Source organism: Capra hircus, chromosome 8, assembly GCF_001704415.2.
Source record: "Capra hircus breed San Clemente chromosome 8, ASM170441v1, whole genome shotgun sequence".
Taxonomy (NCBI): Eukaryota; Metazoa; Chordata; class Mammalia; order Artiodactyla; family Bovidae; genus Capra; species Capra hircus.
Window position 1 is genome coordinate 82,742,780 of NC_030815.1, and position 257,478 is coordinate 83,000,257.

The 257,478-nt window shown below is 40.6% G+C and overlaps 4 protein-coding genes and 1 non-coding gene across 9 annotated transcripts; 2 read left to right on the forward strand and 3 right to left on the reverse strand.

Annotated features, from left to right (window-relative positions):
- Positions 18,819-68,603, reverse strand: HSD17B3 (hydroxysteroid 17-beta dehydrogenase 3). The gene is made up of 11 exons (XM_005684148.2): positions 68,416-68,603; positions 64,692-64,738; positions 41,917-41,992; positions 40,073-40,180; positions 38,970-39,037; positions 37,688-37,723; positions 36,110-36,144; positions 34,927-35,008; positions 34,342-34,407; positions 31,033-31,182; positions 18,819-18,929 (listed from the first exon to the last, which is right to left on the reverse strand). Exons 1-11 carry the CDS (start codon positions 68,567-68,569, stop codon positions 18,819-18,821), a joined length of 933 nt encoding a protein of 310 aa, XP_005684205.2. The 5' UTR covers positions 68,570-68,603.
- Positions 85,034-143,569, reverse strand: SLC35D2 (solute carrier family 35 member D2). 4 transcript variants are annotated; one of them, XM_018052476.1, is made up of 12 exons: positions 143,358-143,568; positions 134,278-134,311; positions 132,300-132,386; positions 121,228-121,295; positions 114,902-114,973; positions 113,474-113,542; positions 107,658-107,760; positions 106,102-106,194; positions 101,174-101,241; positions 87,583-87,661; positions 86,388-86,470; positions 85,034-85,669 (listed from the first exon to the last, which is right to left on the reverse strand). In XM_018052476.1, exons 1-12 carry the CDS (start codon positions 143,507-143,509, stop codon positions 85,567-85,569), a joined length of 1,011 nt encoding a protein of 336 aa, XP_017907965.1. In that variant the 5' UTR covers positions 143,510-143,568; the 3' UTR covers positions 85,034-85,566. The 4 variants fall into 4 exon arrangements, with proteins under 4 accessions (XP_017907965.1, XP_017907967.1, XP_017907966.1 ...); XM_018052478.1 differs by lacking the exon at positions 101,174-101,241 and having other exon boundaries at positions 143,358-143,569; XM_018052477.1 differs by lacking the exon at positions 113,474-113,542.
- On the forward strand, positions 101,716-101,787 carry TRNAE-UUC. The gene has a single exon. It is a non-coding gene; the product is annotated as a tRNA-Glu (tRNA).
- Positions 146,317-171,973, reverse strand: ZNF367 (zinc finger protein 367). 2 transcript variants are annotated; one of them, XM_018052481.1, is made up of 5 exons: positions 171,130-171,973; positions 155,514-155,664; positions 152,584-152,703; positions 151,442-151,580; positions 146,317-148,825 (listed from the first exon to the last, which is right to left on the reverse strand). In XM_018052481.1, exons 1-5 carry the CDS (start codon positions 171,544-171,546, stop codon positions 148,603-148,605), a joined length of 1,050 nt encoding a protein of 349 aa, XP_017907970.1. In that variant the 5' UTR covers positions 171,547-171,973; the 3' UTR covers positions 146,317-148,602. The 2 variants fall into 2 exon arrangements, with proteins under 2 accessions (XP_017907970.1, XP_017907971.1); XM_018052482.1 differs by lacking the exon at positions 171,130-171,973 and adding an exon at positions 159,826-160,521.
- HABP4 (hyaluronan binding protein 4) lies at positions 219,687-255,758 on the forward strand. Its single transcript, XM_018052483.1, has 8 exons — positions 219,687-220,168; positions 224,605-224,767; positions 231,420-231,581; positions 231,794-231,862; positions 234,055-234,138; positions 248,442-248,613; positions 252,014-252,199; positions 254,383-255,758. The coding sequence occupies exons 1-8, from the start codon at positions 219,808-219,810 to the stop codon at positions 254,437-254,439; spliced, it is 1,254 nt and encodes a 417-aa protein (XP_017907972.1). The 5' UTR covers positions 219,687-219,807; the 3' UTR covers positions 254,440-255,758.

Below are 257,478 nucleotides of genomic sequence, written 5' to 3' on the forward strand. Positions count from 1 at the left end.
AGTTACAATTCATACTGCAGAAATACACAGAATCATAAGAAACCACTACAAACTATATGCCAATAAAATGAACAAACTGGAAGAAATGGACAAATTCTTAGAACAGTATAACTTTCCTAGACTGAATCCAGAAGAAATAGAAGATATGAAGAGACAAATCACAAGCACTGAATTTGAACTGTGATTAAAACTCTTCCAACAAATGAAAACTCAAGGCCAGATGGCTTCACTGGTGAATTCTTTCAAACATTTAGAGAAGAGCTAACACCTATCCTTCTCAAGCTCTTCCCAAAAATTGCAGAGGGAGGAACACTTGCAAACTCATTTGCCAAGGGCACCATCACTCTGTTACTAAACAGACAAAGATATCACACACAACAATGACAGGCCAAAGCACTGGTAAATATAGATGCAAAAATCCTCAACAAAATATAAGAAACAGAATTAAAAGGATAGTATGCCATGATCAAGTGGGGTTTATCTCAGGGATGCAAGGTTTCTTCAGTATACACAAATCAATCAGTGTGATATGTGCCATACTAACAGATATCTATGTTACCAATGGCAAATTACCAACTGCATTTTTCACAGAACTAGCACAAAAAATTTCACAATCTGTATGGAAAAAGAAAAGACCCCAAATAGCGAAAGCAATCTCGAGAAAGAAAAACAGCTCTAAGTATCAACATTTCTGACTTCAAGCTATACTACAAAGCTACAGTGATCAAGACAGTATGGTACTGACACAAAAACAGAAATATAGATATGGTATATTGTTATATACATAGTACTGACACAAAAACTGGAGAAGGCGATGGCACCCTACTCCAGTACTCTTGCCTGGGAAATCCCACAGAAGGAGGAGCCTGGTGGGCTGCAGTCCATGGGGTCGCTGAGGGTCAGACACGACTGAGCGACTTCACTTTCACTTTTCACTTTCATGCATTGGAGAAGGAAATGGCAACCCACTCCAATGTTCTTGCCTGGAGAATCCCAGGGACGGGAGAGCCTGGTGGGCTGCTGTCTCTGGGGTCACACAGAGTCAGACACGACAGAAGCGACTTAGCAGCAGCAGCAGACACAAAAACAGAAATATCATATTTTAGTATAATAGTGCCATACTAACAAATAGAAGGACAAATACCATATGATCATCTCAACAGATATATTTAATAGAAAAAGCTTTTGACAAAATTTAACACCCACTTATGAAAAAAATCTCTCCAATAAGTGGGCATAGAGGGAACATGCTGCTGCTGCTAAGTCGCTTCAGTCATGTCTGACTCTGTGTGACCCCATAGATGGCAGCCCACTAGGCTCTGCCATCCCTAAGATTCTCCAGGCAAGAACACTGGAGTGGGTTGCCATTTCCTTCTCCAATGCATGAAAATGAAAGGTGAAAGTGAAGTCATTCAGTCATGTCCAACTCTTAATGACCCCATGGACTGCAGCCTACCAGACTCCTCTGTCCATGGGATTATCCAGGTAAGAGTACTGGAGTGGGTTGCCATTGCCTTCAACTCAACATAATAAAGACCATATATAGCAAACCCACAGTAAACATTATTCTCAATGGTGAAAAACTGAATTTCCTCTAAAATCAGGAACAATACAAAATTGCCCACTCTCACCACTATTGTTCAGCATAGTTCTGGGAATCCTAACCATAGTAATCAGAGAAGAAAATGAAATGAAAGAATCTGAATAGGAAAAGAAGTAAAATTGTCACTGTTTGTAGATGACATGATACTATACATAAAAAACCCTAAAGATGCCACCAGAAAACCAGTTGAGCTAATCAATGAATTAGTAAATTTGCAGGATACAAATTAATACACAGAAATCTCTTGCATTCCTGTATACTAACAATGAAATATCAGAAAGAGAAATCAAGAAAAAATTGCATTTACTGCTGCAACAAAAAGAATAAAATACCTAGGAATAAACCTACTTAAGGAGACAGAAGTCCTGTGTGCAGAAAACTATAAGACACTGATAAAAGAAATCAATGATGACACAAACAGATTGAAAGATATATCGTATTCTTGAATTGGGAGAATCCATACTATGAAAGTGACTATACTAACTCAAAGCAGTCTACAGATTGAATGCAATCCCTATCAAATACCAATGACATTTTTCACAGAACTAGCACAAAAAAAATTCACAATCTGAATGGAAAAAGAAAAGACCCCGAGTAGCCAAAGCTATCTTGAGAAAGAAAAACAGCTCCAACTATCAACATTTCTGACTTCAAACTATCCTACAAAGCTATAGTAATCAAGACAGTATGGTACTGACACAAAAACAAACATACAGGTCAATGCAACAGGATAGAAAGCCCAGAAATAAACCTATGTAACTATGGTCACCTCATCTTTAATGAGAGAGGCAAGGATATACAATGGAGAAAAGACAGCCTCTTCAATAAGTGGTTCTGGGAAAACTAGACAGGTACATGTAAAAGAATGCAATTAGAACACTTTCTAACACCATACACACAAATAGATTCAAAGTGGGTTAAAGACCTGAATGTAAGGCCAAATACTACAAAATGTTAAGAGGAAAACATGGGCAGAACACACTTTGACATAAATTGCAGCAAGATCCTTTTCAACCCACCTTCTAGAGTAACGAAAGTAAAAACAAAAATAAACAAATGGGACCTAATTAAACTTAGAAGCTTTTGCACAGCAAAGGAAACCACAAACAAAATGAAAAGACAACCCTCAGAATGGAAGAAAATATTTGCAAATGAAGCAAGTGACAAAGGATTAATCTCCAAAATATACAAGCAGCTCATGCAGTTCAATATTAAAGAAACAAACAACCCAATCAAAAAATGGGGAAAGACCTTAATAAAATATTTTTCCAAAAAAGACACATACAAATGGCTAACACATGAAAGAGTGCTCAACATCTCTCTTATTACAGAAATACATATCAAGACTACAATGAGACATCACCTCACATTAGTCAGAATGGCCATCTTCAAAAAATCTACAAACAATGAATGCTGGTGAGGATGTGGAGAAAAGGAAACTCTCTTGCACTGTTGGTGGGAACATAAATGGATACAGACACTATGGAGAACAATATGGAAGTTCCTTAAAATACTAACAGTAGAATTACCATATGCTAACCTCCTGGGCATATGCCCTGAGAAAACCATAATTCAAAAAGATACATTTACCCCAGTGTTCACTGCATCACTATTTACAGTAGCCAGGACATGGAAGCAACCTAGATATCCATCAACAGATGAATGGATAAAGAAGATATGGTACTTATACAATGGACCATTAATCAGACATGAAAAGGAACATAATTAGGTCATTTGTAGGGATGCAGATGAACCTAGAATCTATTATACAAAGTGAAATAAGTCAAAATGAGAAAAGCAAACATTGTATAGTAATGCACATATATATATATGGAATCTAGAAAAAATGGTGCAGCTGAACCTATTTGCAGGGCAGGAATAGGGACATAGACATGGAGAATGAACTTGTGATTACAGGGGAAGGGGTGAGTGGTACGAACTGAGAGAGTAGTGTTGACATGTATATACTTCCATGTATAAAACAGATAACTAGTTGGAAGCTGATGTATATCTCAGGGAGCTCAGCTTGGTGCTCTGTGATGACCTATAGGGGTAGGATGGGAGGTGGGTGGGAGGGGGATTCAAGAGGGAGGGGATATATGTATACATATAGCTAATTCACTTTGTCATACAGCAGAAACAAACTCACACTGTACAGCAATTATACTCCTATAAAGAAAAATTCCATGGGATGCATTTAAAAAAAATAATGGGCAAAATTATGATGAGAAGTAACAGGCTATTTGCATAGTCTCAAAGTATTTTTCTACAAGATAATTATTAACTACAATGAGAAAAATAGTGTCTTTATCATTACCATCTTAACCAGTGTTCAAACTTAACATCATCTATCATGAGATTTTATGAGTCTTCTGAATGCTGTCCCGAAAGCAAATATTTCTGTGATTATGGATATTTAGTAGCTAAGTCATGTCCAAGTCTGCAACCCCATGGACTGCAGCACACCAGGCTTCCCTGTCCTTCACTGTCTCCCAGGAGTTTGCTAAAATTCATGCCCGTTGAGTTGGTGATGTGATTCAACCATCTCATCCTCTGATGCCCTCTTCTCCTTTTGTCTTCAATCTTTCCCAGCATCTGTACATGACTACTGGAAAAACCATAGCTTTGACTATACAGACCTCAGTTGGCAAAGTGATATCTTTGCTTTTTAACATGCTGTCTAGGTTTGTCATAGCTTTTCTTCCAAGGAGTAAGTGTCTTTTAATTTCAGGGCTGCAGTCATTTTGGAACCCAAGAAAAGAAAATCTGTCACTGCTTCCACTTTTTACCCTTCTATTTGCCATGAAGTGATGGGACCAGATACCATGATCTTCGTTCTTTGAATGTTGAGTTTTAAGCCAGCTTTTTCATTTTCCTCTTTCACCCTCCTCAAGAGGCTCTCATCACTTTCTGCCATTAGAGTGATATCATCTGCATATCGGAGGTTGTTAATATTTCTCCCAGCATCCTTGATTCCAGCTTGTGATTCATCCAGCCTGGCATTTCACACGATGTACTCTTTATGTAAGTTAAATAAATAGGATGAAAATATACAGCCTTGTTGTACTCCTTTCCCAATTTTGAACCAGTCAGTTGTCGCACATCCAGTTATAACTGTTCCTTCTTGACCTGCATACTGGTTTCTCAGGAGATAGGTAAGGTGGTCTGATATCCACATCTCTTTAAGAATTTTCCACAGTTTGCTGTGATCCACACAATCAAACACTTTAGTGTAGTCAAAGAAGCAGAAGTAGATGCTTTTTTCTGGCGTTCCCTTGCTTTCTCTATGAGCCAACAAATGTTGGTGATTTGACCTCTGGTCCTCTGCCTTTTCTAAACCCAGCTTGGACATCTGGAAGTTCTCAGTTCACATACTGCTGAACCCTAGCTTGAATGGTTTTGAGCATAACCTTACTAGGATGAGAAATGTGCACAGTCGTCGGGTAGTTTGAACATTCTTTGGCACTTCCTGTCTTTGAGATTGGAATGAAAAGTGGCCTTTACAGTCCAAGGTCTGCTGCTGACTTTTCCAAATTAGCTGATATATTTAGTGCAGCATTTTAACAGCAAGGAGAGATAAGAAGGCCTTCTTCAATGGACAATTCAAAGAAGTAGAGGAAAACCGTAGAATGGGGAAGAATAGAGATCTTGTCAAGAAAACTGGAGATATCAAGGGAACATTTTATGCAAGGATCAGCATGATAAAGGACAGAAACAGTAAGGACCTAACAGAAGCAGAAGAGATTAAGAAAAAGCGGCAAGAATACACAGAAGAACTATCTAAAAATGTCTATAGACCAGGATAACAAAGATGGTGTGGCCACTCATCTAGAGCCAGACATCCTGGAGTTTGAAGTCAAGTGGGCCTTAGGAAGCATTACGACAATCAAAGCTAATGGAGGTGATGGAATTCCAGTTGAGCTTTTTAAAATTCTAGTAGATGATGAACCACTAGGGCAGCCCACAAAAAGGATGGCCAAAAGGGTCCATAAAAATATATTCACTATCAGCTACTTGTAAAAAACAGAATAATTCTTAACTAGGTCAAAAAACAGTGCATTTTCTACAAATTCACTGGAACACTCTCTTTTGAAACCCTAAGTTGCCAAGCAAGATCTCTGTGCTGTGAGGGGGCTCAAGCCACATGGACAGGCTTCAACTGACAGCCCTAGCTAAGGTCCCAGCCAATAGCTCACAGCAATTGTCATATACTCTCACTTTCATCCATCCAACCTTTCAGGTGAAGATGAGGCTTCATTCGTTTGAAGCAGATACAAGTCTTTCCCACTATTTTGTTATTGTTCAGCCACCAAGTCATGTCCAGCTCTTTGTGACCCAATGGACTGCAGCATGCTAGGCCTCCCTGTCCCCTCATACCATCTCCCAGGGTTTGCCAAAGTTCATGTCCATTGCATCGATGATGCCATCCAACCATCTCATCCTTTGTCTTTCCCACTATGTCCTATGTGAATTCAAAACCTGCAAAAGCCACAAGCATAATAGAATAATTTCTTTAAGCTGTTAAATCTGGGTGTATTCATTACTCAACAACAGTAACCAGAACAAACAGGTACTCTTAGTTCTCTCTGAAAAACATTGACTGCAAATCAGGGACTATGCTAACTAAACATTTATTACCAGGTATAATGCTCCTCTCTGTTATCTACCTTTTCATTTCTTCCTACCAAAAGAATTTAGTGCTTATGAAGAGAATTGTGTTATTCCTGTTTTTGCCTGTTGCATTTATCATTATAATTATTCAATGAATTAAAAATTATGTAAACCAACAAAATCTTGTTATGAAAAGAAAGATGATTATTATTAATATCATGAAAACTAGAGTCAGTGCTTTGAGAAGACTCAATAATGGGAAATCAATAAAAAATTATCACAGTAGAATTAGACATGGACAAAATAACTGAAATATTGTTGGGGGGATTTTGAAACTTCAAAATGATTCTGCATTCAGATTGCTTCAAATGTCAAGTTCTCATTTCCCTTTAAAGAAATAAAATCTATATGCTGTAACTGATGCATTATATGAGTGTGATTTATGTAAGAAAGACATATTGCAATTCTAATCAGTGGGACCATATTTAAAACAAAGGACTTGGCCCTATGTCAAAAGATTGCCGAAGAAATACACTTTTACAAGTGTATTGGAAAACCAAACACCCATCAGGAGAAGAGTGGATAAACAAAATGTGATATGTTCCTATATGAAATAATATCCAAATTGAAAAGGAGTGATTGAAAAAGCATAGGTGAAACTCACAGACATGATACTGAGTAGTCAGCCACAGAAGAACCAAGACTATATGATTCATTTATATAAAATTCTAGCACAGGCAAAACTAATCTATACTGATGGAATTCAGAAAATTTTCTGGGGTAATGAAAATGTTTAATAGCTTGATAAGATCGTGGATCACACCTGTCATTTTCAAATTTGTATAGTTAGGATTTGTATATTTTAATGTCTGTAAATTTAACCTAAAGAAAATGGAATTTAAAAATTCAAGTGGAGGATTGGAAGAAGATGAAGTTATAGATGAAGCAAGAAGAGCAAAAGTTGATCATTGTTGAAAAGTATAACGAGGGTGGCTTAAACTACTGTGATTGTTTGTTTGTGTTTGAAATTTTCCATAATAATTTTTTAAGTTAACATGTTTAACGTATGTGTTATCCTTCTTGATTCCTGGGTTTAAGCAATGTTTCTGATGAGCTTCCCAACTCACTGTCCCACTTGGTGGCCTCTGTCACAGATTCTTGTGAGCTCTCTTCAAAGGATGAGTCACATCTCTGGCATGAGGTTGGCACATGGGAGCTTATAAGACCACAGCTAGAACAGGGGGCCTACTGCTCTCTGACACATATTCTAACACTTTAAAAAATATCTGCCTTGCTTTATAATTGATTCATGTCTTGGTATCTCACTAAAACTTTAAATGAAATGTGATGTGATATAATAGAAATAACATGAATTTTGTTATCAGAGAGAGCTAGGGTCAAATCTCAGGTCTGGCATTTATACGTGTCCCTGAGTTTCCATGTCCTTATCTCTAACAGGAGAGCAAATGCTATGCACAGACTGCTGTTCTCTCCCCATTTCTGTTATCCTTTTTTTCACGTAATAGAAGTCTTGAGATTTGCACGTGTTGTCTCAGAATGTCATTCTCTTGCAGCTAGTTTCTACCCATGGGAAATAAAAGAATATAGCTTTTACTATGTAATAGGAATACAACTTGTTATATAATAGGAATGTTTCTTAAAACTGGCATACACTCTTTGTTCCGTTTTTGTCATCCCTTTCTTCCTTTTTGCTACCAAAATGTAGATGGCATTTAAATGTGTGAGATTCAGCCACCAACCTGGACACCTTAGGAACAGAGCAGTTATAAGCTGGCAGGAACCTGGGTACATTGAGATAGACACTGTGGGGAAATTAACAAGGTGGAGCCAGTTCGGCTCTCTGGCCCCACGCTCTCATGCCCACTTACCCCATGTTCAGTAAACAATGACTTTGCGTGGCTATGGAACAGCTGAGATCACTTACAGCACTGCGCACGCACATCGTGAGGTACCCTGTGCGTTAGGCCTGCGTGAGCTCCACCGTGAGCACCCTGTCTGCTGCTGCATTGGAGCGACACTGGAGCGACACCATGGTTATGTTGTGTGAGGTTATGTTGTGGCGGATACTACAGCTGCTGCGTCAGCCAGGAAAGAGGCTCTGTTATGGCTCCATGCCATCCAGGAAGGAATAAACATATCTGCAGGGACGGCGGAGCCTGGTGGGCTGCCGTCTATGGGGTCGCACAGAGTCGGAAACGACTGAAGCGACTTAGCACAGCAGCAGCAGCAGCAGCAGTTCCTATGGCTCCTCGCGTCTTCTTCCAGCCTCTTAGCTCGAGTCTTGCCTAACCTGGATTCAGTAAACAGTGCAGACAGTGTGAACAGCAAGACGGTTGGCTTGGCTTCTATTCATAAGAAATGCCGGTGTTATCCTACTTCCCTGAGTTCAGATAACCGAAAATATCTCCAAACATTGAAAAATGTCCCCCGGGAGAGAAAATCACACCATGATCGAGAACTACTGCTAAAGATGGAGGTATAAATTTATGCAACTTTTCTGGAAACAATTGGTAATAAGCATTGTTGTTGTTGTTTGTGTTGTTGTTGTTTTTTTTTTAATGTTTAGACCTTTCCGCGGAGAAGGCGATGGCACCCCACTCCAGTACTCTTGCCTGGAAAATCCCATGGACAGAGGAGCCTGGTAGGCTGCAGTCCATGGGGTCGCGAAGAGTCGGACATGACTGAGCGACTTCCCTTCCACTTTTCACTTTCACGCATTGGAGAAGGAAATGGCAACCCACTCCAGTGTTCTTGCCTGGAGAATCCCAGGGACGGGGGAGCCTGGTGGGCTACCGTCTATGGGGTCGCACAGAGTCGGACACGACTGAAGTGACAGCAGCAGCAGAAGACCTTTCCCTCCAGAAATCCTACTTCAAAAAATAACCAGTAATGTAAATTCATACACACATGACATGCAAAGAGCTGACTCACTGGAAAAGACCCTGATGCTGGGAAAGATAGAAGGCAGAAGGAGAAGGGGATGACAGAGGACGAGATGGTTGGATGGCATCACTGACTCAATGGACGTGAGTTTGAGCAAGCTCTGGGAGATAGTGAAGGACAGAGAAGCTTGGCGTGCTACAGTCCATGGGGTCGCAAAGAGTCGGACATGACTGAGCGACTGAATAACAACATTTAAAAATGAGCAAACAATCTGAGTAAACACTTCTCCAAAGAAAATAAAGAAATGGCCAATAAACACTTAAAAACTGCTTGACATCATTAGCCACCAAAGAAATGAAAGTCAAAACCACAGTGAGATATCATTTTAAATCCACTAGATGGTTATAGTTAAAAAGATAGATAATAATGAGCATTGGTGAGGATGTGGAGGGCCCTTACTAATTAAACCCTTAAACGTTGCTGGTGGTAATGTAATAATGGTATCATCACTTTGGAAAACAGTTTGGCAGTTCTTTAAAAGGCCAAATGTAGAGTTACCATATCACCCAGCAATTCCACTCCCAGGTATATACCCAAGAGAAATGAAAACACATGCCCACACAGAAATTTGTGCAAAATGGTCACACTCCCATTATTTATAACAGCTAAAAAGTAGGAATAGCCTAAATGTCCATCCAATGCACTGACAAATAAAAGGTGATATTATTCATAAAAGAGTATTATTCAGCAATAAAAAGGAATGAGATATTGATATCTGCCACAAGATGGATAAACTTTGAAAACATTATGCTAAGTGAAAGAAGCCAATGAAAAACCTACGTTTTATATGACTCCAGTTATACCAAAAGTCTAAAGTAGGTAAATCCATAGAGACAAAAAGTAGATTAGTGGTTGCCTAGGGCTGGGGAGGGGGCATGTGGATTAGAGAGTGACCACTAATGGGTATGGGCTTCCTATGTGGGGTGATGAAATGTTCTAAAATTATTCTAAAATTAATTGTCAGTCGCTGCTCAGCTTTGTGAACAATTTACAGTCTAATAAATACCATCTTATAGAAAATTCCAGATGAACCTCTTGGCCAATCTAATATATTGTTATAAGTTATTTATAAAATTTTAAAAATCTGAAAATATCTAAATGCAAAGCAAAAAAAATTATACAATAAATATGTTTAGTCATATTAAGTAACCATTGTAAATCGTCTTTTGAATACTGATTAACACAAGGAAATTCCATGCTATAATCTTAAAGGGAGATGCAGAATGTAAAGTCTGTGTCTCAAACACACAGAGAGAGAAAATGTAGAAAAGAAAATCCTTAACCAGTAAAGAATGGTTAATACTGGGTGATGGGATAAATGGCAGTCTTTATTTTCTTCTCTTTCTTCTACAGTTTCTATATTTCCTACACTGCATGTATTTTACAGTAAGGAAAATTATCTTTTAAAGATTCAGAAAAAAGTTTATTTTCAAAACTTACTTGAGATGTATAGACTATAAGAGCTGAATAGGAAATTATTGATCATATAATAAGATCTTTCTAATTTTACTATTGAAGTAATTTTACTGAAAAGGCTAAGTGCCTTAGCCCAGCAGTCTCCAGTCCCTGGGCGGGTGGACTGCTACCAGTCCTAGGCCTCTTAGGAACCTGGGCCCACAGCAGGAGATGAGCAGTGGGCAAGCGAGTGAAGCTTCATCTACCACTCCGCATCACTCGCATTACAGCCTGAACCACCCCCTTCACCCTCCTTCTCTCCCCTCTGCCCGCTTTTTCTCTCTTGATGACACCCTACACAGATACACAAGCACACGCACTCACAAAACAGCTCAAAAAATGAATTGAGGGCTAGACCTTAAGGGCGTTATGCTAAGACAAATATCAGACAGAAGAGATAAATACAATATGATCTCATCTATATGTGGAATCTTTTTTCGAAAACCCATTTTCATAGATACAGAGAGCAGATTGATGGTTAGCAGAGGCAGGGTGCAGTGGGGGAATGGGTGAGGGAGGGTGGTCAGAAGGTAAAAACATCCTGTTATGACATTATCATATCCCCAGACAAGCAAGTCCTGGGGATATAATGTGAAGCATGGCAACTAAAGGTAACAGTGTGCACGCAGGCTCAGTAGCTTCAGTCGTGTCCAACTCTCGGCAACCATACAGACTGCAGCCCCCCAGGCTCCTCTGTCCATGGGATTCTCCAGGCAAGAATACTGGAGTGGGTTGCCATGCCCTCAGGTTCGCAGGATCGAACCTGCCACCCTTACGTCTCCTGCACTGGCTGGCAGGTTCTTTACCACTAGCACCACCTGAGAACCCCAAAGGTGACAACGCTATGTTGTATATTTGAAAGGGGCTAAGAGACTAGATCCGGAGAAGGCAGTGGCACCCCACTCCAGTACTCTTGCCTGGAAACTCCCATGGACGGAGGAGCCTGGTAGGCTGCAGTCCATGGGGTCGCTGGGAGTCGGACACAACTGAGCAACTTCACTTTCACTTTTCACTTTCATGCATTGGAGAAGGAAATGGCAACCCACTCCAGTGTTCTTGCCTGGAGAATCCCAGGGACGGGGGAGCCTGGTGGGCTGCCGTCTATGGGGTCGCACAGAGTCGGACATGATTGAAGCAACTTAGCAGCAGCAAGAGACTAGATCTAAAAAGTTCCCATCACTAGAAAGAAATGTCTGTGACCATGTGTGATGACGAATGTTAATGAAGCTTATTGTGGTGAGGATTTTGCAATATATACATGTATTGAATTATGTTGTACACTTGAAATTAATGTAATTTCAAATATTTTTTCATAATATGATGTTATATGTCAGTTATGTGTGTGCATGCTAAGTCGTGTCTGACTCTTCGCAACCCTCTTGACTGTAGCCTGCCAGGCTCTGTCCATGGGGATTCTTCAGGCAAGAATACTGGAGTGCGTTGCCATGCCCTCCTCCAGGGGATCTTCCCCACCCCTCTCTCTTATGTCTGCTGCACTGGCAGGCAGGTTCTTTACCACTAGCAGCACCTTGGAAGCCCCATAGGTCAATTATGCCTCAATTTTTAAAAAAGAACTAAAAACAATCTGAGAGATTCCTTTCCCCAAATTGGATTCTGTTCTAAAACTCCTACAGGATTATGGAGAAAAACCCAACAGTGCCTGTCCTAGACCATTAGAGGGCAGTCACCAGTTAAAACAGACTGAGTCCCAAGCACAGTGGATAAACTACAATGAGAATAATCATCGTTTTTTTGGCATTGGAAGCAGACAAACATGATTAAAATCATGCTGACCTTGGGATGACCGTCTTCAGCTTTCTTTGGCAAGCGCTGGCTAAAAAATCTTTTTGAAGTAGGGCATTCTGGTTCCCATCCCACAAGAATAAGAAATGGATGATGCCTGAGGGAACTGCCCCAGCGACAGCTCCCAACTTTTTCAGAGCAGCAGCCCATAATCACCTCATTTTCCTGCTCCAAGTGTTGTCAGAGAGATTCTTCCGCATTTGGCATCTAGGGAGGTAATACAGATGGAAGGCTGGAAGGACAAGCAGCTGCTAATGCTGTTCCTTGGGGTCCTAAGCCCTCCAAACAGAAAGAAACAAAAGTCCAGTACTACTCAGTGGAAACAAAAGTTCCATGAAATTTGGCAAGCCTCCCTGTTCCCAAATGATTCCCAGATGATGGTAAATTTGGAAAATGGTCAGTGTTGAAATCAAGACACGTGGGCCTGGTTGCAAAGCCTGATTCCGCCTCTCTCTCCACGACATGTGAAAGTGAAAAATACAGAGTCAGGGGCAATAGTGTTCACTCCTGGCTATTAATTCCAGTTAAAGAATCTGATCCAGGCAGGTACAGACACTGGAAGAGGACCCATTTCAAATCCCACCTGTGTCACTCACTGGTCAGGTGAATCTATACAGCTTACTCAGTTTTTCTATGGCTCACTTCACTGCGGCTCACAATTAACTTTCCTCATCTGTAAAATGAAGGTAATGATAATGTGATTTTGTTATTACATAAGAAGAATTTACATAGTCCTGACACATTATGGCATCTGGTCCCATCACTTCATGGCAAATAGATGGGGAAACAATGGAAACAGTGACAGACTTTATCTTTTTGGACCCCAAAATCACTGCAGATGGTGACTGCAGCCATGAAATTAAAAGATGCTTGCTCATTGGAAGAAAAGTTATGACCAACCGAGACAGCATATTAAAAAGCAGATACATTACTTTGCCAACAAAGGTCCGTCTAGTCAAGGCTATCGTTTTTCTAGTAGTCATGTATGGATGTGAGAGTTGGACCATAAAGGAAGCTGAGCACCAAAGAATTGGTGCTTTTGAACTGTGGTGTTGGAGAAGACTCTTGAGAGTCCCTTGGACTGCAAGGAGATCTAACCAGTCCATCCTAAAGGAAATCAGTCCTGAATGTTCATTGGAAGAACTGATGCTGAAGCTGAAACTCCAGTACTTTGGCCACTTGATGCGAAGAACTGACTCATCTGAAAAAAACCCTGATGCTGGGAAAGCTTGAAGGCTGTAGAAAAAGGGGACAACAGAGGATGAGATGGTTGGATGGCATCATCGACTCATCGGACATGAGTCTGAGTAAACTCTGGGAGTTGGTGATAGACAGAGAGGCCTGGCATGCTGCAGTCCATGGGTCACAAAGAGTCAGACACGACTGAGCGACTGAACTGAACTGACACATGATTAGTACTCAGCAAGTTATTGCCTAGTGCTAGTGGTGATGGGAATAAAGATCTTAAAATACAGAATTTTTCTACCCTCATTTCATCCAGACCAACATCTTAAGACTTTCCTATGAGGAAATTCTCTCTTAAAAACCCTCAAAAATCTCGTTAGATTATCAGTCCTTCAAATCAACCCAGGATTAACACACCAGAAAAACCCCTATTTAACACAGCTAAAAATTACATCTAAAATCTGGCTCTGGTTTTATTAGCTGAGCTGCATTCCTTTTTTCACCTCAGCTACCGGTTGTGTAAGTTCTTCCCCAAAGGCAAATTTACCGGGGGTTGAAATAAAGGTTTAGAAACACAATGTCTACACTTTTAAAAGTTGTTCCATTGATAGTTGAAATGCAGTTATTTTCCATAATTGATACAGGCCAGGACAAACTTATAGTAAGGTTAATTAGTGTGGCTCATTTCCCAAAGATGTTCACAACAATATTTCCTATAACATGTGATATTTCTCCGATCAAGAGGTGGAGTTTGTGTTCCCTCCCATTGAATCTGAGATGCCTTTCAAATAATGCCATGTGACTTCCAAGGTTAAGTCATATAAGACACTGTGGCTCCCTCCTAGTTTTCTTTGGGATGCGCCTTCATAGAACCCAGCCACCATGCTGCGAGGAAGCCCAAGGAACATTTAGAGAAGCCATGGATCCATTTCCATCCCACAGCCCCATCCAGGGTCCCAGGTAACAAGTTCCATCAGTTGTCAGACATGTAACCAAGCAACCCTTCCAATGATGCCATCTCCAGAAACTGAATCATTTCCGGTCATTGAGTCTTTCCAGCTGAGCTCCCAGACATCATGGAGCAAAATGAACCTTCTCATTGTGCCTTTTCTGACCCCCAAAATCCATAAGCACAAGAAGATGGTTGTCAGTTTATGCCACTAAGTTGGGAAGTCAGTTATTACATAGCAGTAATAACTAGTACAGCTAGCAAGAGAGATTGTCTCATATTTTAGTAGATGAGCATTTAATGTCTATAAAATACCTCCCACTTTGTTGATACCACAAATTTCACAATGAGATACATAGTCTTTTGGCTTAAAATTTCACCCCCTTTGAAACATAGAGTGAAGTAAAGTAAGAAAAGAAGTTTCATGTCCCAATCTAGGTGCTAGCAACTATTAATGGTATGACTTTGGGAAATCTCTTAATATGTGGGACGTATATTGCAACCCTTTCCTCCAGATCCAGTCTCTATCCTTCTCCCTCCCCACCCACACCTTGGTATCTAAGGAGATTGATCTTATGAAATACATCAATGAGTTTCCAGTTGGATATGTCCAGTGGGAGGCACCAGTTGGAGATTCAGGAGAGAATAATGTTTGGATATCATTCCATTAAAGGAAAAACACCCCTGTTTTTCCATTCATCCTTCTCGCTACTCTCAAGTAATTCTGATCATCAGCTGCGTGGGGAGATTTTCCCACACCAGGCAATTCTTGGACACCTGGTGGATGTCCTACAATTCAGCTCAATTCTGACGCTATCTGCCTGAAGATAGCATTAGATCCCACAGGTTCAGAGCTCAGTCCCTCAAGACTGCTCCCACTTCGTATGGGAATTGAAGTTCAGGCTGTTACCTGGGCTTCTGACCAACTGATTATAAATCAGGAGTTCCTATAAGCCCCTCCTCAGTTGTGATCATTTGCTAGAATAGGTCACAGTTCTAAGGAAAATAGACTACTTACTGAATTACCAGTTTATATACAAAGGAACACAACTCAGGATCAGCCAGATAAAAGAGGTGCGTAGGTCAAAGTATGTGGGAAGGCATGTGGAGCTTCCATGCCCACTGTGGGCATGATACCCTCCCAGCACCTGCACGTGTTCACCAACCTGGAAGTTCTCAAAACCCCATAACTATAGTTCATATTTTGTGGAGGCTTCATTGACTTCATGACTATGTATAGTCATGATTGATTAAATCTTTGGTCATTGGTGATTGAACTCAATCTCCACCACTCATCTCTCCCCGAACTTTGAGGAGTGGGGCTAAAAGTTCCAACTCTAGTCACGTGGTTGGTCCCTTGGCAACCAACTATCATCTTTAGGGGCTTTCTAAAAGCAACCTTATTAACATAAACTCAAGTGCAGCTCAAAGGGGCTAACTATGAAAAACAATAGACATATTTATAGATCATAACATTTAGGAAATTCCAAAGAATGGGAATGAAAATGAAATATATGTTTCTTACTGTAAACCACAATGTTGCAATTCGCCTCTCCCTCTCTATGGTATGGCCACAGCCTAGCAGCATCTTTCAGTCGCAGGTCACAGCTCCTCTGAGGCAGTGCTTCTTATACAATGCCCCTCTCTCTCTGCCTCTCTCCTTCCCAATCTTCCTAATATTTCCTCCTTTCCTAGCCCTTTCAGACCTTGGGGTAGTAAAAGCACCCCTCGATCACTAGCTCGGGAGACTTACCTAACCCTCTCCCCACACATTTGCAATTAATTCCTCACATTTCTCAATCATGCCTTCTGTTTCCTCTTGGGATACTGGCTGATAAGGAGATTTGATTCTTCATCATAAAAAAGAGATTCCACACAACCAGGCTGCCTCATAGATAGAGCAAGATAATCAATGTGACAAATTAGGTCAGGTCCAGTCACAGGCTTCCCTGATAGCTCAGGTGGTAAAGAATCCACCTGCAATGCAGGAGACCCCAGTTCGATTCCTGGGTCAGGAAGATCTGCTGGAGAAGGGATAGGTTACCCACTCTAGTATTCTTGGGCTTCCCTCTTGACTCAGCTAGTAAAGAATCCGCCTGCAATGTGGGAGACCTGGGTTCGATCCCTGGGTTGGGAAGATCCCTTGGAGAAGGGAACAGCTACCCACTCCAGTATTCTGGCCTGGAGAATTCCATGGAGTGTGTAGTTCATGGGGTCACAAACAGTCTGATGGGACTGAGCCACTTTCATTTTCAGTCACAGTTATGTCTAGTCACACACACACAAAAAAACAAAAACAGTTTCAAACAGAGAATTTAAGAGAGGGAACTGGTAACACCAAAGCTGAAAGAGCCAAAAGAGGATACAAAGTAACTCAAATATCAGTAATTGCAGAGCTGGTGGAACCAAAAGGAAGAGGTGATGTTTCTGGGAACTGGATGCTCAGAGTGGGGCCCCTGCAGGGTAATGCTCAGATTCCTAAAGAGGGCTTTGTGGGGCTAGTGCTCACATCCTTACAGGCTGCCCCTTGGTTGATGCTGAATCTGGCTAAAGCTGTTCTCTCTACAGAGTAATGGAAACAGAAGTGCAAACAGGAAGAAGTTTCCTTTGCCCCTTCTATTTTTTCACTCTTCCAAATTTACTTCCCCTAGGCAGAATCCCAGGGACGGGGGAGCCTGGTGGGCTGCCGTCTATGGGGTCGCACAGAGTCGGACACGACTGAAGCGACTTAGCAGCAGCAGGCAGAATCTAACACAAAGCCAGCTGGTGTGAGCATCTTAAGACTCAAGTTTGAAGCTTTCCCAGAGCATCATCATTGATCAGAGTATAAAAGGGAGAGCTTAGGACTGAAAGACCCCAGGTTAATAATCAGTACATTAAAATGTTTTGTTTATAATTATTCTTGTTACCCATAACTGAGAAAATATAGGTAGATATCTATACTTTCAAATGAATAAACTTTCCCAGTCTTTTCCTCAGAGCAGATTTATAGTTCACATTCTAAGTTTACCAAGGTTTTAAATGTTCTATCCTCTGCTTTCCTCCAAAACACCTAAATGTACCATAAATTCCAACCAAATCTCCAAGACTCCTTTTATAACCAGAGAAGCAGCACATAATCTTTGCTCACACCACAAATGCAAGTGACAGTCTCAGAAGAGACAGATGCCACCAGCACTGTCAGTGCTTGGAGCCTGAAGATGTCTAAGGGGAGCACCCTTCGTCAACGCCAGACAATACCAGCTCACCAGCTGGCACACTCCCCCCTCAACTCCCTCAAGACTTGAATGAGTAATTCCCCAGCATGCCACCCTATGTATGTTGACAGCTGAAACCCTCAGTCCAGCACCCCAAGAACTGGAGACCTGTAAAAACCTCATTTCTGTAGATATCAACTCCTGTACTACAACAACGGGTTTTTAAACTACTTTTATTTAGCGATGTATCATTTTTTGTTTTTATTTTTATAAACACAGTCTTACATGGAATTGAAATAGATAAATCTGGTGCAGCATTAGTTGAAACAAGGGGTTCCCAGAAACTTCCCTGAAGTAGCCATTGCCCCACCTATTCTCTTAGACAGTTTCCTGGGTCTCTAAGGAAGCCAGTTTGAGAACCAGTGACTACTCAAGAACTACTGCAATCTTGATAATGTTTAGTGACTTCAGATAGTCTATAATATAGCTATAAAAGTAGATTACTAGGTATAATTGTTTTCAATATTCAAAGAATCAGCAGCTTTCTTCTCACTATATAATCCCATACAGAAATTTTCCAGTATTACATACAGACACTCTTATCTTATTTAACTATTAAAACCCCATTGCACAACACGTTTTTACGTCACAGCTCTCCCAAAGCTCTCCAGACTTGAGTAAAATTGCAAAAACAAAGGTGAGTTTTGTGTGCTGTATCTGCTTTCCTCCAAAACACCTAAATGTACCATAAATTCCAACCAAATCTCCAAGACTCCTTTTATAACCAGAGAAGCAGCACATAATCTTTGCTCACACGACAAATGCAAATGACAGTCTCAGAAGAGACAGATGCCACCAGCACTGTCAGTGCTTGGAGCCTGATGATGTCTAAGGGGAGCACCCTTCGTTAACACCAGACAATACCAGCTCACCAGCTGGCATGCTCCAGTTTCAGGGAAGTAAAAGGTACTGATCTGTTCCTGTGTCCTCTGTGGCCAACGCAGAATCTGGTGAGGAAAGCAATGCTGGATGGCACACAAGTTCACCAGCACTATCTGATGTTGGCATTCTTCTTGAGGTAGTCCACGTAACGAGTCAGGAGCATCTTCTGAAACACACTGCTGTAGAAGGCCCACGATGGGATCAGGCTCAGAATGGCAGCCTTGAATAGACAAAAACATGAGTGTCTGGGAGAGAAGAGGAGCAAGGAGGATGCAATACGACATCTCAGTGTATATTCATCACCTCTAAAAATACATATCTGATGAATGAGGTTAAGTACCAAACCTTTTAAGTAGTCGTTAAAGTTTCAATGTCTTATGACACTTTCTTGGCAAAGTGGTCACTTGCCAGATCAGTTGTGATCTATTTCTAAACTAAGAGAACTCTGTCCATAGTAACACCCTCCCTATCTTCCTTCTCTTGGTGAGCACCTTTCTCTTGGTCCTTGATCTCCCAGTATCTTCATATTTATTCTACCAAGGTTCTACTAAAATGAGATTCCAGGAAAGAATCAGAAATGCTTTCCATCACCTGACACAATGCTGATGATGTACCTGAATGCATGAAAGAGTTAACGAACAGGAGACTGGTCAAGATGGTGGAGTAGGAAGGTGCTGAGCCCCTCTCCTCTCACAGGCACCCCAAAATTACAGCTATTTACAGAACAACTACTAACGACAGAGACCTGAAATCTAGCAGAAAAAGTCTCCTACAACTAAAGACAGAAAGAGGAAACCACAAAGAGATGAGTAAAAGTGATGGAACGTGGTATAGTCAAGGCCCTTTCCCCTGGGTAGGAGACCCACAGATGGGAAGACAATTACGAGTGCCAGGTTTTTCCTAAGGAGTAGGTGTCTGAGCCCCACACTGGGCTCCGTAGCCCAAGGGTCCTTTGTCAGGAAGACGAGGCCACAGAATGTCTAGTTTTGAAGGTCAGCAGGCTTACTTTCAGTAAAGCCAGAGGGTGTTAGGGAATAGAGACTCCACTTTTAAAGTGCTGTGTGCTTAATTGCTCAGTCATGTCTGACTCTTTGTAACCCCATGGACTATAGCCTGCCAGGCTCCTCTATCCATGGGGATTCTCCAGGCAAGAATACGGGAATGGGTTGTCATGCTTTTCTCCAGGGGATCGTCCCAACCCAGGGATTGAACCCAGGTCTCCCACATTGCAGGCGGATTCTTTACCGACTGAGCCACCAGGAAACCCCTACTTTTAAAGGGTGCACACCAAATCTTACACACTCTGGGAACCAGGGCAGAAGCAGTAATTTGAAAAGAGCCTGGGTCAGACCCACTTGTTGATCTTAGAGAGCCTGCCAAAAAGGCAGGAGACAACTAGAGCTCACTCTGGAGACATAGACCCTTGGGCAGCCATTTGGAGAGCTCATTCTACCACAAGGACACTGATGCTGGTAAGCACCATTTTGGAATCCTCCAACTAGCTTTTTAGTGTCAGAATGTGGCCCCACCCACCAGCCTGTCAGCACCAGTACTGGGACTCCTCAGGCCAAGCAACTACCCAGGCAGGGACACAGTTTCACCCACCAGTAGGCTGGCTATCTTAGGACACCTTCCTGAACACCTAGCTTCCCTAGGATCCAGCCCCAACCTCCAGTGTATTGGTACTGGCCCCAAGACCTTCCCTGGTGGCTCAGACAGTTAAGCATCTGTCTATAATGCTGGAGACCCAGGTTTGATCCCTGGGTCAGGAAGATCCCCTGGAGAAGGAAATGGCAATCCACTCCAGTACAATTGCCTGGAAAATCCCATGGACAGAGGAGCCTGGTAGGCTACAGTCCTTGGGGTTGCAAAGAGTCGGACATGACTGAGCAACTTCACATTCACTTTCACCAAGACCCTCAGGGCCCCATGGTCAGCTGTCTGGCCCAAACCTGCCCATTAGCAAGCCAATACCAACTCCAGGACTCCCAGGGCCTGCGGCCAGAGACCCTGGGACTCAGTTCCACTCACTAGTGGCTGTCACTAGCTCCAGGACACCAGCAGGCAAACACCAGTTCCAAGACCCACAGGCCCTTCAGCCAGAGGACCTAAGACCTGGTTCTGCCCACTAATGGGCTGTCACTAGCCCCTGAACCCAGTCTTACCTACCAGCAGATGGACACTAATTTCAAGAATGCAACATTACCACAACCTAACATGTCAAGACCCAGTCTACCCACCAGTAGGCTCACATCAGTACCCTTCTGAGACACCTTGGGACTCACAGCTGCCCTGGAATCAGACCCCGCTTACAGCTTTGGAACACCACAGACTCAGCAGCCAGCCATGTGAAGAACCAGCCCCACACACTAGTAGACCTACACTAGATCCAGGATGCCAAGCCCTGCAACCAGCCACCCTGAAACCTGACTGCACACACCAGTGAGCCAGGATTAGCCCTAGGACACCCCTGGAGTTCCCACCTGGCTCCTAACAACCCAGACTCACACGCCAGCCAGCGGCCTCTGCAAAAGACAGAACTGGAAGCCAGCCAAGCTTACCAGACCACCCACAGTAATCAGCCCACCAGAACAGAAGAGCTTGTACAGTCCGCATGGGGGCACTCCTGGAATATATAGCTCTGTTGAGTAGAGGAGAGTATACTTCTAGGATATACAGGACCTTTCCTACTAAAGGCCACTTCTTCAAGATAGGGAAATTTAACCAACCTACCAGATACATAGAAACGAAAACAGTAAATTAGGCAAAATAAGGCAACAGAGGAATATGTTCCAAATGAAGGAACCAGATAAAACACCAGAAGAAAGAATTAAGTGAAGTGGAATTAAGCCATCTATCTGATAAAGTTCAAGGTAACGATCAGAAAGATGCTTAAAGAATTCAGGAGCAGAATGGCGAAAGATGAACAGAGTGAGAAGTTAAAGATTTTTTTTTTTTAAGAGAAAACATAAAGAGAAGATATTTGAAGACATAACAGCTAAAAACTTCCCTAATCTGGGAAAGGAAACAGATATCCAGGTCCAGAAAGCCCAGAGAATCGCAACCATGATCAACACAAAGAGGACCACATCAAGACACACAGTATTAAACATAGTAAAAATTAAAGACAAAGAGAGAATATTAAAAGCAGAAAAAGAAAAGCAACAAGTTACATAGAGGGGAATTCCCAAATTGCTATCAGCTAGCTTTTCATCAGAAACTGCAGGGCAGAAGAGAACGGCATGTGTATTGAAAAGGATGAAAGTGAAAAACCTACAATGCAAAATGCTCTACCTGGCAAGATTTTCATTCAGATTTGAAGGTGAGAACAAAGGTTTTACAAACAAGCAAAAGCTTAAAGAGTTCAGTGCCATGAAATCAGCTTTACAAGAAATATTAAAGGAACTTCTTCCCTAGGAAGAAAAGAAAAGACCACAAGTAGAAATACAAAAAGTACTAAATAAAAAAAATCTCATCAGTATAGCCAAAGATTCAGTAAAGGTAGTAAATTAACCACATATGAAGCTAGGAGGAAAGTTACAAGAAAAGAAGTAATAGTAAAAGCATCTATATCCACAATAAGTAGTCAAGGTATAAACAAAACAAAAAGATGCAAATTATAATGTCAAAAAAGTAAATATGGAGGGGCAGGGGGTAAAAATGCAGAGTTGTTAAAATGTGTTTAAACTTGATAAATCATTAACTTGAAACAATCATGTATATATATTGTTCAGTCGCCCAGTTGTGTCCAGCTCTTTATGACACCATGGACTGCTGCACACCAGGCCTTGATAGCTATATATAAACTTCATGGTAACCACAAACCAAAAACCTATAATAGATATATACACACAAAAAAGAAAAAGGAACCTAAACATAACATTAACAATTGTCACCAAATTAAAGAAAAGCAAGGAAAAAACTTCGAAAGGAACTACAGAAATAAACCAATTTAAATGGCAGAACGTACATATCAATAATTACTTTAAATGTAAATGAATTATATGCTACAATCAAAAGACACAGAGTGGTGGAATGGATATAAAAACAAGACCAGTATATATGCCGCCTACAACAGACTCACTCCATATCTAAAGACACACACAGGGAACGCTCTGGTGGTCCAGTTGTGAGGACTCGGCACTTTTACTGCCGTGATCCCAGGTTTGATCCCTGGTCAGGGAACTCAGGTCCCACAAGCTGTGGCACTGTGACCAAATTACTTAATTAATTTGGACACATACAGATTGAAAATGAAGGAATGGAAAAAGGTATTCCATGCAAATGGAAATAAAAAGAAAGTCAGGTTACAGTACATATATCAGAAAAATAGACTTTAAAACAAAGACTGTAATAAGTGAAAAAGTAGGACATTATATAATAATTAAGGGATCAATTCAAGAGGATATAACTATTGTAAATATATGTGCAACCTACATAAGAACACTCAAATACATAAAGCAAATATTAACAGGCATAAAGAGGGACACTGACAGTAGCAGAGTAATAGTGGGGGAACTTAAACAACTCACGTGTCCATCAGCAGACAGGCCATGCAGACAGAAAATCAATAAGGAAGCACAGGCCTTAAATTACACATTAGGACAGATGAACTTAATACATGTATATATAGAACATTCCTTCCCAAAGCAGCAAAATACACATTCTTTTCAAGTGCACATGGAACATTCTTCAGGACAGATTATATGGTAGGCCACAAAAGAAGTCTCAGGAAATTTAAGAAGATTGAAGTCATATCAAGCATATTTTCCAAACACAACACTATGAGACTAGAAATCAAATAGCAACACCAAAAAAAATACTGAAAAAAACACAAACATGTGGACCATTGTTTAGTGGCATAAACAATATGCCACTAAACAGCTAGTGGAGCACTGAAGAAATGAAAAACTGCCTGGAGACAAATGAAAGCAAAAATAACGATGTAAAATCCAGGGGCACAGCAAAAGCAGTTCTAAGAGGGAAGTCTATAATGAGACAAGCCTATCTCAGGAAACATGAAAAATCTCAGATAAACTATCCAACCATACATCTAAAGGAACTAAAAAAAGAGAACACCCAAAACCCAAAGTTAGTATAAGCAAAGAAATAATAAAGATCAAATCAGAAATAAATTAAATAGAGACTAAAACACAATAGAAAAATCAATGAAACTAATATCTGCTTCTTTCAAAAGATAAACAAAATTGACAAACTTTTAGCCAGACTCATCAAAAAAAGAAGAAAGAGAATCCAAATCAGTAATATCAGAAACAGAGTTACAACCAACATCTCAGAAATAAAAAGGATCATAAAATATTACTATGAACAATTACATGCCTATAAAATGGACAGCCAAGAAGAAATGGACAAATCACTAGAAATGTACAATCTTTCAAGATTAAACCAAGAAGAAACAGAAACTATGAACAGACCAATTACTGAATCAGTAATTAAAAAGACTCCCAATATCTCCCAAGGGAATTAAAATAAAAGCAAAAATAAACAAATGGGACCTAATCAAATTTACAAGCTTTTGCACAGCAAATGAAATCATAAACAAAATGACAACCTATGAACTGGCAAAAAAATATTTGCAGACAATGCAACCAATCAGGGCTTAATTTCCAAAATATGCAAACTGCTCCTATAACTCAGAAGACTCCAAACAACCCAACTGAAAAATGGGCCGAAGACATAAGTAGACATTTCTCCAGAGAAAACATTGTTGCTGTTCAGTCACTAAGTCATGTCTGACTCTTTGTGACCACATGGACTGCAGCATTCCAGGCTTCCCTATCTTTCACTATCTTCCTAAGTTTGCTCAGATTCATGTCCATTGAGTCAGTGATGCTATCTAACCATCTCATCCTCTGCCACCCCCTTCTCCTTTTGCCTTCAACCTTTCCCAGAATCAGAGTCTTTTCCAATGAGTCAGCTCTTTGCATCAAGTGGCCAAAGTATTGGAGCTTCAGTTTCAGCATCAGTTCTTCCAGTGAATATTCAAGGTTCAGATGGCCAATGGGTACATGAAAAGATGCTCAACATCTTATTTATTACAGAAATGCAAATCAAAACTATAAAATCACCTCACATGAGTCAGAATGGCCATCATTAGAAAGTCTACAAATAATGAATGCTGGAGACGGTGTGGAGGAAAGGAAACCCTCCTACACTATTGATAGGAATGTAAATTAGAGCAGCCACTATGGAAAACAGTATGGATGGTCTTTAAAAAACTAAAAATACAGTTGCCATATGATCCAGCAATTCCACTCATGGGCATACATCTGGAGAAACTTGAATTTGAAAAAATATAGGCACCCTAATGTTCACAGCATCACTATTCATAATAACTAAGACATGGAAGCCACCTAAATATTCATTGACAGATGAATGAATAAAGAGGGTGTGTGTGTGTATATATATACATATATATATATGAATGAAATGATTTCATTTGAAGCAATGTGGATGGACCTAGAGATTATCATAATAAGTGAAGTAAGTCAGACAAAGATAAATATCATATAATATCACTTACATGTGGAATCTTAAAAAACAATAAACAAATGGACTTATTTTAAAAATAAAAATAGACTCACAAATATAGAAAACAAATTTATAGCTACCAAAAGGGATAGCAGGAGGGGAGGGAGGTAAATTAGGAGTTTGGGATTAGCAGATACAAACTACTATATATAAAGTAGATAAATAACAAGATCCTATATCTTGTGATAAACCATAATAGAAAAGACTGAAAAAGAATATATATGTGTATATATATGTAAGAATATATATATGTAAATGTGTATGTGTATATATATATACATATATATGTAAGTACATAGTATATATATGTGTATATATATATAAACTCATTCTATGATACCAAAACCAGACAAAGATATCACAGACCAAAAAAGAAAATTATGGGATGAATATAGATACAAAAAGTCTCAACAAAATGTTAGTAAATTCAACAATAATTAAAAAGATTATACACCATGATCAAGTGAGATTTATGTCAGGGATGCTAGGGTTGTTCAATATCCCCAAATCAATCAATGTGATACACCATATTAACAAATTCAAGAATAAAAATCATATAATTATCTCAATAGATGTAGAAAAGGCTTTTGACAAAGTTTAACATCCATTTATGAACAAAACTCTCAACAAAGTGGGTATGGAGGGAACTTCCTCAACATAAAAAAGACCAAATATGGCAAGCCCACCACTAACATCATACTAAATGAGGAAAAACTTAAAGCATTCCTTCTAGGGTCAGAACATTCTCATCACTCTTATTCAACATATTAGTGGAAGTCCTAGCAAAGCAATCAGACAAGAGGAATCCAAGTTGAAAAGGACAAAGTAAAACTATCAGTTTGCAGATGACAAAATAGTATACATAGCAAATTTTAAAGAGACCCAAGAAAACCATTAGAACTCATCAATGAATTCAGTAAAGCTTCAGGATACAAAATTAATACACAGAAACTTGCTGTGTTTCTATACAATAGTAACAAACTATCAGAAAGATAAATTAGGAAAGCAATCTCATTTACCATTACATAAAAAAAAGACCTTTTATCTAAAGAGTTAAAAGACTTATACTCAGAAAACTATAGGTCACTGCTGAAAGAAACTGAAGATGACACAAAAGTGGAAAGATACAACATGTTCATGAATTGGAAGAATTAACATTGTTAAAATGAACACACTACCCAAGGTAACCTACAGATTTAATTCAATCCCTATAAAAATGCCAATGACATGTTTCCAAAGAAGCAGAACAAATAATTCTAAAATTTTCATAGAAACACAAAAGAATAGCCAAAACAACTTTGAAAAAGAACAAAGTTATGTATCATGCTACCTAATTTCAAGCTATACTATACAAACTATACTACTGTAATCAAAACAGTATGGTACTGTCAGAAAAACAGACAGATCAGCGGAATAGAATAGAGAACTGAAAATTGAACTGACATTTACATGGGCAGTAAATCTACAACAAAGGAGACAATAATATACAAGAGTGGAAAGATACCCACTTCATTAAAAGGGATTGGGGAAACTGGACAGCTACATGCAAAAGAATCATACTGGACTACTTTCTCCCACCATGCACAAAATTAAATTCAATCTGGATTAAAGACTTAAATATAATACCTGAAACTATAACATTTCTAGAAGAAAACATAGGCAATGTGCTCTTTGACATCAGTCTTAATAATATCTTTGCATATATCTCCTCAGGTAAGGAAACAAAAACAAAAATAAACGAATGAAACTATATCAAACTAAAAAGCTTTTGCCCAGCTAAGGAAACTGTCAACAAAACAAAAAGGTCACCTACTGAATGGGAGAAAATATTTGCAAAAGATTTGTCCAATAAGGGTTGAGATCCAAAGTACACAAAGATCACATCAAACTCAACATCAAAAAAAAAAAACCAATGTGTGGGAGGGAGATTCAAGAGGGAGGGGACATATGTACACCCATGGTTAATTCATGTTGATGTATGACAGAAATCAAACCAATATTGTAAACCAATCAACTAAAAATAGGTAAATATATATTTTTTTAATGGGCAGAAGCCAGAACGTGGAAGCAACCGAAACATTCATCAGCAGAGGAATGGATAAGATGTGGTGCATATATACAATTGGGTGTTACTTGGCCATAAAAAAGAATGAAATAATGCCATCTGCAGTGATATGGATGGACCTAGAGATTATCATACTGAGTGAAGTTAGAGAAAGATAAATACTGTATAATATCACTTGTATGTGGACTTCAAAGAAATGGTACAGATGAACCTATTTACAAAACAGAAGTTGAGTCACAGATGATGTAGAAAACAAATTTGTGGTTACCCGGGGGGAAAGCAGGGGCAGGGGGTAAGGATAAATTGGGAGATTGAAACTGACATATATACACTACTATCTATAGGATATATAACTAATAAGAATCTACTGAATAGCACAGGGAATTCTATTCAATACTCTGTAATGACCTATATGGGAAAAGAATCTAAAAAAGAGTGGGTGTATGTATGTATAACTGACCTACTTTGTTGTACAGAAAAAACTAACACAACATTGTAAATCAACTATACTCCAATTTAAAATTAATTAAAAAAGAAAAAATAGGCAGAGGATTTGAATAGACATTTTCCCAAAGAAGACATATAGATATCCAACAAGCACATGACAAGAGGCTCAACATCACCAATTATCAGAGAAATGCAAATCAAAATCACAATAAGATAGAACTTCACACCTGTCCAAATGACTATTGTCAAAAAGACAACAAATAACAAGTACTGACGAGGATATGAGAAAGGGGAACCCTCAGGTATTATAGAAAACAGTATGAAGAGTTCTTAAAATATTAACAATAGACTACTAGAGCATCCAGCCATTTCATTCTTGGATATTTACCTGAAGAAAATGAAAACACTAATTTGAAAAATATATGCACCTTTATGTTCATTGCTGTATCATTTGTAGTAGCCAAAATATTGTAGCAACCTAAGTGTCCATTAGTAGATGTATGGATAAAGAAGATGTGATATATATATATTATATATATGATGCAATAATTTATATATTAATAATTAGTATGTGTAATAATTTATATATTATATATAATTTACTCAGCCATAAAACTAATAAAATCTGTGGCAACGTAGGTACACCTAAAGGGTATTATGCTAAGTAAAATAAGGCAGATAGAAAGACAAATACTCTATGATTTCTTTCATATGTGGAATCTAAAAAATGAAACGAATAAACATGACAAAACAGAAACATAGATCCAAAGAACAAACACATGGTTGCCAGAAGGGAGGTTGGCGGGAGGAGAAAAATAAATGAGGGAGATTAAGAGGCACAGACCTATAGTTGCAAAACAAATGTGTCACATTCATGAAATGGACAGTGTGGGGAATATGGTCAATAATTATATAATATCTTTCTGCAGTGAGAGACTTATGGTGAAAATTTTAAAATTTATAGAAGTATCTAATCACTATGTTGTGTAACAAGAACTAACATAAAATTGTAAGTCAACTATTCTTCAAAAACAAACAAACACATAGAAAAAGAGTCAGACTTGCATTTACCAGAGATGAGGATATGGTATGTGAATGAAGGTCAAAAGGTACATGCTGCTGCTGCTGCTAAGTCGTTTCAGTCGTGTCCGACTCTGTACAACCCCATAGACGGCAGTCCACCAGGCTCCCCGTCCCTGCGATTCTCCAGGCAAGAACACTGGAGTGGGTTGCCATTTCCTTCTCCAAAGCATGCAAGTGAAAAGTGAAAGTGAAGTCACTGAGTCATGTCCAACTCTCAGCGACCCCATGGACTGCAGCCTTCCAGGCTCCTCCATCCGTGGGATTTTCCAGGCAAGAGTACTGGAGTGGGGTGCCATTTTACTTCCACTCAAAAGGTAAGAAAGTACCAGGGATATAATGTACAACATGATAAATGTTGTATTATATACATGAAAGGTGTTAAGAGAGTAAATCCTGAGTTCTCATTAAACAAAAAATTTATTTCTTTAATTTTGCATCTGTATGAGAGGATGAATGGTCACTAAACTTATTGCGCTAATCATTTCATGTAAGTCAAATCATTATGATGTACACTGTAAATCTATAGAATGCTGTATGTCAATCAAATCCCAATAAAACTGGAAGAAAAAATTTATTTAAAGAGTTAATGAACCACAGGATTCTCTAGGCAAGAATACTGGAGTGGGTTGCCATTTCCTTCTCCAGAATCAGTCATGCTGCTGCTGCTAAGTCACTTCAGTCGTGTCTGACTCTGTGCGACCCCATAAATGGCAGCCCATCAGGCTCCCCCGTCCCTAGGATTCTCCAGGCAAGAGCAAGGCGTAAATTATTATCATGGAGTATTTACTTTGAAAAAGGGGGGAAGCCGCAAGTTGAGGCACAGAAGGCTATTTACATACATATGAGGCAAGAGGCACAGACGTTGGAAGGTTCTTGACCTCAAATTACATTTGTGTCCTATAAGACAGGTCTAGGTAAAAGCAATTATTTCATCTACAGTGTCATCCTGTTAATCCAACATTCCTCAATCGACCTACAAAACATCCCAGAAACCATTCTTAGTTTCCTGCTTTGGGATACCTCAGAGGAGTGCAAAAATCACAAGGCTCAAGTTGCCTGAAGAAACAGCGATACTCCCTACAAGGTTCAAGTGTTCCTCTAGTTGAATTTCTGTTGCTGAACCGAAGTAGAACTCTTTAGGAGGATTCAGTACACTGCCCTATGAATCCCTCTAGCATCAGAGAGAGAAAGAAAGAGATAATTTCCACAGCAGGAGGAGAAGAAAACGACAGAAGATGATGTGGTTGAATGGCATCACCGACTCGATGGACCTGAGTCTGAGCAAGCTCCAGGAGCTGGTGATGGACAGGGAGGCCTGGCATGCTGCAGTCCACGGGGTCGCAAAAGAGTCGGACACGACTGAGCGACTGAACTGAACTGAATTCCCACCGTAGAAAGCATATGAGGTAGAGGGGAAAGTTGATATACGAAAGAAAAGGAAATATCTGGCTAAAGTTCTTTGGTGATGCTGGAAACAGAACTATCCTGGCACCGTCTGTTTGTTTTCAACTCCTCTACTTTTGTTTCATGTTTGTTTGTTTGGTTGTTTTTCCCCTAAAAACAGCCCAGGGATGGCCAGAACTCCTCATGCCACATACTTCAGACTTGACTTCCACATTTGATGCAGTCCATAGCGTACAGGAACCGTCTTGTACTTGCTCATGAGAGCCAATTGTGAGCTTCTTCCTGAATTCATGTGCCGTGACAATACCCTGGTAGCCTCACATCAGTCATGGTAATCAATAAATGCTACAATCAAGGTGTTTTGTTTTTTTGTTGTTTTTTTTTTCCTGGAAAGTTAAACATTTACTGGCACAGAAGGCCAAGAACATAGACAGCCCCTACAGGGAAGAAGCACCTTGTGTTTTGGTCTGACCTTCACAAAGCTCCGGGGATCACTTTACTTTCTGAGGGGAGAGGTGAGGCACCCAAGATGAGATATGCCAACTTCGGAGTCATCTATAGCTGGACATCCAGCCCTCCAGCTTCTCCTTGCCCTTGCTAAATATGCCTGTCCATGGACGGGATTACCCTCAGCAGCATACCTCTGGCATCACTACCCTTGTGTGACAGAGATCTACTGAAAGCTCCGACAGCAAGGAAAAGCTGACTAATCCCTGCTGGGGCCACCTGCATGCCTGTCCTGCCTTGCTTCAAGAAAGAAGTTATCAGTTACCAAGATTTCATGGGTGAGGCAGCCACAGGTTTCGTCTCCAATCGTGACATAATTCAGTGATTCTTTAACAAACTCATCAGCAGTCTTGGTTATCATGTTGGTATTTAGACACTTTGTCATCGGAGTTGAAACAGCATATGGGGTCAACACCTGCAACGGGAAATGAAAACCATGATGCAGGAGCAATCTACCCAGCCCCGAGAAATTAACACCCACGTTACCATCCCTCCATGTTCGAACGCCGTTCTTCCCTTAAAAAGTCTCAGGACAATATATAATCATAGAATAGTTAAAGGTGTGGAACCAGCACAGAGCTGGGATCAGAAAGGTTGACTTCTGGCTTAATTCAGCAACCAACCCGGATGAGGCCTTAGTCACACTCCCTCAGGTGGTTCGAGTACACACAGGGTGAGTGAGAACATGAGCTCTTAGAACCCAGTTCCCCCACTTGGAAAGTGAAAATGCAGGATATCCAATTATACTCGAAGTTCAAACAATGGAAAAATGTTTAATGATATATCAAGTATTGATGGGATATACTTATTCTCAAAATATTATCTGTTATCTGAAATCCAAATTTAACTGTATGTTCTATGTTTTATCTGGCAGAGATATTGCAGAAGTTTATTTCTAACACAGGTTCAAAGTTGGAGCACTTTCAAGTACTTTAGATTCCCACTTCAGTTAGGAGCCAGGAATGGCACATACCTCATAATCTTTCCTATTCTGACAAGGAAAAAAAAAAAAACTCCACCATACTGGACCCTGAAAACCCCACCATGCTTCCACCGGTGGTCTCACCACATGTGGCCTGGCATGAGATTTCATGATGGGGTTTCTTACTTTATTCTTTGACATAGAGACCTTGGTATCTTTAGGGAAAAAAAAAATGCATGTTTGTTTTCTTTTTCTTCACATTACTTTTTTTTCTAATCACACTTGAAATTACATTGTTTCACAGTTGAATCCAATGTGTGTCAGTCAATTCAATTCAATTTATTCTCACGGAAATTGACACAGTTATTCATTTGTATAATACTTTTCTTTCAAAGATCTCTAAGTGTACTGTTAGAGAAACATAAGAAGTACCCATTTTCAAACTCAGTTTTCAGATAGGGAAATAATAAAAGTGTTTCCATTCCCACGGTGAGTTTTGGTTGACAAAACACCTTTCTGTGCAAAACAAGGGCTCAATAAATATTGGTAAAAATTTGCATAATTACTTATTCACTAGATCTTCACAGTAACCCAGAGAAGTAAGCAGCTATTATAAACGCCTTTTTACAGATGAGGGGACAAGCTCAGAGAGTTTAAGCAGGCTGTTCAAAATCACTCAGAGGATAAATGGCAAACTGGGATTTGAAAATCAAACCCAAGAGTACAGTGCACACTTCCTCAGGAATTTTACAAATATTCATTGAGTACCAATTACATGTTTGGAGAGACCAGTTAGTTTTCACAACATCATAGAGTCTTTTCCAGGACTTGTAGCAGCTCCAAAGCTTCTGCATGAGAGAAGGAGCTCCCTTCTTCTACCCACCTCGTCCACGTCTTCTGCTCCACAGAACCCACTGACTTAGCAGCTACAGTATCTCTGGCCCACAGCTATCAAGCTCAAGATGATGCTGAGACTGTCACATGGCTAGGAAGCAAGTGGCTCTGGTAATCATCAGCACTGCTCACCAAACATTTCTAGTTCTTCTTTCTTCCAAACACATGATAGAATTGTACTTTCTGGGTCCCTATAGTTGGGTGGGACCATGTAATCAGATCTAACCAATGAGTATGAGAAAAAGTGACAGATGACCTGTCTGACCCAGAGCCCTTGGTTATGAAAGGAAGTTCTCTTGAACTTGTAGCACTTTTTCTTTGACATGTCAAGAGACAATATTCAAGATGGAGGCTGCTCCATCCGCCTAGGTACCCGTGTCACGACAATGAACTAATCCCCTCTGACAGTTCACAGTGAATATGTAGCATGAATGAGAAATATATCTTTGTGGTTTTAAATTAATGAAATTTTAGGAATTATTTTTTACTGCAGCAAAATTAGCTTATCCAGAATAACACAATTGCCAAAGGAATCTGTCCTCAGCTAGGAGCTGGAGAATGAATAGAAGGGGAAAATCTTTGATAAGTAAGACTTCAGTTCAGCAAGGCTGAGAATGGGATTGTACTCACTATAACTGGGAAGATGCTTTTATTTACACAGTTCCTACTATTAACTCACACCTGCCTATCGAATAAGCTTCATCCTACAGCTGGTTAATTCATAGGAATGGCCACCCGAGTGTCTTAATTGAAAATTGGTATGTATAGCACTAATTTTAAAACTATAACTATGAGTGTGACTTTTTCATATATATGGTGGTGGTTTAGTTGCTAAGTGGTGTCTGACTCTTGTGACCCCATGGACTGTAGTCTGCCAGGCTCCTCTGTCCATAGGATTCTCCAGGCAAGAATACTGGAGTGAGTGGGTTGCCATTTCCTTCTCCAGGGGATCTTCCCGACCCAGGAACTGAACTCGGGTCTCCTGCATCGCAGGCAGATTCTTTACTGACTGAGCTGCATGGGAAGCCGTATCCATATATGATAGTAAATCATCAAACTTCTCCACAAACAATTAACAAAAAAACCTCTCTAAACTGTTTATTCCAAGTTCCAGAAACCACTTAAGAGTTAACTGTGTTGCCGAAGAAAGCACATGGCATATTGTTCAGGCTAAAGACCGCAGTGATGATACAGCTCTGCTTACAGTTCAAAGAAGGTCAGCTCCATGACTGTGCTGTCACTGTAGGAGAAAGAGAAAGCAGAGCACCTCTTCCCCGGCTGCTCAAGAACCAGGGTGTGGGAGTCTCTGTGGCCCATCCCAGATGAACAGCAACCAAGCACTGCACTCTCCCCTCTTCCAACCTAGACCAAGTACCCGGTTTTCTGTTGCTTGTTCCCCACACATAGTTCCTCCCACACAAGCCTATCTTCTGGATCTAGGTCAGAGAGTAAAGGATGGTTAGACAAGACCCACATTTCTGTCCTGATGGCAGCATCAGGCAGCAAGCGTTTCTGAGCACTCACTCACCCCACCCCTTTTCCTTCTCCGGCACTCAGGGCACGGATGAGGGCAGCAACAGGCAGAACCATATTGCCCCCGCTGCCACCTCAAGGATCACAGGAACCCACGTGGTGTCATACAGACCCTCTCTCCCAGTCACACATGCTCAGCCCTCTTCCAACCTGCCGGAAGGAGTGGCCCTGGCTCCACGGGGTCCAGAGTTCCCATTCCCAAGGACTCAGAACTGTTGACCTCACCTGGATGATGATTCCCTTCTCCTTATATTCTGCTTGCAGTGCCTTGGAAAATGTGTACACAAAAGCCTGGAACAAGAAGGAGAAACACCTAAGGGCTTGATTCTCTCTCAGAGCCAACTTGCTCAGATTTCAAAGGACACCAAGGGAGCTCGCCTTGCTGGGAGTTAGTTAGAACTTCATTTCCTGGTCTGGGAAGAGCTTCCTCAGAGAGCAGGAATATACATTTTGTAATAAATACCTACTTAGGGCCACCGCGTGTAGATGCCATACCCAGGGAGGTCTCTGGGATGGAAAGAAACTATCAATACAATGTTACTTGCTGCCATGAAAAGTGCACCCGCTCCCAGGCAAGGAAGTGAAAGGGGGCTGCACTGCCTGGCTGTGCTACTGCAAGGCTTCAATCACCCCAGGGGCACATCTTTTTCAAATTTGCACCCAGATACTGGTGGACTAGCTCCCTGTACCTAGAAGAGGGCCTCTAGGAAAATCTGCCTATCAGCTTGCCAGATGATCTGAAGGAAAGTGCTAAATGGGAAAACCAAGGGGAAGAAGGAGACAGAGACTTGGACTACATCTGTCACTCACCTTGGAAGCTGAATACGTGGAGTACAGAGGCCAGGGAAAGAGGGCCGCCCCAGAAGATATGTTCAAGATGAGACCTTTCTGCCTAACAGGCAATGAAACAAAGTTTCAGTTACTTTGATACTTGATTACACCTTGAGAAGGGAGAAAACAAAGGGACTCTGAACACTAGGAAACTTCCATCCTCTCTAGGTTTCTGTGTGCGTGCTAAGCATTTTGCTTCCGAGAACTGTGAGTCCAACTTCACCTCCATCATGAACCTACCATACAGTGATGTCAGTTGGTAGCCAGTTGACCTCAAGGGCTGGTGACAAGGAAACAGGGGCTCAGCTACAGCAAAGATCCCCCATGAAAATGCAGAGAACCAGCTCAGCTCAGACAAGACTCAAGGGGGAAGGGAGCCTTCTCTCTCACGTGTGACCACATGAGCTCAAAGTCCCTTCTGACTCATAAAAATGACCCACAACAGGAAAGATGTCATATGTAGAATCCTGTCCTGGGTGGAATTTGACAGTCCATCATCAGCTTACACAGGCACTCCTACACAAGTCTCTGAGGTTCTTACCCTTTGGAAGTTCAGTATCTTTAACCCTTCCCTAATAGATGGATTCAATCCAGAAAAACCAAGAAACTGCACATTTGAATACCAGGGCCAAGCCCCTTCTTTCTCTAGGGAAGATAAAACTATCAACCATTTGCTTTAATGAATACCACCTGAGAAAAACCAGTTCCCAAATGGGCATTGTACTAGGGTGATTTAAAATGTGGAATAAATAGAGACACTGATGGGATAGTGATTTTTACTCCTAAGTTGGAGTATTCATTCTGACAAGAGTTGAAATGCATAATAACAAAGAAATGGTCTCAGGCCAACTTCTGAAGTTTCTTTTAAGCTCTTTGTGAGTTAGTTTTTTTTTTTTTTTTAATACAAGTTCTGCTGGAATTGCTGTTTTCTTCCTCCCTCCAGTATATGCTACATTTGACCTTCAAATATGCTTATCTGTTGGCAAAGCTGGCCTGGTCCAGAATGTTAGGCTTTCAACCATAATCTCCATGTCCCACTCACCACAGTTTTATCATTTGTTAAAGCAGCAGCAGATGAACCTTGTCCCCCTGATCCCAAGTCAGCTGACTGCCAGACCAGGCAGCACAGGCTGCTCCAAGCTTTTTCAAGGAAAGAACTTACCTTGATTTCATGTGTTTCAGAATCAGCTGTGTCATCTATAAGAGAAGGCCCAAGTTAAGCCCTGCCCTTTAAAGAAACAAAGTAGCAATGGGCAGTAGGAATTTGGCAAATAGGTGCCGGAAGAAACTGAAGAAAGAACTTCAGCTTCTCAAATGGCCTTGAAAGTCTGCTGACACCCATTGGAGGTAATTTTGGCAACATTAGAGTCTGCTGGAACCTACCGAAGGCACCGTAAACAAATGGCAAACAGTTCAGAGGCCTCTAGTTTCTTCTTCCTAAAACTGAAGTCTTTGTGGAAAATGGAGTGAAAAGCTATGGAACTGACTTATGGACGAACACTGAGGCTCCCAGACTCCCTTCATTCTGGCAGAGAGGTAAAAGTAGGTTGGCCATTGTAAAACTCACACAGGAGTTAGAATTAGGGAGCCATCAGGAAACCTAACAAGTCTCCATCTCACATACAAGGTACGAGATAAAGGACATCTCTTCAGTTCAAAAGCAGCCTTGTTAGCCTGCATGTGGTCTATGAAATAGCTCCCTAGATACACATCTGCTGGTCTGCTGGAGTTACAACAGGATTGAAAAATCCCTTCCCCACTCCAATTTACTGCCCCTGGAAGAGGTCCTCCCTACCAGTTCTGGAGCAATACCCTTGCCTTGATTCTCCCAACTTCATTAAGGTGGGGCACTGTTGGACAGCATTTCTCAGTCTCCCAAAAGCCTGATTGGGTGAGTGATTCCAATTAGAGAGACAACACTGGACTTTGTGGGTCCCTGTCTCAAACATTCCAGTATTTAGTCACTTATCCTACCTTCCCTTTGCCCTCAACTCATTCTCTAGTTTGGCCCTTGATAGAGAACTCTAGTGTTTCCAGATGGTTCCTTTGGAATAACTAAATGATACTATTCAACATTCAGAAAACTGAGATCATGGATCTGGTCTCATCACTCCATGGCAGAGAGATGGGGAAACAATGGAAACAGTGACAGACTTTATCTTTTGGGGCTAAATGGCACTTGACATACCACTTAGTTCAAGCCTTGATACATTAATAGCAGATGAAGAATATGAAGTTCAAGGGAGCTAAATAGCATGCCCAATGCTGTCTAATTAACTAGTAACTGATCTGGAATCAGAATACATATGCACTTGAACTTCAATTCAACAAATATTTTTTAACAAGAGTCTATAAAATTCAAGCCACAGTCTCTGTCATTTTTCCAAACAGAGTGAGCTTTCCTCTATTTACAAAAACTAAAATCAGAGGAAGGTACTGATTTTTATAAGTTGCTTTGGAATCCTGAATAAGTTTCACCATCATCAGGCCTCATATGTTCTGACATACGACAAAACCGAATGCAGAAATAAGATTCAGATGCTAGGGAGAGTGAGTCCACTGTATTTTCTTGATGAAAAAAGACTAAGACGATTAAAAGGCTACTGCATAGTCTTTCAATCAAGTACAGTTCAATTTTAAAGAACTCTGCATTTACAGGGAAGGGGCCAGTTCTCCTGAGTCACCAAATTCCAACAGCTACTACATTTTAATGCACTGAGCACCTACATTGATCACATACCTTCACAACTGAGGTGATGTTACAGTGGATGAGGCTCTGTAATAGATAATCACAGTCATGATTTAGCTGGATCATTTGAGAAATTCTCTTGAGAAATATTCAGTGCTAAAGCACCACGAAGTGGACAAAAGTGTGTGCCTGAATGGTTGTATCACTTAGTCTGCAAACTACACTCCAAGTTGATATTCAGCAACAATGCCCTAGAACTGAAGAATCTGACATCTACACTATTGAGTATCCAAGAATGTGATCTTGAATAGAAGTCAATTAAGCGCTTCCTTGAAAATTTAGGGAGGAATATGGACACTGTTGCTCAAAGGGAGATGGTTAATTTCCGGCTGAAGAAAGGGAGGTTAGTATATGTGGGTCTAGAAGACACTGACATAAAGATTATAAAGATGAATGGTTGCATAATATAAGGTAGAGGTTCTGGACTACAGAAGCCAGATAAAGAAACTACTAGAATCACCCAAGACACACAAAGAAGGAAAGAGGGACAGACGCATAGACAAGTACAAATGTAGATGCAAATAAAGAGAACACAGACTCATGCCAGAAACAGGGAACGTGGAGTCAGACATGTGGCCAGAAAAGGCTTGGTGAGGTTCAGCAGTGTCCGAGCATTCAGGCATTATTCGTCCACGCAGTACACTTGGGGCTTACATGGAACCTTTAGGACTAATTACAGGTTTGGGGAATAGAAGCATCATAGCCTGTTCAAAATTGGTATAACCCTTTGCTTTCAAAGGTGAAAGCCTGGAGAAGAGTCAAAATACAGTGCCTTCAAAGACTGTTAATGCATAATAAATTTACTCAAGACCAACAATGACAGTCATGGGTCTGAGTTAAGCTTGTTGAACTTACAACGCCCTCAGCCACAAAGTCTGTACTATGGACTTCTTTCACACTGAAAGTTGAGCAAATCTTATGACCTTGAAAGGCAAAGAAAGCTTTCTCCTACTGAATCCAGAGCTATGAATTTGTTAGGCAGCATTACCTCCTTATAAAGCACAGCGAGAGCCCCCAAAAGACTGGGACAAGTGAATTTTGATGTGTGGAGAAGAGGGAAGATGTTCTTTTCCTAGAGATAGTCCAGAACAGTGATACCCTTCACTATGTATCCAGTACTCAGGTGAGTACTTGAAGGGGACACCTCCAGTCGTCCACCTGGATTACAAAATTTTGGCCACACTCCCATCACCCCTTCCCAGTTGTGGTATTACCCAGCTGGGTGCTCAGGACTTGGGGAGAGGAAAACATCCACAGAACAGCAGAAGCCTACCTGGAAGTCATCTGGCGTGTTAAGGAAATGGCTTGGGAGAAGGTTTGGAAGCATTCCAACATTGTTGACTGACCAAGAAAGGCAAAAAAAAAAAAAAAAAGATATCAGAAGAGTCCATGGCAAATGTCTATTGAAAGCCTTAAAAATTATCATGTTCAACCCAGAAATTCTTCTCTTGAGAAGTTTCCCAAGAAAGCATGTACAAAAAGATGTATATAAAAGGCTGTTCACCACAACATAATTCAATAACAGTGAGGAAATTGGAAGGGAAAAAATTGTGGTCCAATAGTACAATGCAGATAAAATGAATCACGGTGCGCCATATGGTGGGATGCAATGCAGTCATTCAAAACTACGACTGCTCAGAGTTTTTAAAACCTAGGAGAACATTTGTGATGTATCATTTTTTTTAATGTTGCAAAACAGTATGTAAGTTTAATCCTCATTTTGAAAATATGCATGTATGTATCTGGAAAGATATGTACCAAGATGCTAGCTCAGGCTGTTAAAGACTTTAAGGAACTCATAATTCTTTTATGTGTTCATCTGCTCTTTCTAATTTTCCTAGAGTACATTTAACATTATTAGTAGTAAACATGTAATTATTTTGAAAATCAAAATCCTCCTTCTCTCTACAATACACCGTACTGTGTATGTGATCACAAAACAGATAATCTATAAATTATCACAGAAAAAAAAATTGTATCTTATTTCCCAAATGAGAAACTCTATCCCGAAATAACCATACTGACTCACTACTTCATGAATCAATCACAGCAATGTTTGTTTACTAAACGAATTCCATTAGACCAAAGTTTCCCTCTTCCTGTCAAATGTCAACCTTCAGTGAAAGAAAAATATTTTTATACTAGTAAATATGGTTGGGAAGATTGAAACCATGTAGGTTTGCTACATTCCAAAACCATATACAAATCTGTTAATTCAGGAATGCCTTTTGTAGAACTGAACTTTAATATTTGGTTTAATGTTACAGCTTACAGTCATGGGTTAAATTTAAGCTACTATTGAATAATCAAGTCACACTAAGATCATTATTTCACTGACTTATTTCGACAAGCTTTGCATTATTGCAATTTACTTACCTAAAATTCCAATTTCTAAGCCTTTAAGTTTTTCTTTAATATACTCATAGATGTCATCTTTGGCAAAATCTGCTTGTATTATCTTCACGGTACTTCCTATAGTCCACTCTGCATTAGAGACAATAGTTATTTTTCAATGAACAGGTGTCCAAATCCCCCTCTTGTCCCTATTCCCCTAATACTCCCTGAGTATTACCTGAACAGAACAGACACTTAAGAGCACAAGCCCATCATCTTAATTAGAAACAAGAAATAGCCTCAGGTAAATGCTGGAATGTGTTAAAAGATTTGTGAATGATGGTTTCTGTGTGATTCTAAGAGTCACTGCAGTGACAAGTAAAGGCATTATAACAGTTTTAATACAATAGTTCTCAAAGCAAGTCAGCAGACCACTGCATCAGCATCACTGGTAACTTGTTAGAAATAAAATCTCAGGCTCCACCCAGACCTACTGAACCAGGAAACCCTGGGAGTGGGCCTGGTGATCTGTTTTCACACGCAGTGGGGGTGACTGTGGTGCAGGCTCAAGTTTCAGACCCATGGGCTAAGGGCTGTTAGAGCAAAGTGTAATCCTTGTGCTCAGTGAGTATCACGTCCTCTCCACGTACACTCAGAAACCCTTCGCAATTGTCCAACTCTTTAGCATTTATAAAAACATTTACACGCACAGTATATTTTTTTAATATTCTCAAGAATGAAGTAGGTATTGTCTCCACTTTCTGGAGGAGAAAATTAAGGCTCTAAGGAGCTTACTAGCTTGACTAAGGGCACCCACACCCTGCTCCCTCCAAGTTCAATCCTCTCTCCACTGGTCTATGTGAACTTGCCTTCTGTGGGAGCTTTTTCTTAGATATAAAAACCGTAGGCAGATTTCACTAGCTGCTGCCCACTCAGCTTTGGAGTTAGACCCAATATTTCTAGGGCAAGTGATCTTAAGGCATAGCCTGGGGGACATTTCAAAGACACTACTTGTTTTTCAAAAAGACAATAAAAAGTGCACAGTAAGGAAAATACTGAAGAACGTCCTAGTCCTGGTCAAAGTTATTTCAGACACCCAGTCAGAGAACAAAAGCAGAATTCACTGGTTCAAGGGCACTGAGCCTCCTCATTGTGATTGTTCAGCCACATACTCCCCCACGGTCTTCTCTTATCCAGATTTCTCCCAGGGAAATAAGAGTGTCCCCAGACAGCCTGCTATGGTCTTCATGAGTCTTCATAGTTGAAAACTCATTCCTTTGCATTAAGTGTATTAATCACTGTTATTAATTAATTATTAAAATCCAAATGCTCAGAAGGGGATGTGATGATCATTATTGACTAAAAACACTTCAGAGTGGATTATCAAAATAAAATATTATAATATAAATCCTATCTCTTAGGGCTGTATAATGTACAACCCTCACACCATACATGGCAGCCCTGAATCAAATCTTTTTTTTCTTTTAATCCAACAGCTAGCAGCGAGCATTGTCTCTCATCCCTCTGCAAGGAGCACAGCTCAGACATAGGGGAGGGAAGTAACTGAAGCATTCAGACAGCTGAGGCCTCTGGATGAGGGGATCTGATTCTAACAGACCCTAGACACAAGAAAGGAGTGGACCTATTTGTGGGGTGAATGTGTTTCTGCTTCATGAAGCCCAAAGAATCACTGATGAACTATAGTGAGCTCAAGCCACTTATGTCCTGCACTTAACTTTGTAAACTGGGCTCCCCGAAGGAGGCTGGTACCCCAGGCACCAGAGAGCAAATGTAGGGATGCTGACAGATGCCTCCTCAGGCAGGATGTGAGCAGACCTGGCTAGTGGGCTCCACAAACGTCCCCCTTATTTCTTGGAGTCACTCACCAATCTCCGCAGCGATGGCCTGAAGTTTTTCCAGTGTCCGGCTGATAAGCACGACATTGAATCCCTGTCTTGCTAACTGAAGGTAGGGATGGGAAAACCAAAACAGAGATGATAAGCAGACAAGGAAGGCTTGTTATATTAAAGTGAGTTGGGGCATCACCCATTTGGTCATAGGGCGATATGCTTGATCTTCCTAAGTTTAAATGTGCACAATGTGACGATGGTTTCTAGGCTAAGTAAAACAGCCACACTGGGCCAGGCTAAACATGACATAATACCAGTAGTTTATTTGCGTATGTTTATTATACACCAGGCTTCCCTCGTGGTCAGCAGTAAGAATCCACCTACAATGTAGGAGACACAGGTTCAGTCCCTGAGTTGGGAAGATGCCCTGGAGCAGGGCATGGCAACCTACTCGAGTATTCTTGCCTGGAGAATCCCATGGACAGAGGAGCCTGGAGGGCTACAGACCACAGGGTCTCAAAGAGTCAGACAAGACGGAATCAACTGAGCACGCGTTACATACAAAAAACTACTATTCTAAGTGCTTTTCTGTACAGCTCCACAATCTGAACACCCTCTACCTGAGGCATTTCTGGTCAGATGTGGGTTGGAATTCAGAATTTGGAGGATTTTATACTATGATTTATGTAACAAGGTCTAGGGCAGCAACCTATAATAAAAAAAAAATTCTGCATCAACTTTTGAGCTGCCTCCTATTCACGAGGACGCTCTTCTTGTGGTTCTCTTCACTCAGGCACAGTCTTGGCCCTGAGCCCCCTCTTTCTGTTCTCTGGCTCCCAACGGGATAGAAAATGAAATAGGGAACTGGAGAGTAAATGGTTGTTTTCCTGAGATTAGAAGGAACTCTCTTCAGAATGGACAATGCCTCGACTCACAGGGGCAGAGCAACAATGTGCAGAAGTGGTGTGCATTAATATGGCCCAGAGGACACATGTGCTGGGTGGTCATAGACAGGCCCAGGCTCCTCACACCTAAAAATGCTACAGGTGAGAAAAGAGAGTTTTGTCTGAAGGAAAATGGGAAAACCAATGTTCATCTGGAGAGAAACAGACAATATTTGAGTTAGTGACAAAGGACTTATGGAGTCCTGTCTCAAGCCCACAGGTGCAAGGCTGCACACCAAGGCCACAGAGGCGGAGCCCAGAACCAAGGTCATCTCCAGAAATGACTGAGCCTCTTTGTAACCGCTGCCAAAAGCCCCCGATCCTTATTGGCCAGTTCCTGACCCCATATTAGGCAAAAATGCCCACCCCGCTGCTCACCCTATAGTCCCCTAATCAATCACTTAATGCCTCCCTTTCAGCAAGAATTTTCTTTGTCTTGAGGCTCCAAAAATTGGCTACTAACCCACCAAGAGTTATCTTCCCCTGGTCTGTCAGGAAGTCGGCCTGTTGTATTTGCAGCGTCCCTATCTATTCAGAAGTATCAATTCATTCAGAACTATCTGTTCAGAAGTATCTATTACTTCCGTGGGCTCTCCTTGAGCCAGTCCACCTTTCTAATAGCTTCCTGTGGACTCTCCCCTGGTCTGTCAGGAGGTCAGCCCACTGTGCTTGCAGCACCTTCATTATCTCTGCTCTTTGTTCTTAATAAACTCACTCCTTTCTGAAATACTCTGTCTGGAAATTCTTTTCCAACCCAAGCTCAGACTATAGCAACAAGGCTCTATTAACTGAAATCCTTCTTAATGTTTTTAATTAAGCAAAACTGTTACAATTTTAAGCCTTGGTAAAATACACATGACATAAAATTTGCCGTCCTAACAACTATATGGAATGTTTCACAAATCTGCGTGTCATCCTTGCACGGGGCCCAGGCTATCTTGTCTGCATCGCTTCAGTGTTAGCATGTACGCTGCCAAAGCAAACACTATGCCAAATTTTTAACAAGTTATATTATAAAAACACTCAGGCTGAATTGAGGACTTTACCATATAGTCTCCAATAGCCAATATTCAAGCCTGTGGTCTCAGAATCACCCAGGAAGACATCAAACGAACAAAACAATTCCCACCAAAACCATCCAGTTAACGATCTCTGAGGGCAGTGGCCAAAGCGTGTGCAGCACCCCGCTCATTCCTGGGCCCGTACCCAGCCACACTGCCACCCAGCAGGTGCTGCAGAGGCAAGGGGACTCGAGATGCAACAAGGCTGCAATCTTCTCCCCTCGACGGGCAGCCCCAGAGTCCGGGGCTGCGCAGCAAGTAGCACCTGCTGCCCCTGTCGCAGCCATCTGTTGCTGGAACCCCCTGGCAGGGCCTTGATGCCCCAGGGGCTGCTCAGCCCTCAGACTGGGACAGAGCCTGGACAGTGCCAGAAAAGGCTTGTGGCCTGCCCTCGAAAGATGCAATGGGATGTGCCTCTTTCAAAGAACCAAATATATCTGGATCCCCAGACCAAAAGGCATGGAAGAGACTCACTTCATCAAGGACATAAGGCAGCATGACTCCAAGAACAGCAGGACTGCTCTGATCTGCACCAAACGGTCCCTGTGTGCAGCCTTCTCAGCCCCACCCTACAGAGAAGGCTGCGGGTCAGTGACCTGAGGGTGGCCAGCCAGAAGCAGACCCATCCCTCCAGCAGCTCTTCTGAGATAGTCTTCCAGTTGGGGGCAAATGGAAAGGCTGTGTCTTACGTCAAGTTCCTATACTCTACCAACACCCTGGTCACACTCAAGACAGACAGCCCTGGTCCAGCATCCCCACACTCTGCTGGCTCAGAACTAGGGGACAACTCAGGGATGCCCTGGAGTACAACCCCAACCTCCTGGATGACTCTTAGGGGCCCTGCAGCAAGCACAAGCGCCGTCTTCATGTTCATCTGCTACATCGTCACAGTGACAGGGCACGTGAAGCCCCCCAACCTCAAGAAGGACATGAACAAAACTTTCCCGGAGAGGTCCCTGCACATCGAGCTAACGCTAAGCGAAATTAGAACTTTAAAACCAGAAATGCAGAACCTGTCCAGGAAGTGGGGTTTGGAGCCATGACGGTGTCCATGTCTACCGGGACTTGGAGAAGTTGGTCTTGCAGGGTGAGCTCAACAGGCAGAACTGCAGGCTCTGCACCAAGACCAGCAGACACCTCTGCAAGTGTGACATGGAGCAGCTCATCGACAAGTTAAAAGAAAGGTTTCAATTCAACAGATGCGATCTAACTGGGTTTGAGTTCATGGTGCTTGTGGTCTTGGACTTTTTCTCTACCTTCCCAAGAACCAAGTGTTACCTCATTACAGATGCTTCATTGGAGCTTCCCTGGCAGCTCAGCTGGTAAAGAATCCGCCTGCAATGTAGGAGACCCCGGTTTGATTTCTGGATCAGGAAGATCCACTGGAGAAAGGATAGGCTACTCACTCCAGTATTCTTGGGCTTCCCTGGTGGCTCATTTGGTAAAGAATCTGCCTGCAATGTGGGAGACCTGGGTTCGATCCCTGGGTTGGGAAGATCCCCTGGAGAATGGAATAGCTACCCACTCCAGTATTCTGGCCTGGAGAATCCCATGGATTGTATACTCCATGAGATCACAAAGAGTCAGATACTACTGAACGACTTTCACTTTCACTTTCTTTCAAGCAGCTCTTTTAGCCCTGCCGGCCTCCGTGGCATTCCTGCCACTTCATGAGTCTGAAGGTGGGCTTCCAGCACTGGAGTGTGGATAGCGGCCTTCCCTGGCTGGTACCACTGCTTTGCCACACCCTTGCTTCCTTGGAGAGACATTGCTTCCATTCCAAAGCACAGCACACTGCCGCAGTATTTCTAAAACCCCCCTCCTATGTTCTTCTGTGAACAAAATGTGGAATTTTGTTACAGTTTCTTTTTTCCCTGTGCCTGGGACTGGTCTGGCATCAGGACTTTGATTCACAATGTGAAGTGGTGAATCCTGACTTCACAGCATGTCTCATCTCTGCATCACCCAGCCCTCTGCTACCATCATTGCCACTGCCCTAGCATCTGGTGGAGACCTTGGTCTCCAGATCTCGCTGCAAATGATGGATTTCTGGAGTTGACTTGTTAGAGCATTAATCTAGGCTATTTAGGGTTTTCTGACATGGTAATAGCACTATGGACCCTCCACCCCTCTGCCAGTTTCCCTCCCAGCCCAGGACAGCCCCTCGGGGGTGTCTGCCCACCTTCCTGTATCCATTAGCAGAGATCTGGCATCAGCCTAAAGCCAATAAGAGCAGGCCCCTGGTTGGTTTGGGTCTCATTTTTTACTCTGGGATCTCTGTTCTTCTGAGGATCGCACCCCTGGGTGTCAGGTAACCCAACAGGCCTTCAGCACAGAACCAGCCCACCCCAGGCAGGGATCTGCCTCACCAGGAAAACTCCATTTGCCCATGACTCTTAGGACCTTCAGGATGACTGGATTGCTGGCTCTTGATTTTCATAAGCAATATTTTGGAGAAAAAAGGTATTTATTGTCATTTAGAATTTGGTTCTCTGCATTTTTTTGTTTTTTGGCGAGGAAACAAAAACTGGCTAAACGAGCTCTGTCGAAGTTGTGATTTCAACCACATTTGACTCTCCAGCAGGTAGGAGAGAGACGACTTCAAGCCCTGCCTCCCCACGTGGGCGGGGGCCGAGGCCTTCTTCCTCCCTTGCAGGAAGTGGAAGCCACCTTGTCTGGAGCAGACACCCACACGAAGCAGACCCCAGGCACTGGTCATTGCCCTCACAGGCAGCTCTGCGCCCAGCACGCCAGCTTCTCCACACTACATGTAGTCCAGGTTTTCCACTTGCTGCTCCTCCAGAAACACTGACGACCAAGGACTGGAGCTCCTCCTTCACAGGTCAGCAGCTCTCGGAAAGAATGGTGTTAGCCAGACCATTAAGCTGCTTCCTGACCACTGTCTCATGAACCTGTCACTGGAGGGGCTCTAGGACAGTCCCACCTGCATCCTACCCATGTGGACTGGTGCTTTTGCAGAAAGGATACCCTCATCAGAGCCCTCATCTGAGCACTCAGACACCAACCATAAACTGAGACCCCAGCAGGAGTGCAGGACAACTGCTCAGACCCTGCTGGCTGCTATTCCTTCTTCCTAAGTCACTTACATGGGCTAAGGGGGACTGCAGGGTGAGTGTGAAGCCCAAGTCTGTATTCTCACCTAATTTACTGAGTTTCTCTTCCCTGTTCACCCCAAGAAGAGAAGTGAAGCGAAGTCACTCAGTCGTGTCCGACTCTTCACCACCCCATGAACTGTAGCCTATCAGGCTCCTCCAACCATGGGATTTTCCAGGCAAGAGTATGTCCCCCAAACTGGACGTGCACCAAGGAGGGCATGAAGGATGAAGCTGCTGGGCCCCAGGCAACTCTTCTAGAAAATGACCTGTCATGCCACCACAGCACTCAAGGACACTCCTGTTACAGACACTGCAAGGGACCAACTTCCAAAATGTATGTCCTGGTCTACAACTAGCCTCGAAGGAGGCTAACATCTTCCTGGGTATTTCTATACAGATTTTAGAATGGCTGATACAGTAACTTAAGTTTGCGTGTTAATGTGGTGAGAATTAGTCATTCACCAAACCTCTCTGTAACCTTCCCTTTAGTGCGCTGCTCCCTTTTTAATAATATCAAGAGCTGCCACTGTGTGGTACTCACATGAAAGTGAAAGTGAAGTCGCTCAGTCATGTCTGATTCTTTGCGACCCCACGGACTGTAGCCTACCAGGCTCCTTCGTCCATGGGATTTTCCAGGCAAGAGTACTGGAGTGGGTTGCCATTTCCTTTTCCAGGGGATCTTCCCAACCCAGGGATCGAACCTGGGTCTCCTGCATTGCAGGCAGACACTTTACAATCCGAGCCACCAGGGAAGCTTGCGGGACTCACGTGAAGCCAATATTTAAGGCATTAAACTTCAGCCTGAACTGTCACCGCCTAGAACCAGCCCAGCCACCTGTGTCCAGGGCATGGGGCCACTCTCTCAGCACCTGAGAGGTGCTATAGACTTAAATGAGCGCTAAGTGGCTATTTAACCTCACTATCTAGATACGTGTCATGGATTTGTTTGCAAAAAGTAACATATTTGTGTTTTAAGTAAAATTTGGTTTTGCAAAAAATAAAGGCAATCTCTGAACTTGAAGCCTCAGCATTTATGTCTTTTGCTATTTTTATTTATTAAATTGTATTAAATACACAAGTATATTCTCATTGTAAAAGATGTCCCCTCTGCCCTCACAGTCCCACTTCCCCACCACTGCCAGGCTCCTGCTATCTTTAGTTTGGTGTTGATCCTCCTTTCTAACTTTCTCCGCCTACATGCTTCCATAAGTACATACAGAAATAAAAGTTTGTTTTGTGGGGTTTCTTTTTTTCACACTTTATAAGTGGCATTCTATGTGTGTGTGCTAAGTCACTTCAGTCGTGTCTGACTCTTTGCGACCTTATGGACTGTTGCCCACCAGGCTTCTCTGTCCATGGGATTTCCCAGGCAAGAATATTGGAGTGGGTTGCCATGCCCTTCTCCAGGGAATTTCTCCTGTACAATGAAGTTATTCAGTTATATATATATATATATATATATATACACACACACACACATACATACATACACACACACTCCTTTTTTAATATTATTTTCCATTATGGTTTAACACAGAATATTTTATTTGTTTTTCTCTTTTTGTGATTGGTTTATTTCACTAAGCATGTCATCAAGATTCATCCACATTGTAGAGTATGTCAGAATTTCCTTTCTTTTCAAGGCTCAAAAATAGTGTGTTATATGCCTATATCACATTTTGCTTATTCGCCCATCATCAATGAACCTTTAAGTGCACATTTTTTGAAAAATTTTCCCGCTGTGTTTATATTTTTAATTTTTATTGGGGGACAGTTGATTTACCATGTTGTGTCAGTCTCTGCTGTACAGCAGAGTGAATGAGTTATCCATTCCTTTTTTAGATTCTTTGCCCATATAGGTCACGACAGGGTATTAAGTAGAGTTCCCTGTACAATAGAGCAGGTTCTTATTAGTTACCCATTTAATATATATTATTGTGTATATGTCAATCCCAATCTCCCCTTGTAACCATAAGTTTGTTTACTACAACTGTGGCACTATTTCTGTTTTATAAATAAGTTCATTTGCACCATTTCTTCTACATTCCACATATAAGCGATATCATATCATATTTGTCTTTCTGTCTGACTTCACTCAGTATGACAGTTTCTAGGTCCATCCATGTTGCTGCAAATGGCATCATTTCATTCCTTTTTATGGTTGAGTAACGTTCTGTTGCATAATCCCCATCAACAGAGGAATAGATAAAGAAGATGAGGTATGTATCATAGAATATTGGATACAGTTCTCTGTACTATACAGTAGGACCTTCTTGTTTATCCATTCTCTACATAAAAGCTAATATCTGATAACCCCAACCTCCTAATATGTCCCTTTCCTGATCCTCTCCCCCTTGGCAACTTCCAGCCTGTTGTGTTTCGTAGATAGTTTCATTTATGTCATATTTTAGATTGTATGATATTTGTGTTTTTCTGACTTACTTCACTTGGTGTGATAATCTCTAGTTTCACCTGTCTTGCTGAAATTGCATTATTTAGTTCTCTTTCTGGCTGAGTAGCACTCCCCTGTGTGTACACACCACATCTTCTTTACCCGTTCATCTGTCAGTGGACATTTAGGCTGCTTCCACGCCTTGGCTATTGTGAACAGCACTGCTGTGAACATAGGCGTACATTTATCTTTTTGAATTACAGGTTTGTCTAGATATAACCAGAACATACCCTTTGCCCATCCTACTCTTTGGGTTTTCATTTTCTTATCAATTTGTAGGAGTTTTATTTTTATTATATATTCTTGGTATTAATTATTTGCCTAATATATATATATATCGGAGAAGGCAATGGCAACCCACTCCAGTACTCTTGCCTGGAAAATCCCATGGACGGAAGAGCCTTGTAGGCTGCAGTCCATGGGGTCGCTAGGAGTCGGACACGACTGGGCGACTTCACTTTCACTTTTCACTTTCATGCATTGGAGAAGGAAATGGCAACCCACTCCAGTGTTCTTGCCTGGAGAATCCCAGGGACGGGGGAGCCTGGTGGGCTGCCGTCTATGGGGTTGCACAGTCTCCTTTTCTCCTTTGCTTATGGTGCCATTTCCATACATTATATTAATATAATATTAATTTAATGTTATCAAGTTTGTTAATATTTTCCTTATTTTTTGGAATTTCCTTTATGATTTTCCCTAATCTCAAGGCTATAAATACATTTTCTTATAACCCTATGTAGTTTGCTGATTTTTGTTGCTGTTGTTTATTTTCTGAGAATAGTGTGAGGTTGAAATCATCCAGTATTATTTTTTTTCAAAATGGGTGGCTAATTGTCTTGGCAACACTTTTCTATTTATCCATTTTTTCCCTGATTTGAAATACTCAGTCGTATGCCCAGTTCTCACATGTATGTGGGTCTGTCTTTGACCTGTTGGTTCTGTTGCATTGGACTGTTTCTTAATTCCTATGTCAGTGCCACTTCTGATCATCTTATCATAGGCTTTGATATCTGGTGTCTGAGGAAGTCTCTACTATTTGTTATTTTCTTTCAAAATGTTTTTGTGTTTTCTTCTTTGTTTAATTTCCAAGTGAATGGTAAAATTGTATTTTTAATGTATTATATTGAAATTAGATGGTGATTGCAGCTATGAAATTAAAAGACGCATACTCCTTGGAAGGAAAGTTACAACCAACCTAGATAGCATATTAAAAAGCAGAGGCATTACTTTGCCAACAAAGGTCCATCTAGTCAAGGCTATGGTTTTCCCAGTGGTCATGTATGCATGTGAGAGTTGGACTGTGAAGAAAGCTGAGCGCCAAAGAATTAATGCTTTTGAACTGTGGTGTTGGAGAAGACTCTTGAGAGTCCCTTGGACTGCAAGAAGATCCAGCCAGTCCATCCTAAAGGAGATCAGTCCTGGGTGTTCATTGGAAAGACTGATGCTGAAGCTGAAACTCCAATACTTTGGCCACCTCATGTGAAGAGTTGACTCATTGGAAAAGACCCTGATGCTGGAAGGGATTGGGGACAGGAGGAGAAGGGGATGACAGAGGATGAGATGGCTGGATGGCATCACCGACTAGATGGACATGAGTTTGGGTAAACTCCGGGAGTTGGTGATGGGCAGGAAGGCCTGGTGTGCTGCAATTCATGGGGTCGCAAAGAGTCAGACACGACTGAGCAACTGAACTGAACTGAACTGAAGGAGAAAGTTACATCTTTGTAGAAATCAGTTATCTCACCCATAACATGCTATTTATTCAGATCTTCTGCATTCTTCTAAAACTTCTAGAAGTTTCTTCATAAAAATCTTGGACATTTCTTGTTAGTTTGCATTAGTTAGGATAACTTAAGCTTCTATAACAAATAACTCCAAAATTTCAGTGGTTTCACACAATGAAGTTTGGTTTTTATCTTATATAACAGATTCTATTACACATAATTCTTTAGGACCCACAACAGAGAAAGGCATTGCCACCTTCAACTTTAGGTTTCTAAAGTTGCCCTGGCTCTTGGCATCCAGCCAGTGAGAGGACTGAAAGAGGGTGGAGAAGACACAACCCTTCCCTTAACCTCCTTGACCAAGTGACACACATTGTTTCTACTTGATTTCACTGGGCAAATGTCACAAAACTCCAGCTAGATGTAAGGGAGTCTGGGAAATTCCCTGGCTGGATAGCTGCCTACCAGCTACAACTTTATACAATGGAAAAATAGGGATTTGAGGGACACTTAGCTGTTCCAGCCACCAATATCTTATGTTTATCTGTGGCCATTGTGAATTAAATTATTATGAATAACTAAATTGGGTCAATTTATATAATGGAATACCATACAATACTGAAAACGAATGAACCAAGTTCTACACACACCAGCATGAATGAATTTCAAAAAGCACAGTATTGATCAGAAGCAGAAACAGATTCCAAAAGGCATATGAATCAATTTACATTAAGTTCAAATCAAGTAATGCAACCAAATGTACTGGTACACACACACATGCTACAGAACTTTTTTAGACTAAGGAAATTATTAACACGATGTTCATGATAGTGTTACATCTCCAGGGGCGAGAGGGGGAAACACAAAGGCATGACACATGTGCCGGTCTGACAAGCTTCAAGGGAACTGGTGAGGCTGTATTTCTTAAGCTTGGTGATAAGGGATACTGCACTCATTTCAATTTTTATTTTTGTAATCACATTCAGACATTATATGAAGAAGGAAATGGCAACCCACCCCATTATTCTTGCCTGGAGAATTCCATGGACTGAGGAGCCTGGCAAGCTACAGTCCATGGGGTCGCAGAGTCAGACACAACTGAGCGACTTTCAGTTATTCATTATATACATTCTTGTCTGGTACACCTCCCTCCCTCCACACACATACACATGCACACAGCCACAACATACTACAGTGAGTTTAGGATATTCAAAGCCTGAATCAGAAATTATAGGGTGGAAGTCAAGCCACACAGGAACAAAGCAATGAAGCCAAGAAAATATAAAGATAATTAAAAGCTGCTGCTTTCATTTAAGGCAAGATGAAAGCAAATAAGCTTACAGTGCAGCTGAAGTCATTTAGACTAGGATAATTTAGACATTAGGAAGAAGAAATTCCTTGCTGAAACAGCATAAGACACCATCGTATATTGCCAGTACGTGTAGGATAATATTTAAGAATAGAAAAAAGCAGTTGTTTTTTCTTGGGTTGGGCTGAGCCAAGGGATTTTAATTGAAGAGACAACTCTGTGCCATTACCTGTATCTGCCGGGATCACTGTCTTGAGAAGAATTCTAACATCTTGTCTGACACACTGGAGCTTGTAGCATTTTTACCATCCCAGATGTTGGGGGGTGGCACTAAAACCGCCCAGGTATGAAGAAATTAAACCAGACAATCTTTAGTCATATATTTTGCTTCTAGCACTCTGTGCGCATTAATAGGCAAGAATGCATGTTTACATATATGAGAGTGATGAAAAGTAAATCTTATAATGTTTAAATATATTATACATATTATATGTATATAAATATTAAAATTTATAGTAGTAGAGGGTCAGTTAAAATTGGTTTAATAGTATAGCAGACAATCTGGCAATCGTATCTGGTATTTGAGTGCACACACACATTGATCCAGCAATCTTTCTGATAGGGATGTATTCTTGGATATATGTAGGTTTATTTTCAAAGATGCATCTTGAAACATTATTGTAAATACAAAAATAAAAGGCAAGCCCATCCCAGTAAAAGAAACACGGTACATTGCTGGGATAGGATAACCTGAAATCATTAAAAGGAATGAAGGCCATCTGTTCGCCTTTGGTATGGCAAGATCTCCCTGTTACATTATTAAATGAACAAGCAAAGTTTAAACAAGGGTTTATGGTTGTGGGACCCAGGATCCCATTTGTGCTCATGTGGGCAAAAGGTAAACATATAGGTGTAATTTCTGCTAAGAGACTGCTAGCAGGCCAGTAAAACTTGCCCCCCTCTTCTTCCCAGGCACATGACCAGATGACACTCCTGGTCTTTCTTCTGGTTACAGGACTGAGTACTGTCAGTGGGCTCCAGGAAGCAGACATGCTTATGACCCAGCTCCAATCTTGAAGAATAGCACAAAGACTTACAGGATAGATGAAGAAGCAAGACAGAAGGAACTAGACAGAGCCACTTGCCACTCAGGAAAGTCCCTGGATTGTTAGGCTGAAATTACTCTGTACTATCAACCTCATATCAACATGGAAGTATGGATATAGCCATGGTTTTCCTTTACCTTTTCTGAAAGGAATCTCAAGACATTGTGAACACTGGGGACCTTTACAGAGATGGGCCAGGTAAGGGCAGGAGTGAGGAGAGTCCTTTATTTCTCATTCTATGCCTTTCTGCACTGCTTGAGTTTTCTAATTTTATACCTGTATTATTTTATCTTTAATTGGAATTATCTGGGCAAAGAGATAATGACCTTTTTTCTCTTTTCTTCCTTACACTTCTTTGAATTAAAAACAAAAACATTTTATGAAGACCTATAAAACCTTCTAGAACACCCAAAAAAGATGTCCTTTTCATTACAGGGGACTGGAATGCAAAAGTAGGAAGTCAAGAAATACCTGGAGTAACAGGCAAATTTGGCCTTGGAGTACAGAATGAAGCAGGGAAAAGGCTAATAGAGTTTTGCCAAGAGAATGCGCTGGTCAGAGCAAACACCCTCTTCCAACAACACGAGAAGATTCTACACATGGACATCAACAGATGGTCAACACCAAAATCAAATTGATTATATTCTTTGCAGCCAAACATGGGAAACGCTTCATATAGTCAGCAAAAACAAGACCAGGAGCTGACTGTGGCACAGACCATGAATTCCTTATTGCCAAATTCAGGCTTAAATTAAAGAAAGTAGGAAAACCACTAGACCATTCAGGTATGACCTAAATCAAATCCCTTATGATTATACAGTGGAAGTGAGAAATCGATTGGAGGGATTAGATCTGATAGAAAGAGAGCCTGAAGGACTATGGATGGAGGTTTGTGACATTGTGACATTGTATAGGAGGCAGGGATCAAGACCATCCCCAGGGAAAAGAAATGCAAAAAGGCAAAATGGTTGTCTGAGGAGGCCTTACAAATAGCTGCGAATAGAAGAGAAGCAAAAGGCAAGGGAGAAAAGGAAAGATATACCCATTTGAATGCAGAGTTCCAAAGAACAGCCAGGAGAGATAAGAAAGCCTTCCTCAATGATCAATGCAAAGAAATAGAGGAAAATGATAGAATGGGAAAGACTAGACATCTCTTCAAGAAAATTAGAGCTACCAAGGGAACACTTCATGCAAAGATGGGCTCAATAAAGGACAGAAACAGTATGGACGTAAAACAGAAGAAGAAGATATTAAGAAGAGGTGGCAAGAATACACAGAACTATACAAAGAAGAAGATATGCATGACCCAGATAATCATGATGGTGTGATCACCAACCTAGAGCCAGGCATCCTGGAATGCGAAGTCAAGTGGGCCTTAGGAAGCATCACTACAAACAAAGCTAGTGGAAGAGATGGAATTCCAGTTGATCTATTTTAAATCCTAAAAGATGGTGCTGTGAAAGTTCTTCACTCAATGTGCCAGCAAATTTGGAAAACTCAGCAGTGGCCGCGAGATTCAAAAAGGTCAGTTTTCATTCCAATTCCAAAGAAAGGAAATGGCAAAAAATGCTCAAACTACCACATTATTGCCCTCATCTCACATGCTAGTAAAGTAATGCTCAAAATTCTCCAAGCCAGATTTCAACAGTACATGAACCATGAACTTTCAGATGTTCAAGGTGGATTTAGAAAAGGCAGAGGAACCAGAGATCAAATTGCCAACATCCGTTGGAACATCGAAAACGCAAGAGAGTTCCAGAAAATCATCTACTTTTGCTTATTGACTATGCCAAAGCCTTTGACTGTGTGGATCACCACAACTGTGGAAAATTCTTCAAGAGATGGGAATACCAGAGCACCTGATCTGCCTCTCGAGAAATCTGTGCAAGCCAAGAAGAAATAGTTAGAACTGGACATGGAACAACAGACTGGTTCCAAATAAGAAAAGGAGTACATCAAGGCTGTACATTGTCACCCTGCTTATTTAACTTATATGCAGAGTACATCATGAGAAATGCCATGCTGGTTGAAGCACAAGCTGGAATCAAGATTGCCAGGAGAAATATCAATAACCTCAGATATGCAGATGACACCATCCTTATGGCAGAAAGTGAAGAACTAAAGAGCCTCTTGATGAAAGTGAAAGTGGAGAGTGAAAAAGTTGGCTTAAAGCTCAGCTTTCAGAAAACGAAGATCATGGCATCTGGTCCCATCACTTCATGGCAAATAGATGGGAAACAGTGGAAACAGTGACAGACTTTATTTTGGGGGGCTCCAAAATCACTGCAGGTGGTGACTGCAGCCATGAAATTAAAAGATGCTTGCTCCTTGGAAAGAAAGTTATGACCAACCTAGATAGCATATTAAAAAGCAGAGACACAACTTTGCCAACACAGGTCCATCTAGTCAAAACTATGGTTTTTCCAGTAGTCATGTACAGATGTGAGAGTTGGACTATAAAGAAAGCTGAGCACCAAAGAACTGATGCTTTTGAACTGTGGTGTTGGAGAAAACTCTTGAGAGTCCCTTGGACTGCAAGGAGATCCAACCAGTCCATCCTAAATGAAATCAGTCCTGAATATTCATTGAAAGGGCTGATGTTGAAGCTGAAGCTCCAATACTTTGGCCACCTGATGTGAAGAACTGACTCACTGGAAAAGACCCTGACGTTGGGAAAGATTGAAGGCAGGAGGAGAAGGGTACGACAGAGGATGAGGTGACTGGATGGCATCACTGACTCAATGGCCATGAATTTGAGTAAACTCTGGTTATTTCCCTTAGACAGGGAAGCCTGGCATGCTGCAGTCCATGGGGTTACAAAGAGTCAGACACAACTGAACGAGTGAACTGAACTGACATAAACATGATCGGCCATCAGGGAAGTGCAAATCTAAACCACAATAATATGTTACTGCACAGCTCTCAGAATGGCTAAAATAAAGAAAAAAAATAGCAACACCAAATGCTGGTGAGAATGTTGAGAAAATGGACCACTCACACAGTGCTGTTGAGAATGGTACAATCAATCCGGGAAATAGTTTGGCAATTTCTTAAAAAACTAAACATGCAACTACCATGCTGTGCTGTCCTTAATCACTCGGTAGTATTCCACTCTTTATGACCCCATAGACTGTAGCCTGCCAGGCTCCTCTGTCCATGGCAGTTCTATCATACCAGCTGGCAATTGCACTCCTGAGTGTTTATTTCAGAAAACAATAGTCTTATGTTCAGACAAAACTTACATATAAATGTCTATAGGAGCTTTATTTGTGTTGCCAAAATACAGAAACAACTTAAATGTCCTTCAGTGGATGAATGGTTAAACAGACTGTGTAACCTCCATACCATGGAATTCTACTTAGTACTGAAAAGGAATAGAATATTGGGATGATGAATCTGCAGAAAATTAAGCTGAGCAGAAAAAAAAACAATTCAAAAAGGCTACAAAGCATATGATTCTATTTATATAGCATTCTTTAAATGACCATGTTATAGAACTGGAGACCAGATAAGCATTTGCCACAGGTTAAGAAGAAGTGAGAGACATAGAGAACATATTCATGATTGCCAGGGGGGTGGAGAGGTGGGAGAGGAAAGGATTTGCAGTTTGGGGTTAGCAGATATAAACTATTTTGTATAGGCTGTATAAACAACAAGGTCCTACTCTAGCACAGGAAACTATATTCAATATCCTGTAATAAGCCATAATGAAAAGAATATATATAACTGATCGTTTTGCTGTGCAGCAGAAATTAACACAACATTATAAATCAACTATAGTTCAAGAAAGAAATAATGAAAGAAAGAAGGAAGGAAGGAGAAAGAAAGAAAGAGGAGAGGGATATGAGCAGAGGTGGGGGTATTTATAAAACCACCACACAAGGGCTCCTTATGATGATGGGAATATTCTGTATCTTGACTGTATTGATGTTGATACCCTGACTTATATGATAACTTTGCAAGACTGGGTAAGGGATACATGGGATCTCTTTGTATTCTTTCTTACAGCTACTTATGAATCTATAAATATCTCAAAATTAAAAGGTTAGTATTTTTTAAAAAGTTAAAGGAGAATTAAATAAATACAGGAAAATTAGGTAACAGTGCATATGCTCCCTAAGGACTGGGCAGAGCTGACTAGAACCCTGAATGACTGGAACCCTGGGAGGCATTAAATATGCCTATTGACCTAACCTATTTGATTGTTCACAATCACTGGGTTTTCTTGCAGTCTCCAGTGATTAGAGGTAGATTTTGGCTACAGATCTCCCCCTCAACCCAACAACTAGCCAGCAGACAGTGTGTTGCAAAATGCAAACAAGTCTCAGACCAAATCCTACCAACAAGAACATCTGTCAGTAAGCAGGCATCAAAGCAATTATGAACCTGTTCTCATAGCTTAGTGGAGTCCCAGCCATCTGTCCCTTACGCACTCTGTGAAGGCTCACCCCAGGTAGATGTGATCATGTTCTGGGGGCAGGGTGCAGTCAAACTTCTGGCAGGGTTAGGTGACAGAATCTTCCACTCTCAGCAGGACACAGGGCCAAATCCATTCAAGGTCAAGAACACCACTCTGCTGTGCTCACAGACACCACATCCTTCTTCACAGGAGGGCAAAAGTGCCTGTGCAACACTTCTAGCAAATCCACACATCTTGGAAGATACTTCCTCTGGAAAATTATCGATACCCTTTCTTAGGCTAAGGGGCAAACTCTCTAATGAAAGTCAAGTTAGCTGAAGCACAGATGTTGATGAATTCTGATTTAGCATCTTTAAAGATTAGCTGAAACCTGGATTTAGCCAAAGTCTTGGCAAAAACAGCACACTCTCTGGGTAACTTGCAGAGAGTTTGATAAAAGGCTGATTTACAAAGTGTGAGTAGTGTGTGGAAAACCTATGATATTCTGGAGCTATTAACAACAGCAGCTGTGAACCTGAAAGGGTTGGGGGATGAACAGATACCAGAACCAGAGGGTGGAGAGGGCTGCTCAGCAGAGCTACAGCCTTCAGCAGAGGGACACAGCCCTCCCTGACCCACAGGAAGAGAGCAGAAAGAAACCCAGCTTCATGTTCCTGACGCCCTCTTACCTGTTGCCAGTGTCTCCCAACCCCCACAAACCCTGCTGAAACCAGAGGCCAATTGAGGTCCTTGGTGCAGGTCAGCCTCCTGCGGCACAGAGGAGGGTGAAGAAGAGCAGAGAGTGAATCCTGAGGGGCCAAGTAGAAGAAACTCAACACACACCACCTCTGGACATTATCTGCAATGTTAACCCACGGCGGAAACACAGACTCACTAATCTTAAATACAAATTTACTGTATAGCCCAGTGATTCCATTCCTAGGTAATCTACCCAAGAGAAATGGAAATATACATCCAGGCAAAACAGCACATAAGAATATTCACAGCAGCATGTTATATAGCTCCCAAGTGGGAACAACCCACATATTCATCAGCTAATAAATGAATAAACAAACTGTGGTATATCCATATGATAGAATATTATTCTGCAATAAAAACTAAAGAACCATTGACACATGCTACAACGTGGATGAACCTCAAACATACTCTGAAGGAAATCAGGCACAAATGACTGCACACCGTGTGGTGGCATTTGTATGAAATGTTCGGAAAAGATGAGCGGCAGCCTAGGACTAGGTAGGAATGGGGGATTAGCCATGGCCAGTTGTCAGTGATCTCATGAGGGTCATTAGGAGGATGGAAATGTGCTAAAACTGGGTAGTGATGCTGGTGAACTCTTTAGTCAATTTACTAAAAATTACTGTACACTTAGGTGAATTTTATGATATGTAAATTATACCTCCAGAAGCTTTAAAATAACTGACTCACATATATATCATATTATGCAGCTGAAGTATTTTAAAGCAAATTATACTCAGTCTAACAGCTGATCTTCAGTCATAAAGTATTATTACAAGTCCCACCCCTGGCCTGGAATCTGTATAGTGAGGTTTCACTTTGTAAAAAGACATCTATCTATCTACCTATATATATATAATATAATATAATTAGGGGTGATATTCTGAGTTCAATCCCTGGGCCAGGAAGAACCCCTGGAGAAGGGAAAGGCTATCGCTCCAGTATTCTTGCCAGGATAATTCCATGGACAGAGGAGACTGGCAGGCTATAGTCCATGGGGTCGAAAAGAGTCAGACACGACTGAGTGACTAACACCTTCCCTTTTTTTTTTCATTCTGCATCTATTGACTTTCTAGTATATTTCTAAATGACATGCAAAGAAATTTACTCACAGACAGTTTGGCTGGAACATAGTTATGGAAAGGAAAAAAGCCACAGAAAATCTCTCACTTTTGTGTCAATTTTGACTGGCCTGAGATAAAGAAAGCTTCATTCAGACCAGACTGAACAAAGGAGAGAGTAGGAAGAGGGTCCCTAAGAGAAACACATTTTCAGCTGTGCCCATACCAAACTTCCCTCTGAGAAACAACCACCATGGAAAAAGTAAAGCAAGAATAGTGAACCCCAAGGTGCACTATGGGCTCTGGGTGACAAGGATGTATCAGCGTATGTTCACTGATTGCAGCAAACTTGCCACTCTGGAGTGTATGGGGGACAAGGGGTATATGTGAACTCGCTGCACCTTCTGCAAGATTCTGCGGTCAGTCTAGAACTGCTCAAAAAAGTTGTTAATTTTAAAACTTTCAAAATAAATAGAAAATTAAAAGATTAAAAAAATTAAAAGTAAGAACTGTCCAATTTTAAGGCTAGTGATATCATGAAGTCTTCTCTTTCTCTCTTGGAAAATCCCCCACCAGCCCTCTTTTTCAGTCTGGGAATCTAACAAATCATGGCTAAAAATTAAGCACCTTCGTCTCACAATTCACTTCATCAGCCTCCTGAAATGGAAACTGTCCATTAAATGGAAAACAATTTGCATTTTCAGCACAAAGGACTCTCTGCCTTGTGGGCTTCCAGCCTCTCCTGAATTGTGCCATTTCTCTTAAGAGCTATAGACTTTTTAAAGGTTCCGTGCGAAGTGGTCAGAGTCAGGAGTGGGGAATGGAGGACACTCGATTGTCTGGGCCAGCATTGTTCCCTTTGTCCCTTTGAGCAGGGCTCAATCTTATTTCTAGAATGTCCAGGCTGACAGGCTCCATATATGGGTCTTACCGCTCCCTGCTTCAGGGAGTTAAGCCCCAGAAGCACTCACTCTCCCAGAATTCGCTGCTGGGTACTGCACCAGAGAAGAATGGCCGCTGCTATGATGCATAGGCCGTTTCCCCTGGGTCAAGGAAGGTGCTTGTCACCGCTAATCTATAACAGCTGGTGGGAACACCAGGGAAGACAGGGCTTCTTCTGTGAGGCAGTAAATAGAAAGGCTTTAATTCAGGTGCCAAAGGAACAGAAATGGTGTGAAATACAGAGTGAAGCAGAGGCTTCAGAGGTGTGAAGAGCAGGCTTATTCTTGTCCTCCTTCCTCCATGCCATCCCTCTCAACAACTTTTTTCACCTGCTTCCAGTAATGGTTGACACTTCTTTAAAAGGAGACAAAGTCTCTCTTGCTTCTCTAATTACAAATACAGGCTAGGTTAAAATGCGATATAGGTTAAAATGCTTCCAGAAAGATGGAATGAATACACTTTTCCCTATTTCTACTATGAAATGCAACTAAAACAGGCAACGTGGACATAATACATAAAATAAATATAAGACGACTCCAAAAGAGAGTGAGAGGAGTAGCTACAGGCCTTGAGACCTGAGGAAACCCGCCATGAGTTTCCTGGGTTTTATTTTTGCCTCATATATCTGACTTATTGCTGGAGAAGCTGGATTTTCAGAAACATCAACAAATATGGACATAAAAAGTCCCAACAAGAGTCTGCTGTTTCTAACAAAAGGACTAGAAAAGGGGCACCCTAGCAAGGCTGAAAACTTAAGAAAATAACTGCTTTACTGCAGGCAAACAATTCAAATATATATATGTATATATATGTATAAGCTTCTACTGCCGCCCTCGCCTCCAAAGGTTGAGGGGGAAGCTGACACTTCCACCCTGGGGAGGCTGCCCTAACAAGGATTCCAACTCCTACCAGGTTGGCATCAGATAAGGCTGAGCAGGATGCCAGGACTTTCATCCCAGCCATCCTACCCCTCATGTCAGCTGAGCCTTGAGCTTCCACTTCTACCTGACAGTGCCAGAGCACCCCCTCAGCTCTCTCCCCTCTTCCTTCCCCTGGGATGATGACAGAGGAAGCCTGGTGGAGATTCAGGACTTATACCATCACCACAGTAACGGTGAGATCACTGCCTCCAAGTACCACTTGTGGAGAGCAGTAAAGATGCACTCTATACCCCCAAAATTCAGAGTGGGCTTTGAGGAGCCAAAACTCCTACCCATATCCAGCAACCCCCAGTGGAGGCCAACTGGAAAACCTGGGCTCCTACCTCACTTGATAGAAAAATGTCAGCACCCTCTCCTCCCCCTTCTGAAGCAATATCCATACACATCTAAATAGGAAAATTTAAATATGATCCAGAGTCTCACAACTTAAAACCAAAAATATCCAAGATTCAATTTAAAAAGAAACAAAACTCAACACACCAAGAACCAAGAAGGTCTCGGTTTGAGTAAGATAAAAGCAATCAACAAATACCAACACTGAGATGACATAGATATTAGAATTATCTGATTAGAATTTTTTAAAAGCTACCATAAAAACACTTCAGAGAGCAATCACAAAGCCAAGTAAAACAAAAGAAAAATAGAATGTTTCAGCAAATAAAGAAAAATCAAATGGAAATTTTAGAACTGAAAAGTACAGAAAGTGAAATTAAAAACTCAATCGATGGGCTCCATAGCAGAATGGAGAGACCAAGGAAAGAATCCATGAACTTAAAGATAAAACAGTTGGAATTATCCAGTCTAACTGGTGGAGAAAGAAATGGCAATCCACTCCAGTATTCTTGCCTGGAGAATCCCATGGACAGAGGAGCCTGGTGGGCTATAGTACATGGGGTCACAAGACTCAGGCATGACTGAGCAACTAAACTTCAATCTAAACAGAGAAAAAATACACTGAAAAAAATGCACAGCATCTCGGAGACCTACAAGGAAGGACTACAAGAAAAGTCTCACATTGTGTCACCAGAGTCCCAGGAGAAGAGAAGAAGGCAGAAGGGATATTTGCAGAAAGTATGAACGAAAAACTCTCAAATCTGTGAAAATGTATAAACTTACAGATTCAAGAGGCTACGTGAATCTCGAAGAAGATAAACTCAGATAAACCCACACCAAGAAACATAACTAAACTCCTGAAAACTGAACACAAAGAAAAATGTCTTGAAGGCAATGAAAGGGAAACAACACTTGACCTATGAGAAAAGTTATTTGAATGACATGAGACTCACCAGAAACCATACAGGCCAGAAGGAAGTGGCACAGCATTTTCCAAGCGCTAAAAGGAAAGGATTGTCAACTATCAATCCTATATCCAGTGAAATTATCCTTCTGGAATGAAGGGGAAATTGAGACATTGTCTGATGAAGAAGAACAATGAGAATGTGCCACCAGCAGAACTACTGTAAAAGAACAGCTACAGGAACTTCTCTAAACAGGAAGTTAGAAGGAAAAAATCTTGGAACATCAGGCAAGAAGAAGGAACAATAAAAAGAGTAAAAATATGGGTAAGCACCACACATTTTCTTCCTCAAAAAAAAAAAAAAAGCAATATATGGGAGAGAAAAGGCAGCTTATACATTCAATAATAATAGTGGATAAACTTGGAGAGCTCACTCTATGCAAAGCATTTTGCCCACCTCATCCATTTAACTTTTACAAAAGCCCTGATGGAATGAGCAACTCCTCCAGTTTATTGATGTGGAAATTCTGCAATAACCATATTGGAAGCAGAGTTTGAACAGACAGTGATCTAATTAATTTTCAACCTCAAATTCTTCACTATTACAATCCATAGTATTCCAGACTCTGAACTGCCTTCCTTGAAGCAGCAATTAGCAGGGAGACAAGAACAGGTTCTCTGGAAGACAGAAAATCTTGCATGAAAGAAAGATCCCAGAAAATTGTTTAAAACAGCCTTAGAAAAGAATGAAAGGAAACAAAGAATAAGATTCTACAAGAGCAAAGAAAGAATTAGTCTAGAACAGAAACAATTCGAAAATTCTTAGATGGTACCTTTTGTGCTTGTAAAGACCTGGAAGCCCAGAAAGGATATATAATTTGTCCAAAATCTGCAGACCGTGCCTGAGTGAGGACTAGACTACATAGCTCCTGACCCCTAGACCACTGCCTAGTTGCTAAGTTGCGTCCGACTTTTTGTGATCCCCATTGACTGTAGCCTGTCAGACTCCTCTATCCAAGGAATCTTCCAGGCAAGAATACTGGAGTGGGTTACTATTTCCTTTTCCAGAGTATCTTCCCAGGGATCAAACCCACGTCTGCTGTGTCTCCTGAATTGACAAGCAGATTCTTTACCACTGCACCACATGGGAAGCCCAATAATAGCTTACCAAACTACATATCCTGTAAATGCATTTTTAGAAAAATGTTACTACCTGCTATCTATCTACCTACAGAGAAACAAAAAGCCTAAAAAGAAACACTCAAAGACATCATACGCCAGTGACCTCAACCCTATCAGATACTCTCTTTATATTATTTTTAATGCTCATTAATCTTCTTGAAATGAAAGTTTTATATATATATATATATATATGCTACCTACACAAATGATTTTTAAATTAACATATGCCCTGGCTATGATGTAAAGGATAAATGCAAGGAAAGTAGTTTATAATTTTTTATTGTTTTAAGTATAATAAATGCATATGGTACAATTACCCTAGAAAATAACAGTGCCCCCATAAATTCCTAAAACAATTCCTAAGGAAAGATACTGCCACCTTTTAATATCATTGTATTTTTTTAAGGTGGCGAGGGGGTGAGATTATGATTTTTAAATTTCCTTTTCAATAGAAAATTGTTTTCTTCGTAAAGGAATGTCTATTGCTTTTATATTCAGAAAAGTAGTGTTTGCAATGACACACGACCATGGTATGTTTAATACAAGGAGAGGAGAAAGTCTCCAAAAACGCAACCTACCTCGAATGAGTAAGCTTTCCCAATCCCATCTCCTGCTCCAGTGATCACTGAAAAAAGCAGAAATGGTTTTAAAGGATACAATTAATTCATCTTTAAGATCTTCTTTCTTGCTGGCTACATTTGACTGCAGGCCTACTCTCTAAGATACAATATAATATTCCAAAACAATGCCCTCCTACTCTCTAACCCAACTCTGCTCAACTGTGACCAACTTTGCTTAACTGGGAATGTTCCAGCCTTGACTTCCTTCACTAAACTTCAAAATGAACTTTCTTTTGGATGGGGTTGGAGGGGAAGAGTTGGTGAGGCTATGGAAAACATGGTCCAAAATGAAACAAAGTGCCTTAACCAGAGAACACTTTATTCAGACCCCATAAGAGTTTACAGTTCTAAGCCTTAATTCATCAAGGACACGCAATGTACTCTATTATCTCTCTACCCCTACACCCAGTTGTCACTGTAAGCATGTTTCAAGGTTCCTAGTGAAAGTCAAGTTCTCCCCATTTCCTATCCTTACCCTCATAGGACAGCAGAAATCAAAACCCATGGAAGATAGAGAACTTTAACAAGGAGGAAAACACAGAAATGCAAAAAGAGGATGGAATGACATGAAGGAACCTAAAGAATTTGTGCTCACTAGATCAACTGATTAATAGATGACAGTGAGATGTGCCATCTAGTCCTTTTACAGTCCATAGCGCATACATTAAAAATTGTTTTAATTGGGAGAATATTGCTTTACAGTGGTGTGTTGGTTTCTGCTATATAACAATGGAAATTGGTTATAATTATATGATCCCTGCCCCCACCCCACCCCTCTAGGTCATCACAGAGCACCAGGCTCGGCTCCCTGTGTTATATAGCAGCTCCCCACTAGCTATCTATTTTACACATAAGAGTGTATATGTGTGAATTCTACTTTTTGCAACTCTTGCCACCCTCTCCTTCCTTCGCTGAGTCCACAAGACCATTCTCTATATCAGCATCTCCATTCCTTCCCTGCAAATAGGGTCATCAGCACCATTTTTCTAGATACCATATATATGTGTTAACATATGTCATTTTTCTCTTTCTGACTTACTTCACTCTGTGTAACAGGCTCTAGGTTCATCTACCTCACTGCAACTAACTCAATATTTTTCCTTGTAGAACTGAGTACTTTTCCACTGTATAATAGCACATACATGTTTAATGACTGAGCTCTAGAGTAAAACTCAATTGTGTGCATGTCAGTTTCAAAATAAACTACAATTCAGTATATACACCCATCTGCAATTTACCTTTGCAGCAACAATCGAAGGATATGCTTTCCAAAAGTGGGTATGAAAGCTGTGTGTGCTTTTAGTCTACTTGGGAGGGAGAGCAGACCAAGCTAAACAAATTTCAAGCAGCACACTGGCAGAAGCACCCTCATTTTAATAATTACCAATTACTCTATGTGTTTATTTGGATACTTTTAAGTGACTCCATGCATATGACCTATTTCACTTGGTAGAGGTACTATGCTCAGGGTTCTGTTGTCTTCCGCTCCATCTTCGCCTTCCTTCCAGGCATCCTCCAAATCACCAAGTACCAGGCCTGCACTACATAGGCAAGATACTGTCACTACGTGGCTGGCACCTACTGAGTGCTTACTTTCTGCCATGCACTATGTTTGGGGGGTTTGTTTGTTATTCACTTAGACCTAATTATTTACCAACTAAATTACACAGCAGCTTTACACCGCATGAGATGGACAGGAGGCAGAAGAGAGGAGGCGGCTAGCTTCTGAGGGTCCTGGCTGCCTCCCCTCCCGCTCCTGTGTGTCGCGGTGAAGTCCTCGGTGCCACCTCTGTCCCAGTTCTCAGACCAGCCCTGGGACACAGGTTAAATTAGGTCCAGGCTCTGTCACTCCACAGCCACCTGGGATCCCACTAGCAGCTTCTTCATGGGAGTTGGGGGGGAAGGCGACAGATGAGCCTGTTTGAATTGAGGGAGAAGGTGGAACAGGCATCATAGGTCCAATAAAGCTCTTCCTTGTCAGGCTTACAGAAACAGAAAGCGCATGTGGCTGGGCAGCCCCACAGCCACCATCTCATCTAGCATTCAAAAAAAGCCTGTAATGCGGGGACCATCATTTCCCTTATAAATGAGGAAGCTAAGGGAAAGTTCTTAACCCCATCAAGGCCGCAGTGCTGAAGCTGATGGCAGCAGGATCTGAACCAGGCTCTGATTTCGGCCCCACTCCTCTATAGTGGATACCAGTGACAAAATGAGGAAATCAGCCACATACGGCTGCATATGAATTTCTTTTGGAATGCTTGTTCCTAGAAGGGCCGAGTTCTAACCCCTCAGAGCATGGCATTTAAATCTGCGTGGAGCCCAAAGTATTGGAGCTTCAGCATCAGTCCTTCCAATGAAAATTTAGGGTTGATTTCTTTAGGATGGACTGGTTTGATCTCCTTGCTGTCCAAGGGACTCTCAAGAGTCTTCTCCAGCACCACAATTCAAAAGCATCAATTCTTGGGCACTCAGCCTTCTTTATAGTCCAACTCTCACATCTGTACATGACTAGAAAAACTATAGCTTTGACTATACAGACCTTTGTAAAAAAAAACAAAAACAAAAAAAAAAAACTGGTGTCTCTGCTTTTTAATACGCTGTCTAGGTTTGTCATAGCTTTTCTTCCAAGGAACAAGCATCTTTTAAAAATCTTGGTTGGTTTCAATAACTGACCATTTTGACCACTTGTTTTTCTCTTCCTGCACTTTAAATTCCCTCTCTTATGTTATAAATTCACTATTAAAGGAAGAGTTCTTGAAACCTTAGGCCTCCAGTCCAGAATAAAATAAATGCAGAACCCCAGGCCTGTTCACTCTCTCCCTCTTTCTACACATGACTTTGTTGTGGCACCAGGTGTGCTATATAATTTACAGGTCCTGTAAGTAATAAGCCTTTATTTTTTCTTAAGTTTCCTGATGGTACTGAAAGGCATTTTGCAATCATAGTAAGACCCACAAGGGCCGGCCAGGTCAGAGCATTGGTTATTGATAGACTGACACCAACACATAACACCAACTTTGCAATGCAAACCTAGCACTTCATTCAAGGAGATGCTGAAACCATAGCCTCATGTTCTTCACCTTAAACTCAGTATAGGGCTGAAATTCTGCATGACTGTTTCAGGAGCTAAATCCTATTGAGAGGCAGTGATTAATCAGTCTACTTGGGACATAAACCAGACCCAGATTCTGAATATAACCATTTAAAAATATGTCTCCACAGAGATCTTTATTGCCTTGATTTTTCATTACCCTCACTTCGTGACAGGTCTCTGAGAAATTAGTATAATAAAGTGGATTTAAATTATTATTGGATTTCAGAACTTTGAAGCTCCATTTAAGAAAATGGAAGCACTCTGGGTTTTTGAAAATCTGGGGAAGAAGATACGTAATTTTCTGCCTCATCCATGATTTGTATAATCAGAAATTCCAAAAATAATAAAACCCAACTAGTGAGGGTGAGAAGAAAAGCACACAGGAAAGAACTGAGTCCAATTCTTCCTGAATGATTCTCCTGATGCCTCACATCATGTTTTTCAGTCCATTTCATTTGTGCTTTCCAACCCTGCAAATTAACCCAAGGGAATTACATCTTTGTTCTCAAAAGGAGCAGATGCAATATATCATTGAGACCTAAGTAATGATAAAAACGACAACAACAAAAGATGGAAAGCTTTCTTTACCTGCCCACTCGCCCATGGACTTCAAGAAAGATCTTGGCAAAACTTTGCAGAAGTGCAGGAAAATGCATTTAGAGAATCTCATGCATTTCGTCAGGTAGACCAGGCAAACCAACAACCCTACAAAAATGAAGAACTGCTCCAGAACCTCCTCCATGATGGCACCACAGCAGATGCTGTTTCAGACCTGGTCCAGCCCCTCACAGCCTTCGCATTGAGCGTGGCTGCTCTGCAGGAGTGTCGGTCCCCTTCTGGAGTCACTGGGAACATTCCAATGATTCACTGTGTCAAGGCATTCAGATTAGAGTAACTTCTTTACACAATCCTCTGATTCACAAGCTTTGCAATAAAATATTCTTTCTAATATCTGTATAGCACTGTTGGGCTTTTGTGAGGCAGGGGAGTGTTGAAGAAGTCAAAGGTGAACATAAAGATAAAGACTGGACAAAGAAAAATGGCAGCCCAGCATTCCCTCCCTAAATCTTGAAGCTAAAACAGATACTAAAAACTATGCAAAATTCTAGAAGTCATTCATTCACTTAGTCAACAACTATCTATTGACTGCCTACCAGGTGGCAATCACTGTTTGAAGCCTTGGGAATAGAGAATAGTAAACACGGCCAGTCACTGACAGGGGGGAGCTGAGATTCAGAGTCAATATGCAAATAAAAAGATAATGTCACATATATCAGTGCCATAAAAAAGTGCTGTGGAGTCACAGGAAAAAATTCTGTGAAGAGGTGGTAGTTTGAGGTGAAATTTGAGTGGAAAGGAGATAGCCCTACAAAGATAAGTTTCTCCCTCCAGGCTGAGGGAACAGCTAGTACAAGTGACCTGAAATGAGAAAGATGCATGTATCTGAGGAATAAATAGCAGTACATAGAGGATCTGGTGTGTACAGAACAAAAGGAAAAAATAAAGTAAGATGGAGGCATGTGGAGGAGCCAGATACTCCTGGTGAGGAGCTTGGGCTTTACTTAACTGAGAGGAAGCCACCAAAGACACTCAGATAATTGTTGTCGTTGTTCAGTCACTCAGTCGTGTCTGACTCTGTGACCCCATGGACTGCAGCATGCCGGGCTTCCCCGTCTTTCACTGTCTCCTGGAGTTTGCTCAGACTCATGTCCATTGAGTTGGTGATACCATCCAACCATCTCGTTCTCTGTCATCCCCTTCTCCTCCTGCCCTCAGTCTTTCCCAGCATCAGAGTCTTTTCCAATGAGTTGGCTCTTCTCACCAGGTGACCCAAGTATTGGAGCTTCAGCTTCAGCATCAGTCCTTCCAGTGAATATTCAGGGTTGATTTCCTTTAGAATTGACTGGTTTGATCTCCTTGCAGTCCAAGAGATTCTCAAGAGTCTTCTCTGACCCCACCATTCAAAAGCATCAGTTCTTCGGTTCTCAGCCTTCTTTATGGTCCAACTCTCACGTTCATACATGACTACTGAAAAAACCATAGCTTTGACAATATGGACCTTTGTTGGCAAAGTAATGTCTCTGCCTTTTAATATGCTGTCTAGGTTTGTCATAGCTTTTCCTCTGAGACAGTAGCATTACATAATCTGAGTCACTTGATGCTGAGAAAAGGTGACCTTTTGGAGGTAGAGATGCAGAAGGGTCATGACACTGAAACAGGGGAATGAAGAGACTCTGACATCATCCTAGAAGAGTGTCCTCATGCTCAGCTCTTGGCCCTCTTCTCTTTGGTGTCTACACTTACTCATTTGATGGCATTCCCTAATCTCTTGACTTTAAGGACTTTGTGCTCTGAGAACCCCTAAATGTATAACTTCAGTGGTAACCAGGCTGCTCATCCATAGTTGCATTTCCATTTGAATACAAGTAACATTAACACCTCCATTTGAATGCTTAATAGTCATCTCAAGCTTAAGTCTAATAATGGCTTCTGATATTACCTTCAAATGTCAAAACTTATTTCCCTTGCCAATTTCCCTGTACCAGAACATGGTAGCTCTTATGTTCCAGTTGTTCAGATTAAAAACCCATGGATACAGGTTTGCCTGCATGTCAGGTGATGAGCAAGATCCTTTCAGTGACGAGGAGACCCAGGAAGGAAAGTGAGAGGTACAAGCTACTGCCAAGCTCAGCCTGCATTGCTCTCTAACCCATCCATGTATTTACCCTAGCACTTTCAACTAAGGTCCTTATCTGGAGCAGCTTCTCAGTTCCGACTGTCACTTGTTCATAAAGCTATGGGCTACCTGAAAAAAGTGAAAGAGGAGAGTGAAAAAGCTGGCCTAAAGCTCAACATTCAGAAAACGAAGATCATGGCATCCGGTCCCATCACTTCATGGCAAATAGATGGGGAAACAATGGAAAAAGTGTCAGACTTTATTTTGGGGGGCTCCAAAATCACTGTAGATGGTGATTTCAGCCATGAAATTAAAAGACGCTTACTCCTTGGAATAAAAGTTATGACCAACCTAGATAGCATATTAAAAAGCAGAGACATTACTTTGCCAACAAAGGTCCATCTAGTCAAGGCTATGGTTTTTCCTGTGGTCGTGTATGGATGTGAGAGTTGGACAGTGAAGAAGGCTGAGCACCAAAGAATTGATGCTTTTGAACTGTGGTGTTGGAGAAGACTCTTGCGAGTCCCTTGGACTGCAAGGAGATCCAGCCAGTCCATTCTGAAGGAGATCAGCCCTGGGATTTCTTTGGAAGGAATGATGCTAAAGCTGAAACTCCAGTACTTTGGCCACCTCAGGCGAAGAGTTGACTCATTGGAAAAGACTCTGATGCTGGGAGGGATTGGGGGCAGGAGGAGAAGGGGACGACAGAGGATGAGATGGCTGGATGGCATCACTGACTCGATGGACGTGAGTCTGAGTGAACTCCGGGAGTTGGTGATGGACAGGGAGGCCCCCTATTCATGGGGTCACAAAGAGTCAGACACGACTGAGCGACTGAACTGAACTGAACTGAACCTGAAAAAAGTACAAGTAATATGGAGATTAAACTAAAATTAGAGCAAATGAGATGGCCTTTGCCAACGGTGGCTCCCCACTCCTTCCCGCTTTTTTCTGACTGCCCCTTATTTACTATGTCTTCTGTACCTGCCTCTGCACTAAGCACATTACAGGGATTACCTGTCTTGGTTAATTATTACTCTTTCCACTGATGGTTAATTAGCAGAAGCAGATAGTGTAGATCAACCATCTCAGCTCATCCACAAATGTTCCCAAAGGAGTGAGAGGCTGAGGTGTTTGATAAACATGAAGACAACAATTATTGTTTTTACTAAGGTCTGGGAAAGGCCTGGCCAATGCCCGGCAGTCTGTCCTGTGACTCAGGTTTAGTTTTCTTCTGAGTATATTTTTTATTGGTTTATCTTATTTATTGCTTGTGGTTGGGTCTCCTGCCACGACAAGTAAATTCCTTTGGATTGGGACTTGCTTTGTAGAGCAAAAGTACTCTGACCCACAGCTCCTTAACATAACAAATGGAGAATATTCAAGAGAGCATTGTTCCAAGAGGGAAAACTGGGAACTATCCCAATGAGTTTATTCTCACAGTGGAATATTATACAGTAGTGCAAATGAGTGAATTATAGCCAAACAGAACAATATGTGACATTCAGAAGCATAACGTTGAGTCACAAAAAGCAAACGCCAGAATATTAAGTCTGATATTTTATAAACTCAAAAAAGCAATATAAAGAAATATATTGCTTATGTTAAAATATGATACAGTTGTTGTTACAAACAATGGAATGACAAACACAAAATTCAAGAAAGTGGTTTCATCTGGGGAGAAATGATATGATGGAGAGGTCCTATAGGGAGGCATAAGCTACTGGTATCATGTGATTCTTGAACTTAGTAGTATGTACATGAGTGTTCACACAATATAATACAGTGTTTTATAACATATGCATTTCACATATAATCTTTTGCTCGGAATAATTATACTATACTAAAATGTGAAAAACCTGAATATTCATGATGATTTCCAACTTGAAAATTCAATAAAATATAATTATATGGTTACAAAAAAAAGCAAGTAGTCAAGGCTATATATTGTCACCCTGCTTATTTAACTTCTATGCAGAGTACATCATGAGAAACGCTGGGCTGGAAGAAGCACGTGCTGGAATCAAGATTGCCGGGAGAAATATCAATAACCTCAGATATGCAGATGACACCACCCTTATGGCAGAAAGTGAAGAAGAACTAAAAAGCCTCTTGATGAAAGTGAAAGAGGAGAGTGAAAAATTTGGCTTAAAGCTCAACATTCAGAAAATGAAGATCATGGCATCCAGCCCCATCACTTCATGACAAATAGATGGGGAAACAATGGAAACAGTGGCTGACTTTCTTTTGGGGGGCTCCAAAATCACTGCAGATGGTGACTGCAGCCATGAAATTCAAAGATGCTTACTCCTTGGAAGGAAAGTTATGACCAACCTAGACAGCATATTCAAAAGAAGAGACATTACTTTGCCAACAAAGGTCTGTCTAGTCAAGGCTATGGTTCTTCCAGTAGTCATGCATGGATGTGAAAGTTGGACTGTGAAGAAAGCTGAGCACCAAAGAATTGATGCTTTTGAACTGTGGTGTTGAAGAAGACTCTTGAGAGTCCCTTGGACTGCAAGGAGATCCAACTAGTCCATCCTAAAGGAGATCAGTCCTGGATGTTCATTGGGAGGACTGATGTTGAAGCTGAAACTCCAACACTTTGGCCACCTGATGCAAAGAGCTGACTCATTTGAAAAACCCTGATGCTGGGAAAGATTGAGGGCAGGAGGAGAAGGGGACGACAGAGGATAAGATGGTTGGATGGCATCACCGACTCAATGGACATGGGTTTGGGTTGACTCTGGGGGTTGGTGATGGACAGGAAGGCCTGGAGTGCTGTGGTTCATGGGGTCACAGAGTCAGACACGACTGAGCAACTGAACTGAACTGACTCAATAAATGTTGTTGTCAGTCAGTCAGTTGTGTCTGACTCTTTTCGACCCCAAGGACTATAGTTCACAATGCTCCGCTGTCCATGGGACTCTGAAGGCAAGAATACTGGAGTGGGTTACCATTTCATTCTCCAGAGGATCTTCCCAACTCAGGGATCAAACCTGGGTCTCCTGCATTGCAGGCAGATTCTTTACCATCTGAGCCACGAGAGAAGCCCACTCAATAAATATTCACTCTTTAAGGAAAAATGAGCCTGTATTTTGTGTGGGTGCAATGAAGTTTTTTCCTGTTAGAGAAGTCTTTGGTAGACAGGTGACAGACACTGGTACAGGTCGGGGGCAAGCTGCAGAGCCTCAGGGAGGCGGGCTGGATCGCAACTGGAAGCCTGTGGAGTTAAGTGACAAGGAAATGCAAAAGAACGAACAAGCAAAGAAGGGAACGGATTCCTTCACAACTGACCCATTTATCAATACTTGTTTGGTGTTTACCTGTCCCAGAGGACACAATGGTTGGACTCACTGTGATAAGATGTGGAGGGGAGAGCCAAGGGGGTGGGAAACTGGAGAAATTCAGAGAAAGAAAGAGGCCTGAAGAAGGCTGTAAGATATTTCTAAGGGCGTGGCCTTCCCCCTGAAGCATCCGTGTAAGTAAGCTGTGGTATGCATTAGGGGAAAGAATTATAAGAAGTTTCACACCAGAGAGACCTGAAGAGAATGTGACTTTGTTGCCAAGTTTTCAGTAAAAGAAGACAAAACTAATTTTTTCTAATGATATGTGTCATCGAACATCATCCAGAAATGGAGAGCGGCTTTCACAAAGGTTTCCCTGATAGCTCAGTTGGTAAAGAATCCGCCTGCAATGCAGGAGACCCCAGTTCAATTCCAGGGTTGGGAACATCTGATGGAGAAGGGATAGGCTACCGATTCCAGTATTCTTGGGCTTCCCTGGTGGCTCAACTGGTAAAGAATCCACCTGCAATGAGGGAGACCTAGGTTCGATCCCTGGGTTGGGAAGACCTCTGGAGAAGAGAAAGGCTAGCCACTCCAGTATTCTGGCCTGGAGAATTCCATGGAAGTCCATGGGATCACAAAGAGCTGGACACAACTGAGCGACTTCCACTTTCAGTTCCACCCCCCCCCCCGCCCCCACCACACACACACATACACCTAGATGTTTCTTGACACACAAGTCTCTTTGGAAAGCAACTTGCAAAATGGCACCTTGCTTCATCAGACCAAGCAAATGAGGAGTCAGATGAAGGAGAGAAGCCACACTCATTTGCAACTTAATCTTGGAAGGAAACACCCATTACTTTTGCTCTATTCTATAATGAGAAATTAATTCACATTCTAGGTCCAGCCCATACTCAAAGAGAGGAGATTATATAAGGAAGTGAATATGAGGAGGCAGGCACTGTGATCCATTTCAGAAGCTACCCACAACATGTATTTACTATACGACGCCATTTTAGTTCAGTTCCGTTCAGTCGCTCAGTTGTGTTTGACTCTTTGCGACCACATGGACCACAGCATGCCAGACTTCCCTGTCCATCACCAATTCCCAGAGTTCACCCAAACTCATGTCCATTGAGTCGGTGATGCCATCCAACCATCTCATCCTCTGTCGTCCCCTTCTCCTCCTGCCTTCAATCTTTCCCAGCATCAGGGTCTTTTCCAGTGAGTCAGTTCTTTGCATCAGGTGGCCAAAGTGTTGGAGTTTCAGCTTCAGCATCAGTCCTTCCAATGAACACTCAGGACTGATCACCTTTAGGATGGACTGGTTGGACCTCCTTGCAGTCCAAAGGACTCTCAAGAGTCTTCTCCAACACCACAGTTCAAAAGCATCAATTCTTTGGTGCTCAGCTTTCTTTATAGTCCAACTCTCACATCCATACATGACTACTAAAAACCATAGCCTTGACTAGACAGACCTTGCTGGCATAGCAGTGTCTCTGCTTTTTAATATGCTGTCTAGGTTGGTCATAACTTTCCTTCCAAGGAGTAAGCATCTTTGAATTTCATGGCTGCAGTCACCATCTGCAGTGATTTTTGGAGCCCCAGAAAAGAAAGTCAGCCACTGTTTCCATTGTTTCCCCATCTATTTGCCATGAAGTGATGGGACCAGATGCCATGATCTTCATTTTCTGAATGTTGAGCTTTAAGCCAACTTTTTCACTCTCCTCTTTCAGTTTCATCAAGAGGCTCTTTAGTTCTTCACTTTCTGCCATAAGGGTGGTGTCATCTGCATATCTGAGGTTACTGATATTTTCTGCTGGCAATCTTGATTCCAGCATGTGCTTCTTCCAGTCCAGCGTTTCTCATGATGTACTCTGCATAGAAGTTAAATAAGCAGGGTGACAATATACAGCCTTGACGTACTCCTTTCCCTATTTGGAACCAGTCTGTTGTTCCATGTCCAGTTCTAAGTGTTGCTTCCTGACCTGCATACAGGTTTCTCAAGAGGCAGGTCAGGTGGTCTGGTATTCCCATCTCTTTCAGAATTTTCCACAGTTTATTGTGATCCACACAGTCAAAGGCTTTATTGACTGGTTTTATCTCCTTGCAGTCCAAGGGACTCTCAAGAGTCTTCTCCAGCACCACAGTTCGAAAGAGTCAATTCTTTAGTACTCAGCCTTCTTATGACCCAACTCTCATATCTGCACACGACTACTGGAAAAACCATAGCTTTGACTATACAGAACTTGGCAAAGTGATGTCTCTGCTTTTTTATACACTAAGTCTGTCATAGCTGTTCTTCCAAGGAGCAAGTGCCTTTTAATTTCATGGCTGCAGTAACCATCCACAGTGATTTTAGAGCCCAAGAAAATGAAATCTGACACTGTTTCCACATTTTCCCCATCTATTTGTCATGAAGTATAGGGCTCGTTTTTGAATGTTGAGTTTTAAGCCCGCTTATTCCACTGTCTTCTTTCACCTTATTCAAGAGGCTCATTAGTTCATGTTCACTTTCTGCCATTAGGGTGGTGTCATCTGCATATCTGAGGTTCTTGATACTTCTCCCAGCAATCTTGATTCCAGCTTGTGATTCATCCAGCCTGGCATTTTGCATGATGCACTCTGCACAGAAGTTAAATAAGTAGGGTGATAATATACATTCTTGATGTACTTCTTTCCCAATTTTTAACCAGCTGGTTGTTCCATGTACAGTTCTAACTGTTGCTTCTTGTCCTGCATACAGGTTTCTCAGGAGGCAAGTAATGTGGTCTGGTATCTCCATCTCATTAAGAATATTCCACAGTTTGTTTTGTTCCCCACAGTCAAAGGCTTTAGCATAGTCAATAAAGCAGATTTTAAAATAAATAAATAAATAAAGCAGATTTCTTTTTTTTTAATTCCCTTGTGTTTTCTAAGATCCAGCAGGATCAAATCCTGGTCCCCTGCTTTGGGAGCATGGAATCTCTGCCAGAGAAGTCCCTATATCTTAATTTTAAACAAATTTTATCTTATTTTCTAAACAGTGGATAACTTAGCATTCCATATTACCAGAAATGCAAAGTGAAAGTGAAGTCTCTCAGTCATGCCCAACTCTTTGTGACTCTATGGACCGTAGCCCACCAGTCTCCTTTGTCCATGGGATTCTCCAGGGAAGAATACTGGAGTGAGTTGCCATTTCCTTTTCCAGGGGATCTTCCTGACCCAGGGATTGAACCCTAGTCTCCCACATTGCAGGCAGACTCTTTACCCTCTGAGCCACCAGGGAAGCCCCAGAAATGGAAGTATGTAGTAATTCACTTGTGTGCTTGCTTTTAAACCTAGGATCCCACCCTTACTTTTTAAATTTTGTAGCACCACATGGCAGATAGGACCATAGTTCCCTGACCAGGGATTGATCCTGAGCCCCTTGCAGTGAAAGCATGGAGTCCTAACCACTGAACAACTAGGGAATCTTTCTACCTTTACTTTTCAACATCAAAAGATATATTCAATGCTGTTTAATAGACTGAGAAATTATGTCAGTATCTGAATATGAATCCAGAAAAGATTTAAAATAAATTTGCACTGTACTAGTCACAAGAGTACCTCAATGCATTTGAAAATTCTATGTGGAGACATGTTATTTTTTCCAGTCTGTTAGCTATTGTTTTCTTCCCACTGAAGAAATGCAACTGAATGAATTATATTATTATAGCAATAAGTATTAACTCCAATATAAATCTTTTAAATACTTTTCTGTCTTTTAAAATTTTTTAATTATACATCTTGTATTTCAAAAACAATTATAGAAGCTGGAAAGCCAATGTTGCTGCTGCTGCTAAGTCACTTCAGTCGTGTCCGACTCTGTGCGACCCCATAGACAGCAGCCCACCAGGCTCCCCCATCCCTGGGATTCTCCAGCCAAGAACACTGGAGTGGGTTGCCATTTCCTTCTCCAATGCGTGAAAGTGAAAAGTGAAAGGGAAGTCGCTCAGTCGTGTCCGACTCTTCACAACCTTAAGGACTGCCGCCTACCAGGCTCCTCCGTCCATGGGATTTTCTAGGCAAGAGTACTGGAGTGGAGTGCCATTGCCTTCTCCAGGAAAGCCATTGTTAAATATACTTATATCAGCAAATTTTTTAAATGTTTGAGTTTTTATTGAGGTATAATTGACATATGACATTATAGTAGTTTCAGGTATACAACATAATGTTTTAATACATGTACATGTTGCAAAATAATCACCACTGTAAGTCTAGTTAACATCCATCACCATACATGTAACAAAATTTTTTTTAAATATTTATGGTGAGATCTACTCTCTTAGCAACTTTCAAATATGCAATACAGTATTGTTAACTATAGTCACCAGGCTGTGTATTATAGTCCCATAACTTATTTATAGCTAGATGTTTTTACCTTTTGACCTGATCAACCTACATCCAGTTCACCCACTGCTACCCCGCCCCTTTGCCAACCACCAATATATTGTTTGTCTGTAAATACATTGCGTGCTTAGTTATTCCCAACTCTTTGTGACCCCATGGACTGCAGCCCACCAGGCTCCTCTGTCCATGGAATTTACCAGGAAAGAATACTGGAGTGGGGTGCCATTTCCTCCTCCAGGGAGATCTTCCCAATCCAGGAATCGAACTCAGGTCTCCATTTCTGCAGGCAGATTCTTTAGTACTGCCAGCAGGGAAGCCCAAATTCAATAAATGGTAACAAAAAAGTGTCCTTATGATACATGTCTAGTAACTCTACATAAGATGGAGACAGAATAGCTTGAGAACTGGGCCTCTGAAACTGGAATCAAAAACTGAAATGCCTACAGTCAAGGCAGATTAGTGTACATGTTAAGTCACTTTAGTTATGTCCAACTCTACAGCACTGTGGACTACAGCCCGCCAGGCTCTTCTGTCCATGGGGATTCTCCAGGCAAGAATACTGCAGTGGGTTGCCATGCCCTCCTCCAGGAGATCTTCCCAACCCAGGGATCAAACCCATGTCTCATATCGTCTATATTGGCAGGCAGGTTCTTTACCACTAGCACCACCTGAGGAGCCCCAAGGCAGACAAATAATATAAATTAATGAAGTAGGCCAGGCACTTTAATCTGTACTGTTTCAAAACAAGCACATAGTAGGTGTAATTTCTATTTCCACAAATACACTCTTTTTTTTTTTTTTTAATTTTAAAATCTTTAATTCTTACATGCGTTCCCAAACATGACACAAATACACTCTTGAACCTTTGGCTCTCTTGATTCAGCTTTTATTTTCCTCCTATCCTCTCAACTCCGTTGTTTGGAGTTTTTTTTAACATTTATGTTTATTTATTTGGCTGTGCCGGATCTTTAGGTGTGACATACGAGATCTATCAATAGTTCCCTAACCAGGAATTGAACCTGGGCCCCCTGCATTGGGAGCTCAGAGTCTTAGCCTCTGGACCACCATAAAAGTCCCTCGACTTTGTTTCAAGGAAAACAACACTACAAGCACACTAATGAAGGGCAGACACTCAGTCTCATGATTGGAGACACAGAAAATGGTGGAGAACACGACAAAATAACAGCTACCCCCGACCTCAGCTCCAGCTGACTGTTACCCTGTAGAGATTCTGGCCCACCTGGCAAGTTGTGATTTTTTTTTTTTCAATTATTGCAAGAAATCCAGTTTCTAATGTGAAATTTCTCAATTTTTATTCAAAAAAAAAAGTTATTTGAATGACAGAGCTAGAAAATAAAGCCACCAACTCAAAAAGCATTTTAACAGGGCATAGACTAAATAATCCTAAAGGAAATCAGTCCTAAATAGTCATTGGAAGGACTGATGCTGAAGCTGAAACTCCAAAACGGTGGCCACCTGATGCAAAGAACTGACTCATTGGAAAAGACCCTGATGCTGAGAAAGACTGAAGGCCAGAGGAGAAGGGGATGACAGAGGATGAGATGGTTGGGTCACATCACCAAGTCGATGGACATGAGTTTGAGCAAGCCCTGGGAGTTGGTGATGGACAGGGAAGCCTGGCGTGCTGCAGTCTATCGGCTCTCGAAGAGTCAGACACGACTGGGCGACTGAACTGAATTGAACTGAGACTAAATAATGCAATCTCTAATGTCCCTCTGGACAATTTCCAGGGACCTTAAATGGTTTTACAGTCTTCTCTACTTCCCCTCGTATCACTGTAGAGTGGGCCCACAGAGCATCTCATGCTGCTATCCCACCTTCCCTAGACGGAATGTCACACTTCAAGTAAGCAGAATTCGAAGAACAAGTTTCAAGTACTGTGACACAATTACGAGGCACATCTCTGCTCTGAGCTGTGAATGAGAAGGTTGTGGCAGTGAAGCCTAGCTGCCCTGTCTCCTGGTCTCTCCCTTCCCTACCCTTTCCGCTCTTTTTCCTCCCCTTCCTTTCCTTTTGCCTGTCTCTCTCCCTCTGGCTGCAGCCAGCTGACCACACTGGCTGGAGGAAGATGCCTTTCCACCAGGTAGCAGATATAAAAATTACCCCTGGGCTCATCCAGGAGCAAGCCTCCTGAGGCCAAAAATGGGACAACTTCTTGAGGAAACATATTAATCTTGAATTTTTTATTTTCCTCTAAAGCAGGGATCCTTACTTTTTTCAGTGCCATGAACTACAATGGCAGTCTATAGATGGCTACAGCCTCCTTCTCCAAATAATGTTTTTAAATGCACGAAATAAAACATATAAAATTATAATGAAAACCAATTGCCATAAAGTTATAGCAATATTTTCTAAATATGATGTACTATCACATTAAAATACATATGGATACATATAAAAATACATATGAATGCATATAAAAATACATCTATATCTGATGTAATCTTCTTTATGAACATGTGAAACAGTAAGAGCGAGTGGCGGCACTAAGAACTGTAAGAATACTGAGCAATGCACCAGTGATTTTCTACAAAAACTCTAAGGTGATACGAAAATATTTCAACTTCTATTGATAACTAAGTCACAAGTACAGCCAGTAGTAACTATGGTCTTGCCTACATTCAAATGAAAAGAAATGCTACATTTTCATTAGAGAAAATGAAGATGTTTTCTATCTCCATTCAAGTTCACCAGCCCTCTAAATTCTGTGAACCTTAGGTTATGAACCCTTGGTACTAAAAAGATGATCTGGACCAAACGTCTGGGGTAGTGCTCCTCAGATTATCAGGGTTAAAATGCAGATTCCTATTCAGTGTGTGTGTGCACCTGATATTCTGCATGTCTAACAAGCCCCAGGTAATGCTGATATTCTGATCCAGGAACCACGCATTGCAGAGAAAAGGTTCTGAGGCTTATCATGGGAGACCTCAGCCTGGAATAGGGGTGAGAATCAGAGACACACAGATGGTGTTCCCTGACCCTGGGAGTTCCCAGGAATGGCTTCATCCTAAAGGACATGTTTTGTTGTACCACATGCTTCAGTATCTAATGACAGAAAGGGAACTTAGAGATCCTGAGTTGCTGGGCGCCCTCAGTTTCCCAAAGCACAGAGTGGCAGCTACTGATCAGCGAAACCACTGACCCTTTTGACAAGTCCCAGTCCTCAAAATATATGCACAAGCACACACACCCATTCACAGCAAACAAAAAGTATTCACAAGCCATAAGCATGACTCAACAAGACTGCAAAGGTGAAGTGATCATGCAAAAGGAAAAAACTCACCAAAGTCTCTGAAAGTATTGACATATGAACCTTTGCCATTTTCCTGAGCACAGAAAATATATATAATTAAAAACAATATGTAAAATATATAAACATGTAATAATAATTATACACACATATAACTCTTCTCTAAACTGGGTTTTATTCTTCAGGCAAACTCAGTTTTCACTAACTTCTAGTGCCCCTGTACTTTTACTTATATATGGAATATATTTTTAAAATGCTAAAACAACAGGAAAAAGTACAAGTTAACAAACGTCACTGCTATTAGCAGTAAAATAGCCAGAAGTAAGCAAAGTAGCAAGTATATTAAACTAATTTTCCTTGTTCCACCAGAATGGTTTTTATTACTTTTTTTTTTTTTTTTTTAAGAAAAAAGAAATCTGGAAACCTGGGGCACTGGGCTACATTTCTTCTTCAGCCTCGCTGAAGTTCGTGGATCCCTTTTGCACCACCTCTCTGCATCCAGCACATTCTCAGCTAAACTTAATTCAAAATTCAGCCTGGCATTCCCATCAACCCCACCCTAGTTCTGCAGAGGAGAGCAAAAATTGCAAGTTTCAACCCAGCTACAAAAATCTGCCTGCATTGTCGAAGACCCGGGTTCAAACCCCAGGTCAGGAATATCTCCTGGAGAAGGAAATGGCAACCCACTCCAGTATTCTTGCCTGGAGAATCCCATGGACAGAGGAGCCTGGCGGGCCGCAGTCCATGCGGACAGGAGGAAGCTAGTAACACAACACACAGGACTGCTGGACTGCTCTTGGGGTGCCCTCTGCTGGCCACATATGGAAACAAGGGGAAGAAATCTTTCCGCACTGATTAAAAAAAGTGGGGGCGGGTCATGTAAGACCAAGTATTTGAGGTGATTGCAAAAGAAAAATATTTAAATAAGAACCCCATTCCGGGAGGGATGTTCAAGAGGGAGGAGAATATGTATACCTATGGCTGATTCATTTTGATGTTTGACAGAAGATGACAAAATTCTGTAAAGCAATTATCCTTCAATTAAATAAATAAATAAAAGGACACCATCCTGAGGCATCCTGACTATTGAAACAAAAGACCAACCATAGGAAGACTTTAGAAAAACACAAAAGCATCTTCCTTTAAGAATTCTAAAAATGAAAATTAGGAAAAAAAAAAACAATTTTGGAAGAAAACAAATCTTGTTTTAGCTTGACATTGAAAAAAAAATGAGTTGAAGTTTACGTTTTTCAAGTCTTAGCACTTTTGGATTTCATTTGATGATGATGCAAGAAAAGGTGATTACACAGTTTAGGAGCCCCAAGGTAATATTCTAGAAGCCTTTTAAAAGTAAACTGAAACAATAAGGAACTCCTATAATTCGAAAACAAAAACAAAACCCAAACAACCCAATTCAAAATGGGCAAAGGATTTGAACAGACATTTCTCCAAAGAATATGTACAAATGGCCAACAAGCACACGAGAAGACACTCAACATCACTAATCACCAGTGAAATGCAAATCAAAACTACAATATCACTTCACACCCATTGAACAGAGGAGCCTGGCAGGCTACAGTCCATGGGTTCACAAGAGTCAGACATGACTAAGTGACTAAACCACCACCACCTCCTACTACTGCTACCAAAATAAAGGAAATAACAAGTGAGGATGTGGATAAATAGGAACCCCCCCCAATGTTGGTGGGAATACAAAATGATATCTGTGGTCCATGTGTTATTGTGAAAAATGATGAGGTTTGGAGAGCTTCCAGCTGATGAACATATTGATGTGCCAGGAGGGGTTATGAAAGCTCCAAACCATTTCCAATATACCTTGTCCTATGTATTTCTTCCCTTTGGCTATTCCTGAGTCAAATGCTTTCTAATAAACTGGTAATAGAGAGTAAAGCACTTCCCTGAGCTCTGTGACCCATTCCAACAAATTACTGAACCCAAGGAAGTGGGTATGAAGACTCCAGCTTTCTGGTCAGCTGGTCAGAAGCACTAGTCACAACCTGGGACTTGGGACTGGCATCTGGAGTGGGGGGAAATCTTGGAGGACTGGGCCCTTAACCTGCGGGGTCTGTGCTAAATCGGGGTGGAGTCAGAATTTAACTGTAGGACCCCTGGTTGGCATCCAGAGAGTTGAAGAATTGCTTAATGTGAGGGAAAGTCCCCACACATTTGGTGTCAGAAGTGTTTTATGTGTAGAGGAAACAGGTTTCCTTTTACCATCCAAAAGAACTGAAGGCAGGGTCTCAAAGAAATATTTGTACACCCATGTTAATAGCAGCATTATACACAAGTAGCCGAGCGGTAGAAGCAGCCCAAGAGACAGATGAATAGAAAAACAAAATGCGGTATATCCATATGATGGAACATTATTCACTCTTAAGAAGAAAGGAAATTCTGACATATGTTACAACAGGGATGAACCTTGAGGACACTATCCTGAGTGAAATAAGCTAGCTGAGAGATAAATACTGTGTGATTCTACTTTTATGCGGTATCTATAGTAGTCAAATTCATAGAGACAGAAAACAGAATGGTGGTTGCCAAGGGCTGGGGAAAGGGAGGAATGGGGAGTTATTGTCTAATGGGTATAGAGTTTTGGTTTTGCAAGATGAGAAGGTTCTGGAGATGGGCTACACAACACTGTGAATATGCTTAACACTACTAAACTGTATACTTAGAAATGGTTACACTGATAATTGTATGTTATGTGTATTTTACAATTAATTTTTTTAAAGTAAATTGAAACATGTCAACATAATCATTCTTTCATTTGCTGCCCTGTCCATCTGGTTTGCTGTCCTGTCCATCTGGTTCAGCTTCTATAAACTTAGAAAGTCAGAGCTGGCAGGGATTATAGTTATAAATTGGAATACAGTTCCATTTTACAGATTAAAATATGGAGGCAACCATGGCAAGGTGACTTGTGGAGCTCTCAGTGAGTCAGCAGTGAAGACGAGACTGTAAAGAAGGGCCCCTGCTTCCCAGAGTGGGGCCTTACCTTGCACCACACCCCCTGTGAGGACAGTCCATTTCTAAATGGTGCCATACAGTGCGTGCGTGCAGTCATGTCAGAATTCTGCAACCCAATGGACTGTAGCCCACCGGGCTCCTCTGTCCATGGGATATCACAGGCAGGAATACTGGAGTGGGTGGCCATTTCCTCCTCAGAGGATCCTTCTAACCCAGGGATTGAACCCACCTTCCTGAGCCTCCTGCATTGGCAGGTGAATTCTTTACCACTGAGACACCTGGGAGGAGATGATAAGAACTGTCATCCAATCCGAGGTTCCTTCCCACACACCATTGGTCTGGGAAGTCAGGCAAGCCCAGGGAAAAAAAATATACCTTGGTTAAAGATGCTGTGATCTGAGTTTCAGAGTCCCCTAAACAAACCTAGAAGGAGAAGAGGAGAGAAATACAACCTACTTAAATGTTGACAGAGCACACTGCATATTGTGTTTTCCATTGAGTTATTTTGTAATTTTTCCCAACATGAGTCATTTATTACCCTTCAAGGCAGACTGAATAAAATGACTTACTGTTTGCTGCCTGCCTACAATAACATAACAGCATGAGGCATGCATATAAATTACTTTTTATTTTACTTTGATGATTGTGAAGATACCAACATATAAGATCAAATCAAAGCTAACAACTTTACTGGCAGTTAAGTGGTTGATTTTACTACAATGAAGACATGTCTGCTTAAACCAAAAAAAATGTTCTCATTAGCACTTTGCTTTGCCTGGGCCCTTTGAAATTAAGGCCAAGGTGCTGATAAGCACCCTCAACAGCATCGGCCTTTGACCGCCTCTGAAGCACTTTGGATACCTGGAAGAGTACACAGGTGTGTGGGCCCCGCAAGTGCCTTGGAAACGATCCCTTTCACCAGTTGTGTGAAAAGAGTCACTTTCAGCTGGTAAGGCTTGCCCGGGGAACGTTTCTCAGGGTTGATGATGGCTCCTCGTGCAGCCCGTGAGGTAGATTCGCTTTGCATTTTGCAGACACTCCTGTTGTGCCTCAACCAGAGGGGTGCGTGCCGCAGCCAAAACAGCTGGGAATATTCCCCCTCCCCACAGTCTGGAAGCCAGTCTGCAGTTCCGCCTCAGGTTCTAGACCTTCAAATCTTGAGAGATGTCTTCTTCATCCACAGGTTGTTTAGGCTTTAATTGGCTGCCTAGAGTTAAAAAGGAATATCTCAAGCCTCCTGCCATGCTGAAAGAAGAAAAAAATAAAAATAAAAATAAATTCCATAGGTGGTACCCTCAACAGTTATACTCTTGATAAATATAATCAGCCTGATTTTTTTGATACTTTGGCTACTTATTTCTTTTTTCAAATTTTGTTGAAGTATAATTGATTTACAATGCAGTTGGCCTAATGTGAAGGAAATAATCGAACCCCCTGTTTTACTTCCTCAAATATGTGGATTAATTAATGAGAATTAGCCCTCTTATTTACAAATCTTTGGCAGTAGAAAAAGAGCAGGTCAGATCTAACACATAAACTTGGAGAGAAACAAGCACCTGGTTATTATTGGAATAAACAATATACTATTATCCTAAAATGGTGTCCTACCTCTGAGACCCCAAAATGCCTTTCGAAAGTATCTCCCAACATCTTTAACACAAGTGCTTTGATGGAGCACAGATTTAGTGAGGCCCATTCACAAAAGGAAGGCCACAATGTAGGGTCTTTTCTGTGAGGAGGACACGTGAATTAAATTCAGATCTCAACTCTGAATTTTCATTACACACATCACCATGAGCCACATGAGCAAGTATGTCATAAAGAGATGAACTGAATATTTCAAGTAAAATTTATCCTAGGAATTGTAACATCAAAATACCTCCTGCTCTTTCACTTATAACATATTAATCAGGCTTTTAAAGTTCATGTTACTAAAATGAATTCATTTAAAAATCCCACTTACCAAATATTTAACCCTACAAAGTTTAACACAGAGAAAATGTAGTCTCCACCTATTAACATTCCAATGTAGGCCACGGATACATTCTGCAAAAAGAGAGGATTAGTGATCTTAGAAGCAAAAGATTTGGGGGGAAAATACATATATATGGTGAAATCTGAAACAAAATATTTTAGTTACTTTTCAAAGAGATTTGCATATAATAGGGACTCATGAAATATTGAATATGTGAATAAAAACTATAACATATGGCTTTATAAAGAAAATGAAGTAAACTATAGTACTATAATCACAGAACTGCCATAATCCATACCTTCTTCCACATACTATACCAGAAAAAAGATGTAAGAGTTGGGTTGTAATCAGCTTTTCAGATCTCATCTCTTTATCATCACTGGGTAGGGAATTTTAATCATATTAGTCCTAAATGTAAACTGATCAAGACAGCTGACAAATTCTAAGCAGTACTCTGTCCAGTATATTCTCAATGGTCTTTGGGTAGCCAAAAGATAAGTCTACTGATGAAGCACTCACTCGTCATAGAAGCTCATGTGAACAGAAACACAAAGCAGCTGCAGAACAGAATTCAGAATACCTCAGCCTCCAATTCATTAGTGTGTGTACTCAAATGCTGTACACACACACAGCATTTACACCAGTCCCAGAGTTAATCACCCGTAACCGTGTGCAGATCTAGACTGAAAACAGTTCTTTATAAGGATTCCCTTAGTCAGCAATATTCTCCCAGAAAATAAAAATGTAGATCACACTGTATATTGTCACAGAAATTTGTAATTTTTTCAGCTGTTTTACTTGGTTTTCCCATACCATCCCTTCCTTCCATTCCCAATTTAAAAGTTATAGAGGATGAGGTGGTTGGATAGCATCATCAACTCAATGAACATGAATCTGAGCAAACTCCAGAAGATAGTGAAGGACAGGGAAGCCTGGCATGCTGTAGTCCATGGTGTTGCAAAGATTCAGACACAACTGAGCAACAGAACAACAACCTTTAAATTAGCAGGTCTTCCCTCTGTCTTGTGGATTAAAAGATTAGAAAATGTAAGAAGAGATTACCCAGGCATAGCTGAAAATATCACAAGCCTCCATTCTTACTATACCACGGATAATAACAACAATAAAATCAAACAGTCAATTCCCCAATTCGGTTGTTTATTTCAAGGCTTCAACCACTTACCTTGATGGCTCCAACCACCGCCGTCGTCAGGGCTGAATTGTAATAGCTGCACAAAACTGTGGAGTACATCAACAGAAACCTGGGACAAGGAAGCAAACACCTGAGTGAAGAGTCAGCAAGCATTTAAACACGCTGTTTAAACAAATAAAAAAGAAAAACATACTATGAAGATTTTAAAACCTACATTCCAAAACATCTCCTTATTAACTTCAACTTTTTACAGGAAAATGGTCTAGCTGCTCATTGGCCAAACTTTCTACCTTAGGTGTCCTTTTCATTGCATCTGTGCGTTTCCCATCAGTGTTTCCACCAAAAGGGCATAAAGATAATAAGATTTTTTAAATGATCTGAACTCTTTCACTTAACAGCTATGTTACAACAATGGTTTTCAATCCTCCCTGTGGATCAGAATCGCTTGATGCACTTTTAACACCGTGATGCCTGACAGACAGTCTCCTTCATCTGGTTTGAGGTGGGGCCCCAGACATGTGCTGTATCAAAGATCTGTGGATGATTCTAACGTGCAGCTAGTTTTGAGGAACACTGGTGTTAGCAGGGAAAGCTGCTGAATGATTGCTAGCTTTGGATTAAGAAGATTTAAATAATGGGTTCCACATGCCTATAATACTCCTGTACCCTACTACCAAAGTTAATTCAACAGGTATTCAGCATTGACCAGTATGTCCGACACTTATCAACAAAATAACTACAGAATCATGACCAGGCATCAGAGAAGAAAATATATATACACATACACAGAAAAGAATGAAGAATCCAATCAAAAGTAAAGAAATACATTTATTTCATTCAAGTAGTAAAGAAAATTAGGTGTAACCTAAGTGGGATGCAAAATTTCATCCAGTGGAATCAGAGGATTAAATGTTGAAAGAGGTTATCATCAAAACTGGTTAAGAATGAAACTGGAAAGATACAGAAAACGTAAGATGTGTTGGATTTTAAAGCTAAACCCTAGCTTGGGAACTGTACTCTAAGAAAAGGCTTAGGCCCCAGGCATTAGGGAGACTCCCCATGGGGCAATGTACCTATCAATTTCAGGTCCAGGTCCAAATTTCTGATTGTTAACAATAGAATCTAGATCACTAATATGCAACACAATAACCATTTTTGCCTGAATATGTTCATTACCAGGGATGATAGAGAAAAAATATTAGAGATAATATACATCAAGTTTTTATACTAAGTTAAGGAACAAACTCAATTACAAATAAATTTTGTAATCTTCAGAATAATGTATGTCTGTTATTAAGGTAATTACAACAATTTGACAAGTGAGAGACTCCAACATCTTGACTTTTGTTGTTTGTATCTGAAATCTGAAATCTATATTAAATTTGCAATTTTCACTTGAAAAGAATATGAAAATCTAAGTCTGTACACAGTATTCTGATGTTAAAAAGGTGATTTACCACATTGCCAAGTTTGGTTTACTAGATTTCAAAGAGTTTCTAGGTTTATAAAACAATCTGGCCCATCAGCTTCTCTAGGGTCTCATAACACCTTGGAATTGCTAGAAGAAAATCAGGTAAATCACATTTGTAAATCACATTTAAGATGTTTATTTTTTTTTAATTCACTAAGTTATGAGACTGATTTACAGTAAGTTGTTTAGGAGATTTCAATCACTAAACTTCACTTAAACCATTAACCAAATAATGAAAGTATTCTTATATTAATACAAAAGTTACTAATTTTTATAAATAAAGCAAGAGTATTTATAAATTGGCTTAAGAAAATCCAAGTTTCTTTTTTAGTTTTAATAAATTCAACATTAATTTATAGTCCCAGGTAGCTAAAAATAATCCAAAGCATGCATAATAAAAAGATTAAAAAATCAACCCGATGTTGTTTGTCGCCTGCTTTTCTGGGCCTGGGTAGTAAGAGCACATAAGCCACAGCATCTGCCCTGGAGGAGCTAAGAGTCTAATAAAATAACAGAAATCACAACTCCTGGGAGGCGCCCAACCCAGTTTCCAGGACACAGTAAAGCTTCCCGTAGGCTTCCTAAACTGGAGCGCAGCGTTATACCCAAGACAACCATGGATGTTCTTTATGTTCCAGTTTTGCTTAAAATTTCCTAATCCAGGGTTCCAAATGTGCAATGTTTTCTTCATTCCAAATTTTAGTGAAACCTCCTTGGCCAATATCCATCTACCATGAATGTGGGCCACTAGGACACTCACCCACCAGCTGGGCTGAGTGAGGGGAGGAGTCCCTGTCTCCAGGCTCCTGGGGGAATCCGAATTAGCAGCAGTTCTCCTAAGTGCCAGATGGCGTCTGATGCAGGAACAGCCACTCTCTGCAGATAGACAGGCTGCATTTCTTTTGTTGTTGTTGTTCAGTTGCCAAGTTCTGCCTGACTCCTTGTGACCCCGTGGAGGGCAGCACGCCAGGCTTCCCTGTCTATCACTATCTCCTGAAGTTTACTCAAACTCATGTCCATTGAGTCGGTGATGCCATCTAACCATCTCATCCTCTGTCGCCCCCTTCTCCTCCTGCCCTCAATCTTTCCTAGTATCAGGGTCTTTTTCTAGCTTCATATCTGGTGGCCAAAGTAATGGAGCTTCAGCTTCAGTATCAGTCCTTCCAGTGAATATTCAGGGTTTATTTCCTTTAGGATTGACTGGTTTGATCTCCTTGCAGTTCAAGGGATTCTCAAGAGTCTTCTCCAGCACCACAGTTCAAAAGCATCAGTTCTTCGGTGCTCAGCCTTCTTTATGGTCCAACTCTCACATCCATATAGGACTACTGGAAAAACCATAGCTTTGACTAGACAGACCTTTGTCACCAAAGCAGATGTCTCTGCTTTCTAATACACTGCCTAGGTTTGTCGTTACTTTTCTTCCACAGAGCAAGCATCTTTTAATTTCATGGCTGCAGTCACCATCCACAGTGATTTTGGAGCCCAAGGAAACAGTCTGTCTCTGTTTCCATTGTTTCCCCATCTAATTCCCATGAAGTGATGGGACTAGATGCCATGATCTTAGTTTCCTGAATGTTGAGTTTTAAGCCAGCTTTTCACTCTCCTCTTTCACCTTCATCAAGAGGCTTCTTAGTTCCTCTTCGCTTTCTGTCATCAGAGCAGTATCATCTGCATATCTGAGGCTGTTGATCTTTCTCCCAGCAATCTTGATTCCCACTTCTGATTCATGCAGCCCAGCATTTCACATGATGTACTCTGCATAGAAGTTAAATGAGCAGGGTGACAATATTCAGCCCTGATGTACCCCTTTCCCAATTTGGAACCAGTCTGTTGTTCCATGTCCAATTATAACTGTTCCTTCTTAACCTGCATACAGGTTTCTCAGGAGACAGATAAGGTGGTCTGGTATTCCCATCTCTTTAAGAGTGTTCCACAGTTTGTTGTGACCAACACAGTGAAAGGCTTTAGGATAGTCAACAAAGCAAATTTTTTTCTAGAATTCTCTTGCTTTTTCTATGATCCAACAGATGTTGGCAGAGAGAGTAACTATTATATAAAATGACTAGGCCCAAAGGATATTAAAATTTTCTAAGAAATATAATAGTTTTCTATATGCAAAGGACCTATACAGTCCTTTGGCTAAGACCAAGATTCTGAACTAAAAGACCCTCCATTAACTCAGTGCAAAGGAAACCACTTTTAACACCAAAAATGTCAGTCTTCACATGATAGTTTTGATTCTAGCATCTATGAATTAATAAAATGAAAAGACATTTAAAAGCATTGCTGAAGTCTCAGTAGCTTTCTGCCATGCCATACTTTTAAAATCATACTTATCATCTGTGTACATCTGAAAAATGATGGCACAGATACAAGATACATTTATTCAGACAACAGATACCAGCTGGTGTTTATAGGGCCCCGAGGGATGGAGGTGCTCATGTGGAAACCCCTGGACCAGAACCCCTGCTCAAAGGTTTCTTCCTGTTTCTGAAAAATAACACAAAAAATAACTGATTAACCCAAAGTTGGATGGCACACTCCTGGCAGTCACAAGCAGAACCTAAATGGCCTTGTTTACATCTTCCACGTACAAGCATATATAGAAATCCAACACAAATGTTCGAGTAATAAAAGGCCACTTCCACATTCCTTCCACCAATCACAATGATACCCAAGCATAACACTCTCTTATTCCAGATTTCAAAGAACATCAAGTACTCTCATCTTGCCCAGCTCTAGTAAGAACTCGCTCTTACCCCAGACCTCAGTGGTGTGCCAAGGAAGCCAAAGTCATGGGATAAATATGGCCCATTTTCCTGGAGCATTGAGTTCACACTAGGATGTGCTTTGTTGGGCAACGATGGGGATATCCAAACTCTTTGAAGGTTCTGTCACTCCAGTGCCCAAGCAATCAGCAGAATCGTTTTGTCTTGGACCCTACATCTTGGCAGTATCGGTGAAGTTTCCAAGAATAGAACATTTTTTATACTGTCAGCAGGGAAAACAGATACTCTTGTATTTCTATTAAGGAACATATTACTGCTTCAGTGAGATTAAAGAGGCTGCTGTGTGCATGCTCAGGTGCTTCAGTCCTTGCTGACTCTTTGCAAGCCTATGGACTGTAGCCCACCAGGCTCCTCTGTCCATGAGATTCTCCAGGCAAGAATACTGGAGTGGGTTGCCATGCCCGCCTCCAGGGGATCTTCCCAACCCAGGGATCAAACCTGCGTCTCCTGAGCTGCAGGCGGACACAGGGACATTTAGGCCTTTACTGACTCAGCCAGCAGGGAAGCCCATCAAAGACGCTGCTACTGGGGCAGAAACAGAGTGAAATAATTGCCTCCAGGGCCTGGGGGCTGGTGCCAGCTGCTGGTGGGAACAAACCGAAACCTGTCACTTCTGGGCAAGATTAAAAAGACCAGCAGAACTAGCTTTTTAAAATCTAGTTTGTCTACTTAAATTTCAGTCTTATTTTACTTTTGCCTGTATTAAATTATCATGGCTCCCAGAATCCGGTTTACCTGCCTAATGCAATTTCACTTCATCATAAGTTTTATTTACAAATTCTTGATTACAAATAGCATTCCTTAGTTTAATCCTTAACCATAGCTCAAAAGAAAAATCTGGCCCTTTCACCACTCGGTTGGCTTCTTAATGTACATTTTCAAGGTTTTTAAATTACATTTTCAACTCTGGATAGAGGTTGGGTGGTCAGAAAAAGCAAGTTGGAAACGCAAACTTGAAAGCAGTGAAAATAAGAAACTGACAGAGAGTTCTCCGGAGTCAAGGGTTGGAACGTGCACACATTAATCCTGTGGCTCCTTGAGCTTGAACCAAAGCGAAGGGACAGTCCGAGCCCAGTCCCAGCTGCTCTGAAAACCAAGGATGTGCTCAGAAGCTTACAACGGTTTGTATTACTGCCAAGAAGAAAATGATCTGATCACAGTGTCTTCCGAGTGAGAAACTGTAAGAAAGCAGCATTCTGAAAAATGCATCATGAAAAAATAGAAGATTTCTTCTAAATCACTTTCAGACTTAAAACTGACTGAAGATGAAGTACACATAATAGAAGAGATAATAAAAAGGTAGAGGAACCAGAGATCAAATTGCCAAGATCCACTGGATCATCAAAAAACCAAGAGAGTTTCAGAAAAACATCTATTTCTGCTTTATTGACTATGCCAAAGCAACTGACTCTGTGGATCACAATAAACTGGAAAATTCTGAAAGAGATGGGAATACCAGAACACCTGACCTGCCTCTTGAGAAACCTATATGCAGGTCAGGAAGCAACAGTTAGAACTGGACATGGAACAACAGACTGGCTCCAAATAGGTAAAGGAGTATGTCAAGGCTGTATATTGTCACCCTGCTTATTTAATTTATATGCAGAGTATGTCGTGAGAAATGCTGGGCTGGAAGAAGCACATGCTGGAATCAAGATTGCCAGGAGAAATATCAATAACCTCAGATATGCAGATGATACCACCCTTATGGCAGAAAGTGAGGAGGAACTAAAAAGCCTCTTGATGAAAGTGAAAGAGGAGAATGAAAAAGTTGGCTTAAAGCTCAACATTCAGAAAACTAAGATCATGGAATCCAGTCCCATCACTTCATGGCAAATAGATGGGGAAACAGTGGAAATAGTGTCAGACTTTATATTTTTGGGCTCCGATATCACTGCAGATGGTGACCACAGCCATGAAATTAAAAGACACTTACTCCTTGGAAGGAAAGTTATGACCAACCTAGATAGCATATTCAAAAGCAGAGACATTACTTTGCCAACAAAGGTCCGTCTAGTCAAGGCTATGGTTTTTCCAGTGGTCATATATGGATGTGAGAGTTGGACTATAAAGAAAGCTGAGCACTGAAGAACTGATGCTTTTGAACTGGAATGTTGGAGAAGACTCTTGAGAGTCCCTTGGACTGCAAGGAGATCCAACCAGTCCATCCTAAAAGAAATCAGTCCTGGGTGTTCATTGGAAGGAATGATGCTGAAGCTGAAACTCCAATACTTTGGCCACCTGATGCAAAGAGCTGACTCATTAGAAAAGACCCTGATGCTGGGAAAGATTGAGGGCAGGAGGAGAAGGGACAACAGAGGATGAGATGGTTGGATGGCATCACCGACTCGACGGACATGGGTTTGGGTGGACTCCGGGAGTTGATGATAGACAGGGAGGCCTGGTGTGCTGCGATTTATGGGGTTTCAAAGAGTTGGACACGACTGAGCGACTGGACTGAACTGAATCATAAGTGATTTGATTTAGGTCATACCTGAATTGCCTAGTGGTTTGATTAGATCTGATAGAGCACCTGAAGAACTATGGATCGAGGTTTATAATACTGTACAAGAGGCGGTGACCAAAACCATCCCCAAGAAAAAGAAATGCAATAAAGCAAAATGGTTGTCTGAAGAGATCTTACAAAAACTGGGCAAAAGAAAAGTGAAAGAGAAAGGAGAAATGGAGAGATATACCCAACTGAATACAGAATTCCAAAGAATAGCAAGCAGAGATAAGAAAGCCTTCATAAGTGAACAATGCAAAGAAACAGAGGAAAAAATAGAATGGAAAAGACTAGAGATCTTCTCAAGAAAATAGGGGATAGATGCAAAGATGGGCAAAATACAGCACAGAACTGGTATGGACCTAACAGAAGCAGAAGAGATTAAGAAGAGGTGGCAAGAATAAACAGAACTATACAAAAAGGTCCTAATGACCTGGATAACCATGATGGTGTGGTCACTCACCTAGAGCCAACATCCTGGAGTGTGAAGTCGAGTGGGCCTTAGGAAGCATTACTACGAACAAAGCCAATGAAGGTGATGGAATTCCAGCTGAGTTATTTACAATTCTAAGAGATGATGCTGTTAAAATGCTGCACCCAATATGCCAGTAAATTTGGAAAACTCGGTAGTAGTCATACGGCTGGGAAACATCAGTTTTCACTCCAATCCCAAAGAAAGGTACTGCCAAAGAATGTTCAAACTACCACACAATTGCACTAATCTCACATGCTAGCAAGGTAATGCTAAAAATCCTTCAAGGTAGGCTTCAACAGAATGTGAACCAAGAAATTCCAAATGCTCAAGCTGGATTTAGAAAAGGCACAGGAACCAGAGATCAAATTGCCAACATCTGTTGGATCATAGAAAAAGGAAGAGAATTCCAGAAAAACATCTACTTCTGCTTTGTTTTCTATGTTAAAGCCTTTGATTGTGTGGATTACAACAAACCATGGAAAATTCTTAAAGAGATGAGAATACCAGATCACCTTACCTGCCTCCTGAGAAACCTGTATGCAGATCAAGAAGCAACAGTTAGAACCAGACATGGAACAACAGACTGGTTCCAAATTGGGAAAGGAGTACATCAAAGCTGTATATTGTAACCCTGTTTATTTAACTTATATGAAATGCCAGGATGGATGAGGCACAAGCTAGAATCATAATTGCTGGGAGAAATATCAATAACCTCAGATATGCAGATGACACCACCCTTATGGCAAAAAGCTAAGAGGAACTAAAGAGCCTGCAGATTAAAGTGAAACAGAAGGATGGAAAAGCTGGCTTAAAACTCAATATTCAAAAAAACTAAGATCGTGGCATCCGGTCCCATCACTTCATGGCAAATAGATGGGTAAACAATGGAAACAGTGACAGACTTCATTTTCTTGGGTTACAAAATCACTGCAGGTGACTGCAGCCATGAAATTAAAAGATGCTTGCTCATTGGAAGAAAAGCTATAACAAACTTAGACAGCATATTAAAAGGCAGAGACATTACTTTGCCAACAAAGATCCATATAGTCAAAGCCATGGTTTTTCAAGTAGTCATGTATGGATATGAGAGTTAGACCATAAAGAAGGCTGATCACCAAAGAATTGATGCTTTTGAACTGTGATGTTGGAGAAGGCTCTTGAGAGTCCCTTGGACTGCAAGGAGATCCAACCCATCAATCCTAAAGGAAATCGTATATTCATTGGAAGGACTGATACTAAAGCTGAAGCTCCAAATCTTTGGTCACCTGATGTGAAGAGTTAACTCATTAGAAAAGTTGGGATGCTGGGAAATCTTGAAGGCAGGAGGAGAAGGGGAATGACAGAGGCCAAGATGGTTCCATGGTATCACCGACTCAACAGATATGAGTTTGAGCAAGGTCCACAAGTTGGTGATGGACAGGGAAGCCTGGCATGCTACAGTCCATGGGGTCACAAAGAGTTGGACACGATTGAGTGACTGAACGACAACAACAAAATGCAGAGTACATCATGCTGGATGAATCACAAGCTGGAATCAGGATGCCAGGAGAAATATCAATAACCTCAGATATGCAGATGATACCATTCTAATGGCTGAAAGCGAAGAGGAACTAAAGAGCTTCTTGATAAACGTGAAAGAGGAGAGTGAAAAAGCTGGCTTAAAACTCCACATTCAAAAAATGAAGATCATGGCCTCCTTTCCCATCACTTCATGGAAAATAGATGGGGAAAAAAGGGAAACATGACAGGTTTTTTTTCTGGGGCTTCACAATCACCACAGACTGTGACTGCAGCCCCAGAATTAAAAGACACTTGCTCCTTGGAAGAAAAGCTATGATAAACCCATATTAAAAAACAGAGACATCACTTTGCTGACAAAGGTCCATATAGTCAAAACATAGTTGTTTTCAGTAGTCATATACAGATGTGAAAGTTGGACCATAAAGAAAGCTGAGCATCAAAAAACTGATGCTTTCAAACTGTGGTGCTGGAGAAGACTCTTGAGAGTTCCCTGGACTACAAGGAGATCAAACCAATCAATCCTAAAAGAAATCAGTCTTGAATATTCACTGGAAGGACTAATGCTGAAGCTGCAGCTCCAGTACTTTGGCCAACTGATGTGAAGAGCTGACTCACTGGAAAAGAACTTGGTGCTGGGAAAGACTGAGGGCAGGAGGAGAAGGAGCCAACAGAGGATGAGATGGTTGGATGGCAGCACCAACTCAACGGACATGAGTTTGAACAATCCACAATTCACAGAACTTTACAAATCAGCTATGTAGCCTCATTGTTCCTGTTTTAAAGATAAGGAAATTGAGGCTCAAAGAGAGTAAATAACTAGTCCACAGACTCAGAACTAAAAAGCGGCAAAGGCAGGATTCAAATCCAGGCCATCTGATTTCAGAGGAGAGGCACCAAACTGTTAGATTGATGCCATGAATTAATGTCCTCAAAAGACCCCCTTTAAAAACTGTTGCTTAGTCACCAAATGGTGTCTGACTCTTTTGCAACTCCATGGACTGTAGCCTGCCAGGCTCCTCTGTCCATTGGATTTCCCAGGCAAGAATACTGCAGTGGGTCACCATTTCCTTCTCCAAAAAACTGGGACTTACTAATTTTAATCTTTAAAGTTGTAGAATCTGAAATATTGTTTTTATCACTTACTGATTTATTTTTAATTACTATGCCTTTATTAGACTTTACTTGCAAAATGACTACTCATAAAATAACAATTAAGAACATTTATCAAGAGCATCTTTATTTTCTAGGAAGCACACTATTAACTGGGGAAAAAAATGTGTAGAGTTGTAGACAGATGGGGTCAAGATTCTGACAAAGAAGCCCCAGAAGCTGCCAACTCACATCTAGGCACTGCTTACCCCACCACTCACTGCAGACAGCTGACATCAAAGGGTTTGTTTCTTGATTTTCTGAATGTAATGGCTACAAGAGCAAGTGAAAAAAAAAAAGCAGTATCTCATCAAGTTTCTAATGACATAAGATAAAACTAAAACTTGACTGTGCTGTTTACATATAGGTGAACATAGGCTTAGGCAAGGAAAGGTACTAGTCTGAGTCTGTGTGATATGAGTTGAATTTTTTATTATCAGAATGGGGGGAAGGTAACTGACAAAGAGTAACTCACAAACACAGGTTAGTAGATTTTTTTCAAAATTCTTTGTTCTCAGTCAGAAGCTGGGATATAAATATCTTACTATGGTTAGGCATTCAACAATGGCAGCCGAAGTTCTGGGAGCACTTAGTACTCAGCATTGCCAAACAACCAATGCCTGGAAAGAACACATTATTTGAGAGATTGCTGGTTTGAAAGAGGCACAAGAGGTTGCCCAAAATCCCTCCTTTGGAAACAGGAGAAACTGGGTACAGGATCAGAGTTCGTCAGGGCAGAGGCCATTGCGAAACAACACTCTCTGGGCCTGAGCCCTGGGCCAAACCTCAAATGAGAAGAGACACTAGCCCACTGAGCCCAGACCCTCAAAAAGGCCAGAGTGGTCCAAGTCAGGAGCACACCTGGCTACCAACGAGACTAAAAACAATTTGTCCATTCACAAAAGTTTCTCAAATTCCTAATTTTGGTCCATAAAATTATGATTAATTAACATTAATCCTAACAATTAAGATTGAATCATATGCTTACAAATCACAGGTCACCAAATACACAAGAAAACAAACCATAATGACACTCACAAACACATATTGAGTGAACAACCTATATATTTAGATTCTCAAGAACTGCAGGTATTAGAATCATCAGATACAGAATAGCTATGTGTGTAATATTTAAAGAAATAAAAGATACAGTCACAAAGATAACCAACAAAAGAATGTCATGAATGAACAGATTAAGTTTAAAAAAAAACTGTGGAACTTTTACAAATAAAATTCTTAAAATCAAAAACTCCAGTGGGGAGGAGTGAGAAAGGAATAAGGGATTAAAATGTACAAGCTGCTATATATAAAATAATCTATAGGGATATATAGTACAACACAGGGAATATATCCAATACTTCATAATAACTATAAATGGAGAACTATAACCTCTAAAAACTGTGAATCACTATGCTGTATGCCTGAAACATATATAATTGCTGTTGTTTAGTCACTAAGTCATGCCTGACTCTGCGACCTCATGGACTACATAGCCCACCATGCTCCTCTGTCCATGGGATTCTCTTGGCAAGAATACTGGAGTGGGTTGTCATTATATATTATTGTACATCAACTATACCTCAATAAACTATAAATTTTTTAAAAGCTCCAAGAAATAGGTTAAACATTAAATCAGACACAGCTAAAGAAAGAATCACTGAGCTGGAGAATATACATAAACACTTTTACTGTACGAGACTACATTGCTGCAAGTAAGATCAGGTTTAAGAATTGAAGACTGTTGATCAAAGACACAATGAGTTGTCTCAGTCAATCTCACAACAATGAAAACTGTAGTACTAGTAATCAAAAATATAATAAGGGGAAATTCATCTTTCTTCACAGGAAAAATCTTTTGACAAGTAATTCCAGACAGTCATTCAAAGACCCTTTCTCATGGAGTAAGACACAGGTGCTTGCGTGTACATGGAGCCCAGCCCAGGAAGGATATTTCAAAGACTTCAAGCAGTGGAGAGGAGGTCTCTTCAAAACTTCTAAAGAGGAAAACTTCAGTGAGTGCCACAAGGCAGGGAAGAACAGAGGGTAGCTTATGTTCCCCTGTGCAACCTTTTGCAGCTTTTGAATTATTTACCTGTTGTATGTATTATCTTATTAATATTAACATATTAATTAATCTAATATTTAATAATTAAACATTCTAATTAATACCTTATTAATATTGTGTGTATTAACTTATATGCAGAGTACATCATGAGAAATGCTGGGCTGGAAGAAGCACAAGCTGGAATCAAGATTGCCAGGAGAAATATCAATAACCTCAGATATGCAGATGACACCACCCGTATGGCAGAAAGTAAAGAGGAACTAAAGAGCCTCTTGATGAAAGTGAAAGAGGAGAGTGAAAAAGTTGGCTTAAAGCTTAGCATTCAGAAAACTAAAATCACGGCATCTGATCCCATCACTTCATGGCAAATAGATGGGGAAACAGTAGAAACAGTGTCAGACTATTTTGGGGGGCTCCAAAATCACTGCAGATGGTGACTGCAGCCATGAAATTAAAAGACGCTTACTCCTTGGAAGAAAAGTTATGACCAACCTAGATAGCATATTCAAAAGCAGAGACATTACTTTGCCAACAAAGGTCCGTCTAGTCAAGGCTATGGTTTTCCCAGTGGTCATGTATGGATGTGAGAGTTGGACTGTGAAGAAAGCTGAGTGCCGAAGAATTGATGCTTTTGAACTGTGGTGTTGGAGAAGACTCTTGAGAGTCCCTTGGACTGTAAAGAGATCGAACCAGTCCATTCTGAAGGAGATCAGCCCTGGGATTTCTTTGGAGGGAATGATGCTGAAGCTGAAACTCCAGTACTTTGGCCACCTCATGCGAAGAATTGACTCATTGGAAAAGACTCTGATGCTGGGAGGGATTGGGGGCAGGAGGAGAAGGGGACGACAGAGGATGAGATGGCTGGATGGCATCACTGACTCGATGGTTGTGAGTCTGAGTGAACTCCGGGAGTTGGTGATGGACAGGGAGGCCTGGCGTGCTGCAATTAATGGGGTCGCAAAGAGTCAGACACGACTGAGCGACTGAACTGAACTGAACTGTATGTATTATCTATTTATGAAAGGGAATTTTCAAGTTTGGGGAACATATAAAAAGACACAAGCTGCAAGGCCCCTCAACAGAATGATACACCTGAGGAAAATTATAAGAACAAAAGCCTAAAATTATTGGACAACGGCCTGGGCAAATCTCCTCAGAAAACACCCTGAATATAACAGGTACAGCACGACAGAAAATGGTTATTTCCACATATTTATGTGAGGTGAGAATCTTGGGAAACTTGGGACACTGGGACAAAGATAAAAAAACACATTTGAATGTGATAGGGCAGCTGACTTTATTTCAAACTAACTTGCAGAAATCAATAGGCAACATCATATTTTGGAGGTCATTGGTCCCGATCCACGCCTCTGCTACAGAGCTTTTTGAAATTGTTCAGTCATGTTCAACGCTTTGTGACCCGATGGACTGTAGCCTGCCAGGCTCCTCAATCCACGGGATTTTCCAGGCAAGAGTACTGGGGTGGGTTGCCATTTCCTTCTCCAGGGCTGCTACAGGGCTACGTCTCAGAAAAAGCTGGAGAAGCACAGACTAAGGGATTTTGACAAAGCAGAGAGAATGTATATTTTGATTTGACTTATCAAGGGATACAAGAGACCAAAGCTTCTTATCTGTGGATTCTTACCCCAAAAAACAGGAAAGGAGAAACTGTATGATAAACAGAACATTCTTCCATTGATTGAACTCAGTAGCCTATTGTTTAAAAAAGCAAAGAAAACTAATGGTTAGAACAATAATACTGGTTTTATCAATCTGCACATTCTAGTACAAATTCCACTTTCACAAACAGAAAAATACAGTTTCAAAACTCCTGGGTAATATCAGCTGTGAGACATGGGGCAAATTACTTTTCTTCTCTGAACCTGAGGCTCATTTCACAAAATGGGAAGTATTATTTTAAAAACTGCCTCAAAGGTCAATGTGAGGATTTAGTGAAACTGTTTAGAACCTGGCAGGTGGCAAGAACAAAATGACAGTTATTATTGCTGTGGCTGTTTTAAAATTTTTACTAATTTCTAGTCATAAAATCAAGGTTGTGTTCACTTTTTAATAATCTTAAAAGAAAGTTTATTATAAAATTAATAATATTGGCAAGACTAAGAAAACTTTTAAGTTCACAAACTATTTTTAAGAATTTGCACAAAAGGAAAAGAGTGGAAGGGGAATTCCCTGATGGTCCAGCGGCCAGGACTCAGCATTTTCATTGCTGGGGCCCAAGTTCCAACCCTGGTCAGGGAACTAAGAGCAGCAAAAAAAAAAAAGAATTTATAGATCCTTAAAAGTATCATGAACAAATAAACGATTGTTTCCTATTTACAAACCAATCAAGTAACTGGGATAAAGGAGCTGGTAGAGAAGTTTAATGCTCAGCTTCTTCTCTTAGTCCCTAGGTGAGAAAATAAAGTTAACCCTTTAGAAAAGATAGATAACAATAAAAAGGAGTATTGTATTCATGATTTTTCCCTTGCCTGAATCCAAAAATGATTTTGCAGTGACTCAAGACTATATGTAAGAATGTGCTGAAGAACATGATTAAATATGACTTCTATTTAGCAATACTTTGTTAGCCAAGTTTTAGTAACTTTATAGATTTAACACTAACTCCTCCTTAAGTTTATAATTCAAATTTTTAAACCAATTAAAGTGGAGTTCTCTTCTCTGACTAGGACAGCTTTGTCACACTTTACTGTCACTGTTTCCTCAGTAACACTTTACCCACCTTTCTTATGAAAAAAATACACATTAAATGCTGATAACCACCAAACCGGGTTGAGTACATGGGATCTGCATACTATTCTCTTTCCTTCTGAATAGGTTTGAAAGTTTTCATAATAAAACTTTTCTTTTTAACACTTACTTTTGAAATAAAAAATATAGTAAATATAAATCTGTCTTGCTGGCAAGCCCCAAGCCAATCAAAGGGTCAGAAAACATCAGGACATTTTATGCCAAGATTGTCAAAAGATCAAAATAAAACAGAAACTTACAGAAAACACTCTGTCTAAAAAGTTAAATAAAATTGGGAATAAGAGAAAGCCACATGCCCCAAACTTCAAACCAAAGATAGGAAACACTTATCGACTCAGAGAACTGGGAGTATTTATGAAAACAGTAAATAAAAACTGTATGTTCTTGATACCACATAAGCCATTGAGTACTATGTGGTAATTTTCATAAAAAATATTTGGACTCATTGCCAACTTCAGTAGATTTTAGTTTTATTCTGTTCCTTTAATAATGATGAAGCTGTGCTGGTGGCATTTTAAAAAAATCACATAGAATGATACTCATTTGAAAACAGAAAATAATTTAAAACGAGTAACAACAAAGTACTTCCTGCTTTAAACTTACTAGTTCTGTGAAAGTATGTTGGAATGTGAATCTTTTTCATTTTTCATTATTTTTTTAAATCAGAAAAAAGTCCTATTATTTATTTCTATCCATCAACTGCAATACATTAAATGTACTTTGAACTTATTGCAGTGATTTGATTAACTAAAGAAAGTCTACACATTATTTTCCAAGAGCCTAATTTGTTAACAAGAGGAGCTGGCATTACTGACTTCGTTAATCACAAACAGAATCAAGGTGCTATTACCAGATCTGCTGACTGTGGAAGTCCAAGGTCCAGGAGTACAGTGAGTCACACACATGAGTCTCAACAGAATCTCTGACTCTTCCAGTCAACTGGGAAAAATGACTCATCAAAGTACTCCTTCCATTAACAAGAGCAGTTAACCTTTCACTCAAATTCACCAATCACCTTTCAATACAATCAAACCAAACTTGGTAATAAAATGCAATTTTATATTGCAGACTAACACACCTAATTACATAGTTCACTACTTTGTTATATTTTGTTCACAGTCTAAAATGGATTCAGCCATGGTTAAAAGTGACCAGCTGGAAGAAATTCATGATGATTCAGTGAACACAGGGCAGAACAATGAAGTGAAAGAAATAAAAATCCTACCATTTTTCCTACAGAGTTTTTTAAAATTACTGATTACAGTACAAAAATACAAAAGTCATTAAGTTAAAAGTTTGACTAACTTGTTAGTTATACTGATTACAGTATCTCATCTCTTTTAGCATCTCTTACCATATAACAAGTTAGTCAAATTTTTAACTTAATGACTTTTGTATTTTTGTAGAGGCCTTCTCTTATAGAAAAAAATATTTTTCTGATAATAATTTTTCTTATAGATGTTTAAATAAATCTATATATTTAGCTCTGATCCATCTGGAATTTCAGAGAATAGTTATCATTGCTTGGGCTCTAAGGTAACTATAGGAACTTCTGTTTGAAATCTTAAGAGACTGATCAAATGGAAGAGGCTAGATAGGGTAAATACTGAGATACTCCAGCATGGAAAGTCAGAATAGGAATACAATATTCTCCTAGAACACTAGAATTGAGTAAGCTGAAGAAAATCTAAGGTCTCTTATACTTTCTAAGCTATAGTGATAGGTCATGCTTTTTCATATATGAAGGAAAGAAACAAACACTTTCAATATACAAATTCAAAAACTGAGATTACAGCAGAGGGTGTGTTTCTAGAGCAAGACAGCCTCTTGGATCTCTCACCTACTTTCCGTGGAAAGTTATTTAAATATTGTGCCCTAGATTCCTTGCATATAAAATGGGGATAATTAATAATACCTTCTCCTCAGGCTATTGTGAGAATGTAATGAGACAGTTCATGTACACTGTTTCAAACAATGTCTGATAGAATGATTCCTCAATAATTATTAGCTATTTTTATTATTAGATGAGAAACTATAATAATTCTGCATAATAATAATAATTACAGCAGGTGGCAACTTCTGAAAGCACCAGGCTATAAGTTTGTAAGTCAATAACTTGAATGTAGAAATACATATTCCTATTGAAATACAGTTATAAATTATTAACATAATACACATAGTCTATTTTCAAAAGGTGCCTAAAATTCAGTTTCTGGTCACTATGCCATTCATAACATTGTTTCTATGGTGAAACAAGCTTTTAGTTTCAATCAAGTGTTCTAAGAGTTTCTAGATTTATCCTTTAGAAATAAATACATATCTGAAAAGCTATAAAGCATCAGAATCTCAGAAGAGATGAATTCCAGAGACTCAAAAGAAAAACTCATTTTTATAATAATGAAATGAAGCAAGCCAATAGGACTACTTCATTGAGGGCTCATAATTTCATCTTGTTTATGTAAGGCTGCTGGCACTAAATTAGTTTAACTAATGGTAACTGAAAAATAAGCACTGTGTTTTTAGATATTCTGCCCTTGCTCGTTATTAATAAAGACACTTGCTTTAACTTCCAATATTCTGAATTAACAGTGAGGCCCAGGTTCACAAACTGAGACTCCTATATTAAAACTGGTGTTTCTTGGTAGTCTTCAATATAAACACATGGAAATGGATGTTTACCCCTGGGGACATTGCTACTAAGCCAGTCCACTATTCCCTTGTTCTGAGAAAGGAATCAGGAAAGGGAGAAAGTATAGTTCTGAGAAGCAACAAGAAGCCCTAATATTCACCCCAGGAGTCCCCAGGAGTCTGCAGCCTTCTGAAGTCATTCAAACCCCCAGCAGGCAACAAGGGGCACTGATGCTCAATCAGTGTGCACCACACAACCATGCTGTTAAATGCAGAAATGCTGTCATATCGTAGGTAAATGTCTGCTGTGGTGGCAGGGGTAGGGGGGCTGTAAACACCACCCCAGCCTAGCAACAACTGGATTAATGAGGGTTAATGCCTGGCTACTGGTGCAAGGGGTGGGGTGGGCATCTGTGGAAGAGGCCAGAGGCCACACTGGACAAGGGTTTTGCCTAGCACATCTCGTTTCTCACACGAACTTCAAGTGGTATGTCTGGCAACTTTCTGAGCCAGCACATTTCAAGGTGGCCATTGTGGATGTTATGGAGTGAACATCCACCCTCCCTAAGAAATACCCCCATGCCGCAGCTGAACCTCATATCCTTCTGCTAATTTACCTGTCTCTGACAGGTATGCAGCAGATAAGTGAACAGGGCAAATACCAAAAGAACAAGACCTCAAAATTCCAGATCCTGGAATATTTAGAGGCAGATGCCATGACATCTGGGATTAGCTTTAAAATCCATCATCAAATCATTCTTTACTTTGTATGTATGTTTCCAAATGTCCATAATAAAGGTAATAAATAAGTAAATCCATTTTTTAAACTATCAAAATCCCTTTCAATGTTAATTAACTTTCCCAGGGTCCTCACACCAACAAAGGGGAAAGGGAGACTCAAACCCCAGATTCTAGTTATTGTTGTCTTGCTAAACGCTTCAAGGCCAGAGTCTTTTTGGCTACTTCCCGCTACTTCCCAGGGATTTAAAGACAAATGCAAAGAAAGGAAAGTGCCAAAGGTATTACTGAGGATATCAAACATCTTGCTTTTGGAAATCCTAGTTACCTTTAAACACTTTTTTCCTTTATACACTTTTTATTTTAATGAGTACTGCAGGTTAAATATTAAAATTGTGAAGACTGCTAAGTAAGAATGAATGACTATCATCAGCTTACCTGTCGAAGGTCTCCAGTGGAGACACTAATGATAAGAGTTGGGATAATCATGAAGCAGGCATTGTAGTAAAGCACTCCATATTTCCCTAACTCCTGCAAAAGCCAAGAAAACTCCACTCAATTTTAGAAATATAAAGCGTCAGATTTCCTGGAGCCATTTATTCGCCTGGAGCTATTTATACAACCATGTACTTATGCAGAGTTAGAATACACATTCAGACCAGTTCTGTCTTTGAATATTTTCAGCAAACTTCTGGCATAAAATAAAATGCTTCAAGTATACTGCGATTTTTAAAAAAAATTTGTTTTACCCAAAAAATGAGATATAAAATGGATGGAGCTGGATGGACTCCGAGGTTCCACCAATCTTTAACATGCTAATTGTTCCCTTTTTTTTTTTAAGCATGCTATTCAGAACAGGAAGTCTGGAACAAAGTCAATAGCATTAAAAATGCTAATATAAACAAAACTTCTTAAAAACATCTGCTCCTTCTATTAAGGAACAGCAGGGTTAAAACACCAGGTATCTTGTTTCCAATCTTGCATAAATTTAATTTTCATTAAAGAGACTACATCCACCACTTTCCATACAGGGTGACATATTGTGATTCTCAAAAGGCAACAAACCCAGTTACGTAAAACTGCCATTGACAAATAAATGAAAAATGCAGTGCAGATAAAAAACAGCTCATAGGAATAAGCCTGTCCATCAAAGCAAACATCCTCGGTCAACACAAAGAACTGGGAACAAAGGAACATATGCCTGGCCCATCCTCCAGAGCTTCCTGCACAGCTGGGGTGGAGGTAAGGGCTGGGAGCTCCAACCCAGGGGCAGCCACATGGGAGGAAAGCCCATCTGCCCACCCGCCCCTCATGAAAGGGCCTTATCATTTATCCATTCCAGTGATCTAACTCCACAGAGGAGGAAACTGAGGTTTGGAGAAGTGAAGTCACATTAACCTGTCAGCCTCGTGGCTCAGATGATAAAGAATGCAGGAGACATGGGTTTGATCCCTGGGTCAGGAAGATCCCCTGGAGAAGGGAATGGCAGCCCACTCTAGTATTCTTGCCTGGAGAATTCCATGAGCTGAAGTGCCCGGTGGACTAGAGTCCATAGGGTCGTAAAGAGTCGGACACTGCTGAGTGACCTTCACTTTCACTTTCTTCAGCAATACTTGTATCTGTAACCCACATCTCCAGACTCTCAAATTAGAGTTGCTTTCAGAATACTCCTGACTTTACTTGATCACTGATGGTGATGGTAAAAAAAACTTTTAGTTTCACCTTGCCTTTCAAAATGATCCCCTTTCTATGTAGCATTCTTTCTTTGCACCCAAAATAGTGCCTGTTTTTCCATTCCTACCTAATTTTCACCCCAAATTTTGCATGACAAGGAATAACAAGATCTATGCACAGTATAATTTAAAAGAAATTAGGAATCCATAGATCATAACATGTAAATTAAATTACATGCCCGCTTTACAAGTTTATTTTTTCATGTTATTTCAGGGGTCAGATGACAAAGCCTAAAAGCCAAAGAAGTGAAAGTCTGGTACCTTTGGGTCCATTTTCTGTTTGGTGTAAACGCCATTCGCTGCCGTGAAGATATCATTCAGGAATACGAAAATATAGCCTTCCAAGTTAAAAGCAAGGTCAGAACTGGGAGGGAGAATACAAAGGAATATGATTATCAGAAACTCACAGCTTGGCCTCAAAGGCCTTCTGTTTTCTCTTTCCCTGATCAAATCCATTTGCAGTGCTGGTAAAACTGCCTTTTCTCTGGCATACTTTCCCCCTGTGTGGCGGTGAATGGCTGATTCTTCTCCCCTGCCTCCAGACAAGAACAAAATCAGGCCACCAGGAAGCCTCAACTTAATCATAACAGCTTAAAACCAGACAGACATTAACCATCTACCTTTGACTAGGAAGCCATTCTTTTGCTAATAAATCAGCATGAGCCTTGTTTTCCTAAGGGGAGTGATTTGTTCAACCCACCTGTGGCTTTTCTTATTGTGGTACACAGAGCCATCCCCAGAGTACAGCCCTCTGGAGACAGCCGGGCAGTGACAGGCCAAAGAGGTCAAAGGAGGAACTGACACTTCCATCTGGTCCCCTAACAGTTACTTTTACCACCAGTATCCTCACTATCCTGTCTATCAAAAAGGAAAGGCAGGGTCCATGTCCTCTGCTGTTGCTGCTGCTAAGTCGCTTCAGTCATGTCCGACTCTGTGCGACCCCAAAGACGGCAGCCCACCAGGCTCCCCAGTCCCTGGGATTCTCCAGGCAAGAACACTGGAGTGGGTTGCCATTTCCTTTTCCAATGCATGAATGTGAAAAGTGAAAGTGAAGTCGCTCAGTCGTGTCTGACCCTCAGCAACCCCATGGACGGCTCCTCCGTCCATGGGACTTTCTCCCCATTCTTTGAAGCCTTCTCTTCCATTTCCATTTTAAATAAACAACACTACTATAAACATATTTGAGGGGAATATGGCAAAGGGAGGAGAGGAACCAACAGCTAAGCCCAGATATGATTCATCACCTGCACTGGACCTTGCAAACAGTACCACACCCATGTCATAATTACTAAGTATGAATAATATACTTATGAATTATATATTGTCAAGGAGGTTTATTCTATCATCTTTGGGTCAGTATCTGGGGGGCCTGCAAATTTAGCTGACAATGGAGTAACAGGAAAAAAAATACAAATCATATTAAATATTTTACATGCACAGGAGTTCACAGAAAAGAAATGAAACTCAAAGAAGTGGTTAGACTATGGAGTTTATATACCACATAAACATAGCAGAGGGTGGGGGCTTCAAGGAATAAATAAATTCTGGAAAAGGCACTGGGAAATAAATAGAGGAAACTTATGGAAGATAAGGGTTATTTTAATAAGGTTTGCTTATGCTGACTCATCTTGATGCTGACTCTCTGTGTCTGGTGATAAGAACTGCTTTCCTATTCTGACTAAGGACCAGGGACACCTTCACAAAGGGAAATTTATGGTCTACTTTTATGCAGAAAAGGGGAAGGCAGAGAACTCTTCCCACACATGTTGATTCTCAATTGCCTTCAACTCAAAATAACATTTATGTCAACGTGGCACATTTTGGGGTGGCATATCCTTGTCCCCTTCAGTATCAAAATAAGATTATTTCTAACCAAAAAGAGGGAAATATGCAAAAAGTGCATCAAGATTGGAATGCAGATTAAACCAGACTTTGCCGGAAGCTTCCATTGGTATTACTTACCTACAAATATATTTGTGACATTATAATTTTAAATCATTGTAAATCAGAATTCTGTGGTTCAATCACAAAAATAGAACCTCTCAAAGGAGAGTTTTCCAAATCATGCCTACCCCATTCAGCTCAGTGTAAAGTAGAACCTGCACAGAAGATGGGCTTATTACAGAGGACTGGCATATGTTACAAGATTCTATGGAAGCTCCTGAGAGTCTAAACTGAATTATCTGGAAAATGCAAAACAGTGTAGATAAAATAAGGATTTTGTATAATCAATTAAAAAAAAAAAAAAGAATCTGCCATCCTTAGGATGGCAAAGAGTTGAACAGGCAAAAACCTGAAGTTTCCAGAGGAATGGAAAGGAAGTATTTTACTTACTTCCTCAGAGAGCCTTAGTGGAATTCTTGGAGTTTTCACATCTCCTACTTGAGGGGGACCAAGAATTCCCAACATCATCTGTTTAGGCCAGTTGTGAAAGCACAGAAGTTTGAGAAGAATTTACTTGTGTTATAGATGGGGGCAGAGTCATGGTTAACCCTCGGGATTGTCATTTAGGGGTGTTCACAGATATTCTATTTTAACTGTTATTGGCCATGCTTTGGTAACACATGTCACTTCTGGGGAAAACTTTGGAGAGTGAATGTACAATTCCCCACACATCTTCTTCCTTTCTTGATGAGAAAGAAAACCCCCTTTGAGGCAGAGGTTCCATCAGCCTGGGTCCCTGAGTAGCTATTAATGGGCAGAACACCCCCACAGCATTAACTGATGTTGGTATGTACGTGGAATGGGGGGAAAATATATTTGGTATGTTAAACAACCAAGATGTGGGGTCTATTTGTTTCAGCAGCCCAAACTGGCTCATCTATACTTGCATTTGATTAATTAATTTGAGTGACAGCAAAGAAAGGTGGGGTTACAGCTGGCCTGCAGCTAAGACTGCACTCATTACCCATAAGAAGGTTATCCATTCTGTGGGTGCTGAGGAAAGAAAAAGTCGAGAATTACTACTCCAAGCTGGCTCTTGGGTAGAAGTCAGATGTTTCAGGAAACACTATTTACCCTTTCAGCTCTTTAGAGTTATCACATATGTTAAATATGAGCTGAATTCCTACTAACCGCTTCTGGAAATGTGCCTTCACACACACAGTACCTGAACTGCCATTCTTCATCAAAGACTTACATTTTTATAAACTAATTTCTGTAAAAGTCTTCAATGATTCTAAGTCAGTGGTTTTCAAACTGAGCTCCAAGAAACCTAGAAAAGAGAGGAGGCCCAGTGGAGACCTCAGAGCCCTGGAGGAGGAAGGCACTTTCAATAGAACAAATCCCATTTTTAGCTACTTTATGTATCTTATTATGTTTGAACAAAAGTCTTCATGACCAAAACTTAGGCTCTAAGTGTGGCTGCTTAATGTCTGGACCAGCAATGAAACCAAACAGGCCAGCTCAGACATAGCTAGAATTGGAGAAGAGGAAATTACAGATAAAAATTCAAATAGTAAACCCTGGCCTAGGTAAAGGACTAAACACATTTATAACAATAATTTGTTGTTCAGTTTCTAAGTCATGTCTCACTCTCTGCAACTGCATGACCACAGCACACAAGGCTTCCTTGTCCTTCACTGTCTCCCAGCATTTGTTCAAATTCATGTCCATTGAGTTGGTGATGCTATCTAACTATCTCATCCTCTGCCATCCCCTTCTCCTTTTGCCTTCAATTTTTCCTAGCATCAGGGTATTTTCCAATGAGTCATCTCTTTGCATCATGTGGCCAAAGTATTGGAGCTTCAGCTTCAGCGTTAGTCTTTCCAATGAATATTCAGGGTTGATTTCCTTTAGGATTGACTGGTTTGATGTCCATGCAGTCTAAGGGACTTTTAAGAGTGTTCCCCAGCACCACAGTTCAAAAGCATCAATATTTTGGCGCTCAGCTTTCTTTATGGTCCAACTCTCACACTGGTACATGACTATTGGAAAAATCAGCTTTGACTATATGGACCTTTGTTGGCAAAATGATGCCTCTGCTTTTTAATACGCTATTAGGTTTGTCATAGCTTTTCTTCCAAGGAGCAAGCGTCTTTTAATTTCATCACTGCAGTAACCATCCACAGTGGTTTTGGAGCCCAAGAAAAGAAAATATGTCACTGTTTCCACTTTTTCCCCTATTTGCAATATAGCAATAATAAACATCATTATTATTGCTAATATCTGTCACTGTCTACTAGAATGGAAACTCCATGAAGGTAAGAATTCTTGTCTGTTTTATTAACTGCTAGATTCTTTAGCACATAGAATGATGCTTGGCATACAGTAAATGCTGCAACATGTTTCTGTTGGACTCAGCCATAAATTAGAGTGAATCCTGGCTCACTATTACATTTAATTCTCACAAGTGACTGTATTAGGGGGATGCTATTCTAATCTTCACTTAACAGTCAAAATAACTGAGATACAGGGAGGTTGAGTAGCTTGTTCTCAGTTATACAGCTGGTAAGTGAGGAGACTGGGACTTCCCTGGTGGCTCAGACGGTAAAGCGTCTGTCTACAATGCGGGAGACCTGGGTTCAATCCCTGGGTTGGGAAGATCCTCTGGAGAAGGAAATGGCAACCCCCTCCAGTACTCTTGCCTGGATAATTCCATGGACAGAGGAGCCTGGTAGGCTACAGTCCATGGGGTCGCAAAGAGTCGGACACGACTGAGTGACTTCACTTCACTTCAAGTGAGGAGACTAGAATAAGGTTCCAGACATCCTGGCTCTGTAGCCCACACCACTAATTTGCAATTGATGATCCAGAACTCTTGTTTCTAAATGAGTTAATGAAACTAGTTTAACTGAAATTCCTCCAACCTTTTCTTTCTTCCCTGCACTTCATGTAGGCTTTTCTCTTCGATTGCTGTGGTACCTCCATATCCACAGGGGATTGGTTCCAGGACCCCACACCTCTAACCCCTCCACGTGCAGAACCCAAATCTGTGCATACTCAGGCCCCTGATATAAATCGATGTGCAAAGTTTGTATGTAACCTATGTTGTTGGTGTTAGTCTTTCAGTCGTGTCTGACTCTGTGACTCCATGGACTGTAGCCCATGGCTCCTCTGTCCATGGAATTCTCCAGGCAAGAATACTAGAGTGGGTAGCCATTCCTTTCTCCAGGGGATCTTCCTGACCCAGGGATCAAACCTGGGTCCCCTGCATTGCAGGTGAATTCTTTTACGATTTGAGCCACGAGGGAAGCCCTGATCTATGTACACCCTCCCATATACTTTAAATCATCTCTAGATTACTTATAATACTTAATACAATGTAAATACCATGTAAATAGTTGCCAGTGCACAGCAAATTCAAGTTTTGCTTTTGGGGATTTTCTAGAATTAAAAAAATATATTTTTGATCCATACCTGGTTAAATCCATAGATGCAAAAGCCTCAGATACAAATAGCTAAATGTATCATAAATGAGGAAACAGGCACAGAGAGGCTAAGAAAGAGCTAACAGACAGGAGGGTTAGGTTTCCAACCCAAGAAAAGTAACTACACACATACTTTAAACACTGTGCTATAAAAGGAGTCTGAGTGCCTGCTTTCAGATGCAAACTTGAAGTCCTTATTCCTGGTCAGACTTATTAATGAATAAGATAGCAGTCATACACTGGTATTGGCTCATGTCCCAAACATACAAATACATTTAATGAGAGTATTCCACCCTTGGAAATATTGACCGCTAAGTCATTACTGGAGGATAAAACAAATCAGCATATAAGGGCTTTATAAATCTGTTATATTCTTAGCCTAAGAACATCTCAAAACTCTTGGTAAAATTTTTATATTGAAGACAAACATTCAGTAATAAAAGTACACAGTTCATTTCTTTTATGAAGAAAAGCTGTATTAATATCTTGTAATGCTCGCTATACATATTTCTCGGAAATGATCTGGACAACTTGGAACTCAGTTTGACTTTCACAGTAATATATGAAGGTTCCACTAACATCAACAGATTTGTCTCTTAGCTGTTCAATTCAACTGCAACCAGATGGAAAATGAAAAATGAGGACAGGGCCAGGCCTGTTGTCAAAGACACAAAGGAGTTATTGAGCAGAAATAGTCCAAAGTCTTACCCAGCTGCTATGAAAGCACCAAGAATGATGGCAAAGACACTGACAATGATGTTCAAGGAATATTGTTTCCTGTAATAAATAAATAGTGGAGGATAGATAGGTAGATAGATAAAGAAAAGGAGGAGGAGAGGAAAAATACAAATTATACTTTTAAATAAACTGAGAATAGACATTGTTAACAGTTTTATAGCTACCATAAAATCTAATGGACAATGCTTTATGTAAAAAGAGCACTAAAAGCACATTAAATGGATTAGTAAATCAAACCAAATTTACTCTATTTCTTAAATATTTGTCTTAATCTAATTACAAATGTTATTTCTCTGTTCTCACTAGAGAGATGCTGGGACAAAATGCATAAAAGGTGAAGTGAGTCAGAAACAGAAAGATAAATATTGTATTCTCATATACAGAACCTAGAAAAATGGTACTGAAGAATTTATTTACAGGGCAGCAGTGGAGAAACAGACATAGAGAACAGATTTATGGACATGGAGAGAGGGGAGGAGAGGGTGAGATGTATGGAAAGAGTAACATGGAGACTTACGTTACTATATGTAAAACAGATAGCCAACAGCAATTTGCTGTATGGCTCAGGAAACTCAAACAGGGGCTCTGTATCAACCTAGAGGGGTGGGATGGGGGGGGAGATGGGAGGGAGGTTCAAAAGGGAGGAGATATATGTATACCTATGGCTGATTCATGTTGAGGTTTGACAGAAAACAGCAAAATTCTGTAAAGCAATTATCCTTCAATTAAAAAAAAAAAAAGCAGAAGAGCTCCTGCTGGTAGGTCTAGTTGGTTTATACTTTTATCAAGCATCCAAAGATTAAGATAAAATTCAATAGTAAAGCTTAGAACACTGGACCATCATCCTAATTTCATTGTTTAGTAATCTCCACAGCAAAACCAAGAATCACCATTTTAGAGTCAACCTGAATATGTTTACATGAAAATTTTAAACCAACATTATAAGAATTAATTTATTCTGACATTACATCATAATTACTGCATCAGAATGAATTTCCCTGATCTCCTGCACACCTACTATAGTATAGCACACATCCTATACATGTGGACAACTTTTCCTTGCCATTCCAGAATCAGTGTATATTCCATTCAGCTCAGAAAACAGATTTACATCTGCTTTGCAGGGGTTGGTTTTTTTAGAATTTTCTACTACACGTGCATATTATTTGTCTATATAAAATTATAACTTAAAAAAAAACACTCATAACATGTTAAGAAATCATGGAAATAGGAGTCTGCTTTTAAATGAATAAACCATTGGCCCTTAAGTTATTTCAACAAGCACTTCAAACCAACTATTTGTAAAGATGACTAGATGTTGAGAATTTGCTAGGTAAAAATAATGTGGGCGTGTGGGGAAAGGACACCAAAGGAAGAGAGGGAAAAAAAAAAAATCACCCGAGTATGATGGTTTCCAGCAGTAAAGTAAGTGGAATGGTAAATTTCCTGAGCACAGTGAACATCGGCAAGCTGTCAGAAAAGAATCAAGTATAATAACATCAGACACCAAGTACTTTTTTAATGTTTTACATTTTCAATTAAGCCCATTAATTTTCTAAATTAAATATAAAGAGTTAACTTTAATTATCACGTATATTACTAAGTCATATAAAATAATAAAAAGAAATGGAAATTTAATAATTTCATGCCACTTTTACTTATTAGCAATTCAAAATATCATACTATCTGACTACTACAAAGTGTTCAAACTACAAAGATTGTGTTAAAAGATTATATGCAATGTGAACCTATACACCCTTTGACAAAACAAGTTAGGACTAAGTATGGACAGTCCTAACCTCAGATCTAATCACTTCTTGTTAGGAAACTTACCCTAAGATAATAACCCAAAGAAAAGAAAAAATTCATGTGCACAAAGATGTTCACTGCAGTAGTGTCTTTGGGGAAAATATCAGAAACAATCTAAATATTAGACAAGGCAATGATCAAACAAATTCGGGTTAAATCCACTTGAGGGAACATTATGCACTAATCCTATAATATAAAACTTCACCACTCTTAGAAAACAAACGTTAAATAAATCAAGGAGGTAACGAAACTATGTAGAGCCTACAACTGTAATAAGATACATTCTATGTACAGAAAGAGACTGAAAGTGAATATTTAAAATAGGATAAAGTTATGGGTAATTTTCCCCAAAAACTTTATGTAGAAGGCCACATTCACTGCCTTTTAAAAATACTTATGAGCCTTTCACTCAAAACCCAGAGATTCCAGGACACAGCTCAATGCACAGCCACAGACTGCCAGGGCTGGAAAAACCCACCTCCATCTGTTTCCAGTGTGACTCTCAGAAGATGTGACCTAAAGAAGGAAAGTCAGAACCTTAAGGGAGAGGGGGCAGCTCCTCCTGACCAGACCTTCAGAGGGGTTTCCCACAACAACCAGAGAGCAGTGCAGAAAGAATTTTCAGGAACTTTATATCCACACTTAAAGATGTCTTATGAGACTGGTTTGAATGGCCTTTTTCAAAGCAAGATTTTTAAAAAGTCATTATTTTCAATTAAATTCAAAAAAATACTTTTAGATGATGCCTTTTAAAAGCAGCAAGGGAAATCCCTCGTGGTCCAGTGGTTTGGACTCTGCACTCTCAGTGCCAAAGACATGGGTTCGAGCCCTAGTTGGGGAACGAATATCCCATAAGCTGTACATTGTGGCCAAAAAGAAAAAATAATAATAAAAAAATAAAAGCAGATATGGATACTTAATAGTAAAAAGCTGAATGTTCTTCCCCTAAGATCAGAAATAAGACTAGGATGTTTGCTCTCACCACTATATCTATTTCATATTGCACTTGAATTTCTAGATAGGGCAATTAGTCCAAAAAAATTTAAAAAAAGCATATAGTTTGGAAAAAAGAAAAGAAAGTTGTCTCTATTTTCAGATGATATATATATATATATATATCTAGAAACTCCTAAGAAATCCACCATAAAATTATTAGAACAAATGAAATAAGTATGCATGAAAAGAATATACAAAAATTAATTGCACTTCTATATACTAGCAATGAGCAACCCAAAAAGGAAATGAGCAATCCAAAAAGGAAATGAACAACTCCATTCATGATAGCATCAAAAAGAAAAAAATTCTTAGGAGTAACTTAACAAAAGCAGTGTAAGAACTGGAATACACTACAAACTACCAAATATTGTTAAAGGATGAAAGAAGATTAAATGGAAAGACACTCCATGCTATGGAACAGAGACTTAATGTTGTTAAAATGGAAATACTTCTCAAATAAATCTATAGATTCAACACAATCCCTATCAAAATTTCAACCACCTTTTCATCCAGCAATGGACAGACTAATTTTAAAATCAGTGTGGAAATACAAGAAAACCAACAAACCAAAACAATCTTGAAAAAGAAGAACAAAGTTGGTGAGCCCAATTTCAAAACTTACTACAAAGCTACAATTTTCAGTATTATCTAGTACCGGTTTAAAGTTAAACATTTAATCAAAGCATTAAGATTGAAAATCAAGAAAGAAATCTTTCTAATTAATTAGAAATGTTAAATTAATTTTTAACAAGGGTACCAAGACCATACAATGGGGAAATAACAGTCTTTCAATAAATAACACTGAAACAACTCAACATTCATAAGCAAAAGAATGATTTTGGACCCCTACCTCACTCTATATGTAAAAAATTATCTCAAAATATATCAAAGACCTAAATATAGGAAAACTAAGGCAATGGCACCCCACTCCAGTACTCTTGCCTGGAAAATCCCATGGACAGAGGAGCCTGGTAGGCTGCAGTCCATGGGGTCGCTGAGGGTCGGACACATCTGAGCGACTTCACTTCCACTTTTCACTTTCATGCATTGGAGAAGGAAATGGCAACCCACGCCAGTGTTCTTGCCTGGAGAATCCCAGGGACAGGGGAGCCTGGTGGGCTGCCGTCTATGGGGTTGCACAGAGTCAGACACGACTCAAGCGACTTAGCAGCAGGAGCCACATAAAACTCTTAAATGAAAGAATAGGATTATATCTTTATGACCCTGGATCAGGCAAAGTTTTCTTAGACACAATACCAAAAGCACAGCAACAATAACAAAAAATAGATATATCAGACTTTACCAAAATGTAAATGTTTATAAATAGATAAAGAACATATGATAGGTCCAAACAGTAGAATCTTATACCATCTTACTAAGGAATGAAATTTTGATACATGCTACAACATGGATGAAACTTAAAAACATCACACTAACTGAAATAAACTGGACATAATAAAATGACAAATATTGTATGATTCCATTTGTATGAAATATCTAGAACAGGCAAATTCATAGAGACAGTAAGTAAAACAGATTACCAGGGCTGGGGGGAGGGGGAATGGGGCATTATTGTTTAATGATACAGAATTTCTGTTGGGGATGATGAAAACTTCCTGGAAATAGGTAGTGGTGATGGTTGCTCAAGATTGTGTATATATGTAATAAACTGTCCACTTAAAAATGGTTAAAATGTTTAGATTAGGTATGTTTAACTTTAATTATTAACTAAATTTTTAAAACCTTAAAACTTTTGTGCTTCGAAGCACACCATCAAGAGAGTAAAAAGACAATCCACAGAATACAAGAAAATTTTGCAATCATGTACATAATAAAGCACCTGTATCTAGAATATATAAAGACTTAAAACTCAATAATAAAAAGATAAATAACCCTATTAAAAATAGGCAAAGGACTTGAATAGACATTCCTCCAAAGAAGCCATATAAATGGCTGATAAGCACACGAAAAGGTGGTCAGTATCATTAGTCATCAGGGAAACGCAAATCAAAACCACAGTGAGATACCACTTCACAGCCACTGCAACAGCTATAATCAAAAAGACAGACAATAACAAATTTGGCAAGAATGTAGAGAAATTGAAACCCTCATACATTGCTGATGGGAAAGTAAAATGGTACAGTCACTTTGGAAAATAGTTTGGCAGTTCCTCAAAATGTTAAACACATATGACTCAGCAATCCCACTCCCAGGTATGGACCTAGTTGATGGCACTTAATGGGGCCCAAAACCATGAAGGCATCTTGGTCTTTCTTTTTCTCATACACTGTATGTTATTAATCAGGACACTGTGTTAGCCCTTCCTTCCAAATATATCCAGCACCCATACTATGGCCTCAATCTTATAACAAAAATAAGTAGGGGACCCTTGGAGAAATGGCAGAAAAAGTCTGATAAACCTGGACATCATGTGCCAGGAAGCAAGGAAGTAATTTAAAGACTACTGGAGTCCTAGAACATAGAAGTCAACTCTAAGAGCTCCCACTGACCTGAGATGATACAATTTAAGCATCAAAAGATGCGTATAATGAACTAAAACATTAGGTAAATGAAACAAATAGCTCAATGGAACAGAATAGAGAACCCAGAAATAAACCCACACAAACAGAGTCAACTGATCTCTGACAAAGCAGTAAATACAGTTCAAGGGAGAAAGGCCAGCCTTTCAAGAAATGGTTTTCAAACAACCGGACATCTAAATGTTAAAAAAAAAACAAAAAACAAAAAACTGAATCTAGAGACAGGCTTTATACCTATCACAAAACTTAACTTCAAAATGGACCATACACCTAAATGTAAAACATAAAACCTCTGGAAGATAATGTAGGAGAAAATCTAGAGGACCCTGGTTTGGTAATGAGTTTTTAGATAAAATATCAAAGGCATAATCCATGAAAGAAAAAAAATGATAGTGGAACGTCATTAAAATGTAAACCCCTGCTCTGAGAAACAGTGTTAAGAGAATGAAAAGGCAAGCTATAGACTGAGAGAAAATATTTGCAAAGTGCATATCTCATATGGGACTTGTAAATAACAATTCATGAGTTAATAATGCTGGTAAAAAAAAAACAAAAAAAAAAAACAAAAAACAGCAGTTCACTACTGAAGGTGACACAACACTGGTTTATTTCTCTGGCTGCTTAAAAATAAAGCTTTTATCCTGCCTTTCCTGTATGAAATGGTGAATGGAAATTTGTAATCAGGAGGAGAAGGGGACGACAGAGGATGAGATGGCTGGATGGTATCACTGACTCGATGGACGTGAGTCTGAGTGAACTCCGGGAGTTGGTGATGGACAGGGAGGCCTGGCATGCTGCGATTCATGGGGTCGCAAAGAGTCAGACATGACTGAGCGACTGAACTAAACTGAACTGAGGAAGTTTAGATAATAACTGCAGAAGGGGAGATATAGTTTAGAAAATCATCATTTTTCAATCTGTAATGAAATAATGGATCTACACAATGATCATCAATGTGTGCTAACCTCATTAGGTAAAAAATTGATGGGGAACATTCTAATGAAGGGACCAGACTGACCCCTTAAAATCATTAAAGATAGAATTTTTGATCAATTAATTATCATTAAAAGTGGGATAAAACATTATGTGCCCTATGAGGTGATGCAGAAGAAAGAACCCAACATCACTAATAAACTGATCTTGCCTGAAAAACTGAATCTGAATTTGACTAAGCCTCTAGAGCCAACTTCCAGTTTACTGAAAACAGGGGAGACAGAAACATACCAGATGCCACCATGTATAAGCAATTTCCTTCCTTCCTCCTCAGTCTTACTTGCTGAAAGCCTTCATCTTCCTCTTCTGCTACGCATGCAGAAAAGTATTGAAGAACACCTCTAATAAAGATGTTCCTAGATCACTGAAAAAAAAAAGAAGCCCTCATCTACCCAGATCCCCAGTGCAAGAGCTGGGCAGCTATCAGGGTAACTGAAGGCACTCCCACGCTGCAAGTGTGCTCAGAGACAGGCCAAGGGGTTACATGGCAATACAGCAATAGCACTTGCCACAGGAAGCTTTAATACAAATTTGGAAATTAAGGAAAATTGGTTGATGTAATCCCAGAAAGAAACAACTAAAAGGTATAATCAGAAACAGGATTGCACATTTTGTTTTTCACAACCACCACAATCTGCCCTTTCCAAACAAGAGTGAAAGGCAACAGGTTCTATGTACTTTCTCCTTCTGGTTTACTTCCTACCTGCCTCTTTTCTACTCTTCCTGTACTAACAGACTTTATTCCACTTCTGTCACCCTTTGCATAAACTTGATTTTCTCATTATTCACATCTTTTTCATAAGGTTCATGACCCGAATGTCTATTCATTAGGCTACATATTTCACACCACATTTTCCAATTTATAGGATGACTTGTTCATTGTACACTTCCATTTTCATTTTTATAGGGACTATTAACAAAGTCCCTATTTTATAGTCAAAGGACTGTAAAATAAATGCAGATGCAAACTTCAGAAATATGTATCACATACTTGAAAATACTATCTGTCATTAATTTTTCCTCATACCAAACTTGAACTACACAAAAACTGAGAGTGTTCCTGCTTTTATAAAACTGTGATGGAATCAAAAGTTACACAGAACCACATTCGTATAAATGAATCTTCCCGGAAAATCATATGTTCTCTATCTTGATTTCTACAGATCTCACATTCTATCTTCAGACTTGGACATAAAGAAAACTATATCAGCTTTTTAACATTTCTAAAGCATTATCAAACTCAAAACTACCTTATTTCCTTAAATTATGAAATATTATTATCTTCCATATCGCCCAAGCAATATCTTGAAAAATCAAAGTTTATCTCTGTGACACTAAAAGGAAACTAGTGAAGAACTGACAATCAACCATTATTCTGCACTCTACCTTAATTTACTTGTGCTTGCTAATCCACTTATGTGGTTTCCAACGTAGAGGAGCGGCAGAGGAAACAGCTTCAATAAAAAAAAAAAGAGAAAGAATATTTGGTTAGAACTCCAATAACATTTTCCTTTATCAATAAAGATGGTGACACTCAATCCCCATTAGAAAGCAAATCATTCAGAGTTCCTTTCCTTGCAATGACTGAATTTTCCAGAATCCAGAACACATACAAGTTTCTCCATGTGATCAAAAAATAGGTATGCAGTGATATCCCCAATCCTGGTGGTGGTGGGGAAGGTGGATAGAAACAGAAATTTTGGTCTTGCCCATATTAGTAGACCGTTTCCCTAAAACAAAGCTCTGAACAAGCACCTCTCTTGGGCAGAGACCTCTAGCTAGGTTGGTGAGTTGAGGATGGGTGCTTATAGTTTATAAACTCTATAAATATAGATCATGGATGAGGTTCATAAAGCCATTGAAAAAGTGTGCAAACTTCTGCTATCTAGGCATATAAGCACTTTTCTGGATGAAGACAAAGGTTCATATCTCACTGACGTGTCAAATAGTTAGTGATGTTTTCAAAAAGCTGTGTATGCTGGCCGTATTACTTTGTCTTAAAGGCCTAGAATAAATAAATATCTAACAAGGTTAAACAATGTAGCCTGTTCTTCCAAGAAGCAAGCATCTTTTAATTTCATGCTTGCAGTCACCATCTGCAGTGATTTTTGGAGCCCCGCCAAAATTAAGTCTGTCACTGTTTCCCCATCTATTTGCCATGAAGTGATGGGACTGGATGCTCTTACATTAATTTTTTGAATGTTGAGTTTCAAGCCAACTTTTTTACTCTCCTTTCATTTTCATCAAGAGGCTCTTTAGTTTCTCTTCACTTTCTGCCATTAGAGTGGTAGCATCTGCATATCTTAGGCTGTTGATATTTCTCCCAGCAATCTTGATTCCAGCTTGTGCTTCATCCAGCCCTGCATTTCACATGATGTACTCTGCATATAAGTTAAATAAGCAGGGTGACAATATACAGCCTTCATGTACTCCCTTCTGGATCTGGAACCAGTCTAACCATGTCCAGTTCTAACTGTTGCTTCCTGACCTGCATACAGATTTCTCAAGAGGCAGGTAAGATGGTCTGCTATTCCCATCTCTTTAAGAATTTTCCACAGTTTGTTTTGATCCACACAGTCAAAGGCTTTGGCATAGTCAATAAAGCAGAAATAGATGTTTCTCCAGAACTCTCTTGTTTTTTCGATGATCCAGCAGATGTTGGCAATTTGATCTCTGGTTCCTCTGCCTTTTCTAAATCCAGCTTAAACATCTGGAAGTTCACAGTTCACGTACTGATGAAGTCTGGCTTGGAGAATTTTGAGCATTACTTTACTAGCATGTGAGATGAGTGCAATTATACGATAGTTTGAGCATTCTTTGACATTGCCTTTCTTTGGGATTGGAATGAAAACTGACCTTTCCCAGTCCTGTGGCCACTGCTGAGTTTTCCAAATTTGCTGGCATATTGCGTGCAGCACTTTCACAGCATCAACTTTTAGGATTTGAAATAGCTCAACTGGAATTCCATCACCTCCATTATCTTTGTTTGTAGTGATGCTTTGTAAGGCCCACTTGACTTTGCATTCGAGGATGTCTGTCTCTAGATGAGTGATCACACCATCGTGGTTATTTGGGTCATGAAGATCTTTTTTGTATAGTTCTGTGTATTGTTGCCACCTCTTCTTAATATCTTCTGCTTCTGTTCAGTCCATACGATTTCGTCCTTTACTATGCTCATCTTTGCATGAAATGTTCACTTGGTATCTCTAATTTTCTGGAAGAGATCTCTAGACTTTCCCATTCTATTGTTTTCCTCAATTTCTTTACAGGCTTTCTTATCTCTGCTTGCTATTTTTTGGAACTCCGCATTCAAATGGTTATATCTTTCCTTTTCTCCTTTGCCTTTCGCTTCTCTTTTCTCAGCTATTTGTAAGGCCTTCTCAGACAACCATTTTGCCTTTTTGCATTTCTTTTTCTTGGGGATGGTCTTGATCACCACCTCCTGTACAATGTCATGAACCTCTGTCCATAGTTCTTCAGGCACTTTGTCTATCAGATCCAATCCCTTGAATCCATTTGTCACTTCCACTGTATAATTTGTCACTTTCACTGTATAAGGGATTTGATTTGTGAAGGGGTGTAAGGAAGTGAAACTAACACATCCCCCTGCCTGAAGCTTGCCACTCAAGGAGATATCTGCAAGAATTAAATGGTCTTTTTACTTTGTTTCCTTACCTCCCCACCATCTCTGATCCATAAAAGAACCTGGCATTCAGGCCTCAACGAGACAGTTATTTTGAGGCCTAGCCTGTCTTCTTAGGCAGCTGGCTCCCCAAATAAAGTCCCTTCCTTGTTTCAATGCTTCATCTCTTGGATTTATTGGCCTACTTTTCATTTATTTATGTGGCAAGTAAAGCAAGCTTGGACTCCTTAACACAACCACAATTAGAAAGCATTTATTATTTGGCATTCAGCCTTCTTTATCATCCAACCCTCACATCTTACATGACAACTGGAAAAACCATAACCTTGACTACACAGTTTTAATTAACAGTAATCTTTTGAAGTTCCAACTGCCTGATCTTTGTTGCAAAAATTTTTATATATGATGGCTCCTCCCTAACCTCTTTGGAGCACTCTCTCAGAGCTATCTCAGATGAGAGACTGCCTCCTGGGCTTAAGTCCTCGTTTTGTCTTCAAAATAACACATAATTCTCAACTTTCAGGTTGCGTGTTTTTTTCTGGTCAACAATGTTCTGGTTAACAGTGTACAACTGACTCAATCATGCTGCTGCTGCTGCTAAGTCACTTCAGTCCTGTCCGACTCTGTGCAACCCCATAGACGGCAGCCCACCAGGCTCCCCCACCCCTGGGATTCTCCAGGCAAGAACACTGGAGTGGGGTCCCATGTCCTTCTCCAATGCATGAAAGTGAAAAGTGAAAGTGAAGTCACTCAGTCGTGTCCGACTCTTAGCGACCCCATGGACTGCAGACTACCAGGCTCCTCCATCCATGGGATTTTCCAGGCAAGAGTACTGGAGTGGGGTGCCATTGCCCTCTCCGGACTCAACCATACAGCTGGTGATATTACAATTTCAGAGGTTCTTAGGTATTGAAGAGAATCAGTTGCCCCTACTACCATATAGAATTCAAAATAAAGGCAGTACTGACTTCCAGTTTCTGGTAACCATGGGCAAAATTATTTGTGCTAATACCGCTGCTGAAAACAATTAAAAATGCTAGGTAAAATAATTTAAAACCTTCATAAGGCATGAAAGGGCTAGGAAGATAGTGAGGAACTCCTAGGTCAAAAATAAAGGGGGAACAGAAACCCAGAGAGAAACAATGGAAGCCAGAGAGAGCAGAATTACATCTCTGAAGCTCTGCCAAAGCCGAATTCAAACAAGAATATATTTCAAAAACAAAGGAATTTTTTTCCCCTTTTTCAGACAAAACTGAAGAGAATTTAAGCAGACCATCAGTAAATTCTAAAGAAGGTAGTTGGAGTCAGGAGGAAAACGGCAAGTGTGAGATCCACAAAGGAAAGAAAAACAAAGGAAGCAGTAAATATAAATGGACATTTTCTTAAAAGAAAATTAAAATGTATTATGAGATTTAGAGTGTTAAAGCACTTAGTGGCAAGAGCATATAAGTTGGGAGGAAAAAGAAATGGAGTGAAAGTCCTTGTATTGTTGACAGGGAGAACACATTCACCATTATAATTTGGTAAGTTAGGCATGCCTGTTTTGGATTCCAGGGAAACACTGAAAGAACTGAAACAAGAGTTCCACCTCGTACAATTAAACACTTTAATGCACCAGGAAGGTTTAACTAACTTAAAATTTTAGGCACCTATGGGAATTCCCTGGCAGTCCACCGGTTAGAGCTCTGTGCTTCCACTGCAGGGGGCATGGGTTTGATCCCTGGTCAGGGAACTAAGATTCCCACATGCTGCGTAGTGGGACCAAAAAAAAAAAAAACCTACGCACTTAATCATACAGTCTCATAATACAGAAAAGAAAACAAAATAACCTAACAAATACTGAGAGAAACCGACAAATCCATAATCAGAGATAATGCCTGTAACAGTATCTCCATTCTCACATACTCTTAAAAATGTGACTTTCATACTCCCTTCCATCCAGAGGTTGGCTTCCCTTGTGGCTCAGCTGGTAAAGAAACTGCCTGCAATGTGGGAGACTTGGGTTCGATCCCTGGGTTGGGAAGATCCCCTGGAGAAGGGAAAGGCTACCCACTCCAGTATTCTGGCCTGGAGAATTCCATGGACTAGCCGCGAAGAGTCAAACACAGCTGAACCACTTTCACTTTCACTTTCCATCCAGAGGTAGGGTCTATGTCCTAACAGCAAAAGGTAACTAGAACATAGATCTCAAATAAACCTCCAGCAAACAACATACTTAATGGCGAAATATTAAAAGCTTTCCCTTTGAGATCAGACAAAAATGCCCAGTATTTACATTTCTAACACTGAATTGTAGGTCCTATGCTATACAAGAAAGCAAGTAAAAGAAATGAAAGAATGTTGCAGATACAAAAACAATATACAAAAGAAAGATGAACATGTGCACCTGAGAAATGGGCTATTTCATGCTATATCATTAAACAAAGGTCATCAGCTATAGCAGCCACCACCTGTGCAGCCACAGCCTATGCTGAGCTGCTGAGGCCTAAGGGAACTCAGGAAGGAAAGAAAACCTGCCATATAGGAGCCATCAGACTGCAGTTGCTCCCACATGAGACTTAAGGAAATTTGGGACATGAAAACAGGATACTGGCCCAGATAGCTAAGGTGCATATCAAAGGAATGATTTCCAAGCCCAGATTTTGCATCTTCTTTTACACAGAAAACTGCTATATACCTTAAGTTAATATATTTGGTTTTCTTTAATTAACAGTAATTGTTTGAAGTTCAGACTATCTTCACTTTGTTGCAAACTCCTGTATGTCCTAGCTCCCTGCCTCAACTCTTCAGAGAAGATCTCTCACAATTACTTGAGATGCTGCCTCCCAGGCCTGAAGTCCTAAAAATTCCCGCTGAATAAACTACAATTCAGAAATTTAAGGTTTGTGAACAATTTTAAGTCAACACACCTCTAACTTTCCAAATAATCTTTTTTGGCCCATGCCTTGCAGCATTTGGGATCTTAGTTCCCTGACCAAGGATCAAACCTGTGCCATCTGCAATGGAACTGCAGAGTCCTAACACTAGACACTAGGAAATTTCCATGTTTAAATGATATATGCAACAATAACAACAACAAAATCTACTTCTAACAAAAAATATTAGAACTCTATGGCAACCAACTCTAGTATTCTTGCCTAGAGAATTCCATGGACAGAAGAGCCTGGAGGGCTACAGTTCATGGGGTTGCAGAGTCAGACATGACTGAGCAACTAACACATGCACATATATAGAGAAAATTATAAAACTTTACTGAGGACAATTGGAAAGGGAGTATGTGCTTCCCTGGTGGCTCAGATGGTAAAGAATCTGCCTGCAATGCAGGAAACTTAGGTTTGATCCCTGGATCAGGAAGATCCCCTAAAGAAGGGAATGGCAACCCAGTTCAGTGTTCTTGACTGGATAATTCCATGGACAGAGGAGCCTGGCGGGCTTCAATCTGTGTGGTCACAAAGAGATAGACACAACTGAGTGCCCAACACTTTCACTTTTACGTATACCATGTACATAGATTGTAAGATGCAACACTTTAAAGATGTCAATTCACTCCAAATTGCTTTAGACCTTCAATGCAATCCCAATCAAAATCCATAAAGGTTATTTTCCCTGAAAATTGACAATGTGCTTCTAATATTCATCTAAAAATGTGAAGAACCAGGAATTCGGGAGCTAAAGACTTGCTCTATCAGACAGCAAGACTTTGGATCGTGAAAGTTGCTCAGTCGTGTCCGACTCTTTGCAACCCCATGGACTGTATAGTCCCTGGAATTTTCCAGGCCAAAATACTGGAATGGGTAGCCTTTCCCTTCTCCAGGGGATCTTCCCAACCCAGGGATCAAACCCAGGTCTTCCACATTGCAGGCGGATTCTTTACCAGCTGAGCCACAAGGGACTTTGCATAAAGCAATAGTAATTATGACTGTGAGGAAAGAGTGCAGAAACACAGACAAACGGAAAAGCATGGAGAGTCCAGAAACAACAGCATCATGATATAAGTGGCACAACATTAAGGATAAACTTCTCAGCTGATTCTGTGACAATTGAGTACCTAATTGGAAAAAAATAAATGAAATTGGACCATTACCTCACACCATTCACAAAAATCAACTCCAAACAGATTAAAAACCTAATTCTGAAAAACAATATACTTTTTGTCTGGAAAAATATCTTTATAATCTCAGGATGGGGAAGAATTTCCTAAGTAAGAAAAATAGTGATTAATTATTAAGGAAAAGACTGATGCAATATAACTGTTTTAAAATTAAGATTCTTTTTCATGATAAGGAATACATGATAAAGAAATACAAGATAAATACATAATAAAGAAAATGAAAAGACAGGTCACAGAAGGGGAAAATACATATGTAATGTTATAATAACTAACAAGAGGACTATTATTAATATATTTTTTTAAACTCCTACACAGATCAGTAAGAAAAAGACATAAACCCAACAGAAAAATGGGCACAAGTCTTAACAAGTACTTCACAGAAAAGGATATCCAAATGGGCACTAAAAAATGAAAAGGCACTCAATCTCATTAATAACCAGGGAAATGCAAATAAAAGCCAAGAAGATGTCATTACACACCCAGCATTGGCAAGAATGAGGAGCAATAGGGACTTTCATACACTTTTGTCAGGAGTGTGAATTGGTATAACCACTTGGGAGAACAGTTTGCCATTATCTTTTCAAGGTGACAATACGCTCACTCTAGGAGTCAGCAGTTTCACTTTGTGATGAGCCTCCCAAAGAAACGACATGCACATGTGCTGTTTTGGACTGAACTGTGTCTGCTCTAAACTCACATCTTGAAGCCCTAGACCCCAGGTGACTGCAGGTAAGATAGGGCCTGGAAGGAGGTAATTGAGGTTAAGTGAGGGTTCTAAAGAATAGCAAGAAGAGATAAGAAAGCCTTCTTCAGCGATCAATGCAAAGAAAAAGAGGACAAGAACAGAATGGGAAAGACTAGAGATCTCTTCAAGAAAATTAGAGATACCAAGGGAACATTTCATGCAAAGATGGGATCGATAAAGGACAGAAATGGTATGGACCTAAAAGAAGCAGAAGATATTAAGAAGAGGTGGCAACAATACACAGAAGAACTGTACAATAAAGATCTTCACGACCCAGATAATCACGATAGTGTGATCACTCATCTAGAGCCAGACATCCTGGAATGTGAAGTCAAGTGGGCCTGAGAAAGCATCACTACGAACAAAGCTAGTGGAGGTGATGGAATTCCAGTTGAGCTATTTCAAATTCTGAAAGATGATGCTGTGAAAGTCCTGCACTCAATATGCTAGCAAATTTGGACAACTCAGCAGTGGCCACAAGACTGGAAAAGGTCACTATTCATTTCAATCCCAAAGAAAAGCAATGCCAAAGAATGCTCAAACTACCGCACAATTGCACTCATCTCACATGCTAGTAAAGTAATGCTCAAAATTCTCCAAGCCAGGCTTCAGCAATACGTGAACCATGAACTTACTGATGTTCAAGCTGGTTTTAGACAAGGCAGAGGAACCAGAGATCAAATTGCCAACATCCACTGGATCGTGGAAAAAGCAAGAGAGTTCCAGAAAAACATCTATTTCTGCTTTATTGACTATGCCAAAGCCTTTGACTGTGTGGATCACAATAAACTGTGGAAAATTCTGAAAGAGATGGGAATACCAGACCACCTGACCTGCCTCTTGAGAAATCTGTATGCAAGTCAGGAAGCAGCAGTTAGAACTGGACATGGAACAACACACTGGTTCCAGATGGAAAAGGAATACATCAAGGCTGTATATCGTCACCCTGCTTATTTAACTTCTATGCAGAGTACATCATGAGAAATGCTGCGCTGGAAGAAGCACAAGCTGGAATCAAGATTGCCAGGAGAAATATCAATAACCTCAGATATGCAGATGACACCACTCTTATGGCAGAAAGTGAAGAGGAGCTAAAGAGCCTCTTGATGAAAGTGAAAGAGGAGAGTGAAAAAGTTGGCTTAAAGCTCAACATTTAGAAAATGAAGATCATGGCATCTGGTCCCATCACTTCATGGGAAATAGATGCGGAAACAGTGGAAACAGAGTCAGACTTTATTTTTTCGGGCTCCAAAATCACTGCAGATGATGACTGCAACCATGAAATTAAAAGACGCTTACTACTTGGAAGAAAAGTTATGACCAATCTAGATAGTATATTCAAAAGCAGAGACATTACTTTGCCAACAAAGGTCTGTCTAGTCAAGGCTATGGTTTTTCCTGTGGTCATGTATGGATGTGAGAGTTGGACTGTGAAGAAGGCTGAGTGCCAAAGAATTGATGCTTTTGAACTGTGGTGTTGGAGAAGACTCTTGAGAGTCCCTTGGACTGCAAGGAGATCCAGCCAGTCCATTCTGAAGGAGATCAGCCCTGGGATTTCTTTGGAAGGAATGATGCTAAAGCTGAAGCTCCAGTACTTTGGCCACCTCATGCGAAGATCTGACTCATTGGAAAAGACTCTGATGCTGGGAGGGATTGGGGGCAGGAGAAGAAGGGGACGACCGAGGATGAGATGGCTGGATGGCATCACTGACTTGATGGACGTGAGTCTGAGTGAACTCCGGGAGTTGGTGATGGACAGGGAGGCCTAGCGTGCTGCAACTCATGGGGTCGCAAAGAGTCAGACACGACTGAGCGACTGAACTGAACTGAGCTAGTAAGTATGGAGTCCTAATCCAATAGGACCTGTGTCCTTATAAGAAGAGGGAGACACACCAGGAGTGCACAGGCACGGCATAAAGGCCACATGAGGTCACAGTGAGAAGGCAGCTGTCTATATGCCAAGCAGAGAATTCTCACCAGAAACCAATCCTATCAGCACCTTCATCTTGGACTTCCTGTCTCCAGAAGTGTGAGAAAATAAATTCCTTTTTTTTTTTAAGCCACCTAGTCTATGGTATTTTGTTATGGGAGCCTTATCTGACTAATACATCGGGCATCAAGATCCAACTCTCAGTACATTCAGAACAGTACTTTTTATTTTTCTAGTGCCCAAACCAGAAACAGCTCCAATTACCATAAACAGTAAAACAGAAAAATTATATTTATACAAAGAAAATAAAAGAATACAGCTACACACAACAGTGTAGATGAATCTTACCATCATAATAAACTGAAAGCAAGATATAAAAATATATATAGTTTAATTCCCTTTATATAACCTCCAAAAACAGGCAACACTAAATTCAAGTATACATACAAACTTAGAAAACTTACAAAGAACTCAAGAAAATCATTACGACAAAAGTCAGAATAATACGTAAGGATTCTGTGACCCCATCTCATGACCTAGGTAATGATTACAAGGGTAATTATTCATTCAACCACACATTCATGGATGATGTCTTTTTTTCCTATGTCTAGATATTTCACAATTGTTTAAAGTATTTAAAACTATATCATAAACTAAATGTTGGCAAGCCCAACAATATTCTGATTTTTCTTACGATGACTGGGTTAATACCTTTCCTACACTTCAGTGGTTTGTTTTTCTCTGTTTGTGGATGTCCCTGGTTATTGATGAAATGGCACCCCACTCCAGTACTCTTGCCTGGAAAATCCCATGGACAGAGGAGCCTGGTAGGCTACAGTCCATGGGATCACAAAGAGTCGGACACGACTGAGTGACGACACCTTAAGCATGTTTAGTCAGCCTGATGAATAATCCAGAGCTAGATGCCAAAGTTTTTCCAGGCCTTAGAGACATGGAGGAACAAACCATGTGAACTCTTTACTTTCAATCTTTACTTGCAATCTGATTTAACCTCCCTAAATCCAAAAATGTCACCATGATCCATTTAATACCACCGGTTGCAGGGGATTGTTCTAGGAATTAAATGTCTGGCCTCATGCCTGGCACCTAGCAACTGTTCAATCAAATTAGTTTCATTCCACATATTCAGGAAGAAATGGCAGGTCTCCTGTTTGTAGTTCTACCATGGGGAAAAAAAAAAAAACTATGTATATCAAATTGTATTTACTCTTTATTCCACTCACAGGTTTTATCTACCCAAGCTAAAAATGAAAATTTAAAGCAGAGATCAGAAAACTGGGAGGGCCCAAGAGATAAATCTAATTCATCTTCTATTTATGCAAGTAAAGTTTTATTAGAACACAACTCGGAGAAGGCGATGGCATCCCACTCCAGTACTCTTGCCTGGAAAATCCCATGGATGGAGGAGCCTGGTAGGCTCCAGTCCATGGGGTCACGAAGAGTCAGACACGACTGAGCGACCTCACTTTCACTTTTCACTTTTATGCATTGGAGAAGGAAATGGCAACCCACTCCAGTGTTCTTGCCTGGAGAATCCCAGGGACGGAGGAGCCTGGTGGGCTGCCGTCTATGAGGTCGCACAGAGTCGGACACGACTGAAGCGACTTAGCAGCCGCAGAACACAACTACATCGATTCATTTATACACATATCACCTACAGCTGCTTTCAAAGAACAAAGCTGAATAGCTGCAAGAGAGATAGTCTGGCCCACAGAGTCTAATTATTTGCTATTTGGTCCTTTACCAAACAAGCTTGACAATTTCTGTTAGAGAGTTTTCCTATTTCAGAAGACACATAGTATTTACTTAATATCCATTGCTATGCACACACTTTTACTATCATTTTACATTAGTGGACCACTGAATGATATGAAATCTTTATTAAAAAGTTTCTAACCAGCAGGAAGCACAGGGTATATGGAAATGGACCTGTACTCTAAGATCAATTTGTAATTTTATAGCATTTTCACATCTTCCAACAGAGCTATATGTACTTTCCATCACATACCTTTGTAGGAATTTTCTTGTCAAAATCAGGAAAGTGAATTATTTTATTTAGCTTGGACACGTATAGTATCATTATGGTAACTGCCATCTAAAGAAAACGGAAGAGAAAAACTTCAGCAAAATATCTAGAAAGACTATTTGAGGTACAAATACATCATCAGAAGAAAAGAGATTCACCAAAAACATATGTATCAGAAAAATCTATTTTCTAGGTTCCAAAAAATTATTATTCCTTAAAATATTAACTTTTTTGTCACTGCATAGATTGCATTAAAACTATAGGCAAAAAGTATAACATTAAATAGACTCACACATATACACGTGATCTCAAGCGGCTCAAGGAACAAGAACAGAAGGAAAAAACAATGGTGGGCCCCAAACAGACCAGTGTGACCACAGTCAGTGAGGCTGCGTCTTGATCCTGAACCATACCTCCCATGTACTGAGCATATGGTCACCCTCCCCCATAAAGTAAGTGTTGGGGTGAAAGGAGTGGGGGGAAGGGAGGCAAATTCCACACATAAACGTATTTTGTAAAGTACACAATTTCTATAACACAGAAGACATTTTCTCTCCACCTAGCCAGTGTTACGAAAAATATCTCATTCAAATGCTATTCAGCTGGGTTACACCAGGTATATCAGGAATACTCCAGAATATTATTATGAAATAAATAGTTTTAATACCATCTTTCTATGCAAATTTTAGAATTTATTCACTTTTCTCCATATTAGGATGCAAAAACATAAGGACACCTTCAACATGACTGTTGTCCTAAACCTCGAGCCTGAGTGTACAGATCCTTATGATAGATTTATATAACTCCAGCCCACTCTGAATAATAATTGTAGTTTGTATTTATGACTTACCTTATAATTCTTAACAGAAATATACCAACAGTATGTAAACTATTCTGCAACTCAAATTTTTAAAATTTGGTCTATTGGCTTCTTCCCTTACAAACTGCAAATCAGAAAGGTTTTTTCCTTAATTAAGTACAAGACAGTGAATTTATTTGCCTTGGGCATTACATAGGGTGTATTACCACATACTATTGATCTTTTAAAGTACTTCTTTAAACATACTTTCAGACTGAACCATAAAGATATATTTTTTATTATCTTAAGGAAACACTGTTTTCTTGTTATTTTTTCACCCTAAAATGATGTGCAAAGAGTATCTTATTAGCAAAACATTTAACTAGAATAATGTTTATCTGTATAAATTCCAGATTCACAATTTAAAATTTAGTTAACAGATAATAATTTTAATAATTTTTTCCTTCCTGTAAACTAAAGAAAAACAACAACAAAAACACCTTCAGTACCTGTTAACATTTGTCTACTAGAAATTACTAGCATATGACCAAAAAAAAAAAAAAAATGTAAGCAAGTCACAAAATAATATTAATAGAAAATTTCAGAAACAGCCAAATGTGGGTAAGTTTGAAAATTTATCCAAGCTTACCCTTACACTTGAGAACAAACATCACGAAGTTCAGGAAGGAAACTGCAAACCTGTTTAGTTTGGCCCATAGAGAGTTTTATGAAATAATATGAATCTGTCGCCACCATGTATAAATTGGGAAGTTTGCTGTGAAAATAAAATTTCCCTGATTCCTAGTGAGCCTCACCTCATGCCCCCAATCCTTTTCTTAAACAAGCACAGTGACTTCAACTGTGCACACTCATCTGTAACCCAGCAGACCCTGGAGGCTTTCAGTCTGCTGCCCCCTTGCTATAGAGTAATTAAATTCTATTAAGGAAGTCAGAATTAGTCATTTTTCCTACAAATACAACTATTCCTAAATTGTAAAATGAAATGAAATGTATCAATACTTCACGTTGTCTCACCCAAAGCACCACAGTCCTCTGCCAACTGAACAAATTCGTAAACCACAGTCGTAAACAAAAGCACTTACAATTTTATCATATGTACTAACAAATAATTAAGAGGTTAATTTATCATTTTTCACTTACCTGTCCAACTCCAAGAACAATTGGTGATGGGAAACTACAAAAAATATAGAATGACAATTTTAGCAACTGATGAAAAAATTTGAAGACAATATACAACACAGAATGATGGGAATTATTAAAAGTTTATGTTATTAAAAGCTTATTAAACTTATTAAAAGGTTATTAAAAGGCCTTAGACTATTTTTTCTGTCTTAGTGAAAACATCTAATTTGTTCATTGTTCATTTCTTTTCCATTTTTTAAACTGATCATTGCTAAACTGGGCAAACTTCTATTTCCTCTGAGGCAGACTGTCATATTAACAACACAGTTGTATATGTAGAAAGTCAAAGTAATCTGGGGATAAATGACTAGAATGAATCAATAACTTTACCAAAGTTACTGGATAGAAGATGAACATGTGGAAAAAAATCACTTCTAGGTCTATATACCATAAAGACACAAAGAACATAATAATTTTAAAGGTGTTCACTTGCAATAGCACCCAAAAACATCAAATAATACTAACTGGGTATTTTATGGTAATAAAAAAATATTTTTACTCTTTTAAGCATGAAATGATATTGTGGTGGTTTTTAAAAAAAAAACAAAATAGTACTTCTTATCCTTTAGAAATTCATAATAATCTGGGGGGAGATATTGGAGTTGAGAAGAGGAGCAATATAAATGTAACAAGCTTGTTGAAACTGGTTGATGGCCACATGGAGATTCATTATACTGGTTTCCTTTCTTCAAAATAATATACCCAGGTACAAATCTAATAAAATATTTCCAAGAACTACCTCTACATAGAAACCTATAAATCTATGTTTAAAAAATGAAAGAAGCCCTAAATAAAGTTCATGGATTAGAATCAATATTGTAGTGAACAATTATCCACAAACTCAAACCTCTCTTTATAAACAAGAACAGGTATTTTGTATTGACCCTGAAACTGAATTTCAAGGCAAAAGCAAACATGGTCTAAGATAATCATGAAGAAAAAACACTGGAGGACTGATTCTGCTGGATGCCAGTATTCTCTTTCTTTCTTTCTTTTTTTTTTTGGCTGCAGCATGCTGGAATCCTAGTTCCCAGACCAGGGACTGAACCCATACTCTGCAGTGGAATCGCAGAGCCCTAACGACTGGACCACCAGGGAATTTTCCAGGATTGATTTTTAAAGTCACAACAAACGAGAGAGTGTGGTATTTGCACAATGATATTCTAACCAGACAATGCATGAAAACAGAGACGAGGACAGATACACACCCACATGGAAACCTGACTCATGACAACGATGACCACACAGAGAAGAAGGAAAAAGACAGTTGGTCTTTTAACAAATGGCACCAGGCAACTGGATACAGAAGCTTACTCCCTACCTAATACCATACTTAACAAGGCAGCACATCCCCTTGCCAGGCTCACTCACTGTCCAGCCCTTCACTGGCTCCCAGTCATTCTGTCCAGCTACTAAAAACAGGGAATATCACTCAAAAAACCACCACCAACAACAACACCACCTCATTCCCTAAACTGCTTGTCACAGGGAAATATACCTATTTCAGATAGGGTGAGAAGAGAATAAGGAACTAACCTACCTTGTCAAAGAAAACAGAATGACTGGACAGTGCCACCATGAAAATAAAATGAACGCTAATGGATGCCGCATGTGCCACCCAGACATCTGCTTCTGGACTGAAGCCCTCATTCCCCAGTTTCCCAAGAGCATCCTCAGCGGGAGAAATCTGCCTTGCCAACAGCCCCCAACTCCCTGAGACCAGCCTGTGTTCCAAGCCTGTACGTCTGTGCAGAGGTATAAAGGCCAAGGGCACTCGACACAATTCAAGACAACTTTGTTGAGCCTCTCCAGCTCCAGCGATCCTGGGACAAGGCTCTACTGCGATGAAGCATAGCCCAGCTTCTCTCTCTTCTTAATCCTGCTTCCCTCACTCCCCCACAGGAGTGGGTCCCAAGAGCACTGCCCAGAATACTTTCCTCGAATATGAGAGTCTCCTTGCCCAGGAATACAACCTGCTGCTGCTGCTGCTGCTGCTGCTAAGTCGCTTCAGTTGTGTCTGACTCTGTGCGACCCCATAGACGGCAGCCCACTAGGCTCCCTCGTCCCTGGGATTCTTTAGGCAAGAACACTGGAGTGGGCTGCCATTTCCTTGTCCAGTGCATGAAAGTGAAAAGTGAAAGTGAAGTCGCTCAGAGTCAGTGTCCGACTCTTAGCGACCCCATGGACTGTAGCCTTCCAGGCTCTTTCGTCCATGGGATTTCCCAGGCAAGAGTACTGGAGTGGGGTGCCATTGCTTTCTCCGATACAACTTGCAACATCAAGCAAAATAATAAGACTAGAACATAAACAAACAGTAAAACAACAACAAAAGGCTTATGGAAGGAACACAAAGAGCTCAGCCTGGAAGAGAATGTAACACAAGGAGAGAAGGCAGCTTTTTAACTGTTTCCAGCTACAGAACACCTTAATAAGAAGATATCAACAAAACGAACAGCTCAAAATTGAGATGACAAAGCAAACAAGTGAGATGAAAAGGGAAGCACAGATCTAAGGAAACCAACTGAAGAAGAAAACATAACTGCCGTATGAGTAATTCAGAAACAACACGGAAGGAAACGACTGCTGCTGAAAAATGAATTACCAAGACGAAGTAATCACAGTGACTGAACAGGAAAAAGATACATTCCCAAAGATAAACAGATTTCGAAGATAGATACCACCAGAAAGGGCTAATTTCTGTGCTGTTTTCTCTCAATAAAGAGAGAAAATAATTCAAAGAGAAAAAAGGCAAATGTGTTTCCTTTGCATGAGGAAAAGAAGCAAACTCTCCAGATCTAAAAGCACATTTGTTGCAGAAAAAGTTGTTAAGAATATTCAACACGATCAACACAGCAGCCATGAACTCTCCATAAAAACGCTACCCTGCAATGGAATCCACCACTTAGGAGTCAAACCAAAATACTGAACTCTGGAGTGGAGACACTGTGAAAGGCTACTGACTACTGTATTCATTTACCATAGACCAGATTCAAACAACTGCGGGATTATACTTATACAACAGGATGCTACACCATAAAAGAGGTCATGGAGGGGAGGGGAGATAGGAAGAAGTACACAGGTGTCATGCTTCATAGCAGAGAAGCCATACATACGGTCAGAAACTGAAGAAACATATTTGAAAGTCAACAATTCTTTTCATTGAACTCTAATTTCTCTTCCCTCCATTCAATTCAATTAAAACTAAATTTCATACATACAGGCAACTTGCAGCCCTCACCTTAAGCCTTCAAGCGCGGCCAGAATGACTAATGGTGTTACAACCCCTCATATGATGCAAGCTGAAATTTACAGGGTCCACTATTAGTATAAAGTCAAAAAATGTTTAATCTGAATGTAATCAAGCCTTTAGATCTAACTTTCAGTTGAAAAAAATAGTAAGTTAAGTGAAACTTCAAAAAATAAATCAAACAATCCATAATAGGGGACACTTTACAACACACCTGGGTCAGGCATTTCAAAGTCAATATCAAGGGGAAGTGGAGAAGGAAATGGCAACCCACTCCAGTACTCTTGCCTGGGAAATCCATGGACAGAGGAGCCTGGCGGGCTGCAGTCCCTGGGGTCACAAAGAGTTGAACACAACTTAGCGACTAAACAACAACAATAATCAGGGGGAAGAGGTGGGTGGGGAACTTTTCTAGATTAAAATAAACTAAAAAGACGTATCTGTATACATTGCATGAAGTTCAACTGGATCTTGATTCTAATGTTTAAAACAATCATAAAAACATCTTGGAGACAACTAGGATGACTATAGATTTGGTATTAGATTATTTTAGGAGATTACTGTTAAGTTTGCTAAGAGCAAAAATTGTACTAAAGTCAAAGAATATCCATATTTCAGGAGACATATGTTGAAATAGGGCATCCCAGGTAGCTCAGTGGTAAAGAATCCACCTGCCAATGCAGGAGACACAGGAGATGTGGTTTCCATCTCTGGGTCAGGAAGATCCTCTGGAAAAGGAAATGGCAACTCACTCCAGTATTCTTGCCTGTGAGATCCCATGGACAGAGGAGCCTGTCAGGCTACAGTCCATGGGGTCGCAAAGAGTCAGACAGGACTGAACAGGCACACACATGTATGTTGGAATATCTGAGAGTGCAGTGTCATGATGTAGGAATGATGTATTCAATGGTTCATGCAACCCCACGGACTGCAGCACACCAGGCTTCTCCTCCTCCAAAATCTCTCACAGTTTGTTCAAATTCATGTCCACTGAGTCAGTGATGCTATCTAACCATCTCATCCTCTGCCGCCCTCTTCTCCTTTTGCCTTCTAGCCTTCCCAGCATCAGGGTCTTTTCCAATGAGTCATCTCTTCGCATCATGTGGCCAAAGTATTGGAGCTTCACGCTTCAGCAAGTCTGTCCAGGGAATATTCAGGGTTGATTTTCTTTAGGATGGACTGTTTTGATGTCCTTGCAGTCCAAGGGACTCTCAAGAGTTTCCTCCAGTACTACAACTCAATAGCATCAATTCTTCAGCACTCAAATATAGCAAAGTGTTAATTACTTAATTTCAGTGGTGTATGTACAAATGTTCAGTTTACTTTGCTTTCCACTTTCCTGTGTGCTTGAAACTTTTCATAATAAAAGTGGTAGAGGGACTTAAGTGTTAATTGCTCAGTCATGTCGAATTCTTTGCAACCCCATGGACTATAGTCCAACAGACTCCTCTCTCCATGGGATTCTCCAGGCAAGAATACTGGAGTGGGTAGCTATTCCATTCTCCAGGGGATCTTCCTGACCCAGGGATCGATCCTAAAGCTCCTGCACTGCAGGCAGATTCTCTACCATTTGAACCACCAGGAAAGCTCAGAGGGACTTTGGTGATCCTCAAACAATCGAATAATTAAATGAAAGCCCCCACTCATTTCCCACTCCTTTTTGAATTAAATAATTTATTAAGAAATGAGCAAATAAGTAGCTATATCTATAAATATACTTTATACAAAAAGTAATTCAACCTATCTTTCTCCAATCCATCCATCTAAAAGATGTCTGAAGTTATTACCTAATGTCAACTATAGTAATTTTTAAAATTTTACCCTAATATTTTTCTCTTGTTTGAATACTTTATAATGATCACACAGAATGACTTTTCTTTTAAAAAATTCAAAATATTGATTCTAGATAGTGGGAATATGAACAATTATTATTATCATCTTCTTTGTACATTTGTATATTTAAATAACACCCAGTTTTTAAACTGAATTATTTTTGGAGTGAATGCAAGGAAGTGAAGATAGTATGTATACACAACCTTTTAAAGTCTGACTCTGAAAGGATCAGAGAAACGAGCACCCACGTGGATCAAGGGAGGGTTATTTTTGCTTGAGAAACCTAAACATGTTTTAAGCTGACAGAGAGAGGCGGCTGATGAAGAATAGAGGATAATGAAAGGAGCAAGGAGGAGGGGACATCCAGAAATGGGGAGCTGGGCCCTCCACAGGAATAAAGCACTCTCTCCATCACAGCAGAAGGGGAACCTCATCTGACAGTTTCTATTTTCCTCAATGAAGCATCAGAGGAGAGTGGAGGATGGGGGTGTGGAAGGTTTCAGGGTAAAAGAGAAAGCAGGAAGGAGACATTTCTGAAACAAGGAAAGCAAGGCTCCAGAAGAAACTAGCAGGTGGCAGAAGAGCTGGTTTTAAGGTTTGTGATCATCAACTTAAAGTCAACCCCGCCACACCCAAAGTGATTTTTTCTCGCTCAATGCTGAAGGAAAGTTGCAAAAGGTAGGCTGTGTGAGCTAAGTACCCGCCAAGGCAAGAGCTGGGAAGGAGTCTTAGGGGCTTTCAGGGAGGGGCCCGCCGGGTAGACCAGGAGAGAAGGGGCACCTGGAGGGTGGGTGTGGCAGAAATACCTGGGCTGCAGCACTAAGTGTGGATATCCTGCACAGGGACTGGAGAGGCTGGCAGGGCCACCCTGAGCACACAGCCGTGGAAGCGACACGGAACATGGGGCACGACAGGCTTTGACGGTTCAGCACACGTAGCACAAAGTCTCGAGGGCTTAAAGAGTCTGGGTGGAGAGAAAGACCAGGACTCCACTAAATCAGCCACAGAAGCTCAGGAGGCACTATAGAGAGGACAGAAAGGGAGTGCTAAGCCTGGACTTGCCACAGAGCAGAGGCAGTGGGGAGCTACGAGGACCCAACCCCACCTCCTGGCAACAGGTGGGGCATGACCAGGATCCATCTCCTTCCCAGGAGCCAAAAGAAGCAGTGTCTTTAGGAGAGAGCCAGTTTTCATCAGAGTAGGAGAAAATTAGGAGTTTTTTAAAATTTTTTAATATAAACTTCCAGTTGCCACCACTGGAGCCTCTGATTCAATAGCTCTAAGAAAAAAAAAAAATCTCTCCTAGGGATTCACATTACCAAGCAAGTTTGGAAACGACTGTGTTAAATGATCTCAAAGCCCTGGATTGTGTAAACAAACAGCAAATACCAAGCACATATCTGTTGAACTAAATACAACTAAGTTTACACTTTTTATTAAGTATTACTCATAAAATCTTGCATGTCAGAGAACAGTATTAAAATAGTAACAAAAAAAACAACTGAGACTGCCTGCACAAGCCTCATGAATGTGACTCCAAAAAACCACTACTGTTCTCCCTGTTGGAGTGAGAGGGAGAAGAATCTGTGGGACAAGATGGGCTTTGATGGTTCAGCGCTAGTGTTCTTCTTTGCAGTGCCTCCTGAGCTTCTGTGGCTCATTTAGTGGAGTCCTGGTCTTTCTCTCCACCCTTCAGGACTTCGGGCTACATGCGCTGAACCACCAAAGCCCATCTTGTCCCCCAGATTCTTTTCCTTCTCACTCCAACAGGGTCTGACTCCAAGTCCTTCCAAGGCTCTCTCTCAATGACCTAAGACTAACATATAACTAAGACCACTCATCAGTCTGGTACTCCAACCAGACACAATCTACTCAAATTGGAAAAGAAAAAAAATATTCCCTGAGCTACATTCCCATAATCCTGTGAACTAGGTAACTACAAAAAGTTCTTCCTTCTACTCGACAACACAACATTCTATCCTCAAACAGTTAATGTCTGGATCAGATTTCTATGGCTTATTGTTATAACCCAATAACCCCAACTCTCTCTGCCTCAAAACATGCTCCGAAAGCATCCTGAGATGAGAGACTAAACAATGTTTTTTGAACAGGGCTCTCCAACTGTGTATCACATTACGGAAATGTGAAACATATAAGATTATAAGGGGCTTTGCCTTGCTGAGACAAAAACAATTTCCTCCTTCAGTCATGGAACTCAAAATTTTAAAGATGGAAAGGTTAGAGCAGGAGATGCCTCATATAATTCTTTCCGGTCAAGCACTGTCCTTCATCTTCCAAGCACTTAACCAGTGTTTACTGGTCCCTGCTTCCAACAAGAAGATGCATGTTTTTGGACTCATTGACTGTCCTGGTCAGCGAGCAGACTGCTCAGTCAAGAGCAGAAAGGAGAGATTTACCATCAAACTTCAACTGATACATCTGTCAGCCATTCCCCAAAAGCCTATTAACAGCAGTCTCTTTTTATGATACGTATCTATTGCATATTATTGAATGAATGAAGGATCTGATCCTACCGATCTCAACACTCTCTCCCCGACCACTTGCTCATTCAGTTCTAGCCAGATCACCTTCTCTCTACTCCCTCAGTAGGCCAAGCTCATGCCCACTTCCAGCACATTTTCTTCTGTGTGGAATGCTCTCCACCAACCACTCCACCCCAGGAACTCTCTCAGCAAACCTGAAATCACCTTGCTTACTCATGAGCCCACTTGCTTACTTCCCTCTCTACCACTGATAAGGTAGGGGACTCCACCGCAGGGTGGAGCTGCTTCCCTGGTGCCAGTAGTAGATGCTCAGTAAATATCTGTTAGAGGTGGAACCAGCCAAGCTCACCTAGGTTTCAGCTTCTGCTAGTTTAAAATAAGGAGGCTGAAGACACTCTGAGGTTTCTTTGTTGTTGTTAAGTAGTGTTCACCCTTTTCATGACCCCATGGACTGTAACCTGTCAGGCTTCTCTGTCCATTGGATTTCCCAGGCAAGAATACTGGAGTGGGTTGCCATTTCCTTCTCCAAGGGATCTTCCCCACCCAGGGATGGAACCTCTGTCTCCTGCCCAAGCAGGATGATTCTTTACTACTGAGCTACCAGGGAAGACCTTTGGACTCTTTATAAAATTCTGATTTTACATTCTTGTAGCACAGTATAGTCTACAAGGAGCCCTCACTTATGACCGCTCATGCCGAGCTCTGGGAGATAATTTACAGAGATGTAATTATCTGGCGGAGCTAGGTCTAAATTTACAACCCTTTCGATGCCTATATAACCAAAGCAGAATTTAACAGGATTTTCTATCTTTACAAATACGTTCAAGGAAACATAAATTTGCTGGTTTACTACATACTCATTAAAAAAAAAAAAAAGAGAGAGAATATGAAATTTTGTTTTCTTCAATTTCCTATGAACATGCTGGTAATTTGAGAATGAATGATCAAACAATGCGAATAAACTCATCCATTCAGGACTCTTCTGATGGTTGAATATCTAAACTTGTAGAAATAGCTTACATTTGAAAGACACATTCGGATCGCTAATTTCAGCTCAGTGGTGCTCGTGAAAGCACAGGTGCGCTTCCAGTCTTGCAGCAGTAAGTCGCGGTAAGGTGCGCCCGCGCTGACTTGCTAGCTTGCAGTTTGCTTTCCAGAACAGTGCAAAGGTCCGGACTGTGAATACGTGGCCCGTGCGCAGTGCACTAGCCGCCCAAATTGGCTCCGGAGTTAGCAGCGAGGCTTCCCGCTCGCCGTTCCCACCCACCCGCTGACCCGAGTGCGCCGAAGTGCACGAGGGCCGGCAGCCCCGCGGCTCTCCCCGGCGTCGGGACGTCCGGAGTCCGGCCAGCACCCGCCCTGCGCGGCGCCGGAGCGGGAAGGTCCCGGAGTCCCGCGGAGCAGCCAGACGCCCCCGCGGACTTCTCCTCCCAGCCCCGAGGCTCCCGCCTCACCGGTAGGTGGTCAGCAGCGCCTTGTTGACCAGCACGAGGAGGAAGGAGCAGGTCCCGTAGAAGAGGGCCGACAGTAGCTTGGCCACCCGGGAAGGCAGCCGCGCGGAAGCGGGGTCCGCGCCCGCGCCCTCGGCCTGGCCGCCGGCCGTCATGTCCCGCGGCCGCCCGTCTGGGCCGCCCGTCTGGGCCACCCGCGGGCCCGCGCCACCCCAGTTCAGTCCCCGCCCCCAGCCAGCGCAGGAGGAGGCGCGGCCGAAACAGGAAGGGCCGCCGAGGGAACCCCACATGCCCCGCGCCCGGCGCCCCGAAGCTGCCAGCACGTAGGAGCGGCTTCGGCTCAAGTTCGTCGTCAAAGGCACCACCCTCTGACTCTTGTCTGGGTTTGGGAGAGTTTTTAAAAACCCTGTCTTCCTCTAAACTGCCGCCTTAGGGAGAAACGTTAAGACTTAGGGTTTGTTTTGCCCTTTAAAAAATATATATATATAGTATTTTCAGTCCTGGGTGTTCATTGGTAGGACTGATGTTGAAGCTGAAACTCCAATACTTTGGCCACCTGATGCGAAAAGCTGACTCATCTGAAAAGACCCTGATGCTGGGAAAGATTGAGGGCAGGAGGGGACTACAGAAGACGACAGAGGTTGGATGGCATCACAGACTCAATGTACATGGCTTTAGGGGGACTCCGGTGATGGACAGGGAGGCCCGGCGTGCTGCGGTTCATGGAGTTGCAGAGTCGTACCCGATTGAGCGACTGAAACGACCTGAACGTTTAATTTACATACGGTGAAATGCAGATGTTACAAGTCCACAGCCGCTGTTTTGACAAATGCATACAGCCGTATAATCACCCAAATCAAGGCACAGAACATTTCCACCACCCCAAAAAGTGCCCTTTGTGTCCCACTGAAGTTGATCCCCCTGGCACTGCATTCAGATTTCTATTACTGTAGGTTAGATTTGCCTTTTCAGAAAGCTCATATAAATGCACATGTACTGTTTCAAGGCTCTTGTCGCCCAGTTTATTGTTTTTGTGACCCACCCATGTTTGAGTCTTCATTGTTGAGTAAGTACAATTTGTTTATCCATTCCCTAGGAAAGTGGTGGCCATGTTTGGTTGTTTCCAGTTTAGGGCTATTAACCAAAAAAAGGCTTCCACCAACATTCCTGTACAAGTTTTTGTGTGAAAGTATATTTTCATTTATCTTCGGAAAGTACCTAGTAGAGGGGCTAGGGGTATAGTGGGTGCAAAGTGTCCAGGCTTTTCTTGGGTTAAGGCAGGTTCTCCCCTTACCTATTTCTTTTCTACAAGGGTATAGTTAAACATCGGTTTGTTGTTCATGTTAATTCAAGGAGGGCCTCCCAGAACTGCCTACTCTGACCAGTCTACCTGCTCTAACATTCTTTCAATTAAATGTCCCATATTTTCGTTCTAAATAAGTAATTTTAAAAACTTGAAATCTCAACTTTTTAGAAAAGCTAGTTTTCAGGTTAAATAGAGATTGAAGCTATGCCATGCAATAGTTTTCTGTTGGAGGTAATCAACGACCAAGAACATTTTTAGTATTGATAAGAAAGGAGATCAGTCCTGGGTGTTCATTGGAAGGACTGATGTTGAAGCCGAAACTCCAATATTTTGGCCACCTGATGCGAAGAGCTGACTCACTTGAAAAGACCCTGATGTTGGGAAAGATTGAAGGCAGGAAGAGAAAGGGATGACAGAGGGTGAGATGGTTAGATGGCATCACCAACTCAAAGGACATGAGTTTGGGTAAACTCCGGGAGTTGGTGATGGACAGGGAGGCCTGGCATGCTGTGGTTCATGGGGTCGCAAAGAGTCGGACACGACTGAGTGAACTGAACTGAAGATGTGATGTGATGTGTTAGTTGCTCAGTGGTGTCCGACTCTTTGCAACCCCAGCTTCTAACAAATAACTAGCACTAAAAAAGCCAGAAAGGAAGTCTACATTACCCAAAACAAAAGGAATACACATGACTTTTAAAATAGAAAATAAATTCATACTCAGGTTAAATCCAAAATCTGAAATTGGAAGTCATTTTAGTTAAGTTCATCAAAAAGATCAACTAAGTTTCCAGTGAGTCCCAGAGTCTCCAACTAAGTTTTGGCAATGAGACACTTTGGGGTTTGTTTTTTTTTTGGCCACACCACAAGACATGTGGGATCTTAGTTCCTAGACTAGGGGTCAACACCTGCCCCCGCTTTCATTGGAAGCCTGGAGTCTTAACCACTGAACCCCAAGTCCAAGACAGTATTTTAAAGTCACTTTTCAAGACAGCCTTAATCATATTTGCATTTAATTTGCTTCTGTGTACATACTTCCTGGAACTTAAGTCAGTCAAAAATCTCATCCTTTCTGTGTTTAAACCACAACTTACACTGAAGAGTTGCTTGTGAAATTCTTTTGCACAAAGCCTGGACAGGCTGAAACCTTGCCATTGCAAGTAAACAACTGAAGATCTACCAAAAACAATTTAAAAATTAAAGCAATTTGCTTGACTCAGAAAAGTAAATGAGCCTTGAGTGGATTCTCCAGGGTTGACTTCAGATTCAACACATCCTGGATATAAGTGAAATAAAACTCCAGTTCCTGATTACCCTAATATAAAGCCTGGGATAGAGCTGGCAGTAGTTTGATGCTTTTTTTACATCAGTATTTTTATACTGTAATAATGAAAACAGATGAGGAAGTTAAATGATTATCCATAGTCTAAAAGGCCAAAATTTTAAAGTAAGGAAAAGGAATTGACACAATGGTTCCAACTATGCTAAAAAGATACCTGAGACTGGAATGAAATATAAAATGCACCAAAATAATAATGACAGGAGAATGTATGGCTACGTGATATTGCTTTCCATCTTTAAATTTTCATATCATGGTTATTGTATTTTTGAAAGGAAAACAAATTTTAAAGGGTTTAAGAATGAGCATGTACTTTAAACTGTAAATTAAAGTAAGTTTTTATTCAAAGCAACTTTTAAAATTACAGCATGTTTATTCTTATGCTGTTAACTCTGCCAAACTACAACTTAGCCATATGAAGCATAAAACACTTCAAAAATTTGAATGTAAACCACATTTTTAACACACCTCAAATTTTAGATGCCAATGTATTTTTCCAAATATATAGCTTATATCAAAAAAGGAACATTTTAAATATTTTCTATAGTAAATAATTGTAATAATTTCTTAAAACTTCCAATTATACAAATAAAAAATGTTTATGAATATAACTATTATAGTTGACAAAAGCTGACAGGAGAAACAAACAAAAACTCTTACTTTTGAAGGCCTTAAATTTTATTATGTGTGAACAGGCAAGTATTTGTATTTTTTAAATTCCTACTGCATTTCCTTCTTTAGGTAAGTTCATTAAATTTCCCAAGACTGATGAAGCTTTTTATAGTTCATTTAAGTCATATTTGAGAGGAAAAATTCTAGAGAAAAATGTTGAAACCTAAACCAAGAAAATTCAGATGCTATAGTCTGTGCTCATAAGTGCTCCAAGTTAAAATTCTATATACCAGATTACAAAAAAAAATTCTTAGACCATTACAAATATAAATTCTCTTATTACAAAAAAAAAAAAAATCCCTCAAGATTTGTAATTTACTGTACAGAGGAATTACATTTTTAAAGTATGTCCTCATCATACACATTATTTGTTACTATTATCTTTCATACTTTTGCCTCATTTCAATACATTTACATACAGCCTCTTCCCCATGGCTACATATTTTAAACTATCTGTGTACTGCAACACACTGGGATTTTGAGATAAAGAAGCCTACATTTTAGATGTTTAAACTACATCTGTAGGCTACTATTTCAATATTAAAAAAAGAGAAAAAGGCACTGACGAGCCCTTATTTCCCTTATTGTGATGTTTACTCCAATTAAGCAATCTATAAAATTACCATGCTATGCATGTTATTTAGTTTCTGCTTAAAACAAGGTAAAATGATGGAAGTTTATGCCTACATAAAGGAGGTGAACTACTCTGCTCTTCATTTTTCTATTCATGCTTCAGTACATAAAGTGGTGTTTAAAATTTTCATCTATTTTGGAAAAAATTATTTAAAACCACCACACAAGTTAACACACTTGCAGTTAAAACTATTCTGGAAGCCTACTTATTTGAGTAGCTAATATTTTCTGCAGTGTTTAACTGATAGCTAAATTTAGTGAACACAAAATAGCTTGGCATGTTATTCTGAAGTAAAGCAAGAAGGTGGCTTTATGCACTGAAAATATAAATAGGAGGCTTCCATTTGCTAATAATTCTAAGCAAGCAGTACATTTAAATTTAGTGTTTGCTAACAAAAGATCTAAAACGGTTCATTACAAAACAACCCTGTAGATGTCCCTTTTATTAATAAAAATCCAAGTGCCAAATCTCATTACAGGGCCCATATTTTTAAAATACCGATTACCAAGTTACCTAGACTTTGCAAGATTAATCATTCAATTTCAGCAAATGAGAAACATGAAATGTGCAAAAGTTCCCAAGTTAACAAGCTAGGGATGACAAGTGCTTTCAAACCTAAACATCATAGTGAGTTGTAAAACCTCAGAAAGATAGAATAAGACTGATTTCAATACAATTTTGAAAATTTTTGACTACTGTTCATCTTACCAAGATCCTCAAATATCTGTTTTCTTCCAAAGTCCCAAAGTTAGAAAGTCTTCTGAAAGTCAGTTTTCCATCTCTAGTCTTATTAGGCACACTATTTTGCAATTTTAAAATATATACCTTACTCACATCTTATACTTTCTGCTTGCTTCCGAGTTTACAGTATTGTTAAACATACTAATATACATTGTTAAAAATGATCTTATAAATAATCTATTTAAACCTTCTTTGGCTACATGTACCATGCTTTTTTTACCCTTATACAAGTGTCTTATTCAGAAAGTGCTTTCTGTGAGAACTGCTTCCAATGAATGCATTAAACTTGCAAAATCTAGCCTCCCACAATACGTAGTTTTCCACCCTGTACTAGAAGACCCATATTTACAAAATATTTTAAACTTTACAACAAATCTATTACCATATAAAAAAGTGCAATTCTCTCTCACCCCATATTCTGGGGCAATGACATTCTTCATACATTTCTACAGAATAGCAGCCTATGATAAGCAAATAAGGTGCTTAGCTTATGCCCAAGGATCTACTTTTTAAGTATGCTGGGCAGTACTTTTGTACAGTGGAAGAGTCAGTGTTCGGGCTACTGGCGGAGCGGTGCTCCCGTCAGGTTGGCGAGCTCGATGAGAGCGAGGGCTCCGTGCAGGCGCTCCCGCTGCTCCTGGAGACGCCGCTGCGCACCACTCTTCTCGTCGTCTTCCTCGTCAGACTGGAGATACTCCAGCGGGTCCTGCTGCTCCTGATCAGCCTTCTGAACCAGCTTTCCTTTCAAGGTAGGAGTGCGCTGCTCTCGTGTTTCCCAGTACCTGTATGAAATGCATCCACATTACTTACACGTATAGGTAAGACTCTCCAAGGTTCACTTTTCTTAAAAAAAAAAAAAAAAAAAGGTGGGGGGAGTGGAGGGGGTCTTTACTACGGTGTTATTTTGTGTTTCAGTTTATAAAGTTACAAAGTGAATATGTTACATGTTTCCATGCTGCTGCTGCTGCTAAGTCGTGTCAGTCGTGTCCGACTCTGCGTGACCAGATAGATGGCAGCCCACCAGGCTCCTCTGTCCCTGGGATTCTCCAGGCAAGACCACTGGAGTGGGTTGCCATTTCCTTCTCCACATGTTTCCATAACATTGGGGAAAACTCAAGTTCAGGAAACTGAAGGACTTGCTTAGAATGCCACAATCAACAAACAGCAGCTCAGACTCAGCTCTTGGAGTCATGTGTTTTCGTCATTAAACTGATTTCAAGATCACATGTGAAATTGCCTAGAGTGAAAGATAGAAATAGAATAATCATAGAAGCCTATTTATCCTTTCCACAGAGGGAGAATGGCTTCTGATAGAGCTAATTATGAGAAAGTTTAAACCCACCAAAAAGAGCACAAATGGATTAATAAGGGTAACACATGGAGCTTACTCAAGAATTTAAGAGCACCATCTTTATTCTACTGCATGGTCAACTGATAACTCACAAGAGAAAATGCAAACGTTCCACCTTTTTTTGAAAACCAAAGAAAGGCATATTTAAATCACAGTACCATTATCTACAAAAATGTCCATTCATGTTCATAGCAGCTTTATTTGTAACAGCCAAAACCAACATAAAGGCCCATCAAGAGGTGAATGAATAAATAATTGGAGTTACGGCCATACAACAGATTACTGCACAGCTATAAAAAGGAATGAACTTATACACTCAACAACACCATGACTCTCAAAATAATCATGCTGGTTGAAAGAAGCCAACCAAGTACATAGTGGCCGATTCCATTTGTATAAAACTCTAGAAAATGTGAATGAACTGCACAGAGAGAAAGCAGACGAGTGTTTTTGGGGGCTGGCAGTGGCAGGAAGATGCAGGCTTACATCAGTGGATTACAAAGGGACATGAGGAGGCTTGTGGAAGTGATGGGTATGCTCACTATCTTGATTTTGGTGATGGTTTCACATATATCTCCAGATGTCAAAGCACATCAAATTATGTATTTTAAATGTGTACAATTTATTGTTTGACAATTATGCCTCAATAAAGCTGTTTTTTAAATTACATACAAAAAAAAAAAAAATACAACTACCAGATTTCAGGAAACCCAGACTACTCAAACCAGAAAACTTTTGGAAATACTCAGAAATGTAAAAAGAGAAATGCAAGAAGTTCAATATGACTTCAGGGACAACTAGAAAAGGAAAACAGCAAAATATAAGTCAGCAAGATCAGCAAGGACTAGGTAAGGGCTTTGAATGCTATAATAAAGGGTTTAGACTTCATACTGAGAACCATATTAACATTTCAGAAAGACTCCTCTGGCAGCAGCATGAAATAGATTGAGAAGACTTAAGTGGCTGAATCTGAGAGTTGTTAAGGAAGTAGAATCCATAGGTTGATCACTGAGTAGATGGGAGAAAAATAAGGTAAAGACAAAGATAACTAGTTAGTTTCTGGCTTGGGCAAAATTAGATTCAATGGGGCAGTGGAGACCAGCAAGGAGGAAGAGGGAGGAAGAAAATGGTGCATTACTTGAGACAAACCCAATCTCTGCCTTTGTGGAGCTTATGATCCAGCAGGGAAGATAGTCATTGAACAAATAAATGTGTGATGGAGGTTTTGAGATAGAAAATACAATGTGTTATAAAATCATCTGTTAAGTGCACTTAACCTGATTTGTTTTGGGGGTTACGGGGTAGGTTAGGGAAGAACTTCCTGCAGTGATGTTTAATCTGAGTAAGAAATGAAGAATGAACAGGGTGGCTAAATGAAGAGAGAAGTGAGCACAAAGGGCTAGAAACTACAGTTAACAGTGCTATAGAGAGACAAGGAACCCAGGTAGCTGGAGACAGCTGTGTTCTAGAGGGAGGCAGAACCACAGAACATAATTAGGGATTCTAGAGTTTATCCTCAGTGCAGAGAAGACTAGTGAAGCTAGGGATTGCACAATCAGCTGCTGCTGGTGTGTGATGACTCCTTAAATCAAAACATCCTTACAGGAATGTTTTTATACCGGTCCCTTTGTTGCCATTAAACAAATTAAACTGGATGCTTTTGGAAATTTTACTTTGGAAAAACCTCTAGTCTCTATCTCTCTAATAATCAACACATCACTAAATTCAATATAAAGAAAATGAAGATGGATTGTACTAATGACAAATGAAATACAATACATAAAAAAGATTATTTTCAAATGGGGTAAATCCTTGCTTTATAAAAAACTGTGGTCTGAGCACTCAGACTAATATCATACAGTAGTCTTCTACCACACACAGATCCAAATAAAACTAACAATTCTGTGCTTTAAAGAAATAAAGTGCCATTTCAAGTTATTTTTAAAAAATGTGTACAAAAGCAACTTAAACTGAGAACTGCCTAAATCCCCAGCTTCAACCCACACACTGGGCAGTGTTCCGCTGTAGACTCCAGGGAGAGCCTTACTTTGCCAACCACTCAGCGGCAGCCTGGTTGTCCACAGCCTGGGGCTTACTGAGAGCATCTGTGGGTTCCTCTCGCTTCAGCCTGGCATAAGGGTGCTTCGGACAGTGGCGGTTTGCATGGGTGAATCTGCTTAGGCAGCCTTCAAAACACAGAAGGAAACACTTTATCAGAATCTGGATATCCAGCAGACATGGAAAACGTTCAGTTTCACTGGTATCCGAAAAAAATAAAATAAGATGATGAGAGTTATCATTCTATAACTTGAGGAAAAAAAAAAAACCTTAAGCTGGTATTATCAATGCCACTGAGAGGAAGGTGTAGACGGTTCTTTCACCTCCTGGTCATTGCAATGTAAATGCATTAAACCCCAGTGGAAAGTAATTTATTAGCACAAGTTATAAAAATATTCAAAATCTCTGACCCAAGAATTTCGTTCTTGGCATCTGTCATAAAAAAATCCCAAAAGGTAAATAAAGCTTTAAATAGGAAAACAGGCCTCTCATGTTTGTTGATAACAAGCAAATTTTAAAAGCAAATTAAATATTCAATATCTAACAGAGGCAATCATTATGTACATGTGCTACGTTTGTAACAACTGATATTAATCAAGAAAACCACAGAGCAACAGAACAACACTGTACTGAATTTCAAATATAACTGTGTAAAAATGTACATAAGAAAAACAGATTAAGAAACTGGTAAAACAGTAAGTAAACACTGGAGAAAATGTTAAGAAATTACCAACAGTAGCAATGTTGAGCTGGTAAAATCCACCCCACCCCTGCCCCTCCTGAAAATTTAGACAATAATGTGCTTCCTTCAGTTTAACAGTTAAAAAAAGTTTAACACCAAAGTAAAAGCCTACGCTAAAGGCTGTATTTACATGAATAGTTTTCTACCGCCTACAGTTGGTTATAGATTTTTATTTGCCCTTTATAAAGATTTTCACCTAAAAAGAATACTTTACTTAAAAATCAATCATTTCCCAGCAATTGAGCCTGGATCACATATTAGCAAGGAAATATTAAGAGGTTTGATAAAATCTCTATCAAAAATTTCACTTCCTAAAAATTCAGGCAAAAGATATTTTAACCTTTAACTCACAACTGGTTATTCCAAAAACTTAACTTCTAACACCATACCGTTTTCTGAACAAACAAAAGGTTTTTCTCCGGTGTGAAGACGCTGATGGGTTTTGAGCTGTCCACTTTGAACAAAGGCTTTTCCACAGTCTGGATAGTCACACAGATAAGGTCTCTCACCTAAGTAAACAGATGTTGTTTTATTTATGAGACAACAAGGTGGGGAGGGGGAAGGGGCAGGGAGAGAGAATCAACCTTTACATAAGTTATGACTGCAAACAATAATAAAACATGCTACAGCCTCTACAGAGCTGGAGATGAAGTGCTAAGGGCACACTTGGTTAATATGAATCAGCTGATCACTTGGAAGCACAATGTTTTCTTTAGCCCTTGAGCTTCTAGGTACCCAGGTTCACAATCTTTGCAGTTATCATCTCAGCTTATCCCATATTTCCCCCACGTCTTAAGTTACTAGCTCTTGCTGATTATTTAAAAGGTCTCCACTGCCACCCTCCTCTGGTCAGACTGGTCACCACCCCCACCCCACCCCACCCCCACCTAGAAGGAAGCCTGGCGGGTCGCTGGTCTCTGACTCTGTATAGCACTTTTGGAGTAGATGGCACAGAGCACTTGCTTTTTCCATCCAACTACCCTCTAAAACTACCCCAAACCTTACTATTCTCCCTGAACAAGCAAAAACGGGCTGCTGACTTTTAAATGGCCCTCTAATACCTGTACTATAGCTACTGGGTTCGGGAGCAGGGTTTACCTTAACTTCCCTCCTGGAGATTCATTCCAGCCATGAGGCAGTTCCCTATCTTCTACTCCTTGAAATCCCTATCTTTCCTGCCCATTCAAATCTTCCCAATCCTGTAGGCTCCCAGTGAAACTTCTACCCCCAACTGCCCCCACCTCCGAATAATTAAGTGACATATCCCCCCACTAACTTAGTATCCTATATTGTTTATGTATCATGAACTCTCCTTGTACAAAGATGAATAGCACCTTGTACTCCATTTCAATTTCTGTACACAGCACAGTGTTAGGCTAAACAAAGTGCTCAAAAAGGCTGTAGTTCAATCATAATTAAACTTATTTCCTGAATAAACATTCTTTGGTCAACAATTATACATTGGTTCTTCCAATATGACTCAAAGAACAGTAATGAGTCTTCCCTAAATTTTTTATTTAGAAATGTACTAAATGAATGTAACAGTTGGACACAAGTTAATAAACATAGACTACATTAACAGAAAAGTTTTTCTACCCTCTAAAAGCATAGACTATTAGAACTTAACTATAGCATGGAGATCTTGGGCTCAGGTCCCCAGTACACAGTGCAATAGGCGTAGAAGTACTGGGTGACACACAATGGGTCAGTGGTAGATCAGTACTGGACTCAAGCACCTTTTTATTATGCCACGTGATCTTGAATCTTGGCAACTGATTCCACACTGGCTACATGTACTCTATAGCTGTGAACTGCTTATTTGGGGTTATTTCAGGCTGCTGCTGCTGCTGCTGCTAAATCACTCCAGTCCTGTCCAACTCTGTGCGACCCCATAGACGGCAGCCCACCAGGCTCCTCTGTCCCTGAGATTCTCCAGGCAAGAATATTGGAGTGGGTAGCCATTTCCTTCTCCAATGCATGCATGCAACCCCATAGATGGCAGCCCACCAGGCTCCTCCGTCCCTGGGATTCTCCAGGCAAAAATACTGGAGTGGGTTGCCATTTCCTTCTCCATATTTCAGGCTAAGTTGATTGAAAAAAATTCTCTGAATCAGATATGCATAAAATAATAGTTTTACTGAATAGTACCTGAATTCAAAACCTCTTGGCACCTTAGTTTATAATGATTCAAAAGTAAACCTTTACCCCTTTTCAGGGATTTAGCTAAGAACACCTATATTCTAGCATGTCATTGAACTATATCTTTTCAAAAACTAAAAGAAAAAAGAAACAGGTGATAGCTATAAACATAGTGGAACAAACAGGGGACTACAGGTTAAAAACACAAATTCTAGATCAGTACTGACCAAGAGAAATAGAATGAGAACCACTTCTAATGGCCACATTCACAAGGTAATAAAAAACAGGTAAAATTAACTTAACTATATACTTTAACTGAATACATCTAAAATTTTATCATTTCAGTTTATAATCACTATCAAAAATTATTAAGGACACTGTTTACTCTCTTTTTTTCATACTAAGTGTATTTTATACATACTGCTCATCTCAATCTGGCCTAGCCACAGTTCACGTGCTCAAGGGCCACATACGCTACTGTATTGGCCAGTATACTTCTAGGCTAAAGAGTATGAGGAGTTATAAGTCAGTGGTAATTGGGTGCTTTCGTGCCTTGGTTTCCTCATCTGTAAATTTTTTGATGTCATTGTTGGAAATATATGGCTCCTTCAGGGACCCACTTTCTCTGTGGCAAGAACAAGACCCTCTTTATCTTTTTGTTCTCTGTATGGTATTTTAAATGCAAGTATGACTTCTTCACACAAATAAAGATATATGATAGCCTTGGGATAACTACCTACAATACATTTATTTCTGAAAAATTACTTCACTTTAGATTTAATAGTAACATCAAATATCCTGATGGGACTGAGGACTCTAGACATTCTTTAAAAATTTGACTATTAGTGATTTAGGATTTGACTTACAAATCAGTTTTAACAGTCAAACAGACAAAGGCATATCAAGTAAAATTTGGATAGATAGGACAGAACCAAATTTAGTAATAATATTCCTGTGACAGCTACGCTAATTATCATGACAACTTTAGAAATCACATGGTATCAATGTTCAGAAAACTATCCCTCCCCACCAAAAGAGAAGCTGAAACACAGTGCCCGCTTTTAAAATTTTACAATAAGGAAATGTGAGGCAACTAAAAAATTAATTTATAGGCCTAAACAGCAAATCAGTTTTCATTTAAGTATCACTTTTGGCATTCGCTAAAATTTGCTCAATTTACCTGTATGAGTCCTTTTGTGAGCCTGGAGTGATTTCTCCCGTGGAAACACCCTATTACAGATGTTACAACGGATTCTGCTGGATGAATGCTCTCCTTCATTTATTAAATCCCGTACAGTATCTGCTCTGGGTCTACCACGTCGGATTCCATCCTGTTAACAATTTGTAAAACATTAATATAATTTATTTGACTCCGCTCATTAAAATATAGTATCATAATCCAGGCATACTTTGTTTCAGTTCAGTTGCTCAGTTGTGTCCGACTATTTGCAACCCCATGAGTCGCAGCACGCCAGGCCTCCCTGTCCATCACCAGCTCCCAGAGTTTACCTAAACTCATGTCCATCAAGTCGGTGATGCCATCCAGCCATCTCATCCTCTGTCGTCCCCTTCTCCTGCCCCCAATCCCTCCCAGCAGTAGTGTCTTTTCCAATGAGTCAACTCTTTGCATGAGGTGGCCAAAGTACTGGAGTTTCAGCTTTAGCATCAGTCCTTCCAGTGAACACCCAGGACTGATCTCCTTTAGGATGGACTGGTTGAACCTCCTTGCAGTCCAAAGGACTCTCAAGAGTCTTCTCCAACACCACAGTTCAAAAGCATCAATTCTGCGGCACTCTGCCTTCTTCAGAGTCCAACTCTCACATCCATACATGACCACAGGAAAAACCATAGCCTTGACTAGACGGACCTTAGTCAGCAAAGTAATGTCTCTGCTTTTGAATATACTATCTAGGTTGGTCATAACTTTTCTTCCAAGGAGTAAGCATCTTTTAATTTCATGGCTGCAGTCACCATCTGCAGTGATTTTGGAGCCCCAAAAAATAAAGTCTGACACTATTTCCACTGTTTCCCCATCTATTTCCCATGAAGTGATGAGACCAGATGCCATGATCTTCGTTTTCTGAATGTTGAGCTTTAAACCAACTTTTTCGCTCTCCTCTTTCACTTTCATTAAGAGACTTTTTAGCTCCTCTTCACTTTCTGCCATAAGGGTGGTGTCATCTGCATATCTGAGGTTATTGATATTTCTCCCGGCAATCCTGATTCCAGCTTGTGCTTCTTCCAGTCCAGCGTTTCTCATGATGTACTCCGCACAGAAGTTAAATAAGCAGGGTGACAACATACAGCCTTGACAGACTCCTTTTTCTATTTGGAACCAGTGTGTTGTTCTGTGTCCAGTTCTAGCTGTTGCTTTCTGACCTGAATATAATAGGTTTCTCAAGAGGCAGGTCAGGTGGTCTGGTATTCCCATCTCTTTCAGAGTTTTTCACAATTTATTGTGATCCACACAAATAGTGTGATCCACACTATCCACTTTGGCATAGTCAATAAAGCAGAAATAGATGTTTTTTCTGGAACTCTCTTGCTTTTTTGATGATCCAGCAGATGTTGGCAATTTGATCTCTGGTTCCTCTGCCTTTTCTAAACCAGCTTCAACATCTGGAAGTTCATGGTTCATGTACTGTTGAAGCTTGGCTTGGAGAATTTTGAACATTACTAGCACGTGAGATGAGTGCAATTGTGCAGTAGTTTGAGCATTCTTTGGCATTGCCTTTCTTTGGGATTGGAATGAAAAGCACTTTGCAGACACTGCATTTTTTACAATTGAAGGATTTGTGGCAACTCTGTGTCGTCAGATAGTAGTTAGCATTTTTTAGAAATAAACTTTTTTAAAATTATTTTTTATTGTATTTTTGGCTCCTCTGGGTCTTCATTGCTGTGTGCCAGCTTTCTGCAGTTGTGGCAAGCAGAGGTTACTCTCTCTAGTTGCAGTGTGCGGGCTTCTCATTGTGGTAGTTTCTCTTGTCACAGTTCCTGGGCTCTAAAGCACAGGCTCAGTAGTTGTGGCACACAGGCTTAGTTGCCCCACAGCATGTGGTATCCTCCTGGACCACAGATCAAACCCATATCCCCTGAATTGGCAGGTGGATTCTTAACCACTGGACCACCAGTGAAGCCCCATTAAGTGTTTTTTGGAAAACAAGGAGATCAAACCAGTCAATTCTAAAGGAAATCAACCCTGAATATTCACTGGACGGACTGATGCTGGAGCTGAAGCTCCAGTACTTTGGCCACTTGCTGCAAAGAGCAGAGTCCTTGGAAAAGACCCTGATGCTGGGAAAGATTGAAGGCAGGAGGAGAAGTGGGGGAACAGAGGATGAGATGGTTGGATTGTCATTGTTGTCACTGACTCAATGGACATGAGTCTGAGCAGACTCTGGGAGATACTGAAGGATAGGGAAGCCTGGAGTGTTGCAGTCCATGGGGTTGCAAAGAGTCAGACATGACTTAGCGACTGAACAACAAACATTTTTTTTTAGACATAATGCTATTGCACACTAAAGAGACTATAGTATAAACATAACTTTTTATTCACTGATACCAAAAAAGTTGTGTGACTTGCTTTATTGCAGTATTGGCTTTTCTGCAGCTGCTGCTAAGTTGCTTCAGTTGTGTCGGACTCTGTGTGACCCCATAGACGGCAGCCCACCAGGTTCCCCATCCCTGGGATTCTCCAGGCAAGAACACTGGAGTAAGTTGCCATTTCCTTCTCCAGTGCATAAAAGTGAAAAGTGAAAGTGAAGTCGCTCAGTTGTGTCTGACTCTTAGCGACCCCATGGACCGCAGCCTACCAGGCTCCTCCGCCCATGGGATTTTCCAGGCAAGAGTCCTGGAGTGGGGTGCCATCGCCTTCTCCATTTACTGCAGCAGTCTAGGACTAAACCCACAGAATCTCAAAGGTGTGCCTGTAAATAACCATTTAATACCTTTCTTCAGTGACATCAGTGAAATGGCAGAGTAGGTAGTTTCACTCCCCCAAATCACTGAAAAATCAAGCAAAAACTGTCAAAATCAGCTTTGTCACAACTCCAGAAAATAATCAGAAATTTACAGCAACTCAGCCAACAATAACTCAAGAAACTGGCAATGCAGAACTGCAGGAAAGTTGCGTAGCACATTTAACAGCTCCTTGCCCCACCCTCTCCTCACAGTGGTCTTTGAAGATAGTTGTCTTCATTCTCAGTGTAGGATCCCAGTCCCTGGTCCAAGAGAGAAGACTTTATATTCTGAAAGAATTGTTTGTCTGTTTTCCCTAGCCTGGGGGCTACCTGAAGCTCTGACTAACTTAAAACTCTCTCTGGGCAGAAAAGTGGCTACATGGAGGGCATCTCTCAAAAACCTTGTAAGGCCAATAGCAACTTACTGCCACCTGGGGAAAAAGATTTCAACTAAGGCACACAGACACACCAAAAGCCTAGGAGGAAAAGCTGGGGAGAGAATTTCTTTGGTAAATTAGGGCATTGAAAAGTGCCCACATATCCTAAAGGGAGGAATTTAGGAAGCCACATACTTACCCAGCACAGGAATCATATTCAGAAAAGATCTGAAAAGAACCAAAGCTTTCACTTCTGACTGATTTTTAGGCTCAGCACAAGCACGAAATGAAGGTTAAAACAGACCTGTAAACAGTCTGGCCAAGTATATAAGGAGAGCTACAGCACAGAACCATTCTGCAAAGTTAAAGGGTTTTACTTTTTAACTCTTTGTCTTTCTCCTCCCCCCACCCCCTGCCGCCCCACCCCCCACCGCCCCACCCCCCGTTTGGTTCCAAGCACTCAAGAAAATCTCAAAATATGAGCTGATCTTAAGCTAAAGAAACAGACTTCAGAAAACAAATGCAACAAAGAGTTTACAAAAATATTTTAGAAAAGTCACCAAACAACTACAGCCACAGAACACAACTAAAACAAACTCTGAGGAGAGAGAATTTGATTTCCAGAGCTACTACTTCATTATATTCAAAACACCCAGTTTTCAACAATATACCACAAAGCATGCAAAGAAAAAAAAATATGACCCATGCATAAGAGTTAATTTTTCCTACAAGGAAACAGACCTTGGGCTTACTAGACAAAGAGGTTAAATAAAATGTCTTAAATACATTGAAAAAGGTAATAGAAACCATGGACAAAGAACAAAAGAAAACCAGGAGAACTCGGTTTCAACAGAGAATGTCAATAAAGAAACAAATTATGTTTAAAATATAGAAATTCTAGAACTAAAAAATACAACAACTGAAATGAAAAAAATTCACTCCAGAGTCTTAATGGCAGATTTGAACTGGCAGGAGGAAAGAACCAGCAAGTTTAAAAATAAGCCAACTATTTTTAATCCAGTCTGAGGAACAGACGAAGAATGAACAGGGCCTAAGGCACCAGTAAGATATCAAGTGTCTTATGGGCCCATTTGGGCTGCTAAAACAAAATACTACACACTGGGTAACTTATAAATAACAGAAATTTATTTCTCACAGTTCTCGTGGTTGTAAAGTCCAAGATTAAGGTGCCGGCATGGTCAGGGGAGGGACTACTTCCTGGTTCACAGCCAGTGCCTTCTTGGTGCGAGCTCACATGGTAGAAGCGGGCAAGAGAGCTCTCCAGGGCTTCTTTCATAACGGCTTTAAATCTGTTTATGAGGGCTCCACCTCCATGACCTAACCACCTCCCAAAGGCCCCATCTCCTAACACCATCATTTTGGGGGTCAGGATCTCAACACACAAATTTAGGGGGACACCTTAGCATTAAGCTTATCAACACACACACAATCAGAGATCCAGAGGCAAGAGAAAATAGGGCAGAAAGCATATTTAAAGAAATAATGGCTGCAAACTTCCCAAAGTTGATAAGACACAAGTCTAAACCCCCAAGAAGGTCAATCAACTTCTATAATAAACACAAAGAGAGATGCAAAGGGAGACATGATCAAACAATCAGAAGACAAGACTCTGGAAGCAGTTTTTGTCAGTTTTTATCATGCCTACAAACAGCTGATTTCTCAGGAGAAACTACAAATCAGTGGGATGGTATGTTTAAACTGCTGAAAGGAAAAAAAATCAAACAATAATCTTATATTCAACAAAACTATTGTTAAAAAATGAAGACATTAAGCATTCCGAGATAAACGCTAAGAGTTCATTGCTAGCAGATCTGCCCTACAATAAATCTGAAGGGAGTTAATTCTTCAGGCAAAAATGAAAGGACACTAGACAATAACTCAAAGCCATACAAAGAAATAAACACCACCAGGTAACTACCTAAGCTAGAAGTATTGTAGTTTGGGCTTATAACATCTCTCTTCTGACCTATATAAAAGGCAAATGACAAGTGTATTAAAAAAGATAATAAATCTTTGTTACTATGAACACAATATAAGGTGTAATTGTGGCAACAATAACAAAAATGGAGAGAAACAGAAATATATGGGAGCAGAACTTTTGTATACTATTGGAACTAAGGTGATATTAATTGAAAATAGATTTTTTTCACATTTTTAAGAAGTTAAGCAAAATTCCCAGGGTCATCACTAAAAAGGAGAAAGGAATGAAAAGAATACCAGAAAAGGAAACAAGAAAGGAAAGAAAACGATAAACCACAAAAAACTCAAACACAAAAGGAGGCAGTAATGGAGGAATTCATAAATATAATAGGTATAAGACATATAGAAAACAAAAGGGGAGTAGTCTTCCTTATAAGTAATCACTTTAAATGTAAATTGATTAAATTCTATAAATAAAAAGCACAGATTGGCAGAATGGATTTTTTTTTTAATGAGCCAACTATATGCTATCAACAAGAAACTCACCTTAGAGCCAAAAACATAAGAAGGTTAAAAGTGAAAGGATGAAAAAGAGAACAGTTATAAACACATGCATACCTAACAACAGAGCTCCAAAGATGTATGAAGCAAAAACTGGCAGAACTGAAAATAGAATGAGATAGTTCAAAAATAACTGGAGATTTTCACTTTCAATTAATGGATAGGACAACTAGACAGATCAACAAGATATAGAAGACTTGAACAACACTATAAACCAACTACACCTAACAGACATACGCAGAACATTTCACACAAAAACAGAAAAATACCCATTTTTTCTCAAGTGCACATGCAGCATTTCCCAAGACAGACCATCTGTTGCGCCCAAAGCAAGTATCAGTCAATTTTAAAAGACTGAAATCATCCAAAGCATCTTCTCTGACACACATGGAATGAAGCTATAAACCTGTAACAGAAAGAAAACTGGAAAGCACATAAAATATGTGGCAATTAAACACTCTTAAATAGCCAGTGGGTCAAAGAAGAGATCATATACACAGGTTCAATGCAATCCATACTAAAATCCCAAAGGTCTTTGCAGAAATGGAAAAAGCAACCCTCTACTCATGGAACTGCAAGAGGCTCCAAGTAGGCAAAACAATATTTTAAAAGAACAAAGCAGGAGGACTCACACAAAACCTATTGCAAAGCAATGGAAATTAAGATAGTGTGGTACTGGTGTAAGGATAGACATAGGCCAATGAAATGCAATTGAGAGGCAAGAAATAAAGCTTTATTCTATGGCCAACTGATTTTCAACACGGGTGCCAAGAACACTCAATGGGGAAAGAACAGCTCTTCAATGAACAGTTCTTAGATAACTGGATTTCTTCCTGCAAAAGAATGAAGTTGTACCTCACACAATATATCAAAAATTAACTCAAAACGCATCACACCAAAATGTGAGAGCTGAAACTTTAAAACTCTTACCAAAAAAAAAAGGGGGAGGGATAGATAAACATTCATGACCTCAGATTTGGGCACTGGATTCTTAGATGTGGCACCAATAGCATAAGCAACCAAAGAATACACAAACTGGACTTAAAATTAAAAACATTTGCATGTCAAAAGACATTATCAAGAAAGTGAAAAGACAACCTAGAGAATGGGATACAATACGTTGCAAATCTTTTATCTGATAGGTTTCAGTATCTAGAATATATAAAGAACTTTTGCAGCACAACAGAAAGAAAACTCAAATAAAAAAAGGGCAAAGGACTTGAATAGACATTTCTCCAAAGCAGTTATATTGATACATATGGCCAGCAAGGTCTTGGAAATACAAATCAAAATCACAGTTGAGGTTAATTATACCTCAGTAAAGCCTGAAGAGAAAAAAATTAATTAAAAAAATCACAGTGAAATATTATTTCACATCAACTTAATCATACTAAAAAAAAAAAAAAAACAGGAACATAAGTAGGAAATAAGGTGATTTTTGGTATGAATGTGGAGAAACTGGAAACTTCTGCTGGTGGGAATGTAAAGTGGTTCAGCCATTGTGGAAGAGACTGACAGTGTGATACACTATCACGTATGTACATATACACATACAATGGAATGTTATTCAGTCATAGAAACAGTCATACATGCTACATGGTGGATGACCCTCAGAAAACAGTATACTAAATAAAAGAAGTCAGACACAGAAGGCCCACATGTTGTAATGATCCATGTTATAAGATGTCCAGACAGAAAACAGTTGGTGTTTTCCAGAAACTGCGTACAGAGGGGGAAAGGGAGTGGCTAAATACTGAATAAGCAACTTTCTTTGGGGGTGATGAAAATGTTTTGAAGCTTGATATAGGTGGCAGTTTCACAAGCTTGTGAATTACTGTCAGTGAATTACAATTTAAGATGGTCAATTTTATGTTATGTAAATGTCAGCTCAATTAAAAAAAAAAAACTAAAGAGCTCAGAACATACTATGGCCTTTAGTTAATAATGTATCAATTTGGTTCATTAATTACAATGAATGTGAGACTTCCCTAGGGATCCAGTGGCTGAGATTCTGCACTCCCAATGCAGGGGGCCCAGATTTGATCCCTGGATTGGAGAAGGAAATGGAAACCCACCCCAGTGTTCTTGCCTGGAGAATCCCAGGGACAGGGGAGCCTGGTGGGCTGCCGTCTATGGGGTTGCACAGAGTCGGACACGACTGAAATGACTTAGCAGCAGCAGCAGCAGGGAATAAGATGCCACAGGCCACAAATGAGACCTGGTGTAGCAAAATACATAAAAATATATTAAGCACAACATGTATCAAAATGGTGTAAGATATTGGCAATACAGCAGACTGGGTACATGCTTTATGGGACCTCCCTGTACTGTCTTAACATTTCTAGGTATCTAAAACTAACCAACAATAAGCATTTACTTGAAAAAAAAAAAAAGCTTTCTTCCCAGGTAAGTTACATTTTTACACGTATAAGTTATATATAAAAAATAACACCTACATCCAAACTGAAGATGTTTTTACTGCTTTCCATATAAAAACCTAAAGTCTTCCCAAAGCTTAAAAACATCACCTGAAACCTTGATAATAAGCAAGATTCCCTTCAGTCAATGTTCACCTTGAAAGAAAAGCATAATCTCAATATGGATGAGTATAGGATAAATCATGTCTTATAGGATAAATTCATAGATATTAAAACCTATTTTCCCAACAGCTTAGAGATGGAAGCAACCTAAATGTCCACTGACAAATGAATGGACAAAGGAAATGTGATATTTTCTTATTATTCAGCCTTAAAAAAGGCAATTCTGTCATATGCTATAACGTGGATGAACATTAAGGACATTATTCCAAGTGAAATAAGTCACAAAAAGATAAATACTACATGATTCCACTTATATGAGGTATCTAAAGAGTTTCAAAACCCTTAAAACAGAAGCAGAATGGTGGTTGTCAGGATCCAGAATGGAGAAAATGGGAGCTGGATGGATAGTTTCAGTTTCACAAGATAAAAAAGTTCTTGAGTTCTATTATGACACTGTTCATATAGTTAATACTTTAAAATGGTTAAGTTGGTAAATTTTTTGTTTTTTCCTTTTTGCCACAAAAGTGAGAAAAGAAAAAAGGAATGTAAGAAAGCACTGTGGCAGATTATTAACATTGTTAAAATATTCACTGCCCCTCCCTCCTATCAGCCCCATGGAGGCCAACTTGGCCATATGGCTTTGCTTTGACCAATAAAACATGAATGGAAATTACATGTGTGACCTCTGAGCAAAAGGTTTACAAGCCATCACAAGGTTCTACCATCTCTCTGCTCCACCTTAAGACTCACATGTCCCAGGTAGGGAACATTCCCTTCTAGGTCCCAGAATGAACAGTATAAAGAGCACCCTCACAAGATGCATAATACAAGCTTTGCATAGGTTGAGTTTGAGATTTTAAGGTTGTATTCTGCAGCATGGTTTAGCCTAAGCTAACTGACTCAGGTATATTGTTAATATATAATTTGTTGATGGGATAAAGATCTCATCCATTCTCCACAATAACTGTAAAAATTGTTGCTGGTTATGGTATCATGGGGCTTCCCTGATAGCTCAGCTGGTAAAGAATCTGCCTGCAATGTGGGAGACCTGGGTTCAATCCCTGGGTTGGGAAGACTCCCTGGAGAAGGGAATGGCTACCCACTCCAGAATTCTAGCCTGGAGAATTCCATGGACTATAGTCTATGGGGTCTCAAAGAGTCAGACATGACTGACCAACCTTCACTTCACTTCATGGTATCATAAATAATTGTTTTAAATATTGTTTTAAGTGCAAAATAAACACACCATCTATGATCCATTAAAAATCACAGGTGATTGGTTCTGTTAAGAAAGAAATGGACATGAAATAAGGTTAATTCAAAACTTTAGTGATTCAGCTCTGCCACAGCAAAAAGGATCATTTCCCTACTATTTTTTAAATACATAAAATATACTATTCACTGTATTACAATTTGAAATAACTGATTTAGTATCAAATAACTAAACTATTTAATATCAAAATTTTAAGATTACCCATTATTATTTTGTTTCTGGTTAAAAAAAAATTAACAAGCATGTTTCACAGTGGGGGAACATTTTTTGTTTAAGTTAACTATTTATTTGGCTGCTTCCCAGTAACTCTAAGATCTTGTCTCAGCTATAAACCACATGTTCATTTTCCAAATGAGAAATAGAGCTGAAAAATGCAACATAATCCAACATCTCAGTGATATGCAGGTAAAGCTTCACTAAGTGTATTCTTTTAGCTAAGAAAATTAAGCAAGGCAAGTAATCATCTGATACCCTAAATAAATGAAAAAAAAAAAGCATATTTTAACCGTATATACAAAAATGTCACTCTAAGAAAACTTTTCATTTCAGCCTTAGCAATTAAAAACAAAAGCATGTTTCTATGTACATTTTGACAATAATGAAATGTTAACTCATCAGTGACTAAGTATACTTGTAGTTTAAGAGACAAACCTTGTCAAGACTGCTTGATGATCTGCAAAAATAATAATAATAAATATAGAATTAGAAACTCTAACATATCTTATTGCTGCTGCTGCTGCTGCTGCTGCTAAGTCACTTCAGTCGTGTCTGACTCTGTGTGACCCGATAGACGGCAGCCCAACAGGCTCCGCTGTCCCTGGGATTCTCCAAGCAAGAACACTGGAGTGGGTTGCCATTTCCTTCTCTAATGCATGAAAGTGAAAAGTGAAAGTGAAGTCGCTCAGTAGCATCCGACTCCTAGCGACCCTATGGACTGCAGCCCATCAGGCTCCTCCGTCCATGGGATTTTCCAGACAAGTGTACTGGAGTGGGGTGCCATTGCCTTCTCCGAAAAATGTTTGCACATCTCAGCAATTTTAATTTTTAAAACAATCCCAATACCACCAGAAGGTAGTGATTTTAAAATGTTTTCTAAAATATGTCACAATAAATGTTTTATTTTCAAACATCAATAACTTTAAAAAGTTATTTAATAAAGTTTGAGTTATTTCTCAAGACACTTAGAATAATATACACAACTTTAGAAAAAGTTATATTTAAACTTGATGTTCACATGATTACTAAAAAAACTAAAAGTTCTTGACACATTTTTACAAAGCAAAATTCGAATAAAGTATACAAACAACCTAGAAGGAAAAGAAAAAAGTATATAAACAACCTGGAAGGAAAAGAAAAACAGTTTTTGGTGAAAGAGGTGTACACCTTCTTCTTTTTATGAGAAAATGTAAATAGATCTTATTTCCCTTTTCCAATTCAGATTTGATCCAAATTTCCTGTGGCTCACATATCTGCTTCCTAACGCTATCTGTTACTTTGACTTATCTTGACAACTTTACAAGTCTTAATTTGTATCTATCTATTGTGGAAAATTCTGAAAGAGATGGGAATACCAGACCAGCTGACCTGCCTCTTGAGAAACCTATATGCAGATCAGGAAGCAACAGTTAGAACTGGACATGGAACAACAGACTGTTTCCAAATAGGAAAAGGAGTCTGTCAAGGCTGTATATTGTCACCCTGCTTATTTAACTTCTATGCAGAGTACATCATGAGAAACACTGGGCTGGAAGGAGCACAAGCTGGAATCAAGATTGCTGGGAAAAATATCAATAACCTCAGAAATGCAGATGACACCACCCTTATGGCAGGAAGTGAAGAGGAACTAAAAAGCCTCTTGATGAGAGTAAAAGTGGAGAGTGAAAAAGTTGGCTTAAAGCTCAACATTCAGAAAACTAAGATCATGGCATCTGGTCCCATCACTTCATGGGAAATAGCTGGGGAAACAGTGGAAAGAGTAAGAGACTTTATTTTGGGGGACTCCAAAATCACTGCAGATGGTGATTGCAGCCATGAAATTCAAAGACGCTTACTCCTTGGAAGGAAAGTTATGACCTACCTAGATAGCATATTAAAAAGCAGAGACATCGCCAACAAAGGTCCGTCTAGTCAAGGCTATGGTTTTTCCAGTGGACATGTATGGATGTGAGAGTTGGACTGTGAAGAAAGCTGAGTGCAGAAGAATTGATGGTTTTGAACTGTGGTGTTGGAGAAGACTCTTGAGAGTCCTTTGGACTGCAAGGAGATCCAACCAATCTATCCTAAAGGAGATCAGTCCTGGGTGTTCATTGGAAGGACTGATGCTGAAGCTGAAGCTCCAGTACTTTGGCCACCTCATGCGAAGAGTTGACTCACTGGAAAAGACTCTGATGCTGGGAGGGATTGGGGGCAGGAGAAGAAGGGGACGACAGAGGATGGGATGGCTGGATGGCATCACTGACTCGATGGACATGAGTCTGGGTAAACTCCGGGAGATGGTGATAGACAGGGAGGCCTGGTGTACTGCGATTCATGAGGTCGAACAGTTGGGACACAACTGAGCGACTGAAGTGAACTGACTGACTGACTGCATGAATTTTCATAAAGCACCTCAATTGAGATACCATTCTGAATAGTGTATTTTATAAGTCTACTTGCATCTTCTTTTTTGGGGGGGTGCACTGGGTGTTCGTTGCTGCATGCAGGCTTTGTCTAGTTGCAATAAGAAGGGGCTGCTCTCTAGTTGCGGTGCATGGGCTTCTTATTACACTGGTTTCTCCTGTTGCAGAGCACAGGCTCTTGTAGAGGATGCAGGCTTCAGTGTTGTGGTGCATGGGCTTAGTTTCCCTGCTGCATGTGGAATCTTCCTGGACTAGGGACTGATCCCAAGTTTCCTGCACTGGCAGGCGAGTTCTTAACCACTGGACCACCAAGAAAGTCCATTTTTCCTTTTCCTTTTTTGGACAAGCCATCAAGCATACAGGATCTTAGTTCCCCCACCAGGAGTTGACCAGGGATCAAACCCATGCTCCCTACAGTGGAAGCACAGAGTCCTAACCACTGGACTACCAGGAAATTTCCTACTTGAATCTTAATATTAAAGGAAAAAAAAAAAACAAAAAACCCTAAAATTAACTCACAGAAGCAGTATCATGTAGGGATTAAGAGTAAAAGCTCTAAAAGGTTCCAATCAGTTCTGCTGGTTTATCATACGATGTTAACTCAACTTTGGCGACTTCTCTAATTCCTTTTTCATCAGATAAACAAGGAAAATTGATTAAAAAATTCAAAACAATCAACACAAAGTCTGGTGGTTTGCTCTACAAGGCAATGAATAATAAATAGTGGCTACTGTATTGATGAAACATGTTAATACGATGTTATGTTTTAATACAGTGGTGATCAAAACTACTGGCTACTACAAGACTATGGGCTACTACAAGGCTAAGTACAGTCTAGTTGTTTAAAATGATCTGTGATAGAAAGGTGAAACAGGATGAGTAGCTGGCAGGTCTTGAAGGGTAAATCTGGGGATGTGCAGAGAAGTCAAACTACACAGGTCCCACAGTGGAAAAATAACTTCATGAATGCAATATGAGTAAAGGGCACAAGCTATCGAGGCTTGGAATATCCTTTGGCAGAGGAATATTAGACCTGCTCCCTTCCCTCCCAGAATTCTACAACCTGGGGAGAGACAGTGCTAATATATAACTGTATCCCAAAAGTGCTAAACAATCTTGTGATGAGCGGCCAAAATAAGCTGGCAGAAGATGGATATTTTCCCCACAGGCAGGGGAGGCAAAAATTGGGCAGCAACAAACAAAAAAGCAAGGACTGAGATGCTGAAGGGAGATACCTCCCTTCCCAGCAGTGATAACAAGTAGTGAATGAATACAAATGTTCTCAAACCCATAGCCGTTATTGCCTCTTACCCAAATACTGAGAGAAGGGGGCTGGGGGAGGGGGCCAGAGGGAAGCATGCTATTGGCACCAACTATATCTCAGACTTGTCTTCCATCTTCCCAAAAGGTAAGCAGATTCAGCCACTATGATTCACTCATGCATGTGGAGATAAAAGAACTATGAGTACTTTAGAAAAGCAAAACAAAAGAATTAGACTAAAACTAAAGAATGTACTGATCATAAATCAAACTAGGTAACTTCCTTAAAACAAAGTATATTCCAGACCTTCCCCCAGCAGGATGGAGACGCTAAATGAATGAATTTTTTGGAGCTGTATTTGGATTCTTCACTGATAAAAGGATCAACTTGTCTAACAATTTATGAAACAGTTACAGTATGAAGGACTGTGAGGAGGGAAAAAAGTAACATGTATAAGAGCTTTTTACATGCTTTTCATTAACTTGTACTATATTTTACCTCTGATAAATAGACAAAGTAAAAATAAAATTCAAACTCATGCATTATTAAGAACTTTTTAAAAAAGATTTATGTGAAGATAAAACTGTTTGGGGCCAAAAATCCAAACCAAACAAACAAACAAAAAAACTCCATACCTATAGAATTTCATTTATCTACGATAACATCAACCTCCTTGGATAATCCAAAATTAGACTGTTATAATCAGGAATAAAATAATAGATGCAAAATCTTCTACAAGTAAATTATGCATATATGTCTTTATGTTGCTTAACTATATAACCTACTATATGTTTTTTTCAAGTGCTAAACATCTAAATATATTAATATGGAAAATACCTAGGATGCCCAGCCAGCTTATTAAGGGCTATTTAGAGACAGCACACTGTAATCGCTCACTTCACAAATTCAGCACTAATATAAATATTTCTACTACTTCTTTCAAATTTTTACTGAAGTATAGCTTTAAGAGTTGAAGTGTGTCAAGACATATAGCTGTATAATTACCATTCTTTAATAACAATGCAATTAGTAACAAAGTGTACCAATTTCCTCAGGGCTCAACAAAGAGTTTCAATATCTTTGCTATTGTGTGTAAAATGATGACCAACTTGTTTCAATTTATACAGTATTTGCCAATATAGATGTACTTATCCACAAGGTGATTTATCTTTAACAAACTGCTTATCTTATATAGCCACTTAACTAATAGAACTTGAATGCTAAACTTGTATCAGCACTACTCATTACACAAGTACTTTTCTGTTATTGTTTAGTAGCTAACTCGTGTCCGACTCTACTGTGACCCCATGGACTGAACCCCCCAGGCTCCGCTCTTCATGGGATTTCCCAGGCAACAATTCTGAAGTGTGTTGCCATCTCCTCCAGGGGGTCTTCCTCCCAGGGATGGAACCGGCGACTCCTGCGTTAGCAGGCGGATTCTTTACCACTGAGCCACCATGGAAGCCCTGCTTCAGAACTTGGAGCCACAAAAACGCGTCTATCCTATCAGCATGCCTGCTACCTAGCTGTGTACCTTGGGGGGCTCCCTTCACCAATACCTCTAAGTATGAATTGCCTGATCCGTAAATTGTAGGCTTGAATCCTTCCCGGCTCTAAAACAGACTGAGTCTCCAAGCAATTTGAAGTCGGTGACAACAGCGTCCGATTCCACTCTGTGCTCTCAGAACCTAGCAAAGTTGTACGCTTACTTAGTACAACTGGGAGCTGAGTAAGATTCCCCTAAGTCCCTTCTTGTTCTTCGGCCGTCTCTGCAAGGCATCTTTAGCAGGGTCGTGGTGTCTGCAGTGATGAAGCAGAAACGGCGCAACCTCTCCCTTCCTGCACCCAGAGGAACAGCTGAAGGCCTGCAGCCCCTTCTCGCCCTCTCCCGCCAGAGAGGACTCGGCGGTGGGCCGAACGGCTGACAAAGCCGGCTGACCATTCGGGTCTGTGACCCCCAGGCCGCGTTCCCGCCCACTGCACCTGCTGGCCAGCGGCTTCTGTTCCGCTGGGCCTCCCCAATCCCCTACCGAAGTCACATGACTGAAGTCCAGTCCCGCCCCCGAGTCAGGGGGCCAGATTTTTGGCGCGCGGCAGTGACGTCACCGTCCTGTCACCCGCCACCGCCCGCCCCCGCCGCAGCCAAAGAGACCTCGCGTTTTTAACTCGGCCCCGCCCCGCCCGCCGAGTCCGCGGGCGCTGCTGGCCCGGCTGCGCCGTTAACGGGCCTCGACTGCCCCGCGCCCCGCCCGCCCGCGCCACTTACCTTGAGGTGGCCGCTGTCAGGGCTGCTCGCCTCCTCCTCGTCTTCACCTCCCGAGGCGGCGGCGGCCGAGACGGTGGGCGGCGGCGCGCCCCGTCCGCGAAGCCCCAGGTGCTCGGCGGTGGCGGCGGCGGCAGGCAAGGCAGCTGAGGCTGCGCCCCCGGAGGCTCCGGGGCTGAGCGTCACGTTGTGCGCGTTCTCGCCCCAGCGCCACGGGTACACCATGAAGTCGCTGAAGCCAGGGCTGGTGGGGATGAGCGGTGGCGGCGGCTCTGGCTCCCCTCCGCCGCCGCATGTGGGCTTGATCGGGGTCGTCCTGATGACCGACACCAGCACCCGCTTCGGGGAGTCCTGGCAGAAGATGACGGGCGGCGGCTGAGGGGCGTTGTCCGCCATCTGCGCCTCCACACCCCGGATCATTGCCTGGCCCGGATCCGCAGCTCCGGCGGCCGTGGGCCGCACTCCCCGAGCCCGGGTCTGGTCCTTGCTCCGCTCGCCGGCGCTGCTCCGAGTTGCTGGCTCTCAGTCTTGCCGGCTCTCAGTCCCGCCGGCTCATGGCAGGCGGACGTTTCCTGGAACTCTCCTGCGCTGCGGCCAGTGAAGGAACAGAACGGCTCGGCCGGACCAGACGGTCAGGGCTGGACCCCCAACCCTTGGGTCAAACCCGCTCTCCGCTGTTTGTACTCTCCAATGCAGGCTGCAGCTGCGGGAAGCAGGGACGGCTTGCCTTTGCGATGACAGGGAAGCTGGAAGCGCGGCGCCGAGCCCCCGAAAATAACAACCTGCCGCCGGGGTCCCTACTCCTGTTTTTCCCGCGTTACATTTCGCGCCTGGGCGGAACCAATCACCGCAAGGCCCCTGCCCGCTGGCCGCAGCGGCGAGTGACAGGACGCGCGAGCCAATGGCCGGGCCTGGACTTCTTTCTAGCCAGACCGGGGCGGAGCCGGACCTGCGCGCGGGTCCTTTCTGCCATGCCATTGGCCGCCGCTCTTGTATTTTTTTTTTTCTTCCAGAGGAGCCAACAGTGTTCGAAACTCCAGGGGAGCGCGCGACGTCGGCACTCACCCAGACACACCCTCCGGGAGCCCCGCCCCTGCTGTCCCTCTGCGCGGGTTGTCGAGGTTGGCGACGAGTGGGGGTGACGGGCAGGGGCAAGCGACAAGAGGGTTGCTGATTGGAGAGGTATCGGTGACGGGGCGGGCTAGGGGCGGTCGTTGGCCGGCGGGGGCTGGCGTCTGCCCACCCCACCCGCCTGTGGCTGTTGGGCTGTAGTTCCCGCGCGGCTGCAAATTTAAAGGGCTGGGGCCCGCGCCGCCCTCCCGGTCCTTAGCTCCCGCCACCCACTCAAGAAGGACCGAGGCCTTCCTACTGTAGTTTCTAGTAGACACCAAGTGCGTAGTTTCTTAATGATTCCCGTCTGCCCAGCTGTTGGACTCGCTGTGAGTGGACCCAATCCGCGCCCCTGACTCGCCGCAAGACTGAGATGGGCATCAGTCCTAGCCTTCGCCTCCTCGGGCGTCGGTTTCCCATCTGTGCTAAGTAGGATAGTTAAGGAAGTCAATCTCTGAGTTCCCTGTGTGCTGCTCGCGCCTCGGAGAGACAAGAACGCAGGCGAGTGTCCATTCTCACACTCGGGACGGATGCCCCAAAGACACCAGAGGACTCCCCTCCCTCCTGCCGCGGATCCAAACCCAGTCTAGGGCCGCCCCTTCATCCCCCATCTGGAAGGGTGTGGAGCTGTGGATGCCCCGGAGGGTTCCGGTCATTCCAGACCCCACTCGGCACCCAAGGGATCTTGATTGACAGAAATCAAAAGTCTGACAGTCAACATCCGCCCCCACCCCACCCCTGTCAGGAGCACTTTGGTGCTCAGAAAGGGATGGGGCAAAATGGAATGTCCAGGCTCGTATTCACTAGAATGTGAAAGAAGTGACTCTTGTTTTGTTCTTTGCTGTATTGCCAGGGCCAAGCCTGACTTGTTTTAGACTTTCAATAAATATTTGTTGAATAAATGATTCCCTTGTAGCTCAGTCGGTAAAGACTCTGCCTACAGTGCAGGAGACCCGGGTTCGATCCCTGGGTTGGGAAGATCCCCTGGAGGAGGAAATGGCAACCCACTCCAGTATCCTTGCCTGGAAAATCTCATGGACAGAGGAGCCTGGTGTCTGCAGTCCATGGGGTCGCAAAGAGTCAGGCACGACTGAGCGACTAACACTAATTAGAACAGGACTGCATAATAGATAGCTGAGTATTCTCTCCCTCTCTGCCCCCCACCCCCAATACACACACAGACATCTGTCCCATAAGTGTTTAAAAACAAGTACAACTTTTATAAACAACTAAGATACATTTTAAAGTGATTTTTTAAAAAAATATGGAATAGTGTGATTTTTTTTTCACATATTTTAAAAGGTGAGGGGAAATGTATACACTTTAGCTTTTAAATATACAAAGTACCTCTAGCAAGGTACACAAGAAACTGATACATTAGTTGACCCCAAGGAGGGGAATTGTGTAACTGGGAAACAGAAATGGAAAGATTTCAGAAGATACAACATATAATTTTGTATCTTCTGAAATTTGAAGCAAGTGAAAATATCTTTTCAGTAAAAAAATAGTATGTATGTACCATTTCCTGGAGGCTTACTGTATTAATAGCATGTATCTACTGATAAGGTGGATGAATGCTTCTCTCACGTTCTACTATTCTCAACAATTCTGTGAGGTAGGCATTACTATTCCCACTTTATAGATGAGGAAATTTGAGGCTCATCCAAATTCACCTAACTTGATAAAAATACCTTGTAAGGATGGCTCTGAAAACCGCCTATGGTTTATACTCCCTTAGCATCTGCTGAACAAAAGGAAGTGGCTGAAAACTGTGGGTCTCATATTTCTGAGATTGTCCCCACCCCCCGCCACATTTCCTTTTTTAAAAGACTTATTCTTTGGTTATGCTGGGTCTTTGTTGCTGCGTGTAGGCTTTCACTAGTTGAAGTGAGTGGGCTCTAGAGCACAGACTCAGCAGTTGGTGCAGGGGCTTAGTTGCCCCAAGGCATATGGGATCTTCCTGAGTCAGGGATCCAACCAGTATCCCCTGCATTGGTAGGCAGATTCCTAACCACTGAACCACCAGGGAAGCCCCCCTGCCACACACACACACATTTATGAGACCTATTTCTCAAGTCTAAAACCTTTAGGTTTTCTTTAGAGATTAAAACCAACTTGACATTTTAATAAATAGGTGATATGGAAAGATGAAAGTTTATCTCTCATTTTACTTAATAAACACTCATTTTGTTTTTACAATTTTATGCCAAATGACTGTACCAGATACTTCAGAATCCATCGTAAGGAAAATATAATTCATCTATTTTATACTTGAAAAACAGTGAAAAGTAAAAAGTGATATATCCAACTTGGACTCAAATTACCGGTTGAGCAAGATCCAGCAGATTAAGGACCAGCCAATAGTTACTGTTTAACAAGGCCCAGAGTGTGAGATGAGTCATTCAGAACCAAGACACTAACTTTCTGCTTCTAAAAATTATTCTTCATCAACAGTAACCTGGCAACTCCACTTGCTCTCTGCCACAAGAGAATGAAAAGCATGCCAGGAATTTGTGAACTGGGCAGAGGGTGATTCCAGGAGCAGAGCTGAGGACATGCAAGATCTGCTTGTTTGGCTCCATTTCCCTGCAACTAGGAAGCTTTCTGAAGTGTGCAGATCATATTTCTGATGTCTTTGTTTTGCCCTAGTCAAAGTGTAAATACTAAAATTGAGAATACAGAGACTCAGAGTACTAAAATTCATCCAAGGATACTTGCTGTATTATTACAGTAGTCTTTCCAATTGTTTAAAATGTAGACCTCTTCTGGTAAAGATATATACCTCAAACACTCTTTTTAAAATATGCTTAATGGTTTCAAGATAAAATCTGAGTAAAACAAAGCAAGGATTTTTTTTTTTTTCACTTTGAAAAACAGTATCAACAAGAGCATTTGGAGCTGCTTGACTGCTACAATATCTTCCTATGTGAGAGGCTGAACATAACATAGATCCTGTTAAGTGATTTGTCTTCACAGCTAAAAGTGCATATAAAACAGCTGTGCAAATAAATGTAGATGAAATGGGATAAAAATGCCTGATCACTTGTTTTGACATAAACAGGAAAATATTTTACTGTAAAAATTCTCCAAAATAATTTTCTCAGTGTTCTAGTTGGCAACAAACTCAAATTTGAGTTCCACAAAGTCCTCTTAAAATGAATGAAACCTCGGAGGAAATGATTCCCTGCAATATATCAGTGGGGTTTTTAAGCTCTAACAACAGGAGATTATCTACATAGACCATATCTACATATCTTTCTTCAAAAGAGCTTTCCCCAAAATATTTTCCAAAAGGATTGTGCATGAGAGTTTCATTAAGTTAAGAGAAAAAGGAAACATTTTAAACATCTATTTACCTATTTACTGTCACAAATGCCCAGATATATCATTGTGATGATATTGCTAATTTTCTTAGAAATAGCTCTTTTGGTTTTAAATAACTCTGGTTACAAGTAAGAGTAACATCAGACCAGGTTAGAAAACAAAGAATTATTAAAAGGAAACAGGGGTGTCAAATGGAGTCCAAAGTCAGGATTGGAACCTGAAACGTCATCTGAACCTGCTGGGGATACATGGTTTCCAGCCTCAGTTCCTGGCTCTATGGATGTGCTTCATTCTTTCCTCTCTGTAGACATACTTCTTTGCTTTTCCACATATGTTGCTAAATATACAGAACTATACACCAGCCTCTTGAGTTGTTTATGCCGTGTTCAAGTCACCAGAAGAAACAGATAGGCATTTACAAATCTCAACTTAAGATTATTAAGAGGTAGAATGTGATTGTCCAGTTTGAGTCAGGTCGTTCAATCAGCAGGCACAATCCAGTAGTAAAGATGTGGTACGTGGATGCTTCCCAAGTTGCTTCAGTTGTGTCCAACTCTTTGACCCCATAGACTGTGGCCCACCAGGCTCCCTGTCCATGAAGTTTTTCAGCCAGGAATTCTAGAGTGTGTCGCCATTTCCCACTCCAGGAGATCTTCCCTACTCAGGGATTGAACTCATGTCTCTTGCATCCCCTGCACTGGCGGGTGGATTCTTTACCACTGCCCCAACTAACTTCTGTTATCGAAATTGAAGTTTTTTAGTTTGTTGTTTTTACAATCAGTGCTTTAATGACAATTAAATCTTTGTCTACATCCATGATAATAATCTCAGGTTATATTTTTCTATGTAAAATTGATAGGTTCAAAAGTTTACAAAATGTTTCTGATATGTATTAGAATATTATTTCCACAGTTTATTGTGATCCACACAATCAAAGGCTTTGGCATAGTCAATAAAGCAGAAATAGATGTTTTTCTGGAACTCTCTTGCTTTTTCCATGATCCAGCAAATGTTGGCAATTTGATCTCTGGTTCCTCTGCCTTTTCTAAAACCAGCTTGAACATCAGGAAGTTCACGGTTCATGTATTGCTGAAGCCTGGCTTGGAGAATTTTGAGCATTACTTTACTAGCATGTGAGATGAGTGCAACTGTGCAGTAGTTTGAGAATTCTTTGGCATTGACTTTCTTTGGGATTGGAATGAAAACTTACTTTTCCAGTCCTGTGGCCACTGCTGAGTTTTCCAAATTTGCTGGCATATTGAGTGCAGCACTTTCACAGCATCGTCTTTCAGGATTTGAAATAGCTCAACTGGAATTCCGTCACTTCCACTAGCTTTGTTCATAGTGATGCTTTCTAAGGCCCACTTGACTTCACATTCCAGGATGTCTGGCTCTAGATTAGTGATCACACCATCATGATTATCTGGGTCGTGAAGATCTTTATTGTACAGTTCTTCTGTGTATTGTTGCCACCTCTTCTTAATATCTTCTGCTTCTGTTAGGTCCATACCATTTCTGTCTTTTATTGAGCCCATCTTTGCATGAAATGTTCCCTTCAGTTCAGTTCAGTTCGGTCGCTCAGTCGTGTCCGACTCTTTGCGACCCCATGAATCACAGCACGCCAGGCCTCCCTGTCCATAACCATCTCCCGGAGTTTACTCAGACTCACGTCCATCGAGTCCTTGATGCCATCCAGCCATCTCATCCTCGGTCGTCTCCTCCTCCTGCCCTCAATCCCTCCCAGCATCAGAGTCTTTTCCAATGAGTCAACTCTTCGCATGAGGTGGCCAAAGTATTGGAGCTGCTTGGTATCTCTAATTTTCTTGAAGAGATCTCTAGTCTTTCCCATTCTGGACATGAACAACAGACTGGTTCCAAATAGGAAAAGGAGTATGTCAAGGCTGTATATTGTCACCCTGCTTATTTAACTTATATGCAGAGTACATCATGAGAAACGCTGGACTGGAAGAAACACAAGCTGGAATCAAGACTGCCGGGAGAAATATCAATAACCCCAGATATGCAGATGACACCACCCTTATGGCAGAAAGTGAAGAGGAACTAAAAAGCCTCTTGAAAGTGAAAGAGGAGAGTGAAAAAGTTGGTTAAAGCTCAACATTCAGAAAACGAAGATCATGGCATCTGGTCCCATCACTTCATGGGAAATAGATGGGGAAACAGTGGAAACAGTGTCAGACTTTATTTTGGGGGGCTCCAAAATCACTGCAGATGGTGACTGTAGCCATGAAATTAAAAGACGCTTACTCCTTGGAAGAAAAGTTATGACCAACCTTGATAGCATATTCAAAAGCAGAGACATTAACGTTGCCGACTAAGGTCCGTCTAGTCAAGGCTATGGTTTTTCCTGTGGTTATGTATGGATGTGAGAGTTGGACTGTGAAGAAGGCAGAGTGCCGAAGAATTGATGCTTTTGAACTGTGGTTTTGGAGAAGACTCTTGAGAGTCCCTTGGACTGCAAAGAGATCCAACCAGTCCATTCTGAAGGAGATCAACCCTGGGATTTCTTTGTAAGGAATGATGCTAAAGCTGAAACTCCAGTACTTTGGCCACCTCATGTGAAGAGTTGACTCATTGGAAAAGACTCTGATGCTGGGAGGTATTGGGGGCAGGAGGAGAAGGGGACGACAGAGGATGAGATGGCTGGATGGCATCACTGACTTGATGGACGTGAGTCTGAGTGAACTCCGGGAGTTGGTGATGGACAGGTAGGACTGGGGTGCTATGATTCATGGGGTCGCAAAGAGTCAGACACAACTGAGCGACTGAACTGAACTGAGCTGAGAATATTATTTAATCTTATAAATCCCATTTGAAACATCAATAACTGCAGGTATATCAGATAATCTCAGACATTTCTGCCACTCTAATGGCAGAAAGTGAAGAGTAACTAAAGAGCCTCTTGATGACGGTGAAGAAGGAAAGTGAAAGAGCTGGCTTAAAGCTGAATATTAAAAAAAAAAACTTAAAATCATGGCATCCAGGCCCATTACTGCATGGCAAATAGAAGGGGAAAAGGTGGAAGTACTGACAGATTCCAACAGCACAAGAGAAGACTGTACATATGGACATCACCAGATGGTCAGTACAGAGATCAGATTGATTAGATGCTTTGCAGCCAAAGATGGAGAAGTTCTATACAGTCAGCAAAAACAAGATGAGGAGCTGACTGTGGCTCAGATTATGAACTCCTTATTGCCAAATTCAGACTTAAATTGAAGAAAGTAGGGAAAACCTAGACCATTCAGGTATGACCTAAATCAAATCCCTTATGGTTATACAGTGGAAGTGACAAATAGATTCAAGGGATTAGATTGAGTGCCTGAAGAACTATGGACAGAGGTTTGTGACATTGTACAGGAGACAGGGATCAAGACCATCCCAAGAAAAAGAAATGCTAAAAGGCAAAATGGTTGAGGAGGCCTTACAAATAGCTGTGAAAAGAAGAGAAGCTAAAGGCAAAGGAGAAAAGGTAAGATATACCCATCTGAATGCAGAGTTTCAAAGAAGAGCAAGGAGCGATAAGGAAGCCTTCCTCAATGATCAATGCAAAGAAATAGAGGAAAACAATAGAATGGGAAAGACTAGAGATCTCTTCAAGAAAATTAGAGATACCAAGGGAAAATTTCATGCAAAGATGGGCTCGAGAAAGGACAGAAATGGTAAGGACCTAACAATAGCAGAAGATATTAAGAAGAGGAGGCAAGAATACACAGAAGAACCATACAAAAAAGATCTTCATGACCCAGATAATCATGATGGTGAGATCACTCACCTAGAACCAGACATCCTGGAATGTGAAGTCAAGTGGGCCTTAGGAAGCATCACTATGAACAAAGCTAGTGGAGGTGATGGAATTCCAGTTGAGCTATTTCAAATCGTGAAAGATGATGCTGTGAAAGTGCTGCATTCAATATGCCAGCAAATTTGAAAAACTCAGCAGTGGCCACAGGACTGGAAAAGTAAGTTTTCATTCCAATTCCAAAGAAAGGCAATGCCAAAGAATGCTCAAACTACCACACAATTGCACTTATTTCACAGGCTAGTAAAGTAATGCTCAAAATTCTCCAAGCCAGGCTTCAGTGGTACATGAACCATGAACTTCCAGCTGTTTGTTTAAGCTGGTTTTAGAAAAGGCAGAGGAACCAGAGGTCAAATTGCCAACATCTGTTGGATCATCAAAAAAGCAAGAGAGTTCCAGAAAAACATCTGCGTTATCGACTACACCGAAGCCTTTGACTCTGTAGGTCACAACAAACTGTGGGAAATTCTTAAAGACATGGGAATAGCAGATCACCTTACCTGCCTCCTGAAAAATCTGTATGCAGGTCAAGGAGCAACAGTTAGAATTGAAAATGGAACAACAGACTGGTTCCAAATCAGGAAAGGAGTCTGTCAAGGCTGTATATTGTCACACTGCTTATTTAACTTATATGCAAAGTATATCATGCAAAATGCTGGGTGGGATGAAGCACAGCTGGCATCAAGATTGCCGGGAGAAATATCAATAACCTCAGATATGCAGATAACACCATCCTTATGGCACAAAATGAAGAACTAAAGAACCTCTTGATGAAAGTGAAAGAAAAGAGTGAAAAAATTGGCTTAAAACTCAACATTCAGAAAACTGTGTCCATGGCATCCAGTCCAATCACTTCATGGCAAACAGATGGAAAAACAATGGAACACTGGCGGACTTTATCTTTTTGGGCTCCCAAATCACTGCAAATGGTGACTGCAGCATAAAATTAAAAGATGCTTGCTCCTTGGAAGAAAAGCTATGCTTCCCTGGTAGCTCAGACGGTAAAGCATCTGCCTGCAGTGCGGGAGACCCGGGTTTGATCCCTGGGTTGGGAAGATCCCCTGGAGAAGGAAATGGCAACCCACTCCAGTACTCTTGCCTGGAAAATTCCATGGACTGAGAGGCTCCTCAGAGCCTGGTAGGCTACAATCCATGGGGTTGCAAAGAGTCGGACATGACTGAGTGACTTCACTAAGACCAACCTAGACAGCATATTAAAAAGCAGAGACCTAACTTTGTGAACAAAGTTTTGGATAGTCAAAGCTGTGGTTTTTCCAGTAGTCATGTATGGATGTGAGAGTTGGACTATAAAGAAAGCTCAGCACCAAAGAATTGATGCTTTTGAAATGTAATGTTGGAGAAGACTCTTGAGAGTCCCTTGGACTGCAAGGAGATCCAACCAGTCCATCCTAAAGGAAATCAGTGATGAATATTCATTGGAAGGACTGATGCTGAAGCTGAAACTCCAATACTTTGGCCACCTGATGCAAAGAACTCTCTCATTGGAAAAGACCTTGATGCTGGGAAAGATTGAAGGCAGGAGGAGAAGGGGATGACAGAGGATGAGATGGTTGGATGGCATCACCAACTTGATGGACATGAGTTTTAGTAGGCTCCAGGAGTTGGTGATGGACAGGGAAGCCAGGCATGCTCCAGTCCCTTGGGTTGCAAAGAGTCAGACATGACTGAGCGACTAAACTGAAGTGACAGATTTCCTCTTGGGCTCCAAAAATCACTTCAGACAGTGACTGCAGCCATGAAATCAGAAGACAATTGCTTCTTTAGCAGAAAAGTGTTGACAAACCTAGACATTGTGTAGAAAAGCAGAAACATTACTTTGCCAATAAAAGTCCAAATAGCCAAGGCTATAGTCTTCCCGGTGGTCATGTACGATTGTAAGAGTTGGACCATAAAGAAAACAGAATGCCAAAGAATAGATGCCTTCGAACCGTAGTTCTGGAGAATACCCCTGAAAGTCCCTTGGACAGCAAGGAGATCAAACCAGTCAATCTTAAGGGAGAGCAACCTTAAATACTCACTGGAAGGACTGATACTGAAGCTAAAGCTCCAGTATTTTGGTCATCTGATGCAAACAGCTGACTCATTGGAAAAGTCCCTGATCCTGAGAAAGATCAAGGGCAGAAGAAGAAGAAGGCATCAGAGGATGAGATGCTTGGATGGCATCACTGATGCAATTAACTTGGGCAAATTCTGGGAGATTGCGAGGCCTGGCATGCTGCAGTCCATGGGGTCACAAAGAGTCAGACATAACTGGGTGACTGAACAACACAACAATAATCCCATTTGATGGGCTTCCCTGGTGGCTCAGACGGTAAAGAGTCTGCCTGCCAATGTATGAGACATAAGAGACACAGGTTCAGTCCCTGGGTTGGGAAGATCTCCTGGAGAAGGGAATGGCAATCCACTCCAGTATTCTTGCCTGCGAATTCCATGGACAGAGGAGCCTGCCTGTATAGTCCATGGGGTTACAAAGAGTCAAACAAGACAGCATGCACACACTCATCCCATTTGATAAGTCCTGAATTCAGTGTACTTATATCTTGTTTATTTTTCATTTTCTCCAGTAGGTTTCAAATTGCAGAGCATATCATAGAGGTTAAATTAACATTTGCTAGTTGACCAGTTTTATAAGTTAATATGTGTAATGTGGTTGGGAAATATCACATTGAAGTATCAATATATGAAATTTGTTTAATACACATATAGGGATAACAATTGGTGATAACTTAAACTGACTATAAGTTAGAATTTGGTTCTTAGGAAAAGGACAGACTCTCAAAATAACTGTAGTTTTTGCATTTACCCAATTCATTTGATTTATCACAGGGAATAAAGTATCCAGTGTGCCGTATGGAATCATTATTACCCTGAAACATAGCAGGAAGCTCAATGTTCCTCCTTTCTGTATTCAGAATGACCCTATGGCACTAACTGACTACTTATTGTCCCCTTCTTTCTTCATAATAAAATGCCTATATTTTTGATACATCATCCTGTGTGCATGCGTTCTAAGTCATTTCAGTAGTGTCCGACTCTTTGTGACCCTGTGGACAGTAGCCTACCAGGCTCCTCTGTCCAGGAGATTCTCCAGACAAGAATACTGGAGTGGGTTGTCATGACCACCTCCAGGAGATCTTCCCAACCCAGGGATTGAACCCAGGTCTCCCACACTGCAGGCGGATTCCTTACCACTAGTGCCGCCTGGGAACCCTGGTACATCATCACACCTAGCTAAAATTCTACATTTACCATCCTCTCTTGAGATTGGGGCTTCCCTCATAGCTCAGCTGGTAAAGAATCCGCCTGCAATGCAGGAGACCCTGGTTCAATTCATGGTCAGGAAGATCCCTGGAGAAGGGATAGGCTATCCACTCCAGTATCCTTGGAGTTCTGTGGCTTAGCTGGTAAAGAATCTGCCTGCGATGCAGGAGACCTGGGTTTGATCCCAGCATTGAGAAGATCCCCTGGAGAAGGGAATGGCTACCCACTCCAGCCTTCTGACCTGGAGAATTCCATGAAAGTCCATGGGGTCGCAAAGAGTCAGACACAACTGAGCAACTTTCATACCACTTGAAACTAGATGTGGCCATTGTGAATTAACTATTAGGCAATGTTATTAGGGATGGAATTTCAGGAAGCTTCTTTAGTCTTTTCACCCTTCTTCCCTCTTCCAACCTGAATTGTGAATGTGATGTCTAGAGTTTAGCAGGCATTCTGAAAAACTGAAGCTTAATGTAAGAATGATAAAGCAAAAAAGCAGAAGCAACAGCCTTGATTGATTCAACAGCCATACCTGCCAAGACAGCCCAGTTCTGGATATCTTTTACACGAGAGAGAAATGACTTCGGTTTTAAGTTATTCTTATTTCAGGAATATGTTACTAATGACCCAAAGCCATTCCTAATTGGTGGAATACCTATATCCAAGTTGGATTTCAATTGAAAGGCTCTAATGACATGCTGAAAGTGCTGCACTCAATATGCTAGCAAATTTGAAAAACTCAGCAGTGGCCACAGGACTGGAAAAGGTCAGTGTTCATTCCAATCCCAAAGAAAGGCAATGCCAAAGAATGCTCAAACTACCGCACAATTGCAGTCATCTCACATGCTAGCAAAATAATGCTTAAAATTCTCCAAGCCAGGCTTCAGCAATATGTGAACAATGAACTTGCAGATGTTCGAGCTGGTTTTAGAAAAGGCAGAGGAACCAGAGATCAAATTGCCAACATCTGCTGGATCATCAAAAAAGCAAGAGAGTTCCAGAAAAACATCTATTTCTGCTTTATTGACTATGCCAAAGCTTTGACTGTGTGGATCACGATAAACTGGAAAATTCTGAAAGAGATGGGAATACCAGACTACCTGGCCTGCCTCTTGAGAAACCTATATGCAGGTCAGGAAGCAACAGTTAGAACTGGGCATGGAACAACAGACTGGTTCCAAATAGGAAAAGGAGTACGTCAAGGCTGTATATTGTCACCCTGCTTATTTAACTTCTATGCAGAGTACATCATGAGAAACGCTGGGCTGGAAGAAGCACAAGCTGGAATCAAGATTGCCATGAGAAATATCAATGACTTCAGATATGCAGATGACACCACCCTTATGGCAGAAAGTGAAGAAGAACTAAAGAGCCACTTGATGAAAGTGAAAGAGGAGAGTGGAAAAAGTTGGCTTAAAGCTCAACATTCAGAAAACGAAGATCATGGCATCCGGTCCCATCACTTCATGGGAAATAGATGGGGAAACAGTGGAAACAGTGGCTGACTTTATTTTGGGGGGCTCCAAAATCACTGCAGATGGTGACTGCAGCCATGAAATTCAAAGATACTTACTCCTTGGAAGGAAAGTTATGACCAACCCAAACAGCATATAGTCCTGCGACCGGCACACTAAGCGCGAGCGGCTGCGACTGACGCACTAAGCGCGGGTGAGAGGAGCAACCCCATCTCCGAGGTCAGGGTAGAAACTGGGAGGACCCCATGCCCGAAGGGCGGTGGCCAAGAGGAGGCACCTCATGTCCGAGGTCAGGGGCAGCGGCCGAGAGTGGCAGGCTGCGACGGCGCAGGAACAGCCAAGAGGAGCTACCCTATGTCCCAGGTCAGGGGCGGCCGGGAGGAGCCACCCCGTGCCCGAGGCCAGGGGTGGCAGCCAGGAGGAGCAACCTCACGCCCAAGGAGCAGTGGCTGCGTGGGTGCAAGAGGGCCTAGAGGAACTATCCCACGTTGAAGGTCAGGAAGGGTGGTGGTGAGGAGATACCCTTCAACCAAGGTAAGGGGCAGCGGCTGCACTTTGCTGGAGCAGCTGTGAAGAGATACCCCACACCCAAGGTAAGAGAAACCCAAGTTAAGAAGGTAGGTGTTGCAAGAGGGCATCAGAGGGCAGACACACTGAAACCATACTCAAAGAAAACTAGTCAATCTAATCACACTAGGACCACAGCCTCGTCTAACTCAATGAAATTAAGCCGTGCCCATGGGGCCACCCAAGACAGGTGGGTCATGGTGGAGAGGTCTGACAGAATGTGGTCCACTGGAGAAGGGAATGGCAAACCACTTCAGTGTTCTTGCCTTGAGAACCCCATGAACAGTGTGAAAAGGCAAAATGATAGGATACTGAAAGAGGAACTCCCCATGTCAGTAGGTACCCAACACGCTACTGGAGATCACTGGAGAAATAACTCCAGAAAGAATGAAGGGATGGAACCAAAGCAAAAACAATACCCAGTTGTGGATGTGACTGGTGATAGAAGCAAGGTCCGATGCTGTAAAGAGCAATATTGCATAAGAACCTGGAATGTCAGGTCCATGAATCAAGGCAAATTGGAAGTGGTCAAACAAGAGATGGCAAGAGTGAACATCGACATTCTAGGAATCAGCGAACTAAAATGGACTGGAATGGGTGAATTTAACTCAGATGACCATTTTATCTACTACTAAGGGCAGGAATCCCTGAGAAGAAATGGAGTAGCCATCATGGTCAACAAAAGAGTCCGAAATGCAGTACTTGGATGCAATCTCAAAAATGACAGAATGATCTCTGTTTGTTTCCAAGGCAAACCATTCAATATCACAGTAATCCAAGTCTATGCCCCAACCAGTAACGCTGAAGAAGCTGAAGTTGAACTGTTTTATGAAGACCTACAAGACCTTTTAGAACTAACACCCAAAAAAGATGTCCTTTTCATTATAGGGGACTGGAATGCAAAAGTAGGAAGTCAAGAAACACCTGGAGTAACAGGCAAATTTGGCCTAGGAATGCAGAATGAAGCAGGGCAAAGACTAATAGAGTTTTGCCAAGAAAATGCACTGGTCATAGCAAACACCCTCTTCCAACAACACAAGAGAAGACTCTACACATGGGCATCACCAGATGGTCAACATTGAAATCAGATTGATTATATTCTTTGCAGCCAAAGATGGAGAAGCTCTATACAGTCAACAAAAACAAGACCAGGAGCTGACTGCGGCTCAGATCATGAACTCCTTATTACCAAATTCAGACTTAAAGAAAGTAGGGAAAACCTCTAGACCATTCAGGTATGACCTAAATCAAATTCCTTATGATTATACAGTGGAAGTGAGAAATAGATTTAAGGGCCTAGATCTGATAGATAGAGTGCCTGATGAACTATGGAATGAGGTTCGTGACATTGTACACGAGACAGGGATCAAGACCATCCTCATGGAAAACAAATGAAAAAAAAAAAGGCTGTCTGGGGAGGCCTTGCAAATAGCTGTGAAAAGAAGGGAGCTGAAAAACAAAGGAGAAAAGGAAAGATATACCCATTTGAATGCAGAGTTCCAGAGAATAGCAAGGAGAGATAAGAAAGCCTTCTTCAGCGATCAATGCAAATAAATAGAGGAAAAGAACAGAATGGGAAAGACTAGAGATCTCTTCAAGAAAATTAGAGATACCAAGGGAACATTTCATGCAAAGATGGGCTCGATAAAGGACGGAAATGGTATGGACCTAACAGAAGCAGAAGATATTAAGAAGAGGTGGCAAGAATACACAGAAGAACTGTACAAAAAAAATCTTCACGACCCTGATAATCAAGATGGTGTGATCACTCATCTAGAGCCAGACATCCTGGAATGTGAAGTCAAGTGGGCCTTAGAAAGCATCACTATGAACAAAGCTAGTGGAGGTGATGGAATTCCAGTTGAGCTATTTCAAATCCAGAAAGATGATGCTGTGAAAGTGCTGCACTCAGTATGCCAGCAAATTTGGAAAACTCAGCAGTGGCCACAGGACTGGAAACGGTCGGTGTTCGTTCCAATCCCAAAGAAAGGCAATGCCAAAGAATGCTCAAACTACTGCACAATTGCACTCATCTCACATGCTAGTAAAGTAATGCTCAAAATTCTCCAAGCTAGGCTTCAGCAATACTAAACTGTGAACTTCCTGATGTTCAAGCTGGTTTTAGAAAAGGCAGAGGAACTAGAGATCTAATTGCCAACATCCACTGGATCATGGAAAAAGCAAGAGAGTTCCAGAAAAACATCTACTTCTGCTTCATTGACTATGCCAAAGCTTTGTTTGTGTGGATCACAATAAACTGAGAGAGATGGGAATACCAGACCACCTAACCTGCCTCTTGAGAAATCTGTATGCAGGTCAGGAAGCATCAGTTAGAACTGGACATTAGACAGGAGACTGGTTCCAAATAGGAAAAGGAGTACATCGAGGCTGTATATTGTCACCCTGCTTATTTAACTTATATGCAGAGTACATCATGAGAAACGCTGGACTGGAAGAAACACATGCTGGAATCAAGATTACTGGGAGAAATATCAATAACCTCATATGTGCAGATGATACCACCATTATGGCAGAAAGTGAAGAGGAATTAAAAAGCCTCTTGATGAAAGTGAAAGTGGAGCGTGAAAAAGTTGGTTAAAGCTCAACATTCAGAAAACGAAGATCATGGCATCTGGTCCCATCACTTCATGGGAAATAGATGGGGAAAGAGTGGAAACAGTGGAAACAGTGTCAGACTTTATTTTTTTGGGCTCCAAAATCACTGCAGATGGTGACTGCAGCCATGAAATTAAAAGACGCTTACTCCTTGGAAGAAAAGTTATGACCAACCTAGACAGCATATTCAAAAGCAGAGACATTACTTTGCCGACTAAGGTCCATCTAGTCAAGGCTATGGTTTTTCCTGTGGTTATGTATGGATGTGAGAGTTGGACTGTGAAGAAGGCTGAGCGCCAAAGAATTGATGCTTTTGAACTGTGGTGTTGGAGAAGACTCTTGAGAGTCCCTTGGACTGCAAGGAGATCCAACCAATCCATTCTGAAGGAGATCAGCCTTGGGATTTCTTTGGAAGGAATGATGTTGAAGCTGAAACTCCAGTACTTTGCCTACCTCATGCGAAGAGTTGACTCATTGGAAAAGACTCTGATGCTGTGAGGGATTGGGGGCAGGAGGAGAAGGGGATGACAGAAGATGAGATGGCTGGATGGCATCACTGACTTGATGGACGTGAGTCTGAGTGAACTCCGGGAGTTGGTGATGGACAGGGAGGCCTGGCGTGCTGGGATTCATGGGGTTGCAAAGAGTCGGACACTACTGAGCGACTGAACTGAACTGAACTGAGACAGCATATTGAAAAGCAGAGACATTATTTTGTTAACAAAGGTCCATCTAGTCAAGGCTATGGTTTTTCCAGTAGTCATGTATGGATGTGAGAGTTGGACTATAAAGAAAGCTGAACGCTGAAGAATTGTTTCTTTTGAACTTTGGTTTTGGAGAAGACTTTGACAGTCCCTTGGACTGCAAGGAGATCCAACCAGTCCATCCTAAAGGAAATCAGTCTTGAATATTCATTGGAAGGACTGATGCTGAAGCTGAAACTCCAATACTTTGGCGACCTGATGTGAAGAGCTGACTCATTTGAAAAGACCTTGATGCTGGGAAAGATTGAGGGCAGGAGGAGAAGGGGACGACAGAGGATGAGATGGTTGGATGGCATGACCGACTCAATGGACATGAGTTTGGGTAGACTCCAGGAGTTGGTGATGGACAGGGACGCCTGGCTTGCTGCAGTTCATGGGGTTGCAAAGAGTCAGACATGACTGAGCAACTAAACTGAACTGAAATGAATGGCAGGGTGGTCTCTTGTGTCACACAACTAGATATCCACCAAAAGATGTCTCCTTCCTTTTCATACTGCAGAATTTTCCTATAAAAGAACAGTATTGATGGAGACCACTGTTTTGTCATTCCATACACCTGGATGTCACCATGTCACTTCTTCTCAGCAATGTAATATGAGCAAAAGCAGTATGTTATTTCCAGACCTGCAATTTTAAGAGGAAGATGTGCCTAATCCACACTCTCTTCTCCTGTCTGTCAGCTGGATGCAAAGCATCAAACCAAAGACTTTGAATCCTTAAGAAATAGCAGGGCCACAACCTGAAAGGAGGTAATGTCCCTCCATCACCACAAAGAGAGGAGCTGCCAGGCATTAAGAGCATCATGGAACGTTTGTTACAGCAGTCAGAATTACCTTAACTAACACAGAAATTAGAATCAGAAGCAGGATGTTGATATTATAATAATCCAACAATATGTGAAGCTGGGTTCATGATCAGGTGAAGGTGGCAAAGAAACTGGTATCTGAAGCTGAAGAGAGAGATCCATATCACAAGAGATTTGGCAAAACTGTCTAACTGGTAAGTTGGAAGGAAGACTATAGGTCTGTTGAGAAGCTTTAGAGGAAGCAGTTGGTAAGAGTTGGTGTGATAGCATATACTGATGTTTATTTTCAGCTTTTTGCAATTTCCTACAAGCAAAAGACGGAATTCAGGGAAAGATTGGCCAGTTTGAGAGCAGAAGTGAAATGTAATAGAGAAAAAGCAAACACTGGGGCCTCTAGGCTCTAGGTGTTGCAAAAACTGACTTTTGCAGGTTCCAAACAGTCAGAGACAAGACCAAAAGAGATTTGGGGACCTAAACTTACAGCTAAGGCAACAATCAGATCAAGAGTGCAGGGTTTTCACCTGCTGTTTCATAGGGCTCCGGTGTAGTGAAGAGAGCAATAGGAGGCAAAGAAACAGAGAAACAGATTAGGCCTCAGAATTCTGCCTAGGGTACAGTTATAGTCACACTGAAATGCCTGAGTGTAAATAGATTAGAAGGCTACTAAGTGCCACAAAGAATTCCTGACCATAAGCAGTCACAGGACAGGAAACCAGAAGGCGTAGCCAGATTCTACTCTGTGAGAACTCACGCCCTCCCCATTTCAATGCCAGCCTTGCAGGATTTTGACATTTCTGTGGACTAAGAACTGCTATGTGTCTCCAGGTTTGCTTGTTTGATTGGGTCTTTTATCCTATCCCTGATCCACCATTGTATTGTAGAGAAGACAACTTTGTGGTTTATAGGTGATAAACCATGAGGAGCCACTTTGGGCTTTGCAAAGAGGACTGTGAACCACCGGGTTGTAGTAAATTGGATGGATCTTTGGAGGAAATGAGTGTGTTCTATGAATGAGAAGGGTGCTCTTGGAGATTTGGTGGCTAGAGGCTTGGGGGAGATGTATAGCTATCTACTATTAAAAAGAAAATCATGGGCCGAAAATGCGGCCACTTATACTAAGCCCTGCCATCAAACCAGGGCTTAGTACCTAACTTAATTGGAGCATCAACATCCCCTAGAAATTTAGTCTTAACAGGCCTGCCAGGAATTTTCTGCTCAGCACCTATAAGGTGATCTATCACATGGGCCCTCACCATCCTCCAACGGAAGAGGAGGTATCCACCTCCCAGACCCCTTCCATCCCCCATAGGGGGGGTCATCTAAGCCTGAAATAATCTTTCTGGTATGACTTTCTTATGTTGCCTTTTAAAAAGTTTCCCTTTCTGTAGTGCTTTGGCGCTCCTCACTACTTGCTAGATGGAATGCTGCCTGATTCGTGAATTATCCAATAAAGCCAAAAAGATCTTTAAAATTTACTTGGTTGAATTTTTGTTACTTAACACCACTAAAGGTTCATTTTCTACAAAGATTCTTTTTTAGTCCAAGGAATACATTTCCTAGACCCCTGTTATCTAGGTGGGAATTGTGTGACAAGTTGCCATGAATTCATGTGATCAGAAGTGATGTGCTTCACTTTCACAATCTCCCATTGTGATGCTGAGGATACAGCAGATGCAGCCTAGGCCTCAGGGACCAACAACATCAGCATCACCTGGGAACTTGATAGAAATGCAAGTGATTGGATTCCATCCCCCCAACTTATCACCATCCCCTGCCCCAACCTACAGAATCAGGATGAGACCCAGCAACTTACAATTTAGCAGGCCCTCCAAGTGATTCTGATGACACTCAAATTTTAGAGCCACTGATAGAGCTCAGTCTCTAAGAGGCCTGAGTCCTTCTCTCCCCAAGGAGGAAAATCACCCACTTCTTTTGGAAAAATTTAGTTATTTCATGTTTGGCCATCAAACATTTGGGAATGTACCTGTTTCAACAGCTAGAGTCACTTTAATTCACTTGAGTTTGGAAAGGGGCTGAGAACCAAATCCATCTACACTAGACTTACCCTGGACACTGAGAATTGAAACTACTTCACTCCCCACCGACCTCATCCTCTACGTTGACATCTACAACACTTTTTTATTCCTCTGTTTTCATTAGTTTTCTGGGAGTTTCTTTCCCAGGCAAATGTTGAAGTTCATCACAGAAAATTCCTAAAAGAAACTCTTCAAAGGAAGACATCCAAGGCTGTTTGAACCCTAAGATTCTTGAATTCCTAGCCTCAAAACCCATTCTTTGTTATTTTCACCCATCCTGAACAGTTTTATCTGATCTTTACCCAATTCTAATCAAGTCCCTACACGGAAAGACCTTTCTTAAGCCAAACTTCAAATTCTCAATGAGTTCTCCTGACCTTCCGCCATTTGAGAAACTGCCAAAATTCTGAGGAGATATCGTTCTTCCTTACAAACATAAGCAGTAAACTCAGCTCTATTTTATCCATAGATTGTGTTAGTGATAACTGGGCGCTATCACTAAACAGGGCTGGCAGAATACTACTATATGCATAAGTTAGTAAATAAGGCAAGTGGAAATCACATAGATTGAGAGCATATTAAAATGTGCTTAACAGTAGAAGAATGAAATCATGGCATCCTATTCCTCCCTGGACAGAGTATGACCTTGGGCAAGAATTTAATAGAACTTATATAAGTACTGACTTGACAGCCTCAGTGAGATCTAATATGGCTAATGGAGCAGCCTGTAAAAGGTACAGTTTATGGGCTAAAAATAGGATTGCTTTGTTTTCCTAGAAGACCTGAGAGGTCATAATTTGAAAGCAGAGAGCAAAGAAGGAGCAATGAAGGTAAAGAACCAGTACATTTTATATTATAATATCTAGTAAATAATGTACAGGACAGATTCCATTTATCAAGAAATGGCTTATAAATTACAAGTAAGCAGGGGAATACTTCTCTTTCTCTTCATGAGTTTACTGTGCTACTTCTGGGAATTAAAATTTGTCCTTGGGAGATGATATGATGAACACGACTATATATTGTTTTATTCCATAGTTAGCCTAGACAGTCCAGAGAATAAAATATGTTGAACTCTTTAATTCAACAGAGATCAAGAGAATGGAGTTACCCACTTAGAAGATTCTAAGTTACCCACAGCTGCCCTAACCTGCTTCTTGAAACTTGCAGCACCAAAGTCTGCCCTTACTTCCATGTCCATCTGTTCTGTGGGACTTGGAGAGTCACCACCAACTCTTCTTCTCCAGGCCCTCTTCCCTGGGATAATTATTCTAGTCTAGATTTGAATAACTCATACTTAAGGGCTTAGGGCTTCCCTGATAGCTCAGTTGGTAAAGAATCTGCCTGCAATGCAGGGGACCCTGGTTCGATTCCTGGGCCAGCGTGATCCCCTGGAGAAGGGATAGGCTACCCACTCCAGTATTCTTGGGTTTCCCTGGTGGCTCAGCTGGTAAAGAATCTGCCTGCAATACGGGAGACCTGGGTTCAATTCCTGGGTTGGGAAGATCCCCTGGAGAAGGGAAAGGCTATCCACTCCAGTATTCTGGCCTGGAGAATTCCATGGAGTGTATAGTCCATGGGGTCACAAAGAGTTGGACATGACCAAGTGACTTCCATTTTCACTAAGGTCTTAAGCTGCTAAGTGAGAAACATAGATTCAGAATAAGACCAATCCTTATGTGTAGGGTCTAGATTTTCTTCAAAAGTAACAAGGGATTGGGACACCTGTATGAACAGGTTTAGAAGGAGGCACTTGCATAAGAAAAACATGGCCTCGATGACAGGGAGGCAAGAGATTAATGTGGGAATGAAAAGTCTTCATGGAGATTTTAACTTCTTGATTATTCATACATAGAACTTTGTGGAAATGATATTCAGTGTATACTTTTGAGTTTTTCCTCTCTTGCATAACAATTTCAAGCTTTCAGAAAAGCCTGGTGCTTCCTTAGAGGCATGCATTGTAGTCCAATAAACAATAAAGAACAAGGCAGAAAGGGAAGTCTGACTGGCTCAGGCTTCCTAGGCTCATGTGGAGAAGAACAGGAGTCTAGGAGTTCTAAATGGTGACTGGCTGGACAAAGGACGGAGTCAAAAGGGCAGAGAGGGACAGCTAATGGGAGAAACTCAGAAGAACTTAAAAGTAAGATCCCCATCTAAAAATATACACTTATATATTTCATTTGCTTGTAGAACTTCACAAGTATAGCTGAAAAAACATGGTGAACAAGTTACGTATTTTGCTTAAGATCAAACAAAAAGTTATTATTTATCAAACTTGAAATTAGACTTTATTTACAGATGAAGACATTGTAAGAGCTCCATAAAGACCATAAATATCTTGCTGTATAAAATAAAATTGCCCTTTTTACAAATTTATGGTGACAGAAAATAGATTAGTGCCTTCCTTGGGCTAGAAGTGAAAACAGGATTGACTACAGCTGGGCAGAAGGCCAAGGCAAAAGAGAAGCTTTAACATTGGACTATAGTGATAAATGCACAACATTGCAAAATTAAGTCAAATTGTGCACTTAATAGGAGAGTTCTGTGGTAGGTGAACCCACTCCAGTGTTCTTGCCTGGAGAATCCCAGGGACGGGGGAGCCTGGTGGGCTGCCGTCTATGGGGTCGCACAGAGTCGGACACGACTGAAGCGACTTAGCAGTAGCAGCAGCAGAACTGCTTTGAAACAAAATTCCCAATTGCCTTTTTCAGTTAAAAAGAATACTTTTAATACTTTTAATGATACTCATATCATCAATGAAACTCTCTAATGAACATGCATCCTAAGACTACTTGGCCTTTAATCAGGGAAGAAATTAAGAAAAAATTAATTCCAGAGCATTGCTTTTGAAGTGAAAAATTGATGCCTTACCTGAAAATATAATAAACATCAACTTTTAAATAAGCAATTAAATAAAATCACACCCATGTTTGCAATTTGTTGTGAAGTATCTACAATACAGAAAATTATCCTCAACTGTGTATTTATAATGCACTGTTAAATCTCCTATAAAATAAACTGTTTATTACCATTATTTTATTCCTCCCTTGGAAAATGGTTAAAGCTGATTCTACCTTTGAAGATATCTCAAAATTTTTCAAAGCAAATGATCTGAATTCATTCTTCTCTATATTGCCTGGCCCAACTCCCCTGGCTAAAACTGAGTGAACCATGAGCAGGATTTGGAATTGGGTCTGAGAGAGTCAGCCAGTCTGTGGGTCGCTAGCATGTTAGCAGGTATGTTAAGGAGCTGTGGGGCAGCAGTCAGCCAATAAATGGAGAAGTGAAGAGATGATCTAAGAGAGATGAAGTCTGACAGACAGAGCCCACAGAGGGGAGACCTGGAAAAGGTGCAATGTGCTTCCTGACCTCTCAATGACCCTTCAGCTCCCAGGGGCCCAGCTGCGTTTCTGTCCAAGGTTTCCAGAAGACACCAGGTTTTCTGTTTTCTGTTACTTGCAACCAAAAAGTCTTAACTGAAGCAGAAATGTAATTACATGCATAGGGATATAACTGGGAGGATAGTCACCAAAATGGCAACATTGATTCTATGTGAGCAGTGAGATTGATGGTGATGTTTTTCTTCTTGTAATTGTATAAATTGTCTATAATTAAAGTTGCTATTTTGCAATAAGATTACATTGTATTGTAAAAAATACATATACATTTTACTCTTTTAAACATTTGACAGTGAACAATTCAGCGGCATTTAGGACATTCACAATATTGTACAGAATTCACCACTATCTGGTTTCAGAGCATTTTCAACATTCCAGAAGAAAACATGGTTCTCCTGACACAATTACCATTCCCCCTTCTCTCCCTAGGCCTTGGCAACAACTAATCTGCTTTTTCTCTCTGGACTTGCTCATTTAAAAAGGTTGTATTTACTTTTTAAGGCTGACCCCCCGAAGTTTTGTGGCTCCCTTGCTAACCTGTACCCAAAGACCTCTGACATTCCAAAGTACCTCTTTGGAAATGTGTGATCTCTTATAAGATTAAGTTTATCTTAGGAATTAAATGTCAAAATTCTCTCATTAGAAGACCTAAGGCAATGGCACCCCACTCCAGTACTCTTGCCTGGAAAATGCTATGGAAGGCGGAGCCTGGTGGGCTACAGTCCATGGGGTCACTAAGAGTCGGACATGACTGAGAGACTTCACTTTCACTTTTCACTTTCACGCATTGGAGAAGGAAACGGTGACCCACTCCAGTGTTCTTGCCTGGAGAATCCCTGGGACGGGGGAGCCTGGTGGGCTGCCATCCGTGGGTCGCACAGAGTCGGACACGACTGAAGCGACTTAGCAGCAGCAGCAGCAAAGTGAATAAATGTTACAAATAAACCTGATATTTTCAAATGTGCACATGCCAAAGTAAGAAAAATTATTTCCTAAAAATAAAAGTCCTGACTCTTTTTGAATGATCTCTGTCCATACCGCCAGTACTTGTGTGGCTTCATAGTGTGGAAGCTTGATGTTTAACAGGACTAATGCTATTGTCTTTTTTCTGTATCTGGAGTTTAAAATTATATAGCAAAAGTTTTACTATTAATTAGTGGCTCTTTGAATTTTCTTCAGGTTTAGTAGATTGATTGAAAGGGATATATGGGCACTATGTAAGCTTGAGGGAAAAATAGAATTATTTTACAAAATTCACAATAATAGGCAAAAGAGGAAACCATTTGCTTAAAAAAATCTTTACAATAAAAACTAAAAATTCCATAAATAGACATATCAATGTTCAAGACATTAGATAACACTAATTCTTCTCCTCGGAAAGAGAATTTATGATATGAATAGACTCCACCACCAATTTAACTTTGGAATATAGTCTTCATGTTAGAAACTCTAAAAACTCTGCATCTTTGACTATGTAAAGATGCAGTAGAAAATCACTAATTTTTAAAAAGAGTCAATGTGAGAATTGCCTGTCAATCCAGTGGTTGCTGCTGCTGCTACCGCTAAGTCGATTCAGTCGTGTCCGACTCTGTGCACCCCCATAGACAGCAGCCCACCAGGCTCCCCCATCCTTGCGATTCTCCAGGCAAGAACACTGGAGTGGGTTGCCATTTCCTTCTCCAATGCGTGAAAGTGAAAAGTGAAAGTGAAGTCGCTCAGTCGTGTCTGACTCTTAGCGACCCCATGGGGATTTTCTAGGCAAGAGTAAATCCAGTGGTTAGGACATTATATTTTCACTGCTAAATACTTGGGTTCAATTCCCGGTCAGAGAACTAAGATACCATAAGCCCAAGTTATGGCCAAAACAAAAGTCAGTAGGTATGCATTTCGATTTTAATGACAAATCTGAAAATTGCTGATTTATTTGAAGCAATCAAGCCATACTAAACAAACATTCAAAAGTGGATCTAGTGTCTATCTCATGATTGCATGATGATCAATGAGATAAGATGTGTGAAATTTGGTACTCAATTAATTGCTTTTAAAAATGAAGGTAACCCTCTTTGCAAGTCATTTCCCTACAGTCTACATAGCACTGAATATAATATTCTTCAAAGAACACGTGAGTTAATTGTATGAAGTGTGTCAGAAAATTATGAAATAATATACAGTGTGTCATATAATCGAAATTCTTTATGATAATGCATTCTGCAATTAACAATGCTTCTGCTTGCAAAATATTATATATAGAATGAATAAACAATATGCTCTTACTGTATAGCCCAGGGAACTGTATACAATATTTTGTGATAAACCATAATGGAAAAGAATATATAAAAGAATATACATATATGTATAACCTTGCTGTTCAGCAGATTGACACAATAGCCAAGATATACTTCAGTTTTTTTTTTTAAAAGAATGATTCTGCTGTGTAAAAAAAAAATGCTAATTATCTATCTAAAATGTATTTCTTTTTCTTTTTTATTGTGATTAAAGATATATAATATGAAATTTACCATTTTAATCATTTTTAACTGTATAGTTCAAGGGCATTAAATACATTCACATTTTGTGCAACCATCAACATTATTTGCATCATCCCAGACAGAAACTCTGAATTCCATTCTTCCCTCCCTTAAGCCCTGTTATTCTTCCCTCCCTCAGGCTCTGTTAACCCCTAATCAACTTTCTGGCTCTATGAATTTGTCCATTCTAGGTACTTCATGTTAGTGGAATCAATCTTCCATTTGCTTTTACCCTGAGAAAACAAAATAACCAATGTCTTCACCTTCTACTCTGTGCTTAATCGCTCAGTCGTGTCCGACTCTTTGTGACCCCATGGACTGTAACCCGCCAGGCTCCTCTGTCTATGGATTCTCCAGGCAAGAATACTGGAGTGGGTTGCCATGCCTTTCTCCAGGGGATCTTCCCAACACAGGTATTGAACCCAGATTTCCCACATTGCAGGTGGATTACTTACCATCTGAGCCACCAGGGAAGGCCACCTTTGACTTCTCTTTCCTCAAAACTCAATGGATTTACAAATCCTACAGATACTATCTCCAGCATGCTCCTGAATTTATCCTTTCCTTGCCACCACTTCTCTATTTGCTTCTTCTCATACCCTTTAAGGCCCTCCCCTCCAGTCTCTCTCCCTCAAGTTTCTCTCTACTTCAGTGCTTTCTCATTTCTTAGAAGTCAGCTTCCAGGTTATCTTTTCTCACCTCAACTGGATACAAAGCTAAGAGCTAAGGATGTACATCTCTGTGTTCTCAGCATTCAATATTGTGCCCAGCACATATGGTAGTCCCCTCTTTTTGAAACAGTGCCTCATAGGGTTAACAGAAATGGTGACTAACAGAAATCCTTGACCTTGTCTTATAGAACAGTAGATAAGGGAACAACTTGTTTTTTCAAATACACATAAAAAAAACCCCTTCACTTACAACTTGCCTTCACTGAGCAAGCTTGCCTTTATTTACTTATTTGATAATCCCATACTCTCTAATGGAGAAGGAAATGGCAATCCACTGCAGTACTATTGCCTGGAAAATCCCATGGACAGAGGAGCCTGGTAAGCTACAGTCCATGGGTTGCAAAGAGTCGGACACGACTGAGAGACTTCACTTTCATACTCTCTAAGCTTCACACAGCCTAGGCACTTGTAGCCAGCACTTGTCCAGGTCAAGCCAGCTAAGACTGGACCACCAACTCTAAAACGGCCTGATCAGGTGTCCAATGCACCAGGTGTCCTTTTAACATCAGAGGGCCAAAAACTCCATGTGAAGGTCATGTGCAAAAAAATGTTGCTGGGTTTAAAACTATTGGGTTGAAAACTATAGAAAATTTTAACTAGTAAATGTATCCAAACTGCCCTTCTAAAATGCAATAAGTTACATTCTTACCAGTAGTATAAAAAAGTAACTTTTTTTTCACATTCCCAGTAACACTAAATGTCATCTTTTTTATTATTGATAGGTTGTTGGGCAAAAATCATTTATTTTTTATTCATTTTAATTTTTACTGAAGTATAGTTCATTTACAATGTTGTGTTAGTTTCAGGTGTACAGCAAAGTGAGTAAGTTGTATGTATATGTGTGTGTGTATGTATATATATATATGCTGCTAAGTCACGTCAGTCGTGTCCAACTCTGTGCGACCCCATAGATGGCAGCCCACCAGGCTCCCCCGTCCCTGGGATTCTCCAGGCAAGAACACTGGAGTGTGTTGCCATTTCCTTCTCCAATGGATGAAAGTGAAAAGTGAAAGTGAAGTTGCTCAGTCGTGTCCGACCCTCAACGACCTCATGGACTGCAGTCTTCCAGGCTCCTCAATCCATGGGATTTTCCAGGCAAAAGTACTGGAGTGGGTTGCCATATATATATATATATATCTCCACTCTTCTTTCGATTATTTTCCCATATAGGTCATTATAGAGTATTGGGTAGAGTTCCTTGTGCTATACAGGAGGTCCTCATTAGTTACCTATTTTGTATATAGTAGCGTGTATGTGTCAATCCTAATCTCCCAATTTATCCCTCCCCTCACTTTTCCTCCTATAGCCATAAGTTTGTTTCCTACATCTGTGATTCTATTTCTGTTTTGTAAATAAATTCATTTGTACCATTTTTTTTAGATTTCACATAAATGATAAAAGATATTTGTCTTTCTCTGTTTCTGACTTCCTTCAGTGCATAGAACAATCTCTAGGTCCATCCATTTTGCTGCAGGTGGCATTATTTCATTCTTTCCATGGCTGAGTAATTGTATACATTGTATACATGTACCACATCTTCCTTATCCGTTCTCTGTCAGTGAGCATTTAGGTTACTTCCATGTCTTGGCTATTGTAAACAGTGCTGCGTGAACACCATGCTGCATGCATGTTTGAATTAGTTTTCTCTGGATATACACCCAGGAGTGGGATCATATGGCAATCTATTTTTGGTTTTATAAGGAACCTCTATACTGTTTTCAACAGTGGTTGTATCAATTTACATTCCCACCAACAATGTAGGAAGGTTCCCTCTTCTTCACACCCTCTCCAGCATTTATTATTCCTAGACTTTTGAATGATGGCCATTCTGACCAGTGTGTGATGGTACCTTATTGTAGTTTTGATTTTTATTTCTCTAATGATTACCGATATTGAGCATCTTTTAATGTGCTTATTGGCCATATGTATGTCTTCTTTTGGAGAAATGTGTATTTGAGTCTTCTGCCCAGTTTTGGACTGGGTTGTTTGTTTCTTTTGTTATTGAGTTATATGAGTTATTTGTAAATTAAGCTCTTGTTAGTTGCTTCATTTGCAAATATTTTCTCCCAGCTCATAGGATGTCTTTTCATTTTGTTTATGGTTTCCTCTCCTTGCAAAAGCTTATAAGTTTAATTAGATTCCATTCATTTATTTTTGCTTTTGCTTCTATTGTAAAAGTTAATGATTTTTAAAATTTTAATTTTACATTCTGCTACTTCATTGAATTCTTCTAATATTTAAATTAACTTTATCATTGATTTTTGAGAGGTTTGCAGGTATACTTGGACTGCAAAGAGATCCAACCAGTCTATTCTAAAGGAGATCAGTCCTGGGTGTTCTTTGAAAGGAATGATGCTAAAGCTGAATCTCCAGTACTTTGACCACCTCATGCGAAAAGTTGACTCATTGGAAAAGACTCTGATACTGGGAGGGATTGAGGGCAGAAGGAAAAGGGGAAGACAGAGGATGAGATGGCTGGATGGCATCACCAACTCGATGGACGTGAGTTTCCGGGAGATGGTGATGGACAGGGAGACCTGGTGTGCTGTGATTCATGGGGTCGCAGAGTCGTACACGACTGAGCAACTGAACTGAACTGACAGGTATACTATCATATCATCTACAAATAAAATTATTTTTACTTCTTCTTTACCCATTCTGATGCCTCTAATTGATTTCTCTTGTCTAATTTTATTTGTTAATACCACTGGATCATTGAAAAATCAAGAGAGTTCTAGAAAAACATCTATTTCTGCTTTATTGACTATGCCAAAGCCTTTGACTGTGTGGATCACAATAAACTGTGGAAAATTCTGAAAGTGATGGGAATACCAGACCACCTGACCTGCCTCTTGAGAAACCTGTATGCAGGTCAGGAAGCAACGGTTAGAACTGGACATGAAACAACAGACTGGTTCCAAATAGGAAAAGGAGTACGTCAAGGCTGTATATTGTCACCTGCTTATTTAACTTCTATACAGAGTACATCATGAGAAACGCTGGACTGGAAGAAACACATGCTAGAATCAAGATTTCTGGGAGAGAAATATCAATAACCTCAGATTTGCAGATGATACCACCCTTATGGCAGAAAGTGAAGAGGAACTAAAAAGCCTCTTGATGAAAGTGAAAGAGGAGAGTGAAAAAGTTGGCTTAAAGCTCAACATTCAGAAACCTAAGATTGTGGCATCTGGTCCCATCACTTCATGGGAAATAGACGGGAAAAAGTGGAAACAGTATCAGACTTGATTTTTTTGGGCTCCAAAATCACTGCAGATGGTGACTGCAGCCATGAAATTCAAAGACTCTTACTCCTTGGAAGGAAAGTTATGACCAACCTAGATAGCATATTAAAAAGCAGAGACATTACTTGCCAGCAAAGGTCCATCTAGTCAAGGCTATGGTTTTTCCTGTGGTCATGTATGAATGTGAGAGTTGGACTGTAAAGAAAGCTGAGCGCTGAAGAATTGATGCTTTTGAACTGTGGTTTTGGAGAAGACTCTTGAGAGTCCCTTGGACTGCAAGGAGATCCAACCAGTCCATCCTAAAGGAGATCAGTCCTGGGTGTTCATTGGAAGGACTGATGCTGAAACTCCAATACTTTGGCCACCTCATGCGAAGAGTTGACTCATTGGAAAAGACCCTGATGCTGGGAGGGATTGGGGGCAGAAGGAGAAGGGGACGACAGAGGATGAAATGGCTGGATGGCTTCCCTGACTCGATGGACATGAGTTTGGGTAAACTCCAGGAGTTGGTGATGGACAGGGAGGCCTGGCGTTCTGCGATTCACAGGGTTGCAAAGAGTCGGACACAACTAAGCAACTGGACTGAACTGAGCTGAACTGAATACCTCTAGTACAATGTTGAATAGTAAAGGATAATCCACATAGTTTTCTTATTTCCAGTCTCAGAAGAATTAATTGTCTGTAATGTTTGCTGATTAAATAAGAAACTAGTTTTAAGAGTAAGGTATATATTATATGCTTCTCTTGTGGCTTAGCTGGTAAATAAACCATGTGCAATGCAGGAAACCTGGGTTCGATTGCTGGGTTGGGAAGATCCCCTGGAAAAGGGAAAGGCTACCCACTCCAATATTCTGGCCTAGAGAATTCCATGGACAGAGGAGCTGTATAATCTATGGGGTCACAAAGAGTCAAACACAACTGAGTGACTTTCACGTTAACATATATGGATACATAATCGTGTTAAGAAAGAAGTCTTTAATTTCTGTGTGTTTTTATAATGAATAGGTATTGATTTATTCAAAGACTTGCTCAGCTTCTTTGATTCTTTTTCTTGGCTTTATTAATATTATGCATGACACTAACTGGTTTCTAAATATTAAGCCAAATTTTCATTTCTGGAACATAACCCACTTGGTCATCATGCATTATTTTCTTAACATGGCATTGAATTATTTTTGCTAATTATTTTTTCTGATATTTTGCCTAGAATTTTGTGTCAATATTCATGAATGATGTTGGCCAAAGAGTCTTTTTTCTTTGTACCCTATTTAGTTTAGATAGCAGTGTTATACTTGCTTCATGGAAAAAACAAGTAAGATTTCCTTCCTTTTTAATGCTTTTGATATGATGGTTTGGTAGTATTCCCCTAGGAAATTATCCAGGCCTTGTGCTTTTTCTTAGGGTAGTTATTTGATAATTTTTTTGTTTCTTCTATGGAAACTGTTTTCTTTAAGCTTTCTAATTCTAATTCTAATCGGTTCTATTTTGCTAATCTGAGTTTCCCTAGGAAATTATCCATTTCCTTTAGGTGCTCAAATTTATTTGCATGGAAGTCTGCAAAGTGGGCTTCCCTGGTAGTTCAGACAGTAAAGAATCTGCCTGCAGCGCAGGAGACCCAGGTTCAATCACTGGGAGGGGTAGATCCCCTGGAGAAGGGAATAGCAACCCACTCCAGTATTCTTGCCTAGAGAATTCCATGGACAGAGGAGCCTGGTGAGCTACAAGTTCATGGGGTCACAAAGAGTCAGACATGGCTGGGCAACCAACATTAACACTACAAAGTAGTCCTATATGATTTTTAAAGGTTTCTTGTCCCTTGTTGATATTAATTTAAAATGTGACATAAGAGAAATCTAATATGATGGGTGAAGGAATGAAAGGAGACTTTCTTGTTATTCTTGGTATGTTTTTATATTCCTTTTCTTTTTCAGTGGAAATGTTCATGTATTCCTTATATGAAAGTGAAAGTGAAGTCTCTCAGTCGCGTCCGACTCTTTGCAACCCCATGGGCTGTAGCCTACCAAGCTTCTCCGTCCATGGGGTTTTCTAGGCAAGAGTACTGGAGTGGGTTGCCATTTCCTTCTCCAGGGGATCTTCCCCACCCAGGGATTGAACCCAGGTCTCTGGCATTGCAGGCAGATGCTTTACCCTCTGAGCTACCAGGGAAGCCCCCCCCCCCATTCCTTACATAATTTTTATATAAGGAAAAATATTTCCTTATATAATTTTTATATAAGGAAAAATATTTCCTTATATAATTTTTTAAAAAGCAATATGAACAAAAGAATGAAGCCCAAAAGGGATATAGACACATGCATGCACACAGAGGGGTGGTATCTAACTGCTAAGCGTCTACTCTATGAGACCTATGTATGGCTCAGTCACCCTCCTTGATAAAAATTAATGTGCCAAGGTCCATTTGAATCAGCCAGTTCTTTTAAAAATTATATGTGTATCTAAGGCACATTTTGAAAATGACTGCCTTATTAGTTAGAGCACATTTTCAATGTACATACTGCCCCCCATTTATCCATCTCAACAGAAAGCCTCTCCATGAGCATAGGTATAGATTTCTCCCATAGTAGAGGCTATATCAGGTGCCCTAAAATTGATGACTGATCATTACTTTGACATAATGATAATACCTTCCATTCTCATGACGCTTTTTAGGCATTCAAAGCACTTTTACAGATTTTACAGATTTTCTTATTTGACTCTCACAATATCTCTGTTAGGTAGATTTGGCAGGTTATCTTCATTTTACAGTTGAAGGAAACATCCCAAAGAGATTACGTGGCTTTGCTAAGGCCATCTGGCTGGCATGGGGCAAGGGGAGTCCAGGCTCCAAGTCTGCTATTTTATGCTGCAGTGCTCATCACAAGCTGACTTCTCCCAGGCTGTGTTTTATTAGTATGCCCCATCACAATGCTTGCTAAATTGATAATGTCAGTAACAGCAATGTTATATAGGCAAAACAATTTAGAAACTGCGCTTTTAAGTGCTCACTCAGACTTAAGAGGGTAATTATATAATGACTTAGGAAACCCAGCCATTTAAAAAAGACTTTCTACAATGACCAAAACAATCTCTGATGCTAAACAAAGGAATAAAGTACATTGTATTGCTTAGCATTTTTGTTTAGCTGAAAATACAGTTTCAGACATTCTACCTCCATTCATTCAACAAATATTTATTGAGTGCCACTTATGTGCCAATCCCTGTTCTCAGCAGTGAGGATACAGCAGTGGACAAAGCAATGTCTCTGTTCTCAGAGTTCACATTCTAGTGGAAGGAGACAGACAACAAACAAATGAATATACATCACGAAAAATGCTATGGAGGAAGATAAATTGGGAAATGGGGCTTAAAATGGACTGCCTAGGGAAGGTATCCCTGATAAGAAGACATCTGAGCAAGGATGGAAAAAGAATTTAGAGAATGAGTCTTATTGACGAAACAGCTCCAAACAGCAAGACCCTAGAGCAGGAGAGAATTCTGCCATTTTTTTCTTTTTAAATTTTTAATTGAGATATAGTTAAGATGCACTATTTCATAACTTACAGGTGTGCAACATCAGTTCAGTTCATTCGCTCAGTCTTGTCTGGCTTTTGTGACCCCATGGACTGCAGCATGTCAAGTCTCCCTGTCCATCACCAACTCCTGGAGCTTATTCAAACTCATGTCTATCAAGTCAGTGATGCCATCCAACCATCTCAACCTCTGTTATCCCCTTCTCCTCCCACCTTCAATCTTTCCCAACATCAAGGTCTTTTCCAATGAGTCAGTTCTTTGCATCAGGTGGCCAAACTATCGGAGTTTCAGCTTCAGCATCAGTCCTTCCAATGACTATTCAGGACTGATTTCCTTTAGGATGGACTGGTTGGATCTCCTTGCTGTCCAAGGGACTCTCAAAAGTCTTCTCCAACACCACGGTTCAAAAGCATCAGTTCTTCGGTGCTCAGCTTTGTTTATAATCCAACTTTCACATCCATACATGAATACTGGAAAAATCATAGTTTTGTCTAGAGGGACAGCTTTTTAATATGCTGTCTAGGTTGGTCATAACTTTTCTTCCAAGGAGCAAGCATGTTTTAATTTTATGTCTGTAGTCACCATCTGCTGTGATTTTGGAGCCCCAAAATGTAAAGTCTATCACTGTTTCCATTGTTTCCCCATCTATTTGCCATGAAGTGATGGGACCGGATGCCATGATCTTAGTTTTCTGAATGTCGAGTTTTAAGCCAATTTTTAGAAGTTCTATTTTATTTATAGTTGCTATTAAATACTGGCTATATTCCCTGTGTTGCACAATACATCCTTGTGGTTTATTTATTTTATACACAATTGTATCTCTTAATCCTCTACCCATATCTTGCCCCTCACCTCTTTTCTCTCTCCACTAGTAACGACTAGTTTGTTCTCTATATTTATGAGTCTATTGCCTTATTGTTACATTTCCTAGTTTATTTTTTAGATCACACATGTAAGTGATACCATACAGTATTTATATTTCTCTGACATTTGACTTAGCATAATACACCCTCCAAGCCCATCCATGTTGTTGCAAACAGTAAAGTTTTATGGCTGAATATTATTCCATTAATTAGAACTGGACATTGAACAACAGACTGGTTCCAGTGGGAAAGGAGTACGTCAAGGCTGTATATTGCCATTCTATTTATTTAACTTATATGCAGAGTACATCATGTGAAACGCTGGGCTGGATGAAGCACAAGCTGGATTGCTGGGAGAAATATCAATAACCTCAGATATGCAGTGACACTATCCTTATGGTAGAAAGCAAAGAAGAACTAAAGAGCCTCTTGATGAAGGTGAAAGAAGAGAGTGAAAAAGTTGGCTTAAAACTCAGCATTCAGAAAACTAAGATCATGGCATCCGGTCCCATCACTTCATGGCAAATAGATGGGGAAACAATGGAAACAGTGGCAGACTTTATATTTTGGGGCTCCAAATCACTGCAGATGGTGACTGAAGCCATGAAATTAAAAGACACTTGCTCCTTGGAAGAAAAGCCATGACCAACCTAGTCAGCATATTTAAAAACAGAGATATTACTTTGCCAACAAAGGTCCAGATAGTCTAAGCGGTGGTTTTTCCAGTAGTCATGTATGGATGTGAGAGTTGGACTATAAAGAAAGCAGGGCACCAAAGAACTGATGCTTTTGAACTGTGATGGTGGAAAAGACTCTTGAGAGTCCCTTGGACAGCAAGGAGATCCAACCAGTCCATCCTAAAGGAAATCAGTCCTGAATAGTCATTGGAAGGACTGATGCTGAAGCTGAAACTCCGATAGTTTGGCCACCTGATGCAAAGAACTGACTCATTGGAAAAGACCCTGATGCTGGGAAAGATTGAAGGTGGGAGGAGAAGGGGACAACAGGAAATGAGATGGTTAGATGGCATCACTGACTTGATAGACATGAGTTTGAATAAGCTCCAGGAGTTGGTGATGGACAGGGAAGCCAGGCATGCTGCAGTCCATGGGGTCACAAAGAGACAGACGTGACTGAACAACTGAACTGAACTGATTATTCCATTGTGTATATGTATATACTGTATCTTCCTTATTCATTCTTCTGTTGATGGACACTTAGGCTGCTTTCATATCTTGTCAATCATAAACAATGCTGTTATGAATATTAGGATATATGTATCTTTTTGAATTAGTGTGTTTTCTGTATCTATATGTACACCCAGGAGTGGAATTTGATGGATCATGTAATTCTATTTTCAGTTTTTTGAGAAACTTCCATACTGTTTTCCATAGTAGCTACACCAATTTACATTCCCACCAACAGTGTACAAGGGCTCCCTTTCCTCCACATCTTCACCAGTATTTGTTGTGTTCTTTTTGATGATAGCCATTCTGACAGGCGTGAGTTTTTCTGACATTCTTAAATGTGTAGAAGAGAGCACTAATTCTCTCATACCCAAATGATCCAAAAAGGGCCTCCAGAACTCAATGTTTTCTCCATGATTGGAGACTCAGTGAGAACAGTGTCTTATATTAATATTTAAAATAAAATTTTAATAAATAGTAGAACCTACTATGCTTCTGTTGCTTAAACAATGTCAATTATTTTAAAAAAGAAAAAACTAAGTTTTTTATTAATCTATTTTTATCTTTATGTCTTCACCACATAGACACTATCTTTAGTCCTTGTTTTTTTAAAATATTGCATTTTACCTGAAGAGTTTATGTAAGCTACACATCATGAAGCTCTTGAAATTTAGTTGACCAGTGAAACAACCAGAAGAGATGCCTTTTTGTGTAGACCTTTGTTGTGCTGAATTGCCCTTTGTGTTACTTCTTGCTCAAGATGCTTATGTACTTTTGTTACTGAAACACAAGTCCATGTGTCCAATGCACAGTAAGGTGAAACAATACTGAAATGTTGGAGTTCGGAACAGAGAAAGGTTTATTGCGGGGCCTTGCAAGGAGATAGGTGACTCATGACTTAAAAACCCCACACTCCCCGAAAACTTTCAACAAAGCCCTTTTCCAGGAAAGGCAGTGGTGGAGCATGGTTAGTTGTTGCAAACTGCTTGGTGTCAGAGCCTTTCTTCTAGAAGTCAGGTCACAGTCAGGTAACGATCTTCTTGTAACTCTCTACCAAACAAATGTTATTCTGTGTTCTAACAAGAAAAGGCAAGCTCCCAAGGCTCAGCTTTCACCGTCCAAGGTCCAGGTCCTGGCTAAGAGGAAGCAGATCTCAGTTGGCGGCTACCTCCGGGACAGGTCCCCAGACTCTGCCCAGCTGTCATCACTGAAGGAGCCAGGTGCCCAACTCAACTGACCCTCAGGCTCCTCAGGCCGCTCAAACCATGGGAGCTATGTCCTTCAGACTTGTGACCCAGGCAGACTTACACTGCTATTAGTTCGCAGAGGCAGGGATGAGGGAGGTTCACTGATGCCTCAAGGCCTGGGCCCGGCCAGTGGGCAGCCTTGGCCAGGGCTCTGGAGCCTAGCAAAACATAGTCCCCAGATTGTTCGCTGGGGCCCCCAGCTCACGTGCTGGCCCAAGGCTGGATGAGCTGGAGGTCCCAGGGGAGAAGCGCAGGATTCGCCTCTTGCCTCACTGTGCCTGACAACCACCACTCTACCAGCTGGGTGAGTGGCCCACCAACAGTTGCTTGCTTGGAGAAGGGACCCACCGTGGTGCTGACCAATGGCTGAGAGACTGTTAATGGTTTCGAGGTAACTGTTACCTGGTAATGGAGTTGGGGGTAATGGCAAAAAATGACTATGTGCTAAGAGCTGCACACTGCTTGCTCTATTACACTGTCTCTTATAGTTGCTCTATGCTAAGGAAACATCTAGGATATTTAGTACCTTTGTGTTATTGAACTCCCAGTCTGATGATCTCCAAACTCAAAACCCAGTGACCTAAAATAACCATGTTATTATCTTATGATTCTGTGGATTGACTGAACTCAATTGGGCAGTTCTTGCTGGTCTTTCTTGATGTATCTCAGGCAGCTGGTGGGGTTAAAGTCATCTGGAAGCTTCTGGTATGCAGAAATGGCTAAGTTTCCTTCCTTTCCCATGTGGTTTTGCAGGGCTTCCCAGGTGGCACTAGGGTTAAAGAACCCGCCTGCTAATACAGGAGGTGTAAGAGACATGGGTCCAATCCCTAGGTCAGAAAGATCCCCTGAAGGAGGAAGTGGCCACCCACTCCAGTATTCTTGCCTGGAGAATCCCATGGACTGGTTGGGTTACAGTTCATAGGGTTGCAAAGAGTCAGACATGACTGAAGCTATTTAGCTTACCCACATGATTTTAGGGCTTCTCCTCTTCATGTGGCTTTTCCACATGGCTGCTAGGGCTTCCTCAAACCATGGAAGTTAGGTTCAAGAAGAAAACTGAAGCTTTTCTTAAAGGCTAAGCCCAGAATTGGCACAGTATCATTTCTACTTTACTCTGTTTCTTAATAGTCACAGCCAATCCAGATTCAGTGAGGGAGGTGACTGCACAAGTACATGATACTGAAAAGTGTCATTCATCGAAAGCCATCTTTGGAGATCAGTCATAAAACCTCATCCTGCATTATCATTCCGTGTGTTTACTTTTGTTAGATCATCTGATAGAAAACTTATAAGACATACCAGTACAAAGTGTTATGCAATCACAGAAAAGGGAATGAATGGCCAACACTTTCTGGTAGGGAAAATAATAACCTTGAAAGAAAGGAGAATTTAAAGCTAAATCTTGAGTGATGAATAGTCTCCCTGGGCAGATTAGATAGACAAAACAGCACCGGTGTGGTCGCTGATGCATGAAGAAGTCAGGGGTGTTTGGGGAACAAAAGTATTTTCACTTTAGCTCAGTGCTTCCCAGATTCTACTGTGTACAGACATTTCTTCGGGACCTTGTAAAGTGCAGATTCAGATTCAGTGGCTCTGTGGTGGGCCTGAGATGGTGCCTTTCTAGAAAGCTCCTCGGTGATTTGCAGCTGCTGGTTCACAGATTGTCCTTAGAGAGTGAGATGAGAGCTTATTTTTAATATATTTCTAAAATATAATCTAAGCAGAAGAGCAGCATTATTTCAACATCTTAGTCAATGCAAACTTAGCTTGGACACAGTATAGCTTTCAGTTCACAAAATTATGTGTTTTAGGGGTCTAAGTTGAACCGAGGTATACCATTTCCCCTACTTATGTCTCAGTAAGCACTCCCTCACAAAGTTCTATTGGTGATATAATTACAGACCCCCGCTCAGCCTCCTCTTAGGGCTCTTCTGAGAACTGTGCCTTAAATGCACAATGTCTGTTCCCAGCCTGCATAGCTCTTGAAGGAGTGAAACTGTGTCCTACTCACACCTAAACTGTTAGCTCAGTGTTTAGCAGAAAGCATTATGGTTAGGAGTATAGACTCACATTCCTGATCCCAGAACTACCACTTACTGAAGCATTAATCTCATGGAATTAATTAGCACATTAATTAATAATAATTAATACATACATTAATTAATGTACATGCCATACATATATGGCATTGTAACCTGGAGATGGAAGAAGTATTCACCTTTTCTGGTTGTTGTAAGGATTAAACAGAAAATATTTGGAAACATTTAGTAAGCCTCTTGATGAAAGTGAAAGAAGAGAGTGAAAAAGTTGGCCTAAAGCTCAACATTCAGAAAACGAAGATCATGGCATCTGGTCCCATCACTTCATGGGAAATAGATAGGGAAACAGTGGAAAAAATGTCAAACTTCATTTTTGGGGGCTCCAAAATCACTGCAGATGGTGCTTGCAGCCATGAAATTAAAAGACACTCACTCCTTGGAAGAAAAGTTATGACAAACCTAGATAGCACATTCAAAAGCAGAGATATTACTTTGCCAACAAAGGTCCGTCTAGTCAAGGCTATGGTTTTTCCTGTGGTCATGTATGGATGTGAGAGTTGGACTGTGAAGAAACCTGAGCGCCGAAGAATTGATGCTTTTGAACTGTGGTGTTGGAGAAGACTCTTGAGAGTCCCTCGGACTGCAAGGAGATCCAACCAGTCCATTCTGAAGAAGATCAGCCCTGGGTGTTCTTTGGAAGGCCTGATGCTAAAACTGAAACTCCAGTACTTTGGCCACCTCATGCAAAGAGCTGACTCATTGGAAAAGACTTTGATGCTTGGAGGGATTGGGGGCAGGAGGAGAAGGGGACGACAGAGGATGAGATGGCTGGATGGCATCACCGACCTGATGGACATGAGTTTGGGTAAACTCCGGGAGTTGGTGATGGACAGGGAGGCCTGGCATGCTGCGATTCACGGGGTCTCAAAGAGATGGACATGACTGAGCAACTGAACTGACTGACTGACTGAAGCCCTATATAAAATTCAACTATGATTATTAGCAATTGTATGGAATAATGAATCTTACAGATAAAAGAAGCATTGTCACATCCATTTAATCATGTAAATGTATTAATTAACTTCCACACATTAATTAGTTTGTTGCATTTTTACTTTACTTTTAACACATGCAAAATTGTCAGGAACACATACATGCAAAGAAGAAACTCACACAACAAATATTTCCTGAAAAGCACTTTCGCAAGCACTGAGGATGAGGCCATAAAGAAGGGAAGGAGAGGACAAAAAAATGAATTAGATAAGATTCCTCACCTTAGGGAGGAGAAATAAGAATAAGAATTATAATACAAAGTAAAAGAATCCAGTACCGCAAGAGGAGTGCCAGTGACATGTTCATGCTAATCGTCACTTGCGGGGAATTCCGTTTGTTGCCTGCCCAGCCCTCCACTCCTATCTGCTGGAATTGGAAACATATTCCTTGGGGATCCACCTCGTTCACTCAGCTTCAGTTGAGGGGGCTGACTCCAGCTTGTCCTGGTGAACTAGGCCCTTTCCTTTCTAGCTTGGCTTATAACTATAAGGGTTTTTAAATGTCACTACTGGGACTATCTACAGATTGAAACAGATCAAAGGGAGGTAAATATAGAAGAAAATACAGCAAAGAGATGGCAAGTGGCGGAATGAGAGGTCAAGTCCTGGTGTGGTTTGTCAGTGACCCAGCTATGCCTGATAGACTCTTGGACTTTTTTCTTGAGCCAACAAATTCCTTTTTTTTAATTATAGGATTTCTGTTGCTCACAACTGTAAGGATCCCGAATAAATGTGGAACCTAGAAGTTCTAAATTCCAAATTATTTTATTCAGACCTGATTAAAATTACAACCAAGACCAACGTTTTAATAGTAGGACAGAGAATAAAAAACTGTTCTTTTGACATGAGTGCCTGAGAATAGAAAGCACTGTGGTAGCCAGTAACATATTGACATAAGAAAACTGGAAAGAACCTCAGTGACACTAAGAATACAAATATTTGTTGGTATTCTGTTTCTGGTCATCATTAACAGATTTTGGTTAGCTTGGCATTCTCCTGCAGCATCCTGATTCTTTTTATTTTTTAATTGAAGGATAATTGCTTTACAGAATTTTGTTGTCTTCTGTCAAACTTCAACATGCTAACCTCAGCATCCTGACTCTTAATGATTTATGATTCTATAACCCCTAACTTGGGCTTCCCTAATAGCTCAGTTGGTAAAGCCTGCAATGCAGGAGACCCCTGCAGTTCGATTCCTGGATTGGGAAGATCCCCTGAAGAAGGGAAAGGCTACCCACTCCAGTATCCTGGCCTGGAGAATTCCATGGACTGTATAGTCTGTGGGGTTGCAAAGAGTTGGACATGACTGAGTGACTTTCACTTTCACTTTTCACTTTCAATCCCTAACTTTGAAACTGTGTACTTGCTTTATTCATTTCCTGTGGCAAACTGAATTTGAATCCACTTATATTTGGTAACTGGAGAAGGCAATGGCAACCCACTCCAGTACTCTTGCCTGGAAAATCCCATGGACGGAGGAGCCTGGTGGGCTGCAGTCCATGGGGTCGCTAAGAGTCGGACACGACTGAAGCGACTTATCAGCATCATCAGCATATTTGGTAACAACTAAGCCAGAAACTATGATTTCACTGCTATTACCACAATTAACTCAACTGACCCAAAAGATAGATGAGATACTCTTAGAGTCAGGAAACATATTTTTGTTCTTGCATATATTATTCAAGTAGAAACCATTATAAAATAATATAATTTTTCAACCTTTTAAAATTTACTTCTTTGGTTTTATCCTCCCATAAACCATATGAGGAACACAGTATCAATTTAATTATCCTAATTTTATAGAGGAGAAAAGTAAGCAAAGAGGGAGCAAAAATCCAGTGGCAAAACAGAGCATGTGGAGTGAAACTCTTCGATGATTCACAAAAACTCACACCCTTTACAGCCTCACTGGTCCCTCCTCCTTGGCCCACATGTGAAAAGTGAAAAGAAAGTGAAGTCACTCAGTCCTGTCTGACTCTTTGCTACCCCGTAGACAGTAGCCTACCAGGCTCCTCCCTCCATGGGATTCTCCAGGCAAGAATACTGGAGTGGGTTGCCATTTCTTTCTCCAGGGGATCTTCCTGACACAGGGATCGAATCCAGGTCTCCAGCATTGCAGGCAGATGCTTTAACCTCTGAGCCATATAGTCAAGGGTAATAAAGCTACATGCTTTTAAACTCTCTGATCTTTCTGTGCATCTTAAGTCAATCTGGAAGATTTTAGTGTATTTTATTTTATTATTCCTAATGGAATTTGTCTATTAATTAACTCAAGGTAATTTACATTTTATTTGGTCATAGCAAACACCCTCTTCCAAGAACACTAGAGATGATTCTACACATGGACATCACCAGATGATCAATACCAAAATCAGACTGATTATATGCTTTGCAGCCAATGATGGAGAAGCTCTATACAGTCAGCAAAAACAAGACCGGCAGCCAACTGTGGCTCAGATCATGAACTCCTTATTGCAAAATTCAGACTTAAATTGAAGAAAGTAGAGAAAACCACTAGGTCATTCAGGTATGATCTAAATCAAATCCCTTATGATTATACAATGGAAGTGACAAATAAATTCAAGGGATTAGATCTGATAGACAGAGTGCCTGAAGAACTATGGACAGAGGTTTGTAACATTGTACAGGAGGCCCTGACCAAAACCACCCCAAAGAAAAAGAAATGCAAGAAGGAAAAGTGGTCATCTGAGGAGGCTTCACAGATACCTGAAGAAAGAAGAGAAGCAAAAAACAAGGGAGAAAGGGAAAGATAACACCCAACTGAATGCAGAGTTCTAGAGAATAGCAAGGAAAGAAAAGAAAGTCTTCTTAAGTGAACAAACAATGCAAAGAAATAGAGAAAAACAATAGAATGGGAAAGACTAAAGATCTTTTCAAAAAAATTGGGGATAACAAGGGAACATTTCATGCAAATGGGCATGATAAAGGATAGAAACAGTAAGGACTTAACAAGCAGAAGAGATTAAGAAGAGGTGGCAAGAATACACACAAGAACTGTACAGAAAAGGTCTTAATGACCTGGATAGCCACAATGATATGATTACTCACCTAGAGTCAGACATCCTGGAATGTGAAGTTAAGTGCACCTTAGGAAGCATTACTATGAACAAAGTTAGTGGAGGTGATGGAATTCTGGCTGAGCTATTTCAAATCCTAAAAGATGATGCTATTGAAGTGTTGCTGCACTCAATATGCCAGCTAATTTGGAAAACTTAGTGGCCACAGGACTGGAAAAGGTCAGTCTTCATTCCAATCCCAAAGAAGGGCAATGCCAAAGAATGTTCAAACTACTGCATAATTGTGCTCATTTCACATGCTAGCAAGGTAATGCTCAAAATCCTTCAAGCTAGGCTTCAGCAGTATGTGAACTGAGAACTTCCTGATGTAAAGCTGGATTTAGAAAAGGAACCAAAAGGGGAACCAGAAATCAAATTGCCAACATCCATTGGATCATAGAAAAAGCAAGCAAATTCCAGAAAGACATCTGCTTCATTGACTATGCTATAGCTTTTGCCTGTGTGGATCACAACAAACTGTGGAAAATTCTTTAAAATTGGGAATACCAGACCACCTTACCTGCCTCCTGAGAAACCTGTGTGCAGGTCAAGAAGCAACAGTTAGAACCAGACATGGAACAACAGACTGGTTCCAAATTGGGAAAGGAGAACATCAAGGCTGTATACTGTCACCCTTCATATTTAATTTATATACAGAATACAGAAGAAGAAGTGAAGTCACTCAGTCGTGTCCGACTCTTTGTGACCCCATGGACTGAAGCCCACCAGGCTCCTCCATCCATGAAATTTTCTAGGCAAGAGTACTGGAGTGGGTTGCCATTTCCTTCTCCAGGGAATCTTCCCAACCTAGGGATCGAACCTGGGTCTCCCGCATTGGGAGCAGACGCTTTACTGTCTGAGCCACCAGGGAAGCCAGAATACATGATGCAAAACGCCCAGGCTGGATGACGCTCAAGCTGGAATCAAGACTGCTGGGAGAAATATCAATAACCTCAGATAAGCAGATGACACCACCCTAACGGAACAAAGCGAAGAGGAACTAAACAGCCTCTTAATGAAGGTGAAAGAGGGGAGTGAAACAGATAGCTTAAAACTCAACATTCAGAAAACTAAGATCATGGCATCCGGTCCATCACTTCATGGCAAGTAGATGGGGGAAAAAAATGGAAAGAGTGACAGTGTTTTCTTGGGCTCCAGAGTCACTGAGGATGGTGACTACAGCCATGACATTAAAAAATGCTTGCTCCTTGGAAGAAAAGCTATGACAAACCTAGACAGCATATTAAAATACAGAGACATCACTTTGCCAACAAAGGTCCATCCAGTCAAAGCTATGGTTTTTCCAGCAGTCAGATACAAATGTGAGAGTTGGACCATAAAGAAGGCTGAGCACCAAAAAATTGAAGCTTTCAAACTGTGGTGCTGGAGAAAACTCTTGAGAGTTCCTTGGACAGCGAGGTGATCAAACCAGTCACTCATAAAGGAAATGAACTCTGAATATTCACTGGAAGGACTGATGCTGAAGCACTAATTCTTTGGCCACCCGATGTGAAGAGCTGACTGACTCATTGGAAAAGACCCTGATGTGGGATGGATTGAAGGCAGGAGAAGGCTATAGCAGAGGATGAGATGGTTGGATAGCACCATTGACTCAATGGACATGAGTTTGAGCAAACTCTGGAAGAGTGAAGGACAGGGAAGCCTGGTTTGCTCCAGTCCATGGGGTTTCAAATAGTCAGACATGACTCAACTACTGAAAAGCAACAGTTTATATTTTGTATGTAGTTAAACTTCACTGCATTTCCACTGGTGCTAATAAATAACTGCTATGAGAAGGCTGGTAGTACCAGCCTTCACACTTCACTGCTTTTTTTGTATGCCTTATTTTCTAAGTTATATGATTTCATGCATTTTTGGTTTTTTCTTTTTGTTATCATAATTACTATCAAATGACTTTTACTGAGGATGTAATCTGTGCCAAGTATGGTGATGAACATTTCATATGTATTATTGGACCCAGTTCTCTCAATAAACCTCAGAAGTAGGTACCATTATTGCCTCCTTTTTACAGATGAGAAAACTGAGGCACAAGAATAAGGAATATATCCAGGGTTACAAAGTCAATCAGTGGCATTGCTAGGATTCAAACCATGATTTAACTCCAAAATATAAGCTTTAAAAATTTTGGCAAACTAAACATAAAACTTATTATTTTAGCCATTTTACAATTCAGTGGTATTTAATACACTCACATTTTTTGCAACCATCACCACTATTTAGTTCTAGAAAAATTTTTGTCACTCTAAAAGGCAACCTCATGCCCATCAAGCAGTCACTCCTCAGTCCCCGCCCCACCCCAACCCCTTATCTGTTTTCTGTCTCTTAAGGATTTGCCTATTCTGGACATTTCATAAATGGAATTATATAATATGGGATCTTTTGTGTCTGTTTTCTCCCACTTTTCATAATCTTTTCATGATTCATTCATGTTGTAGCAGGTATCAGTATTTCATTTCCTTTTTTGACCAAATATTAATCCATTGCACCCCTTTAGTTTATTCATTAATCAGTTGATGTACATTTGGTTGTTTCCACTTTTTGTCTATTGTGAAGCTCTAATATGAACATTCAGGTAGAAGGTTTTGTTTGAACACCTGCTTTCAATTCCTTTGGATAAAAATTATAGGCTTTTGATCATAAACCTCTATTGACTCCAAGAAGGAAAAGACCAGATATCTTAAAATCTTCATTCAACAAATATTTACTGAGAATCTGCTATTCAGCTACCTAGAATGCTAAGCACTGGGAATGTAAGTTACAATGAATAAGACAGACATCATCCCTGCCCTCCTCAGGAATGACAGAAAACTGAGTAAGTTAGTAAAACACAGACCTGGCAGCAGTTAAGATTAAAGGTTCCTTTTCCATTTGCTATTAAAGGAAAGTCAAACCTGGTAATGAGCAAGATGCTATAATGGAATGCTTTTGGATGCAAGAAACTAGTACAACTAAGACTAGTTTAAAGGTGAAGACTATTCTCTACACCTCCACTGAAAGTATCCTAGTCAAAGTCACTATTGTCACCTTTTCCCTGTAGCTCTTCAGGAATCTTCAGCTTGGTTTCCCTGCATCCAATTTGACCTCCCACCAACATAGTTCTCCCACCAGCTGTTCTCCACGTTACAGCTAAGGTGGCCTTTTTAAACACATGCTTATGCTTAAAATTTGCTTCCCATTGCTCTTAGAATCAGAGAAGGCAATGGGAACCCATCCATTCCAGTGCTGCTGCTGCTGCTGCTAAGTCGCTTCAGTCGTGTCCGACTCTGTGCGACCTCATAGACGGCAGCCCACCAGGCTCCGCTGTCCCTGGGATTCTCCAGACAAGAACACTGGAGTGGGTTGCCTCCAGTACTCTTGCCTGGCAAATCCCATGGATGGAGGAGCCTGGTAGGCTGCCGTCTATGGGGTCGCTAGGAGTCGGACACGACTGAGGGAATTCACTTTCACTTTTCACTTCATGCATTGGAGAAGGAAATGGCAACCTACTCCAGTGTTCTTGCCTGGAGAATAAAGACCATTTATTGCCTTGTGTGTGTGTGCTTAGTCGCTCAGTCGTGTCTGACTCTTTGTGATCCCATGGACTGTAGCCTGCCAGGGTCCTCGGTCCATGGGAATTCTCCAGGCAAGAATACTGGAGTGGGTTGCCATGCCCACCTCCCAGGGATCTTTCCAATCCAGGGATCGAACCCAGGTCTCCTGCATTGCAGGTAGATTCTTTACCATCTGAGCCACCAGGGAAGCCCATTTACTGCCTTACGTAAGTCTGAGGTAGGAAGTTTCCTGATTGTGATGTCAGCAGCTCCACAGCATCAAGGAAGTAGGTTTTCTCTATTCTTCTGCTCTGCTATCTTCATCATCTTCATAGTCACAATAAGGATAAGCAACTCGAGGGATCATGTCCTCCTATATAACAAGGACCAAAGTACAGAAGTGGAAAGATGGCAGATCCCACCAAAAAAAAAAAAAGAAGTTCCCTCTAAGAAATTCTCCAGAATACTTCCCCTCAGGTCTGTTCGGCCAGATTTGCACCAAAAGCCTATTCCTACAGCAATCATGGTAGGGGAATGGCAGTACAAAGAGTGATTTAAGATTAATCAAGTCTGAGGCTGGAAAAGGGCCAAGTTCCCAAATGGGGCAAACAGCTACCTGATGCACCAACAAAACACATGTCTGGGAAAGTGTAAGAGGGAAAGGAAGAGTTGTAATATAGGCAGTGTAGAAACGTGTCTCCATGAGTGCCTAAGCAAGAATTCCTGGAGAAAGTCTAATTCATGTTCTCCTCTGAACTTCAAGGCCTCAACTGAATAAAACAACCAACCAAACAAACAAAACAAAAACAAAAACCTTAAATCTCAACATGTCCAAGACTAACTTGTGAGTCTCATCAAAGTGGTCTCTTCTAATGATTTCTTTGTGAATAGCACCACCATTCCAGTTGTAAGAGCCAGAAAAACAGGAGTCATCATATTCTTTTTCCTCACCAGCTGTATCGAGTCCATCATCGAGTCCTGTTGATATAACCTCCAAAATAGCTCTTGGATCTACTACTTTTTTCACCTCCACTGACAGTATCCTACTCCAAGTCATTATCATCACCTTTTCCATGTAGCTCTGTAGGAATCTTCAGCTTGATTTCCCTGCATCTAATTTGACCTCCCACCAACATAGTTCTTCACATTACAGCTAAGGTGGCCTTTTTAAACACATGCTCATGCTTAAAATTTGCTTCCTGCTGCTCCTGGAATAAAGACCAAAATAAGGCTCTTCCCCAACTCTTCAGTCTGGAGAAGGAAATGGCAACCCACTCCAGTATTCCTGCCTAGATAATCCCGTGGACAGGGGAGCCTGGTGGGCTGATCTACACGGGGTCGCACAGAGTCGTACACGACTGAAGCGACTTAGCATACATACATGCATTAGAGAAGGAAACGGCAGCCCACTCCAGTGTTTTTGCCTGGAGAATCCCGGGGACAGAGGAGCCTGGTGGGCTGCTGTCTATGGGGTCGCACAGAGTCGGACACGACTGAAGATACTTACCAGCAGCAGCAGCAGCAGCAGCAGCAGCAGCAGCAGCAACTCTTCAGTCAGTTCAGTCTCTCAGTCGTGTCCGATTCTTTGAGACCCCACGGACTTCAGCACACCAGGCTTCCCTGTCTATCACCAACTCCTGGAGCCAACTCAAACTCATGTCCATCGCATCAGTGATGCCAACTCCCCAACTCTTAGCAATTCATTTAACTGGTTTTCTTTGAGCTTTCCACCCCACCTCAGACTTGTGCACTTGCCATTACTCCTGGCCCTTGCTATCCTTCATATCTCAGCTTAACCGTCATTCCCGCGGGAAAGCCTCTCCAAGCTTCTTAAGTAGGTCATAAAGAAGTCTGTGCCTTTCCTTCAGGGCACTTTTCTGCCTTAAGACTAAGATCTTCCGAAACAGGGAGCTAGTATCTCCTACAACATAACACCTGGCACATAGTAAGTGTACATTATATAGTTGTCGAATCAATATATACACTTCAAAGAAGAGTGGACGATGATAGATGTGGACCCAGTCTCAGAGAAAACACAAATGACGGCCGTGACCCACCAGCATGGCCCAGCAGCCTGGACCACAAGATTCGTTGCTCCTCCCAGCAGCTCCGCCCCTTGGGTCCAGCCCCTCCCTGCGGAGTCGTGGGGCGGGGCATAGAGGTCGCCTGACGTGACAGCAGCCTGCCTCTGATTGGGCTTCCAGGCGTGCCGGCTAGGAAAGGGGGCGTGCCCTCGTGCGCTGATTGGCTGGTGGGAAGCAGCTAGGCGGGCGGCGGCGGCGGCTGTGCGGGGGCGGGCGCTGGGAGGGACGGGACTGGGCAGGGCAGGGCTGGGAGGGCAGTAGCTGCGGGTAGGATGGGTCCTCATCGCCGGCTTCGCTAAGACTCGCTCGCGTGGGCTGCCCGCGGCGGGCCCGCAGTGGCCGCGGCGGCATGAAGGGCGCTCTGGGAAGTCCTGTGGCTGCGGCTGCCGCAGGCGCCGCGATGCAGGAGAGTTTCGGCTGCGTCGTGGCCAACCGCTTCCACCAGCTGCTAGACGATGAGTCTGACCCGTTCGACATCCTGCGCGAGGCCGAACGCCGGCGCCAGCAGCAGCTGCAGCGCAAGAGGCGCGACGAGGCGGCGGCGGCGGCGGCCGGGGCTGGCAACCGCGGCGGCAGGAGCCCGGCTGGGGCCTCGGGCCACAGACCCGGCGCGGGCGGCGGCCGGAGGGAGTCCCAGAAGGAGCGCAAGAGCCTCCCGGCCCCCAGCTCGCAACAGCCAGATAGCCCAGGGGGCGGCCCGCAGCCGCCCGGTACGCGCGCCCAGCCCAGCACCTGGGTGTCCCAGGGTGGGCGCGGTGGGCGGGGAGGGGAAGGAGAATGGGGTCATGGAGGTCACTCCTCCTCAGCCGCCCCAGGACCTGCTACTGCGAGACTGGGGTCGCTGGAACCTGTTCCAGAAAGGGAAGGGGGCGCTGGGAAGAGTTGACCGAAGTTGAGGGTCCCAGTGGCTGAGGAAGGTGGGAAAAAGGACAGGGTAGGGGGAGTGTCACGCCCCTTCTGGCCTTTCCCAGTCCCTTCTGGGAGCGAAGGAGAGTGCAGGCTTGGAGTAGGGGGTTTCTGAACGGTGGGACTGAGCCTTTACAAGTTGGGCAAAGTTGAGGGATATTTCTTAGGTGGTGTATGAGGGTGAACACTGGGGTCGTTGCCCGAGGGCTCTCAGATCTAAAACTAGCAGGGACCTTCTCCATCCTCCAGCCGAACCTCTGCAAGATTCGCGTCGGGAGGCGAAAAGAAGCGTTGTGGGAAGGAGGGAGGGGAGTGACTCTTAGGGAGAATGGAGGAGGGCGCTCCCGGCCCCTGGGGGTGGCGGCGAGAACTCGGGGTGTGTGAAAGGATCGCCGGGGTGAGGAGCTAGGGCCTCTGTGATGGAGGGAAGGCCTGGGTGACCGCGGGGGTGGGCTGTGACGTCAGGGCCGCGAGCAGAATGCGGCGGGGGTTGACGCGGGGTCCCCGGCGCCTTCCAAGCTCTGTGCCTTCACCCATCCACCTCCCTTACGGTGGCTTACAACAGTCATCCCGCACGGGTTTTCAATACAGCAAGTAGTGTTGATGGCTTGTGTAACTTGTCATTAACTCAGGCTGCTTTAAGAAAAGCGTTTTTAACCTTTTCAACAAGAATATGCAAAGTTCCCCACTCCCTGCTTAGCCAGAATGGCCAGTGCAAAGCTTGGTGTACTACTGACTGCATCTAGGCATGGATGGTGCTTAAGAGTCGTTTCTCACCTGAACTGCTTCAGTGGTAAAGCCTCCAAGATTCCACCTGTGTTTCCTCTGTTTTCCAAAAATAAAATAGTGGTCCTAAGGTTTCCGAAAAAAGTTTTAAGATGCATGATTCGACCACTCCAGCCAGTGTTTGGGAGTGTATTCAACTCGGCTTTACTGGCTTGTTCCTTGCTTGATAAAAATTGTCAGCCCAGTCCTGAGAGAATAATTCCTGACTTGAGTGTTGGTGCCCTGACTTCTGCAGCTAGGTAATGTTTACCTCTATCTGTGCAGAGTTCAATCCAGCAATATCTCTTGAGAATCAGAAAATTAAGTCATTATAATATTATTTTAAATGCCGTTGAGATATCCCAAGATTTCTTGATAGGCAAGTACATATATAAGCCTATTTAAACACTGAGTGAGACTTGAGATATATTGTACATTTTGTATATGTTCTATTTTTCTCTTAAATCTATTTAGATAAATATCATAGTAATAAAAGAATTGGACAGGCTAAGCTTTATTTTTTAACAAGTGAAAATATGTATTATCTTTTCATGAGAAACAGAATTTAGTTTTCTCTGTTAATGTATTGTTTTTAACCTTACTAGTAAAATTGTCATGCATTTTTGTTGTATTTTAAACAATTCAGAAGTGTATGAAGTAAAATGAAAAATCCATACTTTTCTTACTGTTAACACTTGGTATTTACACATATAAATGCACAGAGCTACTTCTTTTTTTTCCCCTAAATTTCAGATGTTATAAACTCAGTTGCAGCCTGCATTTAGCATAATAAATAAACTTAGCATTATAATGTAGTATGCTAATAACTTTTTCTGTCAATTGTTTATAATCCAGGTGATCTGGTTTTTGAGATCTGTGTTAAAGAACTTTAGTTAATTTTGTAGTTAGAATGGACGTTTTGTAGTTCTAGTTCTTTTTCAAGTGTGTTATTTTAGGAGCAAACAACTCATTAATTTTCATTTGTGCAGTTACTGTACTGAATTTATCTGTAATGGGTGTTAGAGAGCTACCCTCTTAAGGTTTTGTAACCCTAATTGATATGGACTGTACTTCTCTAACACTAAAATTTTTTAAGTTTATTTGGCTATTAAAAGTGAATGCTTAGTGTAGACAAGAGTCAAAGTCAAAACAAGTTTGACATATTAACAAACATTAGTCACAAAAGGATGTGAAAATCATAAGATTTTCCCATAGAAATAGATTTTTAATATCCATTGCTATTTAACAATATAGACCCTTACTCAAAAAATTTATTCTTTAAGTCTTCAGAGGCTGTTTCAGCTTTGCTATTCCTGGCTTTTCAGAACTTCTCCAAGTCAAAGCTCAACTTTATTTCAGGGAAATCACACTGTAAATTTTACAGTATTCTGTCTCTTTATGTGGGCTGGGGTTAGATCAGTGATCAGACTGCAAATGCCAGCCTTTTATTTCGAAAGGGCTAGTAAAATTCAGTGTTTGCATTATCCACTTGGAGCTGCTGATCCAGCACAGAATGACTAGCTTCAGTTGCAGTCCTGATCTCTTAGTAGTAAGTTGTGGGAAAAACTGGATCTCTATTATCTTTGTTTTTTGGATTTTGGAAGGAAAATGAAATGTTTGCAGGGTATTGATAATTATTCTAATAAATTGCCAGGTCATATTTAATGCTTTTCAACTTATACACAGAAGCTCTGGAAGATGCTGTAGTATAAAGTATGTAGCAAATGTCATTTTAAGTTTTGAATGATGAATTCCAAATTTAATTGATACAGTTTTAAACATAACTTTGAAAACTGGAAGGTGGAAATAAGCTCTTAAGTATGATTAAGTGGAGATATTTAGTATAAGTTATAGGTTATTGATAGGAAATTTGAAACTGTATTAAAATAACTTTTTACATTGAGGGAAAAGTATTACTGTTGAGGTACTTGCTGATGGCTATTATGTCATAGTCTGTTACAGTTTCAACTTGTTACTTAACTTTCATAATAACATTTTTGCCTTACATTTTAAATGCCTCTTCCAAATTTGATCTCTCTTAGTAACATGTGTGCCCTTGGATATGGCTTTGCATACTCCTGGACAGCTGGGTATGAGTGTTGGTCTCTGTTTTATTTCTGAAATAAAAGCATAATGCTTTGTTCATGATAACAGCTTTCCTGTATCCTAAACATGTCACAAGTTTAGATTGTGGCTTCAGGATTCAAATCAGATTTGAGCATTTCCTAGGTTATGGGACATTAACTTAAGATTGAACTTAGATCTATTGTGTAACATTTCACATTTCAAGTAATTAACTAACAAGTAATAAATTGAACAGTTTTGTGTTAGTGATGTTGCAAACATGATTTTTGCTTTAAAATGAGGTCAGTAAGCTATTGAAACTGGGTTAATATTTACATGTGCCTTCTTTATAAACTTTTGATAGAAAATGTTAAATGGGAAAATAGAATACAGGTAAACATATATTCTTAAGAGTCATGAGTATCTCCTAAGTAAGAAAGGAACCCAATAGTTTAAATAATACCCACTAATTCAAGTACATTTAATATATTTTTACAACCATACAATGAATGTGAAGGGTGACTTATACCAAGAAAAATCAAAGCTACTAAAATAAAAATTATACATAATATTGGAGATGGAGACCTACTAAATGTATACAAGGAAAGAATAAACATATTTTTGGAAGATTACTTAAGAAGTAACAATGTTCTTTATAATACATTGATATTTATCAAATAATAGATGCCTTAAGACGTAGACTCTGCTGAAAAAAAGTGTCAAAACTGAGAAGGGTGAAGGGAGAACAGGGAACACTGGAGTGGCCCCAGCCCCAGCCTCCTCAGTGCTGGCCTCTCCATGGACAGGAGATACCCCTTCAAACGCTGGCCGGCCCTTCCATGAGTTGGCAAATACCAACTTGGCCTCATATTTGAGAAGTGTGATTATAAATGTATAAATCCCATCAAAGAACAGGAAAATCTGGTTTCAAATGAGAAAAATTATAATGATACAAACTATTGAAAAATGAAAATTTTAGTAGGTAATGAATGATAAACTATAGGTGGGGTTCCAAATACAGGGTATTTGTCTTTTACTTTTCTGGAAAGACCTTAACTACCATGTTTTGATAAAGCTGCTCTTGTGAAATGTAGTTGATATATATCTTCAATAGCTATCACAAAGTCATTGTGAGACAATTAATTGTAGGTTAGTTGGTATAATTTATCTTATCATAGTTTATAGGACATAAGGGAAAGCATATGCTTCAATGGTAATGTCAAAGTTTTATTAAAAGACAACTCTGAGCAGTAGTAGTATCAGCAACTTTTTTTCTTCTCTGAAGTTTTTCAAACTTCCCAAATTTTCCTATGACATTGATTTCTAGAAAAGTAAAATTTAAAAGTACTTGTAATAACGTGCTGCTGCAGACTTTGGGTTCTAGTTCTCCGCTTTGATTTCTCCCTCTCAGGCCAGAAGCGAACTCCCAGAAGAGGGGAGCAGCAAGGATGGAGTGATAGCCGAGGGACAGAGGTGACGCTTGATAGAGCAGAGCGGAGATCCTACAGGGAATATCGACCCTATGACACCGAGAGGCAGGCGGATTTTACACCTGAGAAGTTTACAGATGAAAAGTAGGTACTGCAGACCTCAGCTTAGAGGGTTGGAGGAACCAGGATTTTCAGAGGGTAGGAGCCTTTGCAAACTTTTGGTGGTGCTAGTCCTGGGAATAGTTTGCCAATCTAACTAACAAATCACACTGCTTTAGGTAACACATGAAGGATCTTCCGTTGGTTCAGGAAATGATTACAAAATAAAAAGTGGATAATTTATTGATAACTTTGAAAGACGTTCTTATAACAAACTCTACAGAAGTATGCTAAATTTTCTTTTGAAGTTTAGGCCAGAGGTATAATTATGTTCTTGATTTAGTAGAACTAATTTGGGCCACTAATGAATTTAAACAAATTTATGATGAAATTTGACCAAAAAACTGATAGAATGTGTGATGCCAGTTTAAGGCTTTCATGCCTTCTCTAGAGAGTGCTCTGACCTGGAAGATGGTCTCAGGCTGATACAGTCTGAGTAATATGGCAGTATGTAGGCTATCATACCCACCTGAACACAGGAAGCAGTTCTTAATGTCTTATGCTTAGTATTAACAGGATGGATACTTGCTGCCTCAAGTTTTTAATTATTAAACCTACATAGCACCAGATTTAGGTTAAAGCAAAACTGCTTGTGAATCACATTTAAAGGAATAGAAAGTTTAAAAAACTAAAAGAGACTAGAATAGTGTACAGTTTAATGTCAAGGGCTGTGTTGTTCCCAAAGTCTTTTAACTTCTTGACTACATATTTCGTTACACATTCAAAACAGAGATGGTATATCTGCCACCATGTTAGAGGATGAAGGCAAGAGAAAGGTTTAATTCTGCTTTTTGGGGGTGATTAGTTCAAATTAGCTATGCAACGACTATAGTCTGCTTGCTTACAGAAAGCCTTCTAGATCAGAGCTGCTTATTTGGGGAAGCATTTGTCTATTTTCCCCCTACTTCAGGGATTTATTCTGTAGAAATAAAGAAATTATAACTCAGGTTTCCAGCTTTTTTAGTAGCAAAATTATGAGTTGTTTTTAAAGGATAAGTCTTTATATATTAACATGAAAAAAATGCCTTATTCAGGGATGATTTACAGAAAGTTGCAAGAATTGTATAAGAAATCCCCCAAAATCCATCCAGATGCTCCAAAAACTTTTTACCACCTTTTCTTTATCATACTCCTTCCTTTCTCTCCCCTCCTCTTTCTCCTTTTCTCTCTCTGTTACACACACACACATACACATCTTTTTTCTTTGGCTTTTGAGAATAAGATGCAGGAATGTTTCCTAAAAACATGGTTCAGTTATCAAACTCATTAACATTGGTGCAATACTTATTATCTAATTATCTGAATCATGTAATCTATAGACTACTGAAACTGTACCAATTGTCCTATTAATATGCCTTTCAGTTCAGTTCAGTCGCTCAGTCGTGTCTGATCTTTGCGACCCCATGAATCGCAGCATGCCGGTCCTCCCTGTCCATCACCAACTCCCGGAGTTCACCCAAATTCATGTCCATTGAGTCCGTGATGCCATCCAGCCATCTCATCCTCTGTTGTCCCCTTCTCTTCCTGCCCCCAATCCCTCCCATCATCAGAGTCTTTTCCAATGAGTCAACTCTTCGCATGAGGTGGCCAAAGTATTGGAGTTTCAGCTTCAGCATCAATCCTTCCAATGAACACCCAGGACTGGTCTCCTTTAGGATGGACTGGTTGGATCTCCTTGCAGTCCAAGGGACTCACAAGAGTCTTCTCCAGCACCACAGTTCAAAAGCATCAATTCTTCGGTGCTTGGCTTTCTTCACAGTCCAACTCTCACATCCATACATGACTCCTGGAAAAACCATAGCCTTGACTAGATGGACCTTTGTTGGCAAAGCAATATCTCTGTTTTTTAATATGCTAGCAAAAGAAAAAAAAATCAGTTCAGAGTCCAGGAATGTGCATTACATTTACTTATGTATTTATTTAGGCTGCTTTGGGTCTTTGTTGTGGTACATGAGGGCTTCTCTCATTAGGGCACATGGGCTTCTCATTGCAGAGCATGGGCTCTAGAATGCACCGGCTCTCCAATTGGGCTTAGTTGCCCCATGGCTTAGTTCCCCCTGACCAGGGATTGAACCCACATCCCCTGCATTAGAACGCAAATTCTTAACCACTGAATCACCAGTGAGGTTCCGTGTATTGCATTTAGTCTTAAGACAGCTCTTTAGTTTTTCATTTATTTATGGAGTTGACATTTTTGAAGAACATCAACCAGTTATTCTGTAGAACAGTCCAGATTTGAGTCTGCTGTTTCCTCATGAGACAAGGTTCTGCATTTTGGCAGGGATACATTAGAAGTGTGATGTCTGTGTCCTTCCCAGTGTATCATATTAGGAATATGTAGGAAATGTTTACTTTCAAGGAAATTTGAAAATATTTTTTGTGAAGTCTTACACTATCAGAAAAGATAATTTTCCTCTTTTCTTAAAAAATACTTTTCATTTGATAAGCAGGCATAAGATCTTTAATAAAAGTAATTTTATAGTCACTTTAGAAAATTCGGAAAATGAATAAAATTAAAAAAAATTTAAACCACTCTTTTACCATTTAAGATGACTACTGTTTAACTCTTCGCCAATTCATATACACTGAGTACTATATATTCTTTCTTTTCCACTTGACAAGTAGAAGTCATTAACGATGATGTCATGGACAGTGTTGGTAAGCATTTCTAATGGTTCTGTTATGATCTTTTGTTTGGAGTATTACAGTGTAATTATTCCATTAGCATTGGATCTTTGCTCAGCTTTCAGCTTTTTGCTTCATGAATAATACTCAGTGAGCAGCCTTTTACACATACAAGGCCTTTCCTAGATGTAGTTCTTAAAGTAGGAATCCCAATTAGGGTCTTAAAGCAGTGGTTCTCCACTGAGTATCATGTATCCAAATCTGGGACCCAGCTGGTACTTCAGTGTGAGGTTGGATTGGTACCTGTAGTGTGAAACAAACAAAAATTGGAGGGGACTATTAATACATAGTGGCAAATCACCATGCTAGTAACATGTCAGCTTATTCTGTTGCTGTTAATAGTAATCTATAAGAGCATTTCTCGTAGCACTTTCTGTAGACTTCAGTATGATAAAATTTGATCGTTGTTTATTTGATATCTATACATGTTTATTGGGCATGTTTATTGTATATAGGATTTCGATAATCTTAACAGACTACTTAATTCAGTCCTCTCAATTTATGGATAAGGATATACCCAGAGTTTTAGTGGCGTGGATTTTTATTCCCTTAGAGCAGAACATAGTTTTCACATAGAAGCAATAGCCATGGATGGTGCTGCAAGTAACTGTCATGTGGCTTAGGTACAGAGATCAACCGTGTCACGTGTATATATTCTGGGAATGCAGCTACTGTTTTTAATGCAGTAAGATTTTTCTTTATTCTCCAAATGAGGAACTCTTAAGTAAACTCTTAGATCAGACTGTTAGGAAATTAGTCTGGATAATTATTCTGACTCCATACAGTTTGATTCTTTCTTTGGCTCTTTCTGCGGTTTACTTCTGGTCATTTAAGGTCGGCTCCAGTTCTAAAAGAATCACTTACTCAGAAGTCTAAATTTTTTTTTCTTCCTCACCAGAAAGAATTTTTAAAACTTGTTTAGTTCAGTTCAGTTGCTCATTCATGTCCGACTCTTTGCGACCCCATGGACTACAGCATGCCAGGCTTCCCTGTCCATCACCAACTCCTGGAGCCTTAAAACTTGTAGTAAAATGATAAAGAATCTGCCTGCCAATGGGGGAGATGCAAGAGATGCAGGTTCAATCCCTGGGTCAGGAAGATCCCTTGGAGTAGGAAATGGCAACCCACTCCAGTATTCTTGCCTGGAAAATCGCATGGACAGAGGAGCCTGGTAGGCTACAGTCCATGGGGTCACAAAGAGTTGGACACGACTGAACAGGCACACATGATGATGCATCGCATGTTTAAGTGTACAGTGCAGTGGCATTAAATACATTCTGATTGTTATGCAACCATCACCACTAGCCACCTCCAGAAAACTTTTCATCTTCCCAAGTTATACCCATTAAACATTAACTCCCAATTCCTCCCTCCATGAACTTCATTCCCTTTACCTGTAAAACCTGTACCCATGTCTACTTATTAGGACTACAGTAAGAGAGTAGATTACAGGGATGTAATAGATGGGGAAACTGGAAACAGTGGGAGCCTTTATGTTTTTTGGCTCCAAAATCACTGCAGATGGTGACTGCAGCCATGAAATTAAAAGACACTTACTCCTTAGAAGGAAAATTATGACCAACCTAGACAGCATATTAAAAAGCAGAGACATTACTTTGCCGACAAAGGTCTGTCTAGTCAAGGCTATGGTTTTTCCAGTAGCCATGTATGGGTGTGAGAGTTGGACTATAAAGAAAGCTGAGCGTTGAAGAAGTGATGCTTTTGAACTGTGGTGTTGGAAAATATGCTTGAGAATCCCTTGGACTATGAGGAGATCTAACTAGTCCATCCTAAAGGAGATCAGTCCTGAGTGTTCTTTGGAAGGACTGACGTTGAAGCTGAAACTCCAATACTGTGGCCACCTGATGTGAAGAGCTGACTCATTTGAAAAGATGCTTTCCCTGATGCTGGGAAAGATTAAGGGCAGGAGGAGAAGGGGACGACAGAGGATGAGATGGTTGGATGGCATCACTGACTCAATTGACATGAATTTGGGTAAACTCCAGCAGTTGGTGATGGACAGGGAGGCCTGGCATGCTGCGGTCTATGGGGTCACAAAGAGTCGGACACGACTGAGTGAGTGAACTGAATTGAACTGAAAAGTGGGATGGGATGTTGGCCCAGTGTAATATTGTTTTCTTTTTGCTTGTATGTCACATTAAAGCTTCCTAAGTGGAGTCGAGGATTCCTCAATGCTTACCAACCTATAAAGAAATAGAGGATATCTTTTATAAGAAGGGAATTGTAAGGAAGCACTTGAGAATATTTTTAACTGGGAGGTGGGGTAGAGGTGGGGTAAACCTGTGGGATAAAAAAAAATTATTTAAGGGATTAAAATAAACCAGACCACAAAGCTGTTTTGGGGACCAGTTTCAGTTACTATCATATTTTTAATGAATTTGTTATTTTATCAGTATCTCATCTAGATTTCATGTACATTTAAACCTAATTTTTACTGCTGGCATTATTTTCCACATATGCTTTTATGCTTCATTTCCTCTCAGTTTTTAGGTAGATGCCTTTTATGGCCCTGTCCAGCTTTCCGGTTAAGAACTTACTGTTACTTTTCATTTATTATTGTTTTAGAACTCTGCTTTAGATGTTTGCTGTAATGTGGAATCATATTCTACAACAGTCTCCATTTAAAATTTTGGTTTTGGTCTGAGGAGGTGGGAGACAGAAAAAGCCAACTTGGGAAACTGATTTAGGGTGATGTTTCTTGAAAGAGACTGGCATAAAGTTAATGATCAGTGCTTCTGTATTTTTCATCTTTTTGAGTAAGGAGAATTGTGAATTTTGTGTGTTTTTATCCACGATCTATAGTTGCTTTTTAAAGTAACATTTTCAGCCCTGAAATACATCTCCAGTTCCGGTGTTTGAGCCACTAATGTCACTAGATTTCAATAAGTAATTTGTTGCTTTCAGTGTTTTTCAAAGTCTTGACAAATTAATAAATATATAATTCATCTTATTAAACTAAGGTTTAACAGTGAAAAAGATGAGATTCTTCCTGCAGAAGCTTTGGGTCTGGTGAAGGAGAAACAAGTCCCCATAAAGAGTGACTGTGACCAGATGGTAGCAGAGAACAGTGAGGAGAAGTGCACAGTCAGGCCCTGGATCCAGGGGGTGTGGCAGGGGAAGAGAAAAGGCAGATTCTTTGCTTGGATACTTCTGTGATGTATCTAAGCCCTTGGTTAGTGTTGGTCATGTATCTTCAGGGACATGAGGTGACACGGAGAAATGTCCAAGAAGTAACTGTCTTTATGACCGAGAATCAGAGATCCCCAAATGAGAGACACAGGGGCACATGAAGGGGTCACATATCAATAGCATAGAGATGAGGATGGTGCATGCAGCAGTGGGGAGGCTGGAATGCTGATATTCTTAAAGACAAATGGGTGGGTATCCAGAAGAATGGTATCCAAGACACGTTCCTTAAAAAGACAAAGTGTGGAACCTTTCTTTATATGTGACTGCAGTGCCTGGCTCTGAGAAGTCGAATTGGGTGCCCAAGAAGCAGGATGGGTACCTTGTGTATGTTTGGATGTTACCTATTGCAAAAAGAACTTTTTAAGGACAAACAGGGAAAGGGAAACCAGAAAGAGCAGAGGAAAACTAGTGGTTGGCAGTATCAAATGATGCATAGGGGTCAAATGACCTAGAGACAGAAGTGGCTACTGGATTTAACAGCAAGGACATCATCTTCAGCTATTTTCCTCATCTGTGGGCACTAGTTATAATTAATAAACTGCATGCCAGGAGCACACAACAGTGTCAAAGGTGGTATGTTTTCAGTAAAATTTAACAATTAATTTACTATTCAAGCCACAAGTTCTTTCCAACATACTATAGCCATAATGAACTTCTAAAAATTTTTTTCCTCAAAAAAAAAAAAAAAGTCTTAGCTCTTTAATTCAGTTCACCACTTTTTATGGTACGCATTTCTTTCTAGACCGATTGACAGGTTTGATCGAGACAGACCACTGAGAGGACGTGGAGGCCCAAGAGGGGGCATGCGAAGCAGAGGCAGAGGTGGCCCTGGGAACAGAGCTTTTGACGGTTTTGACCAGAGAGGGAAACGAGAATTTGAGAGATACGGTGGGAATGATAAAATGTAAGTTTCTTTGTAATGCTACTTTCTCTTTAAGATCTCGATGTAATATATGGTGTGAATCTGTATGTCTTAATATTTAGTTGACTTAATACTAGTATGCAGTTATTCCTGAGGGAGCTGATCCTGGGGCAGCTTTTCTGATCTACTTTTCTAATTTGGAGATTGACTGGAGACTAGTTTCTAGTTTAAGGGAATGTTCTTTCTTTGTCTAGAGCAATCAGAACTGAAGACAACATGGGTGGATATGGAGTTCGCACCTGGGGATCAGGTAGAGATACCAGGTATGGTGCAAATATGTATCTTCTGTGAACCTGCAATTAAGTGGAAATATCTGGCCCTTTATTTGCCTGTCTTGAAGAGTATATCCTCTGTGGTATGCTTGTGGTGTCTTTATGTTTGTGTGCTTTATGTAGAAATTGAATTTAAGCTTTTGTTTCATGAGATAACTTTTTAAAACAGGTTTGCTATGTTGTAGTTAGATTTGAAACCACTTTCAAAATTCTTTTGTCTTATTTTAGCCAAGCAAATCTGTATATTTGTTGATATCCCAAGCACATGGCACTGTATATTTACCTATGTGTCAGATTGCTTTTTTAAAATTCCTGGATATTCTATACTTTATTTCTCTGTGACTTTGCAAATTTTTATGTATATTGCATCTTGATCTTATAAAATTATTTGCACATCCAAGCTTAATGACAAGTTTCACCTGAGGTTCAAATCTGGCATTTATCTGAGGTTTTATGGTATCTCAGATTTGAACCAGTTTTGCTATTTAGGGGAGGTCCTTGGTTCTGCTGTTTCTGTCATTTCAGGGCTGCAGGGAAATATGAGGAATGAGTTGCTCCAGGATGTATTATAGGGCAGGCTTTACACAAATTTGAAGGCTTGAGGAGATCAAGACTTCCACATTTCTTCTTTTGAAGAATTTAAGTTTTTTACATACACTTATTTTTCTTAAATTTTTATCCTTAAAAATAAATGTATATGATAACAGCAAATGTAAAGTTAGATTTACTGCCACTGCATATTTGTGTTGTCCTTAAAAAGAAGCTTGTTCAATGTTTACAGATCTTTTCATTTTGTTTTGTTTTACTGTGATAATACATTTTTCAAAACATGCAAGTACCTTCTGAATCATCTGATTTACCACCTTACTTAATACTACCACCTCATTTCAGTTTGCATTTCAATTTAAAATCAATTTGGCTCTAAATGATTACTTACTCTAAGAGGTAAGTATTGGCCTTGGAAGAGACCAAAATGTGCTCCTAGTAGCTGGTCTGTCCCAATGTTAAAATGACACATACCCCATGGCACTTACTTTGGATTGGTTTGTGAGTTACAAAGTCAAAGCTCTTAGGTGATAATAATCTGTAATTGAATGGGTTTTTGTAGCATAAGACTTTAAATTCTTATTTAATACATTGAGATTTTGATTTGCCACCATGATATAGTCCAGTCATGTGCCTAGTCACTCAGTCATGTTCAGTTCTTTGCGACCCCATGGACTGTAACCCGCCAGGCCCCTCTGAGTTTCATGAGAATGAAATTTCTTTTGCTAATACTTTTTTAAAAAGCAATATTCATATAGGATTAATATCAACATAGAAATTAAGCTTATGCAATTAAAATTCAAATTGTTTTTCATTGTGCTCTAATTTCTAATCTGTAGATTGTATATTTAGATGTGATGGTACATAAATTTATGTTTCAAAGCCTTATTTTTCTGGTATCACCAGCTTTTGGTAATGCTACACATTCTTTTTTAGGGAATGTTTCCACTTTCTTGCCATTTTTTAAAGTTTGATATGGCATATTCTTATCTATTATAAGTCATTTAGGATTTACATGTTGAGAGTTTTTATGGTCCCTGTTAATATTTGGAATTTCCTAGGATAATAAGGGTGTATTGGAGAAGGCTATGGCACCCCACTCCAGTACTCTTGCCTGGAAAATCCCATGGATGGAAGAGCCTGGTGGGCTGCAGTCCATGGGGTCACTAAGAGTCAGACACGACTGAACGACTTCACTTTCACGCATTGGAGAAGGAAATGGCAACCCGCTCCAGTGTTCTTGCCTGGAGAATCCCAGGAACGGGGGAGCCTGGTGGGCTGCCGTCTCTGGGGTCACACAGAGTCGGACATGACTGAAGTGACCTAGCAGCAGCAGCAGCAGCAGCATAATAACAGATTTGAATAGTTGTTCTGGTCCTTTCCAATATGTTTTTAATTTTAGTCCATCAATAAAAACTTGTATTTATCAAATACTTTTTACATTTTTGGGAATTATTTATATGGATTAACAATTAAGAGCATTTTTTTCTCTTTTTATTTTGATGTGGATTACTTGTATGTACATATTAATTCCTTGAGGGAGAAAGGACATTGAAGTGTGTTTTTCTGTCTTGAATATAGAAGGGCATTGATGTAAACAGATTTGTTTGACTAGACTGGTTCTTGCCGCTTTGCAGTGACACGGACCCGACTGCCCCCATGGAGGAGACCACAGTGGTGGAGGAGTCCCTGGGCCCCCTGGAGGATGAATCTCCAGCTAAGTGGGTATTTCATTCATTTTCCCCATTGGGTTGTTGGTCTTTTTCTTAAAGATTTATAAGAAGTCTTCATAGAACAGGAAGCTCAGCCTTTTGTCATATCACAGAGGACTGATCTTAATGTATTAATGAATAATCAAACTACTTAATTCAAATCACCAGCAGCCTGTACTGTAACCGGTCTCTCTCTCATCAGTACCCCCATGTTTTGTCCTTTTATTTTCTTCTGGTCCCTCCTTCCCTCTTTTCTTCATGGAGCTTAGTTCCTTAGTCCATCTCTAGCACCCTTGCCCTTGGTGTCTATGAGTACCTTGCTAGCAGAATCCACCTCCTAGACCACTGATAGCCATCTGCCATCTCTCTACTTGCACCCACAGGCTGAGTACTGCAAGTCCCTCAGCAGGCTGGTGGGAACTCCTGTAAATTCCTGATCATCGCATTTTGAAATGAGCCCTCAACACTGCCCAGCAATGCCCATTTCTTGGATTCACTCTTCCCCCTCACCCACTACAATGACCAGTTCAGTTCTTCTTGTCCCCTCAAAGCCCTAACATTGCTTCCCACTTTCTCCTTCTTCCCACACTCACACCTCCTCTTTTATTTTCTGAGTACAACTTTGCTTCCTATGTCACAGAGAAATCAGAAGCCAGTAGGGAACTTCACAGTCTCCTGGGCTTCTTTCCTCATGGTAAAATAGAGGTGCCATCTCTCCACCAACCTCTTCAGCCTTTGGTTCGTATTTCCTTCTGACTTCACTGAAATCTCAGTTAGCTCTTTCCTTTTTAGACATACTCACCTTCTTCCCCCCAAATCTGGTCTTCCAATCAGCATTTTATATGTGCTAAGTCTCTCTTGTTTTAAGCCTCTCGTTGCCCCTACATTCTCATTCACCTTCCTTTTCGGGGTTGTGTGCACTCTTTCCTCATTTCTTCCCCTTTAATTCCCCTTCATTTCATCCTCACTTCTTTTGAAACAGTCACCACATGTCTCCAGACCTAACATATTTCAGTCTACAACTTTCTTGATCTCTCAGAACGTTTGACTTTACAAGCATACCTCAGAGATATTGTGAGTTTGATTCCAAACCACCTCATTAAAGCTCATATCACAATAAAGTGAGTCACACAATGGTTTTTGCTTTCCCAGTGCATGTAAAAATCATGTTTATACTATAGCGTAGTCTATTAAGTGTACAATAGCATTGTGTCTAAAAAAAACCAATGTGCATACCTTAAGTTAAAAATACTTTATTGCTAAAAGATGCCATCATTGGTGTCTTCAGTGAGTTATAATCTTTTTGCTGGTGGAGGGTCTTGCCTTGATGTTGTTGCTGGTGACTGATGGAGGTGGTGGTTGTTGAAGGTTGGGGTGACTACGCAGTTTCTTAAAATAAGACAACAATGAAGCTTGCCATATTGATTGACTCTTCATTTGAACACTTTGAGGCCATTATAGGGTTATTAGTTGGCTTAATTTCAATATTATTGTGTCTCAGGGAATAGGGAGGCACCAGGAGAGAGATGGAAAGACCAGTTAGTGGAGCAGTCAGAATCACGTATAGCAGTTACTCACTATGTTCATTGTCTTGTGTGGGTGCAATTGGTGGATTCCAAAACAACTACATTAGTAATGTCTGTGGATCTTAGATCACAGATTATCATGACAAATATAATAGTAATGAAAAGTTTGAAATATTTCAAGAATTACCAAAGACGCAGAGACATCAAGTGAGCAAATACTATTGAGAAAATAGTGCTGCTAGCCTGGGCTGCCACAGATATTTAATATTTTAAAAAGGCTCAACCCAGAGAATCTGGGCACTCAACCCAGTGCTCTGTGACAACTTAGAGGGGTGAGATGGCATGGGAGATGGGAGGGGGATTCAGGAGGGAGGGAACATATATATACCTGTGGCTGATTCATGTTGATGTATGGCAGAGGCCAACACAATATTGTAAAGCAATTATCCTCCGATTTAAAAAAATAGGTTTTTTTAAAAAAGAAAATTTTGTGAAAAACAAACAAAAAAGGCAGACTCTATGAAGCACAATAAAACAAGGTATGCCTGTGTTGATTTCCACTTAACCACAACCATCAGTTCTTCCCTTGCAGGCTTAGTCTTGTCTTTCTGCTCTTTTAAAATGTTGAGTTCCTCAGGGCTCTGCCTTAGGCCCTCTTCTATGTGTCTGATGTCTGTTTATAAGGTCTCATGCACTCCTGCAGCTTGAATTGTCATTTATCTCCTGACTCCGGAACATATACCTCTGGCTCCAACCTTCAATATGGATTTAGGCCCGTGTGTCCATCTGTCTCCTGGACACCTCCCCATCGACATCCCAAATGCTCCTCATGCCCACTGAGGCCAGAACTGAGGTCCACAGGCCCCATCTTCAGTGTGTGCTTAATCACTCAGTCGTGTTCGACTCTTTGCAACCCCATGTACTGTAGCCTGCCCGGCTGCTCTGTCCATGGGATTCTCCAGGCAAGAATGCTGGAGTGGGTTGCCATGCCCTCCTGCAGGGCATCTTCCCAACCCAGGGATCGAACCCAGCTCTCCCGCATTGCAGGCAGATTTTTTTTACCATCTGTGCCACCAGGGAAGCCCGCATTCTCATGTTTCTGTCTTTCAGAACAGCATCAGCACTTATCCAGTTGCATAAACCAGAAACCTAGGAGTCATTCTTGAGATTTCCTTCCTCTTGACCTGCTGTCTCTCCAGAATTCAACCTGTCACTCTACCCTGAGGATTTGTACCTTTTTATATCTACCATCTCCACTCACCACCTTAGTCTCAGCTACTGCTGTCTGCTCTCTCACCAGAGCTCCCAAGGGGGCTCCCTGTATTCTCAGCTTCTATCAACCTGTTCCACCCCAAAGTGGCTTTCACACTGCCATTCTGATCGGCATGCTCCCACTAAGACCCTACCCCCAGTGGCTTCCTGTCCTTTTTCTGTCCCTTGCCCTGGCCTGCGCAGTCCTGTGTGGTCTGACCCCCAAAGAGCCCTCCAGTTCAACACGCCTATGCCTTTTCCGCATGTTTACCACATGGCCCTTTTTCTTGTTTGCAAGCACCTTTCTCTAGCTCCTAAGACATACCTGCCAAAAAGCTTTCACAAATGCTGTTTCCTTGTTTTTCTATACTTCTCCTCTACAGCCTCTTCACCTATTTATTTAACTCTTCTTACTCATCCTTCCGCTGTGAAGAGGCAGGGTGTCCAGTGGTTAAGAGCAGAGACTCTGAGCCAGTGTTCTGGGTTCAAATCCTAGCCTGCCATTTACTAGTTTGGGCAAGTTATTTCATCTTTCTGTGCCTCAGTTCTTTCCACCTGTAAAATGAGAATAATAATAGCACCTACATCTGAAGGCTGTCAGAAGGGTTGATTAGGTGTGCATGAGTTTCAAGTAGAGTGGGGCCAGCTATATAAATATCTACTATCATTATTGCTACTTGTTACAAGAGTAAAGTGCTGCAATGATTGATGATTGTGAAAGCTGTTAATTTACTATTCAAAACAACTAAGAAGTATATTTAATTAAAGAAATAGATTAATAGTTAATATGAATATTTAGACAGCGAGTTAACTAAAGAAATAGATCAACAGTGTATATGAATGTTAAGAAGTGAGTTAAACTAGATACCCTCAGAAAAATTGGATCCTTTTTGAGCCAGTAAACCATTTATACAAGTTCAGATAATATAAGGCAGAATGAGAGTAAATTATAGCATAATTATAACCTTTAGAATTAATTGAGGTATTCTAGCATTCATAGTGTTAGACAAAATCTTTCAATTAAATCAGACAAAATAAATACTTAATGATTCTGGTGGCAGTCTCTTTGTCTGCAATATCCTGATGGAGCTAGTCAGCAAATCTCTCTCTCTCTGCTGACCATGGTGGACAGTGAGCATCCATTTAGATTTGCAGGAGCTGCAGTGCACAGCAGCTGTGCTCTAGTTGCTGAGCACACTGAGAAATTCATGTTTCTGCACTGCCTTGTCAAATTTTAAAATTATTACTACTAACATTTCTAATAATACAATTACAGTTTTTTATAGTTTCAAAATGAGGCTTGTAAATACATCTAAGGATGGAGATGCGCTCTGGTCTCAGCTTTGTCTGGATATTGATCAAGCCAGAATGTATATTCAGTGAGACTCTTGGTTTCATACTTACCGCTGTGCTCAGTTGCGTCTGAATCTTTGCACCCCGTGGACTGTAGATTTCTGCTTCTGCTTCTCTGCCCTTGGAATTTTACAGGCAAGGATACTGGAGTGTAGTGCCATTTCCTATTCCAGGGGATCTTCCCGACCCAGGAATCAAACCTGCATCTCTTGGGGTCTCCTGCATTAGCAGGCAGATTCTTTACTACTGTGCCACTTAGTTGGTAAATTTAATGTACCCTCACATATGCTCAAACCTATGACTCAGAGTGCATAGATTTTCCTCAAATTGGACACATTTTGTTGACAATTATATGTGTTATGACCTTCCTTCCTTGATTCATTACAGAAGTATTATATGTTTCTTGTATTGTGGTGTGCTAATGTCCAAGGATACCTGTGACAACTGTGTTTTGCTTTAAGAATAAATTGAACATTTACCGAGCATTTTTTGTATGCCAGCAACTGCTCTAAGTGCTTCTATGGTTTAACTCACTTAATCTTTTGCTGCTTGTGGAGGAGAAGGTACTGTTAATTATTCTACTGCTGAGACGTATAGGTTAGACAACTTATTTTTTGTAGGCAGCAGAGCCAGAATTTGAACCAGCTCTTGTAGCACAAACATTCATGTTCTTAACTGTACTGAGTGGCACGGGCGTGCTCTGTTGTGTCCGACTCGTTGAGACTCTGTGGGTAGCCTGCCAGGCTCCTCTGTCCATGGAATTTTCCAGGCAGGAATACTAGTGTGGGTTGTAATTTCCTTCTCCAGGGGATCTTCCCGACCCAGAGATCAAACTTGCGTCTCTTGCATTGACAGGTGGATTCTTTTCCACTGAACCACCTGAGAAGCCCTATACTGAGTGGTAGGAAAGGTTAAGAATGCCATTTAGATTAACTTGCTATTAAGAACTGCAAATGGGAGAAGGTGGTTCTGTAAGCAGGGAAAGAGCTACCAGGATCACTGAGGATTTCCCTGTTCAGTAATATGGATCAACAACTGCCTTCCTTCCTTAAAAATTATTAACCATGAGAAGAGAATGGTGAGGAAGCATTATTAAAAAATATCTGCAGTGAATTATTTTGTACTTTGTTTCCAAGCATATTTGCTTAGACAATGAATATTATTATGTACTGAGTTTTCTGAATGCAGGACTATATCTCTTTAAAAATTTTTATAGCAAATTTATAAGGAACTCAAAGGTTATCATGAAATTCTCTTCCCTTTCAGTGCTTTGGAAGGAAGTAGGTGGTATTATTTACATGCTAGGTTAGATCCATGTGCTCCAGTCAGGTATTCACTGAGTAAAGTTTTATGTCTAAAACCCACTTTTCCTTGACTGACATATTCAGGTGAAAAGATAACTGCCTGAATGGAGGTTTCGACATTTGAATTGAAGATTTTTATGCTTTCTCTGTCCGTATCTCAACTGTCTTCCATCTAAGCATTTTTTCTGCCCTCTTATTCCCTACATAGCATAGAGGCTGAATGTGGGCTTTGGAGATAGAATGATTGCATGTGAAACTTGTTAGCTATTTGTTAGCTATATGATCTCCCTTGATTTTCTTACCTGTAAAATGGAGCTATTAATTTTATCGAACTTGTGGGATTAATTATCACAGGCAAATTAATGTAAAGCACTTTGAAGAGTATCTGGCACCTAGTAAACATGCAGTGAATGTTAGCATTATTACCCATTTATTTCTACATAAAGGTAACTGTTGGTAAAACAGCTTTCTATTTCTTTTGTAATTTCACTCATTTAGAAATAAAATGTATTATTATCAATTTTGCATATAGCATTGTTCTCAAGTCATACATTTGACACCTTATGTTTATAAGCCCTTTTGATGGAAAATTCTCTCCAAAATTTTTCTGTCATAAGCCAAAATATAAAATATAAAATAAATATAAATATTTATTATAAATATATTTGAATTATTCAAAAATGTATTTATTATAATATATTTGAATTATTCAAAAAAAGGGTTGTTGACTTTAGACTGATAGCAGTTATGATGCTTTTATAACTTAGAAATATACTTGCATTAGTCCTTCCTGAAACTGAGAATTAGCTGTATCTCTTGTTGAATATCCAGTCCTTGCTAAAGTGAAGTGAAGTGCAGTGAAGTCACTCAGTTGTGTCCGACTCTTTGCAACCCCATGGACTGTAGCCTACCAGGCTCCTCCGTCCCTGGGATTTTCTAGGCAAGAGTACTGGAGTGGGGTGCCATTTCCTTCTCCAGGGTATCTTCCCGACCCTGGGATTGAATCCGGATTGAATCCGAGTCTCCCGCATTGTAGGCAGACGCTTTACCCTCTGAGCCAAATGTGGACTCCACATTTTTAGTCTTTGCTAAAATGACAGAATCCATTCTCACTGAATTTTTTGGAATTTATTAACTTCTATTAGATTATCTTAGTTACGAAAGAATCCTCAAATTTGTAGCATCCAGTTCCACAAATTTCTTTTTTTTAAATTTTCTTAAATTATTTTTTTAAATTTTTATTTTTACTTTATTTTACTTTACAATACTGTATTGGTTTTGCCATACATTGACATGAATCCACCACGGGTGTACATGCGTTCCCAAATATGAACCCCCCTCCCACCTCCCTGCCTATAACATCTCTCTGGGTCATCCCCGTGCACCAGCCCCACAAATTTCTTAATTCTGTCACAAAAAGGCTACAAAACCCCTCATGACTCCTTAATATTTCTTTGTTTTTAGCTCTTTTTGCTAAAAGTTATAGAAAAAAATGTATATTGAAACTGCAAGTAAGTAATTGAAATTGAATTGTTACCAAATCATGGTCGTTCTTGTTTCATAGATTCTCTACCCACTTCTTCTACTCCCAGGATATATTACATATCATCCAAAAATGTTTCAGAATAAAGAAAATAACTGGAATATCATTATCTCATCTAAAATTTTTAAGCAATCCCTTAATCTCATTAAATATCTAGTCAGTTTCTGAGTTTCCCTGATTATCTTAAAATCTTTTCTTAAAACAACTTATTTGTTTGAATTAATATTGAAATATACATTTTAATGGGTATGTTTTTAATATATTTTTATTAGTAAAACAACATTATTGAGGTATAATCTGAATTCGATAAACAGCACGTATCTAGTATATACAGTTTTACAGGTTTCAAACAATCAAAGTAGTAATGAGCACATCTGTCAGTCCAGAAAGTTTCTTTGTATCCCTTTGTAATCCCTCCCTCCTGCCCCTTCCCCTTAGGCAACCAGTGACCTACATTTTTGTCATTAGTTTGCAATTGCTATAATTTTATATGAATAGAATCATACAGCGTGTATTCTTTTTGTATTCTTTTTTTGTCTATATTATTTACTAAGCATGCATATTTTAAGATGCATCCAGGTTGTCAAATGTGTCAACAGTTTCCTCCTGTTTATCCACTTTACAGATAGACCAATATTTGCTTAACTATCTACCTGATGATGGATCATTTAGATGACTTACAGTTTTTGCTATTATAAATAAAGCTTCTGTAAACATTTCTGTGGATATACATTTTCATGTATATCTCTTTGATTTCATCAATGAGCCAGTGATGGTTTAGTAGCATATTGTTTAGCTGCCACGTGTTTGTGTTTTTTAGAGTCTTTTTCTTGTAGTTTATTTCTAATCTCCTTTCATTGTGATCAGAAAAGATGCTTAATATGGTTTCTATTTTCTTAAATTTAGCAAGGCTCACCTTGTGGCCCAGCATGTGGTCAGTCCTGGAGAAGGTTCCACGTGCACTTGAGAAGAATGTGTAGTCTGCTGCTTCTGGATGGGATGCTCTATAAATATCAATTAAGTCAAACTTATCTAAAGTGAAGAACTGGCTTTTAGTTTCATTGATCTTTGCAGTTGTTTTCTTTGTCTCTGTTTCACTTATTTCTGCTTTGATATTTATAGTTTCTTCTACTGACTTTAGGTTTTGTTTGGTTCTTCTTTCTCTAGTTGTTTTAGGTGTACGGTTAAGTTGTTTAGTTGAGATTTTTCTTGTTTCTTGACCATTCTTCTTGTTTGGACCATTGAACTTTCATTTTCATTTGTCTGTATTTTTTTTAAATTTTCTCTTTGATTTCTTCAGTAATCCATTGGTTGTTCAGTAGCATATTGTTTAGCTGCCATATGTTTCTGTTTTTTATATTTTTCTTGTAGTTTATTTCTAATCTCAGCATCATGATCAGAAAAATTGGTGGATATGGTTTCAATTTTCTTAAATTTATCAAGGCCATCTTGTTCCCCAGCATATGGTCCATCCTGTAGAATGTTCCATGTGCACTTGTGTAATCTGCTATTTGGGATAGAATGCTTTATAAATATCAATTAAGTCCATCTGGTCTAATGTGTCATTTAAGGCCTGTGTTTCCTTATTAATTTTCTGTCTGGATGATCTGTCCATTGATGGAAGTGGGGTGTTAAAGTCCCCCACTATTACTGTAGTTTTTAAAAAATTATTGTATTATTGTCAATTTCTCCTTTTATGGTTGTTAGTATTTGTTTTACATATTAAGGTGTTCCTTTGTTTTTGGGTGCATATATAATTAGAATTATTATATTTTCTTGGATTGTTCCTTTGATCATTATGTAGTAGTCCTCCTCCTTTGTCTCTTGTAACAAGTCTTTGTTTTAAAATCCATTTTGTCTGATATGAGTATTGCTACTCCAGCTTTCTTTTCATTTCTGTTTGTGTGGAATACCTTCTCCCATCCTCTTACTTTAAGTCCGTATGTGTCCCCAGGTCTGAGGTGGATCTCCTATAGACAGCATATATATGGGTCTTGTTTTTGAATCTACCCAGCCAGTCTATGTCTTTTGGTTGGTGCATTTCATTATTTTGATTAATCAATAATTGCATTAGTTATCAATATGTATGTTCCTATTACCATTTTAAAAATTGTTTTGAGTATGTTTCTTTAGGTCTTTTCCTTTTGTTGTTTCCTACATAGAGAAGTTCCTTTAGCATTTGTTATAAAGCTGGTTTGGTGGTGCTGAATTGTCTTAACTTTTGCTTGTTGAAAAGTCTTTTTATTTCTCTGTCAAATCTGAATGAGAGCCTCACTGTGGAGAGTATTCTTGTTTGTAGGTGCTCTTTCATCACTTTAAATATTTCGTGCCTTTCCCTTCTCGCTTGCAGAGTTTGTGTTCAGAAATCAGCCAATAACCTTCTGGGAGTTCCCTTGTATGTTACGTTATTTATCGGTTTTCCCTCGTTGCTTTTAGTATTTTGTCTCTAATTTTTGTCAGTTTGATTACTGTGTGTCCCAGTGTGTTCCTCCTTGGGTTTATCCTTCCCGGGACTCTCTGTGCTTCCTGGACATGGTTGACTATTTCCTTTTCCATGTTGGGTAAGTTTTTAACTATTATTTCTTCCAGTGTTTACTTGGGCCCTTTCTCTCTTTTCCTCCTGGGACCCCTATAATGCAAGTGTTGGTGCACTTGATGTTATCCCAGAGGTCTCTTGGACTGTCTTCATTTCTTCTCATTCTTTTATCTACATTTTGTTCCACAGCAGTGATTTTCACCATTCTGTCTTATAGGTCACTTATCCATTTTTCTGTCTCAGTTATCCTGTTACTGATTCCTTCCAGTGTACTATTCATCTCTGTTCATATGTTCTTTAGTTCTTCTGGGTGTTTGTTAAATATTTCTTGCATCTTCTCCATTTCCCAGCCCCCTGCCCCCAAGATCCTGGATCATCTTCAGTATCATTATTCTGAATCCTTTTTCTGGAAGGTTGCCTATCTTCACCTTTCTGTAGCTTTTTTTTTTTTCCTGAGGTTTTATCTTATTCCTTCATCTGGGACATAACCCTCTGCCTTTTAATTTTTGTTTAACTTTCTGTGATTGTGGTTTTCATTTTGAAGGCTGCAGAATTATAGTTCTTCTCTCTATAAGTTAATTTTTAACAACTGTATTTAACTGCCAAATCACAAAATTCCTGAAAAAAATATTGGCTGTTATTACTTCAGTTCAGTTCAGTTCAGTTGCTCAGTCATGTCCAACTCTTTGCAACCCCATGAATCGCAGCACGCCAGGCCTCCCTGTCCATCACTAACTCCTGGAGTTCACTCAGACTCACGTCCATTGAGTTAGTGATGCCATCCAGCCATCTCATCCTCTGTCGTCCTCTTCTCCTCCTGCCCCCAATCCCTCCCAGCATCAGAGTCTTTTCCAATGAGTCAACTCTTCGCATGAGGTGGCCAAAGTATTGGAGTTTTGGCTTTAGCACCATTCCTTCCAAAGAAATCCCAGGGCTGATCTCCTTCAGAATGGACTGGTTGGATCTCCTTGCAGTCCGAGGGACTCTCAAGAATCTTCTCCAACACCGCAGTTCAAAAGCATCAATTCTTCGGCACTCAGGTTTTTTCACAGTCCAACTCTCACATCCATACATGACCACAGGAAAAACCATAGCCTTGACTAGACGGACCTTTGTTGGCAAAGTAATGTCTCTGCTTTTGAATATGCTATCTAGGTTGGTCATCACTTTTCTTCCAAGGAGTAAGCGTCTTTTAATTTCATGGCTGTAGTCACCATCTGCAGTGATTTTGGAGCCCCCAAAAATAAAGTCTGACACTGTTTCCACTGTTTCCCCATCTATTTCCCATGAAGTGATGGGACTGGATGCCATGATCTTTTCTGAATGTTGAGCTTTAAGCCAACTTTTTCCACTCTCCTCTTTCACTTTCATCAAGAAGCTCGTTAGTTCTTCTTTACTTTCTGCCATAAGGGTGGTGTCATCTGCATATCTGAGGTTATTGATATTTCTCCCGGCAATCTTGATTCCAGTTTGTGCTTCTTCCAGCCCAGCGTTTCTCATGATGTACTCTGCATATAAATTAAATAAGCAGGGCGACAATATACAGCCTTGACGTACTCTTTTCCTATTTGGAACCAGTCTATTATTCCATGTCCAGTTCTAACTGTTGCTTCTTGACCTGCATACAAATTTAGTGCAAGCCAAATCCAGCATGGCATTATAGAGTAGTAGAACATGTTTCTCTGTTATTCATATTTTTAAAATTTTTTCTTAATACTAATAGTGAGAGGCAGAGGTTTGATCAAATTCAGGCTTGACTTTTTGGTAAGATTGTTGCAAAGTTTGTGAAAGGCTACTGCTTATCATTTCCTTTATCCATTGATTTATTAGGCCTGCAAATTAGTGATATTCTAATTCTATCATTCTTTCTTTATTTTAAGTAACTGGGATGATCTATAAAGGAAAACTTACCTAGAACTAGTTGATTACAGTGAGGTGTAAGTTTGTTAAGGAAATGAAGGATAATAAAAAATATTTCACTTTTACTCATTTTCAGAATGAGTTGGCTCCCTCATATCTTTCTAAGGTGCCAGTGACTTTTTTTAAGTGTTGTTATGAACTTAGAGATTTAAACATATCTGATGTGTTTTAGTCCACTGAGATTTTATGCTTATTGGCACTTAAACTGATCCATGTTTTGACTGAAGGGAGCCTCTTCAAGTTGATCCTTGATGCTTTTGACACACATTCAGTAATCTTGGATAGCTTGCTTGCTCTCTGGCAAGACATGTTTATGACTCATCATCTGTAGTTCACACCTTATACTGAGTCATTTTTCCAGGGAGCTAGAGTCCTTTAATAGAATATGGTATTTAGAATTGTATGGTAACACTTACACATGGAATCTAAAATGTGATACCAGTGAACTTATCTATGAAACAGAAGCAGACTCACAGACATAGAGAACAGACTTGTGGTTGCCAAGGGGGAGTGGGTGTTGGGGAAGAGTAGATCGGATGGAGTTTGGAATTAGTAGATATAAACTATTTTACATAGAATGGATAAATAACAAGGTTCTACTATATAGCACGGAATTCAATATCCTGTGATAAACCATAATGGAAAAGAATATGAAGAAGAGTGTATAACTATATATAACTGAATCACTTTACTGTTTGTTGTAAATTAACTGTACTTCCATAAAATAAACTTAAAAGATAGATTATGGTATTTAGAAACCATAATCTAGGCACTGGGGTTACTTACTACTACTAGATTCTTAACTGTTTCTAGTACATTTAAGTGGATGAGCTGAGAAGGTACACATATACACAAACGTTTTTATGATAAAATATATTATGAGTTTATTCATTATTTTTATTTGAAATTTAGGAGTATAAGATTTTAGCTAAACTATCTTACATTTGTTTTTCTTTTTCTTCCATGCTGAAAATCCCAGTTGTCAGTAACATTGTACTATCATTTGCTACACACACGACAAATATTCATAACATTACCAACACTATCTTCAGTAACATGATTATTAAAAAGTTATATATAGAGATGAAAAATCAAATTTATATTTCAAGGCACTTTAAATAGCTTTTTTCTGATGCTTTTTTCGCCAGTGTGGAAAACAATTAGGTTAATTTGATTAATCTTGTTCCCAAATTTTAGATATTGAATTTAAATCTGTTTTATGATTATACAAAATATTTACATGTTTCCAAAGTATTATCTGTTAAGACATGATATTTTCCAGTTAGCATATATCCCTGTTCTTTCCCTGGTGTATATTATGATTTTATTTTAAAAATCTGTGTATATATATTTGTATGTTGTATTCCTTAGGTGAATGGAAACATATATTCTACCTTGCTGTTTTATCAGTATATCCAGGAGGTGCCCCATAGCAATATATTTATTTCTGATTCTTTTTTTAGCTGCTTAGTATTCATGTTTGATGTCTATAATTTTTCCACTAAGATTTTCTCCGGATGATTTTGGGTCATTTCCAGTATTTGAGATTACAAAATTTAGTATCTTTTTATATTTTTGTCAGTGTATATTTGGGATATGTCTTCATTTTAAATATTTATTAATTTGACTGTGCTGGGTCTTAGTTGCTGTACACCAGATCTTTTATCTTCATCACAGCATGTGAACTCTTAGTTGCAGCATGTGGGATCTAGTTCCCTGACCAGGGATTGAACCCCAGGCCACTTGCATAGGGAGCATGGAGCCTTATCCTGTGGACCACCAGGGAAGTTGCTGGGATATATTTTCATATTAGTATTTTTCCAACATTGCATGTGTGAAAATTTGCAAACACACCTATTCCTACCACCTAAACTGACATAGAATTTACATATTGTGAAATGTGCAAAAATAAGTGTACATTCATTGTTTTGACATTTGCACTTTTTTTAGTTGTGTCATTTATTTATATTGAGTTGTAAGCATCCTTTTTGTATTCTAGATCTAAGTCCCTTATCAGATAAATGGTATGCAAATATTTTCTCCCATTCTGTGAGTTATCCTTTCACTTTCTTGATGGTGTCCTTTCACAGCATGCAGGTTTTCAGTTTTGGTGATGTCCAGTTTATCTACTTTTTCTTTTGATGCTTATGCTTTCAGTGTTGTGTCTAGGAAGCCATTGCCTAATCCAAGGTTTATGCCTATATTTTCTTCGAAGAGTTTTATACTTTTAGCTCCTATACTTATGGTATGAGGTAGAAGTTCAACTTAATTCAAAGGAGAAATAAGTTTTCAACAACTGTTGCTGGGAAAACTTAATATCCACGTGTAAAATAATGGTCTTTGGCACCCTGGTCAAAAAAATTAATTGTTCATAAATATGAGGGCTTATTTCTAGACATTAAATTTTGTTTCATTGTTATATATGTCTGTCTTTTTTAAGAATTCATGAATTTAAGGAGGACATTTACAAAAGAATGCATTTGTGACTCACTGTTTATAACCTCTGTTCATGGTTCTCTATATATGTTTTGTCTCAATAGCTTCTCCCATTTGTTTCTACAATTATCTCATTTTGTATGTAATGCCATATGGGAAGGGAATGCTTGGTGGTGAGTATAATATTAATGTCACTGGGATGGTTCTATTCCCATTTTTCAAAGACTGCTTTGAACACAGACAGGGAGTATCTTCAGTTGGTAGTGATGGCATAAAATTATGAAAATAAGGAAGCTTATGGTTCAAAGATTTTCTTACCTTATTTAAATCTGAGATGGAGTTCTGTGAAAGTACATTAAACTAATGGGTATGACTTCCTCTTTCATAAAATAGACATTTCAGACCTATCAAAAATTATTCTTTATGATTATACTTCTTTATAGAGTTCCTGAGTTGGAGATAGAAGAAGAAACTCAAGTTCAAGAGATGACCCTAGATGAGTGGAAAAATCTTCAAGAACAGACCAGACCAAAGCCTGAATTTAACATCCGGAAACCTGAGTCTACTGTCCCTTCCAAAGCAGTGGTGATACACAAGTCTAAATATAGAGATGATGTAAGCATGATGTTTTATACCTAGAGGTAATCTTCATTGTTACCTTATTGAAAATGAAATGGAACATTAGTAGCTGACATTCTAGTTTCAACATTATAGTAATCAGATGTGTCTGTTTCAACCTAAGAGTAACCATGCATGCCTAATTTTACTGTATTTTTATTAAATGAAAAAAAAAATTGACCCATTAATACTTGATCCAAAGCAGTTATAGTGAGCACATTTTCTGCTCACTCCAGAACTGTGCGAAGACTGTGCTTACACTGTGTGTTTTAGTTGCATTTCAATTTTGTGTCAAAAGAGAGATCCAGAATGTTTCCCTGAATGATGCCATTTCATAGGATAACCACTAGGCATTTTCGTGATTAAATTAGCTTCAGTTATGATTCTCTTTTTTAAATTCAAGTATAGTTGATTTACAGTATTTTTATAGTTTCAGGTGTACAGAAAAGTGATTCAATGTTATTTTTCACAGTTCTAATTCTTAATAAGTGTGTTTAACTGAAGCTAGTTGATCACTTTAAACCAGTCAGAGTTGGGTGAATCCTTTCTTGTGATATTGCAGTAGCTTTGCTCCCTCTGCAGAAATTCGCCAGAGGACCCCTGAAGTCCCTCCCCCAGGACAGGCACTGCTAGCATGGCCAGCTATCCATTTGGGATTGCTAACTCATTCTTAAGATCGGATTTTACATGGTTTGTGTTCACCTATTTGTTGGCGGCTTCAGCTTTGAAAATATCTTACAGCATATATTGATAAGGATGGTCAGAGAGTTATTTAACCATATTCTATTTGCATTCCTAAACTTAAGGGAGGGTACACTGATGCATTGTCATTTTAAAATTTAGAGTTAGTATCATTCAGTCGCAGCTATTTATCTTGATACCAGTCTCTGTGTCAGTGATGGTGGTGAGCATTCTTCCTCTCTGCTTGATGTTATTCCTTGATTTTCCATTTGAAAATCAGGAGTTTTATACTATGTAGATTTGTCTGTGTTCCCATTTACATTTTGGTTAGTTATATTCTTTTTATGAATAGTTTCTCTAGGGGATCACTTATGATACTGGATTCCTTCCTACCTCCTCTTTCCATCAGTCCAAATTCCAGGAGTCTGTGTTTTGAGCTGTTCCTCTAGAAAAGGCTTTTGTACACATACAAGGCCAGAGCCTTATTCTCTCAGAAAGCTCTGTGAGGTCTTTTTACAAGTCTATCAGCTAGTTGGGTTGGGTTTTTTTATTCCCTATCCACTTACTTCTTTTGTAAATAAAGTTTTGCCTAAAACAATTGTGCTGTCAGGATTTAAAATGTGCAGCTGACATGTTAAGTAAAAATAGAAGCTGTTCTTCTTAATCCACACCAGATTCATCTTTGCTGGCTTCTGAGAGAGGTCTCCTGGAATCTTTGAAGCAACTGGGTTAGCTGAGTCATGGAGCTTGGTCTCAGTAAGGCACACATCTTTGGTACTTATTAACCTTACAGCATTGATGATTTCAGCCAGGAATTGTTCTTAAAGAGACAGAAGCCAAATCGTGGTGTCACTACTTTGTTCTGGATACACTAAAGAGAACAAAAGCACTAGAATAATACCTCTTGTTTCCTTGGAGCTCTGTTCTTGCCAAAGTTAAATCCTAACAGTAGCCTATGGGTAGAACGGGCCCTTAAAGCACTTTGGCCTGGCAGTTTGCTCACTCAACTTCCCCTGCAAGCGGTGCCTTCTTACTGGGAAGCTGTGTCTCTGCTGAGGTGCCTGGACAGCCAACTGTTTTCTAAATCAGGCAGTAGTTTATTATTTTGCCTGTTACATTTTTTGTGTGTTTATCTTGTTGTCAAGAGTGCAAGTGTTCCTGAATTGTTCTTTCCTTCATCTTTTTAGCTTCAAGAGTACATCTGCCTAAGGACACAAATGTTAAACATGAAGCCTGGAGTAAACACATGGCCAAAAGGGATACGTGCTCTGGGAGATTTGATTCCATTTGCTGGACAAGCAAATGGATGTTTAACCATATAACACTTTGGAGATTCTCATCCGTAATCATTGGCCTATTTTCTGCAGGTTTATATTTCTCTGTAGGTTTATATTTTACTTACAAGTGAGAAGTTTCTTTCGTTGTTAGGAATTGAAACCAAATCAAATTTGAAGGTTTATTAATACAGTTTTATCAAGAGACAAAACTAATTTGACCTCTTGATTCATGTCTGACTCTTGTGATCCCATGGCCTGTAGCCTGCCAGGTTCCCCTGTCCATGGGATTCTCCCGGCAAGAATACTGGAGAAGGTTGCCATTTCCTTCTCCAGGGGATTTTCCCAACCCAGAAATTGAACCCAGCTCTCCTGAATTGCAGGCAGTTTCTTTACCATCTGAGCTACTACAAGGGAAGGCCCCATACAATAAAATGTATATTCTCAAAGAATTTTAACTAAGGCGGTTTTTAAAAAGCAGCCTGAGTTCTTTATTTAGCCTTGGTAGCAACCCTTAGATAATCATACTGTTGTTACTCTTTCCATATATTTTGAGTCGAAATTATTTACTGTAAATCATCCTGTTTTTGACATATGGTATTTGTACAGTCAGTACCCATGTTGAGAGCAGTTTCTCCATCAAGTTCTTTTCTAGGAAGGTGAATTTTCCTTATTTATCAAAGTAGCATTTGTGAACAAAACAAAAGGCAGGAACTAAAACTTTTCAGTCTTAGCAAAATACACTTAGATATGCAACATCTATAGGATTTCTGTTAGTCATGTTAAATCTTACATCTTAACCTACTAAACTGATAGAAATTTGGTCTGACTTGAAGTAAGTTCAAAAATGCTTGAATTAAGACTATGACACTACTGTGTATAAAGTAGGTAACTATTGAGAACCTACTGTATAGTTTAGGGAACTCTGTTCAATACTCTATGATAATCTGTATGGTGATAGAATCTCAAAAGAGTGGATTTATGCATTTATATAGCCAACAGGGGCTTTCCTGGTGGCTCAGCAGTAAAGAATCCAGCTGTGGTGCAGGAGACACAGTTTGATCCCTGGGTCAGGAAGATCCCCTGGAGAAGGACATGGCAACCCACTCCAGTATTCTTGCCTGGAGAATCCCAAGGACAGGGGAGCCTGGCGGGCTACAGTTCCTTGGGTTGGAGTCAGACACGAGTTAGTGACTGAACCACAGCAATAGCGGACTGACTTTGTGGTTACAACAGAAACTACCCCAGCACTGTAAATCAGCCACTCCCATTAAATAGAAAAAAGAAGGCCTGTCAGTATGAGAACGTGTGGCTGCAAAGTGTGCAAAACCCACGCAGCTGGAAGCAGAGCAGCAGCAGCATCTTCCCCTGCTCAGCCCAGCGAGTGTCCATGGAGACGGCCGTGTGTACGTTCTGTGTTTGATGCTGTAACTGTGTTTCAGATGGTAAAGGATGACTATGAAGATGATGCCCACGTTTTCCGGAAAGCGGCCAATGACATCACATCCCAGCTGGAGATTAATTTTGGTAACCTCCCTCGTCCCGGGCGTGGAGCCAGAGGTGGCACACGGGGAGGCCGGGGAAGGATCAGAAGGGCAGAAAACTACGGACCCAGAGCAGAAGTGGTGGTAAGTGTGTATATTCTAAATCCTGGATGGTTTTCTGAAGTGAGAGGATGAAGATGCCCTGGGCCTACATAGTTTGATTTTGGAGGATCATCAAGTTCTGCCTGATCTAGATAGAGGACGTTCTTTCTCCTCTGTCTAGTGTGGGCCTCATGTTAGAGTGTTTGGAATGGTCATCAGCATGATGGGCATCAGTTGGATACAGACCATTGTGTAGCCCTGGCCTCCTGGGTCTCCAGGGAAGTCTGTCTGCTATGATTGTACACTCAGAGCTGGAGAAAAATTCACGCATGTGCATCAGATGAGGTCCCCAGGCTTGGTATTGAATTAGATCAACTGACAGTTGCTTACTACGGTGTAAGCAACCCTGTGCCCTGATGCTTTCAGTGTAGACAGAATCATTCCAACAGCTTCAAGGCAACCTTTTCACGTCAAACCATTCTTTGCCACTCTTCAGTCGACACTGCCCTACTTCTGGGACAGACAACCTTGTTCCTTACTCCATGGGGCCTTTCTGCCTGCTGGCCTTCCTCCTACCCCTTTGCCTGTTTACCTAGGCTAGATCCTCTAACCTCCCTTCATCAGAGGAGGCTTCCAGACCAGGTCAGAGTCCTTCCTTTCTTTGAAACACCGTCTGCATTTGTAATTGTACTATCGCTGGTACAGTTGCTGGTCAGCATCTGCTGTCTCCAGAAGACAGATTGGTTTCCCCAGTGCCTAGTATAATATAAGCTGTACTAGACGCTTCATCAGTGTTTTATGAACAAATATACCAATACCTGTTTAGTGGGAATTGGGCACAAGGTTCAGCGGCCAGCAGAGGCACCCATGCTGTCCTTGTGAGAATGGAGAAGCCCCTTCTTTGTGGCTGATCTTGGAAATAGTCCTTTTGCTGCCGATTCCCTTATTCCAGGGAGCAACCCCTGGGAGGAGTCTAACTTGTTATACTTCAGCAAGAACGAAAACAAGTGTTTTTTCTTAAATTTGAGGCCAGTTGGGAAAAAGGATCTAGTCTGGAAATAGAAAATACACACCTGCCCCTTTCCAATAGCAGCTCTGCCACTGTGGTGCAGTGTGGCTATCTGGTGCAAGGGACCCTGCCACCCACCTGGGCTCTTCCAGCTCTGCACCACCCTCAGGCTCCACCCGCCTTCACAGTTGCATTGTGTCAGAATCCTGTTCTTTTTGCTCATTTGTTGTGGTTATCTCCAGAAGTTTCTCTTCTAGAAGACGTCACATAACTGTAATGTGTGCATGGCCACCAAGTTGCACTGGACACCCCGACTGTGGGCCTCTATTCCCAGGCCATGTGTTACTGATGTGACCAGTATGCTCCTCCTGCAGGAGCTCTGTGGGCTCCTGAGGGTAGGACTGTCTTTAACCATCCTTGTATCTCCATGTAGCAAACATTCTGTCATGTTTATCGGATGAAGGAGGAGCTAAAGGGTCCAGGTGGTGCTAGTGGTAAAGAACCCACCTGCCAATGCAGGATACATGAGACACGGGTTTGATCCCTGAGTCGGGAAGATTCCCTGGAGGAAGGCATGACAGTCCACTTTAGTATTCTTGCCTGGAGAAGCCCATGGACAAAGGAGCCTGTTGGGGTATAGTCCATAGGGCTGCAGAGAGTCAGACACAACTGAAGTGACTTAGCACACATGCACGCAAGGTGCAAATAAAGGATCACAGTAAGGGTTTGTGGGAGTGAGGGCCAGGGTAGGGCGTGGGGGAGGCAGGGTGGCAGGCACTGCCAGCCATTCTGCAGTGGGGACAGAGCGGGTCAGAGGAGGGAGAAGCATGCTTCTGTGCCCCCCTCTGCAGGGTCTTGGCAGAACTTGGCTGCAGCTCAGAGCAGGGCCTCACATGGAGTGACCCTGCCACTCTTCTCTTCCCACTGGGCCTCTCCCTCCCTCGTTTGGGCTGCTTACCCCTACTCAGTTAGCTCCTTCGTGATGTTGGGAGGGATTGGGGGCAGGAGGAGAAGGGGATGACAGAATGGACGTGAATCTGAGTGAACTCCGGGAGTTGGTGATGGACAGGGAGGCCTGGCATGCTGCAATTCATGGGGTCGCAAAGAGTCGGACACGACTGAGTGACTGAACTGAACTGAACTGAGAGAGTAGCACTTTTGCACCCAAGTGGGAATGGGTGAACTGACAGTTGGTTTCAAAACTTCTCTTTTTTAGATACAAGATGTTGCTCCAAACCCGGATGACCCTGAAGATTTCCCTGCTCTGGCTTGAGACAGCCCAATTTCCCTGGCAACTTAAACAGCACTGGCATACCTATGAAGAGACTTTTCTTGCTGTGGGGAAGAGAGTCAGACTCTAAGAACAATAGATGTTGCTTTTTCCCGTGTAATTTGAACTCATTGTACTCTTTTTGGTCTGGGTAGTTTGTGGGAACAGGGATTTCTCCAGACACCTGAAGAGCAGCAGTTCTGGCTGGGGGTTAGTCTGGCACTTTCCCAGGAAGGTAGATAATGGTGATTATTTTTTTATTTAATGAATTCCAAATGTAGTTCGGAAATAATGTTTAAAACCTGTACATAGAGATTGTATTGAATCCTCCACAAAAGCATGGAGAGTAAAGCAAGTTGTAAAATAGAATCTATTGAGACTACTTAGTAAATTGTATAGATACCGGAAGGCTGTGTCCTTCAGTATTAGAGGAAATACATATAATTCTGCTATTAATTTAAAGCAGTCACAGCCTAGTTTTCAGAGACCAAGAAATTAAAATACAGTTCTATTTACCATTTACTTGTAAATGTTATATTCTCCTGGAATTTTTTTGGTTTTTTATTTAACCAATACTTTTAAATAGCTATTGTGCACTCAAAGGTTACCACTCTGTGGCAGAGAATTAGGGCAAGTATTGGGGTTTTTCATGGTGATTTAAACTACCTCGTGGTTTCTGTGTGTATGTAACACACGCATACACACATGCTTAGTATAAATGTGCATATTTAGTGTTTGGGTGGTTTTTAGGATGAGTATTAAGTATACGATCTTTAAAATCATGTTATTTAACCCACCAATCAAATGAAAAGGGGTCCAGGGAAAAGAGTGTTGCAGATTTTCTCCCTCAAAGCTAGTGTCAGAATTCAACACCTGTGTACAAAGGCTGTCTGTCCCTGTCCTGGGCAAGACTTGTAAATAACACTGAATACCCATATGCAGTTTTTCTCACTCAGCCCTGCGCCAGTTCGAGTTCCTCTTTCTTGCCTTTGGAGCATGTTAGGGTTAGCCCTAGCCCCACTAATCAGCAGGGCTGAGACCGGGAGGCCCATGGCGGTTCAGCTAGCTGCTTGTGGGTAGTGCTGCGATGGTGGCTGGGGCAGAGGCAGCTGTTAACAGCCCCGGAAGCTGGGGTGACACTCTTCCCATTTTACTGAAGAAACTGGGGAACAGTCACAAACTTGTTACACAGTTGATATGTTCATGTTGGAATCTGAACCTTGGTCTCAGGATTTGTGCTTTTTTTTGCCTTGCTATACTGTCCAAGATGACAGTTCTGAACTTGAACCCAAGTGTAAATAAAGGTTGGTATTCCCTCCTAACTTTGTGTATAGAGAGTTGAATCCTTTTGGTGACACCCAGGTCAAGAGGGAAGAACATGTGGCAAGACCACAGTGGAGTCATTTCACATTTTGTTGAATAATCAGAGCTGAACCCTTAGTCACATTAAGCCACTGTGGTTGACAGCCTACTTTTGGATTCTTGTTATCAATCTGAGTATTAAGGTCATTTTATTCCCCCTCCCCAGAAAAAGACAGTGAACGGGAGTACCCTAATCTGAGTTAAGGCTTGTGAGAGTAAATGTCAGGTTCAGCCGTGATAGTCAGCTGGTGCAGCATGTCACTGCTCAGCAGGCTTGAGCTGTCACATTAAGTCATTCTGCCTCGCCTTGGCTTTGAAGATTGGCAAAACAGAGATCCCTTCCAAAATTCCCTTATTCCCTTTAGTGTCATGAATAACACTTGCAAAGCCCATTGTGCTAGGTTTCATGTTGTATGTGCAAACACTACATCCTTCCCAAAGAGACTGAGAATTCCTGTGCCACGGAGCAGCCTCAGATCTCATGGTCAGAAAGTTTGGTGAGGGGATAGGGGATGGCTTCTGGGCCTGCAGGGGTCTTCATTTGCTCACCAGGACTACCTCTCACCAATTTGGGGGGTCAGATGAATGTCAGGCTTTTGTCATAGGATTGTCCACAGTCCAGCCCCAGAGAAGACAGGGCAGCAGCACAGGGCAGGAGGAATCCATAGTGTGATACAGGGAAACTCAGGAGGCAGGATTGAGTTTGGACCTGTACACAAGGCAAGGCCTTCCGCAGGAGTTCCCCTGCATAACTTCTCTGAGGTGATTTGGTGTAGACATGTTGTCATGAAGTGGGACACGTTTCTGGCTGATAACTTTAATACTAAGCAAATTAACCCCATCTAAGAAAACTTGTGAGTCTAACAAACCCTTTTAGAAAGTGGAGGTCAAGCATATTTGAATTCCCAAGGCAGGTGTGCCAGCCCTACACCTTCTGACCCAGGAGCTCACTGCAGGGACTCAGGGTGCCAGAGCAGGAGTTAGAGATGAGCTGGTCCCAGGACCTGCAGCGAGGAGAACCTCATCAATAGAGAGGTGTGAGCCCAGGCAGGATGAGGGTTTGGTCCCTGCTTTGACCAGATGGAAACGTGACCATCTAGGAAGAAGCGGAGTCACCGCAGAAGCTGCTGCTGGCTGGGAACCTGGTGCTGGATGGTCTGAACATCTAGCCAGGCTACTTTGAAAAAGTACATCTTTTGCCCAGTGTTACTGATGAACAGTTGACATTTTCACCTCATGCAAGGCTGGCCCCTCACAGAAGCCGTAGCAGGCACCCCATTTTCTAGTGCTGGGTTCTAGTGGAGGCCCTCTCCTCCTCGAGTCCCTGGTTCCTCCACGCCAGCCCAGGGCACAGGCATTTCAGGGATGATGGCATTGCTTCTCCTTTGAAACCACGCCATGTGTGGTGTTGGCAAGTCCTAGGGAAGAGCAGGATCCAGGTCTCAGAAGCTGGGAAAGGTCAGCCCTTGAAGGGAAAACAGGACTGCCACCTACTAACTTATCCAGGAGAGAGACACGCTGCCAACAGAGGGCTGGGAGACCAGAGCATGAGCCCAGCAGGACAAGTAGAGGTTCACTTTGAGGAAAAATTGTGCCCACTTTCCTCTCTCTGCTGCTGTTGCCCTCAGCACCCAGAGAAGACAGGGCTGTGCGGATCACATTCTGTGAACACCTTCCAGG

Bases quoted from the DNA above. Each gene is read 5' to 3' on its own strand.
- HSD17B3 (XM_005684148.2), bottom strand. From the start codon at position 68,569: ATGGAGGAGGTTCTGGAGCAGTTCTTCATTTTTGTAGGGTTGTTGGTT. The intron at 41,993-64,691 runs GTAGGTTGCGTT...CCCTACCTTCAG, and splicing joins GGAAAGCTTACTCATTCGAG to TTAGCAAGACAGGGATTCAA. The intron at 35,009-36,109 runs GTAAGTTCTTTC...ATTGCCTGTTAG, and splicing joins CTGAAACACATGAAATCAAG to GCAGAAAGGTCTCATCTTGA.
- SLC35D2 (XM_018052476.1), bottom strand. From the start codon at position 143,509: ATGACGGCCGGCGGCCAGGCCGAGGGCGCGGGCGCGGACCCCGCTTCC. The intron at 101,242-106,101 runs GTAAGCTGATGA...TTTAAACAATAG, and splicing joins CCACTGGAGACCTTCGACAG to GCTACTGAGTTCAATCAATG. The intron at 86,471-87,582 runs GTAAGTGGTTGA...CTCTTTTTGCAG, and splicing joins CGGTGGTTGGAGCCATCAAG to AATGTATCCGTGGCCTACAT.
- ZNF367 (XM_018052481.1), bottom strand. From the start codon at position 171,546: ATGATCCGGGGTGTGGAGGCGCAGATGGCGGACAACGCCCCTCAGCCG. The intron at 155,665-171,129 runs GTAAGTGGCGCG...AATTGTTAACAG, and splicing joins CTGACAGCGGCCACCTCAAG to GATGGAATCCGACGTGGTAG. The intron at 151,581-152,583 runs GTATGGTGTTAG...TGTGTTTTGAAG, and splicing joins TTTTGTTTGTTCAGAAAACG to GCTGCCTAAGCAGATTCACC.
- HABP4 (XM_018052483.1), top strand. From the start codon at position 219,808: ATGAAGGGCGCTCTGGGAAGTCCTGTGGCTGCGGCTGCCGCAGGCGCC. The intron at 220,169-224,604 runs GTACGCGCGCCC...TCTCCCTCTCAG, and splicing joins GGGCGGCCCGCAGCCGCCCG to GCCAGAAGCGAACTCCCAGA. The intron at 231,582-231,793 runs GTAAGTTTCTTT...TTCTTTGTCTAG, and splicing joins TACGGTGGGAATGATAAAAT to AGCAATCAGAACTGAAGACA.